Source organism: Choristoneura fumiferana, chromosome 15 (assembly GCF_025370935.1).
Source record: "Choristoneura fumiferana chromosome 15, NRCan_CFum_1, whole genome shotgun sequence".
NCBI lineage: Eukaryota > Metazoa > Arthropoda > Insecta > Lepidoptera > Tortricidae > Choristoneura > Choristoneura fumiferana.
This window is the reverse complement of record NC_133486.1, coordinates 5,939,945-6,228,302: the sequence shown is the minus strand read 5'-3', so window position 1 is coordinate 6,228,302 and position 288,358 is coordinate 5,939,945. Positions and strand designations below refer to the sequence as shown.

General features: G+C 37.7%; 10 protein-coding genes and 1 long non-coding RNA gene across 20 annotated transcripts in view; 4 read left to right on the top strand and 7 right to left on the bottom strand.

Moving 5' to 3' along the window:
* LOC141435767 (neuropeptides capa receptor-like) overlaps positions 1-45,900 on the bottom strand; it is a 151,655-nt gene extending 105,755 nt beyond the window's left edge. Inside the window, exons 1-4 of the mRNA XM_074098579.1 lie at positions 45,127-45,900; positions 25,660-25,750; positions 16,777-16,976; positions 4,415-4,556 (exon numbers count right to left, since the gene is read on the bottom strand). Of these exons, the coding sequence (XP_073954680.1) occupies positions 4,415-4,556; positions 16,777-16,976; positions 25,660-25,750; positions 45,127-45,427 (734 nt within the window). The 5' untranslated portion in view covers positions 45,428-45,900. The remainder of the gene's footprint in view (positions 1-4,414; positions 4,557-16,776; positions 16,977-25,659; positions 25,751-45,126) is intronic.
* On the top strand, positions 7,162-8,337 carry LOC141435783 (uncharacterized). Its single transcript, XR_012452224.1, has 2 exons — positions 7,162-7,588; positions 7,666-8,337. It is a non-coding gene; the product is annotated as an uncharacterized lncRNA (long non-coding RNA).
* A 9,896-nt stretch (positions 45,901-55,796) lies between the features above and the next one.
* On the top strand, positions 55,797-92,673 carry LOC141435769 (neuropeptides capa receptor-like). Its single transcript, XM_074098580.1, has 7 exons — positions 55,797-56,332; positions 79,007-79,097; positions 80,427-80,629; positions 83,935-84,097; positions 86,743-86,819; positions 89,175-89,355; positions 89,611-92,673. The coding sequence occupies exons 1-7, from the start codon at positions 56,038-56,040 to the stop codon at positions 89,729-89,731; spliced, it is 1,131 nt and encodes a 376-aa protein (XP_073954681.1). The 5' UTR covers positions 55,797-56,037; the 3' UTR covers positions 89,732-92,673.
* LOC141435776 (acyl-coenzyme A thioesterase 13-like) lies at positions 66,487-74,061 on the bottom strand. 2 transcript variants are annotated; one of them, XM_074098592.1, is made up of 3 exons: positions 73,937-74,061; positions 71,759-71,943; positions 66,487-68,702 (listed from the first exon to the last, which is right to left on the bottom strand). In XM_074098592.1, exons 1-3 carry the CDS (start codon positions 74,036-74,038, stop codon positions 68,489-68,491), a joined length of 501 nt encoding a protein of 166 aa, XP_073954693.1. In that variant the 5' UTR covers positions 74,039-74,061; the 3' UTR covers positions 66,487-68,488. The 2 variants fall into 2 exon arrangements, with proteins under 2 accessions (XP_073954693.1, XP_073954692.1); XM_074098591.1 differs by lacking the exon at positions 73,937-74,061 and having other exon boundaries at positions 71,759-72,499.
* A 4,787-nt stretch (positions 92,674-97,460) lies between the features above and the next one.
* Positions 97,461-120,877, bottom strand: REPTOR-BP (REPTOR-binding partner). Of its 2 annotated transcripts, XM_074098597.1 has the most exons (5): positions 120,676-120,877; positions 113,933-114,013; positions 105,298-105,433; positions 103,894-104,015; positions 97,461-101,156 (listed from the first exon to the last, which is right to left on the bottom strand). In XM_074098597.1, the coding sequence occupies exons 1-5, from the start codon at positions 120,724-120,726 to the stop codon at positions 101,049-101,051; spliced, it is 498 nt and encodes a 165-aa protein (XP_073954698.1). In that variant the 5' UTR covers positions 120,727-120,877; the 3' UTR covers positions 97,461-101,048. The 2 variants fall into 2 exon arrangements, with proteins under 2 accessions (XP_073954698.1, XP_073954699.1); XM_074098598.1 differs by lacking the exon at positions 113,933-114,013.
* Positions 120,878-121,620: 743 nt separating this feature from the next.
* Positions 121,621-182,046, top strand: LOC141435756 (stromal interaction molecule homolog). Of its 5 annotated transcripts, XM_074098548.1 has the most exons (17): positions 121,621-121,994; positions 137,923-137,958; positions 141,418-141,548; positions 142,368-142,487; positions 143,182-143,294; positions 144,621-144,736; positions 153,712-153,893; positions 154,105-154,119; positions 154,780-154,899; positions 157,030-157,197; positions 157,972-158,106; positions 163,515-163,638; positions 165,057-165,119; positions 175,873-175,963; positions 176,919-177,107; positions 178,005-178,207; positions 179,121-182,046. In XM_074098548.1, exons 1-17 carry the CDS (start codon positions 121,823-121,825, stop codon positions 179,270-179,272), a joined length of 2,130 nt encoding a protein of 709 aa, XP_073954649.1. In that variant the 5' UTR covers positions 121,621-121,822; the 3' UTR covers positions 179,273-182,046. The 5 variants fall into 5 exon arrangements, with proteins under 5 accessions (XP_073954649.1, XP_073954650.1, XP_073954648.1 ...); XM_074098549.1 differs by lacking the exon at positions 154,105-154,119 and having other exon boundaries at positions 153,715-153,908; XM_074098547.1 differs by lacking the exon at positions 154,105-154,119 and having other exon boundaries at positions 153,712-153,908.
* Positions 182,047-186,390: 4,344 nt separating this feature from the next.
* On the bottom strand, positions 186,391-203,886 carry LOC141435787 (nucleosome assembly protein 1-like 1). Of its 3 annotated transcripts, none has more exons than XM_074098606.1 (9): positions 203,798-203,886; positions 203,309-203,420; positions 195,502-195,709; positions 194,434-194,600; positions 193,598-193,728; positions 193,115-193,275; positions 192,410-192,598; positions 191,950-192,072; positions 186,391-186,921 (listed from the first exon to the last, which is right to left on the bottom strand). In XM_074098606.1, exons 2-9 carry the CDS (start codon positions 203,410-203,412, stop codon positions 186,799-186,801), a joined length of 1,206 nt encoding a protein of 401 aa, XP_073954707.1. In that variant the 5' UTR covers positions 203,413-203,420; positions 203,798-203,886; the 3' UTR covers positions 186,391-186,798. The 3 variants fall into 3 exon arrangements, with proteins under 3 accessions (XP_073954707.1, XP_073954708.1, XP_073954709.1); XM_074098607.1 differs by lacking the exon at positions 203,798-203,886 and adding an exon at positions 203,708-203,786; XM_074098608.1 differs by lacking the exon at positions 186,391-186,921 and adding an exon at positions 189,695-190,294.
* Positions 203,887-210,581: 6,695 nt separating this feature from the next.
* Positions 210,582-219,992, top strand: atms (RNA polymerase II-associated factor 1-like protein antimeros). Of its 2 annotated transcripts, none has more exons than XM_074098442.1 (10): positions 210,582-210,777; positions 211,996-212,371; positions 212,933-213,222; positions 213,779-213,977; positions 214,414-214,596; positions 215,473-215,549; positions 216,430-216,636; positions 217,453-217,561; positions 218,205-218,393; positions 219,071-219,992. In XM_074098442.1, exons 1-10 carry the CDS (start codon positions 210,737-210,739, stop codon positions 219,125-219,127), a joined length of 1,728 nt encoding a protein of 575 aa, XP_073954543.1. In that variant the 5' UTR covers positions 210,582-210,736; the 3' UTR covers positions 219,128-219,992. The 2 variants fall into 2 exon arrangements, with proteins under 2 accessions (XP_073954543.1, XP_073954542.1); XM_074098441.1 differs by lacking the exon at positions 210,582-210,777 and adding an exon at positions 211,668-211,921.
* A 733-nt stretch (positions 219,993-220,725) lies between these two features.
* LOC141435698 (T-complex protein 11-like protein 1) lies at positions 220,726-246,545 on the bottom strand. The gene is made up of 9 exons (XM_074098443.1): positions 246,049-246,545; positions 242,014-242,202; positions 241,099-241,219; positions 240,160-240,366; positions 231,639-231,789; positions 230,070-230,233; positions 223,882-224,060; positions 223,385-223,551; positions 220,726-223,036 (listed from the first exon to the last, which is right to left on the bottom strand). Exons 1-9 carry the CDS (start codon positions 246,141-246,143, stop codon positions 222,840-222,842), a joined length of 1,470 nt encoding a protein of 489 aa, XP_073954544.1. The 5' UTR covers positions 246,144-246,545; the 3' UTR covers positions 220,726-222,839.
* Positions 246,546-246,911: 366 nt separating this feature from the next.
* Positions 246,912-248,440, bottom strand: LOC141435883 (alpha-(1,3)-fucosyltransferase C-like). The gene is made up of 2 exons (XM_074098721.1): positions 247,614-248,440; positions 246,912-247,245 (listed from the first exon to the last, which is right to left on the bottom strand). The coding sequence occupies exons 1-2, from the start codon at positions 248,309-248,311 to the stop codon at positions 246,912-246,914; spliced, it is 1,032 nt and encodes a 343-aa protein (XP_073954822.1). The 5' UTR covers positions 248,312-248,440.
* Positions 248,441-271,726: 23,286 nt separating this feature from the next.
* Positions 271,727-272,774, bottom strand: LOC141435882 (alpha-(1,3)-fucosyltransferase C-like). The gene is made up of 2 exons (XM_074098720.1): positions 272,428-272,774; positions 271,727-272,009 (listed from the first exon to the last, which is right to left on the bottom strand). Exons 1-2 carry the CDS (start codon positions 272,772-272,774, stop codon positions 271,727-271,729), a joined length of 630 nt encoding a protein of 209 aa, XP_073954821.1.
* Positions 272,775-288,358: the final 15,584 nt, after the last annotated feature.

Genomic DNA, 288,358 nt, shown 5'->3' with positions numbered 1-288,358 from the left:
ACTCGAATTAGTATGATTTATGGTAAGAATAAAGACACCTTTGTTCCTGACGCATTTATAAATGGTTTTCGGATGACTTTCATATTTAAAAGGTTCCGACACAAAACAAATGATCGCGCGAAATAAGAAACAAACTTGTTTTGTTTTTGTTGAAAATCCTGACAATACGAGAACTTTTCTTTAGGGAAGTTATAAATTTATAAGTTTTAATTAGCCCATTAGGGTCTCCCCAAACCTATCGACGCTGAAATCGGCTTAAGCTGATCAAAAAACTAAGACCCTTAAGAGCGTTTATAACTGCTGAGCTGGGAACGTTTCATTTTTGTTACATAAATAATTAATGAAAATTAAAAATGTAGTCTGATAGAACTCTTCCTAATACGTAAGTAATGTGTCTACTCCAATAATTTTTCGTGATAGACTTTTATACTCTTTAAAAACGAATTAACGAAATATAAAACGTTTGCAGTGCCATTAAGGAATTGCTCCTAACTTTTAGTGGATTTGTATCGCATAAAATTATACTTTTCATACGTAACTCAGGAGACGTTACCATGACAACAAAGTTCACTTAAAAGTTGATTGACTCATCTATGGCTCTGAATCCTGTGCTAAGAGTCCTTGTGTACTTATAGGACCTTAGTAAAAAAACTTTACAAAATACTTATACTTAAAACAGAAACATTTTTTTTTGATATCCTTCTTGACGATAATTTGCTTTCAATTTACACAAAACTCCCTGTTTATGTTAGCATAGCCCTGCTTCTAAAAAAATACCTACTCAACAAAAACGGAAGCGTGTAGTAGAGTATTTAAAAGTAAATTCGGCCTAGCCAGCCCCATCAGAGCCCATAATAATAGGAGTCATTTATAGAATGGCTTTTTAGGGTCGCCGTCACCGAAACCGATGAGGTCAACTCTACAATACATAAACCTACTCAATGAGTATTAAGCCTCAGACATGGGTACTCAGTGGGAGTGCTCTTTTCAAAAGAATCGATTAAGTAGATGAAGTCGAAAAAGCTACTGCAAGATCAAACAAATAAATAGTTTTACAGGGTGAAGCTAAATAAAACTTAAATAAAACCATTTAAATACCCTCCTTCGGAAGTCGGGTAAAAAAGAAAAATATTACGCAACCGACCAAATTCATTGAAACTAAACTCGTACCCTCGTAAAAGTGTAAATTTCTGCACAACCTCGAAACATTTCTGCATGGATATGCAAATTTTCTGAGAAAAAAGTCTGCCTAATGGCACCCGCTGGCGATACCTAAAAATAATTTTAAAAATTATGTCTAAAAATGTTTTATCTTTATACACGAAAACCTTTTTAAAATATTTAAATACAAAGTTAAAAGTTACATTAGTTTGTTTGAAATTCTTTGCTTTTTCTTAAATTCTTTTTCTAGTACATTCGAATGAGAGATAAGATTTTTAATTTCAATGAATTCGAGTATTATTAAGATATTAGCAGGATTACCGACCAGATTCTTTTAGTTCACAAACTCGGCAAAGTTAGAGGTGAGACGTATTTAGTGGTAGGTATAGGTTTATCATGGATGCCAAAACGCGTTCCTGCCGGGGCCCTTTTAGCGTACGAGTATTTAGAAGTACAGCGACTCGAAACGTTAACCATCAACTCGGCGACTTCTAAATACTTACGTCAGCTAATAAATTGAATACTGAGACATTTTCCACTACCTAAAAGGTTATATTTATTTTTTTACTGTTTAAACAAACAGCTGCCAGTCCTAAACGTGTATAAAGTCTGAAGGTAAGTTTTAATTACACCTAGCTAAAATAAAATACTCGTAGGTATTTAAATGCTTTCTAAACTATATACATTTAAATGTGATGTTAAGCGCCCGTAATACGCTTTCTATGAAAAATCGTATTTAGCTATATTGAGTAGCGTACTCGTAAATACTCGTGGACCTAGTCAAAGTCAAAGTCAAAGTCAAAGCCAAAATATCTTTATTCAATTTAGGCTATAACAAGCACTTATGAATGTCAAAAAAAATCTACCACCGGTTTCGGATCGGTAGTCTTTGGATCTAGTCTTTTTGTGGACGCGTACTTGGAAAACTTGGTACGTGTGTGATTAATCTTGAAGTTGCTCATTTTCAATTGTTCTGATCATAGAAGTCTCAGGGTGCACTTTATCTTTTAAATAATCGTACTCGCAACAGCTTATTTTTAAAACCGATATTTTCATGTCATCTGCATTTTCTTTTGCGCATTAGCCTGTGCGCGACTTCGTCTGTGTAGAATTCGTTTAATTTCAAATTCAATATGCAGATATTTTGAAACCTTGGAAAGGACATACGATAGTTTTTATCCCGGAAAAGTGCATAGTTTCCGCGGAGCTGTGGAGTTGCGACAGACGAATTATTGGCTGACGAAATCTTGGGCAAAAGCTAGTATTAGGTATATGGGAATTTATCGTGATAGATTTGTAAGCCCAAGAATAAATTAAGCGATCAAAATTAAGTAAGTAATTTTACTAGGAGTGGCCTTACATACCATCTTTAATAAAACGTTTAGTAGGATCGTACGACAGCTGCGTAATGCTATATATTAGGTACGCAATGAAATGCTTTACAGGTGGTAGGACCTTATGCAAGGTCCGCCCGGATTGCTACCACCATCTTGCTCGCTAATCCTGCCGTGAAGCAGCAGTGCTTGCACTGTTGTGTTTCGGCGTGGAGAGTAAGATAGCCGGTGAAATAACTGGCACTTGAGGTATCCCATCTTAGGCCTCTAGGTTGGCATCTCTATTGCTAATGACATAAGATTAAAAATGCATTTATATTGTCAATATTGAGAAACTTCATAGTGGTGCAATGTGTTCGGATTTACTTCATAATGGCCGTTGACTATAAGATGATATGTATTTGGTTTAACCTTTTTTTTTATTGACTGGATGGCAAACGAGCAAGTGGGTCTCCTGATGGTAAGAGATCACCACCGCCCATAAATATCTGCAACACCAGGGTATTGCAGATGCGTTGCCAACCTAGAGGCCTAAGATGGAATACCTCAAGTGCCAGTTATTTCACCGGCTGTCTTACTCTCCACGCCGAAACACAACAGTGCAAGCACTGCTGCTTCACGGCAGGATTAGCGAGCAAGATGGTGGTAGCAATCCGGACGGACCTTGCACAGGGTCCTACCACCTGCAAAAGTGGTGAAAACTATTGTGATTCCAAGTTTAATAGACAATATTCTTCCCCTGCAGTGGGACGTATATAAGTTAGAGATGATGATCCGGTCTGTTTAAGATATCTTATCACGCAACGTACTAGTATTTATTACTGCAGGGCTACTACGAAACTCGAAGTTCGTGTCGTGCGGTCCCTCTGACACTTACACTATTTAATACGAGAGCGAGAGGGACGGTACGATACGAACTTCGAGTTTCGAGTTTCGTAGTAGCTACCCTGGTTTACGGCGGCGAGGATCGTAAAGACGAAATATCAGGCATAAAATTGTGTGTTACACTATAAATAAGGCCTTAGGTTGCGTATTTAGTATATTGCCCAACGTAAGTCTAGCAAGATAATGTAATCTATTACTTATTTAGTTCTTTCTGTTGAAAAAGGTTGGCTGGAAAAGATTGTGATTTTAGTGAACAAATATTTCCACAGTGATTCCTGGGTGATCCTTCTAAACGAAGTAGTCCGCAAAAATCACCACGGGGAGCGTGTAAGATATTTGCGTCCATTTGAATCACATACGTGATCGTTCAGGACGTAGCACTCCATTTAAATCACCTGGGTGATTGTAATGTACAACATAATCCAACTGAATCACCTGGGTGATCTTGTTGGACATGTTTGTCCACTAGAATCACTTGCGAGGTCATATTATTTTGCAGCTGGGGTATCCTACTGGATACATGTCTGTCCACTAAAATCACCTAGAGGATCGTCCTGGACATAGTGTAAAGTTGAATCACCTGTTTGGTCCGCTCAGGTGATCTTAGTGGATGCCGTGAATAGAACAGAACAGAATAAAGTTTATTCACACATCATTACAAAAAATGGATAAAACACATTATAATAAATTATTTATTCACATAGCAATACATCATGCCAAATCTCAAAATTAAAACTAAATCAAACCAAATTAGATCAATTGATAAAATTAAATTAAATTAAAACATATTTAAAAAATGATAAAGAATACAAAACAAATAAATAAGGATGTGAGTGAAGCCGAAATGGTCGTTGCCAACGGCGCTGGCCCTATGTATACTCGAACTTCGTATCTTTCCGTCCCGCCGCCGCTAATATTATTTAATACGAGAGTAAGAGAGACGGTACGATACGAACCTCGATTTTCAAATTTTGTAGTAGCCCGCCTGGTTTTCTGTGGACTAGTTTTCGTGACATTTAATTATTATTACTTACCTTATATGCAGTCCCATTCTGACGTAGAGGCAGAGGATGAGCACGCCGGGAACGAAGAAGAAGAAGATGCTGCTCAGCTCCAGAAGGGGAGAGGGGGCCATTAGGGCGCAGAATGCAGACTCCGTGGATACGTTGCCAGAATCTGGTGGGTCAAAAAATACAAAGTAAAACAAAATGCTTATAGTCAAGGCCATCTTTAACCTGTCAGGTGTTCTGTTTTAATGGGTGTATAGGTAGAGTCATTCACGATGACGCGTGCTGTGGTTCTTATTACAATGTCATTAATGTCTAAATTTAACAAAATCACGCGTCTTCGTGTATGGCCTAGGTATACAGTTGCCATCAGATATTTCGGAGCGGCAAAGGTGGTCAAAAATATCGGAATACGCACTCTATTATTAAGGTATTAGAGTTCATGTTTCGATATTTTTTGAAGAATAAACCCCGTCTAAAACTCTAATATTTTTTTTTTATCTAAGCGTCGTCGGTGTCGGGGGACCGCTAAGGTTAATACTTTGAAAAATACAACATATGTACTTTGTTTCCTGTTAACCTTAGCGATCCCCCGACACCGCCGACGCTTAGATAAAAAAAAATATCACTAGGTAGGCACTTATATTAAATTAACTTGGGCTAATTTTGCGGGAAACCAGCATAGTCCCCGCGGGATAGGGATAAACGAATTCTTCGCAGATGAAGTCGCGGGCAACAGCTAGGTATACTAGGTAGTGCATAATTATTTTTTACTTTTTAGTTGCCTTTTTTGGCGGCGTTTTTTTGTCGGCGTTTTGTTTCGGGCGTTTTTTTATTTTTGCTGGCGTTTTTTTGTTAAACCGATATAACAATGAGCAGCAAAATTAAGTACCAAAAGGCACGTTAAGACATAAGTACATAAACCTGAACTATATTGAACTATATTTACTTTTTATTACGTAATTAATTTTTAATTTTTACATTAGAAATTATTAAGGCTTTTTTTTAAGTTCCTTTAAAAAAAGTGGATTTTACATGTGTTACATATATAAGACGAGTAAATTATGAAGTAAATAGGCTTATAGCAATTTCGCCTGATTTTTACAGAATTATTAAAGATTATTTTTTATAAAATTTTACTGTCGCGGTGATTAATTTTGGTGGATTATTGAAGAATATATTTGCAAATTACCTGACCTAATTTTTAATGCAAAAAATGCTTATTTGAATTAATGTTGATTTTATTTAGAGCGAAGGTGTCAGGTGGCTGGGGTAAAAAGCGGTTCGGATATTATGGTGTCATCTGGCGTCATTGCCTTCAGTATGACCTGAAAATAAATTTATCATAATATTTTTTTGATGATATGCAGAGGAGATTCTGAGCCATTAGTTTTATATGTATGTAGTTATATTTACGAATACCCATTCTGTCGTTTTGTATTTAGAAAAGTTTCAATGCAACTCGGAATTATGAAATTAGCTGTTCATTCGTTCAGGACACTAACAGTACCCCAAAAATGACCACATCATTTATAATAATTTGTCGTTCAATAGAAGAAATTGATTAATTAATTAGGTATAAACAATATATATTTTAATTTGGACGTTTTTTAATAAATTGTTACAACAAGTTAGCGAAAAATGCTGCAATTTATTAGTTATTGTTAGTAATTTACTCACAAAACCCTTTAATTAAATACCGTTCACCGTGGTATTTGAACATTTAGGTATTTTCTTTGCGTCGTCATTTTCTGTTTGATTGACAAAAAAGAACTGTCCAATGTTTTCTGATAATCTAGTGATGGATCAAATAGAAAAGTATGTTTTTACCCAGAAAACTACCCAATGAGGGCTAAAAGACAGGCGAAATAGCGATCGTTTTGCGAAAGAAAAAAAAACTCTTTTGCGGCGGTATGGCGGCTATTTGGAACCGCCAGAAAAGTATGGCATGGTGTATTTCGTGAATGATTACTCGACGATGATTAGCTGTGCAAAAATTAGCCTGGAACAAATGGTTGAATTGTTTTTTTTTAACTCATGTATTCGAGTCGGTATGGCGGGCTGTAAGCCACACCGGAAAAGTATGGCATTACGCTACCGTAGGTTATAAAGTCGATGACGCTACCGCCTACATCTTTTTTATCGACTCTCGGAAAATACTATCATTTTTGTGGAACAAATCGTTCGACACTCGTTATTTATCCGTGACGTTCGATTAACGCCCACGCGATTGGGCCGCCGGTACCAGCGCAATGACCATCATTTTCTTTTTTGTCATCCGCAATTAGACCCCTGAAAAACCGCCGTACTGGTACAAATCATCTAATATTTTGTGTCAGCATCTCCCGGTCTAAATATTTATGGCAACTTCAGCTTCTAGCTTTGTTGAGGTTTGCAATTTCTTTTTTGCCTAACACTTTTACGTTTCCCAGTTCATACTGGGACATATTCTTTCGCAATTCCCTTTAGTGATTTTGATGGAAATCAAAGGAATGAAGGTGTTTCAGAGCGCAAAATCGATTACAGATAATCCTCCCTATTTGATCCGTGCTTCACATAAATGCAAAGGAATAAAAAGTTGAATCACCAGACTCGAATACTTACCCCGATCATGGCATTTATTAAAAACCCATTACGATTGTAAATTGGTATTTTCGTTACCCCGGACGCGGATAGATTCCTTGGCTAGAGATTATTTAGGGTTGCGTACACCACTAAGACGATCGTACGCTTCGCGTTTATCATGCCTCTAAGCTTCTAAAGCATATTGTAACGGAACGTTTGGCGGCATCTGTCGGAATTAAAAGTCACTTCGTTGAAAGCATCAATGTCGTGTATTTTTTACTGTAGCTTAAACAGCGAGTGACATTGACAGTGACATTTGTTTCGGATTTGAGTTTGACAGCTTGATCCTTCATCGTCATCGATGATGTCGGCGGATGTGCGTTTGCGTAGAGGAGCTGCGTGGCAAATAGGCCTCCGCCTTGGAATCCCGAGGCATCCCATAATTATAAGGCCAAATGGCTGAAATTTTGCAATAGAACAACTTCAAATGTAGTAAGTTTGTCATTCCTGAAGTTAGTTCAGTGTTTTTTTCTGGATTTCTGATAGTAACAATAGTTAACTCTTTCAGGTTTATGGAACCTTAAAATTTTATGTCGCCTGGAACTGTAATTTCCTTCAGCCGTCAACACTGCACTGGTGAGTATCATAAAGACTGGCAATTTCAGTCAACAGTGCTGTAAAGTTAGATGTTTAATGCTGAAATATTGTTGCAGAGATTTTAAAATAATACAGTACTGGATCTAGGGGTGGGAGAAGGAAAAGAGATCAATCCTTCGAGGTAAATATTGATGATGCCTTTCTACATACTCTTAAACCAGTAGTGTCAATGATGGCTGTAACAAATAATGTTTTGTTTCAGGGAAAAAATATTATTTTTCATATTCATTTTCAGTTTCATATTCAGTTTCGTTTATTGAACTGTATGTACTGAAAGTACTGTACTGAATTGATTTTCATCTCTATCGCTGTCTTCTTCATGCTATGTCGCTATACTGAAGCTTTTACTCCAGTCCTCGTCACCATGGATGGTTGATGTCACATAGCATGTTTTAACTAGTACTTGGGGACAGCTCATCAATATCTAGTGGAAGCCGAGAGATAGGAGACAAAGCACAGGACAGCCGGACGGTAGAAGCACGGAGTGAGTGTGACCTGTCAGGTTTGAGAGGAGCCCTCCTGTAAGTCATTTCGATCTCTCAGCAACCATAAACACTGTAGTTTTCATAATAAGTAAGAAGCAACAAATTGTCCAAACAACGCGAACCGTTAACGCGACCCTGTTTCTCTTCTGTCTTGGGAGTCTGACCTTACATTTATCCAAACACCATATGTAAGAACCAGTGTTAAAATTCCACCTTCGCTGATTAAAGACTTTCACTGCAGAAGAGTATTTTTATTAAATTTTTCCATGCCAGTTGAGCCAGCTTACAATATGAATGCTTTGCCGTGATTCTACGCGCTCCCCCAACATCCCAACCATCTCATCCAAAAAGCCACTGACTACAAACCCAAGCTCCCCAACACCACACCCCCCGACCCCGACACCAGAGCAGCATTGGGGACGCCCATCAGGCGCCCCAAAAACATCCTCCTTGACCCCATTGACCCAATCCAGTCCGCCGTGGAGGAAGGAGAACGGCTCAAACTGGGTCACAAACCGGGCAGGGCACCCGCCGGCGAGGCCGGTTAACCAAGAACCCAACAATGTGAAGGAAAGGAGTTGGAAGCGGTTGTGCTGGCTTGCCGAGCACGCCCTCCATAGTCAGGGCGAAGCTGTAACGGTGGAAACACCAACAGCACTAACAAAGCCAAAAAAAACTACGCGCTCACTAACCACTAGAGAGCAGTGGTCAAACTGCGGCCTGCGGGCCGTTTGTGGCCTGCAGCCGATATTAATTCTGCGGCCCGCGACACATGCAACAACTTTAATAGGAAATGGCTTTCAAAACAGATTTTATATTACGAAAATAATTGATTAAGCTATATATGCGGGTCGAACAATTCCCAATTCATAAGTGTGTGGCCCACAGCAAGTCCTCACTTTGTTTAATGTTGCCCTTGATCATAAAAGTGTGACGACCACTGCACTAGAGTAACTAACCTTGCAACAGCCACATCGTAACGCGGCCTTATAGACCAAAATTTTGTGCATAGTTTGGGTTAAAGGCTGACCAGAATTATAAAAAAAAACCTCGCCATATTGCGGAAAACCAATAGAACAAATTTCTTGCACTGGTAACACTAAATTCAAATGTCATCTGCCTATTGCTGTCAAATTTTAACGGTGTTTGCGCGTGGTATTTTAAAGTGTTATTTTGTGTTTTTGTGCGTTAAAATGCCGAAGATTATCCATAGCCTTGGAAGGAAAATAATTCACAATGTATTAAATTATTTGTCATAGAAAGTCTGAGGGATTAGAAAATATTCCTTTAAATAAAATCACCGACATCGTTGTCAATATGACTGATAGGTATCGTATAGTAAGTGTAAAGAGTGTTGCAATATAAAACTTAGAAGTGCGCCCTCGCATCAGGTTTTTTATATTCCTGGTCACCCTTTAGTATGAGATGGTCGCAAACGCAGCTGGTCTACAGCATTAACTCGTCTTAAAATCTTCTTGACGACATTGCAATTCCACTCAAAATCTGGCCCTATACCACAGGGCGGCCACGCCGTACAAAATACGCGTTCTTGAATCTACATAGGCACGACGATGTCTGTACACGCGTCAATGTGTGCGTAAGCTGCACAGGGCTGACTATTGCAAAACCGTATAGTACTATAAGTGCTACCAATGACATTTAAAGGTACTCATATGTAGGTATGGCTTAGATATGTGCAAATAAATGTAATAGTTAATCTTACCTATTTCGAGGGTATTTGGCAAAACAGAATAAGTGCAATTTTTTTAAAGTTACTTACATAGGCATACTCAATGATTTCTGCTTTATTTATCTAGCAAAACCGTATAAAAAATAAATATTGTGCACCTATCCGGTTCTGCCAGAATATCCTCGATTTATTTAAACCTACTTAAAATGTGTCTGCGTATTTTAAGCATTAAGTATTATTTTCAATTACAATAGATATACGTCTACAAACTTAAAAGAATCATTCGGTAGGTAGTTATTTCATGTATTGATCGCGTTAATTTCAGAAATCACTATTTATTTAGAATAAGGAAGTAGGTAGGGTACCGTTACGATTTCGCAAAATTATTGCTCCCGAAGTGCCGTGCGGCCGACATACATCGCGTCGCGCACCCGACTGCTTTCCTGCGGTTTTCCTGCAATCTGCGCTTGAGGGGTGGGGTAACTCGAACCGGTGCGGGGCGGAGCGTGGCCATTCTGTACGTTAGTACTATTATATATTCTGTGCCTATACCACGAAGTGCAAAACTCGAACTTCGTATGTTGCCGTCCCGCTGACGCTTATGTCATTTAATACGCGAGTGAAAGGGACGGTGCGATACGAACTTCGATTTGTGAGTTTCGTAGTAGCCCCTCTGTATCGTTGGATAACATACGTACGTTAAATTCAAGCGAGAGTTCAATGTTGGCGGCACTGGATGTCTCAGAATTCCCGCAACGCGCTTACGCTGTTGCCGTTACGCTGTCGGATTAGCAATGTAGGAAGGTATAGGTGTACGGAATTTAAGCCGTGCAGCGTCGTCGGGTATGTAATCCAGGATAATGAAAATTCATTGCAAACTTCAGCAACTCTCATATTATCCAGTGCTTCCAAGAAGATTTCACAGATATGCAAATAATGTCTGCTTTTTTAACCGACTTCAAAAAAGGAGGAGGTTCTATGTTCCAATGTTTGTTTTTTTTATGTATGTTCGCCGATTACTCAGTCAATTGTGGACCGATTTTCAAAAATCTTTTTTTATTCGAAAGGGTACTCTTCTGAGGTGGTCCCATTGTCACCAAGTCAAGATCTGATGATGGGGATTCTAGGGAAATCGAGGGCAGACCTCAAATTTTATAGGCACACCTATAGCGATTTTGGCATTTTTAGCATTAATATAAGCATTTACATTCAAAAAGTATCATTTGGTAAACTGGACCTGATGAAGAAGACCGTAGATGACCAATGGAACTCGTCAAAGCTAAGTAATACTCGCTCGTCTATAAACGATCATTATTAATATACCTAGATAAGCGACTAAGAAGGAGCTTTAAGTTAATGATTCTTTCAAACTGATCTGATGCTGAAGCCGGAAGGTAGGCAACGGAACTCTGTTATAAAACAACGTAACTAAGCCGTGTTTGGGCTTCATGTAATCGTTGTGAGATGTACTTTGGCTACGAATCACTAAAAAGTGAGAAATAAAGAAAATTTTTAACAAAAAAGTAAAACCAACTCCAAAAAAATAAAAAAATAACAAAAAATGGAACCGACTATAAAACCCTTGAAAATATTTTTCTAGCACTAGGTACCTACTAGCTCGAAGTCGGTGCCTCAGCACGAGCCAGCAGGAATGGAACAATAGTCGTGTACCTCACCTACATACTATGGGTTTCAATCCATCCTGCTGGGTCGTGCTGAGACACCGACTTCGAGCTAGTAGGTACCTAGTGCTAGAAAAATATTTTCAAGGGTTTTTATAGTCAGTTCCATTTTTTGTTATTTTTTGGAGTCGGTTTTACAATTTTGTTAAAAAAAATCTTTTATTTTTATTTTTTTGGAGTCGGTTTTACTTTTTGTTAAAAAAAATCTTTATGTTCTACAATAAAAACCCTAAGTTTTTCAGTTATCTAAACGAAAATGCTTTGCCTGTGTGACCAGTTTTGATTTAAAATAAAAATCCTAATTTTTAAATTTGGGTAGTTCTATGAGCGTTTTAACCGCAATCAGATACTTGTACTGAAGAAACGAGTCAGGTAGAATGGAAGGATTTTATAAAATAGTATGGTGTGCTTGTGGTACAATTACAATTCTTTTTTTTTGCTTACGATCTCTCATTTCTTCAATATATGCGACAGGAAACAGATAGCGGTTGAAACGCTCGTAGAACTACCCATTTGCGACAGATATAACTTGATTCAAAATTTTATCCCCTACTTATTTTAACCCCTTTTTTTATAAGTCGTAAAGTAATATATGTACGTATAAAAATAATGTCCTGGCTGAAGAAAAAAAAATAAAGGTACCTATTTAAAATATCATCATCATCATCATCCCAGCCTATATACGTCCCATTGCTGGGCACCGGCCTCCTCTCAGAACAAGAGATTAAATTATAGCTTTAAGATTTATTACCCCAATATAACCTAACCATTAAGATCAATTCAGCAAATGAATCTTCAAATAAATTGTCTTTCCAATTATCAAGCTCAGAAATCACCCTCCAGTCCAAAATTCAACATGATCACGTAATATTGCTCCTTGCGATAATTCAACGCCAATTTTAGCACCAAAATTGGTCGTTATCTCTTTTTTTTCTATGAAATAATATTTTGCCTTCGAATTTATGATTTGTCCATAGAACAGTCTAATATTAGAAATAAATTGAGCCCACAGCCGACGCCTAGTCAAGATAATTTTACATACAAAATAAACGATTTCATAAAGCGACATGCGTAGTAGATACATTTTGTCCTCTTTTTTCCATGTATGATAATCATTTTAAAAACTATTTCAATTCAAATTGAATTATACTCCATTTCATTTAACATTATAAAATTTAACGGTCACACCCAACTAGCAAATTAAACCGTATAAGTTTCACTCTTACAACTTTAAGTCGAAAAACACTCGTGTGAAAGAAGTTAAGTTATCAAAAAGCCGTTTAAAAGCATCTCTCTGGATTGTTTAGCATTGAATGCTTTTTTGCTGCATAAACTTGTCTAGTAAACGTGCTCTCGACAAACTCATATCGCATTTACTCGATAACTGTATAAAGATATCTCTCGATCGCCATCTTTCAACCGTATGTCTTATGACGGTTGTATAAATGTAACCAAATTGCTAATTTGTTGTCAAACTAACTTTTATAGCACCATATTTCGACATTCAATTATTACAGCACAAGTGCTGAGTAAAAGTGGTTTATTCAACAAAATAGCATTTCAGTTACTTTAATAGCACTTAATGTCATATAATAGTTGTCTGCAAGATTTTCTTTCGACTTGAATATTGAAGTTGAGAAAACGCTTTAAATTAATCTATTACAGCGCCAAGGGTGCTGTAAATATTATTTAACGGCTATCACACAGCGTAATAATGGGATAAACATTCTTTGAAATCTTTTACAGGACAGTAATCGCCATTTTCTTGCGATCACGTAAATAAAAACAGCTTTGCTTTATTTTAATTTAAAATGGATTATAACAAATGGAAAAAAAATAAAAGAAGTGGTGGTTTCCGACGGAAAGTTAATAAATTGTACACTCGTATGATTCATCATACAACTGCTACATCAGGTTCAGCTACGGGTGAAGTGCCATCAAATAATTTTGACGAGGGTTCAGTATTAGAAAATATTCACGATTCTACTGAACATGACATTTTTGAAGCATCTACTAGTTCTTGTACCGGAAATATACCCATTAATCAAGACTCCGAGCCTACTATTGATAAAAGTGATAATGATAGTGAGAAATCAGAGTTTGAAAGCAAAGATGGTTCAGAGTCCGAAGATACTGAAAATTTGAATGACGAGTTTCGCTCCAATTTTAAAAAGTGGGTGCTCCATCATCCATCATTCAACATTTCCTATGATGCCGTTAAAAAATTGTCAAACATTTGTAACAAAAGATTTCCAAATTTACTACCAAAAGATCCACGTACTATTTTGAAAACAAATACATCCAAGTTTGATTTGAACAATCGATTAATTAAAAATAGATTTCTTGTGTAGAATGTCACATTCCTAATCTGAGCCGTCTGATGGCGTCCTTACGACGCCATGTTCGCCATGTTCATGTGTGTTGTGTGAAAACCAACAGTCTTCAGAGGAACACTACCTAAAATGGCCGAGAAGAACATGGCGTCGTAAGGACGCCATCAGACGGCTCAGATACAATACATGCCACTTCTAGCAATTTTAAGTTTTAAGTTTGACAAAAACGGTACAATAGTGACAGGTTGCTAGCCTGTCGCCTGTGGTATACCTTAACCTATATACTCAGCCGCCTCTTACGACATCCATGGAAGAAATGGAGAGGTGTAACTCTAACCCGACACCACACGGGTATTATTATTTGCCTATTATAGTTCTTTTTAAACTAAAAAATGGCCTTGGTATTTTGGTTCGGCTGCTTCAGCGCCGCGTTCATTCGGAGTGTTCCCCCCACTTCCCCGTCACTGCCTTCTGCAGACGGTAATTCCCTCTCGACCCAGCGCAACTGAGTAGATGTTTCGTTTGCGTCAACATAATTTTAAAATACGTATAGGTACTTACAGCTATTGCTACTTACACTTTTATTGTTGGTAATCCTAGTTACAATAACAACATTCGTCGCTAAGATAGTGATAATAAACTGAATAATTTGAGCAATTCAGGCACCAGAAGTATGGGTCGCGCAATAATAATTTGATTTTCGTATCAGACAATACAAAGTGAAGTGGTCTTGAGACGATATGATCATCAATAACAGCGCGACATGTGTAACACTCTTGCATGATGAAAAAATGGGTCTCTTTCCAGGGCCATTTCGATTCCTTAAGCTGCTTTAAATCACTCTTATTTAAGAATTTGTCCACATCCAAGTAAACTACCATTTTACCTATAAAAAATAAAATGATAATGGTTTAGCATTCACCACTAAAGACCCCTAAACTGATACAAAATGCCGCTACTAAAGTCATAAAAAAGAATTCTCAATTCTATTTTTCCACTAAAAGCCGAGTGAATGTTTTAGGATGACGAGTGAGATGATATAATGGCGAATTAATTTTAACTTTTAAATTAATATGATTTCTCACTAATTTTGTACTGGAAAATCATGCGGCCCATGAAAATATTAACGAAAATTTAAGAAATGTACACGAAAAATTTTATTCCGCACATGAAAGTGAGACCTACGATCTAGTGTCAAGAGTTACCTAAAAAATCATTATGGGTAGTATAAAATATAACATCATGAGCAAAATACTACCTTTTACTTTTATTTTCTTTTGCTTCAATAAATCCACTTTGCACAACCGTCACGCTATCTCAATAATAAACAAAACGCTATATAAGTGCCGTTTGTTTGCGCTCTCACGACCAAAAAGTCGAGTGATTGCATCCGCGCTGCTATTTTACGATAAATAAGTCAAATGAAAGAGATAATACCGGCTTGTATAAGGCTTATGTGTGGAATGATGGCAAACTAATGGCTATCATAGAACTAGTAGCATTCGAGTTGCGATTACTCTATATTCTTTCAATTATTTAGCTATTCATACGATACTCTTACGATATTTACAGCACTTAAGGCTGAAAGAAGTGTGCCCAAATCGCGTCGAGAGAACGTGCACAGACCTTTCTTACAACATTTTACAGATCTATCTTACCACCAATAGCTGAAATAGAAACGTAATGCTGCCTTTTTTACGATATGATTTGCTAGTTGGGCACTCGCGCTAAATAAATAAATTAAAATAATTACAAAAAAATAACAAAAAACGGAACCGGCTTCAAAAACCTTGACAATATTTTTCTAGGTACACCTCACTAGCGAGTTACGAGCGTGTTTTCTATACAGATATCGTTGCGTGATCGCCTTCATACAAAATACGCTCGCTACTCGCAAGTGTGATAAGGGCCTTAAGGTGGAACGATTTCCATACTAATGTATTAACACAATCATGTGCGCTTGAAAGAATAATTTGAAATTAAAATCACATCTGTTGACTTTTATTTTGTTCTTTATTTGAGGCATTTTTTATTTACCTAAAGAAAGCTTTTGATTAATAGCTTAATCTAGATGATTATTTTAGTTATTTTTTGTCAATATGTGAGTGGACGGCGACAGTATCGTACGCCAACGGCTCGGTTAGTAGTGTGTAACCACACTGGCGATATGTGGACGAGTTGAAAATGAAAAGAGTTAGCTGCGTAGACTCGTACGTAGCGTCGCCGCCAAGAACATATTGTTCACTGTCGTACAATATCAATTGGGCGTCTTCGGCACTATACGCAGCTAACTCGCTGCGCGCTTGCAGCGATATCGTTGCGCGCTCGCGGCGTTATCGTTATGCGTTCGCAACGAAAGCCTTGCGGTCTCTCCTCCTTTCAATTCACCCACAAATTGCAAAGCGAGTTGAAAGCGACGATTTCACCCGAGCGCGCAACGTTATCGCCCGCCCCCCAACGTTATAATGTCGCTGTGAGCGCGCAGCGTGTAAGGCACTTGTCCCACCGCCGACGATGAGCGAGAAGCGAGTAGAGCGAGTAACTAGAAGCGAGTGGGCGAGCAGCGAGAAGGGAGTGTAGTTTTGTCGCTGGGCTCTAAGCGAGTGTTCGCGTGCGACGGGCGATTACTCGCTCCACTCGACTCGCTCGTGCGGGGCGGCCGCCAAGCTGACATCGCTGAGCGAGTATGTATAGCTCAGCGAGTTTTATAGCTCTTGTCGCTGCGAAAAAAGATGTAAGAGCGAGTTCTCGCCGACAGTGTGAACAGCCAGCGATCAACTATTAATATATGTGTCTCTTTTACTCACACAGGATCTTATATCTTTTGTTCGTTTCTTGAGCGAGAAAATAGTCGATAGCCAATCGTTTCCTCGCTGGCGGTGAGACAAGTGCCTTAGGTGCATCGTTGCGAGCTCGCCGTAAATCGCTAGTGTGATAAGGTTCTAAAATGTTTTTTGTGTACTCGTAGGTAACTTACTTGGTGGATAATCCCGGTAGCTAATGTCCGTGTAGACGGTAAGCGGGAACGCGCAGACGGCGGATATGATCCACAGGATCAGGATGATCCGTGACGCGCGCGTCAGCCCCGCCATGGCGTACAGATGCAGCGGCTGACATATCGCCAAGTAACGCTCCAGCGAGAACGCGGATATAGTCAGCACTGACACGTACGTTGCTCTGAAAGTGAAGATAAAGCTTAGCTTTTATGCAGTGGGGGCTCACTTAAAACGTCACCTTTTCACGTACACGCCAGCGCCTCTGGCGACAAAATGATAGCACTAAATTGACAAATGTGTCAAACGTGGACTTGAAAAATTCAGACTGTCCGCCATCTTTCCGCTGTATGTTGGCTGTCTGGCTTTCGCGGATAATTTTTAAGTTTATCTGTTTTTTGCTGTTGTTAAAGTTGTATTACATTGCTCCGCTTGTAGCCAAGTGAAGTGACCACCATAAACTCGTTTGCTTTCCGGCCTCGCGATGTAATGCAACTTGCGCAATTTTCTTACAGGTCTAAACTGGGCTTTATAGACGTTAAGCTTGTTGTGTGCGTGCATGTACATGTGTGTGTTATGTCAGATTTAGTTCTTCAGCTAGCTACCAGATAGCGCTTGTTACCATACATGCAAATTTGACCATAGAGTTGCCACTCTTTTTCTATACATATTGTTACTAATACTCTTTGCTTTTATGTCAGTGTCGGTGTGTCCAGTGATGAACAAGTCCAAAGAACGCCGCAAAGTGACAATTTCTCTTCGCAAAAGAGGGCAACAAAACAGGCAATCGACTAACTGACGCGGTGACGTGTGCCGCGGCGTCGAACAAAATGGCGGTCACCGTAATCGCGCGAACGTTTGACCAATGGCTGCTCAATATTTTACCCGCGCAAACGTAGGTAGTTTTGGGGGTAGTTACTGCCTTATTATTGGCAGCTAGCAAAAAGTACAACTAGCAAAAAGCTTATATTGTTTCTTAATTAATTTATTACAAAAACTTATTCGTTTTTGCAGGATTAACAAAGAGCTTATATCCATCTTTCCACTTAGATACTGTACAACATTTATATAAGGACTGTTGCTATAGCAACGCATCGAACTCCGTTTTAAAGCTTGAAGGGTTTGTTCATTATTTTAAGAGATTTAAATTCTACGTAGAATAACAATGTACCTAAGTACAATTTGCCTATTTAAATTCTTAGAAAATGTCTCAGTTTTCATTAATATTACAAAGTTTAATGAATACTAATTTAATTAACGAACTCAAAAAAAAATATTTGAGATAATTAATACTGAGCGTGAGTGATAACGTCAAAATAAAAGTAAGATTCGATTAATTCGAATCAAAATAAATATTAAGCCCGCTAAAGCGTATCACTTAATTTAAAATAGTCGAGTTTTTGTAATAATATAAATTAACTGTAGGTGGCGTTCAAAGAATGCAGTATTAATGGCCACTTCATAGATTTAAGAAATATTTTAGCTTTAGTGTACAACGCCTCAATTAATTTCGTGGTCTGTTTGTTTGTCTGTCTGTCCTTCTGTCCGTCTGTTTCTCAGCACCTTTTTCTCCGGAACGCGCGGAGGTATCAAGCTCAAATTACTACCAAATCCATTGCAAATTAAAACAACCATTGACTGTGAATTCTAAATTGAACTGCTATTTTCTCCTAGTTTTAGAATTTGGTATCATTGACATTTTAAATGTGTAATAGTATAATGAATTGTCATGTTAATATAGTGTGTCAATTACAGGCAGAATCTGTACACGAAAAACTAAGGGCGTACCCAGATTCTGGCCCAGGGGTGGCCATGGGCATGGGCAAGTCACATTTTTTAGGTCAGATCCCCCAAGAAGACACCTACAAACATAAGGATAAGGAAGTACATAATAATATGTATTGTGTAGGACGGCGTCTTGCGCGGTTTTTCAAGTGATAGGTACGTATTGTAAAGCATACAATTTCCAGGGAGCAGCTGCCCTCCTCTGCCACCCCCGCTCCCACGTGTACGCCCATGCAAAAAACATAAAAGAATAATCATAAATACATTTCATACACTTATACCATTCAACCATGACGGTCGAACCGTGCCGTTCACGACATTTCGAGAACTACCACCACGACATTTCAAACATATGTAGGTATGTGTAACTGTGGTTACTTGTACTCGCACTATTATTTTATTCTGTGCTGTGGTTGACTTGACCACATGATTTACTACTACACCTCCTGGACCCCTGGTCCTCAATTGAGGACATTATGAAATTAAATTGATTGACGTTCGGTTCAAATTGTGAAAACAGATTTTTTTACGCCGGGTCTCAGGAGGTTAGTAATTGTAGCAGCATACATATAACGAGCTGAAATGGCAGCTCTTAAAAAGCGCGAGAAGTACTCAGCGCTGGCGAACTATTTGTTTGCCCACTGGCGGTGGAGACGACCGGTTGTTGGGGCTCCAAGGCAAAACTTTTTTTTAAAGTTGTGGGGCGTCGTCTTTGACAGAGAGGTGTTGACTCCCGCTCTGGGTCATTTCTGGTGCAAATGTCCATCGCGGGTCAACGGGGCTACGCGGCAAGCATATTGGGCACTTTTGGTGTGACGCTGGAAGGTTTGTTTGACTGACTGTATTTTGTACTGCTTTTATTTGACATTGTTCTTTTATTTTTGTATTTAAAATAATAGACGAATGAATATCGCGGAAGTTTGAACATTCTTAACGTAACAATTTAAAAGTGTGTATATAAGAAAGTGTCACCGAGTTTCTCGGAGAATTTGAAATTCGACTTCCGCATTGAAAATTCGTGGTAATTCCAATTGCTCTGTGTCCTTTCTTTCAGAACAACTGCTACCCGTGCATGCTTCGTCTAAGAATAATTATAAAGCATCATTGTTTTACGATATAGATAAGTTTTCTACAAAGTATTGAAAGCATCGTTTTGATTTATTGACTGCCGGTTGTTTACAAGAAAATACACCGCGAAAGTTCCCCCTCTCCCTCTCTCTCGGGTCTGGATATCCCGGAAATGTAAACGTTTTTTAAAGACGTATATTTAAGAGCATGCGTCCACGTGGAAAACAGGGCTGCGTCATCATTCGAGCATTTCAACCGCCTCATTTTCGTGGTCACAATTTTATTTACAAGCTTTTCTTTATCTTGTCCTGTTTATTTATTTATTTGTTTGGGTCAAATCTTGGAGACTGTCAATCTGACAGTTGCACGCTATCCGCCGATGCGAGCGGTCATACGAACCTATATTTTGTATTATTCAGTGGAATACAGCCATTTAAAAATAATATCATTATACGTTTCGGCACAATAAAACATATGTCAATATTATTTTTAAATGGCTGTATTCCACTGAATAATACAAAATATAGGTTCGTATGACCGCTCGCATCGGCGGATAGCGTGCAACTGTCAGATTGACAGTTTGCTTGATGTACGTCTTGTACAGAAGCTAAATTTGACCCACTTCCAGGGGTCCAATTGACTTGAAATTCGACATACTTATGTAAATTTGGTGACAATACGAGTACAATAATCTAGGTGACATCTTGGTGGTCCTGCCAGGATCGTCTCCTCAGGAGGGAACTCATTAATGGTTAATAGTACCGACTTGAAATTTGGTACGGATATGCAGTTTAAATGACAATGCGAGCACAGTCAACAAAAAGTACACTTAGTTAAAAAAGCTTGAATTAAAAATGAAAATTTTAACACAGAAGTTATTTATGAAAGAGCTTTAGAATTTGATAACATTTTCAATAATTTTAAGACATCCTGTACTTCTACTAGGTAACCTGGAAACTGTAACAATCTTTTACCATGTCACATGTCAACAAAAATCTGCCCACCAAAATCATACGGGATTTAATAAAATAAACACTCGAATAAATGACCCGGCTACACTTTGATTTCAGCTAGACTCCAGAAGGCAAGTGAACTCGATTTAATAAACACTATTTTCATTGTCAATCAAATCAAATTAAATAATGCCTTTAATGTTAAAGAATGAGCCAAGTACAGTCGGGCACGCGTCGTGTAGGACTTCGCACTATCATGCGGCAAACATTCAACATGTATGTATAGATTCCGGCATTAGGGTTGCCTTACATCCCGCATATACAGGACTCCCGCCGTATTTAAGTATCGTCCCGTTTTTACTAGTCCCGTTTATCAATATACACTTAGGGGCTGTTTCACCACCCATTGAATAATTTTATTTGACGGATAAGTGATGCCGTCTCCGTCTATTCGAACAAAACAAACAGAGACGAAATCACATTTATCCGTCAAATAAATTTAATCAATGGATGGTGATACAGGGGGTTAAAGTACTAACCCCCTTATTCATAAAACTTAACAAGCCTATGTTAACTAACAAATGCTTTGTCCCTTTCTAACAAATACAAATGTCGAAGTGACAGATAAGGACAAACGAATTTTAGCGGCATTTTAACTAAGATAGGTTTGATTGTCGTTTATGAATAAGGGGGTTAGTGTATATTGATAACAAGTATTTAGAACATCGAACTTGGCGCCCCCTAGGGCACTTTCCAAGGGATCTACGTGCCTGACACTAATAAGATCCGTATTACTTCCCAACAATTACGGCAACCCTAATCATACCTACAAAAGTCGGAAGAATCCACGTAAACTGATCCCGCAATGCGGAAAACGATTGCGGTTCGAGGACTCTTAAGTATACGAAATGTACTTGACGAAAAATCAAATTGAATAGAAGAATGTGTTATGTTCAACAATAGGTAAATTGGACTGAAAATAGATGGCTTAAAAAGGTCGGGGCGTTCATAATAATTAATATACCCGACCCGACCTAAAGTTCGGCGAATTTTCATACGTAACCGCAGAATTTTTTAACTTTTATGGATATTAATTTAGGAAATTTATTCGAACCTAATGACTATTTTCAGTCTAGATTTTTAAGCTCGTTACAAATAAAAATATTTGATTGCACGGAAGAGTATTTTAAAGGTAAACGTACTTTGTTCCGTTTGGTGGTATTCCATAAATGTTATGTATTTACAGAATCTCAGATTTTAAGCCACCTCAAAAGGAAAAAAAGTGATAACCGATAGGGGGGGGGGGGGGGCGTATAGTGGCTATTCTGTACGAAATTATATTATAATAGACATTTTATCTACACCCATATAGTAAATCCACCATTATGTGTTCAAAAACCATAGATAATGACCAGCATTACGGCATTGGATTCTATTATGAACACGGCTGCCCGCACTGGGCCCGCGTGGGAACTATGGCCCAAGCCCTCTTGTTCTGAGAGGAGGCCTGTGCCCAGCAGTGGGACGTATATAGGCTGGGATGATGATGATGAACACGGCTGTATCGTAATGGTTATTACGATACAGATATCTGTATCATACGAGTAATGAGGTTTCATACAGCACAGCACGCCGCGCGCACGAGCTGCAGCAAGTCGTCGCGCGCAGCCGGGCTCAGCTCGTGGGGCAGACACCTACCTAGTTCTCGTTAATGCAGGTCATTCTCAATGGTTCTTGAACACATGATAGAGGATTTAATATATGGATGTAGATAAAATATTGTATGCAACTGTACGTAATTAGGCCTTAAAACACTCATGTGATCCTATTACGAAACTCGGCTACGCCTCGTTTCATAAAACCGCACTTGTGTTTTAAGGACCCCTATTACGATACAGTTGCATAAATAACTATTGTGCTTCCGCATACAATACTTTCTCATCGAAGTTAGTTAACGACGATCATAAAAGGAACAAACGAGTAGTCACTTAATTTTATGTTCCAATCAAACTAGGCCAGGGGTCGGCAACCTTTTGAGTCGGAAGAGTCCAAAATTACAATTTACAAAATTTCAAAGTTTTTAAACAGCCATAAAAAATTCTTGCCAAGAATAAATAGTACTTGCATAAGTAAAGGAACGAAGTGAAGCGCGAAGATCAAGTTCGTTCGGGATGGCGACGCACTGTGGACGCCCTCTGTGGGACAGCTCTAGGGGAAATTGGACATTAAGTTAAGTAAGTCATAAATAAAGTTTGGAACTAACGAGCCACAGCTTCACATCAAGAGCCGCATGTGGCTCGCGATCCGCAAGTTGCCGACCCCTGAGTTCAGGCCCAGCCAAGCCTAGCCTAGTCAGGCTAGCTGGCTCTTTGTAATATACAAGGCGTCTTCAAATTCTTCTGGAATATTTGAGGAGGTTATTGGATGAGTTTGGCTGAACTATTTATTTGGCTGAGCAGTAAAGGTTTTTCATCGGAATTTTACCTAGGCCCTTGACGCGGTACAGTCACCAGCACCGATATCTGACACAATAAAGCGTGCATAAATATGTGATACGACTCTATTTGTAGGACTGGTAGGACGAGTCAGATATTTTTGCACGCTCCGCTGTCTTCTTCTTCTTCTTAGCATATGTTTTTCCACTGCAGGACATGTGCATCTGCTGCTGGATAGATGCGGCAAACTGGTCCAGGTAGGTCCTGTACCACTACCATGAGTTTACTTTACAGTAACCGTACTTGATAGCGACGGCGTAAATTATTTGTAGAGGCGCTGTACAATTCTCCATACAAATAATTTACGCCGTCGCTACCGAGTACGGTCACTGTAAACTCATGGTAGTGGTACTGCTGTCCTACGGAATTTATCCGACTATCTAGCTGGTGGTCTTCCTACGTTTCGGCTTCCAGTTTAGGGTCTCCAATGTAGCGTTTTCTGGCTCCATCTAACATCCCCCGCGCGACAGACATGACCAGCCCATTGCCATTTAAGTTACGCCACTCTCCTACCGGTGTCCGTAACTTTGGTTCGTTTGGCTGTAAGTACATTTCGAACACAGTTCCAATTTCTGGAAGTTGAGGTTTAAAGAAAACGTTGAACAGTAAACAAAAGGCGCGTTAAGTAATTTGATTTAAAATTTCCAAACACTGATTAAAGGTAAGTAAGTCGAACTTAGAAGGTTGTTATTTAACTTGCAAAGAACAATGTGAAATTGCGCGGGTTTTGGAAATGAAAATGATGTTAACTTGTTTGTTTAAAATACGAAAACTCAATTAGGACATTGTTTTTGTAAGGAGAATATTTTCTTGACGAAATCTATGATCCATAGGGTCCATATCTGCTCGCATACTTATTGGAAGTCCGAATGTAATGTTTGTCAGAATAATCGTTTATCATAACTCTTTTTTTTCTCTGAATCCAATGATTGTTTAGAATTGTTATAAAACAAACCTAAGCTAACCTATAGTTTTCTATAGGATGACCATACAAAATTTTCAAAAAAAAAAATGTTTCGATGAGATAAAATTATGACAAACGATGATTCGGACAAAAATTACGGTATGACTAGCGAACTTTCTAGCGAAAAAGTATGCGAACTTTGGCGCTCCCACTTATTTTAATACAACTTTGACTAAAACGCGACAAAGTTATTACAAGCTACTTAAAATGCCATTGGATGCTTTCAGCTACTTGGATATCATCGCATGCTTTCAGCTGCTAAGGATGCTGTCGCATATCGCATCCACAGAGCAGCCAAAGGACTCGCGTGTGTATCGCGTTTGTTTCATAACAAACGCGCATCGACGCCGCGTTTACGCCGCTGTGTGCAAGACTTAAGAGCGTTTATACCTGGTGAGCTGGCAACGTTGCATTTTTGATAGTTTTTATAACAAATAATTATTGGAGTAGACACATTAACTTATATATTAAGAAGTGTTCTATCAGACAACATTTTTAATTCTCATTCAATTTTTGTGGAATAATCGAGAAAAACTAATAAAAATGCAACGTTGTCAGCTCAGCAGGTATAAACGCTCTTAATAATAATGTACTTAGGTAATTATCATTGTGCGTCGGTTAAATAAATAGAAGCGTGGCTTCATTTTAAATTTACAGACCATGACAATGTGTGTGTGTTGTATGTGGCAAAATTAAAAAAAAAACAGGATGGTAGTAAGTATATCAAACTGACAAGGAAACCTATAATGGTTAAGTTTTCTTGAGAATTATTAGTAGTTAGAGTAAATAGCAGCCTAAGGTGTAAATATACCTAAACTTGGAATATTCCGTAGAAAATACGAAATCCTTAGAAAAGTATTACTTATTTTTTTCGTAATGGCTACGGAACCCTATTTCGGGCGTTTCCAAAACGCTCTTGGCCGATTTTTTTTAAATATTATTTACATTATGTATGTTTTACTTTACTTTTTGCATGTGAGGATCCTCTTTTTGTGAATTGCTACATTTTTCAATTGTAATTCAATTACGTAAGGATCTAGAATAATTTGATTAATTAAAACAACATCAACGTACAGGAATGATCGATCAAGCAAGTCAAGTCAAAGAATTAGGACTAGTTTGGTTGCTTTACAGACTTAGGACTGGTTAGGTTGCTTTACAGAATTAGGACTGGTTTGGTTGCTTTACAGAATTAGGACTGGTTTGGTTGCTTTACAGACTTAGGACTGGTTTGGTTGCTTTACAGAATTAGGACTGGTTTGGTTGCTTTACAGAATTAGGACTGGTTTGGTTGCTTTACAGAATTAGGACTGGTTTGGTTGCTTTACAGAATTAGAACTGGTTTGGTTGCTTTACAGAATTAGGACTGGTTTGGTTGCTTTACAGACTTAGGACTGGTTTGGTTTGGTTGCTGCCCTTCCCTGCTCCCCCCTGGCGACGCCCTTGCCTGAGGCCGTATAGCCTAACGTTTCCGATGGTCGTGATCGCAACCAAATGACAGTTTTTGTATGCGAACTCTGTCATTTGATGGAAGTCTATAGGGTAGGCGTATGTCCAACGCCAGATATAATAATGATGAGATAAAGAGTTATAAGTACTTACGCTTCGGATATGAATGCCCTTAGCTTGCAGAACACTATGCCCAAGCTGTACGGATACTGATGCCAGTACACGGACAAGTCGTTTGGCAGACCTGGAACAAAGTAAGATTTTGTAAAAAAAAACTGGCCAGTAGAACTAGCGCATCGAGGCACCGTATAAGGTTGTAGGTTATGAATATCTAGTGTACCTAATGAGAATGAGAATATTGGGTGACATGAACGTAAAAAATATATGAAAATACACTTCTCATAGGTTCTTCACTTCTCCTGAACCATTTTCTGTATTTAAAAAAAAATTGTTTCCGTTGTTTTGGAGAAAAGGAGGAGGAAATAAAGAAAGAAATACATTGGATGAGGGAATGGTTGAATTGATGGTGGGAAGCTGTGGGAGGGAATGGTCAATGGGTGTGATTTAAATACCTTACTTCTTTTATTAGTAGGTATAAATCTACATTTTTAATTTATTATTATATTTTTTTTAATACCTTAGACAAAGAAAATTTGTATTAATCCCTAATTTTTTTTGAATCCGAAAAATTTACGATTATTGAATATTCGCGACGTCAACATGACGTCATCGATTGGCAAGCCTTCCAATAGGTGGACTGATGACATCGTGAGAATTGCGGGCAACCGGTGGATGCAAGTGGCGAGTTGTCGTTCATTGTGGCGTTAGCAGTGGACGTCTTCCGGCTGATGATGAAACTAGATTACTTGGGTACATTTCCATACTTAATATTATAAATGCGAAAGTGTGTGTGTTTCTATGTTTGTCCGTCTTTCACGTCGAAACGGAACGACGTATCGACGTGCTTTTTGGCATAAGCATACTTAGTTTATCGGCCAGAGACATAGAGTACTTTTTATCTCGGAAAAATGCACAGTTCCCGAGGGAATAGCGCGCGATAACGAATTCCACGCGGTTCCGCAAATCTAGTAACCTCATATAACTGCCAAGCAGGGCGTATTTTACTTATTCCAGAACAACTTAGGCCGCATATACTTGTCACCTTTGCACGCTTTATTTTCGGCGCGCTCAAAGCACGTTTACTTTGTACCTTTTTTAATAATGTTATTTTCGCGCCTCTATATTTTGTATGCGTGAGTAGTCGGCGTGGATTGACGCGGGTGACAGGATTCGCGTGGTGGGGCGTCCTTTTCATTACACGATCGAGGTGCAAAGCCCATAATAATATGATGTATATGAGCGATGTCTCATTTCTAGAGAGTGGATTTGAAGTAGCGATTACAAGTTTAATATGGATAAGACTAGTACCAGTAAGTATTTATTTTTCATTTTTTTAATGTTTGAACGGTATAAAACTACTTTAATTAGAATAAAATATTTTTCTTTACATATAGTTTGTTGAACCCACGACCCTCTGCTTGAGAGGCGATAGGTCAAACCACTAGGCCACCACGGCTTCGTGAGGAAACCTGCACAAACCTGTGAAGCAATTCAATGGTGTGTGTGAAGTTCCCAATCCGCACTGGGCCCGCGTGGGAACTATGGCCCAAGCCCTCTTGTTCTGAGAGGAGGCCTGTGCCCAGCAGTGGGACATATATAGGCTGGGATGATGATGATGATGATAGTTTGTTGCAAGAATAACATTTTATTGAATTATCTATAAGATTTCATCGCGGTAAGTAAGTAAGTAATAAGATAATTGAAAGGCAAATAAACAACATGATATCTCTCTATATAACCAAATGTTTTTTCCTAACTAGGTTAGCTGGAAGAGATCCCTTTTTAGGGATAAGCTCGCCTTTGTTCTCCTCTCTGTGTATTTGTATTTTTATTTTTTATGTGCAATAAAGAGTTTACATACATACATACATATCTAATAAATAAATCTATATACTCGTATCTATCTAACCAATCGCACTAGTCATATCCATATTAAACTTGTAATCGCTACTTCAAATCCGCTGTCTACGTCATTTCGGTCTATAAATATACAAGATGATTTTTAATCAGTGATCAGGTAAAAAAAATCTAATTCATTAATTGACAGCGGTCAGAATTATATAAGTCAAACTTAAATGGAACCACTGTTTTTTGAGTGAACAGAAGTTCTTGGTCACCCTACTAATTTCGTTGTCTATGAGCTTATAACCTTTTTCAAAAGCTTTATACTTAACCTTCTGAATAATAAGTTGTCATTGCCAAACTCGTGAATATTGACGTAATAAATACGAATTACGGGGAATTCCCCTTAGATATCAACTTCACTTCAATAGTTCATGTAGGATGACCATGTATCCGGTAGTTATTGGCTTTAATGAGATAGTTAATCTAATACCTTTAAACGAACAATTCTTGTTCAATATAAATATAATATATTATATTATGTAGAATTATGAGTATGGTCATTACCATGCGTGGTTTATTAGGAATGGCATTATAGCACTTACGAAACGCCAGTGTTGCCATGCGTGGCGCGCTTGACAGAGCCTGAGATCTGGACGCGGGAAAAGCGATCGTCAATTGTCAGTTTTGTAAAAGAAGTCTGGCCCGAGTCGACAGTCTCAGGAACTGCAGGGCTACTACGAAACACGAAACTCGAGGTTCGTATCATACCATCCCTCTCGCTCTCGTATTAAACAGTATAAGTGTCAGAGGGACAGCACGACACGAACTTCGAGTTTCGAGTTTCGTAGTAGCCCTGCTGTTACGCGTTTCTTTATTATTAACTAGTCTTTTCCTTAAGTTACTGTGAATCGTTATGGTATCATCTTCTGAGGCAATTCGACGGATCGGGAGTTGGTATTTAAGGCTCAAAAAAAGTGTCTTCGTTCTGTTTGTGGACTTAAACCAACTCAATTATGCAAGCCTTACTTTATTGAATTAAAAATATTAACTTTTCCCTGTTTATATATATTCGAAACAGCTACGTATGTTAAGTCAAATATTAACCAATTCTCTGTTTTAATCGTATACGGCAGCGACATAAAATCGTAAACAAACGATCAAAAACAGCCTTATGTGCAAAAAGTGCATTCGATATGACACTTAAATTGTATAATAGGTTACCTGAATTTATAAGAGCACCAGAAAGGCAAGAGTTTAAGAAACTTGTATTAATTTTTTTGACTCAATATGCATTTTACTCTATAAAAGAATATTTATTAAAGTTAAGACTGTAATTAACACTGAATATTTGCATGCCAATTAGCAGGCAGAATACACTGCACACAAATTATACACATCAACATCCGCTTGACTGTATTCTAGCAAATAAAGTATATTTTGATTTTAATTTCTTGATCGTTATGATAGTTTCAATTCTAAGACTTCAGTGAGTGAGTTTGTGAGTGAGTGGGTATGATTGTTACTTCTTCACGCTGAAACGGCTCGACGAATTTGAATGAAAGTTGGCAAAAAGTTTATAACCTGGATTAAAACATAGGATACGTTTATCCCGATATTCCCACGGGATAAAGATGAAATCTCTAAATAACAACCGCTGGGCATAGAGTCATGAAATTTGGTATGTAGGTATCTGGACGTCTGGAATAACACATAGGATACTTTTTATCCCGATATTCTAAACCGACGTGCATGCATGAAAAGATTGATGAATGTAGAGGAACCGAAAGTTGTATGCCAGAATCGTAGCAAGTGGAAGGATGTAGTCTCTGCCTACCCCGTTGGGAAAGAGGCGTGATTTTATGTATGTATGTTCCCACGGGATAGGGATAAAATCTCTGAATAATAACCGCTGGGTTTAGAGTCATGAAATTTGGCATGGGTGTTTTAATTTAACGTAAATGAAAACCACGATCTTATTTAAGGGAATTCCCATGAGAGCTTAATAAAATCCCGGAATTTCAATTCAACTGCTGTATCTAATGATTTACGCATGCGAAGCCGCGGGTAAACGCTAGCATTATTACCATAATTTTGTAAGCGACACAGGTGACTAAAAGTAATATGAGCATTACATTTCGTAGCCTTCCAATTTCTTTCGCTACAACGTGTCAACGAGATACGCATACAAAATTGTCGTAGACCCTCTACGGCGTAGGCATTCTGCGTAGAGCAGCTACGCCGTAGTTTATTACATTTGGAAGGTGACGAGTACATACAAAAAGCTAGACGCCATACCAAGGCCATACCTTACACAAAGTGAAAATCTTGAATTTTTCGTAATGGCTACGGAACCCTATCGTGGCCGTTCGTGTGATTAATTTGTTAGTGTGTGTGTGTGTGTGTGTTTGTTTAGCTACGTAAAGGGATAAATTGTTTACGAGCTGTTGCGCGCGACTTCATCGGCGAAGAATTCGGCTATCGCTATATCCCGCGGGAACTGAGCAATTTTCCGGGATTAAACTATTCTATGTCCTTCCCCGGGACTCAAACTTATCTTTCATCTATTCGGCGGCTATAAATCGGTTCAGCGGCTTAGACGTGAATAAATAATAGACATACGAACATACAGTTACTTTCGCATTTATATGTGGTAGAAAGCTGTATTTAATTAATTTTTCATTATTCAAAATTACTAATGTGTAAACATCGGATTAGATACACCATCAAAATGCCAAAATATTCATACAAATATGCAACAAAAAAGGGCGAAAGCTGCACAATCAAAAACCATTTATTATTAGAATTTAGGTACATTTATTTTCACATTATATTTGTATGTATATACATATTTTCTATTTCTACAGCTAAATGGGACCATGTTGATTGATTTGATATTTTTTTGTTTTTTTTTATCCAAAATTCCATTAAAGTCTGAGTATTTTAACAAAAATAAGATTTTCGTAGATAGTTCGATCGTTTCGATGGCATAAGCATAAAATAACACGTAAAACAACTAAAATAACGCTATAAAAATAGAATTATATGCATTTGCATATGCAAACATGCAAATGCATATAAACCGATGTCTAATTATGTGCCTACTTGCATTCTATCCGTAACAGCCCTTTGTATTAGGGGTCAACTTACTTTTTAGGGTTCCGGAGCCAAAATGGCAAAAACGGAACCCTTATAGTTTAGCCATGTCTGTCTGTCTGTCTGTATGTCTGTCTGTCCGTCCGTCCGCGGCTTTGCTCAGGGACTATCAATGCTGGAAAGCTGTAATTTTGCACAGATATATATGTAAACTATGCCGACAAAATAGTACAATAAAAATTAAAAAAAAAATTTTTTTTTGTGTACCTCCCATAGACGTAAAGTGGAGGTGATTTTTTTTTTCTCATCCAACCCTATAGTGTGGGGTATCGTTGGATAGGCTCTTTAAAAACATTAGGGGTTTGCTAAAACGATTCGATTCAGTGATTTGTTTGCGAAATATTCAACTTTAAAATGCAAATTTTCATTAAAATCGAGCGTCCCCCCCCCCCTCTAAAATCTAAGCCGGTCGGTGGAAACATTTGAAAAAATTCAGGATGGTAGTAAGTATATCAAACTTTCAAGGAAAACTATAACGGCTAAATTTGCTTAAGAATTATTAGTAGTTTAATAGTATGATTGGTTTTTTGGAATCTTTTTGTATTTTTTATTTCAATTCCAAATTTTTACTTTTACGGTCATCCCGTAAAACCGAAATTGCTAATTGCTATATAGCACGCGGTACGGATTACCGAGGACCTGGGTTCGATTCCCAGTGATGGCCTTATTTTTCTGTTTTTTCTGTGCATCTATATTTCAGTTTGTATTTTCAAGTTTAATAGTAAATAGCAGCCTAAGGTATAAAATATACCTAAACTTGGAAGATTCCGTATAAAATACGAAATCCTTAGAAAAATATTACTAATGTTTTCTTAATGGCTACGGAACCCTATTTCGGGCGTGTCCGACACGCTCTTGGCCGGGTTTAGTTTATGTTATGCTGTCCCGTGACTCAGGAGTCTCAGGAGACTTCAGTGATACACTTTCTTATAAAAATGTTTGCAATGTATACTATTAGCAGCATGTTTAGGAGATGAGCCATGAAGGATTTACCTTAAAACATTCACAACTCCTAACTTTTAAGTGAAATTCTACCCCATAAAATCATACTTTTAATAAGTGACTCAGGAGACGTTACGGCCGCTCGCCCACGGCGACCTTTTGTGGCGATGCAGTCGCGCGTTCGCATGTATACAGTCGCGATGCGGTCGCTAGCTGTGTACCCTCGCCCACATAGCCACGAAGTCGCGATGCAAACGCGCTACTGTCGCGCTTCACCCTCCTCCCTTCACACCCTCCCTCCGTTCTCTCCACGTTGTCGTCCGAAACCGTCGCTCGTTTGCATCGATACAGTCGCGATGCTGTAGCGCAGTAGTTCCCAAACTTATTTTTCTCGTGGACCACTTTCAAAATTTTACTGGTTTCGGTGGACCCCCTGCTGCTACATTTCTACCACATTCTTAAAGTCGCCAAAAAATAAAAATTGTGTTGCTTCTGAGTTCTGTCCAGTCGCTTGCCTTATTAAAATATTATCTGCTTAGTTAGGTACTTAAAACAATGTAGGTAGGCCCTTATAAAAACTATGCTTACATTTTGGCTCTTTACTATCAAAAGCAGATAAATTTTCGTGGACCCCCCATTAGCATCTTATGGACCCCCATTTTTTGTTCACGCCTACGTAGACCCCCAGCAAGTCTCCCGTGGACCCCTGGGGGTCCACCTGGACCACTTTGGGAATCACTGCTGTAGCGCGTTAGTAGCGCGTTGCCAATGCGACTAACGCGCGTTAATAGCGATGCTGTCGAGCATTTACAAAACGCGCGACAGCATCGCTACAAAAAGTCGCCGTGGGCGAGGCAACAAGGTTGCCCTACCATGGCAACAAGCTACACTAAACAGTTGATTGACCCCTGATATTGTTAGCTGAGCGTGACGTCATTTGTTTATGTGATAACATAATACTATACTCTCTACTAATTCATTGAACTGTCGTAACGTAAGGTTATCTCTATTTCTGTTGTTATAATTAGATATTGTTCATAAGTTTCTTCCAAAATAGCTCAGAGATAAAATAGATTTAATAGCTTTACTCAGTTACTTTTATATCGGTGTGTTTATTTCTATATCTGTGCAAATATAACTATGCTTAATTGCTAATTGTGATTATTGCTCCGATAAGCAAAATAAAGAATATTTATGATCCTTACCATTTAATCTCCCACATTATTTATTAACAACTTATAATAATACCCGTAAAAGTAACAAATTTGGAGTTGAAAAAAAAATACAAAAATACTCCAAAAAAACCAATCATAATTTGATTGCTTAGTAGCGACATCTCTTGTCTGGGTGAGCGGTTGGTTCCGAAAGAGTGTGTCGACGCCACATAGATGTCGCTAGTGCTGCTGCTTAAGTAGCAAAGTAGAAATAAGCAACATGAGATATGTATGCATAGGAAAAATTCGTGTCTAGATTCCTGCCCAGCAGTGGTGTAGGGGTTATAGCACGCAGCACGGAATGCTGAGGACCTGGGTTCGATTCCCAGTGCTGGTCTCTTTTTCTGGTTTTTCTGTGCATCCATGTCTCAGTTTGTATTTTCGATAACTTATAATAAACATAAATGTTTAAATGAACATAATCGCAATAAACGAAAGCTAATATGCCAAAAATAAAAAATATTATACATATCAAGGAGAATATGAGACAAAGCTATTGAAATCAACTGAGAAAATATCATGTAAAGTCATTTAAACACAAAATAATTTATTATTAAGCTAACTGCCTTCGTGTTTCCCTATAAAGATTACCTGGCGTTACTAAGCTCCTCACGTCCAACTAAAGGCCCACTTCCTACGCTTCAATGGATATACGCGACCAATCCACGAATTAATATTCCTTGGGCACGTCAGAAAAAAGGTTAGAAGTGAAACGGATTCAAATTTGAATATGGCTACCTGGTCTAGATATTTTTGCCCCGACTCATTTTCACAGGAACGCGTGTAAATAGTTATCTATCAAGCTGGAATTCATAAACCTAACACACAAAGGTCTCTAGCAAGATTTTAAGCTTTCTTTATCTCCTATCTCAATATGACAAAGTTTTTTTAACAAAAAATAGAACCGATCACAAAAAAATAGAAAATAATTTTCTACTAGCATGAAGTCGGTGCCTCAGCAGGAGCCAGCAGGAGGTATTTGAGGTATTTGTCACAGGCTTGATCGAGCGATAAGTTCAAGATATTTTGCTTTTTATTCGGCAGTGTACGGTTATAATACAAATTCACACACGTAGCACATTAGTATTTGTGCCAAATTATAATTATTGTTATTAAATTATTATTATTGAATTGAATTCTAATTTGACATTTTAAATTTATTTATTTTTTATTCTCGCTGACTATTTATTATACTTAATAAGATTTATTTATTTTTGTATACATTTGACGATCCTTTTGTGAATTTCTTATAATTAACTGACATGTGCTTATAATGTATTTTTTCAAAAGGTAATAAATAAATCTAATCTAATCTAATCTAATCTATACATTATTGCTTGTATACGTGTGCGATTTTCTTTGCAAAAACGTCGCAAGTCGTTCGATAAAACTGGTGCCGGATTAGCCCACAAGCAAATTAAGCAATTTGCTAGCACATAATAAAAGGCAAGGCTGGTTACCGCTACTCATGGGAAGGGGGAGGTGGGGGGGATGCCACAGGCGTGGATTGCTTAGGGCATCAAATAGTCTTAATCCGGCACTGGATAAAACGGTATCTAATCGTTAGCACTAAGTAGTCAGAACTAAGCCGTACAAAAAATCAGTGAGTAGCCTCATTAGGCTAGACCATTGTCTGACCTATCTCTCAATCTCAAGCGGAGGGTCGTAGGTTCAAGAATTTATTTGTTTTTTTTTATGTAGCCTGTAATATGTCCCACTGCTGGGCAAAGGCCTCCCCTTTCTTTCGCCACTCTTCCCTATCATGAGCATGCTCCTGCCAATCGAGCTGAAAAGCGCCCAGGTCGTTCCGCCATCTCCTCTTGGGTCTGCTTTTTTTATTATTATTTTTTTATATAAGAAGGGGAAAATGAGCATGTGGATCACCTGATGGGAAGCAATCACCGCCGCCTAACACGAGGGGTATCACGTTGCCAGCTCTTTGAGAGACTGATAGACTCGTTTTCAAAGGAATTTACCTCGAGCTTCTCGGAACCTGCAAAGTAATTCAATGATGTGGCAAGTTCTCACTCCGCACAAGGCCCGTATGGGAACTACAGCCCAGCTCTCTCACTCTGGGAACGTATATAGACATTGACATAGACATAATTTTATTCGACATCAAAGTCAAAGTCAAAGTCAAAATATCTTCATTCAATTTAGGCTATAACAAGCACTTTGAATGTCAAAAAAAATACCACTGGTTCGGATAAACCGAACCGAAATTGAGAAGAATCCGGCAAGAAACTCAACGAGGTATATTTTATTTAACAAATTTACAATATTATTAAATGATATCTATACATCACAAGTATTTAACACAACTTTATTTTTAACACAGTAGGTACGCTATTTGAAGGGATCGCTAATGCGGATCGGAATTATTTTCAAATATCCCTGTCCATGATATAATCATTAACTTTATAATACGCCTTAGATATTAATGTCTTCTTGACAATAGATCTGAAAGTCCACGCACTCTTAAAATAATAGACAAATTACAAAAAAAAAATTGATGATGTCGAAAAGAAACGACTCAGCATCATGCTGTTGTAAGTATAAGTGCCTAAGTATTATAACGCTGATTTTACCTAGGACCTATTGCGGACCCCTGATACAGATGCTACGGAACCCTAGGGGGTCCCTAGTCTATACTTTAAATTTGACTTGACGAATTTAAATTGACCGTACAGGCTGTGATCCCATGAACATTATCTAAGTATGAAACTTTCATTAAGGATATCTAATACCGAAATAGACAGTGATATTATGAGGTGATTTTGAAATGGATAAACTCGATTTAGTCCCACGCGAAGTAGGCGGTTAAGCAATGCATAGCCGCTTTTGCGTTGGATATTTGTAGTCGTGCAGTCGTCCATGTTTAAAATTAAATAAACTGGATGAATGGAGTTTTATAATACCGATTGAATCTATACAGATATCTAGATTAAAAGTAGCGTATATATTATTCCAGATGTCCTGATCTACATCCAAATTTCATCGAAATCTAGCGTGCAGGAGTAACAAACAAAAATTCCCGTGGGAATTCCTGAAAATTACCATCGTGGTTTCCATTGACATTGCATAAAAAAACAACAATCAACATGACTCTTAACACAAAATGTTGAGATTTCGAGATTTTGTCCCTATCTTGTGGAAATGTAGCCTTTACAGATTTCCAGCTATCTATATATACCTCATCATCATCATCATCATCAGCCCGAAGACGTCCACTGCTGGACAAAGGCCTCCCCCTTAGAACGCCACAATGAACGACAACTCGCCACTTGCATCCACCGGTTTCCCGCTACTCTCACGATGTCGTCAGTCCACCTGGTGGGAGGCCTGCCAACGCTTCGTCTTCCGGTTCGTGGTCGCCACTCGAGGACTTTTCTCCCCCAACGGTTATCTGTTCTTCGAGCGATGTGGCCTGCCCATGGCCACTTCAATTTGCATATTTTTCCAGCTATGTCAGTGACTTATATATACCTAATTTTATTAAAATCCATCCAGCCGTTTTCAGCGTGAAGTACCTAGCAAACGTACACACACACTCACAAAAAATCGCATTTATAATATTAGTATGATGATTTAGTGCTCTAGTCGCTGAGGAAAAAAATCTAACCTGGTGTGCAGTTGATAACCTAACCAACAGAAAGTTGGAAAAACCCCGACTTTGTCACTTCAAAATTCAATATCTCAAAAACGGCTGAACCGATTTTGATGAAACATATCTAAGAACTATCGCTAGAAAACCTGCTTTCAGTTAAAAAAAGCCGCATTCAAATCGGTCCATCCGTTTAAGAGCTACGGTGCCACGGACAGACAGACAGACACACATAGCGGTCAAACTTATAACACCCCTCTTTTTGTGTCGGGGGTTATAAAATAGGACAATGTTTCAAGAGATGATCGATAGACTGGGGGCCCGCACATCATCCGTATCATTTTCGACCAGTCCCACCAGCATCACAATAGTCATAGTAAGACGCAGGTGGTAGGACCTTGTGCAAGGTCCGCCCGGATTGCTACCACCATCTTGCTCGCTAATCCTGCCGTGAAGCAGCAGTGCTTGCACTGTTGTGTTTCGGCGTGGAGAGTAAGACAGCCGGTGAAATTACTGGCACTTGAGGTATCCCATCTCAGCCCTCTAGGTTGGCAACGCATCTGCAAAACCCCTGGTGTTGCAGATGTTTATGGACGGTGGTGATATCTTACCATCAGGAGACCCACTTGCTCGTTTGCCATCCAGTCGAATAAAAAAAAAAAAAAAAACGCTCACTAGGCTGGGGGCAAAGGGGCTGTTTCACCATCCATTGATTAGTGTTAACTGACGGTTAAATGTGATGCCGTCTCTATTTGTTTTGTTCGAATAGACGGAGACGGCATCACTTTTAACCGACAGTTAACACTAATCATTGGATGGTGAAACAGCCCCTAAGAGTAAGTAATGCCATCCTTTGGGAACAATCCTTGTAGTAACTTCAAATATGTTGATTACTTTATGTAATGTTCGAAACATGTTCCAAGTTTGTAGTGTTTTGGTGCACTATTAGGTTAAGTAAGACGACCAGATGGCCTAGTGGTTAGAGAACCTGACTACGAAGCTTGAGGTCCCGGGTTCGATTCCCGCGTCGGGGCAGATATTTGTATGAAAAATACGAATGTTTGTTCTCGGTTCTTGGGTGTTTAATATCGTCGTATCCTACGATAAGAGCCACAATTACAAAATGCTCACTTTTCAGGAGAAGCATTTTTGTGTTTCTTTCAAAATATAAGTAGCGAATTGATAATTTTGCAATTAAATAATGTGTATTAGGGTTCTAGGGTTCTGTTAAAAAAATATTATGTTTTTAATGATACATTATAGATAGATTTTGTCCTTTAAATCCTTTTTCGTCGGACTAAATGAGTTTTAAAGGGCCATAAGCTACATTGTGCCTTTTATCGTCGAAAAATTCGAGGCCACAACTACCATTAGGACCAAATTGTAGTTGTTAAAATATTTGCGTTTCAACATTTTTTAACTTCTAGTATTTTTCTTGTAATACAGGAAGAAGTGGCAAATAAGAAAAATATTTAATTTTTATTTTTTAAGATTTTTTAAATCATAATGCGTAGGTACGTAGCCACAGTAATTCTCTAAAATAAAACAAGTCCCATTTAAGGAAGCAAGTGAAACTAAAAAAAACATACTTAAAATAAATGTTTAACTTCTGAAACTCAAAATATTCTTTACGCTCTTAATATAAAAATAAAATTGCACATTATTATTTACTCAGTCTTCAGTAGGTACTCATTGGGGATCTTTCCTTATTCTTTCTCATCGTCTGTATCACCGGCAGTAGCGACACCTCCTTTCTCATGACGTAACGTTATAAAAAAGTCATGAAATTCTTCATGGTTTTTTTTATTTTATTTTTTGATTGATACAAAGATACTTGTCTTTATTCACTTTTATAGGGTCTGTGCTTACTCTTGCAATATTTGTAACTACACTCCTTGTCCCTCTATTCACCTTTTATTATATAAGTCGTTATTGTTTTCTAGTCTTCGCGAAAATCGTAACTAAGTATATTAATTGGTAATAGGGACCAAATATTAGACAGTGTAAGTTAAGAAAATAAAGATTAACTACATTTCTTTAAAGACAACGTTTCATTATTTCTTAATGTGGTGGAAGATTTTTTTTGACATTCATAAGTGCTTGTTATAGCCTAAATTGAATAAAGATATTTTGACTTTGACTTTGAATATTTACAGACTGTTACCGACAACAATAGCGGGCTTGATGTTTAAGCAAACCAAGTTAATCGCAGCGCAGATTTTTGTCAGAGCTACAACACATAAATAGAAGACAAATTGATGAAGACTGAATTTTAAATAAAACTCAGATGCATTAAAAAGCAGTAGCCGTCATTGTACAAATTAAACGAAAAAATAAAATGTTGGTGATATAATTTTGGAAACTTTCCCGGAGTCACACCGAAGTTTTTGTCAACTTGAAAACCTTCAACTTCTCGCTACTACCTATACCTACTGAATTATTTTTGCATAATGTCATCGTCGAAGAAAAAAATACGAATAATTTCTTCTCTCTGCATAACTATATCATTTAGAACTTCATCGGTTTCTTTTTGTTTTTCTACAAGGATAAAATTTTCAATCTGACACGGAATTGAGCTAAACTTTAAAATTGTCTTTTAATCATTGCACATTCGACATTTTCGCCAGTTTTTTCTTCGGTAATGTCATCAGGCGAAAACAATTCAGCAGTAGCAGGAAGATAAACGTTTTCAAATTGAAAAAACTTCGGTGTTGCTCCTGGAAAATTTTCAAAATTATATCACCAATATTTTTTTTCGTTTTATTTAAAATTAGGTCTTCATCAATTTGTCTTCTATTTATGTGTTGTAGCTCTGAAAAACATCTGCGATTAATTTGGTTTGTTTTAACATCAAACCCGCTGTTGTTGTCGGTGACAGTATGTAAATAATAAGAAATACTGAAACGATGTCTTTAAAAAATTATGCTTAGGTAATCTTTATTTTCTTAACTTAGGTACACTGTCTAAAATATGGTCCCGATTGTTAAACAAATAATCTCGATCTTGTTCTTTTCAGGTTCTACGTGAGACTTCTCGTTTTATTTTTTCTGTAAATAGTTAGAAATTAAAAAGCACAGGCAAAACATTATTAATAATAAAACAGTCACAGAAACCATGCCGAATTTTATAAGAAACCATAAGAGAATAATATTCTAGCCTATTGGCCGACTGACAAGAAATTAGAAGGTAAATAGATATAAGAATGCCAAAATATACAGCGAAAAAGGCCTCAAGTGCCATAAGAACCCAAAAATCAGACATGCAAAATCACACCTTCAAAATAATTATTGTTATCAAAAAGCAATTATGTTCATTCTATGAAGCCGCAATGTTAGTAAACTACCCAAATATATCTTTAAAAAGCGAATATTTAAGCAATAATTCAACAAAACATAATTCGTACATAGAAAAAGGACACTACCGAAATTGTGGCCACACATTTGCTATACAAATAAAATTGAGCTATTACGCGATAGAAGACCGCAGTAGCCGTTCGGGCTTTATTCTAGGTAATAATAACCACTTCATTAAATTGTGTGAATTTCTTCATTAAACTATGTAAATATATAAATAAGTAACCTAAAAAAATAAATAATACAAAAGTAAACCTAAAATAAGTAATAAATAGAATCTGAATAATGAAAAAACTTTATAAATCAATTTCGCTAAATTTACTTGGTGTTTACTTCTTTTGTTCAGCGCCATCCTTTGTAACTATTTTCACTAGTGTAAGTCCTCGACGAATCGTTTTATGGTTTTCATTGTCAATTAACGAAAAAATAGATGATCTTACAAATGAAATAACCATTACGAATGCACGCCACTCTCCCGGCGCTGTCCGCCGAGTACCGCAGAAACGGCGCTTGCGCCCCCTCGTCGCGCCCGCGTATCTCCTTTTTACACGGCGAATAAGGACAGCAGCGTATTTCTGGCTTTACTCCGCGTTAGAAGTGAGACATACGTAATTGTGGCTTTTTAAAATTATTTTTTTACTATTTAATAAAAAAATATTAAAATTATAATTTTAAGTTATAAACATGTATCTTGACGTGTAGAATTCAATTTTACAATAAAAACTAAAAGCCCCTATGGTGATAGTGGCTCTTATCGTAGGATACGACGATATGTATTTAAGTATGTATCTATCCATATAATTATATTTATCCGTTGCTTAGTACCCATAACACAAGCTTTGCTAAGCTTACTTTGGGACTAGGTCAATTGGTGTGAATTGTCCCGTGATATTTATTTATTTATTTAAGTAGGTTAATATTGTTACTGTTATGATGATATCCGCAGTAGAACTAAGGTTACCGACATAGCCCGAAGAATTGCGAAACTAAAGTGGCAGTGGGCGGGGCACATTGCTCGCAGGACGGATGGCCGATGGGGCCAGAAGGTTCTCGAATGGCGTTCGCGGACCGGGAGACGAGCTGTCGTTAGGCCTCCAACAAGATGGAGCGACGACTTGGTTAAGATCGCGGGATCGCGGTGGATGCGGAAAGCACAAGACCGGTCTGAGTGGAGAGCCTTGGGGGAGGCCTATGTCTAGCAGTGGACGTCTTTCGGCTGACATGATGAATATTGTTACTTGTGCATTAGATACGTTTCCAAGAGCTGGTCACCGTCCTAATAGTCGTTGGTATAGTGTTTTAATTCATTAGCTTAGTAATAGAGACCAAAGTAAGGTGTCGTCTATTGGGCTTTGTCATTAATTTCATAGTTTTACCAGTTCAAATGCTTTACCTACTGGTAACAAAGTGTCATAAGAAACAGATAATTCTTTTACGGCGACTAGGTACTAACATAAAATAAACTGGGCTTATAACATCTGGTAGTATGGTGTGCGGTTGTGTTGCTCTGAAGATGAGCTCTGGTTGAGTTCGAAACGCGTCAGTGTATTGTGGTGGTGGCGATAGATGGGTTTCTGTGATTTGTGTGTTTTTTTACAGTGTAGAGGTGGAGCAACACGCATATTTTGCATAAACTTAGCTATCATAAGGTCGCGGGTGAGCAAAGAAATTCTTTTAGTTAATTGATAAGTACCTCCGCAAAGTAACGCCTGATTCAATAAACTGGGCTTTGTAACGGAGATACCCTTATTCCCCTCAACATTCTATACATGCATCCCATGGCATGCATTTGCAATAGCACGGAAGCTTTTTTATACGATGAACACTCCACAGAGAGATCAATGGCTAAAACAGCGACGTCACGGATTAAGCGATTAACACACAACGTACACAAAATACGATTTAAATTAAAACACGGGATACGATGCTTTTGAGCTGCCTGAATTAAGGATGTAAGGAAATCAAAAGATAAAAAAGCGCCAACCAATCTGACAGAGCAACTGACTTCTTATTCCCTGGTAGTCAAATTGCACTGGATTTTTTAATTTATTAAGAATTGCGATTTTAATGAAAACGCGGGATACGTTGCTTTTGAGCTACCTAAATTAAGGAAATCAAAAGATACAAAAAGCGCAATAAGGAGGTACTTCCAGTAGTTCATTCCGTTTTTTTGAGATACTTGGAATATGATCCCAATTTTTTTTAAAAAGATGTTGCTGACTGGCCAGCAGATGAGGAGCAAATAACCGGCCAAGAGCGTGTCGGACACGCCCAAAATAAGGTTCCGTAGCCATTACGAAAAAATTAAGTAAGCTTTTTCTAAGGATTTCGTATTTTATACGGAAACGAAATCTTCCAAGCTTAGGTATATTTTATACCTTAGGCTGCTATTTAATAGTAAAACTACTAATAATTCTCAAGCAAACTTAGCCGTTATAGTTTTCCTTGAAAGTTACTACCAACCCGAATTTTTTCAAATTTTTCCACCCATCAGTTTAGATTTTAAGGGGGGGGGACGCTCGATTTCAATGAAAATTTGCACTTTAAAGTTGAATATTTCGCAAACAGACACTGAATAGAAAAATTGTCTTAGCAACCCCCATCCAACGATACCCCACAATATAGTGTTAGTCGAGAGAAAAAAAAACCACCATTTTACGTCTATGGGAGGAAGGTAGCCTAAAAATCGCGGGGAAGGACATAGGACAGCTTTCATCGCGATACGGATATACAAATTGTGCGTGGACTGAGTCGCGGGCAACAGCTAGTCAGCAGTAGACAATAAGGAGAAGGAGGCTTTGTCCCAACTAATTCACGGCTCTATGCCAGATTGAAAAAGTTCGTTTTGCAAATTAATGATATATTTTTGATTAAATTCTCGAGCAAAAAAGCAAACAAATGCCACGAGCCTGTCTACTCACTTATTTAAAAATTCCTCTTCACACCCACCAGCCTGTAAGTAAGTACGTAAAAAACTTAACCTCCTGTACCACTACCATGAGTTTACAGTGACCGCGCGTACTCGATAGCGACGGCGTAAATTATTTGTAGAGGCGCTGTACAATTCTCCATACAAATAATTTACGCCGTCGCTATCAAGTACGGTCACTGTAAACTCATGGTAGTGGTACTGGATTGCGTCTAAATAAAGAGCTAAATGAACACCCACGGTAAGTCCTGACATCACTTAAATAAACTTAGCCTAAATTACCGGGCGTACTTCATACAGAACTTAAATGCTTTTAAAAATAACACAACGAGAGAAGATTCAAAACTCTAGTTTAAATTCTTTAAAGTACCTACATTTGGCATATTTTTTTTTTACTGGGATCCAGGTGGTTGAAAAGGCCCTTCTTGTCTTGGCTCTTTTACACGTTCATTCTGGCGTTAGTTCAGTCCATGATTCTGGTCGGAATGATTAGGTACAGAATTACAATGTGAATTCTCAGACTAATGGACTGGTGGTGCAGACTAGGGTTGTAACGGAACTTCGCCTCCGCCTCCGATACTGCGGCAGTTCCGCAAGAAATCGTATCTTTGCCTCCGCCTCCGCCTCCGCAATTTTTTTTGCGGAGTTATAACGGAGGTTTATTTCTCATTTCATTATCTCGGCGCGCAGCGGGAACGCGGTCGGGGTGGGGGCGGGCGTAAGACAAATAACACACGACAGGAATCAACCTGTGTCGTTGCTTGGACGTACGAAATTGTAATGTATATCTTTGATTGAACCGCGATTTTTTAAAGTGATTTTGTACAAAGTAATTGTTTATTTAAGTCACATGCACGATGACGCCGAAAACAAGTGAGATTTGGTAGTTTTTTTTGAAATTTTTGAGATTTTTGAGTTCAATAAAGCATAAACTACTATGTATTTTTTTCCACATCCACTTTCACCTCCGCATTCGCCTCCGCCTCTGCTAAGAAGGCCTCCGTTACAACCCTAGTCCAGACTGATGAAAATTAAACGTTTTTTATAATATTCGTTAATCCCATAAGAGTGACAGAAAAAATAATGTACTGACCTGACGCCAGAATGATCGTATAACCGAAGTCTATATAATAATGCACAAAACAAATGTGAAACTTTAAATCTTTTTTAGGGTTCCGTAGTCAACTAGGAACCCTTATATGTAGTGTCGCTACGTCTGTCTGTCTGTCTGTTCGCGGCTAAACTCGGAGACCGTTAGCACTAGAAAGCTGTAATTTGTCATGAATACATATCAGTCACGCCGACAAATTGGTAAAATAAATAAAACAAAAAAAAAATTTTTTTTTAGGGTACCTACCTCCAACCTCCCATAGACGTGGGGGTGATTTTTTTCGACATCCTACAGTGTGGGGTATAGGTGGGGGTTGGATAGGTCTTTTAAAAGCATTGAGAGTGGTTGTCATTTTCGATGTCCGTTTGCGAAATATTCAGCTTAAAAGTGCAAATTTTCATTAAAATCGAACGTCCCCCCCCCCTCTTCTCTAAAATCTGAACTGTTGGGTGGAAAAATTTGAAAAAATTCAGGATGGTAGTGAGTATATCAAATTTACAAGAAAAATTATAACGGCTATGATTGCTTGAGAATCATTAGTAAGTAGTTTAAGAGTACACAATATGAAATCCTTAGAAAAATATTACTTGATTTTTTGGTAATGGCTATGGAACCCTATCCTATACCCTTCAAGTATCCTTCGAGGTGGAAACGGAAGTTTTTTTTCGATATTCCCACGGGAATACAATCGGGGTATAAAACCTTTTTTTTACTTGCAGATTGAAATGACCAAGAATCCTTTCCTTGGGGCTATAAATTTAAAGAAATAACTAACCGAGTGTGAGTTGAACTCGCGCAATGAGGGTTCTGTATAAAATTAAAAGCAGAGCTACGAGTATGATAGGGTATATATATATTTCTTGCCACAACAACAACGAATAATATAAATGTAGCAAACTCCTTGGAGTTTGTACTTTTTGGTGTATTTTTTGTAAAATTATTTTTTTGTATATTTTTCTTATATGTGATACTTGTCATTATTGCTTTGTGTTGTGTGGTTGTGTTATCAAGTCAAAATATTATATTTCAATTTTATCATATTATTTCTTCGTTTGCTTTTTAGTTATTAACAGTCCATTCATACGCTTTAAATAAATTAAAGTAATAATTATGAAGGGATCCCGTACAAGAGACGTATTATTTTTGTTTTCGTTTTATCTCTATAACGTTTAAATATACGTAAATTTCAAGCTCGTAATGAACTAAAAAAAAACAGTTAACTACAATAATGCCTAGTTCGTTTATTTTTAGAGATATACGGTACCCTCTGTGCGCTATTTCCACTTGACCGGATTTTTTTGAGGTCCGTATCCCTGAAAATTCAAATTTTCATTTAGTTAAGTACTCACCAAATAAAAGAAGCAGTAAATCACTGACAGCCAAGCTGAAGAGGTAATAGTTCGTGGCAGTGTGCAAGCCAGGGTGCTTGACAATTACGACACACACGCAAATGTTCCCGATCACTCCGGTCAGGAATATCACGACCAATACCACACTGATGGGCACTATTTCTGTCAGAGGCAGCCTCCGGGAACCCATCAGCCACCATAACATTTCAGCCTCGCTACAGTCGAAGAATGTTAGGTTATTGCAGCGGTTGTAAAAGTCCTCGTAAGTTTCGTTGGGGCGGAGCTGGATTTCTGTTGCCATTTTGGAGTTTTTTTTTCCAATGCACTCAGTAATCAATCAACTTACTCGTCATAAATAATTTTAGTGTACAAAATTCTGCACTTGAGTTTTCAGTTGCTAAGAACTACTTTGAAATGTACGCACTTTTTAAGCTACACTTAATTTTTAACTGATTGAGACTACACGAGACCACTTATTACGGTCACAAATGCTTAATAGCGACTTATGAAAGCTAACACGGAATGTATACGTTGAATTTTTTAAATCCTAACCACGACTCACACTTTTTTTTAACTTTAAACTTTAGAAGTACATACACTTAGTTTTTAACTATGGACTAACATCGAAATCTCCGATCGAAAGAATCCTCATTAATTCCGTATCCAATTATGGAGCTGTATTTCTGACTTTCAGTTAGATAAAAGCGGAATGTTAAATCAATGTGTTCACGAAACTTTTCTTGGACACTAACGGAGCGCTAGACATGTCCGCCTTCGCAGAACACCGACGCCAACTGACGCCTCTCATCTCCTTTCGGCTGTTCAACATTCACTTTCGTTAGATATCACACTTTATTCTAATTTTATCAGGTAAATAATACCACTAATTAATCAACAATTTTATTAAATGATAAAAAACAAAGATAAATTAAAATATACACTAAAGGCAACAACGATTGAGGCTGGCAATTCAACGCAGAATCGCTGCCAGCCTCCTGGGAACTAAGCCGAACGGTGATATTTATAAAGAACATTTTTTTATTTATCAACAGAATACTGAAAAAAAATGCGTTTTAAATAATAAATGGATACTCGTGCCATCGGTACGCTTGACACCAACAGACCCAATCTCAAAGTAAGCAGAGCTTGTGTTATGTATAGGTGCATAAATACTAGGGCAACGGTTAAATATATTGAAATGAATATACTTACATACTTAAAAACATAGAACACCCAAGACTCGAGAGCATTCGTACTTTTCATACAAGTATCGTCCCCGACCGGAAATCGAACTAGGGACCTCAAGCATCGTAGGTACCTGGTAAGGTTATCTAGCCAATGATTAATCGTGTCACTTAAGGAAACCATGTTAGGATCTTTAAAGAATCTTTTTCTCATATTGTTGCAAATTTGTTGTATGTAACTTCACATAGGTACCTATAAGATTGGTCACCGTGAAAAATCACGTCGAAGGTTCGAGTAAAGTATATTTGACGTTGATCTCCTGAGAGTATTTTTACGAAAAAAAAATGAAAGATGTTCTGTTGTCTCATTCTTTTCGCTAAAGGACAGAGTAAAGGTGATTTTCCAGTGGCGAGGCGAGACGAGACGAGACGAGACGAGCATTGAAATTTGTATGGCGCGAGAATGCATACAAATTTCAAGTCTCGTCTCGCCTCGTCTAGTCTGGCCTCGCCGGTGAAAAATCACCATAATACTCGAAGCTTCCACCATTTGACAAGATCATTCTGCCACTAAGCAGCAGTGTTCGCTCTATCGTGTTCCAGTTAAGACCTGAACTTCTTGTATTAAAAACATTATATATTTTAACGACTCTCTAATTTCTCTCTTGCTCTCTCCGCTTATTCTATTTCGGGCCTAGAAATCGACCTTTTAAGGACAATCCTGGGCGTTTTTAATTTAAATGGCGGTATTTATTTTTATCAGTATTAGATAATTCTGGGTTCTCTTTACTCAGAATCACGTGCACTATTGATTTAGATGAAGAAAACCTGCCCCTAATTTTTTCATTACTTTAGTGACTTTTTTTCGTACAGTTTAATTGGGTCGTTACGAAATGGACACATAGTTTTTTTATGGAAAATTGGGAACTTTTCTTTTCTTCGTTCAAATCCATAGTGCTCGTTATTCTGAGGTAAGAGAACCCAGGATTACCAAATGTAAAAAAAAAAATGTATAGCTTACCGTGCGTTGTACCACCTACACTGTCCCACCTGAACTTAAGCTATCATTGCCGAGTAGCTGAATAACATTAGTAATGACTACTCAATAATAGTTGGCACTGCTTTTCCGTATGTATGATAGAAATAGAAGACACTGTATGTGGCACAGTGACTTAGTGGCGGATTTCTCTTTAGGCCCTATTTATATTAATTAAATATGTTTAAAAAAATCATTTTTAATACAAGGTTTTTTTCCGACTGTATTTTTTGTGGCTGTACTTGCATTGTCATCTACATTTCCGTATCAAACTTCAAGTCGATGCCATTTACCGTTGAGTAGTTCCGTCCAGCAGAGACGATCCTGGGCGGACCACCGGAAGTGGGTCAAATTCAACTTGCAAGATTTGACCCGCACATACATAGATACTTACATTAAACATATTTAAATACATTCCAAGTTAAATAAAAGCTTTTATAAAATGTTCCCATAGTTTTACATTGTGGAGTCACAATCCTACCGAGTTACACAAGATTGATCGAGCACTGTAGTGTAGAGTCATGCTAGCTATTAAAACAATATATGAACGATACATGCTACGGCAAGAGCTATCTTTATACCAAATTTTAAGTTTTTAAGGCAACTCTCTACTCTTCTCTAATCCTATTGCTTTCCTTGTAATTTTCTCTGTGTACCTGTTTTCGGTATTAGGAGGGTGCGAAGTACTAGGTGGGGGTGATGAAATCTATCGCAGCGCTCATGGTGGCCAAAAGTAGAAATAGTTCTGGCTCTGTCATCTGTCATACTCATATGAATCTGTCATTAACAAAGCAATTTGTATAGACTTTAACTACCTAATTTTAGTAATAGATGTTTGTGTTATGATGCCAGCTTGAATTATTGAACACTGTCCCTGTTTTGTTCTTAATTCCTCTACATCTCGGACATGTCCAGCCACAATTTTCCTTATGAAACGGTTTGTGGTTCAAATTTTATATTGAGTGATACTCACAAAACTGGTCTTCAAAATGATACTCATTTTGATCTGAAAACTATATTTAGTTTATTACTAGCGATATAAGAACAATTATATAATTTTACTTTTATTCAAAGAAAGCAATAAAATAGCTTTATCTTTTCGTTTTACAGTAAAAGTACAACTAAACATGAAGTAAACAAACCCTGACATAACGAAAATAAAACACACTTTTTGAATAAATTTTACTTACCTCATTTAATTTTAATGACCAAAAATTAATTCACAACCTTTTGTCCACCCAAATCACGGTATCACAGTTATTTTGTTTTATAAATTAATACGTTATAGGTTTGATTTTTGTCAAAATGTCGCGATGAAATTTCAAAACGTCAGAGCATCAGAGCCATAAAAGTTGCGGACGCTAGGTGGCGTTGATGTCGTGCACAGAGCCATGGTGTACAATAAAGAGTAATTGTATTGTATTAGGTATATTGTACTTTGTAAGTTTTGATTTCCCCGCGGCAATTTAGTATGGTAACACCTTGTTTAAGGACTTATGTCTTTTGATTGAGTTGACTTAGAAGATTGTTTTTTTCACTGCTCCAATCGGTATCATACACACGGACAAGCAGTGCCATCTATTATTGAGTAGCCATTACTAATGTTATTCAGCTACTCGGCAATGATAACTTAAGTTCAGATGGGACAGTGTAGGTGGTTCTGCACGGTGAAATATCGATCTAACAACTGTGTCCGAAAATAAGCATTTTTACTTTAATGGGCGCAACATTTTTTTTATAGAATTAGGTAATAGTAAGGTTCTCTTTTCTCAGAATCACGAGCACTATTGATTTTGACGTAGAAAAAGTTCCCAATTTTTCAAAAAAAAAAATGTGTCCATTTCGTAACGACCCATATAAACGTGACGACGCAGCTTCAACAGCATCGCCTAATCCTAATTTAAGGAGACTAGACATTTCGGCGCGCCTGGCGCGAGAGTATTTTAGCTAATTTGATATAACCTAGATGTGCGACCAAAATTAGAAAGGCTACAAAGGTTACGGATGTGATAAGGTCAGCGAGAGAGAAATGGACTAGAGATGTCACACTTTGGTACCCTAGGGATGGCAAAAGAAGCAGAGGAAGGCAACACATGAGATGGGAGGATGACCTGCCTAAAGAGTTTAGAAAAGAAGCGAGGGATAGAGGAGAAGGGCAGCGGCTGGAGGAGGCCTATGTCCTGGAGACAACCTGATACGAATGTGGCTGGTGTCAACAAACTATTTGATGTATTTTATTATCAGCGAATAAAGGCTATTTTTATTTTATTTATTTAGATGTGCGAGTATCGGAAAATAACTTGATTTCAAGACCACTAGTTAAATGATTCTAACAATATTATTAAAATGCTTTTTTATATAAGTCGTTAACTACATCAGCTTAAAATCCAGGTAGCTTTTCATAGTATGGAACTACAACGAGTACCTATTTTGTTTTGTTGTTTTCTTTTTGTATTATTTTTGTGTTTTATGTACAATAAAGTATTTACATATACATACATCTATTGAATATTTTTTCTGTAGTTAAGTATGTAGTAGAGTAGCTATATTGCCCGTGATACATTTTTTACTTTGGCAGAAAGAAGAGGTCGTTGCCCAGTACACTTTATTGACTAAGAGAAAAAGATTCAGAGTCCGTCTGTCAAGACCCTTTTTCTCAGGAACGCGTGGAGTTATCAAGCTGAAATTTATATCAAATACTCAGGTCTACTGTCCCTCGGAGCTGTGAAAAAATCAAACTTCTAAGCCAACGCAATTAAAAGATACAGCCGTTTATGCTGCAAATTTCCACATTTTCGAAACTTGCAAGGGAATCAAAACCTACAGGGTACTTCCTGTAAACTCAGAATCTTGAAATTTGGTACGAAGCAACGTCTTATACCACAGATAAAGGAAAAATTGCGAAAACCGTAAATTTTTAATTACATCATATAATAAAAATATTTATATGGAACCCTCGGTGCGCGAGTCCGACTCGCACTTGGCCGGTTTTTTTTTCATTATAGTTTATTTCCGGGGCCGGTAGGGCGTGACCTTGACGTGACAGATATTTTTGTACGCTCCACTGTGGCAAATACCTATATAAAGCCCAATTTACACCGCGAGTGGAGCGGACTTATTAATGAATGACTTAGTTTCATCGACCAACTTCTTTTAGTCACCTAAATTTTAATAATACTTTAAGTACTTTCATGCAGCCGATCGGGGTGTCTCTTGTTTTACCAACAAACTTTACATCGAATATCATTTCATCGAAAACGTTTCATGGAAAATTTAGTTCTAGTATTAACGTTTGACGGAATTTTGTTTCGTGACCAGTTCATTCCAATTTTTATTATTTCATAGAAAAACTGTTGTTAGGAATATTATTTTGCAAATGATTCGTTTTGCAACAATTTTACATGACAGAATTACAAAACAACGATTTTCATTTCTACGCAGATTTATTACAACACATTGTAAATTAATCAACAACACGTACAGTCGAGGAAACTGAGGCGTGTACTAGGGGTAGAACCTTTTTATATTTTAAGATAGATGTTAGATTAGAACTGTTACCAGAAAAGTAGGTTAGGCTAGGTTAGAACTGTGACCCTCGCACAATCGAACTGATACGAGAAAAGTAGGTTAGGTTAGGTTAGAACTGTGACCCTTGCAAAATCAAACTGTTACCAGAAAAGTGGTTTAGGTTAGGTTAGAACTGTGACCCTCGCACAATCGAACTGATACCAGAAAAGTGGGTTAGGTTAGGTTAGGTTAGGTTAGATTAATTGCAAACTCATAGTCAAGTGATTCTACGTGAAGTTAGTTTTATGCTACTTAAAAAAATAAACAATAAATTACGATACGTTTTCCGTGAAATAATACAACTGAATTGAATTGTCGATGAAATGAAAATACTCGAAACGTTGACTTTGAAATAAAATTCGATTATTTAAGTGTCGGTATTTTGATGATAAACCAGCCGATCGTTTTACGTTAAACTAAGTCATTAAGGAGTCCGGTCCGCTCGCAGTGTAAATTAAAAATATGTTGACTCTAAAAGAATGGCGGAGGCACTTACGACCTACTTCTTTTCAATTATAATTACTTTGATTTGTTCCTTAATCCTTATTTGTGGAAAACTGTATCTTAATTTTATAATTATTTTGGTTTAAGTATATTGCTGTGAAATTTAATGAATAAAAAATTATAAATAAAAAACAAATAATTGTAAACTTTTTATTGTAAAAAAAATAGAGACACAAACACAATTTACAAACTTTGAGAACTGACTGATGATAAACTAAGTGATTATTCATTTCAAAGCCTGTATTTTTTTAAATAACTACCTATTGAAATCAATTTTGTGCTTTGTACCTATACTTCATAACTAGCGACCCATCCCGGCTTCGCACGAGTGTACTATTGGAGAAAGATCGATTGATCACCAATTTTTTTTCAAATTTGCACCCATGCGGAGCCGAGGCGGGTAGCTAGTTATAATATTATAAAGAGTAAATTGTTAGGTACCCACTGTAGATAACAATCTCAAGTTTTTAGTACCAGTAAAATGTAAGCACACAATTATATTTGTTTTTGTATTAGTGCCAGTCAGTACTACAGTTATTTAGGTGTTACTTTGTGCTTAGATATAAAAAGAATAAACATGATGTATTTGTTGAGTATAAAAGAAGTGACATACTCTACTAAAATAATGTTATAATAATAAAAGAACTGACTGATAAATTTTAAAAACGTACTAAAAATAATGTCGATTAGGTAGTAACTTGCGAGTATTATTTACAACATAGCTCATAGTCACACTCCTAGTCAATCTCAGAAATTAATTAATGTGTCTATTTATCACCATTTAAATTAATCATTAATTAATGAATAAGATTTTGTAGCAAGCTATCTGACAATCAGCAAGAGTTCGTGTGAGTTATAGTTATATTATATTTTATTGCAATAATAACTGTATTTAATAATTAATAAACAATTCTATATCTAGGTGTAAATTAAAATAGTGGATTATTTTTAGTTAATATACTTTTGATTTAAGAGTGCGATTTTATACACATTGTTTTTTTATTGCATTTTTAGATTATTAATTATTATTGTATTATATTACATGTAATCTGTAGGCTCAGTTGCTTACGCCCTACACGAACAGATGTTCCGTCAACCTAAGCCAATCATATGCTAAATATTTTAGAGTAGGTAATGTTAAGCTGCCTTTTATATACTTAACCTTATCTTTGCATAATTATTGACATTGCTGAAACCACCAAACTGGGACTAAGCTAGAATGGGCGATGATCACTATCTAAAATAAATACTTTAATATCTTATAGGAGACACTTGGAGATTTTTTTTTATTTTTTTTTAATGTACCACTTTGTCGGCGTGTATGTATATTCATGTCAAATTGCAGCTTTCTAGTACTAACGGTCTTTGAGTGTTTACCCGCGGACAGACAGACGGACAGACATGGCGAAACTATAAGGATTCCTAGTTGACTACGGAACCCTAAAATGGTCACAGAACTACGCAGTTCCTACGAAAAGTTGATCAACAAATTCTGCGTAGACTGAGTGCAAGCAACTAATTTTATTTGCTATAATCGCGAACTGTGAGATAACGTTATCATGTAGGTATAGCAGATGTTGCTGGAATTAAATCATTGCCTGGTATCTTGTCATTCGTTAGCAATCGGCTATTGGCTTCATTGTCGTACATTCCCGGTCGACAAATACTCAGTCGAAAAATCTACCGCACCCTCACATACCTATGTATGAGTGCATCCTGTGCATTCCTTTTGTCGGCGCCAAGCCAAATGTGTGGAATCGGCATCACAGTCTATATCTATATATATTAGCCGAGACGAAACTCGAGGTCATCCGGCTAATTTTATCTCACGCCAATTTATTATATGATAAAAAATTTAAGATTATGCACTGTCTTTTGTATACAATTTATGTGAATGAGCTAACTTTGCAATCAAAAATTAAAAAAAAAATATACCTCGTTGAGATTCTTGCCGGATTCTTCTCAACAGAGGTTTTTCCGAACCGGTGGTAGATTTTTTTTCACATTCATAAGTGCTGGTTATAGCCTAAATTGAATAAAGATATGTTGACTTTGACCTTGACTTTGAATCAATTAAACGTTGGCTTAACGGCCTCTTTTACATGTCACGTTTTAGGGTTCCGTAGCCAAAATGACAAAAACGAAACCCTTATACTTTCAAATCACACAAACCCAACTATCACCACCACCACATTTCGTTTCGAACTCAACCAGAGTTCATCCTCAGAGCAAAACAACAGTCCACAATGCTACCAGATGTTACCAGATGTTAGATGTGTGTGTTGGTCTAACACTGTTGCATAGACTAGACATTAGCTATCATTAAATCGCGGATGAGCAAAGTAATTGTAATAAAATTCGTGAGCTCTTAGAAAAACCTTCGGGTTTCGGAGGAAATCGGAAGGATTCGTGTTGTATAAAATGACAATCGTCTTTTTGACTTAGTAGTAATCCATCACGCGGAGAGTGCACTCGTTGGGTTCTCATTGATTTATATGGAGCAGTTAAAACCACCACTTACTTATTTATTTAGTTTATTTTTCGAAAATTGATTCCTAAGAGAAGTCAACTTAAATAGGGTATTTCTGTAACTAGCCAATAACGGGAAATTTATTACAATTATAATGTATATAAAAAATTTTTAAAAGAAGCTGAAAGTTTCAAATATTTATTTAAATATTTTAAATATTTTAATGAGGTTCAAGACCGAGTTATAGAAGCAACGAGGATTTCGAAAAGTACCTACATCAAAAAAATATCAAACGACGCAAACCAAAAAAAATAATTTGACATATCCAAGAGAAGTAGACACAGTATAACAGCTCTATATAGGTTAGTTGTGGGTATTTTTTAAATATTATAGGTACTTATAGACCCATATTTGTATTCTCTCAGGTTATCCAGGTGAGCTGATGATGGAACGTTAAACATAGCGTCAAATATATGTATACCTACATTAAACTTATCGTTATTGGCGTGAAGGTGTAGCTGTATAGATATTTTTGACGTTTTGATAACGCACATGTAATTATGATCTTGACTGTAATTAACAATACTAATACAATAACACTGATTTATAGGTAAAAAGAAGATAAACTGTTGTATGTAGTATAAGTAGTATATAGGTACCTATTTAGTGCACATAATTGATATCGGACAGTCATTTTTCGAACAGTATGGAACGTCGACTTATCTACACGGTCACGGACCTAGTACATACACCAGGTCATCTTCTTAAGTTTTTATCTATACGTCATGCATTTTTAACCGACTTCAAAATATAATAATATTATTATTTATTGTATACAAACTGAAATTAGCAGTTTCTTGTTATATGCAAATAATATAACGATAGAAAGAACGAAAATATTGAAAGTTGGCAAGGAACCAACATTCGTCAAAATAACTAGTAACCTCTTCATCAGTTGCTCGTGACGCGTGCGCATAGAAATACGGTACATTTGGACTCTACATTTTAGAGTATTTAAACGGACAGAGAGTTATATTTTTTGAAGAAATTCATTGGTGTATATTACGAAATTTAAGCTGTGGTTAACACAATCCTAAAATATATCCTCGGTGACTACGAGTATGGTTTGTCAATAAAAACAAAAAAACTGGCCAAGAGCGTGTCGGACACGCCCAAAATAGGGTTCCGTAGCCATTACAAAAAAAATAAGTAATATTTTTCTAAGGATTTCATATTTTATATAATCTTCCAAGTTTAGGTATATTTTACACCTTAGGCTGCTATTTACGCTTAAACTACTAATAATTCTCAATCAAACTTAACCGTTATAGTTTTCCTAGAAAGTTTGATATACTTTACTACCAGTCTGAATTTTTTTAAATTTCCACCACGACGCTCGATTTTAATGAAAATTTGCACTTTAAAGTTGAATATTTCGCAAACAAATTACTGAATCGAAAAATTGTTTAAGCAAACTCCTAGTTGTACCTATCCAACGATACCCTACACCATAGGGTTGGATGAAAAAAAAAAAATCGACCCCACTTTACGTCTATGGGAGGTACCCCAAAAAATTTTTTTTTTGCATTTTTTATTGTACCATTTTGTCGGCATAGTTTACATATATATCCGTGCTAAATTACAGCTTTCTAGCATTGATAGTCGCTGAGCAAAGCCGCGGACGGACAGACAGACAGACAGATATGGCGAAATTATAAGGGTTCCGTTTTTGCCATTTTGGCTCCGGAACCCTAAAAAGTGTTCAAAATTTGTGAATAAAAGATAATGCATGAATAACCTTGGTGTTATATTACAATCAAATATATTATCATCATTGTACTATCAGAATAATGAGTTTGTTTAAATTAAGAGAGATCAAATATTAATAAATGTCTTTACGTTGCATTTCTTCAGTGATATGATAAAACAGCAATGCGTTGTCCCTGGATCAAACACAAGTAATTGATCTCAAAGTGAAACCCTGAACCCACGTTACATGTATCATCTAGGTACTCGTATAATATTACGTTATCGTTTTAATTGGTATAAAAATATAAAACAGTTTAATAACCTGCATCATTTTTATTAGTTTCATTTCATCTCTTCACGTCGTACCGTGCGCCGGCGTTTCGTTATATTTTTTAATAAAAATGTTATTAACGAGTGGTAATGTAGACGACTATTGCAAATATTGTTTGGGAAGAACATTTAACATAACATTGTGTAGTGAGAATGACTTCGTTGACTGTTACATGTACCCTAAAAGGATGTTTGATTTCGAATATTTAGTGCCTGTGACTGTTTTGCTGATCTGTATATTCCTGTCTGGACTCATCGGTAACTTGAGTGTGTGTACGGTCATAGCGAGGCACCCAGTGTTAAGGTCGGAGACAAATGCCTATCTCTTCAGTTTGGCCGTTAGTGATTTATTTCTATTGGTGTTTGGTAAGTTTTTTATCATCGTTACAATGTATTTAGGTTAGTTATTATTCTCACCAATGAACTAAAATAATTTCTGTTGAGAAGAATCCGGCAAGAAACTCAACGAAGTACATTGTGTATATATATACATTTAAACATATTTACAGTATTATTAAATCTTATTAAAACAAACATAATAAAACATAATTAAACTATAGGTAGAAAATTTGGCCTAAATCTCCGTCAATGGGCAAGTTGCCCAGAAGGCTGGATGTATTTCATTTCCTCGTTGTATAGCGATACTTATACGCTGTGCGAAATACCTAGTGGCCAGCCCTCTGGTCGCCCGAGGCTTCTATAAGCGCGTCGACAAATCTTTATATAGCCGACGCGCTCTTGGCCCCCAAGGCCCCAAGGTTTCAACACCAAACGCCGCAAACATGTAGCTGGTTCCCAGGGCGGCATATTTGCGGCGTTTGAGGCTTTCAGCCGAGGATGCCGCAGCGCCAGCAGTGACGCTGGTGCTTGGAATATGGTAGGATCGCCCCCCACGCCAGTATTAACGACATCATCCGTCGGGCCCTTGTCAGTACGAGAGTGCCGGCAGTCCTCGAGCCCAGCGGGCGGGCCAGAGACGACGGCAAGAGGGCTGACGGAATGTCGCTGGTGCCTTGGAGCATGGGTCGGCCGCTAGTTTGGGATGCCACTTGCGTTGATACCCTGGCACCGTCCTATAATCATTAACTTTATAATACGCCTTTGATATTAATGTTCCCTTGGCAATAGATCTGAATTCTGTATCCGTTTCATTTGTAATATTCTTTGGAATTTTATTATAAAAATGTATGCAATGAATATCAATATGAACGTATGAGTGAATGAATAGGCTGTTACTGAACCAGTGAGATACACTCTTTGGCCTCATCTTTTCTTTTGATCAGGTGAGATGGGGGTCCATCACGGGTCAGTTTTACGTAAAAAATAAATCTCGAACCTCGACATTTGTGGACCGCGAAAAGCTGTTTATGACTTCAGAGTTGTCATTCTTACCTCGGCGAAATTAAGTAATACGATTAGCAAACAATCATAATTTGATCCGTTCAAACTAGGTTCATACGCAGGAACTACACTGAATCTGGAGTTTTGTCCAAATCTAGTCCAACTACTTTTACTTTAGACCACCGTCAGTCAATACACCTCACTCTCGAAAAAGCAAAGACGTGCACCATACGTCATATTTTAACGCGTACCGCCCACACTGCTGTACCACTACCATGAGTTTACAGTGACCATACTCGATAGCGACGGCGTAAATTATTTGTGTGGAGAATTGTACAGCGCCTCTACAAATAATTTACGCTGTCGCTATCGAGTACGGTCACTGTAAACTCATGGTAGTGGTACTCTGCTCTGCTCACAATACGCTGTCGTAAACAAAGTGACGCGAGTTATGCGTCACGTGGTATCGCGTACTATCCACACTGCTCCTCAAAAAACGCTGACGCAACGTATTTAAAGCACCGATTTAGAAGTTACCAGTCAAAAAAGTGATAGGTACTGAGCAACGCCACTGCGTTTACGATGCGTTAGCGTTTTTTGAACAACGATGTGGACGATATGCGTTAAAAACGTGACGCGTGAAGCGCGTCTTTGCCTCTAAGGATCATAAGCGTATTTTGAGCACCAGTGTGGTAGATACATGATGCCTGATCGAATGATTAATAAATTCATACTCTTACCAATCTAACGCTAATCTAGAGGGGGTTGCCGCTTAAAGCTTAGCTTACCTTAGAGAATGTCAATCGTGATTATGACGCGATGAGTTATGTTATGATGCTCGTCTTTTCTGATTCTGAGAAACAGAAGAAAACAAACAGAGACGCTATCACAGATATGTCTCATAATGAGTGGTGAAACAGACCATAAATGTTGTACCAGGGATAGGATAGAGTATACCTAACTACCTACTTCAAACTCCACGCTCGAACTACCGATATCCATTACATCTATTCAGTGAAATAACCACAGAGGCACAGAACTAATAACATAGAGTAATCAATTTTACATACAAGTACCGATAATAAAATAGTACAAGATCCGAACTTGAAAAGATCTGCACCGGTCTAGTTTCGTGATCGCAATATTGTAGCTAACACTCCTCGTCGCTTCACTCGTATATAATTTTCCGAAATCTATAGATAGATTGACAGTAAAAGTGACAAATTACATTACTGAAATCTCATTGAATTTGGAAATATTCGGCACCTTCCAGTGCTGGTTGTGTAATGGTTACGTACGGGGAACAAGGTGAAAAAACGTGTGCTCTGACAAAGGGCGACATTGATTGTGAAAGGAAATACACAATGTACAGTCGAACAAATTGAATCATGACCTTTTAATAATCAATTTCACTAAAATTTCCTTGACAAAAGTATGAAATGTCAACATGACATTAGGAGCACAAAGGTTCCACCCTGGGTCATGATTCAATTTATTCGACTGTACCTACCTAGTGAATAATGTTTTGCCATCATATTTTGTCGGAAAAGCTCGTATTTAAATCTTGCTTTCCAACTAGCTTACTGAAGTTTACTGATAGAAAGCAAGATAACCTACGAACTTTTCCGACAAAATATGATAATGAAACAAAATATGGTAATGAATTTACTAGATCGATACACTCGTTAACATTTCGAGATCTCATGTGTATACAGCAAGCTTGATCTCTCGAATAATCCACTACTTGCCAAATTCCACAAACTCCAAGCGCGCTAACCGTTACGTTAATAATTTAGTTCTAGTTCACTAAACATGGTACTTCAGATAATCTCAGCTTAATACCCAATCACAGAGCTATACCTATTCCATCCACGAAGACGCGTGATTTTGTCAAAATTAGACATTAACGACATTGTAATAAGAACCACGGCACGCGTCATCGTGAATGACACTACCTATAGTTAGTAACAGACAAGTTTATTGTTGATTAGAGCACTCAATAAAATAATTTGAATGCTTCGTTACTCCTCTGCAAGTGGCAATGGGCGGGGCACATTGCTCGCAGGACTGATGGCCGATGGGGTCAAAAGGTTCTCGAATGGCGTCCGCGGACCGGGAGACGAGCTGTCGGTAGGCCTCCAACAAGATGGAGCGACGACCTGGTTAAGATCGCGGGATCGCGGTGGATGCGAAAAGCACAAGACCGGTATGAGTGGAGAGCCTTGGGGGAGGCCTATGTCCAGCATTGGACGTCTATTGGCTGACATGATGTTACTCCTCTGTTTTCTATTGCTCACTGGATTAGACAGCGACCTTATATTATACAGGGTGTCTTTGACCATGGGGCTTTAAACTGAAGGTTCTACTCGCATAACCAAGCTACTCTTGTTTTGTAACATTGTCAAATAACTTGAATGTACATAAGTAATTTAAGGTCGTTTTATTTATTCAAGGTCGCTCAGCGAGCTATGGAGAGAGCAATGCTAGGGGTTTCTTTGAAGGATAAAATCCGATATCACATTATCAGACAAAGAAAGAAAGTCCAGAGAATTAGTTCGCTGAAGTGGCGTTGGGCTGACCACGTCTGTCGCAGGACTGATGAACGGTGGAGTAGAACGACCTAGAATGGAGACCACGGACGGGAAAACGTAGTATAGGGCGTCCTGAGGCACGGTGGACGGACCCGGCAGCGGATGGATGCGAGGGGCTGAAGACGGTAAATCAGTGTATCGGACGGACATGGCGGTGTTATCGCTGTCTCTTACTTAGTACGGGGACCTTTAAATATTTTTTTACATTTATTTGATACCTCTTTGATAAACATTTATAAATGTGCTGTCAATTTTGTATTGTATCGCATACATTGAAAATTACATTAAATATGTATAAAAAAAGTGAAAAGTTATTTATCATATTTTTTTAAGTTGCAAAACAAAAGTAGCTCAGTTATGCGAGTAAAATCGAACCTTGGATTTAAAGCCCTATGCTCAGAGATACCTGTATTGATGTAGACTACTAACCGTTGCCCGTGACTTTATCTGCAAAGAATTCGTACTCCTCCGGGAACATTAAAATTTTCCGGGGCTAAGTCATTCATCAGCCACACTACCATTTCCTTCTTCAAGGTGAGGACTGAAAACCAGCAGCTCTGCTGTGTCCTTTACCTCTTCACAAATTATGTTTTATCTGTTTATTTCTTTGTATTTTTTATGTTATATTTATGGCTTTGTAAATAATAAATATTCTTTTTTTTTATTCTGTGACCTCTGGGACTCAAACTGTCTTCATGTCTAATTTCATAATACTGGTTTTTTTTATGTTAAAGCGGTACAAACAATCATACCCACTTTCGCATTTATAACATTAATAGTACCTACATTATGGCTAAATTGTTATCCTCGAAGGACATAGATATCATTAAGAAAAGGTTCTATCAATACCATCTTTGCAATGCCAAGAGTTCACAGACGCAATTCTTCGCGATTTCCGTTCTTTACAATATTAGGGACCAATTCGCCGTGTGAAATAAATAAATTATTAATATTATTTCTTCCAGTTAGTAACAGTCCCAATTCATTACAATGAGAAATTGTACACAAACGCAATTCTTCACAATGACAAAATAATGTTCCATTCCTTAAGCCGAGATTAGATTTGCAAGAAAAATTGCGGCGCTGGATTGCCCACTACAAACTTGTTGGCTTTACGGCCTCGCAATGTAATGCAACTTGCACGATTTTTCTTGAAAGTCTAAACTCGGCTTTACGAGTAGCAGAGGGGCTACTACGAAACTCGCAAATCGAAGTTCGTATCGCACCGTCCCTTTCACTCGCGTATTAAATGACATAAGCGTCAGCGGGACGGCAACATACGAAGTTCGAGTTTTGCACTTCGTGGTATAGGGCCAGTTCAAATTATGAAAGATGAAGCAAACCGCTTTTTAGTATAGTAGGTACATATATTTATTTGTTTGTTTGCTTCAAATTTGGTACACATTATGTAGGTTAGATGTCTATGCAAGTACATACAGTCAGCAAAAAAGCTTTAAGTAAAGTTGATGCTTCCATTCAACAAAAATTACCTAAACTGTCTAAAAAAGCGTGATCTAAAAATGCAACAAATTCAAAACATTAAATTATTTTACTGATTATACCAGCAGAAAAAGGTTTAGATACTTGAGAATTTATTGCGATATGATTTGATTATACACACACAGGATAATTAGGTTTAATCATCTTACTCGAAATCCGAATTTTGAAAAGTTTCGACTGTGTTTTAATTTAACAAAATCCTTAAATATTTTCGTACAGCAAAATGAAATTTATCACAATTTCATATCAAATATTCATCAAACAATATATAATTTATTGAATCAGGCGTTACTTTGCGGAGGTCCATATCAATGAACTAAAATAATTTCCTTGCTCACCCGCGACCTTACGATAGCTAAGCTTATGCAAAATATGCGTGTTCATGCAGTTCCTCCACCTCCACACTGTAAGAACACACACAAATCACACAAACCCATCTATCACCACCACCACACTACACTGACGCGTTTCGAACTCAAACAGAGCTCATCTTCAGAGTGACACAACCGTACACCATGCTACCAGTTGTTAGTCTAACGAACCACAACCACCGTTTTAACTTGTCACTGTAACTCCCCAAGTACCCACATACGTTTTATGAAACAAAACAAAACTACCCACAAATTATTAATAAATTTTTTAACCGTCCTTCAAAACTACCTTGATTTTTATTTATTTACTGTCAAGGCATGTTTTATTAACTACCTTTGCTGAAATTAGATCCAAGTAGTGTTGCCCAAATGCAAGAACAAGACGAGACTTAGCCAGTCTTGGTCTTGGTCTTGCGCCAATACACCTGGTCTTGGTCTTGGTCTTGGTCTTGCAGCAAGAGTCTTGCAAGTCTTGCAATTACCTATTAGTCTTTTACTATTTATTAAAGTTTACTTTAAATCTTAGAAAAACGTATTAGAATTGGAACATTGTGAGCTTGAATTAACATAGCCATAGTAAAGATCAAGCAGATTAATAAATAACTGAAGATTTGATAAGAAATTCGAAAAATCAACTGACCTATATGTCGTTTTCCATGGAAGTAACTGTTTCTTAATAAACATTTATGATTTATACATGTACTTCCGAAAAGCGGCAAATTTCTTTGAGAAGTAAGTACAAAACCTTTGATGCCGCATTATCAAAGTGCCGATGGTTAAAACATAACTATGCATGCACTCAGTTTGATTTTAATAGATATTTTTTTATTCGCTATGTTTATGGTATTAGTCGTAATGCGCATAGGTCCAGTTTTTCATATTCTTTGATACAGTTTTTTGCGTCTCATAGAATTCCTAAGCGTACCTACCTATACACCGAACTGTTACACCTAACTACTCAGTGAAATAGCGCTAAGTCCTAGCTGCAAGACGCAAGAGTCTTGCAGGCTATGTCTTGTTCTTGCTCAAGTCTTGCACGGTCAGTCTTGGTCTTGGTCTTGCTAAAAATACGCGGTCTTGTTCTTGGTCTTGGTCTTGCAAAAACGCAAGAACAAGACCAAGACTGCAAGACCAAGACTGAATTTGGGCAACACTAGATCCAAGCCGTAGCAAGGGAGATGAAACTAAATTTACCTGCTCATTAATAATAGACCCCATACTGTTGTATCTAATTATCTCCATGCATTCTAAAACATCGAGACGAAACCCCTTGCCACAATAATTGCGGCAAGCAAAATTAATTTGCGGGTGAGCAAGGAAATTATTTTAGTTCAAACAATATATAATCAAGATTACAAAGTGTTACTAACCTAAAAATCCGACAAAGCAAGTAAACATTGCTGTTTTTCATGGAAATGAGTTATTTTTCACCTTGTTTTTATTTGAAATTACTAATCACGCGTTTACAGTTCATAGTTTGTATTAAGCCGCGTATCCACTAAAGGCAGCCTCGGGCCGAGCGGCTGCCTCGCTCCGAGTCCGCGCAAGTCGAAACGCTGCCAAAGGCAGGGCTCAGACTGAGGCTCCTTTGAGCACGGCCAAAAAACCGACAAAATATGGCTCGGCTCCGGTGCTCGGCCTGAGGCTGCTCTAATGGATACGCGGCTTAAGGCTCCAAACTGAGCAAGGGCAAGTGATGAGGCACTTTTCATAACCTGAGTCGATAAAAAATTAATTTGATTTACTTATTCTCTAACATATCAAAAGATCTGATTCATAATTAACATGTTTTTTTTAATTATTATGAAATGAAAGATTTTTTTATTTATTACTTATTGTATACTTCATAATTAATTAACAATATTATTTTCCAATTTATATGAAGTCAAACTTAGTCGCCTGCTTGTAAAAATCCATATTAAAAAGACTATGAATAATTGTCAAAACAAATAAATGATGTCAAAGAAACCTATATATTAAAAAAATAAATAGAAAACGTTTAGGTTTTATGATTTCAAAGAAAAAATACTTATTTCTTCACAAAAGAACAAATTTAATTTGACAAATAACTCTTTATAATTAAATATGAATCAACTAATTATGTGAAGCATCATCTTATTTTAGATTGCCCCCGAACTGAGCGTTAGATAACGGGGCTTAGGATTACATAGAGAACATTAGTTATATATATTATTATAGGTACTTACCTATTATGTATATGTGTATGCGTGTGGTTTAATTTGTAGTTACCTAATTCAGTAGTCCATAACTCTGCTTTCGGTAAAGTTGTAAACTTTTGGTAAAGTTTTCCGAATCGCATCATTGGACGATCGTTAAAAGTTCGATTCCCGAAACGGGAACCTCACAAACTGGATTGCAAATTAAGATCGGTTTCGAGTTGATAAAGTCGGGAAATTTAGTTACAGGTTGCCATACAATTTAAATATTAAGTGGTTGATAACTACAATAGAGATTCAAAATATACTTCACGTTGACAAATAAATAAAAGAATGTACTTACTCGCACAATCAAAAACGATTCCAATGAGGGCTATCGTTTTTTGTCTCACTAGATGGCGCACTGTTGCGTGAGGTTTTTAAGTATGGCTTTCAAAGTCTGTTATTACGGGCGTGAAAACAAAGTTTAGATTAAAATCATATTTAATACACCTTAAAACCGTACCATAAAAATATCGAGCATGCCACAGTGTTGCATAGTCCCCGTTTTGTTCGGAAAAAAGGGAGGACAAAGGTTTCTGAAAGACAAAACTGTCTCAAAAAACAAACATTCATTGCCCTGGAACGCATATTTGCCATAATTAATTTCACATATTGCAAAATATTCACAAAACTATTCTAATTATAAATAAACCCGCGTAGCTCACCCAAAAACTATGAGATTTGACATTTCGGAGACTTCACGCTACACTAGCGCCTCTAGTGGCGAATTCATACGCGATAGCCCTCATTAGTAGCGCAGTAGCGCACTATGGCATCATCTCAAGCAGTGTTGCCAACTATTTTTGTCCACTCCCTTAGAAAGTAAATACACGCTTTAACCACGGGAATCCAGAAAAAAAACCGGCCAAGAGCGTGTCGGACACGCCCAAGATAGGGTTCCGTAGCCATTACGAAAAAATCAAGTACCTAATATTATGTGCGTTAACACAATTAAAACACTTAAGTACTACAGTCTTAAAATCTATTACCAGAAAAAGAGCGTATTTTCACGGCACTTACGTCCTTTTGTTGAGACGTGCAGATTTTCGGCAATAACTCAAAAACGGTATATCCGATCATGTTGAAACCAATTTTCGTCCTCGCATATCTCTGGTGGAAACGCAGCCTAAACCTTATCTGATTCGTTGTCTAGTGATGAGGCACTCGCATACCATGTGATGTATGAACTTATAATTAAGTACTAAAACAGTTATAGAGTTTAAGAGAAGTCTCTTCGTTCCATTCTCCATACAAACGTAGTCCCGGTCTCATTTGAAAACTAGGAAACAGAAATAAATGAAATTTTGTAAGTATGGACTAGACGTAATTATCTATGCCTGTGGTTTTTCAGATTTTCATATAAATATATAATATCAGAATTACAGGAGCTCAAAAGTCGACAAAAAAAAGATGTCAACTGCAGGAGAATTACAGACTAATAAAGCATTTTTACAAAAATCGTAAACACCACAGGCATAGAAAATATAATTAATATCTTGATTGTAAAATATCATTGATTTCTGTGCTATACTTTTCGTATAATATGAGGACAACGAAATCCAAAATTCAACCGCCCAAATCTTGAAAAGCCTACAGCTATCTCGATATAAATTATGGACGTCGTTGCGGAAGGCATGGGGGGGACGGCTGCGAGCGCTTATGTCACGAGCGATAAAGACAGCAATATCCCAAACGAATACCTAACGCGGCCGCGCCGCCGGAGCTGTCATAGCTATCTGTCCCACTCCCGTCCCTTTCCTACTCTTGTAAAAGAAACTTGTCCATGTTTCTGAGGCCAGCAGAATCAGACTTCCTAAGGCTACGGACGCCAACTTTTCAACTTATAATCATCGAATTAAAACAGCTTGAATAAGTAAGGAAGGCCCAATTTATCGCAGCATTATATAAGATCCCATGATTTTATTTCATTCGAACTAGAACCTATTTATTTTGGAAACATGATTCGATTTTGAAAAATAACAGACGCGAAAAATAATTTCATAATTTGATTTTAGGGTAAAGAAATGGAAGTAATTAATCTCTTATCCATGGAATTTGTCAGAAAACGGAGATTTCGTTATTGTCCCCCGTTAATTAGTAGTTCATATCATTTTAGTGGTTCTGACTACGAAGCTTGAGGTCTCGGGTTCGATTCCCGGCCATAGGGCTCTTTTACCTTTTGTTCATCATCATCACTTTGTTCATGTATTATGTGTTTTCTGTACTGCTTACTGTGTTGGTGTGCAATAAAGAGTTATTGTATTGTATTGTATTACCATTATAGGCGTATATAGAAGGGGGGGGGGGCTTGGAATATATTTGCCTATATATTCGTAACACTTAAGTATTTTTGAATCAGAATAGGACAATTTTTTTTTTAATAAATAAATAAATAAATATCACGGGAAAATTCACACCAATTGACCTAGTCCCAAACTAAGCTTAGCAAAGCTTATGGGTACTAAGCAACGGATAAATATAATTATATAGATATAGATACATACTTAAATTCATATTAAACACCCAAGACCCGAGAACAAACATTCGTATTTTTCATACAAATATCTGCCCCGACACGGGAATCGAACCCGGGACCTCAAGCTTCGTAGTCAGGTTCTCTAACCACTAGGCCGTCTGGTCGTCTGGTCGTTGTTCAAAAACCCTATCCTTCGAAATGGTTTTGGTAAAATATGAACAATGCCAATTCACTTGGCTATGTTGGTGACCGTTGCAACCATACTCGTTACCAATTACATTAAATTATGATTACAATAATATATTATAAAGTTTGGTAATAAACAAAACAAATTGAAAACCCTACATAGCTTAATTAATTTTATCACATCACGCACAAACCTACCTAATTACAAAAATACTCGTATGATGATAATGCTATCGCCCCCTTTGTTATGCGTATATATTATATAATTAATATTACATGTAGGTACTTTAATGTGCAAATTAGGATTTTATTTGTAGCTTGCTACCAATTAGGACCGTGTACTCTAATTAATGAACAATATACCTAATCTACGTGGAGTTCGTTTATCGCTATCCCGCGAAAACTATGCAATTTTTCTTGATAAAAAAATATTATATGTCCTTCCCCGGAACTCAAACTATCTGTATACCAAATAGCATTTAAATCGGTTCAGCGGTTTAGAAACAGTGAAAGATAACAAAGAAAAGAAACAAACAAAAAACAAATAGACTTACAAACTGTTGAATAGGTAATATTATTGCAATTTTATCCCGTCAGAGTGCAGCACTAGCACATACCATATTTTTATGATTTATATGTTTTCTGATTATCTTAAATGTCCGTAGGATGCCGTAATATCATATTATTTCAATTTATACTTAATTAAACGTAATTAAAATTAAATTTTATTAATAATAAACGTAATTAAACTTTTGGAAATATAGCTCTATCGCTACTATCGATGTAAGTAAATATATCATTTATTTTGTTACTCATAAATAAATATGTCATAATTTCTTGTATTAATACTTTTTGGTCATGATACGTCATGGCGGCAAAATATAAAGAGAACTGACGTTGTCGTGGCGGTTTGTTTACGGTTGGTGCTAGTGTCGCCCCCTGCGTAGAGCTTTGCCTAATATGCCCTATATATAATGTTAGTAGTGGGCCTAGTTGTTGCATCATCATTTTTTTAGGGTTCCGTACCTCAAAAGGAAAAAAACCGAACCCTTATATGATCACTTTTTCTCCGTCTGTCTGTCTGTCATGCAAAACCCTTTTTCTCGGGGACGCCTGGAGGTATCAAGCTGAAATGTATATCAAATACTAAAGTCTAGGTACTGTCCCTTGGAGCTGTGAAAAAAACAAACTTAGAAGTTTACTTAGAAACTTTACTTACTTTATTTTAGTTTACTTAGTTTAAGTTGGCTTAGAAGCCAACGCAATCAAAAGATGCAGCCGTTTATGCTGCAAATTTCCGCAAGTTTTCGAAACTCGCAATGAAATCAAAACCTATAGGATGCTTCCCGTGAACTCAGAATCTTGAAATTTGGTATGAAGGTAGCTATTATAACACAACCAACTAGAAAAGTCTGAAAATCATGATTTTTTGTCGGTCTGTAAATTTCATTGACCAATATAATCTGACCCCACACTGCGTACACTTTACGCGTATTTACTTAAGAGTGGTTCTGCATACACTGGATGTATTAATAAATCACTAGGAAAAGCGAGAAATATCTTCAAGACACGATTCCCGTTTACTTACATACCTATAAATGTGTACGGAACCCTCGGTGCGCGAGACCGACACGCACTTGCCCGGTTTTTTAATACAACATAACAATACAAATACTTTTCATTCAATTAATGTATTCTGATAAAAACGCAAACATAGTTCTGATTTCATTTTAACGATGAAACTTAGGTGGCCCTTATTTTCTTTTGAATAAATATACTTAGTTTACCTAAATACTTTTTAATACCACAAACATAATGTACAGTAAATAAAGAAATATTTAATCGTTACGACTAAAATCTAATTTCAACCAGTTTTCTGCTACTTTCTGGATGTTCTCCTGTCCAAACATGAAGGTGTTCAACGCTTTAGCCACGACCAACCCAGTTGTGTCGTTGGACGCACTCGCTTTTACTAGAATCGACCGACTTGTGATCCGGATTGGTGTTGTCTCCACTGTTACTTGTTCTCCAAGGGATGCCACGTTGAGAAAGCTGGAATTCGATCATATTTATTTTAAACTAGCTTTTGCCCGCGACTTCGTCCGCGTGGAATAGTAATTTTGGGAAGTATTTAATTTATATAGCATACCTATTCTGCCAATAATAGTACATAGAAACTTCTACGCTTTACCAAAAATAAACTATTTTAATACATTGCTACAAATATAAACTATTTTTTTTTGTTCTTCCATACATCCATCCATCCGATGTTCTTTGGTAAAACATAAATATTTTGCGGTTAGCCATAGTTTAGCAATACAACGTGTATTCTACCCAGCCAACACAAAAGGACTAATTCTTCATAGTGAACTATTGACACCTTACGTCCTTTATTGTAAGTCAAGGCATTTTTACTAAGCATAGCTACACATATTTCCGATAAATATGTAGTAACTTGTTTGGAATTCCTTAAGAACTTTCATCCCCATATTTTCAAGTAAATAGGTCGAAATTTGAAAAGCGCCAGAGCAAATGTTTTTTAGGGTTCCGTACCTAAAAAGAAAAAAATGGAACCCTTGTAGGATTACTTTGCTGTCCGTCCATCCGTCTGTCTGTCAAGACCCTTTATCTCGTAAACGCGCGGAGTAAGGTATCGAGTTGAAATTAAAACCCTAAACCCAGGTCAATAGTCCCGAAAGCTGTGAAAAAATCAAATTTCTAAGTCAAGGCAATCAAAAGCTACAGTCGTTAAAAAGGTGTTTCCATACAAATTGCCTCAACAGAAAATGTTATAGGGTAGGTACTTCCGGCTGTCCTAGAAACTTGGAATTTTGCATAAAGGTAGCTCTTATAGCAAAATAAATAAGAAAAATCTGAAAATCATAATAATTCATGTCTGACTATCTATGTGAATAAGCCATCTAAAATGACCCCACATTGCGTACATTTTGCTTATGAGCGTAGAAGGCTCTGCTAACACTGCACCATCCCCTCTGCTAACATCCCCTCGTAGGTAACATTTTCAAAAACGCTTAAACAAATATCTATTTATTTCTTATAAGTAGCCCAATGCCAAGTTTCATAAAGAACCATCGATTTATCTTCGACAATGACGATCTTCCATACAAACTTTCATCCCCTATTTCACCCCCTCACACGAAGAATTTAAAAAAACGTGCGTACAGATATCTATTTATCTCTTTTCACGTGCCGAAATGGCAAGTTTAATAAAGATTCATCTATTTATATTCGATAATGACGACCTTGCATACAAACTTTCATCCCCTATTTCATCCCCTCACAGGTCAAATTTTCAAAAAACCTCAAACAAATATAGAATTATTTCTTATTAAGTACCTAAATGCCAAGTTTCATGGTTTTATCTTCGACAGCAACGAACTTCCACCATATAAATTTTCATCCCCTATTTCAACCCCTTAAAGCCTCTTTTTCGATATAAAAGATAGCCTATGTTCTTTCCCAGGGTCTATTTTATCTCTGTACCAAATTTCATCAAAATCGGTTCAGCGGTTTAGGCGTGAAAGCGTAACAGACAGACAGACAGACAGACAGACAGAGTTACTTTCGCATTTATAATATTATATATAGTATATATAGTATATAGTATATATAGTATATATAGTATGGATTCCTCGCGGTTTCCACTCATAAATTTCTAAGTCATTCGGGACTTAATATCGTGATATCGTGTTTTGTAGTAGGGATGGCGATTCTTTCCAGAAAAGATCGATACTCGAATCGATTCGAATCGAAGCCTGAATAATCGATCCACAAAAAAATCGAAGTCAAAAAGATCGATTCTCTAAAAATCGATCTTTTCTTGATTTGCTTTTCTACCTAGCTCGTATTTTCAATAATATGTAAATCCAATTATGGAAAAATGACCTTAGTACCTAATCGAAATCCGCAGTTCGTACCTATCGTACCACTTACTTTCCTATCAAATACTATTAGCGTAAGCGGGGCGGCCCGATAAGAAGTTCTAAAATTAAGAATTATGACAAAAAAATGTAAAAACCGAATCTCGATTCGGGATACTCGATCTTCAATTTCGAAATATCAATTCACTAGATCGATTCAATACTCTGAATCAATGTTAAAAATCGTTTTGTGATATTAAATGATATTGTAACGGATAATTTACGTTTTAAACAGAGTTTAGCTCGACTGTTTCGGGCTATTTCGTAGCCCTTCTTCTCAGGAGCACGCGACTCGGCGGCTGCCGCAACACGGACACTTCGCGCCACCGCTCTGCTCGCGCGACTGCCCGACGAAACTAACACCGACGCACAACTACCCGCATTTTTATCGTCATTTTTACTGTCAACACTAACCACATCGCTCCGTAAAGGCACGTTCACACCAACCGATCCACCATGCCCTCGGTACCGCTCTGCTTTCAGAGCATGACATGAGTGCGTGTGAGCTTTGGGGGCGGCAGACGTGAACTTGCCTTCGAAATCCAAAAGCTTAATGGTTACTTGAACTGAAATGTATATTTCAGAACTAAATTACTTAATGTTATTATTATTTTAAAATTTATGACGGTGGAAGCATTCTATTCTTCCACTGAACGTAGATATAGTTTAGATATAGTTAGTTTAGTATTGTAACTAAGGGACCCCATACATCCCTGTATTTTTATTATTATTATTTTTTGTATTTTTTTTCTTTAATTGTATAATATAGTTTTTAAGTAAGTATTTTATTTGTAATTATATTATTATGAAAAAATGACTTTCTGCCAAGTTTCTTGCGGCGCATTCTTCTTCGCAATGATGGTCTTTCCGAAAGCGCTGGTAGTTTAAAAAAATGACGTGTAAAAGTGCCCATTGCGGCCTATTTACTGAATAAATCATTTGAATTTGAATTTTTGATCAACATATCGAGCTAAACTCGGTTTAAGACGTGAGTTATCCGTTACAATATAATTTAATATAGAGAGAGAGCATTGGAGAAGAGCGGGATTATTCGCGATAGTTCCTAGGTAGTATTCCTTTGGCTCAGTTACTTTGAAGGAAGTACAGTGAATAATCCGAAGAGCGGAGCAGCTAAAGTAAACCCCACTATATACACCACATACTCACTGCACATTTAAGTTGGTGGTCCACGCAAGTTTTCCGTCGCGCACAGCTAGCAGTTGGACGACGGTCAGCGCGTCAATAACTGACGCCATGTATCCTCCGTGCAGGGTGTTGGCTACATTACACATCTGCTGTTCTACCGTGAACTGAGCGCAGGCACGAGCTTCGCCGACATTGAAAAGCTTTATCTGTAAGGAAAATGGCAGCAATAAGCATGGGCGCCGGCAGATTATTTTCATAAGGGTGCATTGCATCTTGCATCTGCATATAGGGATGTGCATTTGTATTAATCTAGTTCTATTTTGTTTTACGTTAGGGGGTGCAAGTGCACCCCCATCCCGGCGCCCCTGGCTATAACCTATCATGGGACCTACTTTTACGTATTCGCGCTGTCATCGTTCATCCACCATTAATCACTTCGCATAATTTTGGTTCTACAATTTTTTGCTATATAACGATCTTGTGGACACTGGCAAAATTTTCCTCCGATGAGACATATTTTTTTAAACTAAAAATTAATCTGTCATGGAATCAGGATTTCCTGGAATAGAATAATAGATTTTTATTAACATACAACACAGTGACTCTTTATTGTACAATGGCCTGCATAAGTGGATGGATACCTTACACGAGGGGTGGCGATTTTGTTAGGTGTTCACAAGAAATGAACTAGATGGCGCTGTTAAACAGTAACGATTTAGGTTAGGTTAGCCTTCTTTTTCGGCGAAGTCGCGGCCAATAGCTAGTTATAACTAAATTAAAAACGAATTTGTAAAGTTTTATACAACTGTTGGATCACAATGATGATAAGAAACTAACACAAAAAAGACTTAAACGATCTATAACAACCTGATTGACCTTGTCATGGTTGTGGTAGCTAGCTGGTATAATCATTAGAAATCGCTCCTTCGCGCGAATATAGCGACCACATAAATGTACACAAATACCTTGCTAAAACAATATGGTACAAAATCGTTAAAAATACTATTGTTTTTAAATTAATCCCTCATAGCTAATAGTGCATTGAGTCTTAAGGGCGGTAAGTAAGGAATTACGAACGAGATTCTATTAGAAGCCCGAAGTCGAAGACTGAGGGCTTTAATGAGTCGATCTACGTAATTCCAGTACCGCCCGTACAACATACAATGTTTTTCATCACATTTGCGAGTATATTATGTGAAAGAATAAGTATAACTTTTACAAAAAATTGCCGATACCACTGGCTGCGCTCTCGGGCAGCGCTTGCCGGCTCCCCTGCAGCGGGCACCTGCAGTGCTCGTCGTCGTCGTTCATGTCGTACGCATCAGCAGCGCGCGCAGCAGTATTATTAGTACGCGCAATGACTCATTTACCGACCTTGGGTTTTATGACCAGAAAAAAGGTCGAGGGTTTTATATGGGGCATTACGGTCAGGTTAACCTGTATTATTATTATTAATTATTTATTTTATTTATTTATTTGCCAATAAAACGCTGTAAAATTCAAATTATACTTACAAAAAAAAATAAAAAAATCATTAAAAACAAAACAAAGTTATTTAGTAATTTTTATCCTTCCTTCCCTAAAGCGACGGAAGACCACGCCCTCTGGCCGGCACTTGGAGTCTAAAAGAGCGAAAATTGTTGGCTCTATTAGACTATATGTTTTGATACTGTTAAGTGTGAAGAAAACGATATAAAACCATGATTAATTTTGTAGTAGCGTATAAATTAGCGGGGCCTTTTTCCAGGCACCCTTTTGGGTAAGGTAAACGTCCGGTTGCTCGCCACGCTAATGCCCAATGGAAGACACCCTGCTGTCACCTCTATTGCTAATGACATAAGATTAAAGATGCCAACTATTGGGAAAGTGACGAGCACTTGGCTTTTGCAGGTGGTAGGACCTTGTGCAAGGTCCGCCCGGATTGCTACCACCATCTGGCTCGCTAATCCTGCCGTGAAGCAGCAGTGCTTGCACTGTTGTGTTTCGGCGTGGAGAGTAAGACAGCCGGTGAAATTACTGGCACGTGAGGTATCCCATCTTAGGCCTCTAGGTTGGCAACGCGTCTGCAATACCCCTGGTGTTGCAGATGTTTATGGGCGGTGGTGATCTCTTACCATCAGGAGACCCATTTGCTCGTTTGCCATCCAGTAAAATAAAAAAAAAATAAAAAAAAACTCGTACGTTTTCTTAATGGGTTACCTTATTGAAAATTAAAGAAGTATCGAAACAGTTCGGATGTCCTTTCGTATATCTTTGCATAGCCTGTATTACACGTAGACCTCGCGCGCTGCTGGCGGCCATTTTTCTTGATATTATCTAGACACGCACAGTACACCGTATTGTCAACTTTGATTTAAGAAATATTATTCACGGCGCCTCTTTTATATGAACGGTTCATGCCAAATAGCTATCTGGAGGGTTCTACAACGAAATTCGCGAATTTCGTATCGTACCGTCCCGCTCACACTCGTACCTGGGCATTTCTATCTAATAATCTCCCAAAACATTGTATGGATGAGTCCGTTTTGCTACACATTTTTCTTAGTAATTTTCGTAACAAAACGGACACATCCATACAATATTTTGGGGACACATCTGGAGACCATGTTTTTCCAGCTTGGAATCATGGACTGAGTCTACCTTCCAAATTTTGTTGAAATCGGAGAGATAAACTCAAGGTACAACGGTAGATAGAAATGCCCACCTATTAAAAATAATACGGGACGGCATGATCGTGTTTGTTGATTTGTTGTTTTTCCACGCGGAAACAGAGTGACTGATTGATAGAGATTTTGGCATAGAGATAGTTTATGAGCCTGAGACTTGTTCTTTGTAGGAATAAAGTATAACTTACTTTACTTTTAATATTTACACTACTTGTAGTTGGATGTTGTTTTGCAATACTGTGTCAACCCACTGTCATTTTGCAATACAATCTCAACTGTTAAAATTGTTTTCCGAGGGTTGAAATTGTATTGCACAATTAATCAGGGTTAACACACTATTGCAAAACAGCATCCAGTTATCGGAGATCCAGTTATAATATTTGTAGTTTAATTTCTAGTCACAGGCTCGCGACGTCGAAGTTCCCAAGACGATCCCATAGAGCTTATGGGAACGGAAGCAATACCATGCCCTCGGTACCGCTTTGCTTTTAGAGCATGACATGAGTGCGTGTGAGCTAACTTTGGGGGCAGACGTGAGCTTGTCTTCGGAATCCAAAAGCTTAATGGTTACTTGATCTGAAATGTATATTTCAGAATTATATTAATATTATTATTTAATTTATGACGGTGGAAGCATTCTACACTTCCACTGAACGTAGATATAGTTAGTGTTTAGTTTTGTAACTAAGGGACCCCATACATCCCTGTATTATTATTATTTTTTTGTAAATGTTTCTTTAATTGTATACTGGAGTTTTTAAGTATTTTATTTGTAATTATTTTATTTTGAAAAAATGACTTTCTGCCAAGTTTCTTGCGGCGCATTCTTATTGGCAATGATGGTCTTTCCGAAAGCGCTGGTAGTTTAAAAAATGACGTGTAAAAGTGCCCATTGCAGCCTATTTACTGAACAAATAATTTGAATTTGAATTTGAGTACAATAGAATATAATGACTCTTTATTGTACACCACAAATAGTAAGCGGTACAGAGTATACGGAGAGAAAAATTACAAGGTAAGCAATAGGCGGCCTTATAGCTTAAGAGCGATCTCTTCCAGTAATAATACTACTTAGGTATAAATATATATAAATAATAAAAAATAATAATAAATATATATATCATGGGACACTTGACACCAATTGACCTAGTCCCAAACTAAGCAAAGCTTGTACTATGGATACTAGGCAACGGATAAACATACTTATATAGATAAATACATACTTAAATACATATTAAACATCCATGACCCGAGAACAAACATTCGTGTTATTCACACAAATATCTGCCCCGGCCGGGATTCGAACCCAGGACCTCAAGCTTCGTAGTCAGGTGCTCTAACCACTTAGCCATCCGGTCGTCAAGTATAAGTAAGTATAACCAAAAAAATTGTACTTTATTCGTGAATTTGTGCAAGGAAAAATTACTCGTCACTAGTCTACTAATGTCCAATTCAATCCAATCTATAGATAAGCTTGTAGATTGATTTGATTTGAAATTTTGACTTTAACTTTGACTTCGATACTTATAATTTCATTTTTCATAGTCAAATTCAAATGATATGCCTAGGAATTTCGTGATCTGGCGGATTTTACGATCGGCCGCCGACATATAGAATCGAGGTGTCTGTTTGACTTTTTTAAATGTCTTCTTATAACAGTAGGTAGGTTTGATTAGGTTAGTTTAAAAAAAAGAAGAAAATACTATTTCAATAATAAATTATTTTATGATTATGACAACAGAAAATTACGCAAACGAGTCATTATAGCGTATGAAATTCGGGTAAACGATAGAGAACTCAAGATAATACATATACTTAGAGGAAACTAGGAAACAGACGATGCTTTACTCTTAATTATCTTTTTAATTAGGACATAATTAGATAACATAAACTTTTACAGCTTCTCTAGTCCCCGCGGCAATGGCGTATCGTAAAATATAGAAGCCTACATATACATATAACATAGTACATTTAATGTAACACAAACCTTAACGTTAAATTATGTTGAGGTACACGTAACTGAAGCATTTCAAAGTTAGGGAAAGGTGGAGCCATCAGCTTTTAACCCGGTATAATCCTACTATCCTACTACTCTTATTATAAATGCGAAAGTTTGTGAATTGTGAGTGAGCGAGTGAGTGAGTATGTTTGTTACTCCTTCACGCTGAAACGGCTGGACGGATTTGGATGAAATTTGATATGTAGGTAGATAGCTGGACATCTGGAATAAGACATAGGCTACTTTTTATTCCGATATTCCCACGGGATAGGGAAAAACTCTCAAAATAACAACCGCTGGGCTTAGAGTCATGAAATTAACATGATTATCTTTAATGCAACTTCAATGAAAACCACGTAATTTTTGGGAATACCCACGGGAATTTAGAAAATCCCGGAATTTCAATTCAATTGCTGTTTCTAATAATTTACGCGTGCGAAGCCGCGGCTAAAAGCTTCACACCACCTGACAAGTGACAAGTGTAGATTTTTAGATAGGGCTAGGCACTTGTAGATTAGTAAACAGAACCGGCTCCTATTCACTTGCACTTGCACTAATACTAAGCACTTATGCAATATGTTTACACACATCTGACAAGTGTAAGTGTCAAGTACTAAAAGCATTGGCTACTAAGCTATTGAAAATAATGTTCTCTATTTTAGAATTGGTGTTTGTGAAATAAGCAACAAACATTTCTCATCACTTAAATGAAATGGTAATAAAAGTAATGTTAATCTTATCTTTTTTATCGCATAGTATGGGTGACAAGCACTAGTACCTACAGCGACGAGCACTTTACCTAATGGGTCCCGACTGTTGACCTTTAAGTTAGCTACTTAACAGAGTTCTAGACCACTGGACTTGTTTTTTCTCTTTTTAGTATTTTTAAGGCAGTCGATATTTTGATTTTTTAAATCTATTGTTTTATTGATGATTCTGCCAACGTTGAGTTTAACCAACTAAGACACAACTTGTATGTAAGTACATCGCCGTGTAGTGTACAGTACTTAATGCTTATTGCTAGTTTTCGGTGGGATAACAAACAAAATATACGACAAGATTTCAATAACAATAATAATAAATTCATTTATTTCGGGCAACTTGGCCATACAATAAATACCTTACAGACTAATATTTAAGCAACTGAGATATGTATGCATTGCATAGGAAAAAATCATGTCTAGATTCCTGTCCAGCGATGGTGTAGGGGTTATAGCACGCAGCACGGATTGCTGAGGACCTGTGTTCGATTCCCAGCGCTGTTCTCTTTTTCTGTTTTCTCTGTGCATCCATGTCTCAGTTTGTATTTTCGTTAACATACATATGTATAATCAAAAATATTTAAAACTTAGTTGGTGACAAAACGGCTAATTCCTATTGATGTCTACTGAATTTCATTTCATTAAAACCTTATTTGAAGGCGCGAGAAGAAATATCGAGTGGCGGTACCGTGGCCCATCGATCACTCATAAATCTATAGCAATAACGAAAATACAAACTGAAACATAGATGTACAGAAAAAGAGAAAAACCAGAAAAAGAGACCAAGCTGGGAATCGAACCCAGGTCTTCAGCATTCCGTGCCGCGTGCTATACCGCTACACCACCACTGCTTCCACTGCTTAGTGTCGCTACTTAAGTGACTAAATAAGAAACAAACAAGCTGAGATATGTGGTGCATAGGAGAAATTCGTGTCTGTACTCCTGTCTAGTGGTGGTGTAGCGATATAGCACGCGGCACGGAATGCTGTCCACGAAATCCCAGCGCTGGGCTGGAATGGGAAAATAATTAAAACATAGATCGTACTCGTCAAACTGAACAAAATTAATTCAGCGAGTTTTAAAAATATTTTATTTTCATTTATTTTTATTACGCTTTTAAGTTTATTCGAAGAAGCAATGTAAAGCAAAATATTTGATATTTGTGGCATGACAGGCGACGTCAGTTGGGTTCTAGGATGGCGTACATTGACGATGATGATCCAATTACCGGTGATCTATAGAGCCTCTGTTTTTTATATTATCCCCGGTTCTTGGCCACACACTGTATTATATATTGCGTCCATTATTAATTATAAACTTTATTTATTTTGTCGTTTTCCCAATGTTTGTTTGTTCGACTAGACGGAGACGGCATTACATTTGGCCTTACGGGCTTCCGCTCATCTGTTGTACGAGACGGCCCATCGAAATTGTGTACCTACCGACTGAAAGCGATAAGGTACAAAAGTGATCTTATTTTTGACGTTGACTGTACTAGTTAATGTTAATAGATATTCGATTTCATGGTATCTCGTACAACAGATGAGTGTAAGACCAAATGTTTGTTTAACAAATGAGTGTTCAGGATAAAACAATAATCCTATCGATTCGTATAATACTCGTAGAATAGCGAGTGTTTATTTTTTTAATTAATAGTTGGTTCGATTCCCGGGTGAGACAAGCGAAGTTTAGAAGCTCGTTAAATGCAGCTTTGTTTCATTTTGAAAATAAAGGAATGTTTCCTTTCAGTACAATTAGCTAAATAAAGGATTTAGGGTATTTGCCCTCCAGGGCCTATTGATTTTTTCCACCCTGTATATGTGAAACTGTTTATATGTTTCAGGGTTGCCGCACGAACTCTGGAGCTACTGGCACAGATATCCATACATATTTGGCGACTTTTTATGTCGATTCGTTCCATTCATGACTGCCACGTAAGTTTCCGACCACTTTCACATATAAATATAATTATTTACTTATTAGCCTGCGTTGCCCGCGACTCCGTCTGCGTAGAGTTCGTTTATTGGTATCCCGAGGGAACTATGTGATATTCTGGGATAAAAACTATCCTATGTCTTTTCCTGGGACTCAAACTAACTGAATTAACTAAGTATAATAACATGGGACAATACTTAATACATGGGACACTTGACAGCAATTGACCTAGTGCCTAGGGGCAGATATTTTTGTATGAGAAATATGAATGTCTGTTCTCGGGTCTTGGGTGTTTAATATGTATTTATGTATTTATCTATATAATTATATTTATCCGTTGCTTAGTACCCATAATCATTCCGTGCCATAATCATTCAGCATTCCGTGCTGCGTGCTATATCTCTACACCACCACTGGACAGGAGTACAGACACAAATTTCTCCTATGCACCACATATCTCAGCTTGTTTGTTTTCTTATTGAGTCACTTAAGCAGTGACACTAGCGTCATCTATGTTGTAGCCCTCATCGAGAAACTTTCAACACTCCATCGGAACTAACCGCTCACCCGGACAAGAGATGTCGCTATTAAGCAATCAAATTAAGATTGGTTTTTGGAATCTTTTTGTATTTTTTATTTTAACTCCAAATTGAAATAAAACTAAAATAACTTGAAAGACTTGAAATAAAAAATACAAAAAGACTCCAAAAACCGATCTTAATTGTATACTAACTAGTATTACAACCCTAGTAGAACAACCCTAAATCACACTGAAGGTAGTATTGAATATGTATAAGTTGTAAAAGGAATAATTTCGTTACCCGCTGAGGCGGTTTACGCCTTTTGTGTTAGGGTAACGGCATGTAGCCTTGAAACCCATAAAGGCTCATAAGAATTTATGATTAGCGTTAGAAGAAAAATTGCAAAACCTGAGGAAGTACAGTTAAAGAGGTTTTGAAATAGAATTCGACTTCCATTCAGAGGCCAGAGTGGCCAACCTCGTAGAGTATTTAAACTCCAATTCAATAGAATCTGACAATCCTGTAGACACTTCCAGCCTACTAATATAAACACCGGGCTGCCTAAGGCTTTGTGATGTGACTATTATTCTTTTTTGATTCCTTTTAGATTATAATTGCAACAACAGGGACATATATAATCAAGTGTGCCCACGATAGGGTGTCTTAAATATGTAGAAAATTGACAGATTCTACTGAATTGTACTTTAGTTTCAGTGAAAATTTCAAAATACGCGCTCGTCAACCGAAACAGGCGCAAAGAGTAGTCGAGTTAGGAAAAACGGTCTTTCAGTAATTTTTTTTTTTCAGTGGAACTTACTCATCCGTGCTGACAATAGTTGCATTCTCCGTAGAGAGATACGAAGCCATCTGCCATCCTCTTCGCATTCGTTCTAGAAGCGTTAAGCGAGTGGTGATAGCCCTATGCGCCGCATGGACCATAAGTGCCGCAGCTGCTCTGCCTATTTTACACGTGTATAACATTGAACAACGAGTAACAGCATATCCAACTGGCAAGTTTTCTTCTTTGGCTAATATTTTCCTTTTTACCCAGTCGGGCAAGGAGTGGTAATGTTTTTTTCATCACACTTGCTCGTCAATAATAATAGTGTTTTATTGCAAATGCCATTTATTTAAGTTGAAAATTGTAAAGCCACGGCATTTTCTATGCTGGTTGTTCTTTAATAATACGTAGAATATTTTTTTTTCAAGTTTCTTAATGCTCGGTGTGAAAAGTTGTATGAGCCACTCGGGAGCAAAATTATTTTCATCTTGGGCGTTAACACTTGAATGAATCCTTCGCTACATTCTGGATTCAATGTACGCCCTCGCCGTAAATACACCATTTTGCTCCCTTGTGACACAAATAACTATTTCTTCTCTAGGGAGGTTATGACTTAAGTTTTAATAAAAAGTAATTAGGTACGTCATTTCAGGCTAAAACGTTTTATTTACATCTTCAAAACTTAGCTATAAACCAATTTTACACCATAAAAAATTCCACACATCATGAAACTTCGTTATTTTTATATTTTAAAATTTATAACAAACTAGAAATACCTACGTACGGAACCCTTGATGCGCGAGTCTGAGTCGAATTTAACCAGTTTTTTTTGTTCTTATCGAATACCTAAACATAAAGATTCATCGATTTATCTTTGATAATGACGACGTTCCATATAAGTTTTCATCCCCTATTTCATCCCCTCGCAGGTAAAATTTTCAAAAACGCTTGAATCTATTTTATTTTTTATAAGTGCCCAAATGCAAAGTTTCATAAAGTACAATCGATTTATATTCGACAATGACGACCTTCATATAAACTTTCATCCCCTATTTCACCCTCACACAGGAAGAATTTTAAAAAACGCGCGAACAAATATCTATTTATCTCTTATCACGTGCCCAAATGCCAAGTTTCACAAAGAACCATCGATTTATCTTCGACAATGACGATCTTTATATATAAACTTTCATCCCCTATTTCACCCCCATACAGGAAAAATTTAAAAAAACGCGCGAACAAATGTCTATTTATCTCTTAATCACGTGCCGAAATGGCAAGTTTAATAAAGACTCATCGATTTATCTTCGATAATGACGTCCTTCCATATGAACTTTCATCCCCTATTTCATCCCCCCACAGGTCGAATTTTCAAAAAAGCTCTTACAAATACCGACTTATTTTTTATTAAGTTCCTAAATGCCAAGTTTCATGGTTTTATCTTCGACAGCGACGAACTTCCACCATATAAACTTTCATCCCCTATTTCAACCCCTTAAAACCTCTTTTTCGCGATAAAACATAGCCTATGTTCTTTCCCATGGTCTATTCTATCTCTGTACCAAATTTCATCCAAATCGGTTCAGCGGTTTTGGCGTGAAAGCGTAACAGACAGACAGACAGACAGACAGACAGACAGACAGACAGAGTTACTTTCGCATTTATAATATTAGTATGGAGTATGGAAGTATGGAAGTATGGATGTTTTGCAATAATTTTAATAAATATTTTTTTATTGGAATAATTAGCTTAGCATTGAAATCTATGGTAGAATACTGGAAAAAAGTGACAACCAGGGGGGCTACTACGCAAATCGAAAATAGAAATTCGTATCGTTTTGCTGACACAAATATTATTTAATGCGAGAGTAAGAGGGACGGTACGATACGAACTTCGATTTTCTAATTTTTATGTAGCCCCTTGTATTGGCGGGTAGTCATTATTTTATTCAGTCGTTTTCTAAGCGTCTATCTTTTGCCGAGCTGTGATGTGTTTAGACACAAAATAATTTCATTTTTTGCATTTTTTTCCTCGCAATGTGATGAAAATCATTGTGTGTATCAAGGGCCGTAAGGGGATTAACTCGAGTAATTAAATTAATTTCTAATAGACTCTCGTTAGTAATCCCTTTCTTACGCCCCTTAATGCACAATGTACTATAATAATATTGTCTAGCAGGCTGTCTGTCCACTGAGGGGGTAATGCGGACTGGAGTTGCCACAGGGAGTTGCGAACTTTATCTGTCCGTAAACGTGGAGCTAGATAGCGGAGCGTAGCAAGAAAATAATGCGAAGCAAAATTGTGCAGGCATGGAGCTAGCGGAGTTAGAACGTAATGCGGAACGGAGTTGCGGACTGTTCTCCCATTCGCGGAGCTCCACCGCTTCCCCGGTCGCGATTTTTTCTCTGCCCCGGTTCCTCGCTCGCGCTCGTTTCTCCGCCCCACTTCCCCAATCCCCTTCCCCGCTCGTCATCGCTCCGCTTCCCGGTTTTGTATGAATTTTTAAGCTAGTTACCAACCCTCTCTCCACTGGAGAGGAGCGGAGATTTTATGCAATTCTATTGGTGTATTGATGGTTCTATTGGTGGTCTCTGTCACCGCTCCGCTGCCTCGCTCCGCTCCAATGGACGGCCTTAGCTGTGCTAGAAACGCTAATTTGTACCTACACCCTACCTTTTGTACCTACACGGTGCTCAAAATGATCTAAACATATCTTGAACATGAAGCGACTCTACTGCCGAGGTAATAAATAAGATAGTGTTTATTTTAAATGATAACCGTATCCGTAATCCGTAATCTCTTCTAGGAGCAACGAGACTCCAACAAACTCGCTAAACTCGATTTCAGACGTATTTTATCCGTTATGTTATCATTTAAAATAAACACTATCTTATTAAATAAACTAAAATAATTTATTTGCTCACCCGCGACCTTATGACAGTTAAGTTTATGCAAAATATGCGTGTTCGTGCAGTTCCTCCACCTCCACACTGTAAGAACACACACAAATCACACAAACCCACCTATCACCACCACCACATTACACTGACGCGTTTCGAACTCAACCAGAGCTCATCTGCAGAGCAACACAACCGTACACCATGCTACCAATGCAAAGCCCTCAAAGTAACGCCTGATTCAATAAATTATACCATCGAAACTCAAATTACCAGAAAACTAACAAATATTCCGTTGAACTAATGTAATGTTAATAAAGTGCCTGATGCAGTCGCGTGGCTTATATTTATAAAATGCCATACGACATACGATTAAATAAATAAAGTGCCTAATTTATTATTTTACTGATATGACAGAGTTAATCTAATTATTTCATTTTGAAAACTATGCAAATATCAAACTTTAGAACGCTGTAGTGAAACGTGCCTAAAACCACTTTCGATGATTTACGTAGGGGCCGTCGATCTTATTTATTACCCTGGCAGTTGAGTCGTGTGTAGATAACTTTGAGCACGTATTTAACCGCTCATCCACTTCTGTTGCTGACTGTACATAAAAAACATGTCTAATTTTCAGAAGCGGGTCCAAACAATCCAGACCTATCAACTGTTTGCTATGTTCCCAATGAATCGAAATATAAATATTACGATAATTTTTATATAGGCAGTTCAGTTGTATTCTTTTTCATACCAATGGCTATTCTGTTATTGGCTTACACGAAGATTGCCATATTCATAAGGTAAGAAAATTTTGCACATACAACATACATCATCATCATCATCATGCCAGCCTATATACGTCCCACTGCTGGGCACAGGCCTCCTCTCGGAACAAGAGGGCTTGGGCCATAGTTCCCACGCGGTGAAGGAAAACATCGTGAGGAAACCTGCACAAACCTGCGAAGCAATTCAATGGTGCGTGTGAAGTTCCCAATCCGCACAACATACATACATATTTATTTTATTTATTATTTATTTATATAAAAGTTAACCGTCAGAATGGGACAAAAAAACTAGACAGAGCAGGATGGCGCAATACAACACCATTTTGACACGTTTCTCCCAAACAACGCATTATTTCTCTGGAATTTTAAAGCAATTCGATTCTTTGACCTTGGGAATCGCGAAAAACTTGAGAAAATATGACATTGGGTGTGTACATTTTGTATATTAAGCAAAATAAAATCACAAGTTCGAATTTCGAGCCAAAAACGAGCGATCTATTATATATGCCAGTGTAGCCATTCAGGGAAAAATAAATCTTTATAACGCGCCGAATTATACCCGTCTCACTCGCGCGCGCTCGTCCGTAGTTTCAGAAATCATCGCAAGGTGGCGCGCGGCTCGCCGCCACGCGCCGCTCGGGACGCGCGGGAATGAATGACAGTTCGCTATAGCTCGCGTGGCGACTCGTTGCCCCAAAGAGTATTGTAATGTATCGTTGCCCTTTCGCCGCGAATATATTTACCTCCGTCTTATGTGGCCCTCATTTCCTTAATTTTCATGTGCTGTTGTGTGTATCGATGCCTCTTATATATAATTGTGACTATTGTGTAATGTTTTCATGAATAAACGTGTTACCAACCGTTATATCTTTTCATTATCCTGCATTGCAGTACCTATGTAAAGCTTACCCATTCATTGCCGCGCGCCAGATTATGCTAGACTTAGAGTCATGAAATTGGGTATGTAGATAGCTGGATGTCTGAAATAACACATAGGCTACTTTTATTCCAATAATCCCACGGGATAGTTGTTCTTAACACAACACCTCAATGAAGATTACGATATAAATTTTGGGATTACCCACAGGAATTTTGTAACTAATTCAATTGTAACTACCAGATCGAATAGTTTACGCGTGCGAAGCCGCGGTAAACTCTAATATAACTTAAGAAAGATTTCTCTCTACACTGTGTTTTTCTTGATTTCCGTTAACTTCGACAGACAGCCTCAGATCATTGATACAACAACCTGGTGAATAAATGTTGTAAATAAATGTTTGGCCATAAAAAATATTTTTAGGAAAAAAAATGGAAATAAATTCTGGGATATTGGTTTTTTAACTTCGCAATTGTTGACGCGACACTTTTGCATTGTTTAACTGTGCATAATCTTTGAGACAGTAAGAGTTTGGCCACTGGTCTGGTAATTTATTTCATTTAACCTGTCGAAGATTCCTTTAAAGTTAACGGTGGGTAATTAAAATTATAACACGTTGTAAAGTGGCATCTCTCAAGCTTTTCATTCAACGTATACTTATACTAACTTTGCGACTGAGGAGTACTTATAATGAACTGAAACAATGAGGGCTATCGCTATCGCGTATGAATTCGCCACTAGAGGCGCTAGTGTAGCGTGAGGTACGGTAGTACTACGGTAGTACTGTTATTCTGTGGTGAGGTCTCCGAAATGTCAAATCTCATAGTTTCTGGGTGAGCTACGCGGGTTTATTTATAATTAGAATGAATTTGTGAAAATTTTGCAATACTTATGTGAAATTAATTATGGAAAATATGCGTTTCGGGGCAATGACTATCTGTGTTTTGAGACAGTTTTGTCTTTCGGAAACCTTTGTCCTCCATTTTTTTCAACCGAAACGGGGACTATGCAACACTGTGGCATGCTCGATATTTTTATGGTACGATTTTAAGGTGTATTAAATATGATTTTAATCTAAACTTTGTTTTTACGCCCGTAATAACAGACTTTGAAAGCCATACTTAAAAACCTCACGCAACAGTGCGCCATCTAGTGAGACAAAAAACGATAGCCCTCATTAATTACTTTGCTCACCCGCGACCTTTGCGAGTATGCAGTTACTCCACCTGCACACAAACAAATCACACAAACCTATCTGACGCCACTTCCACACTATAACTATTATATTACTAGGTGTTTTCCGCGGTTTCGCCCACGTTGAATTTTTCTGTATTTTCTTCAATAAAAACCTTCTCCTGACAGTAACAAAGACAAAATAATTAATTAGCGAAATTGGACCAGTAGATCCCGAGTTTTGCGCTTAGGAACACATTTTACGATTAATTTTTATTTATATATAAATATATTATATTATTATTATTTATTTATATTATTATTAGTATTTTTATGTGTGTAAATGTTATTTAGTGACTTATCTACATCACAAGTATTTAATACAAGTAAATTTATTTACCGTGCACTCAACAGCAGAAGCAGGTAGGTAGATGATCAGTTGTGGTGCTCAAAATTATCTACACACACACTCTCTTATTACCTTGACACTAGAGTCATGTGTAGATAATTTTGAGCACGTAACCGCTCATATCCTTCTGCTGCTGACTGTACCTAATAAATTTTTCCCTATTAACTTTATTTAAGTGCTAAAGAAAAATCTAAATTTCAGGAAGAATCGTCAATTGTCCAGAAACTGTGGCATCCTAAACAGTTGCTCGGAAAACCGAAAAACATTCAAGATGCTTGGTATGTAGATAAATCAAATGTTGTAGGTATTGAAAGTATTTATGCCTATTTTTAAACATAGTTTACATATGAATTTATCTATTCAATTGAAATTTCCATGTATTTTTTTGAAAGTTGCATCATTCTTCATTCACGTTCCATGAATGTCTCTATACCTACTAAGCGGTTAATATTTTAGAATTTTACACGTGTATCCCGGGCCAGCGGGAATACTGGGATACAAGTAAACAAATAGGCTGTGTTGTTCTGAAGGTTCAGTCAACAGCGTGTCAATCAAAGAGTAGGTAGTGTAATATACTGGGAAAAGAGAGCCCTCTCTCGGCTCATACATGCAGACTGTTTTGAAGCGCCATCTTAATTTCGTAACTTGTACCATTGTTGTATATATCCATACGTATAGCTAGCCACAGGTATTCTTTTAATTCACTGGATTTGCTTCCCAGCTCAAACCACATTAAAAGCAAAAACGGGGCTGCAAAGAGTAAAGTGAGACCGCTAAAGTCTTGCAAAGTTTAAACCGGCCTCATTTTTCCGTTTGCAGCACTGTCTTTACTTTTTATGTGGTCTGAGTTTCATAATAACAAGTTATATTGTTATAGTTTTCTTGTCAAAGTTAAAAAAATAATTATGAAAACTAGAACAGAATACTATGTGTTACTGGAAAATGAGTAAGTAAGAGGTTGTTGTTGGTCATGAAATGAAAACAAGAATTATTTTTTAAGTATTATTTTCTATTTTTATAATGTTTACGTTTATTATAATATTTCTGTGCAGCGATTTTTATTTCATCATCCTCATCGTATGTTAACTTACCTGACAAAATCCGATTTATCGATCTACACCAGCTGTAAATTATCACATTTAAAGATGTATTCATAAATATTCTTTTTAAAATAATTTTATGTCTTTCGCAGTTAAATGGATATGTTATTAGTGTATCTGCAAATAATATAATAATCTGCTTCAATCGTTTTTTTGGCACGTTTTTTTTTAAAAATGACACAGCCATGTTTTGCACATCCTTAAAACAATTTTCAATGTCCTTGGTAGGATGACAAAGCCATTTTTTGGCACAATATTCCTTGACTTTTATGTAAATATTGTTTTTATTCGTTGTGGTGTTGTCGCCCAATAATGTTAATCTACAAGTGATGCAATTTTTGATAGTTTTCAAGCATTTTTTTGTCAATCATCCATCGACATCTATGTATAGACAGCATGTTTCTTACATCAAAATGGCGCATAAAATTTGTCCACAGCGCGGATTTGTGAACCTTAACTATAAGTAGTTTATTGACGTCCGTGGCAGGGGTTGTGTCAAAATAATATTGATGATTGATGCGCCGCGCGTTTTGTTCCAAACAGCCAGTCTAGTGCTGCGGTTGGTACATAGAGGTCAATGCAATCATCCCAGTATAGGTATATATGTCACGTAGCACTACTGGCCTCCTCTCAGATTGAAAGGGCGTGGGCCGTAGTTCTACGACAAGCATGCCTAATTTCATCTAAATGCATCCAACAATTCACACACACGCACACTCACATGCACATACACGTACCTACACAGAGTATTCACACCCACCTCCCACTACAGATGTGTTGAAAAATGTATGCCATCGTATTTAGTCGCTAGTGCTATCTCAACTAGCTTACTGAAGTTTACTAAAACAATTGAGAAAACAAAATAAAAACTAATTATTAACTAATTCAAGGGCATAAATATCTATACAGCAATAGCGTCAAATATATGTATATCGACCTTATGTTTGTAAAATAATGGTGTAGATATTTTTGACGTCCTGTAACGTACATATATTTATGCTCTTATCTGTACAGTCAAAAGCATTAATATCTGCCACAGTGGAGCGTGCAAAAATATCTGACACGTCCTTCCGGCGCTAGAAATAGAGTCGTATCAAATATTTATGCACGCTTGTTGTGTCAGATATTGGTGCTGGTGACTGTACCTCTCATCATCCCAGCCTATATAGTTCCCACGCGGGCCCAGTGCGGATTGGGAACTTCACACACACCATTGAATTGCTTCGCAGGTTTGTGCAGGTTTCCTCACGATGTTTTCCTTCACCGCAAAGCTCGTGGTAAATTTGAAATGTAATTCCGCACATGAATTTCGAAAAACTCAGAGGTGCGAGCCGGGGTTTGAACCCACGACCCTCTGCTTGAGAGGCGATAGGTCAAACCACTAGGCCACCACGGCTTCTGTACCGACTGTACCTCTACTTTTAATGTTTTTGATTTGGCAGACAATGTAATATACAGTCAACAAAAGTTACAGTGAACAAAAAAGGGTTGTTTTAAAGTGATTATTTTAACAAAACCTTATTTAATTTTCAGCGGCTGTAGTACTAGCATTCTTCGCATGTGGAGCGCCGTACCACTACCAAAGGGTGTTCACTCCACGCGTCAAACCGCCTGAGGTGATGGCTTACTACAGAAAAGTTACAGTGGTCACCGGCATTTTTTATTACTTCTCGGCTACTGTCAACCCAATTCTGTATAACGTTATGAGCAAGAGGTGAGTAGGTTCTAGAATATATCCAGTATAAGCTGCTAGTAGCTGAGTAAGATCCTAGGCCTTATTGTCTAACCCACTTGGAATCATAATTCGTAATCGTTTTCACCAGTTCCATATCACAATTCTGTATGTGATCTTTGTCGCACAATTTGTGTTAGATAAGTCCTCATGTAATAAAGAATAGTTTTTAGGTAGGTACCTATATAGGTATTATACTTACTTACTACTTATTTTAACATTTTCAAATTATTTCAGATACCGAAAAGCGTTTATGGACATTTTTTGGACGAAGAACGGCTCTCACCAAAGCACAGCAACGCCTGCGATGAGAATTAAGTTTTCGGGAAAAAGTACTACGCAGACACTACTAAACTAAATTTCCATTGATTTGTAAATACAATAATTCCGTTTTGTTTTATGGAATACTAGCTTTTGCCCGCGACTTCGTCCGCGTGTACTTTAGTTATAAGGGCATATGTTTTAATTAACCCCCGTTATAATTGTGACATTTATATCTGTGTGCATAGCAAAGTACTGCCGTAAACGATAGGTAACAGTTTACTTAAGTATTTCGCTATAAACAACATTTTTTACAAGTTTTAAAGCTAGTTTATGAAAAGTTTTATGCAGAGCACGAAAGTAAATTAATTATCTCGTGTGCTTCCGGCGAGTACGGAATCTTACTCTAGAACCCGAAGTATATATTCGAAATTGCACTGTACATAATATTGTAAATTAGATAAAAGATAAATAAGAACGGCCAGAACCTACTGCATAATTATTTGCAAATTTATTTTACGCATCATTTTAAATATAAATTTAATTTCCACATTTTATGTGTACATTTTGTATGAAAAACCCCCTGCCCTATTGAAGTCGCCAACACCATACGGATCATTTTAAATTGTGACCAGCCATATTTTTAGTCTAGAAATAAGGAAGTCTCATAGAAACTCCCCCCTAATAAGTCGAAAGCTACTTCTTCTTCCTTTATCTTTGCCTACGCAGATCATTTTTATTAGGGTTCCGGAGACAAAATGGCAAAAACGGAACCCTCATAGTTTCGCCATGTCTGTCTGTCTGTCCGGCCGCGGCTTTGCTCAGGGACTATCAATGCTTGAAAGCTGTAATATAAACTATGCCGACAAAATAGTACAGTAAAAAATTAAAAAACAATTTTTTTTAAGGTACCTCCCATAGATGTAAAGTGGGGCGTGATTTTTTTTCTCATCCAACCCTATAGTGTGGGGTATCGTTGGATAGGTATTTTAAAACCATTAGGGGTTTGCTAAGACGATTTTTCGATTCAGTGATTTGTTTGGGAAACATTCAACTTAAAAGTGCAAATTTTCAATAAAATAGGGCGTCCCCTCCCCCTCTAAAATCTAAACCGGTGAGTGGATTTAAAAAAAAAAAACACAATGGTAGTAAGTATATCAAACTTAAAAGGAAAACTATAACGGCTAAGTTTGCTTGAGAATTATTAGTAGTTAAAGAGTAAATAGCAGCCTAAGGTATAAAATATATCTAAACTTGGAAGATTCCGTATAAAATACGAACTCCATAGAAAACTATTACTTATTTTTTTCGTAATGGCTACGGAACCCTATTTTGGGCGTGTCCGACACGCTCTTGGCCGGTTTTTTTAATCAGAACCCACATTTCACCCACAGATTATTTTTAATTCTAATCGAGAACTTGGAAAATTTCCATACAAACTTTACCCCCCACCTATTTTATCCCTTTAGGGGGGAATTTTATCCATTACACCTACACAGATAATTTGTCATTGTAATCGAGAACCTATATTTTCATTACCTCTAAGTCCAGAAATGAGAAAATTCCATATAAACTTCACCCCCATTTTACCCCTTTAGGGGGGAATTTTATTCATTTCACCTAGATAGATAACTTTTAATTGTAATTGAAAACTTATACACCTATTTTCATACTTCCAAGTCCAGAAATGAGAAAATTCCATATAAATTTCACCCCCTTAGGGGATGAATTTCTAAAAATCCTTTCTTAGTGCTCACTTACATCATGAAAAGAATCCCTGTAAGTACCAAATTTCAAGTTTCTAGGCCCAGCGGTTTGGGCTGTGCGTTGATCTATAAGTCAGTCAGTCAGTCAGTTTCTTCTTTTATATAAATTGATTTCGACTTTATGAACGAAGCCTAAAAAACCCAGGCAATTGGATATTTCCTCTGCGATCTTGACAGCGCCCGAAGGGGCCTACGCTAGCTGACGCGGTTTGCACGGAGCGGGTGAACGTCTATTGAAAAATAGTGTGAGCAGCGCTAACTGCACGCGTCGCGTGCAGAGGCGTCTTTACCTATAGTGCAGGGTGTACGTTGCACACGGGCGCAGCGGTGTTAGGGGCGCCGGACGCGGCACTGTGTCACACTTAGTACCTATTCCATTTTGACCGTGCGCTTCCTAGATGGCGCTAAAATAATAATTGCACACGGGCGCTACATGGGCTAAAGACGCCTCTGGTCGCGTGCGACGGATTTTAGCAGCACCCGCGCCAGCTAGCCTAGGCCCTAAGAACACCATGTAGGTTCTGGCTGCGATTTTGACGCGGTTCAAATCCAAAATAAGGGTCAATTCACAACCAAGACGTTTAATGTAGAGAATCATGCTGTGAGTAGGTACTGCTCTAATTTTGGTACATATTTTCAATGCGACATGCAAATGTAAATAACTAGAATCACTTGCGAGCTCATAATTATTCTCTATGGTACTACTGGATATATTATGTCTGCCCACTAAAATCAGCTAGGGGATCGTCCTGGACTGGACATAGTGTGTATTTGAATCACCTGGGTGATCCGCTCAGGTGATCTTAGTGGAAGCCGTGGCAGCGTCGAGTCTCAGTAATTTGACCCTAAGTAAGAAGAGTATTTACTTACAGTTCTCAAGTGATGGATTCTTAGAACAGAATGCCTTATTATTGTCTAAAGCATACGGAATCACAATCGTTTTCACTGCTTCTTTCTGTCACACGGTACTGATAGGATAAGGGTAGAAAGGGACGGTGAATGCGATCGCGAGCGCTTACGCGTTAGACAGTACGGTCGTAGGTCAGAGTTATAAATAAAACGACACGTTTGGCTTTAAAAGAAAAATGTACTTAAATAATATAATGCGAAACAATTCGGCATACTATTTCTATAATCACAGTAAAAGTTTTAATAAACTAATTAACATGTTTTTTGGTTCAAAATCCGAAACACATCCAGAAATATAGAATTAATGAATCTAGAACTGTTATTAAAATCTATCTATTTAAATACATGATAGTAAAAAGATTGAGAGGTACGTTTTTATTTTGCGATTGACCATTTTTTTTTATACGAGTTCGATGTTCAAAGTGTATCGTGTCAGACTTTACACTTCATTCACTCAGTCACTACAATTTTACCTCCTGAGTCCTCGCGTACTTTATAAAGGACCAATTCCATCTCAACCTATATACGTCCCACTGCTGGGCACAGGCCTCCTCTCAGAACGAGAGGGCTTGGGCCATAGTTCCCACGCGGGCCCAGTGCGGATTGGGAACTTCACACGCACCATTGAATTACTTCGTAGGTTTGTGCAGGTTTCCTCGCGATGTTTTCCTTCACCGCAAAGCTCGTGGTAAATTTCAAATGTAATTCCGCACATGAATTTTGAAAAACTCAGAGGTGCGAGCCGGGGTTTGAACCCAGGACCCTCTGCTGAGAGGCGATAGGTCAAACCACTAGGCCACCACGGCTCCAGGACGAATTAACACTAAGAATTACGGGCGAATGTACCTACTTTATAAAGTACCTACAAATTGTTCATTGAATAAACAATTCTTAGAATTTTGAAATAACATCCAAAATAACAATTCAGGTCAACCACGTCTAGATCTTAAGCACTAGGTAGGTAAGTTTGTTAAAAAATGTCAGGACTCAGGAGGTTAAATCCAAAATTTTAATGAAAAACAGTCGTGTTCATTCAAAGAAACCTAAGAAACCTGCAGAAATATTCAGCAACAATGTATAGTTAAAACCTGTAGACATTATGAATCGATCATTCGATATTGTTCAAATTACCTGTATTGAAATTGAAACAAATCAAGCGCTAAAAAAATACGATAAATACGATAGTTGCAAATCTGAAAAATATTTTTGACTGGTTGGTCGGATTCTTCGGTGATCTAGTTGGTAAGACCCTTCTGGCGCGTAAAGCAGCAGGTGGTGCGGGTTCAAATCCCGCCCAGCGATAGGTCTTTTTCGTTTTAAAAATAACTTATATTTTGTTGAGCAAACGTATGCATGCCTAATTAAAATATATTAAATATCTAGTGATTTTATTTCGAAACTAAATTGAAGAAAGATACCTTGTGGTTTAATGACGAAGCCGTCCACAGTTGGATATGTCTCCTCGAAGGATCTCCACGGCTACCTTCTATTGATGTTTACCAGATCGCCCATCCACCTCCTAGGAGGCATATCAACACAAACTTTCGGTAATCAAAGAATAATAAAACTTTATTTCACAACGGGCTCAGGAAACAAGTAAAGATATTTTCTAGACACAATAAAATCATTTGTTATATATAATGTTCAGCGTTTTTTTTGTCGTTTTAATTTCTTCTTTAATCGGATAATTGTCTGTTTTCACTGTAATGAAATTGATTCATTCCAATGTATGATAAACAGATGGCCCCAAAGGATGAACAGCGCCGTTCGCAAGACTGGCAGTTTTTGCTGATTTGGGACCATTTCGTTGGCACGAATAAATTATTTCTTTCTTTCAAAATACAGATGACTCAGAATTTAAATAGTACCTATAAGGGAGGTTTTATGTGGAATTGGAGGAAGGCTAATCGGCACGATGTATACACGTGTGGCACAGACGCAGCTGTCGTGCACTATTGGCAGCGGAGGAGCAAGATAATGGGGCTGTGGTAAATTAAAAGAGAAGTAGGTATATGTAAATACACATCGCACAGTGTTTTCATTAATCCTAACATTGATTATGTTTATCTAGGTCTAGATATTACTTACGCGTATATGCAGGCATATTAAGAAAATACAAAATATCCATAGGACTAAAACTACTATTAAATTAAAATAACTAAAACTTTAATTAAAAAAGAGAGGTGGGCCTCTTGGCATGGTGCCCATCACGCAGGCAGCATTCCCGCGTTGAACTGCGATTGAGATTCTTTGCGCGAGAAAGCTGCCAGCACGAGGGTTGCCTGTTGCCTCCCTTAACCTATTGCTGAGCTCCCTGTGTAGCTCCAGCGCACCCTTACCCCAAGGACCTACAGCCTTATTCATAAAAAATCCTTAATTGAGGTTTGATCGGTCTGTTACTTAGCAGACTGATTAAGCTTGTCAGACGGTTGTCAAGAAGTATGATTCATAAACGCTTGCTAGCAGTCTGCTAGTTGTTGAGCCGCTGATAGACTGATTAGACTCGTTATGTTGGCACCTTGGCAAATCAAAGAAAAAATGGCCTAATCGATAATTAAAAAAAAAAGTTGACAGCAGTGACAGCAAATTAGCAGGAAAAAAATAAAAACGAGAAGTTTGTTTTCCGCCATTTCCGATCCGCATGTTTATGTTGTGCAAAAAGCCATAATTGTGTTAATCATCCTATTTTTTTTTCATACTTATTGTTAATTTATTGCTGCTATTTAGAGGATTTTTTAAATACAAATTCCTGAAAATATTTTTCCTGGTTTTTTTTTTAATCTTTGCGTAACTTCACCCTTCACTAAAATATCTTCGGTATGGTTTTTTGCTCTTGTCAAAGTCAGCTGTTCAAACTTGTGGCGGCCATTTTGTGACTTAGCAGGGAGATAAAGGAGGGTCTACGGTCCGCTAACTTTAGCAGAGCCTTGATCGACTGATTAGCGCTAACAGACGTTTATGAATCATGTTTTTTAGCATCGGGCCTTCAAGGAGCCTTCAAGGAGGCTCTAACTTTTTATGAATAAGGCTGCTAGAGTCTCGACGCCGAAAGCAAAGAAATGATATTGGGCGCCGAGACAGCTATATTTTGTGACCTTGAGGCATATTAGTATGTAGTCAAATTCACACATAATATGGACGTTATGGACATTGGCGTATCTAGGGTTATTTTTCAGGGGGGGAGCTGGCCATGATTTTTGTGTGAAGATATCAGCATTATAGAATTTCGAATCAGTAGCCCAACATCCTGGGGTGGGCACTAGACCATACTTTATTTTTGCGTTTTTATTTTCCTATTTTTACGCTTTGGCTCTATTCATATCTTTGTTGCTGACTGTACAAGAGATCATTATACTTTCACCATGTACGTCCGTGGCTTAGGTTTAAAATAGTTATTGCTTGAAAGCTGTAATTTTGCATGAGGTAAGTTTATGTTAACTACGCGGACAAAGTGACAAAATGAAATAATAATTCAATATTTTTTAGGATACAGTTGAACAAACTGATTCATGCACCAGGGTAGAACCTTTTAATAATCAATATCACTATGATTTCCTTGACTAAAGCTAGGGATGTCAACATGACATTAGTAGCGTATAGGTTCCACCCTGGTACTTACATGATTCAGTTTGTTCGATTGTACTCCTCTACAAGGTGGGGACGAATTTTTTTTTCTTGTTAAAACGCATACAGCCTTATTCATAAAAAATCCTTAATTGAGGTTTGATCGGTCTGTTACCTAGCAGACTGATTAAGCTTAATAGACGGTTGTCAAGAAGTATGATTCATAAACACTTGCTAGCAGTCTGCTAGTTGTTGAGCTGCTGATAGACGGATTAGACGCGTTATGTTGGCCACCTTGACAAATCAAAGACAAAAAATGGCCTAATCGATAATTAAAAAAAAAAAGTTGACAGCAGTGACAGCAAATTAGCAGGAAAAAAAATAAAAAGCGAGAAGTTTGTTTTCCCGCCATTTCCGATCCGCATGTTTATGTTGTGCAAAAAGCCATAATTATGTTAATCATCCTAATATTTTTTTTTATATTTATTGTTAATTTATTGTTGCTAATTTAGAGGATTTTTAAATACAAATTCCTGAAAATATTTTTTCCTGGTTTTTTTTTAATCTTTGCGTAACTTCACCCTTCACTAAAATATCTTCGGTATGGTTTTTTGCTCTTGTCAAAGTCAGCTGTTCAAACTTGTGGCGGCCATTTTGTGACTTAGCAGGGAGATAAAGGAGGGTCTACGGTCCGCTAACTTTAGCAGAGCCTTGATCGACTGATTAGCGCTAACAGACGTTTATGAATCATGTTTTTTAGCATCGGGCCTTCAAGGAGCCTTCAAGGAGGCTCTAACTTTTTATGAATAAGGCTGATAGTGTGCAATATCGTTGGATAGATCTTTTCAAACATTACTAGTTTGCTATGACGACAAACTTGTTTACTTACCCATCTATGTATAAAAAAATTGAGTAATTACTTATTTTACTCTTCCATGCTCCATAGAACGAAGTATTTATATGTATGTACACATTTTAATTTGACTATTCAAAAACTTGTAGTGGTTTAATGTATTTGATTTTACTGATATTATTAATCTGGGATGACAGAAACATACTTATCTACTTTTTTACAGTTCAATACTGTCGTATATATTTAGTGACGATATTTTCGGGGATATTCGGTAAAACAAAATGTCAGATATGCCTACGAGTGGAACCTTTGTAAATTTAAGGATAAGTACTAAGTTTTTATTTTAAAAAACCTTTCAGACGTAAGTCTGAGTATTCATATTATGATTTTGGTTAGATACCTATTTTATAATTTTCAAGATTAAACAAAAAAAAATTAGGAAGTATTTTAACCTTTTTCCAGGCATAGTGCTTGTAGCGGAGCGGACGACATAAATGTAAACAAATTATAGAACTTGCTACAAATTTTAAATGGCATAAAATCAACGGAAGTCGTTAAAAATATTATTCTTTTAAACTTAATCCCTTATAGGTAAACAATATAAAACTATGATCCATTTTTTGGTAGCGTATCTAAATTCGCGGGGTCTGGAAAAGGATTAAATAGATCTTTTAACACGACTTCATAAGTTTTATTTTAGTTAGGAAATAAAGCTGTAGCAATAAAACAAAAAATAAAAACATAACTACATATATGTAATAGAAATCATGTGTTCAGTTGTGGGTTCGTTTATACTATCCCGGTGGCCGCCTCCTAAAACTTGTAGCAAAGACCGCCTAACGGGATAATGTATACTTGCCCTTACAGAACCTTATCTAGTTATCCGCTAACTTAACTTACATTTTATTATATTAACAACTAAATTCATGCCAGCACTAAAATATAGCAACAATAACAACAACAAAGTATAAGTAAGTAAGTAGGATTTTTAAAACTGTTGTTGTGTCGTGTTCTGAATTAATGTATTTTCTTTATCTTTCTTTTTAAAAATTGATTGTTCTTTACACTTCCCTTATCAGTAAAAAAATAAAATATACCGTTGGTATATAATAATGCTTGCCGCTTAAAACTATACGTACGTTATAATCTTAATTCTACTGAGGTGGATTTCCATAGGTTGTATGAAGTATTCCCTTTTTTTTGGCTAAAAATATAGCATTGTATTTTAGTTTTAGCCATAATACAATGCTATATGACAGGTAAGGCTATCTTAAACTTAAGATATGTCTTACCATGTTTTAGTTTTAATTTTTTTGTGTAAAAATACTTTGTAAAATCTAATTTCACGAGGATAACAATGAAATAAAATAAATTCAGAATATATAACGCGATCAGAAGGCGGAATGCCGACAGAACGAATGATAAATTATGTTGGTAATAACATTTACTGATATAAATAAAATTAAATAAAATACTTATAATAACCGACTATTCAGCCACACGTAGGTAAATTAAAATTAACAAATAAAATTAAAACTAATAATTGAACGAAGGAAGTACATCGCAAATCAACTTAAAATTAAAAACATTAAATTAAAAGTAATTTATAGTCATCAATAAGACTACGAAACAAACAAATTTATAACGGGTCGTTTCTATTTTTTTTAATAAGAGATCAATTCAAAATCAACAAAATCCAAAAGAAGTTCATTTACCTACGTGAAATAAATAACACTGATGGTCAAAAATATAGCGAACATTTTAAAATAGACACAGACGCAGTGAATAATGTATTGCCATCGTATTTTATTGGAAATATTCGTATTTATCTTGCTTTCTGACCTAGCTTACTGAAATTTACTGAAGTTAGTTGAGAAAGAAAGATAACACGAACTTATCAGACAAAATGAGATTTAAAAACGTTATTCACTAGCTCTTTAGCCAAAAATAAGAGGCAAAAATTAGGCCTACAAACAATTTTTGAAACAACCCTTACCTTAAAATTTCAAATAATTTAAACAAAAAGAACACAATTATATTGATAGATAAACCTAATTTGAACGAAAAAAATAATCAACACAATTCACTACTGCGAATATATTAAGTTTAATATGTAAAAGAACTATGCTTTATCACTCCGTTGACGAGTATATCACTCTAAATGAGGATGTGAACTTCTTAAAATTATTATAAATAACACTAATAATTTGTTTGGAAGAACTGACTTTTACTATCGTTTATCATACGATTCGAAAACTCTTTAAATATTTAATTTTGCCTGCGGTTAGGTATTCGGAATCAGAATTTTGAAACGCATATTTTACCAGTCATTGATGATTTTTATAGGACAGATATTTTGCCGTAATCAAGTTTAATTAATGATTGGTTAAATAGGCACTAAATGAGATACGAATAAAACTGATTATACCCTCAGATTGGGTGATAGTAAATTCACATGAGCATATAATGGATTTTGAAAATGTGAATAAATGAACATACAACATACAATACAATAGCTTGTTAGCATTTTATCGAAAGGCAAAAAATAATTTAAGCTACTTTTACATATTATAACATAGTTAGAAAATTTGGAAATTCAAGATTAGACCGAGACAGAGAAAGATACTAGCATGCGAGTTGTGACGTCACACGGAAGTAGCGCTATACTTGTTGCATGCAGAAAAGCGTTTAAAAAGAGACTTTTAAGAAGAGAAAGATGTTTTAAATGCACTATACATTAAATTTTCCACAGTACAAATAGGCAACAGATATGGAAAATTCAAGAGTTGTCAAATACAGTATTGTATTGAAAAGGACATATTCAAACGCGTCAGACTAAAGGTAAATGTAAGAGAAGTTACGAACGTCAAACGAAATACGAGTAGTCTTCCAATTTAATACGATGAAGTCATAAAACTGTTGGTTGCAATCAATTGTTCCGAAGCGGCCAAGACGCTCAAAAATAAGTAGAACATTTGTTTCTTGATCTTCCCGCCCGCAAAACGTTGTAACATTAACTATCAATATGTTGTTCCTTGTCGGGCAATACCTCATTGTGACATTTTCTGTGAAAAGGTTCCGCAATGGGCCACAATTCAGTTAACCCTTAAACCCTCGAACTTTTTTAAAAAGTGTCAAATGTTTTTGAGCAACTAGGCTGCCACGATACGTTTATGTTTTAGTAGCACTACACTGGAGGCATTTGGTGTTTTAATTTACACTAATCTCATATTTAAATGTAGTCTATAGTATTTAGGTTTGAGCCTATTCCCATATTACTGAGTAAATTGGGTTCAGTTTAACTTTTTATTTGACTATCAGCTTTTTATAAAAACATTGGCATTTTGTAGGCACATGCTCAAATAACTAAATCTAAATCACAAACTTCAAACAAGAATTAAAGATAATTAAACATAGATTAAAAATATATTACATGATTATCCTGATAAAAAAACTTACACATTAAATTTTATATACATCAAAAAGACTACAGAAATTCGCAAGATTAAAATACATGCTTAATCCTAAGCAATAAACAAATTATGTTCCCGAAAACTGGCAATAAACAAACTCAACATCTGTTATAGTCACATGTATAGAATAATAAATTGATTAAATTGACATTAACTTAAACATAATACATTAAATCTCTCCATATATATTCCATGATATAACCCTCTAAAAATATGTGCGCACATCAAACCGTTAAAAAATAATCATCTTACAACTAAAACGTCCGATTCCGCGAAAAATAAAGAAAAATACAACATAAAATTGTCTTTGGTAAATATAGCTTAATAATATGTGCTTATGTACGAACTCAGCGAAAATGTAAAAAAAAGTTTTTTATCGAAAAATAACACAAAAATTGGTGCAGTGCAGGTATTGGTGTAAGTATTGATCTTTAAAAGTGAGCAAAATAATGAAAAAAAAAAATTTTTTTTCGCGAAATCAAAAGTCTGATAATTTATTCGTATAATATGTTATTATAATGTATATTGTACACTCTTTCTGAAAATACACAACTTTGTTTCACAATTCCCTGCTTGTCTATCCCTTACACGACAACTTTATAGTTTTTTTAAAACTTTCCCAAAATAATCAAGTCCCGCTATGCAGACTGTCAAACTTAAAAACAAGTATGCAAAATCTAGATTATAAGTAAAAAAAAAAAAATCTGTTATTAATTAGGTGCCGAAAGTTGTTTAAATGTTCTTGAAGAAAAGAGCTCCAAAAGAATCATCAGTGTTAAAAAATTTAGAGGACATATTTCCTTTAACTCCATTCCTCGAAGGGAAAAACAACAAGGAACAGCGAGAGGCTTAGAAGGCCTTCGCTTCTTCCTGCTTGACGACGCCTACTTCTTGCAGCATGGCTTCCAGTCCTTCGGGCATTCTGCCTTGGTCCAGCTCTTGATTCCATTTGTAATACTGCAAATGAGAATATAGAAATTAAAGTGGGATTCTCTTGGTTTAATGGTAGGTATTGGAATATAGGTATGGAAATTCATTTGAAGACAAATGAATTTGAATGGTGCAAATCGTCGATGATACGGCGATGTCGCTAACCAACAATCCAACAAAAACAGCAAATTAGATGTCGCGGCTGGTATAATACAAGGTTAATGGTAAGTCGACCTATTACCGCCAAGGGGTTCATTTGCAATCGTTTTGGCCCCATAATGTCCTATATAAAAGAGAACCATTTCTGAGATAATTTAAATTAAAGTTTTTTTTGCAAGAAAAATAATTTCAAAAAATTAGCAATTATAAATCAACTTTTTTATTTGTTTATGTACAAGGTACAAATGCTGTTGAACTGTCGCTAACTAACTTGCGGTTTTCATTTACGCTGTATGAAGAACACGCATGCAAAATGTCGTGTCTCTAGAATCTAGACTTTACGGTTAAGATTTCGAGATTTAACATAGATCCCAAGAGAATATCTGGTTAAAAAATAGCCTATGTGTTATTCCAGAGGTCCAGCTTTCTACACACACTATGTAAATTTCATCCAACTCCCCAATCAACCCCCAATCAGCTGTTTTAGCGTGAAGGGAACAAACAACACACACACACTCATAAACTGACCGAGCTCAATGATGATTCTCGAACGAGGTACGTTTAGCGGTGTTTTTCAACCTTTTTCATGACACGACCCCTTAGTAAGTATTCGTTTATGTAACTGTCGCGAATAAAAGTTTTTTCTTCCTAGTACGAAGAAATATTTAGCGACCCCTCTACCCCTTGCTTTTTTTTTCATGTATTATATTTTGTGACAAATATTATTACTAACATTTTCTTGTTAAATATTTTTAAGTTTAGTTTTTTTCTGAAGTAATTTTTCCAGCAACTAATAGGGGCTTCGCAACCCCCTAAAAAGGCTTCCCACAGTTTTTTCATCACAAGCCACGCCACGCACAAGCCAAGAGCGCAGTCAGCGGTATCGTCAATTTTTGAAAATATTACTTTTTCTTTTACAAATATACAATTTTACTCGCAAATGTGATAATAGACTCTCGTTCGTAATTCCTTATTTACCGCCCTTACTAAAAAAAACACTGATTTAGAGAGACACACACACTACAAGCATTGAAGCTTACAGAGGGCGCGTCACGTGCCTATGTCAAATGACCTAAGGGTGCTCATTCATAAACTTGAGCATTCACTTGTACTAGAACATCGAGCATTCGTCGTTATTAAATTTGTCAAACTGAAGAAAAAACAGAGCCCATAATTCCAGAGAACGCTCTAGTACTATACTCGTCAAAAATGTTATTATTCACGGCAACCAATAACAATGTAACCCAATCCTCACAAACAATAAAATAATTTGAATTTGCATTTGATGATGTCGGACGGATGGTCGGCAAAGACATAAAAGCAAATTTTTTTTTTTAGGATACCCTCCCATAGACGTAAAGCGGCGGTGATTTTTTTTTTCTCGATTAATCTTATAGTGTGGGGTTGGATAGCTCTTTTAGAACCATTGCGGGGTTTCAAGGCGATTTTTCGATTCAGTGATCTGTTTGCGAAATATTCAACTTTAAAATGCTAATTTTCATTAAAATTCGAGTGCCCCCCCCCTTTAAAATCTAAGCTGATGGGTGGAAAAATTTGAAAAAAATCAGGATGGTAGTAAGTATATCAAATTTACAAGGAAAATTATAACGGCTATGATTGCTTGAGAATTATTAGTAGTTAAATAATAAATAGCAGCCTAAGGTATAAAATATACCTAAACTTGGAACATTCCGCACACAATACGAAATCCTTAGAAAAATATTACTTGATTTTTTCGTAATGGCTACGGAACCCTATTTTGGGCGTGTCCGACACGCTCTGGGCGGTTTTTTTAAGTGGTTAGAGAACCTGACTACGAAGCTTGAGGTCCCGGGTCCGATATTTGTATGAATAATACAAATGTTTATTCTCGGGTCTTGGATGTTGCGTAGTATCCATAGTACAAGCTTTGTTTAATTTGGGACTAGGTAAATAGATGTCAAGTGTCCCATGATTTATATTTATTTATTTTTATTTGTGAGCTTTTTCGCTACAATGCTAATTACAAGTGAACGCTCAAGTTTATCAGCACCTTAATGAGGGCTATCGTTATTTGTCTTTCTAGATGGCGCTACTGTTGCGTGAGTTTTTTAAATGTGGTTTTCAAAGTCTGTTATTACGGGCGTGAAAACAAAGTTTAGATTAAAATTATATTTAATAAACCTTAAAACCGCATACCATACAAATATCGAGCAACCACAGTGTTGCGTAGTCCCGTTTTGTTCGGAAAAAAAGGGAGGACAAAAGTTTCCGAAAGACAAAACTGTCTCAAAACACAGACATTCATGGCCCCGTAACGCATAATTGCCATAATTAATTTCAGGTAATGCTTTTGCAAAATTATTCTAATTATAAATAAACCCGCGTAGCTCACCCAAAAACTATGAGATTTGACATTTCGGAGACCTCACGCTACACTAGCGCCTCTAGCGGCGAATTCATACGCGATAGCCCTCATTGCCAATTTATACTATTCGATGTTATTATTATTATTTTTTTCTCTCCATCTAATGTATTTTTATGTGTATCGAATATGTGTAAATAAATGTTCTCTCTCTCTCTCTCTCTCTCTCTCTCTCTCTCTCTCTCATTGTCCCAAGCGTACCTTATCCAGTTCTTTCCTAAGGGACAGCACGGAGCGCTCCCTGTCGGCCACTAGTTCCTCCAAGTATTGGTACCGGAGCTTTTTACGGGCGCGGCACTCGCGCGCTGACTGCCTACTCCGCTCTGTAAATAAATATTTCTGATTAACAGCCAGTAATAGTGAGCTAGCTATGCTCGAAGTTTCTCTACGGGATCGAATCAGCGGCTCAGGATGACTTCGTCCACAGTCCCATTTCGTCATCTTCTTAAATTGTCCACGATGCCATGTCGTCAGCCTACAATTCCTAAATCGCCACCTTCCTAACTCGTCCACTTTCTGATATCGTCCATACCCCGTTTTGTCTAAATTCCTATTTCGACCACAGTGCCAACTCGTCCACTCTCTTTTATAGATCACAGTACTTCTTGGTCAGTAGTGCCAACTCGTCCACGTTTACCAGACGTTGTCTCACAGAGATGGTCAATTTAAGCGTTGTAAATAGCAAAATATCCCTATAGTAATTTGCAAAAAAAGCCCCTTTTCAATGATCATTTAATAGAGCATTGATTTTATATATTAGTCTGGATAATGAACTATGCAATAATGTTGACGAGTTGGCACCGTGGACTAAATTGGAATGTTGACGTGTTAGCACTTTAGTCGAAATGAGACTGTTGACGATCCGGTACTGTGGCCCACGTAAGAAAGCGGACAAGATAGGAAAGTGACGATGTAGGAATGTTGGCGAATCAGAACAGTAGACTATATGCGAATGAGGACAATTTAAGAAGGTGACGAAATGGGACTGTGGACGAAGTCATCCTGAGCCGAATCAGCGGGGCAACTACGATATTCGATAACAAAAAATTTAACCGACTACAAAAATCCATGAAAATAATTTTCTACCAGTATGAAGTCGGTCCCTCAGCACGAGCCAGCAGGCGTGGACCTAGTCTACCTCACCTACATACTATATATTGGGCTTCAAACACTCCTGCTGGCTCGTGCTGAGGGACCGACTTCATACTGGTAGAAAGTTATTTTCATGGTTTTTATAGTCTGTTCAATTTTGAACATGAAACTACCGTGAGACTCATTCGATTTACATACATTTCGAAGTATATTCGACCAAGAAAGTGCTTCATCAATTTTAATGACAGTTCCTAGTTCAGGAATAAAACAATAAGGCTGATTGTCATATTGACTTGTGAGTGAAAATAGGCTTTGACAACCAATTTCTTGGTCGACTATACGAGACGGAGCGGAATGTAAACCCGCACTGCCAGTTCTTTGACTTCCGCACAAAAACGGCGCTCTTTTGGGAAGCGCCGGGCAGTGCAAGTGGCAATAGCAGTGGCACGAGAGGTATTGTGTTTACGCACTCGTCTTGCCCGCTTCGGAATGTAAATGCGGCGTGACACTTACCCAGTTTTGCTTTCATGTCCTGTTTGTCTAGCTGAGCCTTCCTGCCGGGCCTGCGCCCGCGCTTCCCGCTCTCGCGGCGTTCCCCCGTCTCCGGACCCGACGCGCCCAACGATCCGTACACGCCGTCTATCGACTCCTGCGCAGGTAATAAATAAATAATAATAAATAAATAAAATGATATATGAATTTGTTTGCAGACTGAGAAGTGATTTGTTAGTATAAAGTCAAAAGACACACATTGTCATTTCATAATTTAATATCTCAAAAACATAGCTAATAACCACCGCACCGCAAAGAAACTTGTTTTCACGTAAAAAAAACCAAAGCGATATCGGTCCGTCTATTTGAGAGCTACGATGCCACAAAAAGATAAACAGACATTGGCGTCAAACTTACAACACCCCTCTTTATGCGCCGGGGGTTAACAACTAACAAGGTAAGTACAGGAAATTCATAAATAAGAGGGCATCCGATTTTAACTACAATTTACCAACGCTTACTTTGAATAATTTATTGTAATAGCTCGATTTGTTCAAAAGGATTTAGTATTTTGTATGCATTTGGCTGACTGTTGATTTTTTTTGTCATTCAAATTGGAACTTTGCTTTAAATTCGGCTGAGTTGCATTTTGTTTACCAAGGGAAACAGGTAATCCTGTGCAAATGTTTTTTTGATGCACAACATTACGGGCTTATTCTTGAAGTTTAAATACAATTGGGTCCCTTAAGTTTTCTAGGATGGTCAATATTATACTTTTTATCGATAGTACCTACACTTATAAGTTACAAGGTACAAAACCTATTAATCTCACGAAACGTGTCGTTCGCCGAAATAAAGTTTCAATTTATTTTTACAAAAAAACGGAGTGAAAAAAAAATCTACAGGAGTGAGCTACATTATAAGTCTATTATCGATAAAAATATAATATGGATCATCCTAGAAAACTTAAGGTACCCAATTGTATTTAAGCTTCAAGAATAGCCCGTAATGTTGTGCATCAAAAAAACATTTGCACAGGATTACCTGTTTCCCTTGGTAAACAAAATGCAACCCAGCCGAATTTAAAACAAAGTTCCAATTTGAATGACAAATAAAATCTACAGTCAGCCAAATGCATACAAAATACTAAATCCTTTTGAACAAATCGAGCTATTACAATAAATTATTCAAAGTAAGCGTTGGTAAACGAGTAACGTGCCAACAAATGGAAAAAATAAATATTAGGGTTGTCGAGTTTGAAAGTATACTTGTAGAAATACTGGGGCCCATAACCTATAGGCTTGTAGCCTTAAGCGGTTATGTGTAAGATGGCAGTAGAAAAAGATAGCCAATACAGGGTGTTAAACAATGTGGTCGCTGCAACCAGTAGATAAAACGATTATTTTGAATATTTTTGTTGATTCACAAAAACGGTAAGAAAAATACAATTATAAAAAAAGATTTTTGTTTTTGCTAAAGAAAGATTCAAAGTATGTAAGAGCATACTAATGCGATCTTACGTATTTCATAAGTTACACCTATCTAACTACTTGATGTGGCAGTTATGTACTTAATAATAATAATAATAATCCCAGCCTATATACGTCCCACGCGGGCCCAGTGCGGATTGGGAATTTCACACACACCATTGAATTGCTTCGCAGGTTTGTGCAGGTTTCCTCACGATGTTTTCCTTCACCGTAAAGCTCGTGGTAAATTTCAAATGTAATTTCGCACATGAATTCCGAAAAACTCAGAGGTGCGAGCCGGGGTTTGAACCCACGATCCTCTGCTTGAGAGGCCATAGGTCAAACCACTCGGCCACCTGTACTTACATTAAAAAAAAAATTACACTTGTTGATCGACCAGACCAAAACCGAAACATTTTACTACATTATATTAATTACTTAAGACAACAGTGCAAACTACAACGTACAAGTTCTATCTATGGAAATAAAAATTGACTGCAGAAAATGCATGTACGCTCGTAATTTCAGACAGGCTGCACTTATTTATCTATTTTGTTTTTGTTCTATTTTGCTATCAGAAGATTTGTATAATGAAAATGTCTTGTAATTTGGTCCAAATATTGTGTTCTAATGGCAAGTTAAGTAAATCAAAAAATAGGTACAATTAGCGAAGAAGCTTGTAACTGTAACTAATTTTTTTTTACTATAACCTTTTTTTTAAGATTTAAAGACATTATTTGCAACCCTAGTTGGCCCTGAAACTAATGTCCTCAGATAACAAGACGAACAGTTCGTTGACCCTAAAACCTTATTAAATGCACGAGATAACCATATGCCATTGCAGCGATAACGCTCCGCCATCGGGATAAGGTATAAATTCCAATGGCTACAAGCATGTTGTGAAAACATAGCTTAGTCAATGTTCGTTTTATTCGCTATCTCCCTTGTTCTGGATATGGTCTAGTGGGTTAGAATTTGGGTGGTGTCGAAAATGTAAACAGTAGGTACTCGTACATTAAGCTTAGGTAAGTAAGAAAAAAAATAGAATAGAAATATTACGGAAGAGACATTTAACGGTGTTTCCTATGATACATACAACGTCAGCTATTTTAAAATTAATCCAAAATATTTTAGGCGACGGTAGAGTTATTTTTACTGAACACCCCTGCAGTAGCGTAGCCCTATAATATAATATATATTATATGTAAAATGTTATAGGGTATATGTATAACATCTCCATTCACACCGTGTTGCCTAAATTTTTATCCCTCGCCCACATTTTTCATTCGCCCTTTACTTTTAAAGTATAGCCAAAGGATGCCTTGTGAGGACAAAACATCATACACAAAGTTTTAGCCTTCTACTGCTACCTGGGAGCTCACGGCACCCAATCGACCCTATCCCCCTTGTCCTGGTATACCCTTTGTTTGCATTAATTTTACAAGGTGAGATATTGGCGGTCATATCGCTTCAGAGCGATCTGTAACAGTGTTTGAAGTACATAACACTAAGTTGTTTCGACTCTATGTTCCAACATGAATGTGGAAACATACTATATATTATGAACTTAATTCATCATCATCATCATCAGCCCGAAGACGTCCACTGCTGGACAAAGGCCTCCCCCTTAGAACGCCACAATGAACGACAACTTGCCACTTGCATCCACCGGTTTCCCGCTACTCTCACGAACTTAATTGCAACACTAAAATTAACAAAGTATTTACAGCACAAAGTGGCGACATGTCATGTTCACTTCCATAAAATTCACGCTCGTCTAACTAGGGCACCTCGCCCCTATGACGTCATAGCATGCACTCCAGGGAGTTAACATTTATAAGCACGTTAGTAGGTTTTCATACGAAAGGCTAATAAAAACATGAGGTCGGTCCAGCTCGAAGGACCATATTTTAATGATTTAGATGCAGCAGAATAACACATGTCGTGTGACATTTAATGGTATAATAGAACCCTCCATAAAGATTAACGAATGATTTACAACGAACAATATTCCGAAGATCTTACTATGTAAATATTGTATATTTATCACAACTTAAAGAATAAGTACAGGCTATCTATACCTACCCTATCTACAGATCAGCATAGTCAGATAGTCAGACATGTGCTAAATATCAAGAGAACAACACCTTCACTAACTTCTAAGAAAATGCATTGTATCGGCTACTACGTTGCATGTCTGCAGTGTATGAAACGATGCGTGCTGTTTAGACGTGAAAGGAATGACGTCAGACATTTTAAGGTCGCTGCATGCAAGCACAGGCACGGAATCTAACTGTGGGTATAGGCCATTGAATATGGGATTGAATGGCGATTCGCGAACTCAAACCAAGGATTTTGAGCGAATTTACTAAAGAGACAATAAGAAATAATGGATATGAGTATGTTAAACATGCCCTCTTTCGGCTTGACATGTCACTGATGCTCTTAACAAGGTTACACCTGATGTTATACCGCTTGAGGCATTGTATATCGGGTTACATATTATAATTTGAAACAAACTTTGAGCTTGGAATTATTATTTATGCAATCATATTTCAAGTTTTTGCATTTATCGACGACCTTCTTGTTGGACACGAAAGAGTACTTAGCACAACTGCTTCAATCAAAACTTCGAATAGTAATTTGGTCCGTTAAGTATCGCAGGAAAGTCTGAATGCCTACAAGTTTCCATTCGTTTCGAGAAGTTTATGAAATACCCGAAAGTTTGATAATATCTCACGTGATAGAAGCAATCAGTTATCTATTCGTTATGAAGCTTTTACTAAATTCGTCATTTCAGTAGCGACTCTTAGAAAAACAATCATCACAGGATGTACTGTGTCAAAACCAATATTAATACTGAAGGATTCGTCACTCATCAGGGAATATTTGTCACTTTTAAGTAGTTACGGAATATACAAAAATTTAAATTAATTAATTAACGAGTAGAGCCACGAGTACATTATGGAAAGTTTTGAATGATATATACACTGATGTATTACATTCATATTCGAGCATGCGTATGTGGAATTGTGGAGTTAGCTGTCAAGTGTCAAGCGTTGTGGAGTTTAGCCGCTAGCGAAATTCAACTGTAATAGAGTAAAGACTAGGTTCAAATTTCGTCACGTATTCTTTCTATTTGTTTGTGTGGTGGGATCAGTGTTTCTACGCACACGTAAATATTTTTATTAATTGTGGAATATGGCCGCTAGCGAAATTCAACTGTAACTTAGTAAAGACTAGGTTCAAATTTCGTCACGTATTCTTTTAATTAATTTGTGTGGGTGATGATTTTATTTGTTACACAAACAAATAAATAGTTCGGACATTCTTTGATGGGGATTTTGTTTGGCAATGTGTATCTACAGTTTAATACATCAGTGGATATATATGCATTTTCCCTTGATTTTATCGTGGACCGTGGCCCCGGTAGTCGAGACTTATGCAATGCTTTAGAGTGTAGAAGTACTTAATCGGTTTGCCATCTTGTGCCTATTGCCAAACGTATACGATAAAACGTAGGAAGCTTAGAATGGCGAGAACGCTATCATGTTAGGTACATTACTGGGTTAAATTATACTATTCAATGTTTATCGTTTTTCTTCTGTGTTATTATTCAATTGTTTGTTTTTGCGGAGTAAGATGTTTCGCAAGGTTCTCTTGGGTACTCTAGGGTTAACGTTATTTCGTCATAAGTTCATAACTGATTTGTGTTTAGTAATTCAACATTTCTGTGATTGCTGAATAAGGCGATAATTACTTCAGTTTTATTAAATGATATTGTACCGGATAACTCACGTATTAAATCGAGTTTAGCTTGACATGTTTCGGGCTAATTCGTAGCCCTTCTTCCTAGGAGCAAAGCGACTCGGCGGCTGCCGCAACACGCGCACTGCGCGTCACCGCTCTGCTGGCGCGAGCAGATTTAAGACGTGAGTTATCCGGTACAATAACATTTATTATGAGTGTCTCACCGTAGCTACATACTTCAATTTTTTTCGACAAACATTTGCATCACTATCAAGTAAAATATAAAGATAGAATGTTAAGATTGGTTTTTTGGAATCTTTTTTGTATTTTTTATTTCAATTCCAAATTTTTACTTTTACGGTCATCCCGTAAAACCTAAATTGAAAATACAAACTGAAATATAGATGCACAGAAAAACCAGAAAAGTAAGATCAGCACTGGGTATCGAACCCAGGTCCTCGGCGTTCCGTGCCACCAGTGGGTGCGTCCAGCAGTGGTGTAGCGGTATAGCACGTGTAGGGTTTGCAAGATCCGGTCATTTTAAGGATCCGGATAATTTGAATACTTAGGTCAGTTTGTTAAATCCGGATATCCGGATATTTCGGATAATACGAATCTTTTACTAAATAAAACATAGTAGTATAAAAAATTTAATGAAACGGTAAATCAACATGTTTGTAATCAAGTAACAACCCGATTGTGCTAACGCAGCATAAAAATTACTCGTTTTAGGTCAAATAAACATTTTCTTTTCAAAATCAGAACATTTGTAGGTATATTAAACATCGTCCTAATAGTCTTAAGCTTTGAAAGAAAGACAGAAAGAAAAACATATATTCGTGACATTTTACAAAACAAGAAAACAAAGAAAATAGTGTTATCACAATTATTTATAATTATAGGCCAATCGAATAGAATCCTTAAAAACAAAACGCTTTTTAAGGATTCTGTTCGATTGGCCTATAATTATAAATAGGTGTGAAATCAAAATCACGAGAGTTAGCTGAAAATCGTTTTAATACCTTCATTTGGTCCTAAATGCGTGTAATCTGAGTTTGTCCCTTGCCAGGAGGTGTGCATAACTTATGGGAGCCAAATGATCACACAATTTTCACTCTTTTTTCATTTTCTTGCTTGTAGCACAAAAACGGTACATTCGTTGGAAATGTCATTCCTTCATTATTAAAGGAAGGAAAAGATCTCGTGTTTATTTGGCACCATAAAGTTATGCACACATCATAGAAAGGGGCAAACTCGGATTACACTCATTTAGGACCTAATGAAAGTATTAAATCGGTTTCCAGCATGCTGGAAATTGATTCTTCGAAAAAATCGAATTCGATTAGCCTGTTATGCTAAAGCGAGATTTATACAGACAGAAATAATATAAATTTACTGAGGTAAGCAAATTATTGTTAACGCTCTGCTCAGTGCAGCAAAGCTGATGAGTGCGCGCGAGAGGCTTGATTGGTATCCAGCCATAATACTTTTATTATCTTATTAAAATAGCCAAGAAGTTGACGTCCATCCCAATGATGTGCATTAGTGCAAGTTAGTCAACTATAAAAGCAAAAAGAAAAGATCAAGCTCTATGTCTGTATAATCGATATGTTTGTAATTAGTTTTAGGAAAGCCCGAAGCATGCTATAGCACTATAGTGCGACTTTAACCGCGGGTTAAAGGAAAAAAATACTGAGATTGATGATCCTATTATTCGTACAGTTATTATTTCATTTTGCGAAGCAGAATTAATAACATTTAATTATGTTTTACTTCGTTAACAATACTATCCGAAAGATTCAAATTATCCGAATCCTTAAGGTGGTCAGATCCGGATCCGAAATAGGGCGGATATCCGGATAATACGGATATCCGGATATCCGGATTGCAAACCCTAAGCACGTGGCACGATATGCTGAGGACCTGGGTTTGATTCCCAGTGCTGGTCTTATTTTTCTGGTTTTTCTGTGCATCTATATTTCAGTTTGTATTTTCGATAGAATGTTAATTTAAAAAAAAAAACACATTTTCCTATTGTTGTTGTGAAAGTAAAAGAAAGATAAGTGTCATGCTTTCTCTTCAATTGTTATACCATTAGGTATATTTCCGCTATAGTTCAAAAACAATGAAAATAACTACTTTGAAGACCCGTGATAAACTAATAAAAGTAGCGATAGAGTTCATAGAGCAGTCCCTACCAGTCTTTGGAGCCGATAAAATACCTACTTTATATGTGAAATATATTTACCTAATTCCCTAGTTCATAGTGGTTTTTGAGTAGCGTTGAGTATAAAGTAGAGAAGGCGAGGCGTCGTAAAGTTGTAAATACAAATCATCGCTACCTAATTGAACTCTACCTAATTAAAAATGCTTGGGACGGAGGAAGCTTGATGATAGAATTTAAAATTCTTACCGATTTAAAGTATTGTGATCAAAAACTAATATATTTTATTAAATCTTAATCCAGATGTAAGCCAAGCGTGGCGAATAAATCCCGAAAACATATTATGGTATAGACTGCAGGGCTACTACGAAACTCGAAATTCGTGTCGTGCGGTCCCTCTGACACTTATACTATTTAATACGAGAACGAGAGGGACGGTACGATACGAACTTCGATTTTCGAACTTCGGTTTAGGCCCTCTGCAACTGGCAAACCATTCGTAATTGCATAATCAATAAAACAATCAAGTCGTCAATAAAAATTGTTTCGTCTATTTAAAAAATCTATCTCTAGTTTACAGTCTTTTAGTGCAGTTTGTGAGCTCGTTTCTATGTAGGGGTAATATCTGAACCTACCTAACCGATTATAAAAACCAATTGGAAGCTGCACTATCCTTGATTACTATAGACTACCTTTTATCCCGGGAAAATACAAAGTTCCCGCGGAATGCATACGCAGTCATCACCAGCAGAGCAAATATTATTTACGTGTTTTCTGCGGAATTTTAAACAATCTTCTTTCAAACTGTTGATATTTTTTTACATTTCAAGTTATTACAGCAAATCAATGTTAAGATGACTAATCAATCAAAATTCTTCCAGTGATTAATCTTCCAAAATTAACTGCGCATGTCAGTCGCATCTTGCAGAATGCACTCGACGTGACCTATCCCACTTCGGCCTTCTAAATATAACTATTTAAATACAAATTGCGTTAATATTAAAACACTTCCCACAATGTTACACTTAAATACGCAGTTGTTTTGTATCTGAGTTAGCAACTAAATACCGGTACGATACGAAGCGAATTGCGTCGTTTGCACAACCGACGTTCATTTATGCGGCGTAGTAACTGTCATTACTAACCTTAAAACAAATCAGTTTACTAGCAATTTTATCAAGTAAAACTCTTATCTAAACACACAGAGCTTTGTTATCTTTGATTGCGGATAAGTTTTCTTTCAAGAATATGGTGAGAAATAATGTAAGCTTACGTTTTTGTTGGCTTGGAGCCACGCCGTGTCCGCTCGTTCGACCGTCTCAACACACACTGAGTGCGCCGGTCGGTCTGCAGTCTGCGCAGAGAAACGCAACGATGGCGCGTTCTTTATTTAAAACAAAACTTTTGGACGACGATGATTATATTATAACGAATATTAACGCGAACGTCGCAGTAACACGACACTAACCGAAGGTCGTTCATTACACATTATCGATTGAAATGGAACGCACTTGGCAACAATAAGTGCATTAAACTGGGTACTTGTGTGGGTGCAACGCCATTACGGAAATTCGAGTTGCGTAGTAACTGCGTTACACCTAGAGTTGCCAACTATAGGTACTGTTAAAAACAGTATTATACTGTTTTTCACTTCATTATACTTTTTACTGTTGAACTAAAATAAAGTATCTAAAAAACTGTTTTCAGCATCAACATTGCCTAACACTAAGCACACACTAAGTTGGTACAGCATAGTCACAATAGTGGTGGTTCCGAACGAATCTGCCAATGTAAATTTAATAAAAATTTAGTTCCTTATTTATCTTAATTTTAGTTTTGATTCTGACGATGTCTATGAGGCTTTTAAAAATGAAACTAAATTGATAAGTTGTGCGAGAAGCACCCAAAAATTTGTCTTTAAAACATGAAAGAAGAAAATACTGTTAATTTTTCTAAAATACTGTTTATTTCCCTTCTCAGACGTAAATATACTTTATTTCTTGTAAAAAAAAAGTTGGCAACCCTAGATACACCTAACTGCGCAAATGATGCCCTAGGTCGTAAAGAACTTATCGGTGAGACGTAAATAGGTAAGGCAGCCTGGAAACGTTCAAAGACACCATGTCAGTAAAAATAGTGCCCATGACTCATGACATGAGTCATGCTCTTTTTGCGTCGGGGGTTAAAAAATACAAAAAATAACCTATCACACATCTCACGCTAACTTTGTTGTCCACAAAACCTATCCCTTTCTAATGAACATACGAGTGCAAAAAGGACGGGCGCTTCATATATATCCGCGATAAATGCTGGGGGTCGACTTCAAAGTTCGAAATTCAAAGTTGGTTTCTAACCATCCCTCACTCTCGCTCCTATTAAATAATATTAGCATGAACGGGAAGGCACGACAAAAAGCCTTTATTATTATTATTTTTTAATGTATGACGGTGGAAGCAGTCTACACTTCCACTGAACGTAGATAATAGTTAGTTTAAGTTTGTAACTAAGGGACCCCATACATCCCTGTATTATTATTATTTTTTTTAATTTTTTTTATTTCATTGTATACTGTAGTTTTTAAGTATTTTATTTGTAATTATTTTTATGTTGAAAAAATTTACTTTCAGCCAAGTTTCTTGCGGCGCATTCTTCTTGGCAACGATGATCTTTCCGAAAGCGCTGGTAGTTTAAATAAAATGACGTGTAAAAGTGCCCATTGCGGCCTATTTACTGAATAAATGATTTGAATTTGAATTTGAAAAGTTCAAATATACCTTATTTAATCTGGTGTGCTAAGCTATAGGACTTCACTTTTTAAACGTTTTTGGGCGAGGGTCCGTGGATGACCTTGTGCTTTTCTGACGAGAACTCCCTAATCCTGTCTGCTCTGTACCTACTATAGGGGAGCTCAATGTTTTTGTACTATTTGTATGCACATTATATCACAAAGCACTTGCGACAAGAGTTGTTAATTAACATAAGTAATTCGAAAATATACGATTCGAAAATGATGGTGACATTTGAAGATTGGAGTATTAGAGTACCTAGTTGAAAATTATAACTCTACCTACAGTCTACATTATACTGCCCTCCTAAGCCGAAAGGCGCTATCTAAAAAAACACGCTTTTCTGTCATTTACACCATGTGATGCAGATGTTTTAAGCTACACAATAGTATTAATAACTCGTGTTTTTTTTTTGGAGATAGCGCCTTTTGGCTTTAGGAGGGCAGAATATTAGAGCTAAGTTGCAATTTACTTTGGTTTAGTCAATTAAGGGGTCAAAGATGAATGGTATTTAACAATTCAAGTTATTAAGTTTCAATTATCACTTTTTTTCAACAATTGCCGTCTCTCCTCCTAATATTACAAATTAAAAAAAAACTCGCTTCGGACACTACAGAAGCATTTTTCTGATAGCTGACGAATATGACTTCTACATATAAAAAAATCAAGCCAAAAAATGCCAAAACCTTAGAAATACACAGTTATTAATTATTGTCACAAGATTATCTCCAGATTTAATTTCAAATTAATATGAATGGAGCTATTACGTAAAGTAAAGCAATAACCAATTAATAGTTTCGCTGTCCCCATACAAAATGATTTGACAAAGTCACACGTCCAAGTGTGCTTCCACTTTGGGGACAGATTGAAGTTGTGAACCCATAGTGGAAACACGGACTTCTGAAAAAAGCTTCACGATCCCACATTGGGGGCACCCGAGGGCCTATACTACGAAGTACAATATTCGAACTTCGTATCTTGCCGTTCCGCTGACGCTTATGTTATTTAATACAAGAGTGAGAGGGACGGTACGAAACGAACTTCGAATTTCGTAGTAGCCCCCCAGGGAACGTGTCAATAAATATTACGCATTACAAACGTAGCAGACATAAAATACCTACTTACTATAACAAAATAACGCTATCTAATCTATATAACAGTATAGGTAGAGTCATTCGCGATGCCGCCTGCCGAGGTTCTTATTACAATGTGATTAATGTCTAATTTTGACAAAATCACGCGTCTACGTGGATGACACTAGGTAAGACGCGCCACTCGCAGCGTGGCGTGGCGTGGCGCTGTTTGGGTGGTACTTTAGATAACCACCTGGGCGGCTAGCACGAGCGGCCGCGACACCAATTATCGCGTATATTTACATTATTTTATCGCGTGTGATGGTTACTCTTACGGTTTGTGGATAGTACCATAAAGTACAGTCACCAGCACCAATTTCTGACACAACAAGCGTGCATAAATATCTAATACGACACTATTTCTAGGGCCGGAAGGCCGTAAGAGATATTTTTGTACGTTCCGCTGTATAGTCGACGGCTTAAATATCCACACAGACATAGCGTCAAACATATTATACATGTATATGTCGGCGGCCGGTGGTAAAATCCGCCAGATAACGAAATTCCTAGGCATATCGTGAAATGGCGTCATTTCATGATATGCCTAAAAGTTGGCCAGGCATATCACGATGTGCCTGAGAAACAATACCGCAGATCGATTAGAGCAATGCGTTCGTCGATTCGATATTCCTAGCTCTAAAATTTAGGTACGACGAGCGAAGCGAGAGGTGGTTAGTATGAATGAATTGTGACCACAGCGCCCGAGTCGAGCGAGCGAAGCGAGCGTGCCGCGGTAGCGGCCGGCGAAGTGCCAGAACCGATATGACGGCGTTTCATGATATACCTAGGAATTTCATGATCTCTCTAAAGTGGCCAAATCATGAAATGGCGGCGTTTCATAATATGCCTAGGAATTTCGTGATCTGGCGGATTTTACGATCGGCCGCCGACATATAGGTACATTATATTTGGTCTATGGTATACATCGACCTTATGGTTAGTGACATAAATAAAGGTGTATAGATATTTTTACCCGACTGCCCAAAGGAGGGTTATGTTTTTCGAGCGTATGTATTTGACGTCTAGGTAACGTATGAGTACATTATATTTTTATGTATGACCTTTGACTGTACCGTACGCACGGCAAAGCAAAAGCAAGGCACAGAAAAACTAAGTGTAGTGTACTTGAAGTACAGACAGTACTTCATAGAGGTGCACGACGGTCGATGGGGTTTTTCAGGATGAAACCCGATTTTTGTAAATTGTTACCATATTGTTATATAATTTTTATTAAAAAGGTACAAAACAAAATAATCAATATCCTCAGTGCACAAAATTAATAATTATACGAGCTTTTGCCCGCGGCTCCGCCCGCGTGGTATTCGGTTATCGCGCGCTGTTCCCTCGGGAAGTGTGCATTTTCCGGGATAATATAAGTAGCCTATACGTCACTCTCGGGCCCATAAACTATCTCTATGCCAAAAATCACGTCGATCCGTCGCTCCTTTACGGCGTGAAAGACGGACAAACATACACACAAACACACACACTTTCGCCTTCCGCTTCACTCGTCTCCGCCACAGTGGAGCCGCAGCCTAAGTACTCTAAGCACGCAAGAATAATATGCATTACTCACGGAATGGTCAGAATCCGTCTTTCACGGTAAAACAAGAAGGCTTTTAGATACTAAAATCTGTACGAACTTACCCCAGCATTGCTGCGCATTTTCAGGGTGCAAGGAGGAACTGCACTTTTTGAAAAATGTTGAATCATCATCATCATCCCAGCCTATATACGTCCCACTGCTGGACACAGGCCACCTCTCAGAACAAGAGGGAACTTGAATGCTAATCTTAAAACACTGCCATCTAGCGGAAATACCGTGAACTATTAGCACTCCCGCTGCTTATAACATCTTGATAACATCCCGCGATGAGTTTAAGTTCAATAATAGATGGCGCTGTTCGCAAATCGACTATTGTGTTTATATTTAGTTTAGAACATCACCCACCATTCGCTACTGAAGTACTTAACAGCAGAATTAGGTCGCACTATCTAAAAGCTGATAAAAATAATAAATCGAACTTTTGACGCAATAATCCTTACATAACCCTTGTTTTGTTTTGCAGTGACTAATGATTATGTATGAATGAATGAATAGGTTCATAAATGCATTGTTCATGTTTACGACTTCTCGCAAGGAATCTGTACTACACGTGTTATTCGATCACGTGTAGTGTAGACGCTTATTTACTGACATCAGTCCCTGCCAATATTTTTTTTCAGCCGTTTCATGTCAGGAAATAAATCCATTTTAACATCATTCTTATGTTCATTGATTGTGCCCATTATAACATCAATTTATAGACAACTGGGCTAATATTTGATTATAAAAAAGAGTTTGGTTTGATACTATCACCCATGTCTGCTTTAATTTATATTTTGTAATCTATAATAACTTGAAAAAAAAACTTGATTACATAATTTTTTACTGACTAAACAAAAATTCAACTTGTAATGTATTGTGTAAACCAAAATTTAAGTCTTGTAACCAAACAATTGAATAAATCCTTTTCATTTTTTTTTTTTTTAAGTCAATTTGACCCATACTATACTAATTTACTATTAATATGGAAAGTTTAATTAATTTAAAAGCTTGTAAACATGTGACTTAAGCCCTTAAGTCAAATCCTTATTTATATTATAAATTTGAAAATAACTCTCTGTCTGTATGTTACTATACTTCTTCATGCAAAAACCACTGAATCAATTGAATTAGATGAATTAGAATTAGATGTGTTTTGTACATATTTTAAAACCCACCTGGCATAAAATATTAAATCTGTCATAGTTTTTATTCATGAATATTGCACAGCTCCTACAGTATTGTATAGTGATTGTGTGTTAGAGGCTTAGAGCTTGAGCTCACACATCCAAGTTTTTTTTCGGAATTTAGGTGCCAGCGAAAACAGTGGGAGGCAACATTGTGTGTGTGCAGTTTCCAATCTGCACTAGTCCCATGTGAGAACTAAATTCAAAACCGTTTATAGTGACACCAGTTATAATGACATATCGGATATAACAACCAAAAAAAAAACACAACAATCTTATATACCAAAGTAGCACTGGTTATACCGACCAACCGTGTATAACAACCCCACCATGTGTGTATATTCGTGTACTGCCGTTTTGCACAAAATTTTAGCTCGTTTGCACCACTGCAGCATGTTACCATCCCCCCTGCCAGGGTAGGCACTGTCTACCCTGCTGCCTACTCAACACACACCAATGGCAAGCATATAATTAGCATACCTACTATATGGCTACATTTACATGAATTCTGAATATAAACAGATTTGACAAGATTTAAGTATCTAAATCTTGACAATCATCACTGGAAATGTTTAAGGATCAAACTTCAATGGCTTTTCTAATTCATCTCAGTTTATAATAAGTATGTTTAGTGACCAGATGTTGCTAGAAATTTCAAGAAATTCTAAATAAGATAGAGAAAATAGTGGAAAAAGTACTTGATATTTGCATGAAAATAAGTAAGTGCTCTTTTGTTTATGCTTAACCCGTCACACATAGACTAGATTAGTTCCTAACTTTTTTTTGCAGGAAATGTCCTAGAGACTACTGGTAGACAACTGGTAGTCTCTAGGACATTTCCCGTACAAAAAAGTTAGGGACCAATGTAGTCTTGTATGTAGTATGTAGTCTTGGCGTAAAGGACAAAATACCGAAAATGAGTTATATATACAGTTTTGGTCAGAGTTTCAAGCTCTAACGATCTGTATTGTTAAAATTTTGATATCTTGAAAAATTCGACCTTTACGCCCCATATATTATTATTTTAGTCATATTTTGTTTGTAAGATTTAAGTAGGTCAACTGTAATCAATTCTTTCTAACATAACTGCAACAATCGCAATTATTCATGCTATTGTGCAATAGTACTTTGGTAACAACTACTAAATAGTGATCACACATTAACTGTGGTGAGAAGCAAAAATAGACCAGGAAGTAAATTATAACCAAATAGGTTATCCCACGAAATATCGTGCGAAAACAAGATAATTCACGCATGACTCGCGATAACACATCGAAGGAAATGCAAATCGTTCTAATTCTAACAACAAAGAACTACGAACTCACATTCTGGGACTCCTCCTCCAAGACTGCCATCGTTTCGAAATCAATGTTCATTTTGTACTTCCGTATTTCTTAGTTCACTATCAAAAACGATATTTATTGATGCAAGTCACGAAGATTAACAAGAAATATCTTAATTTTAAACTCAAGTATTGTTTACAAACTAGCAAGTAGCAAGGTCATTTGACATATTTTGGTAAATAGAAGTTTTACGTCACTATGACATGACATCACAACATCATCACAAACGTATTGATTTTTTTAGCTCCAGTAGTTTTCTAATTTTTACTTTACTTCAGTTGAACAATTAAACAGTTCTAATAAATTCTATTTTAACTATGTATACAGCATATTCAAGTCAGTTGTTTTGGCTTAAAAATGAATGAAATTAATTTCTTCAAAATGAAATATTGATTTCTTAACACAATTTAGCAACAACACACTATAATAAACAAGATTCAAAATAAGCCCAATCGCGACTGCCGTAGAGGTATTCTTCTTCTTCAGCAATAAAATATTTGTATGAAAACTAGCGAAATTTGCTTCAATTCAAACCCTTTGAAAGTCACAAAGACAAAGGTGTGGAAGTGGCATGAACGCGGTGTTCTTTTCGTATCACACGATTTTTTGACAACATTTTTGAAATTAGTCAACGTAAATTAATAAAAGAGATAGATAATATATCATCACAACGTAATTTTTTACTTTTTTCTCTTTTTTCTTTCATTTTGAGACTGCACGGCTACTATGAGATTCTGAACTCGAAGTTCGTGTCGTACCGTCCCTCTCGCTCTCGTATTAAATAGTATAAGTGTCAAAGGGACCGCGCGACACGAACTTCGAGTTTCGAGTTTTGTAGTAGCCCTGCTGTATGGGCAACGCTTAAATTAATGTGGCCATATCAAACCTAAAGTTACTGCATGGAAAAATTTAAACGTCAATTTATTTTTCTGACCTCCAATTTTTCCGTGTCTGGCTGTGATAAAATCCGTAGGTTTTTAGACGATTGTCAAATGTGGCCTTACAACCTGTGAATCTTTTTACTTATCAATTAATTTTAGAATGCGTATAGAGTGCAGTATTGCGGAAGTGCTGTCGTTTTTGTATATTTTGCGGTCAGTGCATTGAGTGTCATTGAGAGCTAATCACGATGCGTATCGGTTTTGTGTTTTATTGGTGCGTGTTAGCGTTTCATTTGTGCAAAGGGGATGATGTGGAGAGGACAGAGTCGAGGGAAGGTGGTAGGAGACAGCAGTGGGGGCCGTCTGTGAGGAGCGGATCCTTCGTGAGCGAGTCTGCAATAGCCGCCTCGAATGAACAGAGTAAGTATAGTTGGCAACCGATTGGCTCGCTGCACGCTCATGACACCTGTTGGTGTCCTTCAACCGGGTCACTACTCAGTTCTAAAAACCTCGATATTAACCCCAATTTTATCTTGTTGATGAATTGTTACTGTTTGTGAACCATTTGTGGAGACTAGGTTAAGGTTGTAAGATGTTTGACCTTATAAACATCTGTTTACCCTTATTGGAAAATATTTTTCTAGTATGTATTTAAAGTCTAGTTAGACTTGAGAACTTTATTAGAAATATTGGATATTTTAAAGGATTTTTTCAATTATTTTGTTTTTATCACACTCAAAATTATGCCATATTCATTTGCATTATGTTTACAAAATAATATATTTATGTAAATGATAATGTGCACCAAACACTTAATCTACTTGCTGCCATATTTTTAGTTAGAATTAAAAAAACTACCTACAGAAGTAAAAGAAAACCCAATTAGCCATTAAATATCCATGAATTAAATAATAGTGTATGTTGACTAAAAAATAATTATTAATAACTAGCCGTTACCCGCGACTCCATCTGCGCAAAATTGGTTATCGCTATCCTGCGGGAACTATGCAATTTTCCGGGATAAAAACTATCCTTTGTCCTTCACCGGATTCAAACTATCTCTGTACCAAATTTCATCTAAATCGGGTCAGTGGTCTAATGTGATGAAGTAAAAACAATCAAACAGACTTACAAGACTTTTGCATTATATTATTTTTATTAAACATTAGGTTTAAAAATTTACACTATTTTGTAGTAATTTACATTATCTATCTTATAATATATATATAGCAGTATATATCGGCAACTTCAATTTGGTCAGTTATCATTTGTCAACTTTATGTTTATTTTCCTGTAAAGTTGATGTATTTTCGATTACAACGTTTATTTGTCTGGGCCATCGATAAGGATGTGGCTATGTGCCACTGTGGCACTGCCATACAAAACATACCAAACAACACAAAAAAAAAAACTCAGACAAGTGTAATCATTTTCTGAAATAAAATAAACTTTACTCAAGTCATCTTTCCATCCACAAAATTTACTTATTAAAAATTTCCTGTTCATTTGTTTTTCGAGAATATTAAAAAACCATTGTTTGTCTTGAGATCTTTAGTACTCCTAATCAAAATCATGTGATAGGCTTGTATTTACTTGGAATAGAAGCTCTGATGTCATTGGTTTGTAATGTTGATTACTGCTAAATGCATGCAATATTTGCAAATGTTGTTGAGCTATGTTATTTGAATAACTAACTATACAAAGGAGAGAAATAGTCGATTTTGCCATTTCCAGTGCATTTTATTCTTCTCATGCTGCTGAGAGAGACTTACCAACTACTAAAATTCGGCACATAATATCGGTGAATATGGGATCCAAACAAGACTGGTACTCAAAATGAAACTAAGAGGAAGAATATGTTGATGTAGGTTGGTTTTTGTAGGTATAAACTGCAACTTTCTCCAATTTGGCCTCTCAGAATTTCAAATATCAATGTCTAACTGTCAGATTATAATGCACACTTTTTTTAGAAGACGTGCCACAGCGCAATTTATACAACTACTTGTTGTTGTTCGTTGTTTTTAAAAAAATATGGCTCTGTCCATTGGAGAACAATTTTGCCAGTGTCTTGTAGGTTTTGCTGTTGTATGGTAAAAACATTCTAAAAAACGAAATATTGTGGTGGATGACAGTGCGAATCTTATTTGGATATTTTGCTACACCTACTTTATATTATGATAGTTTGTAATGTCTCAACGTACTGAACTGTATTCACATTATGTTCGTATTTTGCTTCCTATCTTAGGGCAATAGTACTTGTACTATTATCTATTCTGTAGCAATAGGTGAAAATAATAAACAAATACACACCGGAAATTTTTGATTGGCGCAAGTGCAGTTGGCAACAAATAGAATTAAGCTTTTCGTGACAAACTTTTCATCTCTCGCATTTAGAGACTTCAATCCCAGGATTTATTAAAGAGAGAAGGGTTATAAGAGTGAAAATATTGGAATTACAGTACATACTTGCAATGCCGGGACCCAACATTAGAGCTGGTTCATATTAGGCTTACCGGTAATTTTACTATTGAGTTGACCTATTCTCGGTTCCCGCTGTTTACACTATGAGGTGCAAATCCGATCAGAACGGCGCCATAGAAAGCACTACGAATTCATAAATCGAAGTTCGCATTGTATCGTCCTTCTCACTCATATTACATAATTATAATAAGCGTCAGCGGGACAGCAAGACATGAAGTTCGAATTTTGAACTGGCTTAGAACGGTGCCACAGAAAGCAGTGCATATTGATTTCTGTAGCGATATTATATCGGACCCGACCGAAATCGTGGCTGAATGTCCGAAAAATGTGTTGTGGCCTACAATTTTAGCGGGCTGCCCTAACTAATGTGAACAGCACTATTGAAATACGTATGATATCTACTATGCATTTGACTCCTTCGTCGTTCCGGTAAAGCTGTCGGTCCGACCCGTGACCCGACCTAATGTGAAATAGCTTTTAGGACCGTTTCGCACTACAGCGATCCGAATCCGTGAAAATACGGTCCGGGGTATTCGTATAACTATTTGTATGGTAAAATCAGATGACGGAAATCGGATCTAGTGCGTAAACTACCTTACAAATTGTTGTACGACTATTCCGGTCCGTATTTCTCGGATCCGGTTCGGATTCGAACAGGCCCCACTTCCCCGCGACGCATTGGGGCCCCTCTAGTCAATACTCCATTACCAAACGATAACCGATAGCTACTCTATTCTCGCCTGAAAATTAGGCTTATACAGCATGCAGCATGCAGCATGTTGTGCCCAGGGCCTCTAAGAGGTGAAAGACGACCCTGGATTCGTCTCGGACGTGGTCTTTCAAGTGAGTCGTGTCGCTTGAAAAAGGCGGCGTTTTGTGAACATAATAATGCACTGAAAACTAGAAACGTACCTCAGTTTGTAAGCACCACAGTAGTTAAAAAAATAGATTTGTTCCTGTTTCGTCATATTCCTAATTGGTCATGCATGGGGCACTTATTACATCGGTTCTGGGTGGTCATAAAAAAATAACCTTAACCTAACCGACTGTAAGCACGTGTTCGTAATTTAATTTGACTGTACAGTGACAATGAGTTAAGAATATGACGAATCAGGAATATGACCAGTTAGGAAAGTGTCGAATCAAGAATATGACCAATTAGGAATATGACGAATTAGGAACGAATGAAAAAAATAGCTAAATAATTTCCAGTATCGATCATAGTTTTTATTTCATCAGTGTTGACTCGATTGACGGACTCTGCCCTTTGCAATCAGAATTTTTGCATCACATCACAACCATTCCGATTTGGTGCCGGCAGACGGCAATGAGTCATCAGTACGCCCGCCTATCAATGACGGACAGACACTGCTCGGTGTTAATCTTATTTTAAGAACACAATAGTAATGCTACACGACGTTTAAGATGTATCCGGAGATTAAAACGGCGTGCATTTGCGGTTTGGATTTTATCGCTATTGTGGCACCGTCTTTCTAAACGCTGCCTATATGAGGGGAAACTGAGGTAACAGATTGAGCCACAGATATAGATTACGGTTGGTTTTCATACAGATTAAGGTGTTTGCGTTATCTAGTGTAATATATATCTGTGGACTGAGTGGATCGGAGTAAGGCTGCGTTTCAACTTTCAAGCGAGATGCGGGAGGAATGTATTTTTCATGAACCAACAGAAACGCTTCATTTACCTATCCTCGCATAGCACCGCTCTGGTGGAAACAGCTGAGCGGAGCGAGGCGAGGTAAATGAAGCGTTACAATTTTTTCATGAAAAACACTACTCGCAAAACATCCTCGCACATCTCTGGTTGAAACTCAGCCTAACAAGCTTCCTTCATCATTATCATCAGAGCAGTCTAAAGTCACCCGTCATCGGATGTAGGCTTCCTCTCCATTTCTCCACGCCTGACGATCCGTTGCCATTGCCAACTGCATCCTGCATCGACCACCGGCCGACCACCTGCCGGCAGATGTCGTCCTCCCACCTCATTGCTGGCCTTCCTCTACTGCGATTGTTGGCGCCAACAAAGTTCTTACTCAGTAGAGGCACATCTATGCAGATCGCCATTGACTGCGAGGTAAACGGACTCCTTACGGAGTCCGCTTCGCTTGCAGGGCGGAAGGTAAGCGTTAGGTTTCAAAGCAAGGACTACAAAGTTGTTAATTGTATATACTCCAGGAGTTAAGTAAGACTAACAGGCTTAATTAACCCAGAAACAACTTCAAAATCGCCTTAGGTTAAAACATAGCCAATACAAATTAATATTGAAATAGGTATACCCACAATATCTATAGATGCGAAATCCCACAATCTGAAATGGTAAGTACAATCTAAAAAAGACAATACCTAAGTAGTTTCAGGAATTTTGTAAAATCCCAGAATTTCGATTCGACTGCCTGACGTGATCTAATGATTTACGCGAGTGAAAGCTGCGTGTAAGGCTAGTAAACGAATAAATACCTAATATTCGATTACCACGAAGCAGGCTCAAAGCGGAGGCAAAGACTGATAACGAATACCGAACAATGCACAGAAACACCTGACTTTCATGTGATAAACAAAGAACGAATGCCGAAGTCACATGCACACTAGGCCAACCCGCTATACAGTGATAGAACACGTATGCATGTTCATTACGAGGCGGTACCAATTTAGCGACGATATTAATCAAGCTATCGGCGCAAGCGTGCCAAGCGGCGGTGTTTGCTTTTGTCACAAATCGACGATTGTACTTCCTGAAAAGATTGAGAAAACCGTATCGTTGTTGCTATAGAGGTGATCAACCTCATTAGACCTGTCGTTTAATGACTAGACTCTGTGCAATCTATACCAAATGTGTATTTGTCATAAACATATTTCTGTTCTGCTTTGCTACGATCGGTCGGTTGGCCACTGTTGCTATAGGTACGGTCAAGGAAACTGATTCACGTACCAGGGTAGAACTTTTGCGCTACTAATGTCAGGTTGACATCCCATACATTTGCCAAAGAAGCATAACGAAATGGATTATGAAAAGGTTCCACTCTAGTACGTGATTCAGTTTCCTCGACTGTGTTGTGTAATTTCAAAGGTCCAGCTATCTACATACCCATTCAAATCCGTCCCGCCCTTTTGAGCATGAAGAGACACACACGGGATATAATTCATCATCATCAGCCACTGCTGGACATAGGCCTCTTCCATGGCGCGCCACAACACTGTCGTCAGTCTCTTAAGGTCGTCCGTCCAATATAGTTAGGACTATATTAAAAACGGCTATCAGCAAATGTTGCTTCCAAACACAAAATCATGCTAAGCACAAAACGCCAGAAAAACATCGCCTCAATAGAATCTATGCTAAAACAATGCTGTTCTGTCGACATCAATTCACTATGCAATGATGTCACATCTGTTTTTTTCTTTGTAACCGAGGTGGCGATCTATCAAAGCAAAAACGAGGTGCTTGTTCCGTGGTGGTGTTTGAATGCTTTTAACGCAAGCAACCTTTGATGAATTATAACTACAAGCAACACTTTTATTATTTAAATCGCATCAGACATCAGCATCATTCTGTTAAATCAACGGTGTTCGAGATACGTCAATCCGCCGTCAGCCTATTGTTACCCAAATTCCGAGCTAGTCACATGTTTATATTGTTTTTTTTTTTTTAATGAAATCTGCTAAACATTTCTTTCCTGTTTAATGTTTGTGTCTGGTACATGATGTGCCTAATTGTTTACTTAAGGTTCAAAGATCACATTATAGTTGTAAAGCTTGTTTCCATAAGCACGCGAAACTGAATGCAATAAGTAACAGTCATAAATTTTATATTATTGGTTCAATGTACTAGAATACTTGTCTAGTCTGAAGTGAAAAAAAAAGATCTGATGATCTTTAAACGTCACTTTTTTCTATGTAAATAGATAGCAACCCGTAATTTAAAAGTCAGTTTGGGACAGTTTCAGAGCACGTTAAAAAGAGGGCTAAGCTAAATTTGCTTCATACTGTATACCTTTATAATTCGTCATGTGACCACAGCATGCACCAATATCGGAGCTAGAAAAGTACTTCTAAATCCGTTAGCATTGAAATTGGTCATGAACTCATGAATGTGGGGACGGCCCCGATGCCAATTTGGCCATTCAAATCTGCACATCTAGATTCAAGGCCTCTATGCTTTATGACTGTTTTCCTCGTTACTTAGTTTATTTTGTGGGTTTGCTGCTTTTTTATTCTTTATTTTCATTAGCTTTTGCCAATATTAGTTTTGATCTAATATGGGTGGCTCGAAACAAATTTCTGGAAACTTAGAGGCCGTCTATACACGAGGCGATTTCGACGATTTTTCGACCCCGATCCCCTCTTGGTGAGATGTTGTGAGATTCATTTGACTCAAAATCCAATAATCTCACGTAAGATTTTGCAAACTCAAAATTTATCAATCAATACATATATTGATATTAAAGGGTATTGTATTGACCCCTGCTTTTTGACTCTAATCGTCTCTCCACACCTCGTCCGTGAATGTCTTCACCGTTCAGTGTCTCACTATTATGATTAGTTCCTTAAGCTTATCGTCTTCGAAAACATTATGTTTAGAACACCTATTCAAATTACTTAAGTTTCATCATTCAAATACGGACTTGCTCCTAATTGGTACGATTACACCACAATAACATCAATAACAAAGAGGCTCTTACAAAAATGATGACTAAACGGGCCGAGCCCTTTCGTCACTGAAATAATACATCTCTATAGGTTAATTGAGTACCAGGACCTAGTTTTTCGGGACACTTTTCGTACGTGCTCAATATAAAGATAGCACTTGAGTAGAGGCATATTTAGATACCTATTGTGCAAGATAAACCAAGAATGGGATGCCATCATCATCATCAGCCAGAAGACGTCTACTGCTGAACAAAGGCCTCCCCCTTAGAACGCCACAATGAACAACTCATAGTCAAGTACCACGCACTGGACTTATCACGCTAACACACACGAGTAATATTTACTTCGACGTTTCGGCAACATTACAGTGGCCGTGGTCACGAGTGGCGTGGTTGTGTGTGTTAGCGTGATAAGTCCTGTGCGTGGTATTTTGACTATGAGTGAAAATCACGAAGGTTTAAGACATTATATGAACAACTCAAACTTGCATCCACTGGTTGCCCACAATTCTCACGATGTCGTCAGTCCACCTAGTGGGAGGCCTGCGCTTCGTCTTCCGGTTCGAGAAAATGAATAGAATGGGATGGATGTGTAAAAAATTGTTTATAATAACTGTTTTACATTACTATCAGTTTGTGTCAGTATCAGTATCGTACCACTATACATACGATCTTTAAGTAAAATTGTCCAAGTCATCTTTCAAGTTAAGCCACGTCGCTGTTTGGCGTTTCCCCACAACCCAATGCCATTACTAAGACAGACGGATAGGTGTACTTTAATAAGCCTGTTTAAATTCAAGAGCTTATCTTTTGTCGCAATATCCTCGTTATTTCCTTTAAAACTTGCCGTAACAGCTTTCCCTGTTGTCTTTCGATAAGCCAATGTCTCTCTCTCAGTGTCATGTTTGCGTGCTTATTTTAAAACGTCCTTTTCACTTCATATTATTTGAGACCAAATTGTAGGCGTATTTTTAGCAGCTATTTTTAAATAGGGCTTTGAACGCACATGTCCGTTATACCATTGTACAGTCACCTGCATTAATATCGGCCACAGCGGAGCGTGCAAAAATATCTGACACGTCCTACCGGCGCTAGAAATATTTAGTCGTATCAGATATTAATGCACACTTTGTTGTGTCAGATATTGGTGCTGGTAACTGTACCAAACAATATAAATAAATGACCATAGCTCTGCTAGCACCGAAGACAGATAAATTGCTGTATTGTAAACCTCTCATTGTACTAGTATGCAGAACAGCTATTGTATGAATACGACTTTAATATTTACTAAGTGGCTCTTGAAAAACAGTTCGCGGCAAGAAATAATAACTTACGTAATTGAACCTTCCACCAGTCTGAACTTATTAAATGTGTCCGATTGCAAGATTATTTCATGTATTAACCATTTTTGTACATGGAAATAGGAAAATCTTGACCGGAAGTTCCTGAGACTACGAAAAACATTTGAACTGACATTTACAATTGAAATTCGATTTCTTTTACCCAGAATCGGTATCCTGCAGTGCATTGCTCTTTGTTTTGTTTGAGTCTAGGCTTCTGTTGAGTCTTGGCTAACACAATGGGTATTTTAGACTATAAAGATCGCCGTTAAGCGACCTTAATGTAGTCTCTACGCTTGTTGAGTCACTAATTTTCATGACAAGACTCTTATAGAACTTAACGTTATTTGAGAACACCTAATAAGGTTTGGAAATTGATCTGACGATTATGCTTACAATGTTTTCATTCGTTCCGCTGCCATATTAGGTTTGTGTGTGTAATTAACAGAAATCGTCAGCTATATGATGATGATGATTATCAGGAAAAAACTTATAAAACTCCTGTTTTTGCGTCGGGGGTTAAAAACCACTTTATAATACTCGTGAGTTGAGCATTTTTCACTTCTGAAATAGCTACTGTTTTTTCTACACATCTTTGCGGCTCCATAATAAAATAACATTATTCTGTCTCATTTCCATCAATGCTTCTGGAGTGGAACGTGTCCTGGCAATTTGGAGTGTACCTCATTTAGGTATTTACTTAGTATGCTAATTCGGTGTTGCCATTTAAATAATTGCTAAATGTGTACTTGGTTGTATTCGAGAGCACGTTATTGTTATCTTTAACAAACCCGCATATAATGGCGTCATTAACATAGTCATAACTATATTTATTATTTGATAATATAAACTGTTCATTTAAATAAGAAAATTAGTTACACGTATCTTTATTTTTACCTTTGGAAATAAAATATAAAAAGTGAGACATCAATTCTATGCCCATTCACGATTGTGGTGCCATTGTATAGTACATTGGTGTACAGGCTGAAAGAAAAGTAAGCAATATAGATGAACGAGTTAGTTTACAGGCCGACTCTAAGGGGAGTCCTTCGATAATACGAGTTCATCTATTGCACTTTAGGCCGAGACTAAAACATTGTGCTTTTCACGACCACTGCGAGGGTATAAAAAACATTTATTACAAAACAAACAACAAAAATTCAGACTGCGTTTCTCCCGCCGATTTTAGTTTTTCTTTTGTGTCATATTTTTTTTAAACGAGCCCGTTCTTAATGCCGAGTACGGACTACGCAACCACATATTTAAAAAATCAAAACGTCACCCTCGTCATGTTCGACCTGCTGCGATGCTGTGGCGTTATTTCATACTTAAAAAAATTAAAGGATTTTGTGCATATTATGCGGTTAAGAAAAAAAACACCTCATAAAAGTCGTGAATGACGCATTCTCACTGGTCAATTTAATTTCACATGCAGCAGTCGATTACTTTAGATTGGTCCGATTGTCGTTTCAGCACGCCGGGAATGAAATTTTGAAATATATTCTAAAAAGTCGTATCTTACTATGAAATACATATATTGATACGACCTATTACCATGATTTGTTACATTGTTGACGTGTTTTGCGAGCCATAAATGAGTCAGCTGTTAAATGTACATATATCGGCAGTTTTGTGTACTGGATTTAGGTTTTCTATGGCCACATTTTCCAGCAGTGTCGTGAAAAAGTTTTTAGCTTTAGTACTTTCCTTACACTGAAAATGGTTTGGCTCTATCTCTCGTACTCTAATCAAATGAACCTCGTAACATTCTGTATACTTACCACACAATCACTATGTGTCGATATGTATGTACTAAACCGTGACAAATCTCCAGCGCGTGTTTATGCTATTGCTTTCAATGAGTTTGATTCAAGTAGCTTGCGTTGCGGCATAACAATTGAACTCAATAAAACGGGAGTTAAATGATTGTGGCGAGATGCGCGCAGGCATTTGTTTTTTATTTGTTGCTACTCGTATCAACCGGGCTCGTGTAATAGATTGTAATGTATTACTAGTAAGTACATCACAATGCTTATCTCTAATTACTAATGGACTACCGTATCGTACTGCACTTTAGAGAATTGATTTTAGATGCATTCGGTTTTTTGCCTTGCCGTGCCCCGTTTTAGAATAAGAAGGCACCCATTTCTTCCCGTGGGTGTCGCAAAAAATGACTAAGAGGTCTGATGTGAGAGTGGACAGCCGTGCTCTCTGTAGCACACCACCACACCACACTCTGTAACAAATAGGGAAAAACCACCGATTCGTTCCTGCTTCATCATATTCCTAATTGGTCATATTCCTGATTCGACACTTTCCTAACTGGTCATATTCCTAAATCGTCATATTCCTGATTCGTCATATTCTTAACTCGTCATTGTATAGTCAAATGAAATTACGAACACGTGCTTACAGTCGGTTTGGTTAGAATATCTTTTTTATGACCACCCAGAACCGATGTAATAAGTGCCCCGAATCGGTTCTGGGTGGTCATAAAAAAAAATAACCTTAAGCTAACCGACTAAATAATTAATTTTGTGCAGGCATGACGAGTACATGGTATGACGAGTATGGAATATGACGAATCAGGAATATGACCAGTTAGGAAAGTGTCGAATTAGGAATACGACCAATTAGGAATATGACGAATCAGGAACAAATCAAACCACCAACCACCACACTATATTTCTCAGAGCGTCTTCATGAAGGTTTGCCACCAATCTTCATTCGACGACAACGACCACTGTTTCAAGAGTGGAAGGACTTTTAGAAGACAGAGATTTTATTGTATTTTTTTACATAACTTAAACCTGACCGTGATTGACCCCTATCAGGCCCTATCTCACCTGGTGTAAATTAAATTCTTTTTAAAGTATAGATAAGTTGTTTTATCGTAGGCAGTTTTTCTACAATAAATGGACCTGCACAATGCACATACCTGCGAAGAAATAATATTAGTAGCAAATAAATGATTTCTTGGATTTTTGTGAGAAACAATAATAATAAAATAACACCCGTGGAATCACTCTTTTCTACGTTAATTCATGTGATGACGGTCTTCAAGGATCATCGCAGGCGCATCCTATTAGCCATATGGCATGACAACATTGTAACAGATGTCAGCCGCTGGCACGGATGTACTCAATATACTCGTACACAATGAAGAAACGTCACCGCTGAGAGCTAGCTAACGAATTTTATTTGAAAACTGTGGCCGTAATGTCGCGGCCACATGAAATCGCTCGACGCTCGTTTCCAGTGACAAATCTGGTCACGTGACATATAGCGATAAAGCTGAAAATGTTGCTTTATCGCTGCAAATAAAAACCTTCAATTTCGGCAAAAACACTGTTTTAGACTTTCGTGATTTTCACTCATAGTCAAAATACCACGCACAGGACTTATTACGAACGATAACACACACGAGTAATATTTACCTCGAAGATTCGGCAGCATTATAGTGGCCGTGGTCAAAAGTAGACTCGTCTACTACAATGCGAGTAGATATGTATCGTGTTAAGTCCTGTGCGTGGTATTTTGACTATGAGTGAAAATCACGAAAGTTTAAAACGTTAAAAACACTGTTATTTATTTTTTCATTCACTCCAATTTCTTTTATTTGTACAACTGCCACGACTGCTACTAAATGAGATTAAGATATCAGCTCCAAGGCCAAGATCAATCCTGCAAGAAGCCATCGTATCGCTGCTGCTCGACGCGGCGACTTGACGCTACTTTTTTGAGTCACGGACGGGAAATTCAAAATCACTTTCAAAATGGGGTCTCGTGACCAGATTTATCGCTGCAATCAAGCGACGAGCCACTGCATGTTGAAGCACCTTAAGGCGCTGACGTTCGCGATCCTATCTACCATCTCTTTCTACCCACGTCTTTTGCGGTGTGACAGAAAGAACAAATAAAAGTTAGACAAAAAAGGCCTCTGATCTTTATCTGGGGGCACGGTAGTGTTCGTGCCAAGATTAACATAAAATAAGGAGGGGCACTTCCTGTCTTTTCTCGAACCGCTTTGTCTCATTTTTAAACCCTAAGAGTCGTTCCAGAAATCCCAAATTCACAGAATTAGAGATGTACTTATTTATATTTCCAAAACGATGAGCTATGAACAAAACTTGGCGAAGTGCGAGTCAATTCTGCTCTAACAGTTTCGTGCTTTAAAAGCAAGGAAAAAACAAGTTTTGCAATTCATAGTATTTCTGTGAGAAACCAACTTATAATGACTATTGAACTTCTTTGAGTATTTCTGTCGTGAGACCTCTTTATCTACTTGCTAAATGTCATAATTCTGACGGCGCGGGAGCTAGGTACCTTCGAGGTATGTTTGGGTTCCCACGGTTTTTGTAAAATATACTTAAAAAGATGAGTGCACATTTAATTTTTTCACATCTTGGTTTGCTAACCAAGAGGTTTGAAAATATACAAGTATAAATTTACGAGTTTTAGAAAACATTTGATTTCGACAGATATAAAAAAAAGGATATAAACACCCTCGTTTTTCGCTATGTTGTTTTCGATACTCCCTCCTTTCCATCATCCATCACGTACCTATTTTATGGAGGTGTCCACTGTTCATTAACCACGTGATGTTAGTTATGGTCTTTCCAGCTGTTGCCCGCTCTTGTTTGTCACTACCCCGCAGAAACTATGCAATAGTAGTAGCTATTAATAACTGTGTAATATTAATACGTACTTTATTTTCAGTTAACACAAGCAATGACACTCAGGATATTATCCCGACACTATCCATTATGACCCTGTGAAAAGGTCGTTCGTTGATAAAAGTCCCACTAATATCTCCACTAGCAACAGCCTCTACCTGACATATGCTAATATCTATGTACAATAAGTGGCGTTTAGAAACGCAACATGCATAAATATTTATTCAAGTGAAGTAGGTTTAGCAATTAGAGCGCTTTGCGTATTTGGTCTGGCTTCCTATGCCTAAGTTATTTAAGTCTTACAGACACGTCGCGGTGATAAGTTTTCATGATTTCTTCGCAAATATTAGATTAGGCAAAGATGCTGGCAAGGGGGCAGCTAAATTTCGTTGGATAATTGTTGAAATAGGTCAATAGTTTGGACTAGGGGATTGAAATCGTCGTGAGCTTAATCGAAACCTTTTCATAATAAAGTATGTCTAAAGTCAACCAACTGTTGTGGGTTGTGGCCGTGACTTCGTCTCCTAAGGATAAAAGTATACGCGTGTTAAATCAGTTTATAAACTAGCTCTGTGCCAAATTTGAACTAAATCCGCTGGCTTTTAGCGTGAAAGAATAACAAATATACATAAACATGACACACAGTCACTCTCACAAAGTTTCGCAGTTATGATATATTAATATGATAGTTTATGCTAGGTGCATTTCCTAGGCATTCACTGGTACCCTGGTTCTACCCTCTCCCGCCCTCTTGTCCAGAGAGTATAGAGACACGTTGTATGGTATTATTGAGAAAAAGCTTCACAGTAGGTCACACAACTGTATAGAGATCTATACATTGTATAATCCACTCCAACAAAACATTTGATTGAATTAACGATTTGGCACGATTCCGTAACAATGATTAATTTTCCAATTGTCGTTCAAAATCCCTCTCATTCATTACAGTCAAAATTAGTAATATGGGTGGTTTATTTTAGACTCTTTTCCGGTTGAAAGATACTATCAGTGCCTGTCTGAGTTTTAATTTAGAATTGGGCGAGATGTTTAAATTATGAGCGACGTTAAAGGACTTTAATAGCAAATGTTATGAGATTATTTGCCAATATTAGTATTAATTTTTTATCAAAATGAGTAGGTGTTAGTGGTGCTAGTGGGTCTCTTGAGAGGATTGTCGATGCGTTAGCCTATATAGGGGTCTAATACTTTTTGTAAATATATTTTTGATGTGCCTCTCGAACTATTGAAGGTCTATTATCAGCTGCTGGAACTTTTCTCCGTCCCGTACTTAAGCACATGACCGAGGTATGCCGATATGTGTCTTTTGATCTTGATCTTAATTTGCGTCATGTAAAAATCGGCAATCATTTAATCGGCTGTCTTACTCCGGGAAGAGCTACTGCTGCTTGTCGGCAAGATTGACGAATAATATGGTGGTAGTGATCGAACCTTGTACGAATTCATACCACCAACAAACTATGGAAAGTAAGCAACGGACAAACATAAATTCATATTAAAGATTAAGATCTAAATCCAAAGCCGTCTTTAACATATCAAGGGCCTGGGCCACTTTAGGGTAATGGGGCCAAGAGCTATGCAGCCTGTCTTTGCTGATTGCGCAGCCCGGGGCATGTCTAGAACAGATATTGTGTTTTTCGTACACCTATCTAAGAATGTACCTTGACCAACGGGCCGAGCTTCGTAGTCAGTTCCCTAATCTTATTCGGTCATCCGGGTCGTCGACAACTTGTTTACATTACTGAACATAAGCGTAGTTTTAGAAAGTCTCATAACAATATGATGTACATTCAAATGTAAAAATATGAATTTATTCAAAGTTTCAAAAATAAGTACCACAGACTCTTAGACTCTTATTCTGACGCAATAACGCTGTAGGAAAATATTTTTGAGTGGTTCGAATAGATAGTTATTTTTGCACTTTACTGTACTTAAATATACTATGATGCATTTTTAAAGATAATTTAGGTATTTTCAATTCATGATCATAAAATTTACGAATACACATAAGCTATTTTTTTTGTATTGTTGCCATCAGTATCAAGCCAACCGTGTACCCGTTTCCTTCCTCGTAGAGGTCCTCTTTTCTAGCCTTTATTTACCTCTTAACTTGTACACAATAATTTCCTTAATATTATATTAACCTTGGTGCATGAATAACGTATGATCATCATGACTTTCTTTGTTACGAGTAACCTTCATATTTAAAGTTAATTTTGAAGTTAAGAATACGAATCGAGAGACGATTTACCCACCGACATCAACCATTTTAGAATGTTTTGCTATCCATTAATACAAGAACAATACCTTAAATAATCATTTTCTGGCTGGAGTAGTTCCGAGGAACACCTTCCATCTTTAAAGACGACATAATAACCAGTGAAAAACTCGGACGTATAACTACGCAGGACAACTCTATGCAATACGGTGCGGGGCAAAGCAACCGTGTCTTCAAATCCAAACGCTATTTTGCGGGATCCAATCCGTTCGAACCTCAATACGCGCTGCGACTCAGCCGATTGTAGTGCAGACTGTTAGAGGCGAGACAAGAAACGCACCATGTTTTAAATGTACCTACAGTAATTAATACGATACGCTTCAAAATAGTGTTCATTATTGGTGATTAGGGCAGGTCTAAATCTGTCAAAATATTTATGTTCCTATAAGTACAATCAAGGGTAAAGATATCGACACGGCCAAAGTTGCAAAAATATGTATCGTCGGCCTTAATGTTAAGTGCATAAAGTCGTGTATACATATTTTTGCAACTTAGGCCGTGTCGATATCTTTGCCCTTGACTGTACTTCTTCAGGCCGTGTGATGTCGGGTTAGAATTACACCTCTCCATTTCTTCTGTAGATGTCGTAAGAGGCGACTAAGGATATAGGTTAAGGTATACCGTAGGCGACAGGCTAGCAACCTGTCACTATTCTACCGTTTTTGTGAAACTTAAAACCAAAATTGCTAAAAGTGGCTTGGCTACGAAGCGGTAACGTTTCGTGTGCTCTGCCTACCCCATTTGGGAATACAGGCGTGATGTTTGTGTGTGTGTGCGTGTAAGTACTTCTTCAGAGCGAGACTAATCATAAGTCTCTCACAGAGAGTGAAGGCCTAGCACAAGATCATCACAGCCTCTTAATCTTTGACTTTAACTGGTTCTTCTTTTTCAGAATATCTCTACGGTTATAAAACGCAGATTCCTATAGGTAATTACTTACCTATAATAGCATTCTGACCCTGCATTATTGACCTTACCGCTTTAGTTTTCTCCTTTAAACTTAAAACATTCGTAGATGCAATAGAGATCGTGTCTACCGCTTTAGCGTTTATCCGTTTATCCAATGTAAATAAAAGGTTACCTAGTTGAATCGGTAAAAACCTGTCATCCTTTTTGTTTGAGTGTATGCGTTTTACAAGCTTGTCAACAGACGAAACGAATTAAACACTGTTGAAATTATATTTTGTGTTAAAATTGCTGGTCGCGCTTTAGTCGGTGATAAAAGCGACACGGATAGCACATTTTTAACGGAAAGTACTAGAATATTCCTTCTTCACGCACAGATATACTCCTAAGGCCCTACCAGCAATTTTTATTCGGGGTATGTGAATGAAACCACTCTGGCATATCCATGACCATTTCTCGTAGTGCTTCACTTAGCTGGCTGAAAGACGTAGTTCAACTTTGTTAAACACCACAATATCAGGGGCCGTATTGCCTAACGTACAGGCGCTCATGATTGCATTCACTATCTCTTTCAATCTTCATCCAATACCTTGTGACAGAAAAAAATGGTGAAAACGATTGTGATTCCAAGTGCGTTAGACAATAAAGCTTCTAGCTTTTTTTTTTCACAAATTCTCTGGACAGGAGACATACCTAGTTCATTTTATGATAATTAATTATACGATAGCAGAGTTTGACCTCTGATAAACCACCCACGCTAACGAGTTACTCATCAAACATTGTGAGAATTATGAAACACTCTTTATATTTACTCCTTTCTTCTCATCAATAGTGACTATTGTATGACTACTCTTTCTACATATTAAGATTAAAGTAGAATCATCGTCAGCATTATCATGTTGCCACGGATCGCCCTCTCGAAAACCATCGTCGCAAAATACAATCGTCTCCTGCCATGCATCGTCGACGACGCAAAAGTGACAGGCGACTATGTTTGAGGTGCCCACTAAACTGTTTCAGCAAACGAACTGTACATCTGTACACGTGTTCAGTAAGCATTATTTTGTTTTTACGGCACCTACAATCCCAGTGTAAACCGTTGGACGTATCAACATTTTCATTGGCTCATCGTGTATACATTAAACCTGACAACATCAAAAATACATTTGACGAATCTATTAAACGGGGTATTTTTGAAATGCTCTTCACTTCGAAACTATTTGGAATTTGGTCGTCATCGTCATTACTTCTCAAATTACGAAGGTGAACATAGGAAGAGTGAAGTATGAATGTTTTCTTTTGTTTCATTCGTTATCGAATGACCATAAGTAGGTCTGTCCTCGGAATCTGCCTCTCATCTAGTGCCAAGATTATGTATGAGAATACAGAGCCAAGAAAGACCTTCACTTTCATTTTCTGTTTAAGATAATTTGAAACAATAAGACACGAAAATGATAGAGCTGATGAATGAATTTGGTTTGCTGAGACACGATATAAACTCGCTTAGTGATATAGTATCATTGACTTATACGTTAGTACATATATATCGATGTATAGTATAGCTTAGTTATAGGAGTGGCCACGGCCGAAGCCTACCACCAGAGCTCAGAGACGCATTCAAATCTGCTGTAAGGATACGACATCTTTCCGTAAGACCCCGTCAATAAACGAATCCACGTCTTTAGTAAAAAATATTTTACAGTCGAACTGACGTCTGTGAGGAGATATAGGAATATAATGCATCCTTTTCAATAGTTCTTCAACAATATCATGTCCTGGTTATATTAATATGTATTAAAACCACGAACAATGCTTCCGATACTTTCTTCTTTTTCTTGCTTTTGCGGGTGGTAGAACCAGGGCTTTATTATCGGAAGAGGGAAGAATAGAAAGACACATGACAAGATTGCTAACATGTTTTTTCTCCTTAACGTTTATTTCTTTGTTTTTATCGAAAACGTGTATAGAGCCATGTTATTTTGTTATGAAGATTCAAGTTTCTATCTATCTTCTATCTAAAGAGATGGTGAATGCAATATTGAGCACCCGGGCGTTAGACAATACGGCCCCAGGTTCTTCCGGATCGTTGATACCATCTCTAAACCTGTGCCGACCTTGCACTACCTACTGTGTCTCAACGTTGAGAGTAAATGTCCGGAGAAATTACTGGCACATGAGTTATCACTAGGTATCACTGGTATTCAATATTCAACACAATTCCTGTGCATCTAGAAGGTTTTTGTTGTCGCAGGTATCTATGCTTATCATTGTTGTCTATCCTTTTCCATAAAAATACCTTTAATACAAATTGCTAGATTATATGCGCCATCATACACTATTTGTTAGCTTTTATATCAGCATTTATATAGCAGCATACCATTTCTGTTATCATGTTTAGCCTAACCTTATGATTTTGTTCATTAACCTAGTTCAGATTATAAACCAAATTTTTGGAACATCTAGTCTAGAATGTAACTTAATTTGGTTAATTATCTCATGTTAAGGACTACGGCAAATAGTCACGTTACTTGTGTGTTTATACATTTTGTTTGTTACTTTGGTTTGATTGATGCAAAACTACCTTTAAAACCAGACAATTCTTTATTGTTTGTTAGATTATCATATTTATAGTTTGTTTTTGCTTAGGTTTATAATTAAACCTTATTATTATTCTTATGTTTATTATTTTGTAATTGGTTTAGGTATACAATTAAACCTACCGATTTTTCAGTCATTTCAGTATTCATAAAATGTTAAAGCTTGATCGTTAAATTATTTATATTCATTGATTGTTTGTGAACTTGTCAATATTGACAATTGAATGCCTGAGAAGTTGTTTATTTATTTTCCTAGAATTTTTATTTTAACACTTTTTCTTTTGCTTGTATTGTGAAGCCTTCTGTGGATATTCTTATCTTCTTAAAAGTCTCTTCTTCTCTTGGTTCTGTACCTACTTAAATACAATCTACATTTAATTAAGCGTTATGACCTGACGGTTATTATTATATAGCCACGCCAATGTAATTTTTATCCAATTAATTTAGTCACATATTTATTCAAATGCCTTGCATGGATGCAATTGACCCCTATATTATCATCAACTGTAAAATAAATGCTACACTCTAAAGAGACAGATCTGTCGTAAGGCAGATTCTAAATAGAATAGAAGTAAGTACCTACAATAAAAATTGAGATCTACAGTTATTTATCAACACATTATAGTGTTGACTGACACGATGGTCTAGCGTAGGTATATTGACGAATATGAGTATTTATAAAGTAAGATTGAAAGCCGTCAGCATGGATTATATTGATGGGTCACAGTAATTATTGCACGTCTAGCCTTCGCATTACCTCTACTCGTGTTACTTCTCAATTCCGCAGGAACAAATGAACAAACTTTCTGCAACGGTTTGGTACTTCCTCCTTTGGTACTTTTAGGTTCCTCGCACTCCCTAATGAGTCTTGTTTCATCTTCCAGTCCTAGTGGAGGCCTGCCACAACGAGCCAGGGTGCCTCCAGGACCGTGCCGGCTTGGAGGCGATCACTCAGCTGCACAATCAGCTTGACGATGACGCCAATGGCAACGTGGATCTCAGCGAGAGTGATGATGTAAGGCAACTCTATTATGTTATCTAGATTTTCCTTTGCCTCACTGTCTACGATATACTTTAGGAAGGTCATCCCACCTTTTGCATTGCCTTCCTCATGTTCAGTTCCTTTAGTTCATTGAAGTGGCACTGGGCGGTCCATACATATAGCACGGATAACAGCCGTTGGGCCGAAAACTTCTCGAATGGAGACCCCGGATTGGCAAGCACAACGTAGGACGTCCACCAACGAAATGGACGGATGACCTGGTTATAGCAGCAGGCTCACGGTGGATGCAGGCCGCTTCCAATCGAAGCAACTAGGGGGAGGCCTATGTCCAACAGTGGACTATGTCCTACGGTTGATGTGATGATGATTTATGAGTACTTTTGACGTCCCTGGGGTACCAAAGTGTGACATTCCTGGTCCATTTGTTCGTCGCTGACTTTATCACATGGCCTGTTCCTGACTATGGTGGTATACAACTATGCAGTATCTATCTACTCTCTGAACGTGGCAGAAAAACGCCGTATACCTCTATACCTTCTGCATTGTACATGCCCATCTCCATCCTCGTAAAATCGAATGGCGTGTAGCCTCACGAGTTGTAATTGTAACCTTGGAAAGTTGATTGAAGTACCGACCGAGGTGGACGAAGTGCCTCTCCACACTATCGTATTCGCCTAACCTCGTTCAATTACGCCAGCAGTGTGGAGCTAGCTTAACATTTTGACACCACAATCACCGCACGAATTTCGCTAGAGCCGCTCCCTTTGAAATTGAACTAGGTTCGGTAGTTTGACCACTGGCATTACTAATGCTGTAATCCTTTGATTCCAGTTCCTCCGCGAAGAGCTCCAATACGACAGCGGGTATGAGAAGCGGCAGCGCGCCTTTCATCACAACGATGATATGCACATATCGGTCAAGGAGCTGTGGGAAGCATGGCTCAGATCAGAGGTATGAATTCCGTTCCATTCAAACTATTCCTTCGTTGAAATAATCGACGATAATTTATTTTGCCACTAGCCCGTAGCTTTTTCATGAACCATGACTTGGCAGTTGAATTGAAGTCGCGAGATTTTGCTAAATTTCCATGGAAATTCGTAAAAATTATATCGTGTTCTTCATTTACGTTGCATGGCGAATACCCGTAGAAAATTTTAAGTCTGTAAGACTTAATTGTTATGATTTTGGGATTTTGCATTGATCTCATGGGTATATCGGGATTAAAAGTAACCTATTTATGTATTATTCCAGACGTCCAGGTATCCCCATAACAAATTTCATCTCAATTCGTCCAGCGGTTTTAGCGTGAAGGAATATCTATATATATTGTTTGTCACATACCATGCTTTGTATGTATGTGACGGGCCGGTCCTGGGAGGCTACTACGAAATTTGAAAATCGAAGTTCATGTCTTGCCGTTCCGCTGACGCTTATATTATTTAATACCAGAGTGAGAGGATAGTACGATGCTAACTTCGATTTTCGAATTTCGTAGTAGCCCCCCCTGATTTGAGCGGTAGAAGTAGGCTACCTACCTATTTATGGAACAGGAACGTTTCTAATACAATCATTTTAGTGAATGGAAACCTTGTACTTTAATAAATTTTCTTAATTGTCTTGATTATTAAAACATCTTACTTTTCAGGTGCACAATTGGACGGCAGAGCAGACGGTGGAATGGCTGACGCAGTCAGTGGATCTGCCGCAGTACAGATCTGTTTTTCTCCAGCACAAAGTGACTGGAGCTACGCTACCTAGGTAATAATATTTTGGTTATAGTTCATAGATAATATTTAATTTTACATCCTTAATCTTGACTTTAACCATAAATCCAGCTGCAAAGATAAATTTACCCTCTTGTGACGTTGAGATTGTAAGGTGGTGTTTCCACCATAAATGTGTTTGTCCTTACCTTTACCTGTCCTCGCTCCGCTAAGCTGTTTCTACTAGAGCTGTGCTGAGCGAGGATAGGTTAATGAAGCGATTCTATTGGTTCATGACAAACACATTCCTCTGTATACCTTAAGCTGGGTAAGCATTTCTATGACATATATCTTTGTATTTTGTATTTGTGTGTAGTTCGGCAAGCATGCTGGGGAAAACAGCAGAGCTGTAATTTTCTACTACTCATTACGACTTCGTAGTTTAAATTGTTAATTTTTTACCACTCTTGGATGATATTTTGGTCCAGTTTAACATGAAAATATGAGGTTTCCTTAAAAAGTCTACAACTACAATATGTCTTTGACATCAGTGTTACCATTCATGAGTAATATTATTGTATGTTGCTCAGAATCATATCATAATGCAGGACGGATAAAAATATACAAATGCACTTTGTTTATATTTACGCTCCTGCACTTTTTCACTGAGCAACAGATCATGGCAACTGTTTTGCAAAGAGCTGTTTCGCAGACTGCGAACTAAGTTATGGTAAATTGTTAGCAACTCGCCACTTTACTACCTTGCTCACTTAACATGTTTAACCTGTCCTCTCCCAGAGGCACAAATTTGTGCCCAAATTCCTTTGATCCTGTTATCCTGGGAGATGACAGATTAAACTTATTGTTGCCACCTGTAAAGTGATACAGTACCACGTACAGTCACCAGCACCAATATCTGACACAATAAGCGTGCATAAATATCTGATACAACCTTACTTCTAGGGCCGGAAGGACGTGTCAGATATTTTTGCACGCTCCGCTGTGGCAGATATTACTGCTGGTGACCGTACCACCCATATTATTCAGTGAGAGGAAGTTTTTAATATTGAAAATAAGAAGCGTGTGTGTAAGAGGATGACGTTATTTATTTTTATGTGATAGATATCATTGTTTTATTGAACATTAGGTAACTTTTACCTAGTTACTTGCCAACATTTTCAGTACTAGCCATTTTTTCCTATAACTAGCTACAATAGCGTACAAATTACAATACTACTTGAGTAGTACTTTAGTTTGAGCTTTGACCAAATGCTGAAATCAACCAAATTTTGACGACCTAATTTTTCAGTCAAACTTGCCAAATGTTATTCTTTATTAGTATACTTATTCAATTTGTAACAGTCTATTTAATTTCGTGCAGGTTGGCAGTAAACAACATGCAGTACTTAAGCAACGTCCTTGGTATCAAGGATCCTATTCACAAGCAGAAATTGGCCCTGAAAGCCATGGACGTCGTCCTTTTTGGACCCCCTAAAGGTAGGAGCGACGCTTTATTGCAAAATTTTGAAGTTAGCGGAGAACGAGCAATGACTAAGATGGTTAAGTGGTATTTTATGGCCATACAATTATTTATTCTGGGCGCTCATAGGCGTATGTATGCGGTAGCGTATAGGTAGTGCTACCAGAGTTGAAGTCACGTCACGCACGGAATATGTCATGTAATGACCGCAGGATTTTTTACATTAACTCATTCATTTCATTCATTCTCCTTTTATGAAATCAGTTCTTTTTGTTGTAGCTGTGTGCGTAATCATTTACCATATGCCACTACCTATACATGGAGTAATGGAAATGAAAATCGAATAATCACATTATCACAATTACAGTCAAGGTCATTAAATATTAACACAAGACGTCAAAAATATCTATACACCTTTATATCACTAACTATAAGGTCGATATGTGACGATTTTATTTTCTGCACCGCCTCAATATAAGTGAGTGCGGACATATAACATTAAGCCTTCGCAAGTATCTCTACACTTGTGGAGGCAAAGAATACCTCAGAAACGATAAAAATCCCCCGCGAGCGTTCACGCGTGTGCTGCTACCGATTCTACGTACGTAAACACTATAAGAAGTGCGAGTAGCGCATATACTACTTACTATCAGTCTATCATCTTCAAGTATACTAGGTATGCCCATAATTGTGTATACTACTATCTTCTTTGCTGTTTCGCACATCATGCCCCAGCTCTCAATTACATTCATCATCATGCACGGACTTTTCGTCTCCCACCTGTGTCTGAAGGTCGATAAGGACGTTTATATGTGGCCGCCATGAACACAGATTTCAGTAGCGCGTTTGACAAAGTCAATCATTCAGTTCTTCTCCAAAAGTTGTATCGCTGCAATGTTAGTGGAGGTTTATACAAATAAATTGCATAATACTTGCGTAAAAGATCACATAATGATGTTGCTGGTGGTTGGTCATCTAAAAACGAAACGTTCTGTCTCGAGAGTCCCTCAGGGCTCCCACTTGGGTCTATTTTTTCTTTCGACTTAGATTTTTCCTTTCAGAAATTGCAAATTTTTGGAAAGTATTATTTTATATTTCCTTACGTGAATGGTACGGAACGGTGCGCCATACATTATCCGCAAAATGCTAGAAAGGGTTCATTGTAATAGCCTAAATAGTCAGATGCGCGGATAATTTCTAAATAAGTCGTACTTGTGCGTAGAACGATGACCTTAGCTTTTCGATATGCAAACACGTACTCTTTATAATAACCCTCGACCCTCCTTTACAATAATCATCCGCGTCCACACACCGGAGATAATGGACGGTCATTACTGTAATAATGCTGTAGGTACAGGCTTCCTATGTGTTGTCTGCGGAATATGTAGACAGTATTCAGTACAGAATTAGCATGTAATCTGTAGCACGTAACATTGTCAAAAACGAAAGCAGGCGTGAGCGCACCCTAATATTTACTTTACTAAAACTACCCAGTCAAAAGCCTTCATTAAATTCAATTTATTCGGTTGGATTTCTTTGTATTTTAACTTGCCTTCAGGTCCAACACCTCGGAACTAGTCCACACACAAACTTCGGCCATACTTAGGTATCATCCCTGACATCAGAAGCAAAATCTAGGCAACAAGGGGGAATCGAATTGTTAGTACCACACCACTGCTTCTTTCTGCAACACGAGAAATAACCAAGTTGCTGTAGCATAGGTACTTAATTTTTTTTGAGATAGTGCTTTCAGCCAAAAATAGTTTGCCAAATAGACCAAAAAAATATGTTCAGACGAAAACAGAAAGTCCTCCTTTGTTTTCCTGTAAAAAAAGAAAGTCGTGGTCCTTAGAATACAAATCTAGGATAACCTCAGTTTCTCGGCATTTGTTACTACTCTTCTTGTTTATAACTATAAAATATGTAGCCATAGCCATTTCGGCGGTGTACACCACTATACCTAGTACTGTAGGTACGGTTAGCCAAATAAGGGTATATCAGTTTTTAATTTTTAAACAACTTTCTATCAAATAAATATGTCACTAGAGTCGAACTTTCAAATAGACAGACACGTCCTATCGAACTTATTGTTTTATAACATGCAAACGCCAGTCATTTAGCTGGTAGTACTTACCATCGAATTCACCAACGGTCATCGCAAAACAGTCAAAAGACACTCGTCCCCTCTTATCCTCAAAATCATCTCATTTCCTCTTATAAAATCATTCGAGAGAATATTTAAAGGTCACTAAAAATCGCTATAAAAACAAACAGTTTTTGTTACTCACTTATAGTTCTGAGAACGGTTTTTTTGTCTCTTTACATACATTTATGATTCGACAGACGATGGGAAACCGCGTTGCCTTAAGTGACAAGTAACAATCCAACGTTAAGTACAAGTTGGCGACTATTTTTATATGGTTACATAAGCTAAGGTTAGTGTTATGGATCAATGGGACCAGTCACCGTCTGATTATTACCTTACTAGACTTAAGGCTGCGTTTTCACCAGATGTGTTGAGAGGAATGTGTTTGTCATGAACCAATAAAAACGCTTCATTTACCTATCCTCACTCAGCGCATCTCTAGTGGAAACATCTCGACGGAGCAAGAATACGTACGTTATACGCTTCATTTGCGTTTCTATTGGTTCATGACAGACAGATTCCTCTCAACACGTCCTTGCACATCTCTGGTGGAAACGGAGCCTTACGCTGGCTTCGTACGTGTAAACCATTAGATCTGGCAGTTGAATTGAAATTTCGGGATTTTTACTAAATTAATCTCTGAATTCTCAAAAATTGCATCCCGATCTTTATTGACGTTGCATTATAAACTGTGCCAAATTTCATAACTATGTAACCAGTGAATAAAACGAAGTATAGTAGTGTACGAGTAGGTTTAATACTATACTCAGCGGCACAAAATTTGGCCCAGCCTTCATACAAAATTACCGATTCTGCATACATTTGAGGGCCAGATTTATTGCCGCTCAGTATATCGTCACTACTTTGAAAAAATCTCAGATCTAAAATCAATATGTCAACAAAATTGAACCTTGACGTAATGTTCATAAAGTTCACTAAGAAAAATTATCTATTTTGAGATACGAGCTTTTTTAAAAGTAGTGGCGATATCTAGACATCGGAATTACTAGACTGAGGAGGCGTCACATTAAAATGTAACTCAAACAATCCAATTCACAGCATCATAAAAACAAACCGCGGTGAGTCATGATTGAGATTACTGGTCGAGTTCGTAATAAAACATTAAGAGTTATTGTATTGTATTGTATTGTAAAACATGATAGAAGACTAGACAATCTTGTGAAGGACAGATATCATTACATGCCGTTGATCGTTTGTCTCGTATAGATCAAAAACGGGCTAAAGAAGTCGCACATGACAACACACCAAAACGACCACTTTATCATCTTCGGCCTATACAAGGTGTAACATTTAGATCATTCAGTATGGGCATGGGCAAGTCTGAAACTACCTATAAGACATACGAAGATCTGTTGTAAAGAAGCATGTCATCGGTTTTAGTAACAAGAAAAACTGCATTCAAACATTTAAAAAAAAAACTTGTAATCAGTTCGGGAATCGAACCCTGTCGTATTGAAAATTTAAACTTACATCATTTCTATTTGGATATCTATAGTGTGGTGTAGGTCATACTTAAGCAATAAATGTTATTATGAAACACGATATCTAGAATAAATAAAATACAGTCAAAGGCATAAATATATGTACGTTAGAAGACGTTAAAAATATCTATACACCTTTGTGCCACTAACCATAATATAAGGTCTATGTATACAGATATTGGACGCTATGGCTGCATAGATATTTATGCCCTCGACTGTACATTGTATTTGATATTTTATAATAATGAAAGTTTTATTTTTCAAAACGTCTGGCTGGGCTCGATTCTCGACCTGATTACAAGTTTTTTTTTTTAAATGTATGAATGCAGTTTTTCTTGTTACTAAAATCGATGACATGGTTCCTAAGAACAGATCTTCGTATGTTTTATAGTTCTAGACTTTCACATATTGACTAAATGTTACACCCTGTATACGTCCCACTGCTGGGCACAGTCTTCTCTCAGTATGAGATGGCTTGGGCTGCATCTTCACACATGCCTTTGAATTCCGTCGCTAGTGTAAATTTTTCGTCGTAAATTTCAAATTAGTTTTCCGAAAAATTTGAGCTCTTCTTTGACTTTGCTGGTGGCTTCTGATTTGTTGTCTCAATTAAAAAATATCTATCCAGTCAGTTTGAAATTCAGCTAACTAATCAACTTGCCAGACAACTATGAAATCGGGGATTTCAAGAAAAGAGCTTAACCTTCCTTAAATTCCGGAAATTTTCCCATCACATGATATGACCCGCATTCCGCATTTTCGTTTGCTTCCCTCTCATAATATAAAAAAAAACCATCGAAAGTTGCAACACTCAAACTCATATGATAATCAAAATATCGTATTATCATTACTGTAATCAGGTGGTAGGACCTTGTGCAAGGTCCGCCCGGATTGCTACCACCATCTTGCTCGCTAATCCTGCCGTGAAGCAGCAGTGCTTGCACTGTTGCGTTTCGGCGTGGAGAGTAAGACAGCCGGTGAAATTACTGGCACTTGAGGTATCCCATCTTAGGCCTCTAGGTTGGCAACGCATCTGCAATCCCTCTGGTGTTGCAGGTGTCTATGGGCGCTGGTGATCTCTTACCCTCAGGAGACCCACTTGCTCGTTTTCCAGCCAGTCGAATAAAAAAAAACATGACTACACTAGGCAAACACCCGATTTTTTTCCGAGGTTTCGCGTTCAAATCGTGTCAGGTCAGAACCATAATGTCTGGCGAGCTGTTACTACTTGAAACGTGTTATTAAGTCATATTTCCTAGAGACACCATGTGCAGTGACGGACAGTCCTAACAATATTATGAAGTAGAAGTTACAGCGCGAATTAATTGTACTAATTTTATTTACCGTGGGTTTCCTGCAATAGGGACAATCATTTAAAATATAGGTAGGTATGGTTGGTAGTTTGCGCCGTATTTTACCTTATCATTACAAGTGGTTTTAATTTAATTCGTGTTGAAATTCATTTTCTGAACCAGCAATGTGTAACAAACTCACGGCGAAACAAAAACGAAACGCCTTTACATTGATTGCGTACACAATGACTGTAAACTTCAAAATTTAGGATATTTTAACTATGACTGCGTTAGTTTGAAGAACTATCATGGACATATATTGTCATACATATTGCAGGCAACAAACTGTACAAAACAGCAGTTGACCGCGACCAATGACTTAATTGGGGTAATTTTAGATAAGTACCTACCCTATGTTAAAAGGTGATCGAAACTAATAACAAAAGCTGGCAAATCACGTGTAGTTTGATTACGCGCCACTGTGACGCGCGGGGCGTCCCATGGTTTAAAGAATTCAGTTTATATAACGAGTTTTTTAGAAGTGTCAGTGTATCTGGTCATCATCAGTCAAGTTTTTTTCTCTATATTACGTAAGATGTGATCTCTGTCAGTTCAATACACTATTCTAGTAGCTCGCATACTTAGTATGGACAAGGTCAAATTTCGTCACGCGCAGTTTTCGCGAATAAATTAAACAAACCTGCAATCCGTATCGAATCCCTTACCGATGTAGAAAAGCAGATGGAGTAAAAAATTTTTGTTTTTAGTTTTTGTTGTGGTTGGAATTTTATTTATTTGCTTCGCGGCCATTGTTGTCTATTTGAACATATTTAAAACGTGTGACTACGTCCATATTGTCCTCCGGCCACGGACTTCAACTTAAAACGAAATTTCTTAAAAAATCCTTTCTTTCACCAGTTTTGTTGACGTAGGTACTTGCTGCGTTGTCATCCACACTATTCACTATTCTACTTACATTATCTGCGTCAAATTTTCAATTCAATCCGTTTACTAGAGGGTATAAAATAAATAATTCAAAAACACTCTGACACTTCCATTTCAAACTCCAGTAGGTATCTCAAGAACTAGTGAATCATTTTTTATGAAACTTAGCTATTTAATAAGAACTATCATAATATAAACTATCTTTCTTTCTTAGAACCACGTTCCAATCAGTCCATCTTGACAACTGTCGATGATAACCTTCTTTTTAAGGGCTAGTTAAGACAGACCGAGTCCTTGCTACTGTCTAATAAATAGTTATGGCAATTCATGTTACAGTTATGAACGGAAATTTAAATAACGAAGTACACATATAACAATCCGAATTCCAGTTGTATATTATACAATTCAGCCGCAGGTTCGCGGTGGATGCAGGCCAGGACCAAGTAGAGGTCTATGGGGGAGGCCGATGTCCATCAGTGGACGTTCTACGGCTGAAATGATGATGATTATACAATTTGGCTTACTATCCTATCAAATCGCAACGCGTTGTCACCCGCCGTGACATCACGGCCGGCAAGTGTTGTACTCCATTCAGATCGCTTATTGTAAGCCGGCATTTTACGATGTGCCATCAACGGTTGCGTGCTATAATTTGTGTGGCGTGCCGTCGATGTTTTGTGCTATGATGTGATGTTTGAAACTTGGGCGGCTTTAGGGACGTGCTATTGTGTTTATTTGGTGTTCAGTGGCAGATACGTGGACTTGACTGATGATGAAGGTAAAAGTATTATATCTTAGACTAACTATTATAGCCAGAGGATTATAATGGGATTATATTTTTCGAAATTCCCACGGGAACGGGATGGAGAGCCAGCCTTATTTTCCCGCGGGTACGGAGCCTCTGGCATAAGCTAGTCATTACATAAAGTCCTATATTATCTAGAACTCTACTTCTTTCTTAGATAGGTACAAGTGAAATACTTGAGAAAGGCCCTTCTTGCTTGTATATTTTTAATGCTTGCTATGTACCTAATGTACAAAAGTGATTTTAAAACTTATGTCATATTTCTGATTTTGAACCTCAACTTACAGAAATTATAGTTAGGTACTATTAAATATAAGAACAAGAGTACTCTTTTGTTGGTCTCTCTGTTGCTTCAACACGCTTAAACCGCTTTAGATGAAATTTGGTATAGAGATAGTTTGAGATCCTGGGAAGGACATAGGATAGTTTTATCTCGGGAAGCATTATTCCTGTGGGATAGCGATTAATACGAATTCTGCGCAGATGGGGCCAAAATCAAAACGTCTAAGTCTTTATTTAATTTATGCAACATTTATGAATGTTTAAAAAATATAATAGCTGTTCGGAAAAACCTCTGTTGAGAAGAACCCGGCGAGAAACTTGACGAGGTTTTTTTTCACAGGACAGCAGCCTAGTTCTTGATATCGGCGTAGTCTTGGGTCGTTGTTTTCAAAAACGTTAAAATGCGAATTCTCACTCAACGTAGGTAATCGACAGACTGTAAACAATTGGCTGTCTGCTCCGTATAATTTCTGTATCGAATTCTGTATTGCAATACCGTGGTTGATGAGTTGGAGCTATGTTAGCAACAATAACAGGATAATTACAACTTTAGTTCTGTGGACAAAACAATAATTATATGCTCCTGTATATAGTAGGTGCATGCAATCAGTAGACTAGTGAGTTATTATGTTTTTTTTTATCGCTATCTATCACTATGCAATTTTCCGGGATAAACATTATCATAAGTAACTTCTTCCGAGAGTGTCAGGGACAGACGGTGCGATGTGACCGTATTTTATACTATGTACGAGTATATGTATAGATAGTAAACCCACAAATACATAGGAAAAATATTGAATAGTGCGACAAAATGCAATCAAACTTAAGTTGAACGTCTCAGACAATGCGTGTTTAAAATCATTAATTCTACAGCTGTTCGACATAATAACGTGGCGGCCTCGATTCGCGTTTACTTGACTACTGAGCTACTTGCAATTATTGGGATTCAGTGGATCTTCATCATCATCATCATCATCCCAGCCTATATACGTCCCACTGTTGGGCACAGGCCTCCTCTCAGAACAAGAGGTCTTGGGCCATAGTTCCCACGCGGGCCCAGTGCGGATTGGGAACTTCGCACGCACCATTGAATCGATTCACAGGTTTGTGCAGGTTTCCTCACGATGTTTTCCTTCACCGCAAAGCTCGTGGTAAATTACAAATGTAATTCCGCGCATGAATTTCGAAAAACTCAGAGGTGCGAGCCGGGATTCGAACCCACGACCCTCTGCTTGAGAGGCGATAGGTCAAACCACTAGGCCACCACGGCTATCCTGTGGATCTTCCTACCGATTAAAACGACGTGAGAACCGTTGAATGGCACATTCATTACTAGCGTTGACACTCGGGTGCGAAGTTAGAGATGGCCGGTGATAATACTTTGACATGTGTAGAAATTATTGTATGTGAGGGACAAATAGCTCTCGGCATAGTTTGCTGTCTTGAAGAAATGTAGCCTACTTCTAAAAAATGTATTTTAATTACATTACAAACAATATTGGAGAAGTATTCTTTCTTTTGTCAATTGAAATAGGAAAGCACGTTTAGCCTGTTTCTATAGGTACACTTTTTTTGAACCCCTAATCCCGAATTTTGACGCACTTTATCATTGTGATTGCGGCTGTTGCAAACTATATGTCGGGCGTCACTTGTCACCGCGCGAACTGAGTCTTGTGGTACCAAGCATTCAGTTCTAGTCAAAGCCCACGGCCGGGTGAAAGCGGACACGGCTATTGTGTTTCGTATTTAGCAGTTTTACCGGATTGCCCGAGGGGAGGTTATTATTGGTTTATTTTTTTCCAACTTTTGCCAAAAAAAAAACTGTATCTACGTACAATCACCAGCACTAAGATCTGACACGAAAAAAAGTGCATAAATATCTGATACGACGTGACTCTATTTCTAGGGCCGGCAGGACCTGTCAGATATTAATTTATGCGCGCTCCGCTGTGGCAGATATTACTGCAGGTGACTGTACAACTATACCGTTCCTAGTTATCTAGACCGCGCTCTCTTCCAGAAGGCAGTCGTTGGAAGGACTGGCTTCTCGCGTCGTTGATGCTCGGCGCCGTCGCCGGCGGCTGGGCGGCGCTCCGGGCCGGGCGCGCCTCCCGCCACCAGGTGCAGCGGATGCTCCGCGACATGGAACAGCTGCGGCGCGCTGAACTGGCTCTGGATGATATGCAGAAGGAGCTGGAAAAGGCTAGGCTGGAACAGGTGAGAAGTTACGTGTATATATAACGACACTGCTGATGCAAGCATGGGCTCTCACGTAATCGCTGGAAGGACTGGCTCCTCACCTCGTGGGCACTGCGTGCTGAGGTCCCTCAAGGTGCAGAGGATGCTGCGTGATTTATGGAACAGCTGCGGCGCGCTGAACTGACTGGATGATATGCAGAAGGAGCTGGAAAAGGCGAGGCTGGAGCAGGTGAGAACCAGTGTTAAGCGGTTGATGCGATCCAGAGCTCTCACGCTGTCAATGAAAGGACTAGCTTCTCCTGTCATTGGCGTTGTGGGATGGGCTCCCTTCTGATGCAGTTGATGCTACGCAACATAGAACAGTTGCGTAGTGCTGAATTGTCTGTGGATGATATGCAGAAGAAGCTGGAGAAGGAGAAACTGGAACAGGTGAGAAGCTACGTTACGCGGCTGATGAGATCAAGGGATCTCACGCAGTCGCTGGAAGTGCTAGTTTTTCGTGTGGTTGCCGCTGCTGGCCCAACGCTGCGCGACCAAGTGCTGCGGATGATGATGATTATGATGATGATGATATACAGGTGCTGGAAAAAGCGTGACTGGAACAGGTAAAAAGCAGCGTTACACGGTCTGATGCAATCCAGGGCTTTCACGCAGTTGCTGGAATAACTGGCTCCTTTCTTCGTTGCAGCGACATAAACTGAGCGCTTAATTCAGAACGAGACACTCTAAATCAAGACGGGCCAATAGATTTTTTAGGTGGACAAAATTTTTTAAGCCTGAGGCCAAGCCACTATTTTCAGAGACTAGCCACAATAATTAGTTATGTTACAAGCCGGCTGGCCGGTCCACGCGTTGGCGGGCAAATTCAAATACCTCATTTTATTTCTAGGAAAGCGCCACTACAGAGAAAAGAAACTTGGAGAAGAAGCTGAGGGAAGCCGGCGACACGCCGCTCTTGAACTCCGCCTCCTCAGATCTGGAAGTGACACAGCTTAAGGCTGAAATTGAGGTTTGTTGACACTATTATAGCTTCACTGAAATTTTCATATCGAAAAATAATCTTTGAATTTCAACACAACTCCATTTATTCCAAACCAAATTGGGAACATTCACAACAATTTTACTGCTGGTTTGAAATGTTAACGTGCGCTGCGAATGCACATTGAACGAGTAGCTCGATTATGGCAATACTCAGATATCTTGATCTGAGCCATCACAGCAGTGTTCACAAAATTTTGCATTACCAAAAATAACCAAAACCACACAAATTTTAGATTTTAAATAACTTAAAAAAATACTTGACTAATACTTAACTATTGCTAAAAGTGGCTCCGAAGTGGTAAAAATAATTGTTATAAAATACGCTTAGCATCTTCTGACAGTAGAATATGGTATTTCAAAAGTTTCTTAGGAGCGGCTAATCATAATTTCGAAGTTTGTATCTTACCATCCCTTTACTCTCCTGCTAAATACTATTTGCGTGAGCAGGACGGCATAATATGTACGTAGTATAAGACCTATTTTCTTTGTAAAGTATCTTAGCCGTGCGGTTGAAATTTTTTGATGTTGTCCATAAAAGCATACATAAGTATGAATCAAATAGACTTCATTATTGAGTATGAGCTCACCGTCCATTACATTAAGTATATAAGGAGAATGTCAACATGGTCGGTTCATTTCACACTAAGACTAAAGTACATATAAACGTGTCACATTATTTCTACGGAATCGGTAGAATTTTTGATTGTTCGCAGAATTTTAAGGAGTGTTTTAAATTAGAAAAGCTGTTGCTTTATTAACTAATTGACTATTCCAATTATGACTTGGGGCAGCTTTTGCGAGAGTAGTCAGAAGGTACTGAGTGTTTTTATTTGCTTTTACAATAAACTGTGAACGACTAGCTGTTACATTCGACATCTTTAAATTTTCCATGGATAAAAAGTGTAGCCCAATATTAATTAGGTTTGATGTACACTTAAAGTAGTTTGCTAATGTCAATCGGAACTCGAAACAAAAGATCGGTGTTCTTTTTTTTTCTCTTTTGAATCTGCAGGGAAACGAAGAAAACTGTCGAGTCCCGAGCGACATTAACATGCTAATTGTACTGTAGCTCTAATCTTTTCACCTGGTCCGAAGATAACTTCCTTCGTGTAAACGAACACGCGATACGTCTTTGTTATAGTAGTGTGGTTTTATAGTGACGCTTTCGCCAGCGCGGTTGGTGAGCGCGGCCCGTAAAACAATGGAAACAATCAAACGAAACGAACGTTAAATCACTCGAACGTTAAGTCACTGTAAAACCACACTTAATGATTAGTGATCGTTATCAACGTGCACTCTTTGTGGCAAAGTATGGTTGACAAAAAAAAACAAATACACAAGTATTTTAAACTTAACTTAAAATTCCTTCACTGTTTCTTGACGACGAGTCGGATGGCTAAGTGGTTAGAGAACCTGACTACGAAGCTTGAGGTCCCGGGTTTGATTCCCGGCCGGGGCAGATATTTGTATGAATAATATGAATGTTTGTTCTCGGGTCTTGGATATTTAATATGTATTTAAGTATGTGTTTAATTAATTTATATATTATTTCACAAATTATGAGATTTATATACATATTTATAATAATTTATCAAAATTCCCGGGTTCGATCCGCGGTCGGAGCAGGTATTGGTATTTGTATGAATAATACGAATGTTTGGTCTCGAGTCTTGGGTGTTTAAAATGTATTTATGTGTGTTAGCATTTATCTATCTATATAAGTATGTTTATCCGTACCCATAGTGCAAGCTTTGCTTAGATTGGGACCAGGTAAATCGGTGTAAATTGTACCATGATATTTGTTATTTTCTTACACTTCGTTTTTGTAGCATTAGAAAAAGGGTAAACAATCTTGACGAGTCTTTTTATTGAAAAACGTTTTTTTAAAACAGTAACTATTACCTTATGATACCGAAAGAATGTAAATATGTCCTTGCTAATTGAAACATACTCGTATTTGCTGCGACTTATTTCTCAAAAGTGTTTTTCGTTAAAGACACGTCAAGATCGCTCACCTTCTTTCAAACGAAGTATACTTACTTTGGGACTAGGTCAATATTAGTCTTACGCGTCTCACATTTATTTATTTGTTCCACAGATGTTAAGAGGGGAACTCCGTCGAGCGGAGGGGGAGCTCGAGGACCGCTGTTGGGCGCCGCCCTCGGGGCTCCAACAGTGGCTCCAGCTGACGCACGAAGTGGAAAACCGGTCTTACCTGCGCAAAAAGCAACAGGCAGACATGCAACTGCAGCAGGCCAGGGATGCGGTGTGTATCACAGTTTTTAAGGGTTGGGTCTTGAAGGCCTCACTTGCATTTAGCCTTGGCATTCAAAACGTCTCAGTAGTACGCTGACCATGACCAAGTATGCAAAATGACTTGTTTATCTAATGCCATGATTACAAAATTGTCTAAGTTTCAGGAAGACTTACTTAGCAAAACGTCTAGGTCGTGAAATGCACAAGTAGGCAGAATGACTCAATGAGGGCTATCGCGTGTGAATTCGCCACTAGAGGCGCTAGTGTAGCGTGAGGTCTCCGAAATGTCAAATCTCATAGTTTTTGGGTGAGCTACGCGGGTTTGTTTATAATTAGAATAAATTTGTGAATATTTTGCAATATCTGTAATTAATTATAGCAAATATGCGTTCCGGGGCAATGAATGTCTGTGTTTTGAGACAGTTTTGTCTTTCGGAAACCTTTGTCCTCCCTTTTTTCCGAACAAAACGGGGACTATGCAACACTGTGGCATGCTCGATATTTTTATGGTACGGTTTTAAGGTGTATTAAATATGATTTTAATCTAAACATTGTTTTCACGCCCGTAATAACAGACTTTGAAAACCATACTTAAAAACCTCACGCTACAGTGCGCCATCTAGTGAGACAAAAAACGAAAGCCCTCATTGTGTAAGGTCTTTATTGTATTAAATATATATTTACAAGACCAGACCAGACCATTTACCTACTAAAACATTTTATTTTGGTATATTTAAAATACAAATATCGAAAACTTTTAACTCTGCTTCTTTTATGTTTGCAGTGCGAGAAACTCCGAAAGAAACGGTCGAGTCTTGTCGGCGCGTTTGTGTCGACGCACGGCAAGTCCATTGACGACGTCGACCGTTCCATCGTCGAAGCCCGCACCGCGCTCAACGAAGTCACTCAGGAACTACAGGTACACACAAACCACAAGCAATACCATAGTAAATGAGGACAAGTAAGCTCACTACGTATAAAAGTACATCGCGCGGCTTAAATGTGTGCGCACCGGTTGGCACCGGTCCCCACGCACCCGCCGCACGCACACACTGATAATTTAAAGAGGTTTAAGTTTTCTTTAGTCAAGGCTACGCTGCCGTCGGCGCCGTACGTTTCGATTTTAGCTCGCTCGTCTTGCGCTCGCTTCGCGAGATGATCATCTTTTACGTTCGCGTACTCGTACTTACGTTTTTTTTTTTGTATTAAGTATAGTTGTAAATTAGTAGTATATAAGTGTAGTATAATAGTTTCGTGCAAAGACACATAAGAAAATAATAGATACCTACCAACCTATAAACCATTCCGGCGAATTTATAAATAATATTTTTAAATTTAGTATAATAATAATATAACGGCATAGAATCTGTCTGGTGTCTGACATTAGATAATTTAAAGTTAACTTTCGTACTAAAATTATTTGCCGGTAGGTAATCAATCTAATGTAGTCGTCGACAACCCTAAGCGTCCGCGCCGGAGTAGGCAGTTAAGTCTCCTAAACTTTAGGAACTAAAAGGGTCGGAGTGGACTTACTTGTTCTCTTTTACTATGGCAATACCGTCTTTACCATAAGGGCAGGTCAAGTAACCATTAACGCATTCACTGCCACCGACGCATATATGCGTTTTCGGGACTTCGCCCAGTGCCGCTGTCATAATTATTCATACATTTTGAACGCGCATGTGCGTCAGCAGTGCCACTACGAAACTCGAAGTTCGTGTCGTGCGGTCCCTCTGACACATACCTACCTACTATTTAATACGAGAGCGAGAGGGACGGTACGATACGAGCTTCGAGTTTCGTAGTAGCCCTGCTGGTGGCAATGAATCCATTAAGCTTTTTAAACCCCTCTTCCGCTCGGGGCCAATAAACCCAGTTTGGACTTGCACGAAAAATGTGTAATGCAACATACACGTGTTTTCTTGCAGCCGAACTGGGCTGCAGACCATCGATTGATGACCACGGTTCTCAGTCTTTATGACTAGAATCGAATGATGTTTCTAGCTCTGTCTAGTCACTAGACAGTGATAGAACCGTCACTTGAGTTAAAGACATTTCTATTCTACTTAGTATTGGTTCTGGACTAGTGAATGCAATCCCGACTCGAGATCGTAAAGTCGAGATCCCGCGGGATTAGAAATATCAATCCCGCGGGATCCCGAGATTTTCGAGATCTCGTCTAGTTAAAAAAATCACATCACTGTAAACGATGAAAACTACTTCTTGGTTATAGTGAGGTTAAATAAAACAAAATATTATTGGAAACAAAAGCCTTTATCCTTTAATTTAACTAAAGTAACGCAATAATTAACAGTTTTACTAAAATAATCAAAACAAGATATACTTAAAGATTAAAAAGTAGTTATGGGTGATTTTTAAAATAACTTCTTAAAAAACAAAATGTATCAAGTGTACTATCTGCCAACCGGCATCTAATATCCCTTGCAATGTAGCCAGCTGCTGAGAAGGCCCTCTCCGACTCAACACTGGTTGGCAACAGCGTGATTAAGCAATTATATGCAAACTGCAAATATCTCCCCCTTGTTCCTCCACACTCAAATAAATCCATTTCTTTTTTTATAACTGACTCTAATTTATCTAAGTTGGTGGATCTGGATACATGTGTGAAATCACTTTTAGACGCTCGCAGAGTTTCTTCTAATTCCTCTTGAAGTGAAGGATTACTTTGTGTAGCAGTAGAACAGTTTATTATTATCTGTCCCACTCGTTCACTCGTCATCTGTCGCTAATATCGGAATAGTTTGTTCGGCACTGCACTCCCGCCTACCCACCCGGCCGTCCGTCCGTCAGTCAGCGTGTGTAACATCGCTGACCATTGCCGCCTAATCCCGTCAATCTCGAACGAGATCTCGTCATATTATGCTTCGGGATTGATCCCGAAAAATTACACGGGATCTCGCGAGATCGGGATCCCGCGAGATCGGGATTGCATTCCCTATTCTGGACTTACCTTATCCGTGGAAATTTCTTAAGCTATAAGTTGGGGGTCGACAATACCTATTTTTAACCCCCGACGGAAAAGGAGGGGTGTAATAAGTTTGACCGCTATGTGTGTGTGTCTATCTGTCTGTCTGTGGCACCGTAGCTCTTAAATGGGTGGACCGATTTGAATGAGTTTTTTTTTATTGAAAGCAGGTTTTCTAGCGATGGTTCCTAGACATGTTTTATCAAAATCGGTTCAGCCGTTTTTGAAATATTGAACTTTGAACGGGAGTTTTCCAACTTATTGTTGGTTAGGTTATATAGGTATGTATATACATACAAAAATTAAAACACCTAACACACTCACGTGACATGGTAATTCCAGCATCAAATGTTAAAACTGCCACTTCTATTTCGATCTCGTTGCTTATTCTGTTTTGGCCTTGATATGAAATGTTTTTTTAATCGTTTCCTCAACGGCCGGACAAAAAAAGATGTCATCTACGTACAGTGGTATAATTGGTTGCATACAAATATGTCCATAGGGTTATTTACCAGTTTGTTATTTCTATTTTTTTTTAAGTATATGCTCCAGTTATTGCTACGTACGGCCCATATTCATCATCATCATCCCAGCCTATATACGTCCCACTGCTGGGCATAGGCCTCCTCTCAGAACAAGAGGGCCATACTGCCCATAACGGCCCATATTATATCACAGTTTATTTAACTGACATTGTTTGTTACTTAATGTCAAGCTGGGTATTCTAATTTTACCGTTTTTCGTTATACTAAAAATATGATTCGCTTTTGAATTAACTTTTCATAAGTAACACACGCAAACATCACGCCTGTATTCCCAAATGGGGTAGGCAGAGCACACGAAACGTTACCGCTTCGGAGCCACTTTTAGCAATTTATATGTAACCAATATAAAAATATGATTAACTAGCTTTTGACTGTGACTTCATCTGCCTAGAATTCGATTATCGCAATTCCACGGGATCTACACAATTTCCCGGTACAACAGGCGGCAACACTGTAGATTTAAGAGTAGCGTATGTTGTATTTTCCGCTGAATACTAACTTTATCTTTGCGTTTTTTACCGACCTGTAAAAAAGAGGAGATTCTCAATTCGGTTGGATTTTTTTTAGTTGCTTGCAAGAGTATACTTTCCGTTTGGTCCTATTTAAATCTATTTTTTTTTAAATAGCCTATATAGTGTCCCACTGCTAGGCAAAGGCCTCCCCTTTCTCCTTCCACTCGTCTCTGGCTTCGGCAAAATGTTGCCAGTCCGGCTGGAATCGCTCCTAATCGTCCCGCCACCTTCTTTTAGGCCTACCTCTGCTCCGGTGCCCGTCGCTTGGAACCCAATCAGTGGTGATTTTGGACCAACGATCCGGATGCATCCGGCAGACATGTCCTGCCCAGTCCCACTTGAGTTTGGCGGTTTTTGTCCCCACATCAACAATTCGGGTTTTTGAGCGCAGTTCAGTGTTCCTTATTCTATCGGCTCTTCGAACACCTAGGATACTGCGCTCCATAGCCCGCTGGCAAACCTTGAGTTTGGACTTCTGGGCCTCAGTCAAAGACCAGGTCTGAGCACCGTAGGTTAGGATGGGCAGGATGCACATGTCAAAGAGCTTGCGTTTTAAGGCTGGTGGAAGTTTACCCTTCATTAGTGCTTTCATGGACCAGTAGCTCCTCCAGGCATTTTCGATACGTTTGTCGACTTCTTTGCCTTGTCTGTTTTCGAAGGAGACTATCTGGCCCAAATAAGTATACTCTTAGACATATTGATTTCGTTTTTCGTTCTCCCATCTGGCGAAATCCAAGTCCAGCGCCGTTGCTGTTTTTTGAGGTAGATGGAATTACTGATGCTTCTGCATTGACCAAAGGCAAATTGAATAAGACTGGTACCTCGCTCGTTCCGGTTGCCCATCCCATACGGCCCCAGTATTTGGTTGTTATCCAATTCACCTCTAGTCCCGATTTTGGCGTTAAAATCTCCAAGTACCATATTCCAAGTTCCTCGGTTTTCCTCGCATGCTTTATTTAGGAGCTCGTAAAATTCCTCCACCTCGTCGTCGCTGTGTGAAGAAGTTGGCGCATATGCTTAAATCTATTATACAACATTTAAATCTACCTATACAAAACAAAGTCATGCATGCTGTTAGTTACACCACTTTTAACTCAAGAACGGCTATTAGAGCAATTTTTATGATTTTTGTGTTTTTGGATTTGTCTTCGTCAGGAATAGGATAATAAGTAACGAAAATTTACGAAAAAATAAACAAAAATACAAATACAAATACAAATATTTTTACTGCCAGAACATAGTCAATACTTTTGTTTTGCCGTTATCAAAAAACATTTGCATAAATCAAAATATTTTATTATTTCCACATTTGCCAGAAATCGACTTCCCATTAAAAAACTGTATTTCTTAATCAAGATAAAATATTTTAATTTACTGAGGAAAATCTTTACTTTGGCATTTACTACGCTTTGATATATTAATTTACAAAGAGAGTACTGTTTTCATATTCATAATTTATTTATTGTCCTGGTATTACACCCGGGTTTTTAAGCTGTGGGCCGCTTGACGCTAGACGTCACTCAATGCACTAACATTCGAGACTGAATTCGTAATCGTTTTCCAGTGACTCTTGTTCTGTTATTTTTTTTTACTGTCGACATTGTTGTTACGTTTTACGTTGTTTTTCGTTCATTTTTGTATGAAAGGATGGACTCCGGGCCGAGTACTTCTCGCTCAAAAGACGACTTGTAAGTTGTCTCCCGTAAAAACGGCTCTTTTATCGAAAAGAGAAAAAAACATGGCAACAACAGATCTTTATATAATATTTCTAGCGGACCCATACCTTGAAATCCCCTGAAATGTCACTTTGACAATGGCGAACCTTTGTTTACATTTTTTCCGAGGGATTAAAAATCCGGGTTTATACCTAACGCTCCACTGCTGGACATAGGCCTCCCCCTATAAGCGCCATCGCGCCCTGTCCTCCGCTCGACGCATCCAGCTTCTACCAGCAGCCTTTCGCAGATCGTCAGTCCACCTTGCCGGGGGGCGTCCTACACTACATTTGCCGAGACGTGGTCTCCACTCGAGAGTTCGTTTATTACACCGGTTGTCGGTTCTTTTCTTCGGCTGATGTGGCCAGCCCACTGCCACTTCTACTAGCATATACTCTGAGCTATGTCGATGACCTTAGTTTTCAACCGACTTAAAAAAGTAGGAGGTTCTCAATTCGACTGTATGGTTTTTTTTTTTGTACAAAAAACATGGAGTCGATTTTTTGTTAAAATTATTAACTTCGTTCATTGTTTAAAGATCAATAAAACAATCTTTTTTTGTTTTGCAGGAAAGAATGCACAGATGGAAACAGATCGAGCGCCTCTGCGGCTTCAACATCATAAACAACAACGGTTTGCAGTTCCTAGAGAGCACGCTGTACAGAAATGCCAACGGGCGGCCCGGAACAAGGGGTAACTAGACGTTTATTGTATTATCAACAGCTGCCAGCGATCTTGTGAAGAATGCGTTTCATCACCATCATCACATCAGCCGTAGAACGTCCACTGTTAGACTTATCTAACAGTTAACGCTCTACTGCTGATGTGATGATGATGAGTACTTTTGAGATCACTGGAGTACCAAAGTTGACAGCCCTGGTCCATTTGGCCCTCGCTGACCTTATCAAATGGCGTCTTCCTGACTGACTATAGTAGTACACTTTATCTATCTTCTCTCTGAACGTAGCAGAAAAACTCGTGGCCTCCTAGAAATGCGTTTACCGCTGTCTAATCTAATTTTCCTACTCAGCTCAGCGCAGCTTTTCTAATATTTCCATAAAAGTACAAGTGAGAAGAAGACACTCTGAAAACGAGAGTTCGATATATTTGCACTGATTTTTTGCTGTAATTAAATCTTCGCACAAGCCGCGCGGCCACGGTGGATGCAGGCCGCTTCCAACAGAACCGACTGGAGGTTTATGGGGCAGGCATTGACGGGCAATGGGTCGATTGCAGGGTTGGCAGTTGGTAGTTTGCGCCGCAGCAGCGCGCCACCAGCACTAGCGCTGGCTAACCTGCTGCCTACTCAATGCACGCCATAGGGGGAAGCCTATATCCAAGGTTTTTTTTTTGTAAAATGTATATGCAGTTGGCACGGGCGGCATTATGCTGATTTGGGACCATTTCGTGACCGTGATGCGTAATTTTTTAGTTTTCTTCTATGTATTTTGTGTAATCATGTCACGAATAAATATTTTCTTTCTTTCTTTCTTTTCTTTCAACTGTGGACGTCCTATGGCTGATATGATGACGATGATGATGATGCATAAATCGGGTTGCCATACGTCCCGTACGAGGCTTTCATCGTAATTGATCATCCCGTCCCGTATTACTACATGTCCCATATTTGTCCCATATTCCGACAAAATGCGGAGAATATCTATTTCTACTTTTATAATAAAGAAAGCTTCGGAAGAGGAAATTTTATAGTCAAAATACCACAAACGAAAAAAATTTAGTCCCAGCTGCTGAGTTGACCACAGCAAAAAGTTTAATGCCATCAATCACCAATCCTTTAATTCGTTGGATTGTACTACCAAATTAAATGCATTGATGTATCCAGACTCATAATTTGCTACTAAGCAAACTACTGCCAGAACTAAGGCTATATCGGCGTTGTAGTTTATGTTACGAGTTTTGGAAATCGAAAGAGAAATCGTCCCGTATTAGTTCCTAGAAGTAATGGCAACCCTATGCATAAAGCATATGTGCGAAATTGAAAGCTTATTTTTATTTCCTTGTGCTTTATCATAATTTTATGAGAAAGTAGAGTGCAGTTTTTTTCCACTTCTCGCATAACAACGGCAAATCATACTTGTTTTTCCTTGCAGTTCGCATGAGCAGTTCCCAGGATGACCTCAGTTTGGGCGACGACGCGTCGATCTGCGGCTCAGGTAAGGTCGAGGACGTTGACGCACGTTCGCTCTTCCACGACCACGCTGACTAGACTAGAGTATCTGCGACACGTTGGAAATATCTGTGCACTTCGCTCTATGAAATGCAGTTCTCTCTGCCATAAGGGTATTACAGGGGGTTACAGGGGTAAGTCGCCGTGCCCTAAAAACTCTAATTACTAACAGCCTTATTCATAAAAAATCCTTAATTGAGGTTTGATCGGTCTGTTACTTAGCAGACTGATTAAGCTTGTTAGACGGTTGTCAAGAAGTATGATTCATAAACGCTTGCTAGCAGTCTGCTAGTTGTTGAGCCGCTGATAGACTGATTAGACTCGTTATGTTGGCCACCTTGACAAATCAAAGACAAAAAATGGCCTAATCGATAATTAAAAAAAAAAAAGTTGACAGCAGTGACAGCAAATTAGCAGGAAAAAAAATAAAAAGCGAGAAGTTTGTTTTCCCGCCATTTCCGATCCGCATGTTTATGTTGTGCAAAAAGCCATAATTGTGTTAATCATCCTATTTTTTTTTCATACTTATTGTTAATTTATTGCTGCTAATTTAGAGGATTTTTTAAATACAAATTCCTGAAAATATTTTTTCCTGGTTTTTTTTTAATCTTTGCGTAACTTCACCCTTCACTAAAATATCTTCGGTATGGTTTTTTGCTCTTGTCAAAGTCAGCTGTTCAAACTTGTGGCGGCCATTTTGTGACTTAGCAGGGAGATAAAGGAGGGTCTACGGTCCGCTAACTTTAGCAGAGCCTTGATCGACTGATTAGCGCTAACAGACGTTTATGAATCATGTTTTTTAGCATCGGGCCTTCAAGGAGCCTTCAAGGAGGCTCTAACTTTTTATGAATAAGGCTGTTAGTCTCTAGATTAACAGAAAATACTGGACACGAATTTTAATTTATTAAATCAGGCGTTACTTTGCGGAGGTCCATATCAATGAACTAAAAGAATTTCTTTGCTCATCCGTGACCTTATGATAGCTAAGTTTATACAAGATATGGGTGTTCATGTAGTTCCTCCACCTCCACACTGTAAGAACCCACAAATCACACAATCTATCACCACCACAATACTACAGTGACGCGTTTCGAACTAAAATCTGGTAGCATCGTGTACGGTTGTGTTGCTCTGAAGATGAGCTCTGGTTGAGTTCGAAACGCGTCAGTGTAGTGTGGTGGTGGTGATAGATGGGTTTGTGTGATTTGTGTGTGTTCTTACAGTGTGGAGGTGGAGGAACTGCATGAACACGCATATTTTGCATAAACTTACCTACCATAAGGTCGCGGGTGAGCAAAGAAATTCTTTTAGTTCAATGTTTATTTTATTTTTTTCATGAAATACGCGAATTTATGACATCTATTTGAAGGATTTTGGTTTTAGTTCGGTTTTAATTTTTTTATCCTAATTATAACTTACAGGAATTACCTATAGCTAACCATAGTTGCCATGGCGTTAAAAACTACGTTTATCTTTACCCGTCACAATTATTTAAATAAACGCAGTGTCATCTGTCACCTGTCAGTGTTAAGATTAGGCGATGTATTTACGATGAAGGTCAAACGAAGGTCAAAAGTTATTTTGCAAATATACACATGAGCATTTAGTATTTTTTTACTAAAATATTACAAAATGATTTAATAAACCTATTCCTCGAAATGGTTTTGGAATTAGGCCACATTCATCTTTGTTTTTTTTTTTGACTGACAAAAGAAAAGATACGTGTTCAATATTTTCGGACAATCTTAACTGACAGACTAAATAGAATGTTTTTTTTTTTATTACTGACCCTATTGTCTATAAGACGTTCATTTAGTCTGGTGCACATTTATTTCCGATAGTTTAGGGCCTGGACACATGTCGCCGGTACGGTGCCGTCTACGGTGTCACGGCGCGGCGCCGTCAAACGGCGTCGTGCCGAAACACGGTGCCGCGTACGGTGCCGTACACGGCGCCGCGAACGGCGTCGTACCACGGCGCGGTGCCGTGTACGACGCCGTGCACGGTGCATCGCTTGGTAGTTTAATTTTATTTCTTACCTTATAGTTAGTCCAAGCATTTCCAAAGGCTCAACAGGTTTTCTGAATACGTATTGCTTTTGTATACGACTCGCTATCTTGGATAACAGTTCTTCAAAAGTTGATATGGTCATTCTAAAATACTCGTAAAATTTGTCATCCCCACATATTTTCAGTCCTTCATATTTTCTCTTAAAATGACCTCCATCATGGTTCATTAAAGACATGTATGGATTCACCCAATATCTTCGTTTCTGTTTTTTCTTCATTCGTCGTCTTAGCAGTAGGAGCAGGAGAATACGTTTTTCTTGGTCCATGTCAAGGCAAAAACTGTATACTTGTATATATTTAAAACGACAATTGTTTTGTATATTTGAACCGATGGTTGTACTTGCGTGTTATGCGTTCAGCAGCAAAACGAAAACTAGTTAAACTACCAAGCGATGCACCGTGAACGGCGTCGTACCACGGCACCGCGCCGTGGTACGACGCCGTTCGCGGCGCCGTGTACGGCACCGTAGGCGGCACCGTGTTTCGGCACGACGCCGTTTGACGGCGCCGCGCCGTGACACCGTAGACGGCACCGTACCGGCGACATGTGTCCAGGCCCTTACTTTTGTAAGCTCGATTCTTGGCATTTGTTGCAACTCCCTTGCGCTAAATTGACTTGCTAGGTCTTGAAATGTAGAAGCGGGACTCTATATTTTTATGATTGGTTTTTGGAGTATTTTTGTATTTTTTATTTCAACTCCAAATTTGTTACTTTTACGGGGTATCCCGTGAAACCATATCGAAAATACAAACGGAGGCATGAATGCACAGAAAAACCAGAAAAAGAGACCAGCGCTGGGAATCGAACCCAGGTCCTCAGCAATCCGTGCGTCTATATTTTTAGCATACCTACGGATAGCAGGATCGCTCAGCAGATTCCTTTTACTTTTATGCTCTGCAGGCATGGCGTCTGAGTAAAAATTTGTGCAAATTCTGTCTTAAAAAGTCAAAAATTACTCCTGGCAAGACAAATCGCGATTGTGGGCTGCAACAATGAGGGTTTCCTGATGGGCGAAATATCGCTAGATGGCGTTAGTATCGGGAGATCCGTTTGACGTTGCATTCTTGCTTGCGATTGGCTCGTTTAGTTATTTAACCAATCACCAAAGGGCGGATGATGGATGCAATGTGGTGACGAAAAGAATGGGAGAAAAAAGATGGGTGAGACTAATTAAACTTCGATTAATATTTTTGTATAAAAATGTATAGATATTTGAGTGATGGTGATAATGTTCCTAGTTAGTGTGGATGTGCCTTTACAGAGGGATGTTGTTGGTGTTGTGCTACCCTACTTTTGATAATTATAACAAAAATGAAGATTTTGAACATGAAACTACCGTGAGACTCACTCATATTAAATGATATTGAAACAGATAACTCACGTCTTAAACCGAGTTTAGCTCGACATGTCGCGCGAGCAGAGCGGTGGCGCGTAGTGTGCGTGTTGCGGCAGCCGCCGAGTCGCGTGCTCCTGAGAAGAAGGGCTACGAAATAGCCCGAAACATGTCGAGCTAAACTCGGTTTAAGACGTGAGTTATCCGTTACAATATCATTTAAAAATAGTAGTTGGATAGTCGCGCGAGCAGGGCGGTGGCGCGCAGTGCGCGTGTTGCAGCAGCCGCCGAGTCGCGTTGCTCACAGATGAAGGGTTACGGATTAGCCCGAAACATGTCCAGCTAAACTCTATTTCAGACGTGAGCTATCCGTTTTTGTTATCATTTAAAATCCAAACATCTTCACAAAATTTCACATTTATAATATTAGTAGGATTCGAAATTGGTTTGTAGTTTATAAGTTAATGAGCCAAAATGAAGCAAGACTGTGGCGTCAAACGGATCTCACGCAACTTACGCCATCTAGAGATATGTCAGAAAACCGTCATTTAAGTTTATGAAAAACAACTTATTGATTGTATTAATGAATGAATTATTTAATATTCGGAAATGTAAGCAGTTTTTGTGATGATTTTGATTTTTTATTTGTGTTACCATACCTACTTTTATTTAGACTATTAATATATATAAAAAACTTAAAAGACAACGCTCCATGAATTGAAAGTATGTTCGTATAGATAATTAGATTTTCCATACTTGAAATTAATTTTTATCTTCGTTTTGTGTATATACTAACATAGAATTGATTTTATTTTATCTTTCGTAGCATGTTGGCTACTTTAACTGAATCACTTAAAAGTGCAGCTAAAAATAAGTACTTAAATGATTTAATCTTAATTTTGAGCTTTTCTAAAATACCTTCAATGTACAGTAAAATATTAAATTGTGCCTGAACTGGTAAAATATTACAGCTTACATTTCTTTCAAAAATTGTTGATTTGTTTTTTCTTTTAATAGATAATAATTTATGAAAAACGGCAAAGCAATAAGTTATGCATTACTTAAATTTAATAATGTACTGCTAGTATATCACATAACTGATAACTTGTTGATGTGATACGAAACTATCAAACTTTTATAATTTAGTGAAGAAAGTATCTACTTATAATCTTAAACTCTCCATTTGTTAGGTGCATGCCTAGTTTGTCTTTAATTTATTGGAATGTTTATACGTCATTCATTATTACTGTTAGAACTTGATTGAATTATGAATGGAACTGACAGTTATATACACATACGTCATAATGAAAGATCTTTCAATCCTTTTCTAATAGCTATTTATTAATATAGCTCTGGCTAGTTTAATTTGTCGCAACTGTTGTACAGTCTGGTTAGGGGCCTACGCTCGCTGACGCGGTTTGCACGCCTTTGAAACATTATTATGAACAGCGCTAACTGCACGCGTCACGTTCTACAGATTTTACCTGCACCCGCGCCCGCAGACGTGCGCCCGCGACAGCTAGCGTAAGCCCTAACACCCTGTACCCATGGAACATGTCTATAAAGTGTTAATATGTCTTACTCTTCAAGCGTTTTCACTTTATGGTAATCTGTATAACTGAATAAATATGTAGATTAGTTGTGGCAGATGCAACAAGTCGCGCTAACATGGACGACATTTACTGTCAATTTCGTTCGTTTTATTTTTTGTTTGCAGTAGGCATATTTAATTCAAGTACTTAGAAGTATTAGCCACCAATTCTCTTTAGACAAGCTATTAGACGTAAAGGAATGTTTAACAATATTAAGGCTATGTGATGATAACTATATTAACTATAAACTTAAAAAAAAATACTATTCAGTAAGATAGCTTTATCTTAGCAGTAGTAAGTGCTCAAAGCGTGTTATTTAAGACATTTTAACGTCTCGTACTTAAGTTTTTCTATACAATAAAATGAAGAGTTACTGAGTTGTATAAAATAAGAGTATTTCGGGTTTAAGACAATTAATAGTAGATTATTGTCGTGGCCTGGAAGTAGGCAATTGCTGGCTGAGTATGAGTATTAAACGGACGAGCTTGCGAGTCCGTTTAACTAATACGAAGCCAGCAATTGCTATTCCAGCCGAGACTAATATAAAGCTTTTCTCAAAAATGGTGAATAATTCTGAAATAGAATAAACTTTTTCTCAAAATATATTGTAAAATTTAATTTTATTCCAATATTTTTCTTATGCTTTCCCGCCTTTTTTCATTAAAAAATAAACTGCAGGTGTATTTTTCCACCGAAAACACCACAAGCTATTTCAGACCCAATAGAAAAAGCCCGGAGTTCCAACAAAATATCTGATACCGGCCATTAGACTTGGCTGTATGTATACGACTTGTGCCAATATTGCCATGGCCTTTTTAACTTTAAAAAAAATGTGACTGATTGCAGGCGCGCTAATTCATTATTGTCGAGCTAGCGCGCCTGCAATCGTTTTAACTTTTTAATTTTTCGCTGACCATAAACTATGCACTTCACCTTCTGATATGTAAAGAATAATGTCAACTTTTACGGTCATTTTTGAGAAAATAAATTTAATATGCTCAGGGGGGCATTTTATGTAGCTTCCATTGTGCAATTCGATGCATTTTAATAAATAATATTTAACAGACATTTAATCATAAGTAATAAATAATATTTTGAATTTGCAATAAAAAGTGATAGAGTAAATATACTAAAATATTCTGCATCGTATTGTAAAATGAGCAAATGTTAACTTACAATTGTGTAAAGTAAGCCCCAATTGTTTAACTTCTACCCTACACGGGCATAGCCGGTAGGGTCATGTTTTATTTTTTATACCATTTTTCAGTAAATTAAGACAAGGCTAAACTTTTCCAGTTCCTAGATCTGATATACTGTTTTTTTATTTATTAAACCTGACATTTGAATCTTTTTAGTGAAATATTAATTTTAACTTATTTTCAATTACTATTTTACGGTGTTTAGATTTTATATGATTAATAAACATATTTTTGAAAATTTTGATGTTATATCACAATCGATAGGAAGCTTTCAGGCCGTTGATCTTTTGTACTGTAGATACGTACCTAAAAGCATGTATGAAATGGGTAATTGGCGAAGAAATGCTGGATTAATCCTGTACAGTCATATTTTATTAAGAAACAGCACACGCAGTATTTTTAAGGTGTCATACTCATGATATTGACCGACAATATGCGTATGACACTATACTAGTGATGTAACGAATATTCGCATTCGCGAATATTCGCATTCGCATAATTTCTGTTTATTAAATAATAGTAGGTTAATAAAATCAAAATACATTAATTTCTTATGTTTATTATACAAAAAAATAACAATCTTGTAATGACATTATCAGTATTCACTTAGTCATCTGGTATTAAGTATTTATTTATTTACTTCGCGACGAGTTCGTATAAACTCGGTAATTCTCGGAACAAAATACAAACGGAACGCACTTCGTTCGAACGAGACTGCCATAGACAGTTTGGCGCCAGAACGAAAAACTGAATATTCGCATTCGCATTCGCGAATGTCGGTAGCAGATATTCGCATTCGCGAATGTTCAAAAAATGACATTCGTTACATCACTACACTATACCCAGATCTCAATAAAAACTGTACGCACATATACCTAAATCCAACTGAAATTAGTGGATACGTGAGTGGATATGTATACTTAATATAAGCCAGTTTCTAGACCCGACAAAGATTTCGTCAAGTAACACTACTATACATTCTAAATATTTAGGTAGGTACTCTAAAATCACGCAAAAATTTACGCATCGACACTTTTCCTTTAACTTTTAAAGCAGTCAATACACAAACGCGGTAGTGGCGTGGATGCCATATCTGTGTTCTTTCTTTGTGTGTATTGACACGTTCACTGCTCGCAACGCATGTATAGATGAATTCTTGGTACTTTCACATAGTGCTGCTGTCACAGTTTTGAAGTCAATTGATCGCTTAACGGCGTCTGGCACCTGTAAAAGTCTCGAGGCAAACGCTGACAGCGAATGTGTCAACCCTTGAAAAGCACACTATACACACTATGAAGAACACAGACATAACTACAGATGTAATAATGGTTTTCCATTTTATTTTACAGGAAATGTACGTATTTATTGTTCTCTCTCAAATTAGCTTCAGTACCTATCGTACATGTGGGAATCAGTTCGTGAATGAAACGGAGCAGTAGTTTATAGTTGCCTTTATTTTCCAGCGAATTTGAAAAAAATGATACAAATCGTATAAAATTACGTTAGAAAGGAAAACACAATAAACACACACGTCTGTTTACGTTCTTCGTACGTCGTCAACTGCCATAACACCTCATTTGTTCTTCACTCAAACTCAGTATTCATTCTTCTTTCAAATTCAAACGCACATCATCTCATCACGCTTCAATACACGCATACCACACTCCACATACATTGACACTAAATAATAGAATTCCATATTAATTGATATGAAAATGTCACTCGGTTAATACAATAATTGATTGACACTTCGAACGCTGGCGTATTCCAATTGAGATTCCCGATGGAAAAACATTATGCATTGTACTCTAAACCACGTCTCTATATCTCTGCTGTCTTATTGACTAGGTGTGAAGTTAGAAAACATACATTGGTTTAACCTGAGCTACAAAAATGTGGCTTATTCCAATTTTTTCCACTATTTTCTGGCTTCGCACTTCATGTGACTGTCATAGCGTAATAAATAATCACTAGTGAGTGAGATCGGACGTCTAGAGAAGTACGCGGTGCGGAGCGTGGTAGGGGGATCATTATTCGAACGTTTCAACCGCCTCAATTTTCGTGGTCAATTTTTTTATGAATGGGCTGTCGAATCGGATGACATTTTCGATTATTTTTTAGACGTCCTGTACTTCTATTAGATAACCTTGAAACTGTAACCATCTTCTACCATGTCAACAAAAATGTGCCCAAGTAAATCAAATAAAATAAACGCTCTAATAATGACCCAAGGCCACGTCCCCATTACATCAATTTTCAGCCTCCAGTCCGTTCGAGCTTCAGTGCGCGCCGGGACTTAACCGATTGTTTTATTACGCTATGTCATTTTGTCACGAAAGCATTGTAAATAGTTTTTCTTATAGAAATGACTGTACAAATTCTTGGTGTGGGTTTTTCTTTCCTTGTGCATGTTTTATACCACCTGCTCGCAGGCCGAAGTGATTTAAAATAGCTTTGAAGCTTACTGCACTGTTGTTTTTTATGTAAGGTTACAAACAGGTAAAGAAATAGATATTAGGACAACAATTTATTGACAGATTTCAGGGCTTCAAGTTTACTACATTTATTAGTACAAGATCTCGTCACAAAACTTAAGAATTAGAGTGTGTGAGTGAGATGAAAAAATAGGCTATTCCAGGATTACTCAATGTGGGATACGCGAACCCCTAGGGGTTCGCTATTCGACGGTAGAGGGTTCGCGACAAGGTTTACGTGACTCCAAAAACCACCAGGCTGCAAGACTAGCAAGATGATTTAGATGGGTTTTTGGAGTCTTTTTGTATTTTTTATTTTTAGTTTCTCCAACAGTCTATTTTATTACTTTCTTTTTGGGGGTAGGGGTTCGCTATCGTCTAGACACTTTAACAGGGGTACGTGGAGCCATAAGTTTGAGAAACCCTGGGCTATTCTTTATAGAGCAGCTAGTCTTCTTGTTTAAATTTTATTTTTAACATCTATAAAACAGCGAGCTTTTTATACCAAATTAAAAACAAAAATACTAATTCTTGTTAGAATGTTATATTTTAAAATTTCAGTTTGAAAGGCATTACATTTAAGCTTCATTCATCAATTTGCACGACACTGTATAAAATAAAGGTGACCGTTTCTTTTAAGAGTAGTTTTAGTAGAATGCACGTTTGAAAGCTTTTGACGATTGTGATTTTGTTTTATTTGAATACCCCCACTTTCGGCTGCGAGTTTTTTTAGTCAAGTTCGAGAGGCAAATACGGCATGACTCACGATCAGAGGAAGAGGCGCAGTTATCCTTTTTTTTACATAAATTTGGTACTGCGCAACACTTGCAATTGACATTTGACGTGTATTGGTAAGCCATGATGAGCAATAAGCAAGGACATCGTTAAATATAATAGGGAAATATGTAGTTCTGACACTGTTGGCAATATAAAGTGGATCGATTTAATTTGTTGCTTAAATTCAGACTGTTCATAAATTTACTCCGTCCCTTTTACTCTTGTGAACGACGTTGAGTCTATACCTACTGAGCGGTATACAGTCCGCATCCAACGGCAGCGGGCGACCTTAGCAAATTATAATAATTTATAATAATAATTCTCGTGTTACCGTATTTCTAACCAAACTCCTCCGAAACGGCTTGACCGATTTTATAGAAATTTTTTTGTGCACATTTGGTAGGTCTGAGAATAAGACGTAAACTATTTTTTAATACTTCTACGTGGACGGAGTCGCGGGCAACAGCTAGTAACAAATAAAATAAAAATAGTGTTAATACGGATAAATCAGACAAATGTATGAGGCTGTTAGCGGAGAAGTGCCTATTCTTACAGTAATCAGTATATATTTGCATATAAATAGGGTATCTGATACTGACACCATTAACGATCAATTGCAAGACGCAGCTTTAATAAAAGAGCGTTAAAACTCCGCGACTGGCGGTCTATGGGGGAGGCCTATGTCCAACAGATGATGAAATGTTAACACGGAAAACCGTTAATTTTCAATTAAAGTCAATTGAGTTCGCTAACAAGTGACGACACAGTTTTATATTGCCATCCTAAATCTATGGAGAAACGTTTTGACAGCTCAGAAAGGATATCAGTTCATAGATGTTGGCAAATCGCCTATTTTAATCAGACATAGACATAAATGACAATAATTATCGGATGGATATTAACATTTCTTTGTCATTTACCAGTGTCTGAGTCCTTGATCATGAGTCATGCCGTTATAGAGAAGGTAAGCTATTTGGAATTTGCTAGCTTCGCCTATTACAGCTTATTTGCTTTATATACCTACGTTTGCATGTAAACTGTCTTGCGAAATATATTTCATACATGCTTTTGAGTATATCTGTTAGTTAAGGTGACATTTTTGTACTTCGATGTAAAAATGTGAGCGTCAAGCGTAAAAGAAGTTTTATGTAAAATTATGTTTTTATATTTAAAGATTAGAATGTCCTGTCTCTTAGACATTTCCCTGGCGTTTTCCAATTTTTATTATAGCTTGTGTATCGACGTGATGAATTTTTGAATTCATGTTTGTAATCAATGAATGTTGACGTTACAGTAACGGACAATTTTGGTTGGCGCGAAGATTCTTCAGGAAGCGAAGCTGATGCTCCACACTACCCTTTGGACTTGCGATTGGCTGAAGCCAGGTATAGGTTGTTTCACGAGATCTGGCACGAATGAATTGAACGAGTGAATGATATTCATTTATGAATTTTAGATTTTTCAATAAATATAGGCAGTGCCACCAGAGTTAAGGTCACGCACACAAGAACGTGTCATGTAATGACAGCAGGATTTTGACATTCACTCAGTCATTTCATTCATTCTCCTTTTATATTTTTTATCAGTTCTTATTGAAGCAGTGTGTGTAAGCATTTGCCAATACTCGCCTCGCTTGACAAGCGGGTTGGTGAGTGCAGTATAGGATGTAAAATAGCCAAGAAAACGCTGCTGCCCATCTTCTGGTATTATCCCTGAGCTGGTTTCTACTGCGCCCACGGGAAGAGAAGGGGGGATAGCATTCTTACGCCGGCGCCCCGCGGCCCAAAGCCGGTTCACGGTAAGCCGGTTAACGGTGAATGCAAGCCGTTTCCAACCGAAGCAACTAGACGTCTATAAGAGAAGCCTATGTCCAACAGTGGACGTTCTACAGCTGAAATGATGATGATGATGAAAAATTATTTTTCACTTGTCATGCTCTTAAAAGTTCGTGTTTATGCTGGATCTAGGCGACATAAAATGACTTAATAAAATATTCGTCTATGACCAAGGTAATCAGGTGTCAACAGCCACAAACAAAGAAGTTTTTTTTTTTTTAATTTATAAAAAATTAAAAAATAAATCAAATCAATCAAAATAACCCAATAAAACTAAAAAAAATATAATTATATTAGTAAAGCATGAAAAATAAAATGTACATAGTAAGCGAAAAATTGTTTCCACCGTTGCAAACTCGAGCATTAAACCCATTTTCCCCTCGGCGTGTCTATCCACCCTCGACATACCGGCTCGGGTGGCTATATGAACGTCTTGGGTAAAATGGCTCGTTTTATGCTCTTGTTGTATTATTTTTAACACAAAACTTCTTTCAATCCATACCAGGTTACAGCTGGAAGAGCGCTTAGCACAAGAGGCTCGCGAGCGTCGCATGGACGACAAGCGGTCGACCGACGACTTGCGCATTAAGCCGTCGCTCAGCGACGAGCTGCGCGTCAGATCGTCGCTCAACGATCTGCGCAAGAGTCCTGACGCGAGACGCGACCCCGTGCACTTTGTGCTCGGCGGTGACAAGTAAGTAGTATTAAAACTGTAGTGTGGTAAGACTTAATATTGGCGTCAAGTACATAGCGTATTTTTTTATATATTTTAGAATATATCGTACTTCTGTTTACCGTGGCTTCGCGCTTGTAAATCATTAGATGGTGAACTGAAACTCTGAGATTTTACAAAATGAGGTTGTATTTTATACAACAGTGTCAAACTTTGTGGCTCCATAGATGAGATTTCGATATTTTATTTTGATCTCGTGGGAATATCGGGATAAGAAGTAGCATATTTCTAGCTATATACATACCAAATTTCATCCAAATCCGTCCAGCCGTTTTAGCGTGAAGGAGAGTAACAAACATACACACACCATACTCATAAACTTTGGCATTTATAATATTAGTACGATTAATGGAATATTGTATACAATTTTTATTGCTTATGCTTATGGACAATAAAAATCCTAATTAAACGGCTCAGTTAGGGCTTAAGCTGACCAAAAAACGCTTTATGTCCACGCAATAAGAGCGAAAAAGACGTATTTCCGTCTTTAAACGTCATTTCGCGTCGGCCGAGCCGATCAACGTCTTTTTAAGAATAAGAAACATTTATTTCATAACTAACATAATCAATAAGAAGTAACAAATATTCCAAGAAGTATTTATAAATAAATACGTTTGTTATGAAAAAGGAATCCACAAAGCATACGTCAGGCCACGGAAGGTGACTCGACGCTGATACTATGTGGATCCTAGTTTCGCTCTTATTGCGTGGACATAGAGTTTTTTGATCGGCTAAAGCCGATTCAGCGTCGATAGGTTTGGGGAAACCCTCACACATAGTCCAGTTCAATAGAAATCATAAATACAAAAAAACTTAAAACTTATAATAAAAACCGTTCTAATTGAATGTTTTCTGCAGCGTTAATTGGACCGGCGAGGATCTCCCGCGCGCGCAGTCTTACTCCGCGTCGCAGCCGCAGCTGCGCGGGGCGCGCGTGCCGCTGCCGCCGCCGCGCCGCGCGCCGCCGCCGCCCGCCGTCGCGCGCTCGCGCAGCACCGACATCGCGCTGGAGCCCGAGCTGCGGCGCCATCCGCTCGCCAAACAGAAACCCGTGCCCGAGAGTGAGTACTGATATACTCGTATATGTGTTTGTATGGACAATGTATATAAGTGTTAACGCTGTGTTGCAGTATTCTCTGGTAGCAATAGAGTCAATGCTTACGACGGCGTTTTCACATATATGTTATCTGATGCCTCAGTTTTCCGTGTGAACAAGGTCACATATTAAAGTTGTTATTTCTATTAAAGTTCACTTTCAGTTGTTAAATATAGTTTTTTTTTTAACTCTTCACGGACCCATCTGTTGTCTATCCTACGCTATCCACTAGTATGAATGAGAAACTAGTAGCGAAGCTAGTCAAGAGAAATGCCGACTAATGATTCAGAATAACCTACTTAATTGCGAGACGATTAAAAATATCGAGTATTTATTCAAGACTAGTTTTAAATTAAAGTAGTGCCTGATTCAATAAATTATGTGACTGGTAGAGATTCCTTAAAGGGACAAGTCCAGCTTTGTACGTGTATCTTAAAGTTTGTCAATTCTATTTTGTTTATTTCGTAGTTAACATCTTATGTCATTCCCGAGGTCTCAAACTTTCCCCATATCAAATTGCATTTAAATCGGTTTAGCGGTTTAAGCGTAAAAAGGTAACAGACAGATACTATCGCATTAATCATATTCTATGGAAGAATATGATTGAATAACCTCCTACCGCCCAGCGTCCTTTATAGGACAGAATAGGACTTATTGTAATTTGACATCGAACTCTCTCATAAGCGAAATAAAGTTTCATGTTCATAATAATAATAACAATATCGTCGACGGATCCTTTATAGGACTTATTGTAAGTTAACATCGAACTGTCTCATATTTAAAGTGAAAAAATGTTTCATGTTCATATAACAAAAATTTGACTTGAGCCACAGGATTGCAGGAGGATAACCGCGATTAAAACTTTGATTTGTTCCCAGATTCAACAAGCGCCGAGGCGCCCAGCCCCTCAAGCAACACGCCCGAAGAAGAATCCACCGACTCATCCCTGATGGAAGACGACGGCGTCCCCAAGCCGCGTAAACGTCGCCTCCACCTGCCGTTCGGAAAGAAGACGAAGACGCCCGCGTGACAACCGCCCCTCCGCTGCCCTTACTGCTGCCAGCGTCACAGACACGCGCACGACTGTTACAGAGGATGAAAGTCAATCCGCCTTGAAAGTTACAGGGGGTGTCTTTGTATTTAAATGGCCGTAAAATTGCTTTGAGGAATGTTAAGGGTAAGGCCAGATGAGCGTAATTTTTCGAGTTGTGTGTAGCGTAGTTTTGTTTTATTATACATCTGAGCAAAAATTCAAGCAAAAAAAATCTGAACACACTTTTATTCCGTTAACAACAGAGTTATTTTTGATCAAATACTTGCTTAGAAGTACAAGAACTCGATTGTATATTCATTTTGAGTCGCCGTGTATAAAAACTTTTGTATAAAACCGAATGAAGCAGAAATTACTCGCAACTCGAAAAATTATACTCGTCTGGTTTCACCTTAAAATAAAATGCACGGTACTTAGTAGCAGAGTTCCAAAAGTTGATCATTTGACCGTCTCTGCTTACGGTCGAACTCGAAACATCTTCAGCTGCCACAAACGCACATGTGTGTTCAAATAGCTGCAACACGCCGGCGGCAGCCAGTCGTTTTGTATGGTAAAGTTGTGGTCCAACTTTTTGAACCATGATTAGTTGAAGTATGCCCCTTTTTTATGACCGCTATGACAACGCTCCGTGTATACTCAACATTTTAGGTCCTTAATAGAACCCGATTAACGTGGTTTTTTTTTATTAATATCTGTCTCATGGTAGTTTTAAACTGTCAATATGTTGCCAGTGGTACATTTATAATATTCTACAGACAGACAGAAGATATTAAAAAACAACTAGATCCGAGAATCGCACCCGGTTCCTTTATCCTACACGTTATTATTTTTCGATTCGCGAACTCCAGCTTTTTATTTCTCAAGTAAAAATATCGTAAATATCGGGAAGTGAATTTCCGGCGTAGTAACTTACCAGTTAGTTTTTCAGTCGCCTTCTTCAAAATCCATACAGAACGTTACTCATAATAAGTTCTAAACCTGTCCATCTGTCGAAAAGACGGATAAAGACAAATGAATGTTAAACAAACACAATTTAAAAATGTTTATGAATAGAGGGATATAGTATTGTGAAGGGTGTATTAACTTCTCGCAATATAAAAACAATAAGATCGGTCCTACTTTGGCACACAGGAAGTTGTCTCAAAACGCTGGGCAAGTTTCAGCTTTACTTATCGTTAATGTTGATAGAGGATTTTAGATAAAAAAAAGCCAAAAAAACACGTTTCTCGTTTTGGAGACCAGTTTGAATTTTTTAAATTAGTTTTATTATTATCAGTTATAGCGACCTGGCCATAATAAAAATTATGCTCTGTGAAAAATTCAAATGTAACTAGTACGAATCAAAAGATAGCCCTGTGAAAGATAGACGGATGAATGGATGGACGAACAGAACAGAGTAACCTGAAAAAAAAACCTTACAATATTTGGTTTGACTACTTAATAAATTGGATAAAGAGATAATTAGTCTGTGTTTGTCAATATTATCTAGTTAAATTATAAAGAGATAAAATATTATCATGGTCATTATTTTATGCGTTCAATTTTCATTTCTTCTTAAATATAAAATAAAATCATTTACAGATTTTATTGTTAGGATATACGAACTAGTGAAATTATTTATTAAATATTGAGCAGTGAATAGTTCAAATTATAGTATACACAGATATAGCACGTTGGAGTGTTTTGTAACTGTTGTCGACACTTGTTTTGATGGTTTTAAGGTACAATTTTTTAATGGAAATAGTTCTCGAACCCTGACGTATGTACTTTTTTTTTTTTTCAAGTATTACAACTGATGACGTATGTTTGTATACATATTTATATACACATAGATATATTTTTATTTTCTAAATATTGCCATGAACTGTTTTATGCCAAGCGGGTAAAAAAAAATAGAAGAAATATCGCTATGAATATGTAAATCTTTATTGCTTATTTGCGGTTTTAAATATAAATACTTAAAAGGGCAATTTTTTAACTATAAAAAGAGTGTGTTTATTTATAAATGGGGTTAATTAAAATATTTCACCACCATGTTTTTATACATTTTCAAATGCTTGTTTGGAATGTTTTGTGTTTTTATTTCGTCGTTTATTCATAAATTATTAACAAATCTCTAATTCACGTGTTTTGTATATTTATATGTATTCTTCACTGTTTATTTATTCAATTCTTTATGCTAGATTTTGGCTTAATGGTTGACTAATTTGTGCTGCTTCCATTTTGTAATCATTTTTATTCCATAACAGTCCATATTCGGTAGAAAATGTACCGTAGAACGATATGTTATGTTCTATCTTTGGTATGTAATGTATGACTTATATTTGATCTGTATTATTATTTCACACCAAAGGCACGAGCAAACGTGATTCAGTGACTCGCTATATCAAGTGTCACACCTCGTTGAGTAAAAAATATAGTGAGCGAATAAGCGAGAAAATTATACACGTGCCAGCAGTATTGATAATTGGGTATTTGACCATCAATGAGTTTCAGCAGCGAAATATCACTAGATGGCGTTAGTATCGTAAGGTCCGTTAGTCTTGCTTGCGATTGGCTCATTTGGTTGTTCGACCAATAACAAACGTGACACAAGTGTCAGCTGTCAAACGGACCTCACAATACCAGCGCCAAGTAACCTTTCACACATAACACGAGTAACCCTCATGGACGTACGTTTTATGTGCTGTCAGAAGCGTATAGTTTGTATCTAATTAATTTTAACCTCCTGAGGCCTGACGTAAAATTTCCGTTTTCACAATTTTAACCGAACATCAAGCAAGTAAAGTTAAATTTTTTATGCCCTCAAGTGAGGAAGTTAAGTCAAAAGTTTTTGTTTCTTGGATATTGTATGTTACTACCCAATTAATTTGAGATTACTTACATCTGACCGGTGGTTAGAAGGACGGCCTAAGCTTTTTGCAGATTACTGTGGCATTGTTGTGCCACAAAACAGATAGGTTACAGAAATCAATCAACATACAAAGTGCGCTCGAGCAACGCACTTCTCACGAACACGATATCTCGGGCCGGTTGGGACCAGTGCGAGCGCGAGTGCCAACCGCTTGAGACACGCGTCTGTGAACTTTTTTGTGCAATAATGGAGAATACGAATTTATTACACTTTAAAATATAATAATCGTGCATTTCGCCAATGTCGAAATCGTCGCAAGATATTTTCTGTGACAGATTTGTAATATAACAATGACAAACATTAAAATGTTTTAGTTAATATTTCCATTCTTCCCGTTTCATTCTCAACAATAAATCCAACAACTAGATACAAGTACAATATTTTTTGTGCATAAGCCATAGTTGACAACCCTAGAGCGACCGCCGACCGTAGTATGAAAAGTGAAGTACATACATGAGATTGACTTCTGTACCTGTCGGTTTTGTGGTTGTGCTAAATAAAATGAAGATATAATCTGTTTCTGATTAGGGTATAAGACAATAAGTTAGCAAATACCGACATATTGTGTGAACTTAAACTACAACTATACCATCGCCATTAATAAAGGACCCAAGGTACACAAAAATATGCTAACACTACTGTGTTGTCATAGGCGTTAGTACGTGCTTAAATATTTTGTGCACCTTTAGGGCCTACGCTAGCTGACGCAGTTTGTAACTGAGCGGATGGACGCCTATTGAAAAATAGTATGAGCAGTGCTAACTGCACGCGTCGCGTGCTACCACGCCACTTAATGTAGGCCCTTCTTCGTTATTATCTAATATGGCGACTAAACAATGTAAACCTGTTGCAAAATGATGCCAGTAAATAACGAATGTTCTATGTAACTTTATAGTTTCACTTGTAGATACTTTGAAATGTGAATAAGTGTCAATTTTCTATACATAAGTAGAAATTAAAGCTGTACAGTTAATTAACAATTAAACCATATCGCATCATTCCCTCGTTTGCGTAGTATGATAGCGAAGCCCCTAGCTATGTAGTGTAGGAAGTATTTAAGAATATTCGGTGCTAAAACGACATCAGACTGAAGACCGCATGGCTCAAATTTTTATATTAATACGCTGTTTTTATACACCAAGTTGTTATGTATGGTCCCGTCTCTAGGTAGTTTGGTGGTTTCAATATGGATAGTGCCTACTTTTTTTTAATGCCTCGCGCTCTTCAGTTCTTTCGGAATGCAGGATGTAACGATGCTCTAGATATAGTACAATTTTTAAAATAAATACAACAGTTTTGCATACATGGTGATGTAAATTGTCACTTTTGTATTTAAATACAGTGTCGGCCCGAGGCAGTCTGTAACATACTGTAAATCTCTTCATAAAGACTTGTATTTTACTCAAACAACTGTTCCTAGAGAATTACTTTCGGTCTAATATCTGAAAATATTGAGCTGAATAGTAGGTAAATATTAATCGTTTCTTGGTTTGAAGTTATTTTTGAGCTGACTATTTTAAGTGAGTCTGAGTTTGCAATATTTTATATTGTAATCGCGACTCGTCAACGGCTCTAAAGTTTGTAAAAAGTAGGTACTCGATAAGCTCGAAGGGTTGTTATAAACCTTGGCCCTTTATGCCGAGCGTAGCTCGATGACCATCTCTGGGTATGAATAATTTTATTAGCAAAATGCAATAAGTTTTGTCACGATCATAGATCTGAATGGTTGTATGTAATAAAAGACAAATCGTGATACATTGTTAAAATCATCAATAAATTGATCCAATGAAGACTTCGGTTTTTTAATAATAATTTACCCAGAATCCTGGTGATCCGACACTAATGCAAGAGGAACACTAATGAACATTAATGGAGGATGATTTGTTAAGAAATTTTTGTCATGTACAGGCACCAAAGCCAATATCTGGCAACAAAGGGTGCATAAATATCTGATGCGGTGCGGCTCTGTTTTTAGGGCCAGTAGGACGTGGCAGATATTAATGCAGGTGACAGTACAGTAGAGGTCATCTCATCAGGGTCGGCAGTAAATGTCTCGCTATCCCACTAATATTATAAATGCGAAAGTTTTGTAAGTCTGTTTGTTACTTCATCAGGTCTGAACCGATTTAGATGAAATCCGGTATACAGATAGTTTTAGTCCCAGGGAAGGACAAGGATAGTTTTTATCCCGGAAAATTGCATTCTCTTCCCGCGGGACGGCGATAACCGAATTCTACGCGGGCGAAGTCGCGGGTAACGACTAGTTATACATAAAACAACACGAAACAAACAAAACTCGATACGTTCCTTCCGATCAGCCGATATTGTATCGAATAAGAGCGTTTTCACATTATCCGATCCGATAACGATATCGGACAACGGTGGATGGACGACACCATGTGCTGTTTTCACATATTTCCAACAAAATTGTTCCGATACGGCCGGTTTAAAATGGCCGCCACGCATCTGCGCACACAGAGACAATTTAGATACACGCATAGCACACATACAAACATTATCGTCCGACAGCTCACGAGCCGTCACGTCACGATATCGGGCCGAAAAATGTGAAAGAGAGGTACACATTTTATCGTATCGTCGTGCGATACCGATATCGGTTCGGATAATGTGAAAACGCTCTAAACGTATACATACCTCAGTGGTATCATTTGTACCCGGGTGAACGGGTATTTGCACCGGGTGTGGCCTATAATATAATATACGAGCAAATAATTAAAACATAGATCGTACTCGTCAAACCTAACTTAACAGTACTTTCATTGTAGCCTGGTGCGGGTGACACTTGATGCACTTTTAGTTTTACTCAAAATAACTTGCTGCGGTCTTAATATAGGGAAGTATATTTCAGTTGTAGCCTGAATATGACTGGCGTAAAATATTTGAACATAAAGAATACCATGGTTATACGAAATAAATTTAAACTATCAGATTTTTATAATGAATTAATTAAATTCAAAACACAGTAAGTGAAGAAACATAATATGCATGTAACGTAACCGTTAAGTGATGGGACCTAATGGATCTTGAATATTCTTGCAAACTCAGTTTAGCCTTTACTGAAGTGGCAAATAATATTCCAACCTAGAATTTCACTAATATTCTCATCAAAGTTAGCGTATCGAATTGATGACATTAATTATGATTAAGATTTTAAATTATTCGTTTTATCGACTCAAGTTTCGACACTTTGACTCTAGTCACCCGCACCATGCTACAATGAAAGTACTGTAGTTCAGCGACTTTAAAAAATAATGAAATCTTTAGATTTTCCTTTTTTATCATACAAAATAAATACACCTTATCAATGTACGCCCATCATAAAACCCAACTGACGTCGCCTGTCACGCTACAAACATCAAACATTTTGCTTTCATTACTTCTTCGAAAACTTTAAGTTGTAATAAAACTAAACTAATTAGTTTTAAAAGTCGCTGAACCAATGTTGTTTAGTTTGACGAGTACGATCTATGTTTTAATTATTTGCTCGTGTTTACAGGACATCCGGTATAAAAATGAATGAAAAAAAAAACACTTGTAAATTAATTAGTTTATTTTAGAAACGTGTACAAATACCTTAAGATGGTGTATGCGATGGATATTTTGTAATACTGTTCCCAATGCTTTACTACACCATAGAACGTTAGCTTACTCCTCGAAACTGTCAACCATAACTTAACAATAGTCTAACCACAACTTACTGATGTACCAATAAAAACAACTTCCAGTCTCGGTATTAACTAGATCTTATAGAACCTAACGCTGTTAAATCACAAGTCTTGCGACCTCGGTCGTTTATCCCCTAAATTAGTGCACAAAGCACAAACAAACTATAATAAGTAATTTCAGCGATGGCCACATAAAGGCGGAAAATACTTTAAAAAAAAGTAAGACAGCAATTAACATTTAAATAACTCAAAATTATCAAGGAATGTTTGAAAAAAATCAACTATTGCGAGGTTCTGACTGTCAATACTTCTTTGCCGATAGTTTAATATGTCAAAAGACATTTTAAGTGAAAATCCTACAGCTGACCTACCACTTTGAAATTCTATATTATATGAATATATATCACCACTATGTTTATTGCATTGATTTAATTCAAATGTAAACTAAAAGCTGTCATGAGTCAATGATAAATCAGTGACAATAAAACAAGTTATAATGCATATTATATTACTTATATTATAAGACGGTTAAACAAATATGTCTCGGAAGGTGCGAACCGAAATAAAAGAGCTATAAAATAATCTGAGATTTCGTTTTTTTTTCATCGCCGCGAGTTACAAGATTTAAAGTCTTCTCGTGAATAGAATGTGGCATTTAGTGTTACCACCCCTGATGTACAACTGTACAGCTACTTAGGGCCCGGGGTGACGTGTAAAAATACGGTCTTTGACATAAACAAACGTTACTTGCAGAACTATATACGTAACGAATGTAGAACAGAAGAATTGACAGCACCAATTTCATACACCATTATATCCCTGCATACGGATAATCTAAGTTCGAAACTGGGATATAATAGTAATAGTACAGCTATATTATTTTTCCAGTGTGGGGCAGTTTAGTGCTACTGCTGCTTGCATTCAGCCGGGTTTTCTTGGTAAGTCTTGTTGTTGGGTTTCTTGCCCCGCGGCCTTCGCGGCGCAGGTTCCTCGTCCTCGCTTTCCTCAGTCGAGCATTCCTCCTCCTCCTGTGTTAGTTTTAAAAATGTAAGCCACCATCCAACTTAGACGATTAGGTTAGTGAATACGAGAAATACATGTGAAAGGCCAGGTCTGGCCCTATACTACAAAGTGCAAAATTCACGCATCTTGCCGTCCCTCTGACGCTTATATAATATAATACGAGAGTGAGAGGGACGGTACAATACGAACTTTGATTTTAGAATTTCGTGGTAGCCCCTCTGGATCCACGTTAGACTAAGAACGCACTATGCGATAAACCGCGCGGTTTTAGCGTGCTATTCCTCTTCAAAGTATCGCTTGAGAAAGAGACTGCGCGCGCTCAAACCGCACGGTTAGCCGCATATTGCGTACGTAGCCTTACGAAGTAGTCACCAGCACCAATATCTGACACAACAAGCGTGCATAAATATCTGATAAGACTCTTATTTCTAGTGCCGGAAGGACGTGTCAGATATTTTGGCACGCTCCGCTGTGGCAGATATTGATGCTGGTGACTGTACATATATCGTCAATCCGATATGCCTAACAAATTAATGAACATGGGTTAAATTGAATCCGTAGTTATTTAACATCAGACCACATTTACTTACAAATGCAAATTGCAGTTTATAGTACTGGTTAAAATGATGGGCTCTGACAAAATTAAATGTGAGCATTCGCAAAGTCCAGTCAGGAAGGCTCGGAACCGGTTTACAAAATACCGGTAAATTTCGGTATAACTACGAAATTTCATAAGAACGCGAACGTTTTTAAGAACTTAACTATAACCTAAATAAACCGGTTTATTCGACGAGTGACAGCTGGCCGGCCGGCGACGTTTATCCTGCGCCGGAATAAACCGGTTTTTATTGTTCTAAAACGGTTAATCTGACAATAACTTTATGTTCCCTTAAAAACCGGTGTAAAAATAACGGTTTCGCGAATGAAATTAAAATGAAAAGGTTTTGCGCCAAGTACATGATAGGTTTGGAAATTTAACCGGTATCCGAGCCTTGCCAGTCAGTACAGTCGCCATCAGATATTTTGGAGCGACCAAGGTGATCAAAAATATCGAAACATGAATACCTTAATATTAGAGTACATGTGCCGATATTTATTGACCACTATCTGATCGCGACTGTACAATTTATCGAGCTACAGGTTAGTAGTACTCCCACATTATGGAGTGCAGAGAAGAGAACAATCTCTTATGGGGGTAAAGTTGCAGTGTCCGACTAAGAGGTAAATAAGTTCAGAATCCCTCCAGTGGCGTCTGAAATAAATTAGTAAATATATCCTAAAAGAACGATTAAAACATTTAAAAGCAGAGTGATTTTACTTTATTTATCGTTATAAAACTTCGTATTACTCCGTTGCTGCTGTAAACGCCGCAACCTTTTGACGGACACTGCGTCCACTGAGTTGTTGTTCCCTCTACGATTTACCGTCCTTCGGTGCAAATGGAAAATCGTCCACTTGAATTGACCATTTTGAATTAGGACCAAAGTGAATTTATCAAAATGGAATTGTGCTGAAAAATATTTACAACCAAATTTATTTTAGTTGTAAATTAATTAAAACCCAAATGGAATATTTACCATTATAAATCAGGAGCAAAATTAAATAAGCAAGAAGTGAATGTTGTCTAAACCAAGTCTTAACTTAATATGTAGGCCCAAAACAATTGATTTCGGATAGAACATATTTACAATTCGTCGTATTTCTGAGCGTACGTAAATATAAGGGCTTTTTTTCGGCATACATCAAATTTGACAATTTTACCATAGGACAAGGTTCCATTTTCCACGATATTCAGGATGGACAATTTTCATTGTTGATGTATTTAAAATTTTCATTCTTCTGCTTTGACGTATAATTTCGAGTTGTCTATTTTCCATTTGCACCAAATGACATTAAATCCCCCCTACATTCCATATTCCATACATTAGCATATCGGCGTTATTAGATGAAGTAAAAGTTACGTCAAGCGTATGATCTACCCTCTTTGGGGACACTAGACCTACGCTAGCTGACGCAGTTTGCACGGAGCGGACGCCTGTTGAAAAATAGTATGAGCAGTGCGATTTTACCTGGATCCGCGCCCGCAAGCGTGCGCCCGCGCCAGCTAGCGCAGGCTCTAATGATTATGCTTAGTTCAAACAATACTATAGCTCGCGCCCTGTGACAGCTGCCACTTTCTAGATTTTTAGTTAGAAATTGTATGGATATAACAGCTGTCAAAGCTCAAGCTATATTTATTGTGTGAGCTAGAACTTGCTTCATCATATCATTCAGAATTAATCTTAACATAGTAAACATTTTACCTTGTTTAATTTCTTTCGTTAATTATGAGTGAATTCTGCAACCATCTGCATTCCATACACGAACGAACAGGAGATAACGCATGCACAAACCAACAGAATCAAGCAAAAATAAAACACGTATTTAAAAAGCATACAATTTTAATGTCATCTTAGCGACATCATGCCAAAAACATAAAAGCCATAACCATTATGTAAAACTACTTGACGAGCTGCTATACATTCGACGATTATGCTAACTTCAATAAAAAGTTACATAAATAAACAAAAATATACACGTATCTTCACCGACCTAGCTATTGTCGAGTACACTATTAAAATATATCTCTGAGAGAAAGATCACAGTGTTGCGATGTTCAGAGTATCAAATGCATTTTGGCACTAAAGAGATTCGATCGTCGCGGCCGCGTTTGGTAGCTCCACGATGGAATGACACGATTACGATTAGGCACTTACAATTTCAGTCTAGTAGGAAAACATTAATAGCCTTAGAGGATGATAATGATAATATCACATTACAATTTTAAATAACACAATCGAACATGTAAAATCCGTAAAGAAAAATACACACTATACCATCATATTATAATAATAAATAAAAACAAAATATTGTAGAACTAAACTAGAAATGCAATAAAGTTATCGTAACATTTAACAAGTTCGTGCATTGTACAGATATGAACTATGAAGGCACCTAGTTCCCGCGCGTCCGCTAGCTACACTGCTGCTTATCTGACGCCGGTAAACCTTGGACGAACGGCGCGAGAAAATCTTAATAAAAACTAGCGAACGAATACTATCAATTTAAAAGATTCTACCCGGCGTATATGTAGAGTAATGGCTATCACTTGTCGCTCTGCGATTTAGAAACTACATAAATCTCTAGGATTGTGATAGATATATGGAAGGCGATAGCAGCACAGGCTGTGTATTAGACATTATAGTGCGCGGGGATTGGGCGTTTTAGCACAATCCGGCACGACGCTACGTGACAACGCTAAAGTAGGGGATCGTAGCATCAGTCGTCTGCATCGGAAACCTCCTCGGTTCCGGAATCTTCCTCCGAATATGAATCCTCCTGAAAGCAAACACGACGTTTGGTCCCAGCCACCGTCCCGCGTCCAGACGTAGATACCGCGGACCGCGCAAGATGCAAAAACAAACAAAACAGGGCTTTTGGCATGGCACCTTCGTCTGAATAAGGGAGGTAGGTACGGGAGCAAAAAAAAAAAACTTTCAGCTAACTAGGCAAGCGATAGGAACTTCTACCATGCAAACTAGTGTAAAAAATGGGGGGGGTACTAGATGGCTGTAGAATTCACTATATAAACTACCCAAAATGCAAATTTGTTGATTAACTGAACCTTTTATTACCCTTTTAACGACTAAGTCTTAAACATACATAAGATGTAATAAAACTATGATGACACTAAATTAATCCAAAGTGTGATTTAAAATTACAAAATCTTAACAATTAAACATGTATTAGAAAGATGAGTGCATGGCTTTGTAATCCGTCGTTACTAGATATAGTGATGGCGTGGAAGATTTGTATGCCAGGGTGGCAAGCATGATTGCAGTTTCTTCTCAATATAAGCGTCTCACAGTAGTTACGTTCCGAAAGAAGTCATCTTTTTTGGGTTGGATTGGAGCATGATTAGAGCTTTAACACATTATGACGCCATGCTCCATGGCAACCCCACTGTCTCTTTTGTGATTTTTTAAGACATAAAGCTTTATGTTAGCTTTGAGATGAGACAGTGGGGTTGCCAGGGAGCATGACGTGCATTATGATTGATATTGATAGTTGCTATCGCGTAAAGAACGCTACCGAAATACCTTTGCATCATCTTTAAATTTGAACGGGTTTATTTATACCTATTTGCAGGAAGATTACTTTCAGCTTTCTTTGTACCCGAATGCCCAAAAATGGGTTATGTTTTACAAGAGTATGAATGTATTCACGTTACTGGAACTGTAGACAATTTCTGTGTTGTCTACTTAATTAGACGCCCGAACCGTCCAAAATTTGGACTCCAAATCAACCAAGATGACCTCTCAGAAGTAGCAACTGGCTTATATCGTATCGATGCGCTTCAAAGCAGGGCTTCAAATACCGGTAAAAAGTTGGTATCGTTACCTCTGTCAAACAGAACGGTAACGTTAACGTTAAACGATGTACCGTTACTTTAAAAATTTATACCGGTATAAAAAATTTAACGTTATAAGCTGTTCACATAATGTTAACGTTAATTTAAAAGTATCGTTTAAAGATTACTTCTGACTTTTACATTATAGCGGCGTCCCTGGTCATCATTCTGATAAATCAGAACATTTGTTTATGCTATTAAATCTACTCAACAACGATATGTATGTGCTTGTATGTAATTCGTATCAAAAAATTAACGGATTATATTATGCATTCACGATTATAATTTTGATCCCGACGATTTGAGCCCATTTCAAGTATCTGGTCACGGAAAAACTAAAAACTTTGAAGTAATGTTACTTTTTAACGTTATAATAATGTGAATCGGGTAACGTTAACAAGCCCTACTATTAGCTACTATGTAAAGAAAAATTACCGTTATCAAGTAACGTTTTATATTAATACCGGTAGAAGGTAATTTTTCGATTTTACCGTTACGTAACGTTACTTATAATGTGAATTTGGTAACGTTTGAAGCCCTGCTTCAAAGCATTATCTGTGTGTTTGAGCGTGTGTCCACGTACCTCTTCCTCGTAGTCATCATCGTCGTCATCGTCCAAGCCTTCACCGGTGTAGAGCAGCACGGCGCGCGATACGACGCGCTCGCGGATGTAGTGGCCGATCTCGAAATCAGCCGTCAACAACGCCTAGAGAATATAGAGTTAATTAAACATTAAATTCCTTAATTGAGTCATATTGGACCTTTCAATTACTCCAAAACAAAAAGAATTGGCGAGGTTTTAAATATTGCAAGCTATAACGAAAAATTGGAGACCCCCTTTGTTAGGTGTGCTATTTATTTATTAAACTTACTATTTATTTGTTTTAAAGCAACAAAAAATCGAATTTTACAGTAAATCGAAGATTAATCTGGTTTTCAGGGCTAAAATAAAGCATTTTTTACTGGAGTCGTGCCTTCGAAATATTTTTTAATCGCGTCAACATCCCTATTAATGATTATTGTTTGTTCAAGGGTTAACATACCTGGATGTCAGAGGCCAGAGTGGAGTTGGGATCCTCGGGCATGGCAGGCGGAGAGAAGAAATTGAAGAAGGAGTCTGCCTGCACAGACTTGGTCACTGTACGGACGGACCCACGCGACTTATGCTTCTGCTTCTTCTTTATGGTTTTCACCGTCACGTTCTTGCCCTTTTTCCAGTTGATTTCACAACCCTGCATAGAATTCGACACTTGTTAGAGAAAGGAGAGTTCAGTGAAGTTGGGTTGGGTTGAGAAATTTGCCTCAGTTGGTAGTGCATGTTGATTGAACATCAATGTTTTCAGTAATTGGTGTATTGTTTGTCATCATTTCAGGTTTAAGGGGCCAGATGGTACACAAAAAACTAGTCTTTTGCTTCATTCCGAACTAGAAAATAAATCTTGATTTGGCTAGTTCAGCTAAAGCATTGAAAAAAAAAAGCATTTTTTTGTAGATTTTTAGTAAGTAATAACATTTGTGACGAGTTGAAAACCCAATAACAAGAAGGCTAGAAAAATACTTGAAAAAAAAAAAAACTGACGATACAGTTTTTATACAAAAAGCAATTTACATGTGGAATGATATTTTTAGGTTCTCAAAAACAAAAAGAATGTAGTATTATTTATAACCACAAGATATTAAACACAAATTCTACAGACATGGCTCGAATATTGACTTTTTACCTACATTAAAAATAATAATGAACAAACCTTGCAGGAATAAATTTCAGGGCCCTCAAATTCTAACGGGTTCTCTTCGTCAGGCTTGCATTTCATGGAGTACTCTTTGGTGAGTATGGTGTTTGTGAAGTAGTCGTTAGGCGCGAAATGGAACTCTAGTGTGAAACCAATAGGGTCTTCATGCATTAGCACTGAAAGCAAAAAAAAAATTATTTGATAAAAGGAAAAAAAAGTAGTTCCTAATCCGCACTGGGCCCGCGTGGGAGCTATGGCCCAAGAAGCCTTCATTCTCAGACCTATGCGCAGCAAAAAAGGAAGTAAAGTTTGAAATCTGGTGAACTGTCGCAGTTACGTACGTATTCTGATGCCCGGCAATTACAGGACGCGGTTGTACTCATTTTAACTAAAATCACGTTCCTGAGGTTGGCTCAACATATAGAAAAGGCACCAGAAACTTGCGAGTTTCACTAACAATTTCACAAATAAGAAAAAGTATGATTGTAAGTATCTTACCTTTGATGTCCAGCAAAGTTTTAAGGATAGGCTCGTCATGGTCCTGCATCATTTCGCACAGCATAGATACGTTTCTGAATATGGTGAACCAGAAGTCGGGCACTCCTTTGACATTGGGGTCCATTGGGGGCCTGTAATCAGAAAGCGGTTGATAAAATTGTTCCAAAAAATATTTAAACAATTAGATATTTATTAGAGCCTCAGTTGGTGATGCATGTTCAATCGTCATGGCATTCAGGTCTTGGTGATAAATATAGTCATCATGTACATTTGTTTGTCCAGAGCAGTGGATCCACTGGTTAGAAAATAGTAACTATCTATACCCCATGTCGCACACCGAGACGGAAATTCTATCAACTTTAAATAAAAACTAATTGAGCATGCGTTAATGGTCTCACTTTGATTATTCGTAAGAGTATAGTGGACTAAGCGAGCCGCTTGACGAAACTACTTTAGTACAACCATGAGCTCAATAAAATCGTGTAAGGATGCCCCTCACGAGATGGTTCGCTCAGTCCATACCCATCAAGGAGTGCGAGATGTGGTAAAAGTTGATATCCTGCCTTTTTACAGAAATATTACTCTTAAATATTTCATTTGCAAAACTGTTTTATTTCCCTACTCTCAATTTTCTCCGAAAGGAAAAAAAAACTGTCATTTTCAGGTTTTATAGAAAGAACACAGTACGTTAAGTTAGGTTTTTTTTTTACGGCAGTTCCGAAAAATATATGATTTCAGAGAAAAGGAGTTGGGAAATGAAACGGTTCAGCAAATGAAACATTTGGGATTGGGAATAATATTTCGGCAATAACATAGAACCGGTTAAAGTTACTAACTCAGCGGGTGGCTTCACTTCCTCTGGTTTCTTGTCCTTATCTTCGCCTTCCGTGATGGCGGCATTCTGGACAGCTCGCGCGAGCTCCTCTTCTTCGGTCTCGTCGCGCCAGGGGTTCAGGCACTCCTCGTCTGTGGGCTCGTAGGCGCCATTTACGATTTGAGCGCGCTGTGGAAAGCAGATTATTAGGAATGATTTTTACAACTTCCCACTAATATTATAAATGCGAAAGTTTGTAAGTCTGTTTGTATGTTTGTTTGTTACTTCATCCAGTCTAAACCACTGAACCGATTAGGGTGAAATTAGGTATACAGATAGTTTGAGTCCCAGAGACGGACATAGGATAGTCTTTATCCCGAAAAATTGCATAATTCCCGGTTCCCGCGGGATAGCGATAAACGATTACTGCGCGGACGGAGTAACGGCTAGTTAGTAAATAATCTGAACATCTTAGGGCCTCCGCTAAGTAGCGAGGGTGCACGGCACGGTTGCGCACGCGGCGTGCTGTTTCCAATAGGTTCGCAGCGCTGCTCTATTAGATGACATGAAACAAGCACGCCGCGCCAAGCCAAGCCGTGCACCCACACGAGGTTAGCGGAGGCCCTGAACACTTCCTTTCTTCTGCAGTAGTACTCTTTAAGTTTAAGAGTGCAAATTAAATCAACAAATAGTACTTAATTCGGACAACTCGCGCGGCTAGATCAGCGTTGCCTTAAGAAGACTGTAAATTTTGTGAATAAACGTGACATTTTTCAACCACTAAATCTAACAAGACGGGTAGTGGGACAGGTGGTACTACACATGAACATGATATCTGAGCACATTGGCTTGTTGTAGTGCGAGCTAGACTGTCTTAAAACGAAAATATAATCAACTGAATATAGAATAGTATAGAAACTGATCATATATAATATACTCTGCTATGGAACCTTTTCGTAGAAAGTCATAGTGACATCGCATTGCTTGACAAGGGCTCCGTTATGACACTTACGTGAGAACGTTCTACGGTGGGTCAGGAATCAAATGGTTTGAGTGTACATAGCGTCCGTAAAAAAAACTTAAGGCTAACCTTTTCAAACAGCGGCTTATACAGCTTCTCATATTTGCATTCGAGCGCGTGCACCTCGCTGTAGAACTTGGACTCGACCTCGACGAACTCCTTCTGCAGCGAGCGCAGGGCGCGCAGACGCCTGCGCACGTTGGGGGGCAGCGACGCGATCGCCTCCGCGTGGATGCGGTTGGTTATGGCTGCCAGCATCTCGTTGCGAGTCATGCCGCTAAAGGGACAATAACGTACGATTAAATATCTCTGGATTAGACATGTGGTTAGAGAACCTGACTGAAGCTTGAGGTCCTGGGCACGATATTGGGGGATCATATTTGTAAGAATAATACAAATATTTGTTCTGTAGTCTTGGTCGTTCCCTAGTACCCATAGTATAAGCTTTGCTTAGTTTGAGACTTTGGTGCCAATTGTTCCATGATATTTATTTATTTTCTTTAATTCGATTAAATATTTCAGGATCATCAACTCCTGGTAAGGATCTGGGGATCTGAGGTGTTGCTCTGTAGCTTTTTGCACAAGCCAGTTGCCGGTAAGTCCGGCGCCGAGTCGTGATGGTTTGTTACTTTGGGATTGAATCAATTGATGGAAAAATTGATCTGTGAAATTTATTTTTTATAAGGTCACATTCACATGTTTTCATGTAAAATTACCTGCCCAGACATTTTACTGGTGGTCCTGGCGCCGATTACCCGACACTTACGTATGCCATGCCAAATCGCATGCCTCTAAACAAAGCGTCCCTACCGACTAAGGACACTCAGTATTTCTCTTTTCGCATATGAATGAAATTCCTTTAAAGTGGGACAAAAAACGGACGCCAGTCAGGTAACACCTGAGCGGGGAAACAGAAAGACAGAAACTAATCACATACTCGCTTTTCGGGGGTTCTAGAGTCTTCTCTGCGTGGGCCAAGGGATCCATGTTTAGAGTACGTCAAGCTGTACAGTAAACTGACGCTCTAAAATGGCACAGTTAAACGTGTATTTAAAATAAATCGGTATTGATTTGACAACTCATTCAAGAAGGCTGATTGTCATATTGATTTTTAAATTAAATTTTATGAAATGAAGCTAAGGGTGATAGGTATATAGCATTTATTAAGGCGCTTCTAAACGGGCTACATTTTCACTGCAATTTGTGGCCGGCCATTATTTGCATCTTGCTCTTGCATACGGTGGCAGAGAAGGACGGCCGTAGTCGCCGGCCACAAATTGCAGTAAAATAAGTCTCGTTTAGCAGCATCTTTAGGAAAACTCAATCTTGGAAACCAGAACTAACGTCGAGAATACGCATGCCAGTAGCTTGCATTCGACGAGTAGCTCACTTTTTGTTTCAAACGGCCTTTCTAGTCTCAGATGGCTTTTACAACTTAGTAGCTGGATTACTGCAGAAGTTCCTTTAATTTCATACTCGTAATTTATCCTTTTGTACTGCCAAAGGAACTAGGTACTGCAAATAATCTTAGCACACATGTTTGTATCATATTTATTCGAATATTGATGTACAAGAGGCAGTGTTGTGTGTTCTGTTTTGTGTATGTGTGGTATATATGTATATATGTATTTTACATGTAGTTTATTGACTTTAGTTTTATGTATTAGTGTGTACATTTATATGTGTATTTATAATGCATTGTTTGAGTTAATTTAAAATTTCGGTTCTTTTATCTTATCATTGTACTCGTAGTGTCTACTCTTGTGTCTGATATCCTGTCAATCGTTCAAAGTTTAACTGGAAGAGATCCCTTTAAGGGATGACTTCGCCTTTGTACATCTTACTATTCTATGTTCTGTTATTTTCATGTGCTTTTATGTAAAATAAAGAGTTTTACAATAGAGTACTTTAGATGCGCCAGCATGAAATGTGCCGGCTTCGGGTGTCACTTAAAAATTTCGTCATAGGTTCCTATAATACTTTTTCTAGAATTTCTTCGCACACTACCTATAATAGTCATGTTCTTTATTAATTTCAAAAGAACGCTATTTGATTAGTTGAGCATTATACGGCCTATTTTATGTCTAAAAATATCGCCGATCATCATTTACGACGTAAACACAATCAGAGCCGGTTAACATCTTCTCCCGCAGTATTCTGAGAATCGAGAGCAGTTATGTTCGCTGTTGGTGCAGCAAGACTTTGTTAATTACATTCGCGGGCATACTGTGGTAGTAAAAATTAAACATAGGTAAATCAATCGAAACTTATTGCGCGCAAATATATTGGAACAATATGTGATGAGGATCCAACCAACAAGATCCTAATTATGAACAGTATAGTATAAGTAGTGCTGTATCAGAATTAGAGCAGATTATTGTATCTTCTATCTTATCTGACGACCGGATTAGAGAACCATCGAGGCAGACATATTTGTGGGCCAATCAACTTTTTATTGTTATTCTATAGTATGCTTAGGAGATAAGCCATGAAGGAATTACGTTAAAACTGTCACAACTCTTAACTTTTAGTGGATTTAAACCCCGTTATGTAAAAATGACATTTTGCGATGTGATAAAATAAAATGAGATTTACGAAACTTGTTATCGTAAGGTAAGATTATTTATAATAAAAGTAGATGTATTATAATCATAAAATACATTGATCTTGTCAAATGTTCTGCATCGTAAAATTTCAGCGTTTTAATAATCATAATACTTAAATAAAAGTACCTAAGCGTTATTATACTTCAGGCATGTTTGGTTGTCTCCAAGTCTTGTTAATATTGCTGTTCTAAGATCTGAAGAGGTTGATAAGTGGTAATTGTTTAAGAAATAAATTTTACAATTGCAAATAAAAATATTTGAATTTGAAGTTGAATTTGAATCTGAATTTTAAGACTATTTGAAATCATCCTATATGTGATTTGACATCATCCGCACGCAAAGTTCGAGCCCTGATGATAATAAATACTTTTTCTGAACTTAACGGAAATATTTACATTATACAAAAGAACGTACCACCAGGCTTCATCCTTTGAATTGTTGTATTTGTGTTACCCTAGATATAATTTCGACTGCTATTATGTGGTCCGTCCGAAATAAATTAGGACTGGTTTAAACGTCAAATTACATTTTAGTACTGGAAATTAACTTAATCGTCTTTTATTCAGGTTGTTTTGTTAAGAATAACTAAACTAAGCTGATTAATAGATAAACCGCATTAGGTTCAAGGCAAATAAGAACAATAGGTTTATAAAAAGACTTCCAAGTAAGGCTAGCTACTAGACTATGGTAAGGTTGTACCTACTTGTACGAGATGCGTAGTCATTGTAAGTATATTTAACCTGAAGTTTAATGCTTTATAATATAAAGCTTATACCTAGAAAGGTTCGATTAACTTTAAACTAAGGCAGCTGCGCGTCCTTAATAAATAAATATAATACACGTACATTTTTATTTTCTATATATATATTTAGTTGAGATCACTTGGAAGCCAAAGATAGTAGGTAAAGATATGTGAAGTGTGGTTTAATTTCTATGCTAGATCGAGTATTAACTAGAGCGTGAAATGAATCATTAGTTCAACGAACTTCCATATAAAAGCTTATACCTACGTACAAGAAAAAGATAATTATAGACTACCGAGTAACTGTTACTGTCTGCGGCAAATACATTAAAGTAGATATAAAATTTAACATTAATCGAACTTATAAAAAACCAATAGGTAGGTAAGTACCTGCATAAGAAGCAAGTCTGAAGAAAAATAAAGACTGAGAGCCGTGAACAAAGCCAGGCTGGTTTAATCTACGGCTCTTCTTATGGTGATTTTCCACCGGCGAGGCGAGACGAGACGAGGCGAGAAGAGAATTGAAATTTGTATGGCAGCGCTCGCGGCGGCTCGCGGCGCGCGCGCGAGATTTGCATACAAATTTCAATTCTCGTCTCGCCTGGTCCCGTCTCACCTCGCCGGTGGAAAATCATCATTATACCGCTCAACTAACAACTAGTTACTCACCCGAATAGTTTTTTTTTTTTTGATCTCGGTCTTTTCGGTGAAATATTTACCGAATGGATTTAAAACACCCTTGTTACAAGAGAGCGCTCTTGCCAGGCGGATTTTCCCAACTCACGATTTTTTTTGATATCATATTTGACTGTTTCTCAAAAAGTTGTCCATTTTCAGTTGTCCACTTATTAAAACTCATCCCAGCCTATACATGTCCCACTGCTGGGCACAGGCCTCCTCTCAGAATGAGATGGCTTGTGCCGTAGTTCCCACGGGGGTCAGTGCGGATTGGGAACTTCACACACACCATTGAAATGCTTCGCAGGTTTGTGCAGGTTTCCTCACGATTGATTTCCATCACCGTAAAGCTTGTGGTAAATTTCAAATGTAATTTCGCACATGAATTTCGAAAAACTCAAGAGGTGCAAGCTGGGGTTTGAACCCACGACCCTCTGCTTGAGAGGCGATAGGTCAAACCGCCAGGCCACCATGGCTCTTAATAAAAAAATATTTCCAGACTCTATTTCAACACAAAAATAAGTAATATTGTGTTTAAATATATACAAAACCTTGTAGTAAAGGTGATAGAAAGTCAGATAATCTTTGTTGTTGGGTCCAATAGAAAGATTCGATATAGTTACAAAATTACGATATTTTCCTCACAAGATTTCGTGACGTTTTCCTGACATCAAGAAATTTTGGATGTTTTATGCAATTTATGTTTTAAGACCTCGTCCTTAGTGTTAATAATTTCTTGACAAAACTGATTTCTCCTCGATTATGATTTCATGACAGGACAACTTTTTGAAAAATACTCATTTATTCGTTTTTTTTTAAACAAGCCTAAAGCGGCGTTTCCATCAGAGATGTGCGAGAATGTGTTGCGTTACTTCGCCTCACTTCGCTCAGCTGTTTCCACCAGAGATGTGCTGCGCGAGGATGTGTAAATGAAGAGTTTCCATTAGTCAATGAAAAACATCCCTCGCAACACATCCTCGCACATTATTGGTGGAAGGAAACGCTGCTTAACCCTAACCTACTGTTTTATAAAACCATAAGAAATACACCAACAAAAAATATTTTTGGTTACGGAATAAATTGGAGAGCTGGGAAATAAAACAGACAAATGAAACATTCGAGAATAATATTTTTGCGAAAGAAGTTTTTTGTAAAAGTCACAGGTTTTTCCTGATGAAAAATTACTCTGCTAGACTAGAGGTAGGTATGGTGTTTCTGAAATACCCAATGTTGTTTAGAGAAACTTGGTTTGGTAGCACTTGTGTGCGTGCAACTGTATGCCACACGGCGTGGCGTAGTTTTAACCGGCCTTCCTCAACAGGGTTGGATATTGTACTACTAACTATGTACTTTGAACATAGTAAAGGTAATTAGTTGATTGAATAGGTAAAAAAAAGTATGATTGTGCAACAAGAGCATAAAACAAGTCATTTTACCTGAGGCGTTCATATAGCCACCAGAGCCGGTACGGCGAGGGTGGATAGACACATCCGAGGAGAAAATGGGTTTAATGCTCGAGTTGTACACTCTACTTCTCACTTCGATGTTGAGGAAATAAAATAGCAACAGTGGAAACAAGTGTTCACTTGTTATGTACCTTTTATTGTTCATGTATTAGTTATAATTATATTTTTTTAATTTTATTGATCTATTTACATTGATTTAGTTGATTTTTAGTTTAATATAAATTAAAATTTACAAAAAAAAATGTACAGATTTCTTTGTTTGTGGCTCTTTGCACCTGATTGCCTTGGTCTTAGACGAATATATTATTTTATGCACTAGAGCATAAAAAGTAATTTTAATTTTTTGTTGCCTAGATCTAGCATAAATACGAACTTTACGAGCATGAGAAGTGAAAAAGTTTTTTCATACCTATTGCAGTTTTAAAAGAAAAATGCTAAATCTGTAGGTAATAGAACTGCCCAATAACTGTTATGCTGTAGCTAGCCGTCCATTTAGTCATAAAACCTCTATTGTTACAGCTACTTGATTCATCCCTGTTTAAATTAGGACATGACTCATTGGATGAGCATTCGGGCCATGTGACACATCCAATTAAATTCCATCCAAGACACTGGAACCATGAATAATAATTATAATATTGTGAAGTCACTGAAATACTTGGATATTCACATGGTTAAATTTAGTAATTCACCTACAACCAGTGTTGCCAACTCATATTTTCAGAAACCGTAAATCCATCAGTTAAAATTAATCAATGGGTGGTGAAACAGCCCCTAAGTTCATCAATTATACTCTACAAGTATAATATGTTTGAATTAGCTTAATTTAATGAGGGCTATCGTTTTTTGTCTCACTAGATGGCGCACTGTAGCATGAGGTTTTTAAGTATGGCTTTCAGTCTGTTATTACGGGCGTGAAACCAAAGTTTAGATTAAAATCATATTTAATACACCTTAAAACAGTACCATAAAAATATCGAGCATGCCACAGTGTTGCATAGTCCCCGTTTTGTTCGGAAAAAAGGGAGGACAAAGGTTTCCGAAAGACAAAACTGTCTCAAAACACAGACATTCATTGCCCCGGAACGCATAGTTGCTATAATTAATTTCAGATATTGCAAAATATTCACAAATTTATTCTAATTATAAATAAACCCGCATAGCTCACCCAAAAACTATGAGATTTGACATTTCGGAGACCTCACGCTACACTAGCGCCTCTAGTGGCGAATTCACACGCGATAGCCCCCATTGTACATAAAACTAGGCCGAATATCGGGTGGCGGGATATTCAGCTATCGGGTCAACGGTCCCGCCGAATATCCGGTATCCAGCCAAGCCACTATCCGTTTCATCTCTATTAAACACTTCAGATTACACTTAATTGAAACATATTGTAAATGCATAACTCACATCTTAAATCGAGTTTAGCTCAACATGTTATGTTACAATACAATTTGATATAAGTTTAGATTCACAACTTTAGAACCTTGAGCAAGGATCATCCAGACCATCGCTATCTCACTTATCCTAGTGCAAACAGTAGTGTTTGTGCTGCTATTTCGTCCAGGGCGGAGACTAAGGGGCTGTTCACCGCCCATTTTTTAATTTTATTTGACAGATAAACATGATGAGATCCTCATCTATTCGAACAAAACAAACAGAGGCAGCATCACATTTATCAGTCAGATAAATTTAATCAGAGAAACAGGGGGTAAAAGTCTGGTAGTGACTAATGTCACACAAAGTATTTTAAGTTAGCACTACGCTGGTAACGCATCTGGAGCACTGGTGTTTCTATGTGCAAGTTTGGTGGTGCTTTACTTAAGATCAGGTGACTTCGTAGCCCATTTGCAATGGCACATAAAAACGAGACGTCATTTCATAAAAAAGATCATATTTAATAGTTGAAAAGCTGTATGCAATAATTTAAAGGTTGGATCGAAGAATAATTTATCCAACTAAATTTTTGTGAAAAATTTGAAACAGCTCCAACAACAAGAGTAATGCCTGATAAGGTCAGTGCAGATGTTTCCATGTTTGACAGTGAAGTAAAAAATTCAAGTAATCTTTAAACGAGACCATACCAATTTTTTCACAAAAGCTGCATACTAAAGACCTTTTCTCATCTACGAGAGCACAAATTTTCATTTTAAAAAAAAAGAAAAAAAAGGTGGTAATTATAATAGCCCAATAAAGGGAGTTCCAAAGCGCTCAAAGCACATGTGCAATATTACAATATCACCTTAAATGTATTAAAACCTGCTAATAAAGTTCCGTCATGATCTCCACACACCGAATAGAGTGGCTTGTTTTAAAGGAAAACAGTAAAAGAGAACATTACAAAGACAAGCGGAGAAGATAACCTATAATCCAAAACTCACCTCTTCATTAGGTGCTGGGCCAATTCTCCGCCCCCGACAATTTCTTCCTCTTCTCCAGATTCCACTTCGGAGGTCGCATCACCGGCACGTTCCACGGTTCCCATTATTTCACCTAAAACAACACAATGTTCAATTTGCCGCCACGTTGAAATCAACCACACAACCGAGTGCCGGCTTAAAAGTGTATGCTGATGGACCACACATGTCAATGTCACAATTTGAATATTATAATCACGAACTATGTGTAACAGGAACAGAAATATGCTGATACTATAGCATTTTCGTGTGAAGATAACATAATGCGCAGTACATATAAAGCAATTTCGGTTCGCTGACCGACCACATGGCTGAAGGTGTCCCACGCTGATATTAGACGGTATATCACGTTAAATTACTTACACGGCTTTATGGACAACTAAGATAACGAAGAATCCAATGACATATGATGTAAAACTGTTTTGTAACGAATTATTCGAATTGATAACGTACCTTATTGCCGACAAAATTCGTAAGAAAAGAAAGATGGCGACTTGCACCTCACAACGGCAATGTGAGCGACGGACAAAGTGAATGTGAATGAACTGAACTGAATGAATTAATCGAACGAATGAAAGGACAAGTAGCCAATTTTCCGGAAGTTATAGATTTGGTTGCCACACTCAAAATAAAAAATACAACTTAAAGCCGGTTCACACGACAACAAAGAACCTTTTTTCGTTTCAGATAAGATAAAAAAAGCGATGTCATTACTTGAAACTAAAATGAATTATTAAATTGAATAAATGTATTTCTTTTTCGCATTTATCTTAAAACTTTGATCCATCTTGGATCAACTTGGCTCAACTAGGGTAGTACCTGGTAGTATAATTATGCTAGTAGTTAAACGTCCATGGCTGAACTTGGCTTAAATTGACATTTTGAATAATTGTAGTGTTGTCACGTTATTTGCTTTTGCACCAACATATGCGTATTTTAGGGCTCATTTGACTAGTATTTATTTTATAGTTCTAGATCTAACCACTTTCACCTATAATAAAACACTAACTAAATTTGAATAAATTATATAAAATTCCATAAGTGAAGACGGGCAAGATGTACTAGTTGAAGATTTTGGTTTTAAGGTGCTGGTGAATCTTCCTTGACTGAAGGACTGCCTTATTTGCACTGAAGGCCGCCCACGCCCGCGCGATCCGACGTTTGATCTCAGCCACTTGGTCCTCAGAACCAAGCGTAATTCTGTGCCCGAGATACACGTAACTGCTGACGTCCTCGAAAGGAAATGGACAGTCTCCGGCTTCCGGCGGTATGTTGGTCATGATTTTTGTTTTGGTGGCATTCATGTTCCGACCAATTTTTAAAGATTATCGTTGTAGCTCATTAATCATGACCACCATGTGGTCGACGCTGTCCATAATCAGTGCGATGTCATCCGCGAATCTTAGGTGACTTAATCTCTCTCCATCGACTACCAAGCCCTTACTGGTCCAGTCTAGTCCGCTGAAGATGTTATCAAGAGCTGCGTTGAACAGTTTTGGCGATATGGTGTCTCCTTGTCGTACACCCCTCTCTATTTTTAACGGCTTTGTTTGTTTATGAAGACATACAGAGGAGACATATGAGATGGAAGGACGATATCTGCCGACAGGCGGGTGGAGTGCATATGGCTTTCGATCGCCAGGCGTGGAGAAATGGAGAGGAGGCCTATGTCCGAAGACGGACGAACTAAGGGCTGCTGTGGATGGATGGATGGATATAAAATTCCTCTCCGTGTATATTCATCAAATATAGTAAATCTGTAATGTTTCATTAATTTAATTATAAACTGGAAATTATTGGCGTTTGCTACTCATCTAAGATGATGTATTTGTTTTTTTTTTTTTTTTTTTAAATAATTACTGTACGCTCTGTTCTTCGGGCAGTACGTGAGAGAGCATCACGTACTGCCCGAAGAGTTCAGCTTACAGTGCTTAGAGTATGTTTAGGTATTAAAGGAAACTTTAGGATGTTAGAATAAAGGAGGTTACATACTCTGTTCTGACAGGCCGTTTACAATTTTGATATTCTTTTTAATTTCATACTTAGATTCTCGTGTTCTCCTGTCACTGTTGTGATCGCTTTGTCAATATGTCAATGTATTTTTCTCTGTGTAAATAAAGATTAATTATATCTAATTAATCTTATGTTATTAATCTTCTCCATATTCCATCTGTATTTATAATGTGCAATTAGTGCTATAGCGATAGACACTAATAGGTAATTGGCCCGACACGTAAATTATGGCTGAAAAAGGAGACAGAGAAATTGCAACGTCCAGTTCTGGCAGCAGTGGTTTGCCATCCCTAGAGAAGCTAGATGGCAACACCAACTATGCGACGTGGAAATTCCTCATGGAATTATACCTTATCCATGACGACTTATGGGAGTACACGAGTGCTACACCTGCGGTCGGCGATGTTGCTGGTACGAAGCGTGATCAGAGAGCACGTGCAAAAATATGCTTGATGATCAGACCCCACTGCTTGGTGCATGTCCGCAATAGCAAAACGGCTAAGGACGCTTGGGAAGCCTTGAAGAATGCTTTCGAAGACAAAGGTCTGAACAACCGCTGCCGACTTTTGACAAAACTAGTGAGCATGAGGCTCGAACAATTTGCTACAATACGCGAGTATGTGACATCTGTCCTAACAACGTCACAAGAGTTGCTGGACCTTGGGAAGGAGGTTGATGATGAGCTGTTGGCAGCTCTACTCCTGCAAGGCCTAACCCCGGAGTTTCAACCAATGAGGTTGGCTATTGAGAATAGCAACATAGATCTGACTACCGATTATGTAAAAACGAAGCTGTTCCAAATGGAAGATACTTACGCTGCGAGCTCCAGTAAGAAGCCATCATCATCGGCACTCCTTACAAATAAGCACAAGGGCAAGAGTGCTCCTAAGAAGAAGACTAGAGGAAAGGTCAAGTGCTTCATTTGTGAAGGACCTCACAAAGCACAGGATTGTCCGGAGAACCCCAAACAAAGGAAGGAGGCGCTGCAGGCCTATGCGTTTGGGACACTGGCAAAACCAGACGCAGAGGACTGGATCATCGATTCGGGAGCGTCTACGAGCATGACGAATCGAAAATCATGGTTCAGGGACCTAAAGTGTACTTCTAAGCCGTTGAGAGTGACATGTGCTGACGGAAACGAGGTTTTGGGTGAAAGCGAAGGTACGGTAGTTTGCGAATCAATAGATTTAACAATCAGTAATGTGACATATGTTCCTAAATTAGCTTCTAATTTATTGAGTGTAAATGCCATTGCGAAAAAGGGTCATGTAGTGGTATTTACAGAAAAAGGCTGCGACATCTTTAAGAGTGACGAATGTGAGATTAGAGGAAAGGCTGTAGTGAAAGGTGTGGAAGAACGAGGCATTTATAAAATCAAGTGCTGTTCACAGGGTTCTGCGCTTTCATCAGCAACTGAAGGTGACCAGCTGATGCAGTGGCATCGGAGGATGGGACATCTCGGTATAAACAATCTAAAATTACTCAGAGATAAGATGGCAACTGGGGTAAGTTTTCCCAACACTATAACTAAACTTGAGTGTATACCTTGCATCATGGGGAAGCAGACCAAGCAACCTTTTCAAAAGAACAAAGCCACACGGAGCACCGAGGTACTAGGCTTAGTACACTCCGACGTATGCGGACCTATGGAGGTACCTTCTGTCAGCAAGGCCCGATATTTTTTAACCTTTATTGACGATTTTACTCGCAAAACCTTTGTATATTTTTTGAAACAGAAAAGCGAAGTTTTTGGAAAATTTATTGAGTTTAAGGAGTTTGCTGAAAATCAAAGTGGAAGGAAACTGAAGATACTTCGCACTGACAACGGTACGGAGTTCGTCAATAAACAAATGGATAATTATTTGAAAAAATTCGGGATTCAGCATCAGCTGACTGTTGATTATACGCCAGAGCAAAACGGAGTCGCAGAACGTGGGAACCGAACTATCAACGAGAAAGCAAGAAGCATGCTACAGGATTCCGGTTTGGCTAAACGTTTTTGGGCAGAGGCTGTCCACCATGCCGTATTTTTAAAAAATCGTTCACCAACGTTAGCGGTGAAGAACAAAACACCTGAAGAGAAGTGGTCAAAGAGGAAATGTGACCTAAGTATGGTGAAGATTTTTGGATGCAAAGCTTTTATGCACATCCCTCAACAAAAGAGGAAAAAGTGGGACCCAAAAAGCAGAGAACTTATTTACACAGGCTTCTGTGACGACTCAAAAGCATACAGATTAGTCGACCCCACTTCTAGCGCAGTGTTTAAGGCAAGAAACGTAGTATTTTTTGAAAACCAAATGCATCGCCAGCGTTCAGAAACAGAAGAGCATCCGGAGGTGATACTAAATCTGTCTGAAGATAATGCAGAGAAGCAACCGTCACGTCAAAGCAACGTAGAGTCTGAGCCTGAGAACAGATCACCAGCCTCAGTGTTTCGTGGACGTGTTGAAAGAGAAACTTCTCCTGAGTTGGAAGATACTGTTGCTAGAGTGGAACACGGCATTTCTGGATCAGAAGATGAGAATCCTGGCGTAGAGTGTGAGGTTCCTAGAGCGGATACTAGTCAATACGAGCCAAACGCAGACTCTGATTTGGCCGAGTTTGAAGACTGTGACTCGGTATCAACTCTTGACGAAGAACTCGAGGAGGACTCACAGGAGAGGTCACGGAGGTACCCCCTTAGAAACAGAAAGCCCACTCAGTTTTCAGATTATCTGCTCTATCAAGCCACTGAATCTGAACAGGATCCCAGTACGATTCGTGAGGCATTGTCAAGGAGTGACAGTAAGGAGTGGAAAGCCGCCATCCAGGAAGAGCTGAATGCGATAAAGAAAAACAAGACATGGGTCTTAGTCAAACGACCCGAGAGATGCAACGTCGTTGATTCAAAATGGATTTTTAAAATCAAAGACGAGGGGGAGGGAAGAAAAAGATACAAGGCTCGTCTTGTGGCTCGTGGTTTTAGCCAAAGATACGGAATTGATTATGACGAGACCTTCTCCCCGGTCGTAAGACACAGTTCTCTAAGAACACTGTTAGCATTGGCAGCTGCTTATCGCCTAAACATAGATCAGATGGATGTGAAAACGGCCTTTCTCAATGGAGATTTATCAGAGACTGTGTTCATGAAGCAACCCGATGGGTTTGAGGAAAAAGGACCAGACTATGTTTGTTTGCTGAAACGGTCCCTCTATGGCTTGAAGCAAGCCCCTAGAGCATGGAACACGAAGTTGAACATAGAGTTGTTACAACTAGGGTTCGCGAGATCCAAAAATGAACCTTGCGTCTACATAAAGTCAAGTGGAAGGAAGGTCATTATACTTGCTGTTTATGTAGATGACATTCTCATTTTATGGAATAACAAAGAAGAACTACAGTGCCTAAAAAGAGACTTAATGAGGAAGTTCGAGATGAAAGATCTTGGTCAAGCGAAATTTATTTTGGGAATTCGAATCACTCAAACCGAAGCTGAAATCAAAATCGACCAAGAGACGTACGTTGAAAAGATCTTAAAGAACTTTAATATGGTTGACTGCAAGGTAGCGTCAACACCATCGGTACCTGGACAAAAACTAGAAAAAGTGGGACCAACACATAAACCGGATGCTGGCACACCATATCAGAACCTGATTGGATCGTTGATGTATTTGTCTGTTTGCACGAGGCCAGACATAGCACATACAGTCAACCATCTGAGCCAATTTAACACCTGCTTTACTGAGGAGCATTGGATAGCAGCGAAACGAGTGCTCAGATTCCTTAAAGGTTCCAAGAGTCATGGACTGACTTATAGCAAAACGGACAAGAAGGGATTAATGGGCTATGCAGATGCGAGTCATGCTACATCCTATGACAGAAAGTCATATTCCGGATTGGTGTTCCTGTGGAAAGGAGGAGCGATCTGCTGGGAAAGCAAAAAGCAAAAAACTGTAGCACTCTCTACTGCAGAAGCCGAATATGTTGCCATCTCGGAAGCAGCCAGAGAGGCAATATTCTTAAAACGGTTTATTGCTGAGATTACCGGAGAACAGGAGAGACAACTGACTATCTATAGTGATAGCCAGTCAGCAATTGCTATTGCACAGAATCCTGTGCATCACCAACGCACAAAACACATTGATGTGCGCCACCACTATATACGAGAAGCGGTTGAGAATGGGCATGTTCGATTAGAGTATGTGGAGACCGGGCGAATGGTGGCGGATGTACTTACAAAACCCCTGTTAAAGGGCAAGTTTACGTTGTGTGCGAGAGGTATGGGTGTAGAGTAATGAAATTAAGGAGGAGTGTTAGAATAAAGGAGGTTACATACTCTGTTCTGACAGGCCGTTTACAATTTTGATATTCTTTTTAATTTCATACTTAGATTCTCGTGTTCTCCTGTCACTGTTGTGATCGCTTTGTCAATATGTCAATGTATTTTTCTCTGTGTAAATAAAGATTAATTATATCTAATTAATCTTATGTTATTAATCTTCTCCATATTCCATCTGTATTTATAATGTGCAATTAGTGCTATAGCGATAGACACTAATATAGGATACGAAGCAAATAGTTGCCAGTTGCTTTTAAAAACAGAGTTATTTGATTTTAGTGACTTAGCAACACCATTGATTAAAGGTAAAGTTAGAAGATTATCGCTGACGACAAATGTACATATTGTTTAAAGGAAAATGCTGATATAAAACACGTTATATTTGAATGTGAAACTTTTGCCATTCAAAGACTGATACTTGTCAGTGTGATTAGTGATGTTGCAGATGAAAACTCGTTAAGTGTTCCCTGCCGCGTCCAAGATTTACTATCAAACCCTATCTACTTCATACCTCTATATAAATTCATTTTAAACACTGTAGAAAAATTTTAATTATTCGTTAGCAATATGTTATTATCTCATGTAAGATAAAAAAAAAAAACTTGTGTTGTAGTACTTATGTTGTATTGTTATAATTTTGTAGGTTAAGTTCTTCTTAAATTTTCAGAAATGCAATTGTTAATATAATAAGTAACTATATGATAATTAATTTTTCATGTAACTCAAACTTTTCTAGCTAATTTAGTCTCTGTTCAAAATTTGTGAATTTTATGTTATCTCTATTATTCCGACTGAAGGACTTCGAATCCACGGTCATGAAATAAATTAAAAAAAGGTAAAGTTAACTTTGTTTCAATTAAACTACCGTCAATTGAGACTTTTTTTATTTGCCAATGTAAATATTTTAGCCTTACCTACTTTACTTTATCATGTTTATCAGTTATTGTGTCGTTATTATTTAATTGGTAATTAATTTAATGTTATGTTTGTTATACGTGTTATTTATTTCGTAAATATGTATATCACAAGAAAGTGTTACGATTACGCAACTATTACTTAGAAACATGAACACATCGCGCGATGTCCAGAAATATCCGATAGCAAGGTAAAAACTTTTATTATGGATCATCATCAGCACAGATTACTAACATGTAGCTAGCTAATCATCAGCCAAAAGACATCCACTGCTGGACATAGGCCTGATCATTCATAACAACCTTGTGGTTGCTAGATGTGTGTTTGTGTAGGTACAGGTACTTTGACTATAATATACTAGCGTAAGGTTCAAGAGGAATATCAGCAAAGTGATTTATTTAACTTTGAAGAAAATCATGATCCTTATTTAGAACAACACGAGTAAGAATAAGGATCATAGTAACTACATGAAGTACACAATAACTTATATTTTTCCTGAATGTTAAATGGTAGAAAATGCTGAAAAGGTTTAAGTTTGGACTAAAAATGTCTCGTCGGTGTATGTGTGCCGTAAAATAATATAAATGAATAATATAATAAAAAGGTTCGCAACCTCTGGCTGAGCCTCAGAAAGATCAATGACCGTTATTTTCAGTCCTTTCCGGATGAACCATATACGTCATCGTCATAAGCGAAAGTAACTGTCTATCTGCTTTTTACCTTTACCTCTTCACGTCACACTGCTAAACCAATGTGAATGAAATTTGGTACGCCGATAGTTTAGAACCTACGAAGGACAAAAAAAAAACCCGGAAAGTTTTATAGTTCCTACGACGCAGTGATAAACGTATTCAGCACGGACAGCATGGACTGGGTCACTAGTACGAGTATAAGCAAAATTAAATACTTTAATACATGTAATGAAAGTTATTTTTTATCCATTTACTGCCTTTTCCATAAATATTTCCGTTCCTAAACGATTAGTTTTTTCAATGCATTAGGCCAGAAAATTTCCATTTCTTTTTTTTAAATATGGGCACACTGTCCGTTCCACCGCCATTTAAAAAAAAACCCCAATTTGACATTGACAGTTATCATTGTCAAGGCTTGAGTTTTGTATCAGTCGTATCGTATCGTACTATAAATTAGTGAAAACTACTGCATTGAGTTGTTGTGTTGTGTAAATTATTTGAACAAACTAATACACAAAGTCAGTGAAAAATGTTTTAAATAGTGCAAAATTAGTGAAAAACAATAAATCTCATAATGCCGCCAACAGTGCAGACTAACGAACCCGAAAGGGACAAACGTCCTCAAAGAGCAGGGGAAAGAAGGTTAGATTCATCCTTAAACCAAAACAAGTTTAATCATCCATACGTAAGCATTAACCGATATATGTTTATTGCAGATCGGAACTCGTAACACGTGTGAAATACTGCAATACCCTTCCTGATATCCCGTTTGATTTGAAATTCATAACTTACCCTTTTCCTTCGACACGCTTCATTCAATACAATCCTACGTCTTTGGAAAAGAATTACCGGTACGAAGTGCTGACAGAACATGATTTGGGGGTGCATATCGACCTTATAAACCGGGATATCTATCAAGGGGATGGCAACGCGACACTTGATCCCGCAGATGAGAAATTACTTGAGGATGATGTATTGACACCCCAAGATTCTAAAAGATCGCGTCATCATGCCAAGAATGTCTCGTGGTTGCGTCGCTCCGAGTATATCTCTACTGAGCAGACTAGGTTTCAGCCACAGTCCATGGAAAAGGTTAGTGTCATATTGGAACTCCCAAAAAAAAAGAACTAGAATTTTCTATGTTGTATTTTTTACGTTGCAGTAAGTGATAAATACCACATGGGACATTTTGGGAATATTCCAGTCTACTAATTGCTTTTTAGTTTGATAAATCATTTCTCAACTTTAAAAGTAAAATTATAGGAATTTGATGTGTAATAAAATTGTAGTTGCAGGGCCTGTTTCACCATATCATTAAATTCTTGTTGTTTTATGTGACTGACAATTGTGATTTTGAGTGTGGTCAATCAACTTTTAAGTGTTTGTTATTCTGTCCGGTAACTTAGGAGACTTCAGCGATAGACTCGCTTAAAAAAATATTTGAAATTTATATTACATGCTTAGATGAGCCATGAAGAAATTGCCTTTAAAATGTCACAACTCCTAACTTGAAGTTGATTTGTACCCTATAAAATCATACTTTTGAGTAGTCACAGAGAAGACATTATCATTTCCATGGTCTCTCAATGGCTTCACACTTTCCGTGGAGTGAAAACTTCTCTTGCAAATAATAATTGTAAATAATAATTCCAGGTTGAAGCGAAAGTCGGTTACAATGTCAAGAAGATATTCAGTGAAGAAACCCTTTACATGGACCGCGAAAGCCAAATCAAAGCCATTGAGAAGACGTTTGAAGATAACAAATTGCCTATTGAGAAACATTATAGCAAGCCTGGTGTGGTTCCCGTGGAGATTATGCCGGTGTTCCCTGACTTTGAAATGTGGAAGTACCCTTGTGCGCAGGTTATATTTGACACAGATCCAGCGCCGTCGGACAAGAATGTAGCAGGACAAATTGAAGCCATGTCACAGGCTATGATTCGGTAAGTAACTTTTCGGTTTTCTGGATTAAACAAGCGTATAGCCCAGTGGTTAGAAAATTTTACTGTGAAGCTTGAAGCCCCAGGGTTGATCCCGGTATCTGCTTATATATGTATGGAAAATATGCATGTTTGCTATCTAGTCTTGGGAGTTTAGTACCTATCTATGCATATGTATATGTATATGTTTGTATGCTTTGTTTAAGTATGTTTATCTGTTGCTTAGTACCTGTACCTCTAACATAAGTTTTGGTTGCTTTCGGACTAGGTCAATTGGTGTCAACTGTCCTATGTGATATTTTTTTTTTATACTGTTAAATTTTACATCACAGAATCTCGAGTTATTTTATCTGCTTGTTATGTGTATAGGATGATATTTTGTAGTATATGGATGTAACCATCACAACGAGGTACAAGAAAAAGTTGATTGACAAAATTCCCTTTCAAAAATAACTCATTTTAGGCTTGGTAAAAATAGGTTGCTGTAGACAAGATGCCAAAAAAACTGGCATAGATGGTATTGTATTACTCATTAATAATATCTTTAACCTGTTCACAGAGGTGTGATGGACGAAAGCGGAGAACAGTTTGTTGCTTACTGTTTACCAACAGAGGAGACAATACTCAAACGTCGTAGGGACATTGCTGAAAGCACTCCATACTTAGATGGTGACACTTACGAGTATAAGATGGCTAGAGAATATAACTGGAATGTAAAGAGCAAAGCTTCGAAGGGTTATGAAGAGAATTACTTCTTGGTAAGTTATTATTACTTGTATTGTAAACGGGTCAAGGGGGGCGTTCAAGTAATACATAACACAATTTTTGGAGATTTTTGACCCCCCCTTTCCTAAATGTTACATAACACCCATATTATGACCGTTTCAATTTAATTTGTTTAGCTTTTCTTTAGCCGTTCTCCGAATTAAGTTGGTATTTTTTGGCACAGTCACATTGGCAACTCAGCATGAGAGCATTTATAAGCCAAGAACAAAAAAATAATGTTGCGAATTTCCCACTTTTGAAGACATTATAGTATACTTGTTAGAAAAAAACTGACGTAACATGTTGTTTGACAATTCTATACAAAAAAATAATAATGAAAGGCATTGGTATGCTATTATACTTTTAGACAATCCTAGTTCTATTTTTATAAATAATGTGAAGCTCTAATTGATCCAAAACGTTCCACAGGTGGTCCGCAACCACGCAGTATACTACAACGAGTTGGAGACGCGCGTGCGACTGTCCAAACGCCGCGCCCGCGCCGGGGCGGCCGCGCAGGCACTCACGCGGCTGGTCGTGACGCACCGGCCGCTCGGCGCCGCTGAGCATCGTATACTGCGGCTCCGCGAGAAACAGTTGGAGCCTGTGCAGGTATGTTAGGTGTAGTAGTATGCTGTTTTCCTATTTTGCGCGATTAGACTGTAGGCACTATTCATGCCAGCCTAGCTCCTGGAGCAAGCCTAGCAGACCCTTCACGTTGCCGACGTCTTCCTGCAGTGACCCCGGTGATCCGTGGTGTACTGCCCTGTAGTTCGCCACACGAGAGCACTCCAGAAGGATGTGAGTGGCAGTCTCTTCGGTCTCCATGCATGCTCTGCACAGGGGGCTGTCTGTAACACCTAGCCTCCTGAAGCCCACCATATAAATATTTAAAAAAAAATTGACAACGAAATTAGAATCTAACTGTTTCGAGAATAAAGTCAAACTTCCGTCAAACTGCCATGGTGTAAAACAATAGAAAAACAAAAGAATTTTTACTTTGTCTATGACAATATTCCTAATAGTTCCCTGTCTCATGAGGCACATGTGCTTCATGCGTGACTTTACTGGTACATCCATGCGTGGCATTAGTGATGTAAATAACGCAGTTGTTCTTTCAATAAATAATAAATTTTATTATGTACTAGCTGTTGCCCGCGGCTTAGCCCCCGTTGAAATTTTCTTCTATAAAAACCTTCCCCTGACAATAACGAATGCAAGAAAAAAATAATTAGTGAATTTGGTCCAGCCGTTCCCGAGTTATGTGCTTAGCAACACATTTTACGATATATTATTTTACATTTTATATAGATTATATTGTATTATTTTTATTCTTGAACCACATTTATATAACCAATGAAAATTACTATGGGGATATTACATTACTTTATCATTACTATGGGGACGTGTCAAAGGGTGCATGTTGCTTCGGGACAGGGAATTTGTTAATATGACATAAATTTCAAATTAAATATTGTTATTTTATAGGAGGATGATGACGAGGAAGAAGAAGAAGACGACGACGAAGAAGACGAAAAACAAGAACAGAATGAAGAAAAACAGAGGTATGTGCATATGCATCCATTGTGAGACCAGTTGGGTTCTTTGGAAAAGCCATGATGGCGCGGCGGTTTGACCTGTGGCCAGACGCGGCTCACTCCGCGATTTTATTTTCCGCTACAAGTAGATGTCTGGGGCCCCCTAGAGTGTGCTATTAGTTCCCGCGGGAGTGGTAAAAGAATACTGCACAGACAGAGTCGCGGGCATTAGCTAGTTCAGGGTTTCTCAAGGTTATGGTTCCACGTACCCCTGTTAAAGTTTCTAGACGATAGCCCAAAGAAAGTAATAAAATTGACTGTCGGAGAAACTAAAAATAAAAAAAGACTCCAAAAACCAATCTTAATCATCTTGCTAGTCTTGCAGCCTGGTGGTTTTTGGAGTCACGTAAACCTTGTCGCGAACCCCCTACCGTCGAATAGCGAACCCCTAGGGGTTCGCGTACCCCACTTTGAGTAACCCTGAGCTAGTTAATTAATGAATATTTGTTATTTGTTTGTCTTAGTCTTCTGCATATGTATCTGTATTTTTTTAATTGTCTTTGCCAGACAAACTAAACATTGTTTCTACAAACTGTTTTATTTGTCTTGTTTATTTATTTATATTTCCGGGTCAAATCTTGAAAGCTAAACTTAGCACACTTCCAGTGGTCGGATTGACTTGAAATTTAGCATGCTGATGTAAATCCGGTGACAACACAATAATCTGGCAGTAACATCCTGGCAGTCCGGCCAGTATCGTCTCCGCAGGTCGAAGCCCCTTAATGTACTTGAAATTCGGTTCGGTTATGTAGTTTAGATGACAATGCAAGAACAGTCAACAAAAAGAACAGTCAGCAAAAAAGCTTGTATTAAAAATGTAATTTTTAACAAAAACTTATTTTAACAGATCGCGTTCCCGGTCGAAGTCTGGTTCCAAGTCTCCCCAAGGCTCGGAGCGTTCCAGGTCAGGGTCGCGGTCCAAATCGCGGTCGAAGTCGAGGTCAAAGTCGCGGTCGAAGTCGCGGTCGAGGTCCCGGTCGCGGTCGCGCTCCGGCTCCGCTGCTTCCAAGAAGTCGAGGTCGCGTTCTGGTTCCGCACAATCTGGCTCCGCTAAGTAAGTGATATTCTCTGACTCACCGGAGACGATAAAAGGCTTAGTTTCATTGGTCGATATACAGTTTCACACACTTCAACAATACTAATAAAAATACATGAATAGATTAAAAAAAAAAGAAATAATTAAAAATGTTTGCAATTTATTCGCATGCTTAGGAGATGAGTCATGAAGGGATACGGTATTTGACTATTTAGTAATTATGTTAAATAACAAAGTTATAAAGGTTTGAAATTCAAGATTAGACAGAGAAAGACATGGGTACATGTGACACGCAAGTAGCGCCATACTTGCTGCATAGAGAAAAGCGTTTGAGAAAGAGACAGGTATATAGATTTGTCAAAAAATCACTATAAATCCAATTTTCAACCAATTTAAATTTTCTCTTCGCTAAAAACTGTCTGTATAAGGTGACCCGGGGCTATTTTAGCTGAATATTGTATCTGAGCCGTCTAATGACGTCCTTACGACGCCATGTTCCTCTCGGCCATTTTACCTTGTGTTCGCCAGACGCCATCCAGACGGCTCAGATACAACATCCCTCAGCTACAATAGCCCCGGGTCACCTTATCTATATTTTCATAATAATATTAAGACATGGCAAATTCAGGAGTTGTCAAATACCGTATGCCTTAAAACTGTGACAAGTCCTAACTTTTAGTTAATTTGCACCCCATAAAATCATAATTTTAATAAGTAACTCAAGAGAAGTTACCATGGCAACAAGCAACTCTAAACAGTTGGTTGATCCAAGGTCGATTTATAAGAGCTGATAATTAATGAATTATTTTTTTATTAAAAACTTAATATTTCTAGGTCGGGCTCCGGGCGATCCCGCTCGGGCTCCCGCGCTTCGTCCCGCGCTAGCTCGAAAAGCAAAGGCTCTAGAGCCAGTTCTCGTGCCAGCTCTAAAGGCAGCGAAAAGGTAAACCCCCAACGCACTCGGAATTGCAATCGTTTTCACTTCTTCTGAGACCACCCTCTCCCCGACGCGAGTTTGGGTGAGGTTTAGCTCGACGCCCTTTCTCCCTCCCAAAATGCCTCGCGTAATGAATGCATGCCCCCTTAGGCAGTTGTTTCACCGCCAGCGAGGAAACGATTGGCTATCGACTAATTTCTCGCTCAAGAAAAGAACAAAAGATTTAAGATCCTGTGTGAGTAAAAGAGACACATATATTAATAGTTGATCGCTGGCTGTTCACACTGGCGGCGAGAACTCGCTCTTACATCTTTTGTCGCAGCGACAAGAGCTATAAAACTCGCTGAGCGATGTCAGCTTGGCGGCCGCACCGCACGAGCGAGTCGAGTGGAGCGAGTAATCGCCCGTCGCTTACATCCAGCGACAAAACTACACTCGCTTCTCGCTGCTCACCCATTCGTTTCTAGTTACTCGCTCTACTCGCTTCTCGCTCATCGTCGGCGGTGGGACAAGTGCCTTAGTTCTTTCATTCTACCTCTAAGGTGCTGATTTTTCTTTTCCGAACCGATGGAAAATATTTTGACATTAATAAGTGCTTGTTAGTCTAAATTGAATAAACATATTTTGACTTTAAAATCACGATTTCCAGGGTTCCAAGGCATCTTCAAAAGCTAGTTCGCGGGCGTCGTCACGCGCCAGTAAGCGTTCGTCGCGAGCGTCCTCGCGGGCCTCCTCCAAGGGCTCCAAGGCCAGCTCCCGGGCGAGCTCGCGCAAGCACTCGGGCTCCGGCAGCGGCTCGGAGCGTAGCCGCAGCCGCTCGGGCAGCGGGTCGCGACGGGTCAGTGTTTACACTCATATTTTCTCCCTCTCTCTCCTGCGGCGCTACACCCTTTGTGGCATTGATTCCGTGTATATAACTATGGCCAGATAACTGGTTATCTGTGAAGATTTTTTTCGTCTGACATACTAGATATCTGGAAGGATTTAATTTTCCTTACAAGGTAACTGTTTTTTTTTTAATAGTTATCTGCGAGGAAAATGTATTCCTCGGTGATAACCAGCTATCTCCGAGAAATAGACTTATCTCGCAGATAACTATTAAAAACACATTAAACATATTTCCCTTCTATTAACAGTTACCTCTATCGAAATCTCCGAGGAAAATATGTTAATATGTTTTTTCAATTAGTTACCTGCGAGGAAAATCTATTGCCCAGAGATAGGTTGTTATCTTCGAGAAATACATTTTCTTCGCAAATAGCTGTTGAAAAATACTGTGAGGAAAATAGGTAAACGAGTAAAATCTTGAGTAATTGTAAAATATAAAAAAAACCTAGCTATAGCTAAATTTATGTTTTGTCTGTGGCGTGCTAGGAAAACGTCAAAGTGACAGATAAAGAAAGCGAAAGTGTGAATTGAATGAAGCAATTGTTTTCGGGTTTGTGTCAAGCCAAGTCTTTATTTAGGTTATAATATAAATTAGAGGATAAGTATTTATATATTTTTTTATTGTAGGGCTCCCGCAGTGGATCTGCATCAAGCGCGTCGTCGAAACATAGTGGCTCCGATTAGTTTAAGATACTTAAGTTATGCTGTATATTTAAAAGTTGGGTGGAGTGTCTCTCTTACAATGAAGCTTTATTTGCTGTACCAAATGAGGGTAGAGACCAAAAAGTTGGACCACGTTGAATGATAGTTAACCATTCAAAACGAATGACTGGAAAAAACACGAAAATAACCTATACAGTATAGTTAATTTTCGTGTCTCAACGGAAAACTTGCATGCAAATTTTTACTTCCAAGTGTCAAGTTTTCCAACTTTTTGAGCTCCGCCCATAATTGTTCAGAAAAAACTCAAAACTGTGTTGTTTTTGTGGCTAATGGCAACATGTTTCAAAATTTCTGAAAAAAAAAATTTTTTTTTTTTCACTTATGTTTTCCGTATATCGATGCGTATCTTCTGAGTCGCTAGGTTTGATAGTGGTCGTGTTCATTTAAATTGTAATGAAGGTCTAGACAAATTGATAATGCATCGATGGATACTTCAGTTATTGTAACTATTAACTTCACTTTTACAACTCTTGTTTATCAACATATTCTGGCTCATTTTATTGCACTTTTACTCGTGAAAAGACTTCATAAGTTTCGGTTTCATAAGTGTTCTTCGATTACTATTTCGCCAATTTTGCCAGAAAAGATTTGCATATCAGAATTGGCGAAATAATTTTGAAATACGAAAGTCCGATTCTTTATTTAAAAAAAACAACTGTTTGACGTCTGGTACGTATTTCCTTTTTCAAATTATAAAGCCACGTGAACATAATGCAGGGTGATGTTTTTCTTGAATAATATTTAAATGATTTTCAAAGTACGGTACAGAGTTGAAAAGTGCTCCAACTTAGTGTAAAGTATTACAAAATAAAGTCTTTGACACTAATATTGTATTTTCTTTACTTATCAATAAAATCTAATGATCACATACAGAAATAGTACATTGTGTCTTAAGGGCGGTAAATAAGGAATTACGAACGAGAGTCTATTAGACCCGAAGTCGAAGACTGAGGGCTTTAATGAGCCGATGTTCGTAATTCTAGTACCGCCCGTGCGACATACAATGTTTTTCATCACATTTGCGAGTAAAATTTTATATTTGTAAAAGGTAAAATATAATTGTTCCAAATATTGGCGATACCTTAAGCTGTGCTCTTGGCAACGTCGCCCTCTACCTCCCTCGGCATGCGCCGCAACGTGCGTGTGCATGTGGTCCATGTAGTCCTGCAGCAGCACCATCAGTACGGGCACCGACTCATTTACCGACCACGGGCTTCATGACAAGCACATTAAGGTCAAGGGTTTTATTTGGGGGGTTGCAACCAAGGTTGCCTGCATGTTATGACACTGTTTACGAGCAAGTGTGATGAAAAAAATTTGACTTGATGTCAGCGATTCAGTGCGTTCGATAACGTCTCTCGGGTTATGACTAACTTTTTTTTCGCAAGTGGCCAGTGGCTATTAGATTTATTATTCCCTATACGAACGTCCTAGACTATCAACTCTGATGGTAGATTATGACCATTTAATAAAAAACTTGAAAAAAAAAGGAGAACGCTCTCAATTCTTCGGGTTTTTTTAAAACTAGTGTTGGCTGGTTATGCAAATTAAACAAAAGATAATTTCATAGCTATATATATTACATTAATGCGTTCATTTGATTACAGAACAGTACACACCAAAAGAAACAGTTCGATTTCAAACACTTCATTTGTAAAGCGATCAATTAAAATAAACATGTACTTAGTAACATCACTGTATTTTGATACTTTATTCGACATTTCCTAGAAACTACATGTGACGATAAAGAAATATCAGTCAATTCATTACAACTATTTAAAACCGGTTTCTTAAAATATGTAATCTTCAATATGTTTTGATTATGTAAATATGTAGTCATACCTCATATCATAATAAATATTGTATGGAAGGTAAGTCACATTTCTTGAAATCGAACAGATTTGTTTGATTGAGATTTAATTATTTATTAATTTATTAGTACCTACTAGGATCAAAGTCTTAAAAGTTAATAATGATAGTATCATGAAGATATATTTAAAAAATATATATTAGATACTATTAGACATAAGAATTTAGTAGACATAGGAAAATTCATACATTTGATATTTCAGAAAAAAATAATTATAACTTTAAAAAGCACTGGTATAAAAACCTTCAAGGCTCAATTATTGCACATGTCTTATACTACAAAGTTCGTGTAGTGCCGTCTCCTTAATTTACGTTAATAGTATTTAATAGGAAGTAAGAGCGACGGTATAATTCGCACTTCGAATTTCGGAGTAGCTCCTTTATGTAACAAAAAAAAAAACAAAATCGACTTGCAACATATCCGGATATACACAAATAAACTCGCGAACAAACAAACGGAAGTTGCATAAAGCTTATTTTTAAAAAAAAAAGTGGTTTTCCTGATCAATCTGTACTTTTACTTATTTTTATTTGAGTTTGTTCAACAAAAAAAAAACCGTATGACTGAACCACAAAGTAGACTGAACTGATTTTTTAACATTGAGTTTCGAGACATTGATGTATAGTTCAACGTATATTGTTCTAAGTATTGGATCGTATTAGTAGGTAAACATTCATAATAATAGTAAGTATAAGTTTTGTGGAAATCTTTTGGTCGCATCCAATAAGGATTTCAACCCATTAACGAACTACAGGAATAAGTGAAGCAAAAATGGAATTATTTCTGGGTAAATGCATTTAAGTAGACACAATACAAATATGATAACGGCATTATAAATTATACCGTATCGGATTAACTTACTTTAGTAAATGTACCACAGCTACAATCGAGATAGATATAGAAAGAGCATATCGTGGTTTAAAAATGTCTTGACTTAATTTTAGATATACCAATTAGGCTCACGTGCATTATTTATCTTTAATAGTAGGTCTGTGTAACATATATAATTATTTTGCAAAAAGCAAAACTGTTACAAAAAAAAATGTTACTTGATTATCGACGTTAAATTGGCAAAAAAACCTGTGTTACGGTTAAATTACAACATTTAAATGAAAGGTAACATTTTGAAAGTGGTTTCACGAACGTTACTTTAAACTTACGCTCAGAGGTAGGCTAGGGGGTGGCAATGGCAAACCTCTCGTACCGAGGGTTCCGTAGTGATTTATAGGTATGTATTAGGTATATGAATAACCAGCTGTAGGGTCATTTTAAATTGGTTAGTGACATAGACAGCCAAAAAATGTCTGACCTCTCTCATGGCTCTGCTATGACAGCTACCTTCATTCAAAACTTAAAGTTTCTTCGATAACTGAAAGAACCCCTAAGTTTTGATCCCCGGCAATTTGTATGCAAAACACCTTTTCAACATCTGTATCTTGATTACGTCAACTTAGACTTAGAAGTTCGATTTTTCCACTGCTCCAAGGGGTAGAAGATTTGAGTATTTATCCTCCCGTCCCGAGGCCCACGTCAAATTTTGATTATTAGAATTTGAAGCTTAATGTCAATTAGTAAAAGTAGACATTAAATGTCCTAAATTTAGGACGTTGGGCCTTACGAGGTTAATATTAATTTCAGCTTGATATCTCCACGCGTTCCTGAGAAAAAGGGCGTGACAGACGGACAACGAAGCGATCTTATAAGGGTTCGGTTTTAACCAACAGCTACGGAACCCTAAAAAGGGCCCTTACAGAACGGTTCGACTTGCCCTCAACACATAAGACAGCCATACTTGTTCGCCATCTAACTCCTACTCAGTTCTTCTGTCACTATGTCCATATAGTAACTAGTGAATACAGCTTTGTTGTGCATCACGTATCGTAGCAGGGTGCCTGATATGCTGGTCAGTTCAGGAGCTAGGGCGGACAGACCGACGGGTATTTGCCGGGAACCGCCCGCGCACACTAGGATCATCTTCAGAAACTCGAGGACCCTTTGACCTGTAATAAGGAAGCGTGAAGTTATTGCTATGATTCGTAGGGCATCTTTTAACCATATTATGAGGAAACCCACTAAGATTATAAGCGCGAAAGTTTGTAAATCTGTTTGTTATCACTTCTTTTGCAGGTGGTAGGACCTTGTGCAAGGTCCGCTCGGATTGCCACCACCATCTTGCTCGCTAATCCTGCAGTGAAGCAGCAGTGCTTGCACTGTTGTGTTTTGGCGTGGAGAGTAAGACAGCCGGAATTCAGATCGAAGGTCATTGGGGCATGGGATCCCCTTAAATGAAACAAATAGTTGAACGTCTCATGAAAATTTCAAGAAAATTGCTGCATTTCAATACTCACGAACTATCTGCCTGACTTTATGCTCGGGGTCTCTCAGGGAGACAATCTGAGTCCTGATGAGTTCCTTCATGTCTGCTGTGAGAGGATCCTGGCCGAGGCTGTCAAGTAGCTGTTCCGTCACCAGTATCACCTCCTCGGCGACAGATGGCAGCACCAGCTTCAACTGTCTGTGGAGTAGAGTTGTTATAGCAAGGTAAGGTAAAAAAGCGAATGAACTGAAACAATTAATTTGCTCACCCGCGACCTTGTAATAGCTACGTTTGTGCAAGAAATGTGTGTTAATGCAGTTCCTCCAGTTCAGCTGTGTTGCTCTGAAGATGAGCTCTGGTTGAGTTCGAAACGCGTCAGTGTAGAGTGGTGGTGGTGATAAATAGGTTTGTGTGATTTGCGTGTGTTCTTACAGTTTGGAGGTGGAGGAATTTAGGAAGGAAACGTATGTAGCTATCATAAGGTCGCGGGTGAGCAGAATAATGGTTATGTCGTTATGTTACACTCACGTGTCAGTTGCAGCGTCACCAATGATAATAACGATTTTCTCCTTCAGGTTAAGTTTATGCTTGGCCGCTGCGCTCGCGTCGCCGCACGACGGGCTTACTAGCATGAGCGCCGCCACGCATATCAGTCGGTACACTTGCGTACCAAGCTCGGCGAAACGAGGCGCGTCTAGGGTCACAGACTAAAAAAAATAGTACATTACTGCAGAAGCCATGAAGTAACAGTCTACGACTCGGCCGTCTACCCCAAACTCGTCCATCAATCCCTGTTCTGGCCGAGGTTTGTATAGTGCTTTTCTAAAACAATGTGAGGATATATTCCATCCATCCATCCATACATCGCAAATTTAAAAAGTTAGAGCAGCGGACAATAATAGATTTTCATACATTCCTTATGGCTTAGGTCAGTGATTCCCAAAGTGGTCCAGGTGGACCCCCAGGGGTCCACGGGAGACTTGCTGGGGGTCTACGTAGGCGTGAACAAAAAATGGGGGTCCATAAGATGTTAATGGGGGTCCACGAAAATTTATCTGCTTTTGATAGTAAAGAGCAAAAATGTAAGCATAGTTTTTATAAGGGCCTACCTACATTGTTTTAAGTACCTAACTAAGCAGATAATATTTTAATAAGGCAAGCGACTGGACAGAACTCAGAAGCGACACAATTTTTATTTTTTGGCGACTAAGAATGTGGTAGAAATGTAGCAGCAGGGGGTCCACCGAAACCAGTAAAATTTTGAAAGTGGTCCACGAGAAAAATAAGTTTGGGAACTACTGGCTTACGTGAAGAAGTTATGCAGGGAGCCATAAATGAGAAACTTCATGTCTCCATTTCGTGACATTAACGCATATTCCGAGCATGTTTGAAATTTATTTGTACCATAGGTAGGGGAATTGTTGAGGAGGATGTTTGGTGGTTTTCCGAAGATCAGAAAGAGCTCTCAAGATGCAATGAATATTTATTTAAGTTCGATCTGTTTTTATACATTTCTATTATTGACACAAGACAGAGACCAAAGATATAGCTATTTCACACGACATGCGAAAATACAATTTGCGGGTGGATTCACCCAGACAGATTTCAAAATACCCGAATGAAATAATTGCTATACTTAAATATTTTATGTGTATGTTTGTCTGGCTACTGCACAGTGCTCCCCCTCAAGTAAAACGTACTACGGGTTTAATTATTCTTCCGTAGCGTGAAATTTTCGCTCCCTGTGCATTGGGTTCATTTGAGGCTTCTTCGTTGAGCTCGTAGGCAGGCTTCAATCGATCTATTGATACATTTGCTTCTCGTCCAGGTAGCTGCAATTTAAATACTTTTCTATCTCGGCGCAGAACGGGATACGGACCCTCGTATGGTGGTTTTAGTGCTTTATGCCCAGAATCTATACGTAGGAACACATTGTTGCATGTAAACAAATCTTTGTGTACAAAAGTATTCGTATTTTTCGGTGCGCGCTGTACTGCTTTGAAGCTGCTAATTATCTGACGTAACTTATCGACGAAGTCGTAGTCATTTTTCGTTTCGATGCGAGTTGCGTCGAAAAGGTCTCCAGGTAGTTTGAGCGTACATCCATACGTTAATTGAGCTGCGCTTACGCCGGTGTCGTTCCTTGTAGCAGCCCGAAGTCCCAATAAAACAGTAGGTAACGCGTCGAGCCACTTTGTGTTTTGATTACTTAGACTAGCCGTAATAGCCGTTTTCAATGATCTATGCCATCTTTCAAGGATTCCGTTGCTTTGGGGATGGTAAGAACTGGTTCTTGTCTTTTCTATTCCCAGTAGTTTTGTGAGTGATATAAACAATTGACTCTCAAACTGGCGTCCTTGGTCAGTAGTAAGGGTTGTGGGGCACCCAAATCTTACTATCCATGCCTCGTATACCTGTTTTGCCACCGTTTCCGCTGTGATATTCTCCAGTGGCACGGCTTCCGGCCAGCGCGTTCTTCTGTCAATCATTGTAAGTAGGTATCTGTGTCCAAGGTGCGATGGTGGGAGTGGGCCGACTATGTCAACATGCAAATGCTGGAAACGCTCTGCTTGTGCAAATGATTCATAGTCGCTACTTGTATGCCGATGGATTTTAGACTGCTGGCATGGTAAACAAGCTCTGGTCCAATTTGCGACGTCTTTGTTCATCGCTGGCCAAAAATATTTCTGCGTGATTATTTTCCGTGTTGTTCTAACTCCTGCATGGCTTAGGTTATGAATGGTGTCGAAAGCTATTCGTCGAAACTGGCTTGGTAAATACGGTCTTATGTTTTTAGTCGAGATCTCGCAATATATTTTACAATCGGTGTTTGGTACCGTTATTGCTTTTAATTTTAAGTTGTCTTGTTGTAAGAGTTTGTACATATTGGCGTCCTTTTCTTGCGCGGCTGCGAGTTGAGTGAAGTCGATCGCGGTGGGGCACGATATCGCTTCGACGCGAGAGAGTGAGTCAGCGACAGTGTTCTTTGCGCCGCTAATATGACGTATGTCGTTTGTAAATTCACTAATGAATAATAGCTGGCGGGTACGTCGTGGCGTGTCGTTGTTCGATGCCGTCTTGTTTATAGCAAAAGTTATTGGTTTGTGGTCGGTATATATAATTAATGGCCTTCCTTCGAATATTTTTCTAAAATATTTTACAGCCATGTAGTTCTCTGTCGAACGCGCTGTAGTTTTGTTGCGCACCGGTGAATTTTTTGGAAAAATATCCCAGCGGCTGCCATTTATTTTTTATATTTTGTTGTAGTACAGCGCCTGCGCAGGAGTTGGATGCGTCACACATAAGGGCGATCGGTGCGTCGTGTGCTGGGTGAGCTAGTAAGGCTGCGTTTTGAAGGCTAACTTTGCACTTTTCAAATGCCTCTTTTGCTTCATTTGTCCATGGAATTTTAGTTTTATCCTTCTTCTTGCATCTATGTAAATAAGCGTTTAGAGGTGCTTGTATGGATGCGGCTCGTGGTATGGCGTCTCTGTAAAAATTTATTATTCCTAGGAATCTTCTTAATTCGTCGATTGTTTCAGGCAGGGTGAAGGAATTAATAGCTGATACCTTTTCTGCAGGTGGTTTGATGCCATGTTCTGATACGGTATAACCCAAAAAGTTTACTTCTTTCGCGCCAAATACGCATTTTGAGGGATTAATTGTGACTCCATAGTCGTTTAATCTCTGTAGTACCGTACGGAGGTGGGTAACATGGGTTTCTTCGTCCTGGGAGCCTATTATGAGATCATCGATGAAAGGGTAGCAGAAGTCGAGTCCTTGCAATACTTGATGGATAAAGCGCTGGAAAGTCTGACCTGCATTTCTTAAACCTGGGCACATTCTTGGGAATTCGAATAGGCCGAATGGTGTGATGATGGCCGTTTTTTCGATATGTTCGCCGAATACTGGTAACTGTTGATAGGCTCTGTTTAAGTCAAGCGTAGTGAAAATTTTGTTTTTATTTAGCTGATAGGTGAAGTCTTTCAGCCTTGGCACAGGATATCGATCGGGTTTTGTGACGTTGTTCAATCTTCTGTAATCGCCGCATACTCTTAAATCGCCGTTTTTTTTATGGACAACATGTAGTGGGCTCGCCCACGGACTTTTACTTGGGCGGCAAATGCCCTGTTCCATCATTAACTCGAATTCTTTTTTTACAGCTGCATAGCGGTGCGGTGGGATAGGCCGTGCTTTACAATGTAGTGGCGCTCCGCTCGTCTCTATGTAATGTTCAACCGAATGTTTGGGTGTCTCTTTCATAGCTGAAGGTCGAGTTATGTCAGGATAATCGGCCAGGATGTGATGATACTTCTGCTGCATATCGATTGTTCTGATAGTGGGGTCGGAGAAATTGCAGACTCGAGTTTTTACCGCCATGTTCGTTTGTTTATCTATAAGTTTTCGTCCGGCGACATCTACTAGGATTTTGTGGTAGTTCAGAAAATCGGCGCCTATGATTGGTTTGCTTACTGCGGCGATAACAAATCTCCAAGAATACGATCTTCGTAAATTGAGGTCGAGTTTCATAGTTTTTTCGCCGTATGTAGGTATAATCGTATTATTCGCTGCGTATAGTTGAAATGTTGATGGTTTTGCTTGCATATATCTTGATTTTGGGATGACTGATATGTTTGCGCCGGTGTCGATGAGAAATGTTAGCTTAGAGATTTTATCGGTGACAAATAGACGGTTTGCGTTTTCTGTGGCGCTGGGTTCCGTCGCGTCCAGCGCTGGTTTTAGTTTCCCGTGGGCGGCGTGTGTGGTTTTTGGTGAAAGGTGCATGGCTCCTCACAATTGTATGCTCTTGGTCCAAATCTTTGATGATAGTAACAGAATGATGCATTATACGGTGGTGTACTGCGGAGTGAGCTGTGGCCGCGCTTCATTGATTGGGAACGGGATCGATTCCATTGTCTGCTGCGCCCGCGCCAGTTGCGTTGCGGCGAGCGGCCGCGTCGGTTGTGTGCTTGCGCGATGACGAGTTGTGTTATCGCTTCGGTTAACCGATCAATTTTATCTTCGACGATGCGATGTTTTGCAGGTGCTGGTGAGAACGTTCTAGCGACGGCGTACAGTTCTGGTTGCGAAGTAGATGCGGTTTCTGATTGTGGTTTGTGGTAAACAGCTGATATTTGATGTTGCGCTTGCTGCTCCATCATCTTATCGGCCATTTGAGTGATGTCGCGTATGCTTGCTGACTCGCTGAGGGCTAACACGGAGCTTACGTTGCTGGGTAATTGTTTTAACCACATTCCGCGGAGTGTTACTTCTGAGAGGTGGTTTCCAGCTAAGTTTTGCATTCTTCTAAAAAGTTGGGATGGTTTAAGGTCACCGAGTTCCATACCGGCAAGCACGCGTTGCACATTTTGTTGCTCGGATTCTTCGTATACCTCGAGTAGTCTTTGTTTTATGGCTTGATACTTGTTGGTCTCCGGCGGCCGCAATAACATGTCGTAAATCTCGTCGACATCCTGGCGTTCCAACTGCCCCAATACTAATTCGTACATAGCCTGGTCGCCTTTTTTCTGTGACGATACAATTGCTTCGAAGTGCGCAAACCAAGCTCGTAATTTGTCTCGCCATATAGGTGGAATGCGTAGTCCGACTGACAATCCTAGAACCTCGGCATGACTCTGCGCTGCAATGGTCATCGGTGGCTCTTGAGATCCGCCGGAATTATTCGTCTGTTCATCGTTGATTTTCTTAGGTTGTTCCATTTGCGTTGCTCTTGCGTTGTCAGGGGTCACCACTGTTGAGGAGGATGTTTGGTGGTTTTCCGAAGATCAGAAAGAGCTCTCAAGATGCAATGAATATTTATTTAAGTTCGATCTGTTTTTATACATTTCTATTATTGACACAAGACAGAGACCAAAGATATAGCTATTTCACACGACATGCGAAAATACAATTTGCGGGTGGATTCACCCAGACAGATTTCAAAATACCCGAATGAAATAATTGCTATACTTAAATATTTTATGTGTATGTTTGTCTGGCTACTGCACACACTCGCCACTGGCTTTATACTACGACGCTATTTATACTTATTAAGAGTGAGAGGGACGATACGAACTTCGTCTTTCGAATTTCGTAGTAGCCCCCCTGTTCATAATCTAGCCGAGTTATACGTAGTAAATGTTGTCATTGACGCAGCGTTTCCACCAATAATGTGCGAGGGACACGTTTTTCATTAACCAATAGCACAGAATATATAATAGTACTAACGTACAGAATGGCCACGCTCCGCCCCGCACCGGTTCGAGTTACCCCACCCCTCAAGCGCAGATTGCAGGAAAACCGCAGGAAAGCAGTCGGGTGCTTTGAAAAAAGCCCGTATTTCAAAATCGATAATTTTACTGAGTGAACTTTATGACCATTATTTCAAGAGTCAATTTTGTTAACATATTGATTTGAGATACGAGATTTTTTCAAAGTAGTGACGAAATGTTACTATGAAACACGATATCTAGAATGACTAAAATGCATTGTTTTCATATTTTTTAATAATGTAAGTTTTATTTTTCAAAACGTCCGGGTTCGATTCCCGAGATGAGCACAAGTTTTTTTAAAAATGTATGAATGCAGTTTTTCTCTTTATTAAAATCGATGACATGGTTCCTAAGAACAGATCTTCTTACGTCTTATAATTTCAGACTTTCCCATACTGACCGATGTAAATGAGCCATCCTGTATAGGCTGAGGATGGAGCTTACCTCCGGGTAGCCGTGAGCCTCATCCCACTCCAGCAGCTCTAGGTAAGCCTTGGCGAGGGTCTGCGCGGTCACGTTCCTGATGATGCCAGGGTCTGTCACCGGCAGAGTCAGCCCGGTGCGGTCTATGTGGCGCTTGAGCCACGCTCGGGTGTGTTGTAGCCCATCTGCAATGTTCATTATCATATCAGCCGTAAGACGTCCACTGTTGGACATACCCAATGAAACCTAAAAAGCGCGCTTTCTTTCGTTGATAGAGCCTAGTGACTAGGCTTGCAACTTGTTGAGGGACTAGGCCCTAGTCCCTCAACAAGTTGCAACCTACACGGAGTGTCACGCGCGCGTTCGAACTACAGCTTAATTTTATTGTACATAAAACTTGACCGAATATCCGGATATATCATGTTTTATTAAATAAATAAAAAAATCAGGCCAACGGTGCCGCCGGATATCCGGTATCCGCCCAACAACTATCCGTTGCAATTCAATTCAATTTTTAGGAAAAATGTAGCTCCATCGATATTATCGATGATTCTGCCAATGTCGAGGTTGAAAAAGACACTATCGGTTGGCCGTTGTACGGTAGCTTCGGTGTTCAGTTATCCGTTGCATCTATGGTTGAAACCATAATTCGTGAGATTAGATTGACAATTCAATGACAGTTAAAGGGTTACCAGGGTTCGACGAAATTAAATAGTGATGTAGCCGATATCCATATTCAGTGTCGATTCGACTAAATGGTTTGCTAAATGGCTCCAACGATGAAATCAAATGTGTGGTCAGATCTAATATTAAAATTGACAAAATAACAAATTTTGATACGATTTTTGTGAGATCGATTCAAGAGCATGCGATCCGATCCGTTAATCGTGTCAGAGGTCAGAGGTTTACGATCCATAACGATTCAAAAAATCGATTCAATGTGAAAAATCGACAAATGCCGCGCACCGCCTCCCACTCCCGCCCCCGCCAATCGCGACACATTACCGGTGTCAAAATGGCGTCTCTTGTGAAGAGAGTGATGAAACTATTACCTCGGTTAGCGCACTTGGTGACGGCAATGATATCATGCGCATATAAAATAGATAAAGCGGATTTAAGATGAGGCCAATCAAAACAATAAATGAGATAATTGTCGTTGGTTCGTAGTTGCACTTCTTTAAATGATATCTTACATTGCAAAGTAAGTAAATTATTCAACTGATTTGATATTGTCACCGCAAGTAATGAATAAATACTACTAGATCTAGTCGTAATGTTTTTTTTATATCGACACGAACAGCACTACCTTGACTGTGGCAACACTTGAGCACAATCAATTGTCAACCTAGTCTCACAAATTATGGTTTCAAGTATAATATAAACCCATCTTTACTATACGGTCTGCTCAGTTTAGTAGAATGAAGTTTAGAGTACCAGGTTCGTTTCAACTGACCCCGGCCGTTGCAATCTGGTGGGAAAGATTTGTTGTGATTTAACTTTGCAGAGCGTAGGACGTCCACCAACGACATGGACGGATGACCTGGTTACGATGTTCACGATGAATGCAGGCCGCTTGCAACCGAAGCTTACCTTCAGTCACCTTCAGCATTTCCTCAAACTTCATCTTCTCGTAGTGCACACTCTCCTTTTGGACGTGGGGCCGTATCATGGTGATGAGGGTATTGGCCAGGTCTAACTTTAGGACCTCTAAAGTCTCCAGAATGGCTCGGAAGACTTCTACCTGCAGAAATAGGTACAACATTTAAATGAACGAAATAAACGGATCATTCACTACGGTCACTTCTTTTGATTCAATAATTTATTACAACGTAACATTCTTAAGAAAAAACCGGCCAAGAGCGTGTCGGACACGGCCAAAATAGGATTCCGTAGTTATTACGAAAAAATTAAGTAATTTTTTCTAAGGATTTCGTATTTTATACGTACGTTATAGTTTAGGTATTATTTTATACCTTAGGCTGCTATTTACTCATAAACTACTAATAATTCTCAAGCAAACTTAGCCGTTATAGTTTTCCTTGAAAGTTTGATATACTTACTACCATCCTGATTTTTTTCGAATTTTTCCACTCACCGGTTTAGATTTTAGAGGGGGGGGGGACGCTCGATTTTTATGAAAATTTGCACTTTAAAGTTGCACATTTCGCAAACAAATCACTGTACACACTTCGTACGATTAAATCCAAAATGGCGACCTCTGCGTTCAATAATGAAACTACGAGTAGGTTGCTAATTCTATATTGAAAAACAAAATTATACTAATAACATCTTAAGTCTACGTAAGCCAAACGTTTGCATGTTTCGTAGGGCGTACAGCGCCATCTGTTGGTAGACTTCATAAACAGTTTTACTACTTGATGCAGTTGTAATGTTATTGAATGGCGTTATACAATTTTCGTTACGAACATGCCGCCCACCAAGAACACAAGTTCTTAATCTAATTATAGTAACATGAAATTCGGGTAAGTTGAATAACATTTACACAGAAATGAAACGTAGCACGCGAAGGTGATCTCTTAACAATAGTTCACCACGCGTATAGTAAACTTATATAAAATAAATGTAACAAGGAAAAAAAAATATAAATATAAAAGTAGTCCTTTGGCGGACAACACAACTTAGTCAGTAACTGGCAGAATACATACTTTAGACACAGGTCTTCGAATTTCTGAGTTTTTGCATCGCAAGGTTACGACACGCGTAATATTGTCCAATCCCGGGTGTAATGCAACCACCTTGCCAAGGACCCATTTAGCTGGAGGGAGGTCAAGTTCTTTCACCAAGACGACATCACCGATTTTAGGCTCAGGAGTTTGTTGCGTCCATTTGTGTCTTTGCAAAAATTGCGCCAAGTATTCTTTGGACCAACGCTTCCAAAAATCCTGCAACATGCGCTGACATAGTTGCCATCGTCTTAGAGAGGTTATAGGTGTCTGATCGTACTGGTGGTCTGGAGCTACCACCAGAGGTTCTCCCACCAAAAAGTGGCCAGGAGTTAAAGGCATGCGCTCGCCTTGGTCGTCGATGCATGATATAGGCCTCGAATTTAGGCACGCCTCTATTTGTGTAAGTACAGTAGCCATTTCTTCGAACGTGAGGGTATGGTTTCCGATGACCCTTTTCAAATGGAATTTACATGATTTGATTCCGGCTTCCCAAAGGCCACCAAAATTTGGCGCGTATGGTGGAATGAAATGCCACTTAGTTCCATTGGTTGCCATCCAATCTGCTATCTCTGGTGTAAGCAGAGACCTTTCTACTTGGTAAAGCTGTTTCAATTCCTTTGAAGCTCCCAGAAAGTTAGATCCGTTGTCGCTGTAAACGTCACTGCAATGACCTCGTCGCGCAACAAATCTTTTAAAAGCCGCCAGAAAACCTTGAGTTGATAGTTCACTAACAGCTTCCAAGTGCACTGCTCTGGTTGCCATACAGATGAAGAGGCAAATGTATCCTTTGTAGGATTTGTTGCCTCTGCCCTTGGATATGCGTAGGTTGATAGGGCCGGCATAGTCGACTCCGCTTCGTAGGAATGCTCTCGCTATGGTAACTCTAGGTGATGGCAATTGCCCCATTAACTGGTTTCGTGTGTTTGCTGCATGTCGTACACAGACAATGCATTTCCTGACATAGGATTTAACAAGATTCTTCATTCCCGAAATCCAGTATTTGGACCGAAGGAAATTCACCATCAGTTGCGTTCCTCCATGAAGGGTCTTTCCATGAGCTTCTTTAATAATAAGCTGAGTCAACCATGATGTTTTTGGCAATAAGATAGGGTGTTTTTGATCAAACTCCATGTTTGCCAATTGCAGCCGCCCACCAACACGGAGTAATCCCAACTCGTCAATCTGAGGATTGAGTGAGGTAAGTTGACTTTTCTTACGTAGTTTACCCCTTTGAATATCTTGCATATCTTCTCCGAATGCTTGCTTTTGACACTTCTTTAACATAATTACTAACGCTTCATCAATTTCTTCTTTCAGAAGGTAGGTAATGGTTTTATTTTTAGATTTCAAAAACCGACGACAATACGCTATAACTCGCAGCAACTTTGTGAGTGAAGAATGTTTCGCCCACATCGTATCATCGTTGCTATCAATCGTGGAGGTGGAAGCTGCAGTCGCAAGGTAAGTCTCAATTTTCCTTTCTTCCAATTTAGTAGTTAAGTGCTTAGGATTGGTATAGTGTATAATGTTATCTTTTAACCACGCAGGTCCGGATGTCCACAGGTGATGATTCATCAACTCTGCAGGTGAGATACCACGTGATGCGCAGTCTGCAGGATTTTGTTCCGACTGCACATGCGCCCACTGACTACGACTAGTCACCGTAAGTATTTCTGAAACCCTATTACCAATGAACGTCTTCCATTTACTTGGGTGACTGCTTAACCACGCAAGTACTATTTCTGAGTCGGTCCAAGCATGTATATTTTCCTTAGGTACCCTCAACACCTCTGCCACTTCTACTAACAGCTTTGCTAATAAAACAGAGCCACTTAGTTCCAATCGTGGAATGGATATTTGCTTTATAGGGGCCACTCTGGTTTTAGCTGTCACGAGACTCACATGTACTCTACCTTCTGCATCTATTACTCGTAAGTAAACTACTGCAGCAAATGCAACGTTGGACGCGTCGCTAAATCCGTGCAGTTCAATTAACGATGAGCTGCTTCCTGATTTCATCCAACGATCAAGTCTAAACCGAGTCAAATCAGATAAGCCTTTACGGTATTCCAACCATTCCTCAAGTAAAGACTGTGGCAGTTCCTCGTCCCAGTCAATGCCTGCAAGCCATAGCCGTTGTATAAATATTTTGGCCTTAATTATGCTTGGTGCTATCCAACCTTGTGGATCGTACAGTTTCGAGATGTCAGAAATAACTTTTCGCTTTGTTACAGGCGTTGAAACTAGTGGTAACTGAACTGCATACATAAACTCATCGTTTCGTCGACTCCACGTAAGTCCGAGTATTTTATTTATGTTATCTTCCTTTACTTCGATGTTTTTATCACCTTCCTTTTGCTGGGCTTCTTCTCGTATTTGCTGTAGCATTGCTTCACAATTACTAGACCACTTTTGCAGTTCAAAGCCACCTTTTCGGAGTAGTTCAGTAATTTGCTTATAAATTTGAATTGCTTCTTCTGGCTCTTCACATCCAGACATCAAATCATCCATGTAGAAGTCCTGTTTCACTCTCTCAGCTGCTAGAGGAAAGTGCTGGCCTTCATCCTTTGCTACCTGCATTAGACTTTTAACTGCCAGGTACGGTGCTGAAGCAGTTCCGAATGTCACTCTCAGCAACTTGAATTCTTGGACTGCCTCGTCTGGATGTTCTCGCCATAATATGCGTTGGTATTCTGAGTCTACATCGTGTACCTTGATTTGACGATACATTTTTACTATATCTGCTATGAAACAGATTGGATGCATTCTCCAACGCATAATTATGTGACGTAATTCGGGTTGCAATGTAGGCCCCACCATTAAATCATTGTTTAACGACACTCCATTCACTCCTTTGCAGGACGCGTCGAAAACTATGCGGAACTTAGTCGTATCTTTATCTTCGCGTATCACAGCGTGATAAGGTAAGAATAAACCCTTTGGTAGATTCTTCACAGTGTCACAATTTATTTTTTGCATGTGATTTAGTTGCAGATACTCCTTAAATGTATTTTGGTATTCTTGTTTTAAACGCTGATTCTTCTCTAGTTTCTTCTCTAGAAAATTCAACCTCTTTAAAGCTATACATCTGGATTGCCCATCTGCACAGGCTGGATGCTCATTTCGAAAAGGAAGTCTCACAACGTATCGTCCTTCTTCGTCGCGAGTGGTCGTGGAATGATAAATCTCCTCGCATCTTTGCTCCTCCATTGTGAATACCTTCTGGCTGTTATTGGGCTCAGCCTCAACTTCCCAGAATGATCGAAGCAACTGTTCCACGGATTCCACTTGAGCGTGCATAGCTACTACTTGATGAGCAACGGTTTGTGTGATATTTGTCTTCCCACTTAATACCCATCCCAGGGTGGTATTCTGTGCGACTAGTGACCCTGAGGGGCATTTGATTACGCCATTATTTATAATAGAAGTATACACCTCAGCTCCTAATAATATGTCAATTTTATTTGGCGTATGGTATTCCGGGTCTGCTAGGGTAAGCTCTGCTAGCTCCGGCCATGAGGTAAGTGATACTGCTCTTGCAGGTAAATACGCTGTCAACTTATCAAGAACGTAGGCTGACATACGAATTACAAAATTTGAATTCAGACGTGAACGGATTGATATTTCCACCATTGATTTCGAAACAATGTTCTGTCCACCTCCTAACCCTGAAATAATTCCTTTTGTTGGTATTGTTTTCAGCCCGAGTAATTGGACCGCTGCCTTGGTGATGAATGAAGCCTGCGACCCCTGATCTATTAAAGCTCGTAGGAGCTGATACTCTCCGCCATTCCGTGGCTCAGCTTTAATTAAAGCTGTGGCTAGTAACACCTGATGTGCCACTCCTTCCACAAAATGACTTGCAAGCCTTGTAGGTGTCTGCGTAGCCTCCGGTGATACCTTGGGTGCATCAACCTGACCTCCCAGTGATGAAGTTTGATTATCAACTGATTCTCCTGAACCAGCTGCCTGACTTTCGCCTTTTGGATGTAACAACGAGTGGTGTCTCTTTTTGCAAATTTGGCAAGATGTGTAATTTTTGCAGTGTTTGACTGAATGATTGCTGCCTAAACAATTGAAGCATAACCCGTGGACCTGGACAAAGTTACGCTTGCCGTTAATATCCATGTTTACAAACTCTTTACAATTCCGAAGATGATGGTCACGCTTACAACAGACACAGGGAACCTGAGCAACATGCAACATGTGGATTGGGTTAGCCTTAGATTTAACATTGTGATTGTGAGTATAGGTGCGCTGTCTCTGCCCAACTGACGGTGTGCTAGACTTGGAATCTAAAAATTCCAATGAATGATATTTAGTTTCCAAAAAATCTTTAAACATAGTGAACGTCGGCAGTTGTTCAGAGTCAGTTGTTACCAGCTCACTGACTTTGCTTTCCCATTGTTTCCTACTTTCGGCATCCAATCTTTGACTTACTATGTAAATTATCAAAATATCCCATGATTGAATGTTAATGCCTAGACCTTTTAACGCGTTTAAAGTTTCCGATGTTACGTCTAACAGTTCTTTGATTGCATTAGCGGATTCTGATAAAACATTATTTTGAGCAAAAAATCGTTTTAATATACAATTGATTAAATATTGCTTGTTGTTATAGCGTCCAGTTAGAAGAGCCCAACATTGCTCGTAACTATCGTTAGTGATTGGAATATGCCGCAACAATTGCTCTGCTTCTCCCCTGAGATGACCTTTGAGATAGTGCAACTTTTGTACGTTATCAATATCACAATTTTCATGTATGAGCGACACAAACAAATCCCTAAAACTCATCCACTCAGTGTAAAGACCCGAAAAAGTAGGAATAGTTATCTTTGGTAGCTTCACTTGTGATCCCTTGCTTGCCGGTGACGATGACTGAAACTTCATTGTGCTAGACTTAGCGGGAGCTTTTAGTGTATTCAGTACGGTTTTAAGTTCAGTCTTGTAATCAAGATACCTCTCATCTGCCAGATCATAAACTTGCTGACTGGTGTATATGGAATTTTCCAGCTCATCTTTAGTGCATTCTTCGATCAACTGTTCATGTATCACGGAAAACTTATCCCAAAGCTTCTCCAAACTTTCTAGTCGAGATTCTAAGTACGGAACCGTGATGCGTTCCTTTGGTGACTTTTTAAAGTTTTTATATGCTTTTTCGATACGCTCCACTATGTCGATTTGCTAGGTTGCTAGGATAGGTTCCTCGTCTCGTCGCTTTTTCTTAAATTATTCTAAGTCTATTTATTGCTATTCTAAACACTTGTAATATTTTCACTATTTATTAATCTTCGAATTTTCTAAGTCACTATTTGACAGCTGACAGATGAAAGTTCGACAGATGACACTCCTAATCTCAAATTGTATTAAAAAGTACTCACGGTTTGTTCTTCACTTAAAAACACTGCACCATACGTTACTTCCTCCAGTCCTTTTGACTCCAGTCGAATAATTGACGTCCGCCTCGATGACCGCAACTCCGCTTCGTCGGTGTTCCGCCGCTCAGTTCTCTGCGAAGTCGTATCTTCGACGACAATCCGCCGCCCCTTGATACCGGAGTTCAAAAAAAACCGGACCACTTGCACTTCCGATTCGTAGGACCATGTACACACTTCGTACGATTAAATCCAAAATGGCGACCTCTGCGTTCAATAATGAAACTACGAGTAGGTTGCTAATTCTATATTGAAAAACAAAATTATACTAATAACATCTTAAGTCTACGTAAGCCAAACGTTTGCATGTTTCGTAGGGCGTACAGCGCCATCTGTTGGTAGACTTCATAAACAGTTTTACTACTTGATGCAGTTGTAATGTTATTGAATGGCGTTATACAATTTTCGTTACGAACAATCACTGAATTGAAAAATCGTCTCAGCAACCCCCTAATGGTTTTAAAAGACCTATCCAACGATACCCCACACTATAGGTTTGGATGAGAAAAAAAAAAAACACCCCCACTTTACGTCTATGGGAGGTACCCTAAAAAAAAAATATTTTTGAATTTTTAATTGTACCATTTTGTCGGCATAGTTTACTTATATATATCCTTGCAAAATTACAGCATTCTAGCATTGATAATCCCTGAGCAAAGCCGCGGACGGACGGACAGACAGACAGACAGACATTGCGAAACTATAAGGGTTCCGTTTTTGCCATTTTAGCTCCGGAACCCTAATAGTGACATCCATGCATGAATAATGTGTGCATTTATCATGGCAGTGCTCTGAGAAGTTGTTTGATCTATTGCCTGCCGCTAATTTTCTCCATTACACCGCTCGCAACTGACTTTCTTTCTCCCCACTGCTGGCAGTGTACTACAGTTTGTTTCTTGCGGAACTCTTTGCCGCGCAAGGAAAAACTTTGGAATCAGCTTGCAATGCCAGTATTTCCGGACTGGTACAACTTCGGGTCACCAAAACTTCGGTCAACAAAAAGACAAGGATGCTGAAGTGGAAATGGGCCGCTCATATGATGCGAGATAAGGGAGAGAAATAATCGGCATTGCTGACAGACTAGACCCCGCGTTATAACGCAGGAAGAAAAAGAGGTCGACAAAGAAAAAGATGGGGAGATGACTGAAAAAATTTGCAGGGCCATTATGGGCAAGATTGGCAAGACAACGAAATAATTGGAAAGAACTGGAGGAGGCCTTTGTGTCACAAGGAGTGATTTGTGATATAGGATAGAGCAGCAATAAATTTCGCAAAAGGCGGTAATGCAGCCGTAATTTTTATTTACAAAATAAAGTATTTACAAAATTTACCTATTGCTAAGGCGCGCTACCAATAATCACCTATGGCTGTCAAACTTGGGCGCTAACAAAAGCACATTTAAAAAAACTGGAAATTAGCCAAAGAGCCATGGAGAGAAGTATGATGCACAAGAGACGAATATACAAAATAAGAAATGAAGAATTGCGAACCAAAACAGGGTTGATAGATGTCATGCGAGGGCCAGATAAATGAAGTAAGCTTGTAACCGCATGGTATCCAAGAGATGGGAAAAGGAACAAGGGAAGGCAATTTCGTCGCTGGGAAGACGAAATAGCCGGAGCGGCTGGCAGAACATGGGCGAGAGTAGCTGCATGCGAGAGGGATTGGAGACTGCTGGGGGAGGCCTTTGCCAACAGGCACACAGATGCTGAAGGTTGAATGGGAAAAAAAATAAAAAAATATGTATTATGATTTAAGTATTTTGTATGTTTGCATCTGAATAAAGAGGCTTAATAAATAAATAAAAAATAATAAATAAAGGCGCGCTCCAGAAAGTTGTTGAAGGTTTGTGTATGAGACGCGAATGTACTCAATGTTCTGTACTGCTCCAACTTAGGCTACGTACGAACTATGCTGCTAATCGCGCGGTTTTAGCGCGACGTCTCTTTTTCACGCGATACTTTTAAGAGGGAGGCATAATTTTCATACCGTATCAGTCAATGTGGTGATGTTCTGTATCATCTCGTCCCTGGCTGGAGCAGCGAGCTTAGCCATCAGGTCAATGACGAATGCAGCATACTTATGGAAGTCCAGACTGTTATTCTCGGCTTGTTGCTTGATGAACTCTGTGTCGAGGACCTCTTCTATCATCTCCCGGATGCGGGTGTGGCGTGGGAGCAGGATAGAGAATAAACCCTGGGAATATTCAACTGTTATATACAAGTTGTTTGGAAATAATCTAAACAGTTTTAGCAGTTGGCTAATGTATTCGTATAACAATGAAGATCACCATGTAGTTTTTGGAAATTCCCATGGGACTTTTTGTTTGTTACTCCTTCATGCTAAAACGGCTTGATGAATTTGAATGAAATTTAGCATGTAGATAGCTGAAGGTCTGGAGCAATACCTAGGTTACTTTTTATCCCGATATTAATACGGGATCGGGGTAAAATCTCGAAATCTCAACTGGTGGGTTTAAATTTACGAAATTTGGCCCAGTTATTTCAGATGCAACATCTTCTACAATTAAATTTTTGGAAATCCCCAAGAGAAATTAGTCAATTTGTGGAATTTAAGATTAAGGTTTATGCGAGCGAAGCTGTGGGTAAAGTCTCATCATCATCATCATCCCAGCCTATATACGTCCCTCTGCTGGGCACAGGCCTCCTCTCAGAATAAGAGGCCTTGGGCCGTAGTTCCCACGCAGGCTCAGTGCGGATTGGGAACTTCACACACACAATTGAATTGCTTTGCAGGTTTGTGCAGGTTTCCTCACATTGTTTTCCTTCACCGTAAAAGCTCGTGGTAATTTTGCACATGCATTTGGAAAACTCACAAGGTGCAAGCTGGAGTTTGAACTCACGATCCTCTGACTGAGAGGCCTTTTACTTTTAAAGTAAAGGTAAAGTTTAGTATGTGAATATGTACTTGTTTAACATCCTCAAGTAGTACAAGGGCCTGTTTGTATTCGGGAGGGTCGGCCTTCAGCTGCTCCCGCAGTATGTCAAAGTATGCTCGGTGCATGGTTTCCTTTACAAGTTTTTGGTAACTGTAAAAAATATTGCAACATATTTATTGAAGTCAAAAAAGTGTCAAAAAGTGACCAAGAGCGAGTGAGACTAGCGCAAATAGAGTTCTATAGAGTTAAATAAATTATAATTAAGCTTTTAAATTTTTATCTTTCAAAATAACTTGTGTTTAGACAGTAAAAGCTTAAAATCCATAAAATATGTAATTAAATTGAATATTGTTGAACTTTAACAAATGATGTCAATATTTCGTTTTCCGGTTCATGGTCATGGTAATAATAATAATAATGGTAAGATGTGAAAAAATATTGATGACTAAGGACCGATTCACACTGGAATGGCAGCGGCCGGCAGCGGCGCGGAGAGCACTTTCAGTGTGAAATAATTTAAAACTTTATCTACATACTTAAAAGACCAGTATCGCTTAAAAAGCTTGATAAGGTCGCGCGGCCGTTCTGCTTTTCTCCTTTTCTGGTGGTTTTTTAAGTATACTGCTCAAAAGAAAATAAGGACCATGTGAATTTTATGGGTGAAACGAAAATAGTAATAAATATATTTTTTATAACATTCCTTATCTAAAAATGGTTTTATTAATACAACATAACACAGTACAAATACTTTTCATTGAATTAAATGTATTCAATTAAAAAGTCAAACACATTTTTGACTTAATTTTACGGGTTAAATTCAAGTGACCCTTATATTCTTTTGAGTAGTATATGTAGATAAAGTTAAAAATTATTTCTCACTGAAAGTACTCGCCGCGCTGTTGGCGGCCACTGCTATTCTGGTGTGAATCGGCTCTAATCCTTACCTATTGTCTGGAGGTTCAAATGGTTCCAACTTGAAGTCATTGTCAACAGCTATTTCATGTGCCAGGGCCATGTTTTGCATACCGTGTGCTGCCTTCATGATGTCATCTAATGTGACGAAGCTCGGTGGAGAGGCACCGGTGATGGTGGAACCTCGCACTCTGAACTGGATCGGCTCATTGGCATAGTAACTGCAGACAAAAAATAATATAACACAATATAGTATGTCATGTTTTTTAAAAAAAGAAAAAATGTTTATAAGTATGGTACTATTCAATGGAAAAAATCAATTGTGTAAACAAATGTGGTGACTGACATTGACACTTGACTGACGACTGGCTGACTGACTGACTGACGTTGGCTCTAGTGATGTGAAAGCTCTTTAAGATACTTCAATCAGCAGTAAATAATTATTTTGAATTTACTCATATTTCATTCTTTAATGTTTTCCCTAAGTTTAATTTTTAAAAATGGCGAATCACGTATTCTCTTAGTCCTGTTCAAGAGTCATTCACAATGTTTCCATGTCCCCTTTAACTTAAAATGTTTAATAGCATTTTCACGAAGTTTTAGAATTATATCTTCAAATATATATACCTAACGTTTTTTCCATACAAACTTACACTCCCCTTTATACCCCTTTAAGGGTAGAATTTTTAAAATGGTGAAACATGTGTATCCACATATTTTTTGACGTATATTTTCCCCAAGGTTTATGATGGAGTATTTTAGAATTGAAAGGGTCAGTTAAAATATGGATTAATTTAGATTTTTTTGCTGCTTAAGTAGCGTAGTAGAAAAAGGCAACCTGAGATATGTGTGCATAGGAGAAATTTGTATCTTGACTCCTGTCCAACGGTGGTGTAGGGGTTATAGTACGCAGTACGAATTGCTGAGGACCTAGGTTCGATTCCCAGCGCTGGTCTCTTTTTCTGGTTTTTCTGTGCATCAATGTCTCAGTTTGTATTGTCGATATAATTTAGAAGAGGCATTTTTAAATTTACATAAGACAGGGAAATTAGAGTAGACACAGGGAAGTGATTCAAAATGATTTTTTGGTCCAACAATGGACTCCACAGTAAATATGATACTAGTAAATAGAAATCTACATAATTTCTACTATAATACTCTTTTATCGTCCAACTAGTGTTTACCCGCGGCTTCGCACACGTAAATCATTAGGTCCAGCAGCTGAAATACCGGGATTTTTAAAAATTGCCGTGGGAATTCCCGAAAATTAAATCGTTGTTTTCATTGACATTACATTAAAAACAATCATGGTCAAATTTCATGACTCTAAGCTGAGCGGTTGTTATTTCAAGATTTTATCCCTATCCCATGGGAATATCGGGATAAAAAGTATCCTATGTTGTAATCCAGGTTATCCAACTTTTCGCCAAATTTCATCCAAATCCGTCCAGCCGTTTCAGCGTGAAGAAGTAACAAACATATTCACTCACTCACTCACAAACTTTCACATTTATAATATTAGTAGGATTAGTAGGATATAGTAGGAAGTAGGATAGTAGGATAGTAGGATAGGATTAGAAACCTTTATAAACCTTCATTAAATAGTGTAACTTAACACAAATAATTATATCTACGAATAAATTAATTTGCAGAGCCAGCCATAATTATCGGTAGGTAAGGTTGGTTCAGTCAAATAATTAATTTTGTTGGTACAGCACTAAATTTCCAGAGACTAGACCGACCATAGACCAACTTCGGTGAGGAAAAAATTATCATGTCAATTTGACAAATATAACGGATTTTCGTCTTCCAATTAATTCTATAAAATAAACATATTTACACGATTATTTAATGATAAAATGATTGTTAAAAACAGTGGTGAGCTCATTGAGATGTGAATATGATCGGGATTGGCGTTCAAATGTAAGTAACTACGGAGTAATCGTGAAAAATTGCTTTGTTTACACAATTGATTTTTTCCATTGAATAGTACTTTAGTTGTATTGTATTGTTAAAGTTCACCAATAAAATGGAAGGTAAATCTAATACACAATAATAAAAGTTCGGACGCTATTTTTAAAGAAAATAAAACAGACAATTTTAACTCTTAAAAATTAAATTACAACCCAAATAATACGGCATTAAGCATTCGTCTTCTAATCCCAAAAAAATATTAAAGTAGCAAGCCAGAAGGGCATGTGGAATTACACTTCCAAATTCAAAATTTTATAGTTCTTCAACTATCTGACGTTGGTGCATCTTGTGTTAAAATAAAGTTTTCACTGACCGTTCATGGATGCAAAATAAAGTCAAAAACAAATACAAAAATTCGAAGCGTCACGGGCGCCTGCTTTTCAATTTATAAATTTTCATCCAGCATGCCGAAATGCGATGCCGATGCGCAAAAATACATCCCAAAAGCAGGAATGGGTATTTGTTTATATATATAAAAAAAAAAGCCTCGCGGCTAGAACAATAAAGCCACAAGTTAAAACTTGAAAGAAAAACGAAATACCAAAAGGTTGAAAAATCAAATAAATGGTAAAAACTCACCGTTTTTTCCGAAATTAAATCATCTTGAAATAGTTCACACTATGGTGAAATAAAATATAGGGCTCTAGGCCATTTCTAACCAAAACACGCCTGGATTTCACCAGATTAATAAAAATTCAAATTCAAGCCATCTTGATGGATGGTGAGATAAAAGGAAAGTGAAGAAATATTTTTTTAATTACTCCAACAAAACTACTGACCATAGAATCAAGCCTTTTCAGCCTCTTAAGACTCATCTAAACCAATGAAAATCAACACCTAGCTCAATTATTTAATTATTTGTGACAGGTGCAGTTGAAACTACCCTAAGGTAATAATTTTGTTAAATAAACTGTCAAAATGATCCAACTTGGTTGTAGAGTTGGGAATACAACACTACAAGTACTATGATACAACTACAAGTACTAGGATTTGTAGTATTCGAACATGGCGGATGTAGACAATATCTAATTTTGCTATTTCTGTTTCTTTGGCTAGTTGAAGTTTAATTTTGATAGTGTTTTATGCGGCGATTAACCTTAACAGTGAAAAGTGCTCACTAAATTCTATATTGCTCTTGTGTCTGACATTTTTTAATGCGCAAGTGGTCTCCACATGGTTTCTGGAATTTTACTATCAAGTTGCAAAAACTACAACCACCGTACAACGTGCCTCTCAAAGAGAGTTTACTTTGACACTGGCGAAATTGTCCTATTAATTAGGACAGAAAAGCCATATTTTATAAGAGAAGAAGTACTATGATATATAAACTAAACGTCATAGATATAGTATACAACTTTTTAAAATTTTAATTTTTTTTTGTTATTTCATACTTTGTTGCAAATATATATTTTTTTCTTGTTTATTAGTCAATTATCAAACAAACAGGCTAGTGTACTTTATCTAATTAGTCAGTTATATCATCATTTCATTAAATTTGTTAGAATTAAAAAAGACTCATATCTCAAACTGGATAATTTTTTTGAGTGCTCTTTATGACCAGTAAGTCAAGGTTCAATTTTGTTGACATATTGATTTCAGATACAAGATTTTTTTCAAAGATATGTTCATCAAACATGTTAAAAATGTTGGGCCTTACAAGGATAATACACACATGGTATGTGAAATTGTAAGTGTCAAACATAAATAAAGAAAATGTAACACAATCAATATCTAAAATCTATCAAATTAAAAAGTAACAGTTGTAATTGGATAACTTTCTAGTTTAGCCACATCATTTAATGAAAAGTAAGTTTACTTTACAATAAAAGTATAAAAATTTGTATGTAAGTGTGTGTGTTTAAGTAGGTATTCAAATGTTAAGTTAATTATGCAGCAACCAAGGAAGTAAAAAAAATTGCGTCGTAATAGACATTCAGTCATGCGACATACTTATACCATAATTTAAGTATTAAACTACTTATACCATAATTTAAGCATTAAAATATTAAAATTACACAACAACAAAGGAAGTTATAAAATTTGCATCGTAATTAAGACATTCAGTGATGCGATGCGACATCAACGAACATTACCTTGGTCCAGTAGGTATTGGCTTGGACGACGATCTCGAATCATCTTTGTTCGGATCCTGCGATCCCGAAGCACCTGGGTTATCACGTTCACTCATCGTGAAGACCTGTAGTTAACTGGCTGCACAGCACAATACTAGACCCGTATAAGGCAACTTCTTGAAGGCAGTAACTCGAAATCACATATCATCGCAACTTGACTCATATCGCAACATAACATAACCTAACTTAATGCCCAATGAAAAAATCCAACAAAATATATCCCCGAAAGCCTTAACTGAGCTGCACACATCTATGTTGTAGTTTTAAATATGAGTGTTTATGAGCTTTACTAATTTATCGTTTATGATTTTGATTACAGATGTTTTCATTTACTTGTCAATTTGAATGTGAAAAAACTTTTTAAATTTGCAGACTAGAGCTGTAGAGTAGACAGAGGGAGGCCCACAGACAAAAGACCCGTTGATTCGAATGCCGGGAATGTACGTTTAGGAAGCGCCGACAGGACAAGAAAGGACGCTGTTATATGACAGAATAAGATAGAAAGGCATAGCTTTTGCTTACTGCGTCCTATACGCCTACGTGCGCCTTGGATAAATGAAAAGAAAGAAATTACGCCCAAGCAAAAATTACTGCAAATACGACACGTGAATGGTAGTGTAAGACCCAAATATCATGTGGGCAACACCTCAGGCAAGTATTTCCGTTTGATGGCACACGTCAGCCAATAGAACAAAGTTTTAAATACCTACCATCGAACGAAGCCTACCAAACTACCACCAACACAATCTAAGATCAATACTTAGAAGTGTAAGTTAAATAAAGCTAATAAAAAATATACTTATGCTATGTTTAAAAAAAAAACACTATGTCATAGGCTTTTTAATGTTCAAAACCTGATGTTGATAGTGTAAATCGTAAAGTTGTTTAAAAGTCTTAGCTTCTGATGTAGAACAAAGAGTTTCATAGTGAGGGTTCCACCATTTCCTCAACTTAACGTGCGACCCTCTACGTTTTTGATTGAGCGCTTCGCAGAGGTTGCATGCTGATTCCCCTTTGTCTTTTTTGACTGCGTAAGACGTGTGCCAATCGAAATAAGCGAAATATCTCGTTACATCAGTCATGAGATGGGCCATCAATCTGACTGTTTCTCTTGGGCCAAGTGTAGTTGCGTCTATGTAAGAATGTGGAGGGAGAAACCTGAAAAAAAAAAGATTTAAATAGTTAAATTTATCTTAACAGTACCTAACATCAATCAGCTAAGTACTAGTTCTATCAGTGACTGTATATTTTCGTTAGGCAACTCGGAGAATCAATTGTTAATGAAAATAAATATTTTTTTAGGGCGGAGGGAAGAAAGGAAGAACGGCCAATTACGTTTGACCTTAGGGCACAGGCATCCTATTTGAATGAGAGGGTCTGAGACGTAGTTTCCACGCGAGCCCAGTGAAATTTTTTTTTTTATGCCATCAATATACTGTAAATTAAAATAAAAGTGCAAGCCCAGGTTCAAACCCACGACCCTGTGCTTAAAAGCTCATAGCTACGACAATAAATTAGTCAGATACCTCGAATAATTAGCACCGCCATAAACTACCGGCAAACATTTTTGTTTGATGGCTTCCACTACATCCCCAGTCACGTAGTCATCAGCCAGCACAGACTCAAAAGCTAAAAAAAAAGTATAGGGTCTCAAGACTTTTGCGGAAGCAACAGCAGTATTATTACACTTCGAGTAACAAGCGCCTAATATATCTAAAGTATGGTCATGAATGTCACTCTCCTCTTTTATCTCTGCGACAATCTTTTCTCTTTGACTCTGAGTCTGGCATTTATTTGAAATCCACACCCCAAAGTCTCGCTTATTCAATAACACTTCTTGGATTTCGTATATCATATCGCTTTGTTTGTTAACAAGACTCCATTCTGTATTGATCTTTGGAGCAACATATTCGTGAGTCAATCGATCGATCACATGGAAAAAAGGCCAAATGACATCTGAATCGAGCTTATACGTCCACGTAAGATTGAAGTAGTTATCAAACCTCACGTGACAAATTGGATTTGTTTCTGCATCCTCTTGCATTGCAAATATATATATTTGATCTTCATTCCGATCTCGTGGTACGTCTAACCAACCATCAACAAATCCGCTTTTCAAGGATTTCCCACCGAACAAAATAGCATTGTAATTCGTATAGTTATTACTAAGCATGTTTCTATCCCTGGAAATAAAGCAGTTGGTGTATTTGCATTGTTTTGTCATGAACGTGTCTCGTCCTCTACTAAGGTGGTTAAATTCGTAATCCCTATTCCATATCAATATGTATATAAGATCCAAGTTTTCAGGCTCTTTTATAGCAATAGCAATGTTGTGGTACTCGTAGTGCCCATCTTTAAGTCTGTCTGCCTGTCTGTCTGTCTGTTGCCTTGTAGAGTTGCTCTGAAAGTAAAAAAATAATCCAAGTGCGATGAAGCACATTATTAATTTCAAGATTTTTTGTACTAATCTAAATGTAATGAGCATTGTGAGATCAATTGTGTAGTGCAGTCTACTGCCGTCGACATGCCTTTTATATCAGTTGCAGAGGGTATTCTGAGAATTTCTGTGACATACATACAGACAATGTAAATTTCGAATAGTACGCGGAATGGAAAGGAGATATGGTAAACATGATCTCGTAGTAATTTAGATGGCGACATTGTCAGTTTCAGAAATACCTGGGCCCTATTTCACCACGCTGATTAACGTTATCGTTACAGCGTTCCTCTTAGTTAACAATTTTATGCTAGGATCTCCCCATGTACAAAGTTAAAAATAACTTACATTAAGTAATAAAAACTAGACAAAATACTTACTTAAAACTAGGATCCTTAACTACGATAGCACAAATAAACATAGGTGATTCAGCTAATAAAATGCACGGAGGTTTAGCGCTGTCATTGTTTAAGGTAACGGCGCCTATTACCGGGGGTATCGAAATCGACGGCCATCACCGCGGCAATTTAAAATACGCATTTTATAACCAAACCGATAGATTTCTTAAAAAAATATATTTTACAAGATAAAAGCTTATTTAGTCGACTCACGTATCTATTAGCGCTAGTGTATGTGAATGAATCAAACATCTCGCATTCCGTGATTTTCCGAAATGGCACCGACGGAAGAGGATTTGCCATACTAACGCGTGACACCACATACAAGCAGACTCGAATCTTATTTAGTGTTTTACAAAATATTTATGGCAATTGAACTAATGTTATGGTTTTGAAATGGCTTTTTATAGTTTTTTGTACAAGTTCTGAATACTTTTTGTATATTTTTGGGCCCGGAAATACGATTAAAATGGAAAATAAAAAACAGCGGCGATAGGCGCCATTTTTAACTGTTGATTGTAATACCGTGGTATATCACGGTAATAGTTAAAGTGGTAGTTTTGGTTCTTCAAGCTTTATTTTTGGTATAAATTATCGTTTATATAATTTGTTACAGTTATTCCAATCTTGATCTATTCACGCTTTTAAAAAACTATTTCCGTGGTATGAAAAGTATTAACAAACTCTTAATTTTTAGCAAAAACTTCAATATTGAATTTGTAGTTTCTATAGAAACCGTTATTTTGCCAAGTTGTTTAAATATTGCGATGCAATTTTATATTTACTTACCAGTTATGTAATTTTGGTTATATGCCAAGGATGTAATAAGTATATTTGATTTGTAATTCAAACACAACTCTATCCTATAGTTTTTATAGGTCGGAATTAGATTTTGCAATACTCCAAATTAAGCCAATTAACGATGGTATGATCGCATAACCCTCGGTAATAGAATGTTTGGGAATCTATTACCGACCCATTCAATTGTCTTTGGGTCGGTAATAGGTTCTTAAGGAAGTCCCTATTACCGAGTGACATTTTATTTTTCTGTTAAAATAATTCACATTTAGGGTACCGTAAGTGCAGATTTTTTTGATAAAGTTGTGACTTTTACTCAGCATGCATACATCAAACTATAACTGGTGCCATGAGCATAATAAAATACAATGGGCTGGATACACTATTCGAATCATACTTTAGTTTTTTATTACAAATTTTCTCAATAAATATTTGATGTACAATATATTATACAGAACCAAAGCCATTACCCTTTTTTAATCCCTCGGTATTAAGTTCCAAAACATGTGTCGGGTTCCTTTTACCGATGGTAGAAAATTGCCGTTTTTTTATACCCTCGGTAATAGAAGCTCAATTCGCGGTAATGGAATCACAGCCTGTCCATTACCACGGTAATAGAAGATTTGGGTATTTTGATTTCAATAATTATTTTATCAAATACTAATAACTAAAACGAGCCCAAAAAGTTAAGACACTGAAAGTTCAATAAACGCTCTTAAATAAAAAAAATATTCTCGTTTGTTAAGGAGCTTTGATACCCTTAATTTTTGGGACTCATTTGAAAACTTCCTTAAGTACCACGGTAATAGGCGCCGTTACCTTACGTCGGAGAGAGTGTCTCGCGTGGCGCGGGATGAGGTCACTCCTTTTCCGCACTGAACCGCAGACTGAACTAGACACTTCCGATTTTTTTTATTTTATTAATCATAGCTTACGTGAAACTACACTTAGGGGCTGTTTCACCATCCATAGATTAGCGTTAACTGACATTTAAATGTGATGCCGTCTCCGTCTATTCGAACAAAACAAATAGAGACGGCATCACACCTAACCGCCTGTTAACACTAATCAATGGATGGTGAAACAGCCCCTTAGTTAAATTAATAAAGTATTTGCTTCGTATAATTTCTACATTAAAAACTAAGTCTATAAGTTTTTTTTATTCGACTGGATGGAAAACGAGCACCGCCCATAAACATCTGAAACACCAGGGGTATTGCCAATGGCCAAAACCGGATATCCCAGGGTTTTTGACACCAGCTGCGAAGATCGAGCGCCTTGACCCACTCCACCACATCTACTGACCCGCCAACGTTCCGGAACTACCCGTGACGTCACCGGACGCGCGCAACTAGGTACCACAATATACGTGTGTATTGTGCAACTACTAACTTCGCGCCGCACTACAGGGAAGTGGCTGTCCATAAGACGGTGTTAAGTGCTCACGATGCCTCATTCTTTTAAATGTTAAGTTAAATTTGACAAATAGTAGTAGGTATTTAGCGTTTGGCAAAAAAATTGTATTTGCCTTAGTTTAATTTAAATTATATTTGTAAAAACATTTGCTTTTATTTCTCTCCACTAAGTAGCCAAGCGTCACACCGACAAGTGCGACTACTAGTTTCTTAGAAAACCATTTATTTTAAAGATACGCGTATGATACTCAAAACACCACAGTTGTAACGCAACCCTGACACAGCTTTGATCTCATGTCAAGATTTACTATATTTATTTGTATTTTTACTCACTATGGAGGCCATCGGTCAGGTTGATGCGATTTACACAGATTTTGAAAAAGCGTTCGATAGGGTGTACTACGCAATGGCGTGAACAGAATGCTGTTGTGTAAACTGGAACACTTGGGTATACCGTATACAGGGAAACTTGCTACGTTGGGTTAAATCTTATACTTATCCAATCGATCTCAAGCCGTAGGTATGCGATTTCGTAGATGTACCATCAGGGTGTCCCTCAGGGCTCACACCTTGGTCCTCTTCTGTATCAAGTATTGAGCACTCCCATTACAAAAATATGCGGACGACACTAAAATTTTCTTAAACATACGTAATGAAAAATATTGTCAAAACCTTCAAGAGAATTAATCGGTTATCAAGCTTATACATATCGAATAAAATTTTTAAACGAAACCAAGACATTTACTTACTATCTATCATTTTACAAGCTTTTATTTAGTTTCACCTGTTCTGTTTTCTGTCTGTAATCAAATCTTGCAAGTTCAATTCGACCAACTTCCAGTAGTTGGATTGACTTGAGATTTGGTATACTTATGTAGATTGCGTGACAATGAGGGCTATCGTTTTTTGTCTCACTAGATGGCGCACTGTTGCGTGAGGTTTTTAAGTATGGCTTTCAAAGTATGTTATTACGGGTGTGAAAACAAATTTTAGATTAAAATCATATTTAATACACCTTAAAACCGTAGCATAAAAATATCGAGCATGCCACAGTGTTGCAAAGTCCCCGTTTTGTTCGGAAAAAAGGGAGGACAAAGGTTTCCGAAAGACAAAACTGTCTCAAAACACAGACATTCATTGCCCCGGAACGCATACTTGCCATAATTAATTACAGATATTGCAAAATATTTACAAAATTATTCTAATTATAAATAAACCCGCGTAGCTCACCCAAAAACTATGAGATTTGACATTTCGGAGACCTCACGCTACACTAGCGCCTCTAGCGGCGAATTCGATTCGGCAATCGATTTGTTGTCATTTGAAAATATATTCTGTCGATTGATTTCAAAATGGACAGTGGGTTGAAACTCCATACAAAAAATCTAATGTATGGAGCTAGTGACTTTTTTGTACCAACCTCTCCAAAATAACTTATTGGTTGCCATATTTATGAAATGATCTGTGTTTAGAAGATTTCACTTAAATTATAATATTTGCAATTCTTCACATTTTAAGCTGTGAAAAAAAAATAAGCGGAAAAAAATATTACTAAGATAAATAATACAATATAAAAATAATTCTGACTGGATATCCTTTTTTATTTAAGTAAATGAAAAAAATGTAGTTCTATTTTTCAATTTTATATGGCAGCCCACAAACCTTCATCTGCTGCGTGGGAACGAACGCCTACGCGAGATTAGTGTTTACTGTTTGAATTTTCGTGTATTTTGGTGTTTTGTTTTGTTAATAGCGTTGAGTTTGAGATTATTTCTCCTCCGCATTAACTTTTCTTTCACTAAAGTGCATTTATTCGAGACAGGACTCTAGTTTTTACCGTTATTTTCACGGCTGTCCTTTACTAAGAAACCATTCAACATGAGGAGATGCGAAATTTGTGGTATTCAAGAAAAACATTGTGAAAACAAAATGTTCTTTGCTAGATTTCCTCTAAGTGAACATGTGTAAGTAAAGTTACTGATAAATCTGATAATAGGTGTTGAGGTTATATTTGGCTGGCCGACGTCAATTCGTATTATATAGTATCACGACAATTAAATTTTATTTCAGTTGTAAGCAGTGGGTGAAAGTAGTTGGCAACGAGATTTCACAAAATCGAAAACCCGGCTGAAGAAGAAAGCCATACCAAAATTGGGACTTCCCATGCCACCTCTTTCTGAAGAAATTCTTGAAGGGTTTCCCTAAAGATGGCAAGAACAGCCAAGGTAAACACTTTATTTTATTTTCAATTTATCTCTATTGCAACTTGACTTACTGCATCTTATAATAATAATAATAAAATAATAAAAGATATTGATTTAATAGTTTGTTTACAAATTCTACATAGGTACATAACAAATAATAAGTACAATCAAACTATCAAAAGGGAAAGCGACTCAGCTTATGCCTGCACCTTGCAGAACAAAGTCCCTTGGCTAACAGGCGCTGTTTTTCAGTCGCCCCATAAACCATAACCCTAATAAATACCATCAATACACATGCACATATTTTTTTACATACAATATATGTTATAAATTAATTTGCTTCGTCATCAATAATAATGCTAGGTATTTTGAGTGTATAGTATAGTTGCCGGTCAGAGCATAGTAATAGACAGAAAAATTGGCTATACACACTAATTATATTTCACCTGTATAAGTTAGTGGAAGCTTCTGGCTAAATTAAACTTTGTTTCAGGTTCAGCTTTGGAGTTGCCCAGTGTGGAATATTTACATGCACAGCCTTCTACAAGTGGTGCGCAGTGTAAAACTGACAATACAACAGGTAAGCTATCACTGATAAAAATCTATACCTTATAGCATAATTTAGAATTTTAGAGTTGATCTGATGATAAAGCTAGCGGGTGACCATAGGAACACTGTGATAAACAACACAACTGCATCGAGTTTGGACTCGTTTGTCGTCTTGACGAGTACTTTGGTAACCAGGGCATATAGTACAGTCAGCAAAAAAAAATACTTATATTAGAAGAATTTTCAGAAAAACTTTTATTGAACTGTTTACGGAACCTTTCATGTACGAGTCCAACTCGCACTTGACCATTTTTTCTGTATTGTCTGTTTATGGTACACTTCATGTAATAACACTCCTCTTTTTGCGTTAGGGGTTAAAAATAGGTTGAGCTGCTTAGTAGTTAGAGGAGATAGAAATGGATATGCATACATACAGGTCAAAATATAATCCTCCTTTTGGGCTTCACCAGAATCGGGTAAAAACTACAGAATTAATTTCATTACATTTGGCATGGCAAGTAGATTGTTTATCAGAGGTATACAAAATTATGTATTGTCAAGTAACTCCAAGATCACCTTCATTTCATTTCATTCATTTGACAAGTAAAGACATATTTGACAATAAGGCAAGAATTTGTAAGAAAGTGGTCTAGGTAAACATAGGTCATTGACTTGCAATATGACAAAAATTGGATTGTGCATACCAATTTTATTTTATCTTGCATTAGTTAGTGTAAGCTACTGGCTAAATTTAACTTTGTTTCAGGTTCAGCTTTGAAGTTGCCCAGTGTGGAATATTTACATGCACAGCCTTCCACAAGTGCTGTGCAGTGCAAAACGGACAATACAATACTACAATGCAATACTTGTGTAACGTGAAACTGTATTTACCTATGTAAAGAAAAACAGATCCATGACATGAAAATAAATTATTATTAAGAAAAACAACTTTTTTTTTCTTTAATTCGATCATTTAATTAATAAAAAGCGCACCACTACGTGCCGTTTTTTGACAATATATCGATAAAAAAGCACAACACTATGCTGTTACAATATCGATAATATCGACTGTTCCTAACAACACTACTTGTCAATGTGACTTTTTCGGCCCTGTTTAGTCTGTGCAGTTCGTTTCTTGATATTGGCACCAAAAAGACACTGAATTCATACTACAATCGTGGTATTGTTTTTGTATGAGAGTTCCGACTCTTAAAACGGAGTGATTATATACTCTTTGAAAATGGATAGATTTGAACAACGAGCGGTAATTAAGTTTCTGTTTATGAAGAGGATGAAGGGGACAGAAATTTATGAAGAGTTAAAAAATGTGTTGGGTGAATGTGCTCTATCTTATGCCGCGGTAAAAAACTGGGTGGCCGAATTTAAACGCGGCCGTACATGTGTCCAAGATGAAGTCCGCCCCGGACGTCCTAAAAGTGTTACGACTCCAGAAATGGTGACCAAAGTGCATGATTTGGTTTTGGCCGATCGACGATTGAAGTTATCTGAAATAGCTGACACTATAGGTATCTCGAAAGAACGGGTACATCATATCCTAAGTGAAGAATTGCATATGAAGAAGTTATCCGCCCGTTGGGTGCCGCGATTGCTTACGCAAGATCAAAAAAGGATTCGGGAGCAAAACTCGAAAGATTGTTTGAACCGTTTTGAGCGTAATAAAGCTGATTTTTTGCGTCGATTTGTAACAACTGATGAAACATGGGTTCACCATTACACACCAGAATCAAAAATACAATCAAAGCAATGGACCGAATCTGGGTGTTCGGCTCCTAAAAAAGCTATGGCTGTAAAATCAGCGGGGAAGGTGATGGCTTCAGTTTTTTGGTATGCTAGTGGAATTTTGATGATAGATTACCTTCCTAAAGGTCAAACAATTACTGGAGAATATTACGCTAATCTTTTAGATAAACTGCATCAATGCATTCAGGAAAAACGACCAAGTTTAGCGAAAAAAAAAATCATCTTCCATCAAGATAACGCTCGAGTTCACACGTGTGTTAAAGCTATGGCAAAAATCAATGAATTAAAGTTTGATTTGCTGCCACACCCACCTTATTCGCCTGACCTAGCACCATCAGACTTCCATCTGTTCCCTAAGCTGAAAACTTTTTTGGGTGGACAGAAATTTGCCACAAATGATGAAGTTATAGCCGCTGTAGAGGAGTATTTTGCAGGCCTTGAGAAAAGTCATTTTATGGAGGGCATTAAAGCTTTAGAACGAAGATGGAATAAATGCATAGAAATACACGGAGACTATGTCGAAAGATAAAATCAGATTTATCACGAAAACATTAGTATTTTTTCATAAGGCTAGTTACTTATCATCCCGCCCCACAGAACTCCTCAATGGTTAATGAAAGAGAATAGAATAGACTTAAGATTTAGCATGGAAATGTAATTTTGAACATGACGATCTCTTAATACAGAAATGTATTTTTAGTTGACAATGCAAGTACAGTCGACAATAAGTACAGTCAGCAAATTTTTTTTCTTTAAAATATCATTTTTGGTTTTTATTTGTGTAAGCTTTTATTTTTCCTCACAATACTTTTTGTTGACTATACTTGTCTTGCATTGTCATCTAATCTGTAATCAGTATAAGTACTGCTGTGCTAAGCTAATGGTACTTTAAATTTGTATTCTCATTTTGGTTTATACTTATAATACATACATACTCGTACATTGCAAGTCGAATAAAATTTAATTGAATTTGCAGGTGGTAGGACCTTGTGCAAGGTCCGCCCGGATTGCTACCACCATCTTGCTCGCTAATCCTGCCGTGAAGCAGCAGTGCTTGCACTGTTGTGTTTCGGCGTGGAGAGTAAGACAGCCGGTGAAATAACTGGCACTTGAGGTATTCCTTCTTTGGCCTCTAGGTTGGCAACGCATCTGCAATACCCAGGTGTTGCAGTTGTCTATGGGTGGTGGTGATCTCTTACCATCAGGAGATCCACTTGCTCGTTTGCCATCCAATCGAATAAAAAAAAAAAAAAAACAAACTTGTAAAATATTATGTTTCTTTTCACTTATGATTCTCATCATCAAAAATAACAAAAAAATGTGCAGAATTTGTAACATTGCTTACAGAGATTTTGATCAGGTTCGATTCCCGGTCATGTATGTATTAAAGTCAGACAAAATAAAACAGTTGAATGCCATATATATCCATACTAATATTATAAATGCGAAAGTGTGTGTGTTTGTATGTTTCTCTGTCTTTCACGTCGCAACGGAGCGACGGATCGACGTGATTTTTGGCATAGAGATTGTTTATGGGCCACAGAGTGATATAGGCTACTTTTTATTCCGGAAAAATAAACAGTTCCCGAGGGAACAGCGCGCGATAACCGAATTCCACGCGGGTGAAGCCGCGGGCAAAAGATAGTATATATACACATCCAGGTCAACTGGTAGAACAAACAATACCATCTAGGGTCACTGTCACAAGTACAAGTACTAAAAATACAAGTAAATCACCACGGTTTTGTTATAACTTATGATCAATGGTATGCATATTGTTTACATGTATAACAAACAAGTTAATCAAACCACGGTTGCTTAGGAAATAAAAAATCTTAACAGCGCGATTCAGCTTTTCCTTGAGACGAGATAGTGACATCTTTTGATGCAAAAGTAAACTAAAATCCCGGTTTAACTCATAGTGACCTATAATATTTGTATTACATTTCCTTGTATTTCTTAGTAGTACTTCTAATGCCTTTATGGGGATGGCACAATATTTAATTTATTAAAAATACGACTTGTTATTAAATTACCCTTTGCCAGGAATATTATATACATGTTCCAATAAATCGGGTCTTTTGAGACATATGTTTATGCTAAACGTTTTTATGATAATTTGTGTATTTATGAAATAAAAACAATATAAATGAAGTATTGCATTTTTATTATGTTACTCTGCAAATTAACTAAAACCATCTAAAACACATGCAATAGGACAGCTTTGTATAGGTAGCATGTTCCAACAAATAGGGTCTTTTGAGTCATATGCTTATGCTAAACGTTTTTATGATAATTTGTACATTTATGAAATAAATAAAATATAAATTATTGCATTTTTATTATATTACTCTCCAAATTAACTAAAACTATCTAAAACACATGCAATAAGACAGCTTTGTCTACATAATTTTATGTGGTTATGGTTAATAACAGAGAGGCTTCAAAAATACGGATTCTTTTAATCTTCAAATCACGCATTTCACATGTATCCTCAAGCTCGCTATGACTTTAGATGGACAAGTGCAAGTTGCAAGCCACTTCATTCTGTAAATGATTTAGCAGAAACTCTTCCTTCAATACACTTTGAAATAAAGAACTCATTTGTGCAACATGCAATTAATTATTTTAATGTATTGCATGACTCTTACTGAGACCATGTCCTTTTTATTGTTTTGGTAAAAAAACACGATATCTCTGCTTTCTGTTATGTTTTCCTTTGCCGTGTTTGATGTTGAAGGGCTAGAGGGTTCGTATAATGATGTTGTTGATGAGCAACTTGCAGTGGAAGATGAAGCTGACTTGCACCAAGTCGCTTGTAAAGACTAGGATGCGTAAATACGCCGAATTCGGAAAATCTCGTTTGTATTTCATAGACGAAGGTACAAAGCATTGGAAAACATTTCTGTAATGCTCCATTTCTACTCGAATACTGTCGGAATCGTCTGAACCCATTGTAGGGATACTGTGATTCGAATTTACTTGTAAGGCAGTCCAAATGTCAAGCCAAAGGTGGCCGAGAATTCAAGATAACGTTGTCTAAGAAACAGAGCCAAAATAGTCGTCGAAAATATCCAATCGTGGTCAAATTATCGTGCAAAGGTCGTGGAGAGATGTGGCAAATTCAAAAGCCCAGAGTTTGGGCTAAGGTCGTAAAAAATTATCCAAACAAAAAACACACTGATCGCACCAAATCGCGAAGCAAATAAAATGGTTTCAGGTTAGATTCTACTTGACAGTGACAGCAGTGACAGTTGACTTCGTTTTTTTTTAATGTTTCTACTAAGTACTGAGCCCTCAACGGTTCTGCCATTTCAATCTCACAAACGTCATATCGACCACTTAAAAAAATATTTCTAATTAATAAGAGGAAATAAAAATAAAAGAGCTGCAGTTCCTTGATTATTAAGACGTCGACTATCGAAGAAAAATATAATTAGCGCCTCTCCAAAAAACTTTACTTAGCCAATTCAATAATCTGGTAGTGACATCCTAGTAGTCCGGCCAGGATCGTCTCCACAGGACGGAACTCTTCATCGGTTAATGGCATCGACTTCAAATTTGGTATGCAAATGTAGCTTGGGTGACAATACATATACAGTCAACAAAAAGTACAGTCAGCAAATAAAAACTTCTTTTATAAATGAACTTTTTACCAAAAACTTATTTAGTTTCACCTGTCCTGTTGTCTGTCTATCTTTCGTTATCAAATCTTGCAAGTTATTAAATTCGACCAACTTCCAGTAAGTAGTTGGATTGACTTGGTACACTTATGTAAATTGCGTAACAATACAATAATCTGGTAGTCACATCTTGCTAGTCAGGCCACGATCGTCTCCGCAGGACGGAACTCTTCACAGGTTAATGGCATCGACTTGAAATTTGTTATGCAAATGTAGTTTAGGTGGCCATGCAAGTACAGTCAACAAAAAGTACAGTCGGCAGAAAACGCTTGTATTAAAAATGTTTTTGTTTACGAAAAACTTATTTTAATTAAATAAAAATGCGGACCGATAGATTCCGGCCGTACGGAAACCCCAGGAGCCATTAAACCTCGCTTTGGAAAAAACTTAACCAACAGCAGAAAATTCTAGACTTAAAATTAAACAGCTTGCGAAGTCAAGGATGCAATCTAACTTCAGATAGAGCCAACTAATTTACCTAAGCAAACGGAGTTTCGCCTCTAGCGTTGTGGATTGCTTTTTCACAACTGCTGGACTCTATTTTAACTTGAATGTACCTGGCCTTTGCATAGCTGATTAAAGGGGTATTCAAGTTTATGCGTTTTTAATCAGCTGTACTTATTTAACAACTGACGTAAACAGAGGGGTGTTATAAGTTTGATGCCTAGTTTGTTTCATTGTAGCTCTCAAACTAGGCATGTATCGATCTGAATATAGAAAATTAATTTATCGATAGTTAAAATATCGTCGGTCAAAATATCGAAACTAACCTAACCTACTTTCGATGTTTTGACCGTCGACTTTTTAACTTTAGATATATTAAGATACGTGCCCCTCAAACTAACGGACTGATTTCGGTGCAGATTTTTAAGTAAAAGCGAGTTTTTTGCGATGGATCTTAATGGTTGATAAAAATCGACAGGTAGGTACAGCCGTTTTTAAGTTATTGAACTTTGAAAAGACAACGTCCAATGAGAGAAAAAGAACACCAGATGTTAGATGTGTGTGTTGTGTTGTGTCTAACATCTGGTAGCATGGTGAACGGTTGTGTTGCTCTGAAGATGAGCTCTGGTTGAGTTCGAAACGCGTCAGTGCCGTGTGGTGGTGGTGATAGATGGGTTTGTGAGATTTGTCTGTGTTCTAACAGTGTGGAGGCTGGAGGTGGAGGAACTGCATGAATACACATTTCTTGCATAAACGTAGCAATCACAAGGACGCGGGTGAGTACATTACCTACCTAATTGTTTCAGTTCATTTTAAATACCTATGTAATAGGTATTTCTCTCTAGAGCTAGTTTTTTTTTATTCGAATGGATGGCAAACGAGCAACAGGGTCTCCTGATGGAAAGAGATCACCACCGCCCATAGACACCTGCAACACCAGGGGGATTGCAGATGCGTTGCCAACCTAGGGGCCTAAGATGGGATACCTCAAGTGCCAGTAATTTCACCGGCTGTCTTACTCTCCACGCCGAAACACAAGATCCCTGCCGGCCGCGCGGCCGCGTTAGGTATTCGTTTGGGATATTGCTGTCTTTATCGCTCGTGACATAAGCGCTCGCAGCCGTCCCCCCCATGCCTTCCGCAACGACGTCCGTAATTTATATCGAGATAGCTGTAGGCTTTTCAAGATTTGGGCGGTTGAATTTTGGATTTTTAATATTAGAAATAATCTTGCGAATAAAAGATCAGCACAACTTTGACATGACTTTTATATATAACGTTTCCTTGACATAGAACAGAAAAAGACAAACCATAGACAAACATAAATCGAAACAAACCTATTAGCACAATAAAATAATCTAACACTCCTCCTCGATTATAAATGTAATGATTTAAATCTGAACATTTACAATCGCACTATAACGGCTGCAAAGTAAATAACATTAAATGTATAGCATTCGCTAAAGTAATAAAACTGTAAAAGAAATAGTGTCTATCATTAACACATTAATTATACTACCTCCTCCTTAATTTGGAACGCATATTGTTATAAAAGTAATAAGAAATATTATATATTAACTAGTGTACAGACAACAAATTCCTGTTATGAGTAAATTTTTCTGCAGACAATATCTTAGTAAACATATCAGCTGCATTATTATATGAGTCGACATGGTATAAAGCAATGGTTTTATTTCTAATTAAATCTTTGACAAAGTGATATTTAATATCAATATGCTTTGCACGTTTGCTATTTTCATAGCTATTTGACATGGCAATAGCTCCCATGTTGTCTACATAAACTATAGGTATCAAACACTCACCAAAGTCTCTCGCTAGTCCTTTGATGTTTATTACCTCACTGCACGTAGTTGCCAGTGCTATATATTCTGCTTCGGCTGTAGAAAGCGCAACGCTATTCTGTTTCCGTGAAAACCATCCAATGACATTTCCACAATACATTATCACACATCCACTCATACTTTTCCTGTCTAATTTCTGACTTGCCCAATCGGCATCTGAGTAGGCTTCGATAGTGTAACTGTCACTATCTTTCTTGTAGTTCAGTCCATAATCTTTGGTTTGTTTCATATATCTCAGAATCCTTTTCGCTTGTTTCCAGCATTCAATATTCGGTTTATCTAAAAATTGACTTAAGTAGGATACTGCATAACTGATATCCGGCCTTGACACTGTTGCTAAAAACATTAAGCTCCCAATTATTTCTCTGTACGGAACATCTATTACTTCAGTAGTTTCTGTTATTTGTATATCCTTTTCCATAGGTGTCTTAACTCCATTGCATTCAGTCATATTAAATTTCTCTAACATTTTTTCTATTTGTTTGCTTTGATTTATTTTCATTCCATTTTCATCTCTAGTAATTTCCATTCCAAGAAATTTGTTAATCATTCCCAAGTCTTTTGCATTAAATTCTTGAAATAACATCATCTTTACTTTCTTTATTTCTTCCTCTTCTCCTGTCAGCAGTATGTCATCGACAAATACTAAAAACCATACTTTGCTGTTGTAATATAAGCAAAAATCATGTTGAGACCTTTTTAGTACCACGTTGTTTAATAAGAAATCATTAAGCCTTTCATTCCAGCATTTTGGACTTTCTTTCAATCCGTATAAGCTTCTTTTTAACTTCAATATTTTATTTTTCTCAACCTTTACTCCTTTCGGTACTTTTATATATACTTCATTTTCCAACACTCCATTCAAAAAAGCTGTAGGTATATCTAATTGACATATACCATAATTGTTTCTTACTGCATGTGCTAACAGCATTCTAATTGTATTCATTCTTGCTACCGGTGAATAATTGTTTCCGAAATAGCTCTCCTTTTGCTGAAAACCTTTTGCTACTAATCTAGCCTTCTTTAGTCCGTTTTCTTTAGTCCTAAACACCCATTTCGTATCAATTGCCTTTTTGCCTTTAGCTTCTACTGCTTCCCAGGTTTGTAAGTTTTCTAGTGAATTAATTTCTTTTTGTATTGCTTCTTCCCATTCTTTGTCTTTAATCGCTTCTTCATAAACTACAGGATCTTCTGAACTTATTAAACAGTATGCCATGTAAACTTCATAGTCATTCAAATGTTTTGGTTTATTTATTTTTCTTCCTGATCTTGTATTATCAATCATATCATTTGAACATAAATGAAATATGTCTTCTTCTGTTGTAGTATTAATTTCACTTCCATTATTTTCTTCCTCATTACGTCTGTTTATATTTTCATTATTTGTCTCGATTCCAATATTTTCATTTTCATTCTCATTTACTGATGTTTTTCCATTATTTATTTCGACTTCTTCTTCTTCGTCATCATTATTTATATATGGTAAGAACTTAGTCTGTTTTACTTCTGCCTTTTCATTTTTGTATACAATTTCGTTTTCATTAAATTTTACATCTGTAGATATAATTACTTTATTCGCTGTTGGATCATATAGTCTATATCCCGAGCCAGAGTATCCAACCATTATTAACTTCTTAGCTCTTGGCTCTAACTTTCTTGGTTTAGGTAATGTGACAGCCCATGCTTTTGCAGGTGGTAGGACTTTGTGCAAGGTCCGCCCGGATTGCTACCACCATCTCGCTCGCTAATCCTGCCTTGAAGCAGCAGTGCTGCACTGTTGTGTTTCGGCGTGGAGAGTAAGACAGCCGGTGAAACTACTGGCACGTGAGGTATCCCATCTTAGGCCTCTAGGTTGGCAACGCGTCTGCAATACCCCTAGTGTTGCAGATGTTTATGGGCGGTGGTGATCTCTTACCATCAGGAGACCCACTTGCTCGTTTGACAACCAGTCGAATAAAAAAAAAAAAAAAAAAAAAAAAATACCGGGACCGGGACTACGTTTGTATGGAGAATGGAACGAAGAGACTTCTCTTAAGCGATTACGATTTGGGACTTTTCTTGAGTTCCTTAGGAATATCGGGATAAAAGTAGCCTATGTGTTATCCCAAAGGTCATCTACATACCAAATTTCATCCACATCCAGCCATTTAAGGCTACGTTTCCACCAGAGATGTGCGAGGATGCATTGCGAGGAATGTGTTTTTCGTGAACCAATAGAAACGCTTCATTTACCTCTCCTCGCTCCTCACAGCTGTCTCTATTAGATGTCATACTGACTTTTCCTACGAAAAGGTTCCACAGTGGGTTGCGATTCAGTTGTTTCGATAGTACATACATACACACTCGCACGCATTTACAATATTAGTAGGATAGTGGCATGACGGGAGATCTTCGGGAGTTGTTAGGGCGTATAGTAAACGAAAGTGTCTTACTAATTTTAACCACCACCACCACCATTTTTTTTTGTAAATGTTCAACTTATTCTAGTCACCCAATCAGCTGCACTGCAAAGCTCAGTGAAAGTGTTATCTATTTTTAAGGCATTAAAATAAGTAGATGTTCTTTTTTAGGGTTCCGTACAACAAAGGGAATGAAAAAGGACACCTATATTTTGTTGTTCGTCTCTCTCTGTCTATCCATCTATCTGTCTGTCTGTCGGTTCAATAGTAGATAGAAAAATTTTCAAAATGGTAAAAAATATCATTTAACCGCTAACAAAAACTAGCGAGCCACTACTTTTGTAGCAATACACAGGTTTTTAATACTTTCTAACAGTATTTTCGAGTGATATGATTTCAAATATATCGGCCACCAGGTTACTTAGGCTTGAAGCTTGTAATTACTTATTGTAATGAGCAAGATAGCGCGTGGTGGCTGATAGGAATGTAAGTCAAAATTTACGACCCCGCTCTCGCCAACCAATTACAAATGCAGATTGCCGTACTAAGCAAGCGGGCCTGGCTTGCGAATGAATATGCGGATGCGGATGGCTATGTAACGTACCCACTATGCGGTTAGTCGTTCGGTTTTAGCGCACTGTCTCTTTCTCAAATTATACTCTGAAGCGGGGCGCTAAAACCTCACAGATAACCGCATAGGGCGCACTTGCACTAAAAGTATACGTAGATTTTTTTCTATTCATGTATTAAACCGTTTATTAAAATATAACAAACAAAATCTCAAACTTAGATGAATGATTGGTCTCGCGCGCTCGCTCGACTAGATACCGCGCTAACTAAAAACAAAACGTTCGTGAATGCGGCAACTCAATATTGTAGTGTGCGTAAGAACGGTGTAAGACAATTTGCAAGGATGCTAGTGTGCGTGACGAATTGTGTTGCCAGCTGCTCCACTGTTACCCGAATTATTGGGAAAATAAATTATTCTGTGGTCTATTAAGTTACTGGTTACAAAATGTATCTTGGGAAATACTTAGAAATTAAGAAGTAATTAAGAGTGAATGTATTAATATGTTTGTGTATAGGTTAGGCGTAGGTTTCTTCTTTAAAATAATTGTAGGTATGATGTAGGTATATCAATGATCAGGCCTCAGTTTTAATTAAAAAATATATATATTTAAGGACATTCAATATTTACAAATTATTACTGAAAATGAGTCACCAACTAAGAAGTTTTGCGTACTTAACACGTTGCACCTATAGTTAAACCTAATATAATGTACAGGTTAATTAAGACTAAAATAAAAATAATTGTTTACAAAATATACATACATAGGTACATGCATACATACATACTTACATACATACATACGCTTGAAAAACATAACCCTCCTTCGGGCAGTCGGGTAAAAAGTTAACATTTCAGGAAAATGGGTAGAAATACGAAAAAAAAATTTTTTCGTTTCCCGTAATGCCTAAGTAAATCAGCTGATCGGGCTTTTGACTGGGAAGACGAAAAACATAATTATTTAATTTTAAGACACATTCACCCCTTAATTAAATAGTGTCGGGTAACAGTTTATACACCTTCAGTGTATAATATCACAAAGATAAACATTAAATAATATAGAACTAGGTTATGTATATATAATAATTACGTTAGATACTTAAAATAAAAATAAAATAAGTTATTAAAATTTATCATCATTTAATGATGATAACAATAAAATTCAATTTATTAAAATCTCAACCACGGGGAATTTGATTCTTGTGTACGCGGCAACACAGAATGGCGTTTAGAGTTCATGTTATTTTATTTTGTAATTTCGAAATTATACGATATTTACTGATGGTATGTGATCCCAGTGTCCTTCTTATTTCTTGTAGTATTATTTTTAAACAGTTTCACTGCGAAAACTGGCATTTTACTTCGGTTTATGACCAAAATTTAACAAAAATTCGGGACATGCACATTACGCACAGTTTGCAACGCGACTGACTCGCCTCGGGCTCAGGTACGCCGATTTCGGCGTACTATTTGTTGCCGCATTTGACGAGTACGCCGGCGGTATCTAGTTGAGCGAGCGCGCGAGACCAATCATTTATCTAAGATCTCAAAGGTAATCTTTCTTGTGCTGAAACAGAAGACTATTGTCTATGGAGCCTACTGGCTAGTAATATTTGTTTTTTTTTAACCTCTTTTCGATATTATATCGAGATGGCGACTGAAAAGAGGTTAAAAAACGTCGTAATTGAAACTCGTTATTCATTGAATTTGTCAATTATCATGTGACACAAACACTGTCGCTTTTTGGTGCTAAAATTAGTTTAATACCTGGCCAGTCTGTCGACTTGTGATGGGATAAAATTATTTAATACGAATACTTGACATGACAGTTAATTCTCTAACATTTAATTTTCTAGCATTGATTTTGCAGTCAATGCATCACGAATAACAAAATCAGTTGAAATAAGTACCTACAAACTAATGAAAGGACAAGTGACCCAGCATATGCATGTGCCTTGCATAACAACGTCTCTAGTCTAGAAGATGAAGAAAGAGAAGATAGAGAATTCTTTCTAATCTAGAAGAAGATTTAAATTGACTGGAAGACTGTACTTTATCCAGTATTTCAGATGATCCCGAAGATGACCGTGTTTAAATTACTCTAATGCCGAATTACATTGCGGATACGGGTGCAGATGTCGGCTACATCACTAGTGCATAGTGCAAAAACTTCACCCAAGGAAACCGGTTGACGCTTAGCATAGTAATTAACCGTGTTTTGGCTGAGATTGTGAGCATTCCGTGTGGATTATAGGGGTTAAAGAGATAGTATTCCAAAGGGGGGGCTCTGCTTAAAAACAGAACCCTAATATGACCGTGTGTTTATTTGTTTGTCTGTCACAGCTATTTTGCTCTATATTTAATCTGGGATCTGTTTTTTAAATTTATGTTCGTTTCTCGAGCGAGAAAATAGTTGATAGCTAGTAATCGCTTCTTCGCCGGTGGTGGGATAGTGCCTTAGATGAAAAAACTCCAAAGCTGTAAAGCTGAACTTTTCATAAGTCTCGCGGGCGAAAACTGCCTCATTTTTTAATGAGCTTCGTCCTTTGTAGTGTTGGGCTTGGAAATTGTTCCTGGAAAGTTCTGGAAAGACTCGATTGAACTTCCTCTTAGATATTTATTTGTATTCATTCAATAATTAAATTTCAATGTGATAAAATGAAATATAAAATATTATAAATAAAAACAAAAGAGTGCCATAATAAACAAGGTACCTACAGAAAAATAAAAACAACAAAAAAATGAAAAAATAACGAAAAATGGAACCGACTACAAAACCAGAGCCAGCCACGAGCCAGCAGGATGGATTGAAACCCATAGTATGTAGGTGAGGTTGACGACTATATTGTTCCATTCCTGCTGGCTCGTGCTAAGTCACCGACTTCGAGCTAGTAGGTACCTAGAAAAATATTTTTAAGGGTTTTGTAATCGGTTCCATTTTTCGTTATTATTTATTTTTTTGGTGTCGGTTTTACTTTTTTGTTAAAAATTTTCACTAATTTCTCACTTTTTAGTGATTTGTAGCCAAAGTACATCTCACAACGATTCCATTAAGCCCAAACACGGCTTAGTTACGTTGTTTTATAACAGAGTTCCGTTGCCTACCTTCCGCTTCCGGCTTCAGCATCAGATCAGTGCGAAAGAATCATTAACTTAAATCTTCTTCTTAGTCGCTTATCTAGGTATATTAATCATGATCGTTTATAGACGAGCGAGCATTACCTACTTAGCTTTGACAAGTTCCATTGGTCATCTACGGTCTTCTTTATCAGTTGCAGTTTACCAAACGATATTTTCTGAATGTAAATGCTTATTTTAATGCTAAAAATGCCAAAATCGCCACAGGTGTGCCTATAAAATTTTGAGGTTTGCCCTCGATTTCCCTAGGATTCCATCATCAGATCTTGACTTGGTGACAATGGGACGCCCTCAGAAGAGTACCCTTTCGAATAAAAAAAGAATTTTGAAAATCGGTCCACAATTGACTGAGTAATCGGTGAACATACATAAAAAAAAGAAATACAAACATTGGAACATAGAACCTCCTCCTTTTTGAAGTCGGTTAAAAATAAAATAGGCATACGCACATCATTTCTAGATATTGTTTCTGTGGGTGGGCATACGAGTATAAAAATGTCATCATAAAACTTACTGTTGGTTCTCAATCTAGGTTGGCAATGCATCAGCAACCCTCTGGTGTTGTAGGTGTCCATGGGTGGTATGTACCACACTATGATGAGTCACGTACTACTCTTTTCACGGTCTTCATTGAGGTTGTGTTAAGAAGAACTGTCTAAAATTTAAAAACTCTAAATCTAGCGGTTAAAATTTCTAGATATTTTCCCTATCAAAGAAAATATCGGGGTAAAAATTAAGCTTATGCGATGTGTTATTCCAGAGGTCTAAGCCCAGCAGTTGTTATTTCGAGATTTTATCCCTATTCCGAGGGAATATCGGGATAAAAAGTATTCCATGTTTTAATCCAGATTATAAACTAACTTTTTGCCCAATTTCATCCAAATTCGTCCAGCCGTTTCAGCGTGAAGAAGTAACAAACATACTCACTCACTCACAAACTTGCGCATTTACAAGTATAATATTAGTAGGACAAAAAGCAAACGCGAACCGGAGTTGTTATCTACTACGTTGTAGTATACGTTGAAACGAAAAAGTCCAAAAAACAACTAAAATATATCGTGCTGTGTATTAAAATTCGGAACAAACAGAACCGGGGCGTGGTACTAGCTATAAATAAATATGTGAGGACAGCCAACAATACCCGGAAAAGTTAAATTAACATCCGGGTGTTAACCGGTTATTTTATCATACGTTTTAATCGGTTAAAATAATTTAACTTTTAATCCGCTCGCCGATTGGACTGTAATCCCTTTGATGCTACGAGTAACTTATATTATAAACGTGAAAGTTTATTTGTTTGTGGTTCAATCACGCGCAAATGGTTTAATAATGGTAAGTATGTAAAAAAAAAGTCATAGAACAAAATTTAATTAAAGTTCCAGTGCACTGTAAATTGAAGACAAATTATATACCTATGCGGGGAGCGAAACACTGGATTTTTTTCTGATACCCGGCCACCATGCCAAATAGGAAGCCTGTGTCCATGAGCGTTCCTATATGGTCAATTTTCCAAAAGGGTGGGAATTTTCATTTTCATTTCATTCTTAATACATAGGTAAATATGGGTACGAAAAGGCAGTACTTTTTTCTTACATTACAGTACTACATTTACATGTAGATCAATCGTCCTCAACTCTATAGGTACATATATCCGTAAATAAGTTCCCGTCTCGTATATGAGTTTTGTTTTCAATACGGTTGTGGATTTATAGACATTTGTCAATTAGTGTGTGGAGCAAACTAATAACTAACTCTTAACTAACTCTCTTTCTTCTCTTAATTTCAACCGGGATAGTGGTTGGACGGTACCTCCGAGTTGGAAAACGGTGTTTTAAATACTCGTGCTGCGTCATCGGTGTGTGTGAACGTACCTTTACAGAGCGATGTTGTTAGTGTTGTGTGCTACCCTACATTTGACAGTTGTAATGATGATGAAAACGCGGGTAGTTGTGTGCCGGTGTCAGTTTCGTCGGGTAGTCGCGCGAGCAGAGCGGCGGCGCGCAGTGCGCGTGTTGCAGCAGCCGCTGAGTCGCGTTGCTCCGAAGACGAAGGGCTACGGATTAGCCCGAAACATGTCGAGCTAAACTCGATTTAAGACGTGAGTTATCCGGGTCATTATATTTAATAACTAACTCGTTTGAAATGGTACTTTGGTGGGGAAATATGTCATCGAACAATGAGTCAATCCCCATGAGTCTTCCCCGGTCACTACTGCGTGACAATACTAGCATTATAATAAGTATTATTATTATTAATACTTTGCTTTTCCATGGCAATACAATAACATCAAACATTCCTAATCGATAAATGTTATTATTCTACCAACGAGTTTCTAAATTATGAAACTGTAAAGTAATTAAAAATAAGTTTTTATTAACCGAGACTAAGAATACATATATTAAGGAAGAGTAGTCATAAGTACCTAACACTATAATATAAACTATTTAATATAATAATATAATATAAACTATAGTATAAACTAAATATCTAACTTGAAAACAAAATACATCTCAACACTGACAATAATTGAATTTATAAATTTTATTTGACACTAGATTATGTATTATTAAAATTACATTTAATTGCTCTTTAACATAAAGAAATCAACTTTTTTTAAAATATATTGATATATGAGGGTAATACCTATATACATAATTTAGTACAATTAATTTCATATATTTAGTACATATTTGACAATTTGCAATCTTAGATTTAGTTAAGTAATTATAAATTGCTGTTGTGTGACCTAACAGGGTGTCATGATGGTGTCACGAACTGACGTATTGGCTCCGTGCGCGACATCAGCGCCACCTAGCGTCCGCAACTTCGTTGGCTCTGAGGCTCTGACGTTTTCAAAATTTCATCGCGACATTGTGACAAAAATCAAACCTATCACGTTACGTATTAATTTATAATACAAAATTAGTGTGACACCATGATTGTGGTGGAAAAAGGGCTGTGAATTCACTTTTGGTCATTAAACTTAAATGAGGTACCTAAGTAAAATTTACTCAAAAAGTCCGCCTCCTCCTGAAACCCTCCTCCTCCTCCTGACTCCTGAATTAGCCACGTCTATATATTGTTATGAAAGTATAGATAAACAGACAGTGTTTAGCAAAAAGAAAACTTAAATAGGTTGAAAATTGGATTTATAATGATTTTTTCATTTCATTTGAAAAATCTATTTAACTGTCTCTTTCTCAAACGCTTTTCTCTATGCAGCAAGTATTGCGTTACACGTGTGACGTCACATGCAAGTTGCCTTTCTCTGTTGAACTTTTCTAACTTTGTTATTTGTAAAGGTAGCTTAAAAATTGTTTCTCTCTTCGATAACAGGCATTGTGAAGTTTTAATTTTGAAAACATATAAAAAATAGTATTCAGTATTTATTTTTATTGCAGCACCTTTTACAAAAAAATATAAAAAATGATGCCCTGTTTGGGCGCGTAGCAATTTTAAAATTAATTAAATTAATTAACTTATAAATAATTAATTACATTAATTAACCTATACATAATTAATTACATTAATTAACTTATACATAATTAATTACATTAATTAACTTATACATAATTAATTACATGAATTAACTTACTAATACCGTATTGTCGTTTTATCAGTCATAAGACGTAAACCGTGGATAGGCCTTCCCAAAAGAACGCCACAATGTTCGGCGAGCCCACTCAATTCCAATGGACTCCTGCGACCATTAGGTCATCAGTGACCTTGAGGAGGACCTAGCCAGCCTAATTTTCTAATAGGTGCTAGCAGCCACTTAACTTTAGTTCTGTCAAGTTTGTGAATTTATGTACAATACAATACAATACAAATATTCTTTATTGCACACCATAAAGCAGTAAAAAAACTTATAATATAAACACCTACCACATTAGTGAAAAAGCTTACCAGGCCAGAAGTTTACGAACCTACCCCTACGTCTGTTTGTCACTACTTTCCTTCAAAAAACTTCAAAAGAAAAGATACTACCAAAAGTTCCCACTTGCACTACATTTATCTTGGTACTCTGGTAGCCACCATTTCCTGAAATTATGATAGGCGTGTTGCCCCAACAGCCACGACTTCTGGTTCAATCTGTCACACAGCACACACGCGTCTAGAACCGGGGACTCGCGGACGACGTAGTGGTTCCTCCATCTGAAGAACTCGTGGTACAATTCCCTTTTGTTGATGCTATCAACCATGGTTTTCACTAGTTTTGGAATGCCCAGTTTTCTGGCGTCCAGATAGGAGTTTGGTGGTAGGAATCTGTAATGAACATTGAACAATTAATTGATGTGTTACCTTGCGGAAATATATGAAGAGCAAAGGAGCAGCAAGGTAACCGCTTATATTTCATCGAATATAGAACAAGATTATTTACGAGTATTACGGTGGCCGGCCTTGAAATAACATAAACGAGATAAAAAATGCCAAATATCAATGTGTGTCTCAAAGAAATAAGCTTGGGTGTTTATTTTAAACCTTTGCTAGTTCACAAACATTGTGCAAACACTCTTCAAAAGTACCTAGTGATTGCAGAGTAGGTAGTAAGTAAAAGTTTGTAGTTTATTGATAAGGTTCTCCGCAAAATACTTAAGGCCTGAATCAATCAATATAATTGTGATTAAGACGGGAAAGTTCAACATGCGTCTCACTTAATTTGCTATATTTTATGAAAACTTACTTGCTATAATCAGCGCCACCATAAACTACGGGTACTACATTGTTCTCGAAAGCTGGCAACACAGCCCCAGTCACATAATCAGAGGATATCGAATCTTCCATAGCCAAGAAAAAGAAGTACTGTTTATTTAAACGCCAAGAACAAGTAGCACTCGTCTTCCTTTTACATGTCTTCGAACCGCATTTTCCAAAAATATCTATAGTGTGGTTATATTTAGACATCTCCTTTTGCATTTCCTTTATGAATCCTTCGCGATTGCTTCTGGACTTGCATACGTCGAGGAAAACTGCGACAGCTTTGGATTTTGAGGCTAGAAGCGCTTGAAAGTGTCTTTTCGTTGGCTCCATTTTATCGTTCCAGCGGAAATGTGAACCGAGCTCTTCATTATGGAGGTTATAGACGGAGATGAATCTATAGCTGATTGTGGAATCGACCCTAGAAAAAAAAGGTAGGTGATCACGACGTATATTTGCTGAGGTTTATGATTGGAAATTAATTGAGTATCGATCGTCATATGAGTATCGTCTGGTTAAGATCGCGGGATCGCGGTGGATGCGGAAAGAAGAAGACTGGTCTGAGTGGAGAGCCTTGGGGGAGGCCCATGTCCAGCAGTGGACGTCTTTGGGCTGACATGATGATGATGATGATCGTCATATGTCACAATTTCGACTTCTGTAAGCAACTTTACTAGTAGACCCTTAAGTGCCGGTGGTATTACTTGATGAAATTGGTTGATAGTAACACCAAAAGGACTTTTTTGGGAGTTAACACCAGTCAATTTTATTTAGTAAATTACACACTATTTGTTCAAGTATACTATGGTAAAGTTCTTTAGGTAAAAAAAGTTAAGTTGCCATGTTTGACGGTTATTCAGAATCGAATACTTCTGCAATAAGATGTGGAAAGGTCACATTATACTCGTAAAGAAACATGCATATTCATTGTAAGTAGTTTCAATATTGTTGATTGTGGGTGGGTGGAATAAGGAAATACAATCAGTCTAGAGCCGAGCCACTTATTTGTTTACTTCAGTCTCTAGCTTGTCCATAACACAACATGGCACAGCCGGTAGGATATTATTGTGTTATGGACTAGGAACACGTAAATTAAACAAAAGAGTCGGATCTACATAGACTGATTATCTTCTTTTATTCCACTACCTACAAAACATAATATTGAAACTACTCACATTTATAACAATTTAAACGCTATACCGTAAGGCTGTAGGCGAAAGATAAAGGCAGATAGGTGCGGCCATAACAAACGTACCTACTCAATAAATTGGTTGTCACTTTTGCCGGAATGGAAAATTCTTCTTTAACAAATGATCTGTTTCAAACATACACACCTGTAAGTCCAAGTCCAGTTAAAGAAATCATCATAAACAGGATCACATACAGGATAATTGTCAGCAGAGTCATTAGCAACAAATATATACTTCTGATTCACACCTCTTACCCTTGGCAAATATGCTGTATTCAAATCTTGTAGGTTGAAAACTATGGCGTCAAAATATCGTACATCACCGAACAAACTTTTATTTTTAGTAAAATAACAATTTATTTTCTCACAGTTCTTTGTGATGAAATGGTTTTGACCTTCCTCTGATATTCCGTGAATGTCAGTCCAAACCAGAATATGTTTCATATCCGGTAAGAAACGTTCGAATTTGTGTAGAATTATGGTTCCGATGGTACACTCGTTTATACTGTGACGGATCATTAGCAAGCAGAAAACGTGCATTAAGTATTTCCAATATTTAATCATTCTAGCCATTTTGGACGCGGCTATCTCAGCTTAGAGTCTAAGTTATATTAACAAACTAAGAACTATTCCCATTAATCAATGCTTTAATTGACTGTGCGTGTGTCAGTTACGAAAGCGAAGTAAAACAGTGGCAGGAAAAAGTTTTCTTTTCATAAAGATGATTGTGGCCGTTGAGAATGCGATCGGATATCCCACTTGTTCCAAGGATGGCAACGGCTTCTTTAACAAGAAATATGCATTGAGCAAAAGTTTTGTCTAAAAAAAATAACGTGATGTAAAACTGGAAAATAATCATTATAGCATAGGTTTTAGCTTAGAAGCTTTAATAAACTTTAAGTACTAGGAAGCTATAATTTTACATAGAAAAATCTAAGAAGAAAGTAATGTATCGTAAGTAATAACGAATTTCAAAAGAAACTAGCACGGGTAAGTAGGATTTATAAGTAATAGTCGATCAATATTTAGTATTTAATATTGTGGCCCGATACGTATTTGAGCGGTTTTAAAAAAATAATTCGTAAGAAAAGCGTATTCCACTTCAGCCAACATTCCGAGCTCTGGTTAAGTAAGCATCCGATTATCTTGTCTTTGGATGAAAATTCTTGGAAGTTTGCATTTGTTTATCATTTACTACCAAATAGCAGTACAGAACAGACAGATGCACTACTATGTTTCGGCGTGGAGAGGGGACATCCTGGGAAATTCCTTGCACATGAGGTATTCAATCATAGAAATCCCTTTGGAGTTGCGAGTGTTTATGGGAGCAAGTGGTTTGTTTACCATCAGATGGCTCGTTGGCTCGTTTTCCACTCAAAATTATTAAATATAATAAAAAATACATATTTTACAATTCTATAGCATTTTTTATAATGCGGTAAGTAAATATACCTACCATGTGAAATTTAGCTCCCATTCAAATTTTGATAAGTATATGATTTGATAACGATAAAATAACATGTTTAGGTACCTACGTATTTTTCATTCAAAAATATTTATAAATTTAGGTTATTACGTAGGTTATTAGGCAATTCGACCTTAATATGATTTTATGGATTCCATATTATAACAAAAATTGAAAATACAAACTGAAATATAGCTACCCCACTACACCACTACCGCTACACCACTGATGACCATCAGTGGTGTAGCGGTATAGCACGCGGTACGGATTACCGAGGACCTGGGTTCGATTCCCAGTGATGGTCTTATTTTTCTGTTTTTTCTGTGCATCTATATTTCAGTTTGTATTTTCAATTTCGGTTTAACGGGATGATCGTAAAAGTAAAAATTTGGAATTGAAATAAAAAATACAAAAAGATTCCAAAAAACCAATCCATATAACAACACAACCTTAGGTAAGTACATGTTAAAAATTAAAATAAAATAGTTCTGTAAATAAATAAATAAATGTAAGTACCTACCTACTGTTTTACGAACGAGCTAAAAAATCACTTTTTATGATGAGATTTAAAAATGAACAAATAAATAAAAGCGTATTAGTAAAATGTCGTAACTTTTAATCACAGCACACAAAAAGAGAATTTTATTTGACTCGTCGTAAACCGATTTCGCGGGGCTTTTTCAAAATGGTGTCTTTGTTACCGCCATGCTTTTATTGTGTCCATGATGTGGGTCGTTGCCGGACAGGTTCGGGACAAAATCACACGAGTTTTTTGAAAGGACAACCGATTACTGGTTACAAGGAAATCATTTTGATGGACGCTTTAGAAAACTTTTTTGCGAATGTGACATATGAATGTGGATGGGACGAAATCAGAAAGTGGACGGTAAATGGGTTAGTTAAATGTATTTGCGAAAATTTCTGTTTTGTGTAAGATTTTCATTTGATATTAGGTATCTGCCTACATGAATAGAAATCATGAAACCGATTTTATTTCACAATTTTTATAAATATTAATCTAAAAAAAAGTAAATAACATCTTAGTTAGGCGCCCGTTTTAGTTTTAGGTATTTTTGAGCAAAACCTGGTACCTACCTAATACAAGTAGGTACATAGTTATGAATGACGTTCCAAAATTCTAACGTTAATAAACTAGACTAGAGATAAAAGGTAAAAATTAACTACCATTGTGCTTCTTCACTTTGTATTTTCATTTCTTTCTATGCGTCTAGTTTACCTAAGATATTCTTACTTTTACTTAAGGGAAAAGTTTTGACTCTCCCGACTGACTGACGGATCTACTCCCAGCCTAAACCCTTGGAGCTAGATAGAGATAGCCGATATTTTCCATGAAAGTTATATGTAATGTATACAAGGAATCAGGACGGATTTTATGTAAGTACTATGGTATAAGGAATCGTGACGTAACGTGGGCGATGTCGCAGGCTTTTGTACTATATATAGTAAATCTTTAGTTACCTCAAATATGCTTATTCAAAGCATAGTTTTGATATTAGTATGAGCCGTGGTGTGGAGCTACCAGGCATTGATTAAATGAGTGAGTATATTAGTTGGTATTAGCATAGTTCGAAGAAGGGTTACTCCAAAATCTTCATTACCGTAGTATCAAAATAAGGCGGTAGGCGGCGCCACAGAGATCCGATCTGAAATGCAAACCGCGGGCCAAAGAATCTCATTAGTGAGACGCGACCCCCTTGCCTAAGCTGAGAGAACTATTCTGGAGACCGAGACATCTATTGTTCAAGTTTTTCGTTCTTGACAGTTAAATCCAGTCATTCATTCACTTATTTTGTTAAGTCGTTCACGGTTATTCTACTTTCGACGCATTATGCAAAAGATATAATATTAGGTATACATAACATCTGTCTACGCTAAAATGATCTGACAGGTTATAATAATAATAATAATAAATAATAAATTTCTTTATTTAGGCATATTATTTTTAAACCCATACAATTTAATACAATTAAAATTAAAATACAATTAAAATGGTAAAAATAACATGCATTTAAAATAGGTAAATAAATTATCATTTATTTATTTATCGTATTGCTTACTAATTACACTTAATTATAGCTAAATAGATTAATTTAAGCGGAAACAAATAAAAAAAAAACTGTACAAAAAAAGATCAGTAAGTTAATGGAAAGTTTTCCTATTCATTGTCGCACATTTGGCTGTTTGCTTTAAAAGGTTACACGTATTTGAATATCTAAAATCAAAATACCTACGGTTAAAATGTCGATGTTCAAAATAATTAATTAATTATTTCTAAAATGAGGCAATTTTAGGTTTTTGATATATAGAATCACGAAAAGGTACAATTAAATTTCATTAATAATTAAATTAAAGTGTCATTATTTTTTCATCAGTCCCCGTTACAAAACTGATACACAAAAATTGTATGGAGTATGAAGGACCTTTTTTATTAATACAAACCAACTTTATAATAAAATTCCCCAAGTACCTACAAGTAGCTGCTCACCCGCTTTAGTAGGTACATATCTTTCCGCAATCTGAATAACAGAATACGGCGTCCGCGTTACTGAAGACATCGCGTCTTTGCATTCGCAGCAGCCCACTCATCGGCAAATCACTGCCGCCCGCTGAATACTGAACCAAGTATTAATTCTGAGACAATGCGGAGCCAGGTGTGAGCGGAATATTATTAAATTTTTCCGCATTATTTAGTTGGATTTGTACTTCGTAATGCATAGTAATTGAACGTGTTTTTAAACGTCTTTCAATGTTTATTAGTTTGAAAAAGGTTTGGTAAGATTTATGAAATTAATTCTATTTACCCACTTTACTAACGATAGTTTTCTAATTGTAAGATATGAATTAGAAAAAACTAATACTATGTTCATGATTGTAAGTCAAGATTTTACGTATTTTTAAGCAAATAAATCATCTAAAATGGGGAAAAACCATTTGAAAAGTTGACAAGCTACTGAAATGTAATATAAAAAATAAAATGTGTAGGTAAAGTCAGTGGTAATAATATTCAAAGCATTTAACTTCAATTAAGCCCGCTTGGAATCATAAAGCGCACTTAAAGCATCTCAGATTATCTATAATGACAGCATCGCCTACCAAAATACTGTATAAATCATTTATGAATGGCGCTAAAACGTGACTCGTGTAAAAAGGGAATAAAAATGAAGAAGAAAACGACGTTACAATATCCTGGAATGTAGGAGGGCATACAAAAAATCCTTTTATTGAAACTAGCCCGGTCGTTATACATTATGTATTAGACGCTAGGGGCGGCGTGGACACCCTACTACGAGTTTTTATGCACTAAGATTACTAAATAAACTCATAAAAAATTAAGTGATACAAATTTCTCAAATCATAATTAATTGATCTACAATTGTTCTACAAGTCGTGTAACGTACCATGAGCTTTACGGCGAAGAAAAACTTTGTGATGAAACCTATACAAACCTGCGAAGCAAATGAATGGTTTGTGTAAAGTTCCTAAGCTGCAGCCGGCCCGCGTTGGAACTACAGACCAAACCCACTAATTTTAAGAGAAGCGTAACCGCAGTAAGTATATAGGTGACTAGCTGCCGCCCGCGTCTCCGTCCGCGTAGGATTCGTTTATCGCTACACCGCGGGAACTATGCAATTTTCCGGGATAAAAACTATCCTATGTCCTTCCCCAGGACTCAAACTATCTGCAAGCGGTTTAGACATGAAAGTTTTGATTTTTGATTTTGAACAATAAGATTTACAAACTTTCGCATTTATAATTATTAGTGGGATGACATTTTTAGAAACTATAGTCCCTAAAAACAAATTAAAAAAAAACTTCACTTGTTTCTCGAACCATAGATAACCGGCGGAGTTGGCAGCATTGGTAGCGTACAATATAATGCGCGTATCTGTAATATTCAGTTTTTACTTCCCCCGAGGGCCACTGTGTATGACAGATGCGCGGGGCTGAATCTAAAATGGGCCCCTTGAATATATTCGCGACATGGCACTTTTTGTCACCATAATGTATGATGTGATAGTTTATTCTATTCATTTCCAAGTAGAGTTTGGAGGTAAATTTCGTTGTTAACAAACTTAGAATATACAAGCAGATTTTTAAGTGGACATTTTAAATTAAAAAGGGGTTACTTTTATATTTTCGGGTTGAAAATAATTAGTTTAAATAAAACGATTTTTTTTAATATCGCTTAGTTTTTTTTTGCTGGTAAGAAGTATTCTTTTAGGAGAAATTTCTCAAACTCATTATCCTCTGCTTGAGAGACGATTGGCCAAACCACTAGGCCACCACGGCTCTAACAAAGCCAATCTTCTGAAATGTTCCAGAAGAATTGAAAGACATCCTGTATAAGTACTTATGTTTTCCACCCGGTTTAATAGAAACTTAACCCGGTATACTTCGACCTATCCAAATGTGTATTAATAGCTTAAAAAGTAGTGGTTTAGTTACAAAACAAACGTTTCAGCGGGGACTAACAACTGGCGCTCCGGGCATCGATCAACCGGATCTAACCGGATATAAGGTCCGCCACAGACTAACTTCTATTGTACAGTCGAAGCTGGATCGCCCGCAGGGAGGAACCCAAGAGGAATCCTTTTGCCGCTAATGTCATGGCGACATTTCATACATGCGCCAAAAAATCATAGTGATTTTGATTGTGATAAGGTTATATCTGGTACTCGATTCAGTTTTCCTACATACTGAAGGCGAGCGAAGTTAATACATGCGATTTACATATAATATATGGGATTCACGAATTTTCATACAAACGGTACGGTCAGCCAAATAAGTAGACAGTCAATTTTCAAACAACTTCCTGTCAAATGAATAAATGATATCTTAAGGGGATCCCATGCCCCAATGACCTTCAATCTGAATTCCTTAGTTTTCTAATGATTTTTGTAGCTTATTACTTATATTAACAACAACGGCTTTAAGCAAAATAGTATCCCATATTTACTTGAAAGCTCATTGTTTTCGAGATATTTGGCATCAAAGTTGAACAATTTTAGGCAAAAAAACTGGTTTTCTGGCCATAACTTTTGTGTTAATTAGTTACAAATGAAAACCCTCGACCAGTTTGTAGAGACGTCAAAGACGAACCCAAATAAGTAGATTTCGTGTATATTAAATCTTTCACGTCAATAGAGATACGAAATAAGAGTTTTTTCAGACAATGTTTAAAAAAATCATACAAAATAAAGTATTCATTTTTTTCAAAATCCGGTAGACAAAAATGGAGATAAAAGATTGGATAACCGATAGCCGTTTGACTTACAATTCTATCTGTAGTGCAAAAATAGGAGATACGATTCAAAACTTGTCAATAATCGATGAAAACCTCGGGTAGCCCCTTAAGAAAAAAGTAGTGAGCGCGTTCGGGGTCCGGGGCGGCTAAGCTGAATGGGGCCTTCCAATATCAGAAGTAGATGTACTAAGGATATTTTAAGCCTTGTTGAAAAATTACGACTTTACCAAGGGAACTTGCGGACACTTGGGAGCCCCCCGGAACGGAAATGGAGTCGCGGGACGGGCCGTTCTTTCCGCCCCACACTCTTAGTCTACCACTGAATATTCTCGTTACTAAAACATCCGATTCCGAAATTTGTAAACAAAAAAAGTCGCATTTGTTTGCGATTGTTTAATCCCAAGCTTGTGACACCCCTTAGCTCTCACGCAGACACGGTGACCACGCGTCTCGTCCGCACTCGATCTATCTTCATCTCGGACTATACGGGTGCCCATTGTTGTAAAGTCTCCGGGACAGTTCGTTTTTGTGGACACATTGTTTGATGAATTAGTATGACTGTGTGAAAATGGTAATGATTGGACGTAGTGGTTTTGTGGATTTTATAAATAGAAAAAAAAATGTAGTGAATATTTTAATAATCCTTCGTAGGAACCTGCTGTAAAGTGCAATTAACCTGTTGAAGAACCAGTGCTGGATTATTGATGTCTAGATAAAGTACACTGTACCTAATGCTGCAAGTAACTTGCAGAATATGAGTGTGTTACAAACTTATAGATTGTATTTGGTCGTTATAGAAATGTCAAAAATATTAGTATTAGGCTTTGAGTAAGTGAGGTACCTAATTAGTAGGTAGCTAAGTATAAGCATTTTTGTAAGAAATCTTTAAAAATTTAAATTACACTTTTGTGGGCCATCCTCTTGATCATTTTTTTAAAGCTACTTTTACATATAACAGAGTAATAAAGGTTTGCAATTCAAGATTAGACAGATAAAGACATACTTACATATTGTGACGTCACATGCGGTAGCGCATTACCTGTTGCATAGAGAAAAATGTTTTATACAGAGAAAAATATACAGATTTTTCAAAAAATTACTGTTAACCCGATTTTTAACCCAATAATATTTTCTCTTCGCTAAACATTGTCTGTACAACGCATAACTGGATATACAAATTCACCCACCTTCGATTTGCCGGTGATATAGTCATAATGGCGGACTCGCTGGAGGGGCTACCCTCTGGTTCTTCTTCGTCTCACGTCATCATCGTGCCGTGTGACAACGCAAACGTGCGCCGGATTGAGTGATAGTCTTGCGTAATGGGCGGGTTGACTGATCGCGCTCCAATCTGACAAGTTAGTTCCACTGCTGATCGATGGTGGCAGCACACGCGTTATTGATTGACTTTTTTCCGTGTAAGTAACTTTAATGAGAACGTTTTTTTTTCTGTGGGGCCCGGTACTCACAGAGTACTTTATACATATACTGAAACCGGTACTGTTCATCATCATCATCATCAGAGAGCGGAATTTTCATGGCATTACTTTGACCGTCATAGTGACTTCTCATTTATCGACTCTACCTAAATGATGTCGATATATTAGACTTTAAATTAGATTGTCGTAAACTTATCATGTTATGTGGAGCGTTCTTTTTCCGCATTTAAATGTATATTTGACTGTGAAGGAAGTAGTTTAAAACCGCGAAATATTAAAAAAATGATCTATTTATTTTATAGCGACATTAATGGAACATTACAACAGAAGAATTTCAACATGAAATTGAAAAAAAATTAACTGTAATTATTAAATTAAAAATTGATATTCATTCATTGTTCATTGTACATCTATTCCACATTTTCAACTGCTCGAAAGTTAATTGGAAGAAGTAGCTCTTTAACTTAAGGCCGCCTTTTGTTTAGTTTTGCTCTACTTTTAATTTTCTTTAGTACCTATGTTGTGTATCGATATATGTATATCAGAAGTTGATAAGTGAGAAGTCACTATGACAGGTCAAAAAATTACATGAAAATTCCGCTCTCTATTCATCATCATTGTCCTAGCCTCCATATGTCCCACCGCTGAGCACAGGTCTCCACCCAGAAGAGGCTTGGGCTGTAGTTCCGGCGCGGGCCCAGTGCGGGTTTGGAACTTCACACACACCTTCGCAGGTTCATGCAGGTTTCCTAACGGTTCCTTCACCGTAAAGCTCGTGGCAAATTTTCAATATTATTTGATATTTAGGTATTTGAACCCATGATCCTCTGCTTGATGAATATTTATAGACACGTACAACAAATTTGTACGGAATCCTCGGTACCCGAGTCTACGAACATGTTTTGTTTTTCAATTTTAGCAATGTAATTATCTAGTTTGTTTTTATTATTATTTATTATAATTTTGGCCTATTTTAATTTTATAGTTTTACACGAGTTTTAAACTTGCAAATTATTTGTATGCATGTGGGCGAAACATAGTGAGAATGATGACCAATAACGTTGTAACACCTTGTATATATTGTAACCATATATGTTGACAAATAAAGATACTTTGATTTTGACTTGTACAGTTTTTGTCAAACTTAAAACCTAAAATTGCTAAAAGTGGCTCCGAAGCGGTAACGTTTCGTGTGCTCTGCCTACCCCATTTGGGAATACAGGCCGGTTTTCTTACAACAATCTGGTAAAGTTGATGATTTCTAAAAATTTGCATTTTGTATATTATTCTGTTCATACATTATACGATTTGATGAATACCCCTTTATCGGTATCGTTTTTTCTCACAAAGTTGGATGAAACTATTTAGCGCTACAGACATAATTGATTTATGTGTAGTGGCTGGGATGCACTGAGGTAGTTCGCCGCTATAGTTGAGAAGTTTATTGAAAGAGTCAGGAATAGCTGGAGTATTTCAAGGATCTAGAGTTTATAGTGGACTAATATTATTAATGGTACATGGTGGAAGAAACATAGTACCTACTTTTACACAATTAGTATTTATAATAACTATAAGATTATATTCATTTATATTTTTAACGTAACGCATTTATTTTGTTCACATATACCTATTTACACGTTGTAATTTTTAATATTGATTTAATAAAATACATGTATTTATTCTTGACATACCATCTGGAATATTTATTTGAATGAATAATGTGTTTAATATTTTTTATGCGTAGGTATATGTAACATAGCATGTGCTATGTATGTAATGAAGGTATGTCATGTAGATGAGTAATAAGAATGAAATGAATAATAATAATAATGAATGTAATAGAATACAGTCTCATGTCGTGAAAATTTTGATTAACTTATAGAAACACATACAAAACTTGTAACACATACAAAATTTTAAATATGCGTAAGAGAATTTAATTTGCATGTGATTATACATGACTAAACATGACATGTGAGCCATAAACTACTTATGTTAAAGTTTGTTAACACCATGTTTTACGCAAATACAGCTTGTACTTTAGCGTCGGAAAGCCGTAAGGTTACAGATGTATAGTATAACTACATACCTGAACATTATTAATGTTCCGGTATGTACCTCCTAGGTACTTACAGTAGAGCAACATTTAATTTGTATAAAACTTTACTTAAATAAATGCTCTTAAAAAGTACTATGAAGTCTATTGCTTTGCTAGACTAAAACCAAGTTATATATTTTTGTAAGCATATCTTTACACTTTCACGGACAGTGCGTCCAGAGACGCTAGATTGTTGTACGGATTTTTGGAAAAGTGAGTAGACAGTTTTGTGATAGACATTTTTTGCACTGCAGGGGTTCCGGTGGTATGGTTTGGACATGTCATGTCCCTCTTGGCTTGAGTCGTTACTCCTTTAAATCGTGTGGTTGTTGTATTGTTTTTATAGTTTAGGCCCGTTGGAACTGCCATGTTAATTACCTATCTATTGATCAAAGTTCCATAATAAATAAAAAAATGACCAAACAGACAGACGAGCAAAACGCTGACTTCGTTTTATTATCTAAACAAATGCAAAACCTGGTCATTTATGGATTATTGTCTTCATTAGTCTCTTAATCATACATGTTTTAGAAATGATAACTTAAGTTGCGTTCTCGTTTGTAGAAGGGAAAGTGTATAGTCCCTTACTGTAACACAAACCTTATACAGGGTGCGACAGTAATTGCAAGCATTGCATTGCAGCAAACCGCCGACTATGCCACGCGTATTTACGTTTAATTCTAATTGCGCTTTTGCGCTATAAAGGATGGGATACCCCGTAAAATTTACTGCGTGCAATATGACTAGAACGCAGTAAAACTAAGGTTACCGACATAGCCCGAAGAATTGCAAAACTAAAGTGGCAGTGGGCGGGGCACATTGCTCGCAGGACTGATGGCCGATGGAGTCAGAAGGTTCTCGAATGGCGTCCGCGGACCGGGAGTCGAGCTGTCGGTAGGCCTCCAACAAGATGGAGCGAGAACTTGGTTAAGATTGCGGGATCGCGGTGGATGCGGAAAGCACAAGACCGGTCTGAGTGTAGAGCCTTGGGGGAGGCCTATGTCCAGCAGTGGACGTCTTTCGGCTGACATGATGATGATGAATATGACTGGCTTTGTCATGCCGCTCTAAATCGGGCTCAAATTTTGTTTTCGAAGAAATAAGAGTCACCGTTTCTTTTCCCTATCCATTAATCTGGAACTTTATTACATTTATATTAATTTATTGATTTTTTTGTAATTTGCTATGGGTTTTTACCTGAAATGAACAAATTTATTATTATTATTTAGTGTCAAATGCCAAACCACGAGTTTGATTGAAGTACCTATATCAAACTAAGATGTTATACCTACCTACGTGCAAAAAACGAAAACAGATCGCCCTAGTCAAACTAAGCAACATTAGTACAGCGACTTTTAAAAATAACGGAGTCTTTGAATTTTTGTTTTTTCATACAAATCCTCTCATCTACTCAAAGGTTGACTGGTAGAGATCCCTTAAAGGGATAAGTCCGCCTTTGTACAAGTATCTCAAAGTTTGTTAATTGTGTTTTGTTTATTTTCTTTTGTACAATAAAGAGTTTACATACATACATACAAATTAAATACTGCTATCAATGTACGCCATCCTAGAACACACACAACTGAAGTCGCTTGTCACGCTACAAACACCAAGCATTTTGCTTTACATTGCTTCTTCGAATAAATTTAAAAGTGTAATAGTTTCTTTAAAAAGCCGTGGTGGCCTAGTGGTTTGACCTATCGCCTCTCAAGCAGAGGGGTCGTGGGTTCAAACCCCGGCTCGCACCTCTGAGTTTTTCGAAATTCATGTGCGGAATTACATTTGAAATTTACCACGAGCTATGCGGTGAAGGAAAACATCGTGAGGAAACCTGCACAAACCTGCGAAGCAATTCAATGGTGCGTGTGAAGTTCCCAATCCGCACTGGGCCTGCGTGGGAACTATGGCCCAAGCCCTCTTATTCTGAGAGGAGGCCTGTGCCCAGCAGTGGGACGTATATAGGCTGGGATGATGATGATGATGAGTTTCTTAAAAATAATTATTTTCATAAGTCGCTGAACTAATGTTCTTCAGTTTGAGGAGTATGATCTATGTTTTAATTATTTGCTCATATTACAGGTCACACCCGTTATAGAGAGTGTAATGTAAACAAAAATCGATTATTAATCATAACCTAGGTATTAACTACTTTCCTTATGCTCTCTTGATGGGTACTGAGGCTGACCTAACTATCTACTATTATTTAAATTAAATCATACTTATTCTTTTTTAATATGCAATAATCATAGTGTATTTGGTATGCTGACGTCGTATCAACCCGCGATTTTTCATCGTAAAACATAAATTCTTCTTAGAACTTTGAGTGATCTTCTCGCGGTTTATACCTAATTTTACGGCAAAACTTTTTGGAGCGGGGCGTGTTCTGATTGGGCTATGTTTGAAAGAATATTTTAATGAAAAGTTGTGTCGGTAACTTTTATTACTGTTGATTAAGTTTCGATAACTACGTTTAAACTAGTTTGTTATGTCGTTTTGAACTCGAAAGAGAAGATTGGTTTTCTTTTTCTTTCTTATTTGAATCTTCAGTAAAATGAAGAAAACCGACGAGTCCAGAGCGACATTAATATTTTGGTTGTAGGTACAGTCACTAGCACCAATAAGATCTGAAACAACAAAACGTGTTATTTATTAGTTATTTCTAGAGCCAGTAGGACGTGTCAGATATTTTTGCACGCTCCACTGTGCCAGATATTAAAGCAGGTGACTATACTGTACATTTGATAACACATTGCCCGATTTATATCCAAATTGAAATACTGACCAGGATTCATAGAAGACCAGGATTTTGCATCATCTGCTTTAATCTGTTGCATTATTCTTTCCGTTTACTTTACCGTTACTTACCTCTGTTTTCTGTGCTGCTGCAAGGGTCATTGTATTATTGTCCGGACAAGATCGCTCTGTAGCAATAATTAAGTCTGCTCATTGCTTATCTTGTAAACTTTCTCTCATCGTGTTGTTTTAGCGAAAAAGCAACGTCAAGTGGCGTAGTTCATTGATTGGGCCTGTGCAAAGTAACGCCTCAATCTGGTATACGTAACCGTGAATCATTAGGAACTCTAAAGGTGCTTTAACACCAGCGATGCGTGGCGAGACAAGGTGGCACTAGAATTAAAATCGCGCCGATTTCCACCAAGAATTTCCACTAAAGATAAAACGCGGCCAACGCGATGACACGCGAGAATCGTATTTCCATTGCAGAGTTAATAATAGTCTAATTTCTGGTTTGGTAATCGCAGACAAATAACCTAGACTGTGCGAGTACAAACAGAATAGTCAAATATATTTAGATACGAGCCCGTTAGTTTTATTTTTAGTTTTAGGCTAGGTACTCATTATAGGACCCACTGAAAATCAGCGTCGTGGTCCCCTGCTTCGACTCATGCTGAGTGGTCTCCTTTTTTGAGACAACTGCCATAATACACTTTTAGATTTAAGAAATTTGTAATCTGTTTTTTGTTGTTGTTGTTGTTTCGAAATAAATTTTATTCATTCATTCATTCAATAAACACTCCATGCACGCAGCAATATAACTTTAAAATAACAAAAATAAAACTGTATCACATATTCTCGCCAATCCACACTGTTTCCATACAAATTAGAGGTCAATTATCGTCTCACCTGAATGGGCTCAGTTTCTCGAAGCATATTAGTCTGATAATACTAGTGTTTTGTCTCATAAATTTTATGGGAAAATGAGAGAAAAACTAATATTATTAGACTAATATGCTTCGAGAAACTAAGCCCTGGTGGAAAAGATCAAGAGGGGGTTAAGTTTAAAATGAAGTTGTATCATATTGTGAGCATACCAGCCGACCGGCACGCTAATACAGCGCACTTCTTGCCCGGGTTCCTTCATAACTCGTGATTTGCTGTTAACGGCGCTTGTTCAATGTGTTTCGTGATATACCGCTAACTACATTGATGGCGCGAATATTGAGCTCCATCCAGCTGTTTATGGCCTTAAGAGGCGCTTAAGTGCGATAGAGGCTGGTATAGTTTGAGTTTGATGGTTTACTAATTGACAATGTGCTTTTGGATTCTCATTAAATTAATATTTGGCTAATTTTTCACGGATTAATTATACTGGAACCAAAATAAGTATATTACCGTTGGAGTAAGGGCGTGCGGGTTCAGGCGCAGGTAAAATGCGTCAGTTAGTGCTGCTCATACTATTTACCCGACTGCAAGGAGAGGTATCGTTTTTCGCGCATATCTTGTATGTAATACCTATTCTTTATTACCGCCTATCTCTCAAACCGTTGGATGGATTTAGACAATTAAGGTATCATTAGATTCGTCCTGATAACCCAAGTGTCATTAAATAGGTGACGTTAAAAGAAACATGGTGGCTGTGGAATGCAAAAATGGGGGGCCAACAAAATTTTATTTCCGATATGACTAATATTTTACAATAGGCGTCCGCCGTTCCATGTAGA

What these genes read in the sequence shown, in the direction of transcription:
- LOC141435883 (XM_074098721.1), bottom strand. Translation starts at nt 248,311, where the DNA reads ATGACAAAACAATGCAAATACACCAACTGCTTTATTTCCAGGGATAGA. An exon ending in GGCGGTGCTAATTATTCGAG is followed by an intron (nt 247,246 to 247,613) that starts GTATCTGACTAA and finishes TTTTTTTTTCAG; the next exon opens with GTTTCTCCCTCCACATTCTT.
- REPTOR-BP (XM_074098597.1), bottom strand. Translation starts at nt 120,726, where the DNA reads ATGAACATTGATTTCGAAACGATGGCAGTCTTGGAGGAGGAGTCCCAG. An exon ending in GGCTCCAAGCCAACAAAAAC is followed by an intron (nt 105,434 to 113,932) that starts GTAAGCTTACAT and finishes TTACCTGCGCAG; the next exon opens with GAGTCGATAGACGGCGTGTA. An exon ending in GGACATGAAAGCAAAACTGG is followed by an intron (nt 104,016 to 105,297) that starts GTAAGTGTCACG and finishes ATTTATTTACAG; the next exon opens with AGCGGAGTAGGCAGTCAGCG.
- LOC141435882 (XM_074098720.1), bottom strand. Translation starts at nt 272,774, where the DNA reads ATGGAGCCAACGAAAAGACACTTTCAAGCGCTTCTAGCCTCAAAATCC. An exon ending in GGTGGCGCTGATTATAGCAA is followed by an intron (nt 272,010 to 272,427) that starts GTAAGTTTTCAT and finishes TGTTCATTACAG; the next exon opens with ATTCCTACCACCAAACTCCT.
- LOC141435776 (XM_074098591.1), bottom strand. Translation starts at nt 72,120, where the DNA reads ATGATAGGTTATAGCCAGGGGCGCCGGGATGGGGGTGCACTTGCACCC. An exon ending in ACCACCAACTTAAATGTGCA is followed by an intron (nt 68,703 to 71,758) that starts GTGAGTATGTGG and finishes ATCGAATTCCAG; the next exon opens with CTTTCTCAACGTGGCATCCC.
- LOC141435769 (XM_074098580.1), top strand. Translation starts at nt 56,038, where the DNA reads ATGTTATTAACGAGTGGTAATGTAGACGACTATTGCAAATATTGTTTG. An exon ending in AGTAACAGCATATCCAACTG is followed by an intron (nt 80,630 to 83,934) that starts GCAAGTTTTCTT and finishes TCTAATTTTCAG; the next exon opens with AAGCGGGTCCAAACAATCCA. An exon ending in AAGATTGCCATATTCATAAG is followed by an intron (nt 84,098 to 86,742) that starts GTAAGAAAATTT and finishes TCTAAATTTCAG; the next exon opens with GAAGAATCGTCAATTGTCCA.
- LOC141435698 (XM_074098443.1), bottom strand. Translation starts at nt 246,143, where the DNA reads ATGAGTGAACGTGATAACCCAGGTGCTTCGGGATCGCAGGATCCGAAC. An exon ending in TCACCACATTGACTGATACG is followed by an intron (nt 231,790 to 240,159) that starts GTATGAAAATTA and finishes CTATTTCTGCAG; the next exon opens with GTAGAAGTCTTCCGAGCCAT. An exon ending in AATGCTGAAGGTGACTGAAG is followed by an intron (nt 230,234 to 231,638) that starts GTAAGCTTCGGT and finishes TGAACATTGCAG; the next exon opens with ATGGGCTACAACACACCCGA.
- LOC141435787 (XM_074098606.1), bottom strand. Translation starts at nt 203,412, where the DNA reads ATGGGAACCGTGGAACGTGCCGGTGATGCGACCTCCGAAGTGGAATCT. An exon ending in GAAGTGAAGCCACCCGCTGA is followed by an intron (nt 193,729 to 194,433) that starts GTTAGTAACTTT and finishes TTCTGATTACAG; the next exon opens with GCCCCCAATGGACCCCAATG. An exon ending in CTCTGGCCTCTGACATCCAG is followed by an intron (nt 192,073 to 192,409) that starts GTATGTTAACCC and finishes TATATTCTCTAG; the next exon opens with GCGTTGTTGACGGCTGATTT.
- LOC141435756 (XM_074098548.1), top strand. Translation starts at nt 121,823, where the DNA reads ATGCGTATCGGTTTTGTGTTTTATTGGTGCGTGTTAGCGTTTCATTTG. An exon ending in ACTGGAGCTACGCTACCTAG is followed by an intron (nt 143,295 to 144,620) that starts GTAATAATATTT and finishes AATTTCGTGCAG; the next exon opens with GTTGGCAGTAAACAACATGC. An exon ending in TTGCGATTGGCTGAAGCCAG is followed by an intron (nt 175,964 to 176,918) that starts GTATAGGTTGTT and finishes AATCCATACCAG; the next exon opens with GTTACAGCTGGAAGAGCGCT.
- atms (XM_074098441.1), top strand. Translation starts at nt 211,854, where the DNA reads ATGCCGCCAACAGTGCAGACTAACGAACCCGAAAGGGACAAACGTCCT. An exon ending in ATGAAGAGAATTACTTCTTG is followed by an intron (nt 213,978 to 214,413) that starts GTAAGTTATTAT and finishes AACGTTCCACAG; the next exon opens with GTGGTCCGCAACCACGCAGT. An exon ending in CGGGCAGCGGGTCGCGACGG is followed by an intron (nt 218,394 to 219,070) that starts GTCAGTGTTTAC and finishes TTTTTATTGTAG; the next exon opens with GGCTCCCGCAGTGGATCTGC.